We start from the raw sequence: 239,402 nt of genomic DNA on the forward strand, positions 1-239,402 counted from the left end.
TCCCTTCTCCCCCCCGCCATCACCCACAGAATTTACAAATACATGAAAATACAACTGAAATGTAATCTGATGGCTAACCCTCTGTGTCCCCATAACTTTTCCCCATATTATCCTCCCGCCCCCACCCATCCCCACATCCCACATCCCCTGAATCCATTGATGTATTGGGAGAGCATGTGGTTGTTGCCATCTCATGACTAACATTTTTTTTGCAGCAGTACAACCTGCCAGCCAGAGACGTTTTTGATTTAAAGACATGTTGAAAGAAGTATCATCATTTAAAAGCATCAGAACTGGGGAATCAGACAAAGGTGTATACATTTTAAGTTTTAACCTTTGTTGGGTTTTGCTGAAATTTAGTTTCTGTTGTCCACGACAGTGTCATTTTTATATGGTGTTTTTATAAACCCCCTTTTTTTACTGGCCTATACAATCTGCTATTTCTCTCTGTTCTTTCTTTATTATTTTTGTATTCACATAAATAGACTCTAATTTCTTGCTGTATCATATTCCCTGTGCCAGTGGCCAATGTGGCCTCAACATTTTTCACTAACAAACCAAGAAAAGCAAGGAAAATGTGACTTTTCTGCTGTTTTACAGAAATATTGCTGAAGACAGTTTCTAACTTATTTGTTATCATGATTGCCAGTCAGTAGTATTTCAGACTGCCTTTCCTCAAATGACCAGCAGATAGAGCAATTACTTCAGTAGATGCAGCAATGGAGACTTACTCCTTGTATGAACGAGTCAACTTGATAATTGTGGAGACTGAAAGACACGGTGGAAGCACTTCTTACTGTAACACCTAACATGTAGATCTAGCTCATACTGATGTGTAATCTAATTTGGGTTTGGTTTTTTTTCAAACCATTATTAGCAGGGATGTAGTGGAGGGTAAACTCTCTTAAACTCAGCTTAGACACCTTTTTAGTTTAGGAACAGAGTTTACACAACGTATTGGACTCACATAAATCTCAATATAAATCTTAATATAAATCTCAAATGGGGCAAAACCTTTATTAAATGGGAGTCTAGTATAAGGTGTATCTACATCTACATCCTTGACATGAGTCCTTACTGCAAGCAGAGCAGCACAGGATGTAGGAACAGAAACCTTTAGTTAAAAGATAACAATGAAAGCCTAATCCTCAACATAATAAATGTAACATAGTAAATGCCACTTAGGCCTATTTATCTCTTATGTTACCTTCAATTTACAGACAGACAGGCAGACAGACAGACACAAACACACACACACACACACACACACAGTCTTACTTATGTCACTTTTGGGGTATTTACATAGACTTACATTCATTTCCTGGAGACTTACCCTAACCATAACCATAACCACTACTTGCCTAAACCTAACCCTAACCCTAACCTTAACCTAACCCTAACCTTAACCACTGACCTAAAAATCAGCTTTTTTACCAATTGGGGACATGGCTTTTGTCCCCAATTGTACAAGCCGTCCCCAATCAACTGGTCTTAAGTCTGGTGTGTGTCCCTGAAAGTGACTTAAGTCATACCCACACACACACACACACACACACACACACACACACACACACACACACACACACACGATTTACACAGTACAGTGTGCTGAGTGTTGAGAGATGAAGGCAACTGAGGTCTGTAGGTCCCAGAAGGTGAGGCTGAAAACTGAAGATTTTGCCTTCAAAATAAAAGCTTAAAATGTGTCACTCCTGGGGGAAAAGTATATTTTAGGGTGTACAGAGTAACAAAACTCATATCAAAATATTGTAGATGTTTTTGTTTTAAAACAGCATATATCAATAGCCATATAGGCCTATGTGAAAAAAGATTAATCTCAATTCTGAGAATAAACTCACAATAATAAAGAATTTTAGAATAAAGAATTGCGCGCTCACACACACACACACACACACACACACACACACACGCACATTCTGAGATTAAAGTCAGAATTCTGAGGAAAAAAAACTGAATTCTGAGTCAGAATTCTGAGATTAATCTCAGAACTCAAATAATCTTTTCACATGTGGCCCTAATCCGCTTCCGTAGCATTTACTAGCCTAGATTCCACCTTGAATGCATTTTTTATTTTCATTTCTGTACTGTGTATTAAGACAAAAAAGTTGAAACGCACGGCAATATGGATTTTATTTTGAAGGTTATAGAGCGGAGGTTCAGTTTTTTACACTAGCTAGCTTGACACTGGTGCACCTTGTTTGCCTCACCTGGTGGTGCGCGGTCGGTATAGGCAAGTCAGCGTAGGCTACCTGCAACCCGCTCTGCAGGTTATCCTAGTGAATCACTCCCACAGCAGTTTATAAGTAGGACGACTTTCCTCATGGTGTCATTTTCCTATTTCTTAAAGAATTGCTTGTTTTTGCCATTAGGACACCATGAGCAAGTCCAGCACGCTGAAAGTCAAAAACTTGTTTAAAGTCAAATCCCCGGACAAGGAGAACAAGGAGCTGAAACGGTCACACAGAGATGGAGCACCCAGCAGCCCCACGGACAAGTCGGCCACCTTACCGGCGAGCCCCGGTGCCCTCAGCCCCGGTGCCTTCAGCCCCCCGGAGCACGCCACACTGCCCGGTGATGTTGTACCCACTTCCCCGAAAGAGAAGAAAGCAAAGCGGCTGTTGTCCTTCAAGCTGAAAAGGAAGAAGTCCAAGCGCAAAGACGGAGGCGAGCTGGACTTCCACGAGACGGATGAACTGGGCAGCTTCAACAGCCACATGTAAGATGCAATATTAAAAGTGCAACCTGTTTTTTCATTTGAGTGTTTTGGGAGTGTTTGTCTTACATGTTTATTAACCCACAAAGCTTAGTTCATATGGTCCCAATTCAGATAGATAGATAGATAGATAGATAGATAGATAGATAGATAGATAGATAGATAGATAGTTAATATAACTATATGAATCTGACAATACATTTCAGGGGGATACTATAACACAGCAAAACTAGAAGTCCCTGTAGGAATACTATAGGGATATTATAGTGATATCATAAGTGATAAAAAAAAAACCCAACATAAAGTATTATATGGCTGCTATAAACTCACCATTGAGTACCACAAACACACTAAAAGTCCCTATAAGATTATTGAAAGAACATTATAGTGTTTTTTGTCCAGATAGATAGATAGATAGATAGAAAGATAGATAGATAGATAGATAGATAGATAGATAGATAGATAGATGCCAACTGACATTCCAGCTATACTATTTCTTACACCACTTTCTTATTTGTGATAATGGCAAAACTGTAATAGACCACCGCCAAAATAAGCCACACACCCCCATCTGAGAAGATTTTTGTCATTAAATGTGATTTAGTATTAGATTATATGACATGTTTATACTGTAGGTAGGGTGACACCAGTGTAAAGAGTGCAACCTCTGATCAAAACATCCTTATACATTCCCTCATGTTTAAGTAGTGATAGTGAGGCTATTCCTCATTTTGCTCAGGACCCTCTGGACCATCCCCAAGGACCCCTGACGGTCCCCGAACCCCACTTTGAGAACTACTGTACTAGACTATTCTTCACAAGCTGATTGACTGGAGGAAAGCATTGAAGAGTGATATATTGAGTGCCGTGATGAGTAGAAACCACTGGTGGAGTGACTGTTTCCCCCCCTGGCACGTTTTGAAAACTAACTAGTGCGGTGTTGAGTTCCTGCTGAGCTAGTTTAGTCACGCTGCGCTTTTGTTCACTCAAGTTTGAAAAAAGTACAGAGAGATAGAGAGATAGAGAGACAGAGAGACGTGATAATGCGTCAAATGCAGCATGAATCAGGAGGCAGTTTTTAGAGAAAGGAGTGGAATAGGACTGTTGTCACTGTTGTTATAGATGGGTTTCAGGAATTAGAGCGTGAGAAGTTGTTATTTCTGCTGTTTTGCAGTCGAGATGTTTGGTTTTGGATAGTATCCATATCTTATTTATGCAAGCAAATGCAAATTGACGGTTTGAATCCTAGGCCGTCTGGGAAAATGTGGATGTGGGAAGTGAATGAGAAATGCTCTCTCCACTCTGAACAGCTCCTGTTGAGGTGCCCTTGAGCGAGATTCCCCCCCACCCCACACACACACCCCTCATCCCGCTCAGCGGCCAACAGTACAAGACTGTTCTTGCGCTGGGAAGCTCCTAGGTGTGAATGTGGGGAACTGGGTGAACGTGAAGCAATGTGAATTTGCTGAAAAAGGATACACATGGGAAACTAATCTTCCCAGGATAAATGAAAGGTTAAAAAATAAACCACTTAACCTCCAGTGGTCACAGTGATGCCAGAGATATTTATAGTTCTTTTGGTTGAACTGACGTAGATGCTCCCCCGCTGACTTTTAGTGTAACAAACCATGCAAATATGCATTTACATTCATATCTTTCTGTTTTCCAACACCCTTGTTGATGGGTTAGAATGAACTGCCTCTACAGCATGACTCAGGTTTGATTGTCGACAATGTAACATGTTAGGTTAACCTATATTGACAGATCACATGCCTTGGTGATTTGAGCAAAGCAAGCCTTACATAACATTTGACTGCTGAGATGAAAAACCTGCCGTGCAGGTCGGACACATTTCACCGTTCAGTCCAATTAGATCGGGTTCAGATCGACTTGATGTTGTGTCTGATCGCTGACCTAAAACTGGATAAACATGACTAACACAGCAGAGAGACCTGTGACACCACACACTTCTGTAAATACATAATGATGACGTTAGAGACACGCACTCAAGCAGGCTCATTATCATAGATATGCACATCAGATGTACTTGCTTACTTTCTCACTCCCTTATTCACTCGCTCATTCACACAATCAGCAAACAGCGTACATAACATCACCCAACACAAGGAGGAGGGGGAGAAAAAGAGAGAGGGCACAGAGGTGAATACCAGTGTCACTGCTGAGATTAGTCTGTCAGACCTCAGGCCTGAAACGGATTACCATAAGTTTACTAAACATATATTTACCTAAATCACTTTCTGTATAAATTTGTTTCAACATTTGAACTTTAGTGTCAACAGTGAGGTGTCCCATCCCCCACTGAAGGTGTATCATGTCTTATTGACGAAGTAAAGGGAAGAAATCACCCTCTGAGTCACATGTCACTGATGTACCTTGAAGCCTTAGATTTGCTGGTATCTCATAATCATTGTGTAGTATTGAGATTTGCTTATATCACATTCCCTTGATTTCATGCCTCTGCCAAAATTTAAATAAATGATTCACTCATTTGCATATATCGATTTTGTGTGAATTGACGAGACGACTTGCTATTAAAATCATCTTTCTGTCTCAGTTAGATAGTTCTGTCCAATGCGCATGCTAACGCTTTAGCAGACAGTATGTTAAGTAATCGTAACTGCCATTATCCTAAAAGTGAGAAGATGAGAACTTGTCACAGCTAAGGCTGGATGGTTAGTTATTTTTAATGACACATAAACCTGCCAGGCTTGTTCAGGGGACTAATAAAATAGACAAAACAAGAATGCACGCTCAACGGCAGAAGATCTCTCTATCCAAGCATATTTGTTTTGTTTACACAGGAAGTAAGCAAAATTAGCCAGACCGCTAAAGTTTTTGCGCTGCTAATTTGTAATGGACTTCACTAATGATGAAAAACTGAGATTTTGTTTTCAGAACTTATGAATCTACACGCCATAGAATAAAAACCAACACCAACTTTGCATTACTAAAAGGTCTATCTTCACACTTTTGATAGCCTAATCGCCTACGACTACTTAGCATACTGTATGCTAAAGTGTTAGCATGCACACCAGACAGAACTATCTATTGGAGACACAGAGATGATTTTGGGGCCAACTCTCGCCAATTTTTATATCATAATTTTGAAGTAATCATCAATGGCGCTCTCCAGAATGAATGCTTTGGTATTGGTCCTCAGATACTGGGTAAGGTGGCTAATATGGCCCAAACTCATAGGCTCAACCTAGAACAGGAAAACAGTGCCACTCTTAACATCACTGCAGACTTATTTCTATTTCTATTTTTGACCAAATGTCAGTTTGCAAGCGATGTTGTGCAGCAGTGTGTCGATGCTATTTGAGATTTAATGTGTTCTTGGCCTTTGGACTTCTTTATGGATGCGTTTCAAGAAATGGACAAGCTTGTAGGATTCTGGACTAAGACTTCAAGACATTAAACCCCTGTGTCTGGTCTACATAGGCCTGCTGAGTCAGTTTACACAGGGACAAGCAAACATCCACACCTGGACCATTACAGCCTATACATATGATAGCACAGATACCAACACACTGTATAACTTATCAGTATGTGTAAAGGCTATTTTGCAAGATCACTGTAGTTTCAGGCATGTTTGGTTTCTGTATTCACAATGGTAGAAGTGAGTTATGGTGCGATGCTTTTGTATTTCCAGGCCTGTGACTTGCAGGAATTTGAGCAGTATGCTACTTGAAAACCTGCATGTACAGAGGGAGCAGGGAAACTAGGACAGCCTGTTCAAATTCACTGATAGCAAGAAAAAGTATCAACTTAGGGCCTGCTAAAAGGTTCAGTGTGTGAGTTTGCAGATTCCGTTTGAGCGTTTGTGTGTGAGGACACATGCTTGGGCCTATCTGCAGTACATGACTGTTTTGTTGGGTTTCCTTGTGTTTCATTTTGTTTGCACACCGTTTGAATCATTTCGTTTTGGGATTGATTAGTTAGATCTAGGTAGGCTCATTCTCTGTAAAGTCCTTTGAGACAGGCTTAGTGCTGAAGGGCTGTGTAAATATACTTGACTTGACTTGACTGCAACAATGTTAAGTCTGTAACTGTTTCAATTTCATTGGACATTTTAAACCAAAGTAGCATGTAAGCTATAACAAACGGAGCGGTAATTGTAAGTTTAGGCACTGCTCCAAAGAAAGATGCCTTTTTTTTCCACACTCAGCCCGAATTTAACCGACAGATAATCCTGTCACACCCTTCAGCAGAGGCTGAGGACTGCTGCTCTTGTGATATCCAGACGATCCCTAAGGTGAGGGTGTGGAGGCCAAAATGAACGAGTCACATTTTTGTGCAACACCTGTGGTCTCCCTTAACGATGCAGCAAATTAAGGATCCTTAATGCAATAACTCATACCTGGGTTTCTGACTGATTCACACGTGTTTATGAATATGATGTTTGTGACTCATTTCCTTGTGGTACAATAGGTGTGTACATGATAGACAAGTTTCACAAACATGGCTAAGCCTAGTTGCAGACTACCATACTTTCTTTTCCAAAGGAGATTTCTTTCTTTTTTGTTTTCAACGAGGCTTAATCCATGTCTCTGCAACCAGCCAAGTTTAAAGAATAATATGCTTTCTGAGGGAAAACATGTCTGCTCATGGAGGCTTTCAGAAGTTGGTATTCTCAAATAAACAAGAAAAGGCAATCTTAGGACTGTTTTTTATGAAACAAATTGCAACTGCAGTATATCCTACTGTATTTTGTTATGGTAGTCTTAACGTTTTTTCTCAGTTTTCTCTCCATTTTCAATTAGGCCTATGGTTATTTATTACGTATGCAAATTAATTTATTCTGGGTTGGTTTTGTTTTTTAAGTTGCTATATTGTCAACGGACAAATTCATAGAGATTCCTTTCCTGTGTGTATATGCATACGAGGATGTCAGGTAAACAACAACATGTTGTTAATAAGTGAACAGTATTTCAAGTGGTAATTGTTATTGAGAGTGTGTTCACACCAAGCATCTTTGGAGTGGTTTCTTTGAACTTTGAGCGTTTACTCTTTTGGTTAGTTTGGGAAGGTGAGAACAATGGCATTCAAACTCGGGTGGCCGCCTGAAAATGTGGGGTTTGGTCCTCTTCCAAGGGAACGGCAGTGTGGGTGTAAAGAGTGAGAACATAATCATACCAACTACAGGAAATCAGCCTAAAACGCAGGGTGTTATGGGTATAAAGATCTGATAGCCAGCAGTTCCTCATGCTTGCAAAGCCTAGCGTGACAAAATGAACCTAGGACACGCGCAGTCTTGGCTGACGCTCATAACCTGAGCGTCAGTCCTGGCAGGACGACGGGTCACCAAAACTCTGTCCAATAAACAAGCTACTTGTGAGTGAATTGGGCAGTGTGAACCTAAATTAACCAAATAGAAAAATGCAACAAAGTCAACTTTTTCAGTCTGGTTCAGACAAAACTGTAAAATACCTGATGATCTTCATGTTAAATTATTCTGTTGACGGCCTAAAACTTGCTGTTAGCCTGTATTCCATCTGTGTCACGATGCAGGGTGTTGTGGTGTGATGTTGATGATGAATCTAGATATACTAAATACATATATAATCACAGCTTCTTATCACAGTAGCATCCATGTAGAAGTGACAAAGGATTCATTGCTGGGCAGCTTGCTTGGAGAAACCACAACAATAAACATAACTAGCGACAGCCAAATCCTCCCGACAGGCACAGTCGAATTTTGAGGCTCAAACTGTCTTTGATGTCAGCTGGCTCCAGTGAAAGTGTGTGTGTACAATATAGACTGAAAAACAGTTAGCTGGCTGACTGGTAATGCTGCTGCCTGATGCTATATATACATACCTGTTCACACCTGTTCATTTCACACATAGATACACACACAGAAGTGACAAGGTCTGGATAGGCGTAGACTCTATGCCGCTGCCGTTCCTAGACCAAGCCTGTACATATTGTACATGGACACACACTGAATGTTACATGAATAAAACTTATTCAGTCGTTCGCTGTTCTTCAAGTTGCAACACATCTCCTTTTCCCAAAGAAATCTTCGGTCGTGCTCCAGTTCATCCCCCTACCTGTTTCTTGCACTCATTGAGTCATTCTGCAGGAATGCACTTAGCTAGCAAAGCTTTGACAAGTAGCGCTTTGGTGCAGATCAGAAGATAAGGTGTTGATTCACCGTTCAGGCTATGGCAACCAAAACAGCAACATCGGCAAAAACTGTAACCTTTAGGCTCCTTTAACAGGCAATTCCCCACCTATTCCTGAAGTGGGACACATGTCTTTCTAAAATGGGCAATGATAACAGGGGAAAATAAGGGCTGACTGTCTAGATTTGTACCGACCTGGCTAGAGCGGATTTTTGGGGAAGGCGCAGTAAAGAAGGCATGTGCTGTAGGGAGGATTGGGAGAGAAAACAAAACTCGTCGCCAAAAAATTCACTCACATGTGAAGCATGTCGCTCCAGGGAATGGGTTGTGAAATGTGGAGCGCAGGTTTTAACCGTCGAGGAGAACTTGTTTGAAACTTCTTCAGAGACGTTGTGGGTAGGGAGGCGGTTGTTTCTTTCCCACAGGGACCGGGGGAGCTGAGTAGTAGGGTGTACCATACCACCAAGGGTACTGTAACAACATGAGTTTTGGTTGTTCAAACAATACAAAGGCAAATAATTGGTGCAGTGTCTTGCGTCTGCGGTTCTGTACATCCAAATGATGCTGTGAGAGTTATGTTCTGTTGTGATTCATTACCACGTATACAACCATTTATTACCAATATTTAACCAACATACCAACAAAGTGTCTATGGCCCTTACTCCACCCCACACAGTGATTGACGGCTGCACTAAAGCACGATCTTGTCCTTATATGTCTCCTCCCTCCTGTTTGTTTTCAGCTGACAGATCCGTCTGCAGCTCCAGATGAAAAGGAGGCTTAAAGGCATTCAGGCCATGCCTGGTTTCTAATCACTGACTTAGCTTAATTGCGTGACCAAAAACAGCCTGAGGTATTTTACACCCTGCCAAGGCCTCTGCTACAGTAGCTTTTTAATAACATGATACGAGTTTGGTGTTTACAGTAGGATAAAGTTCACAGTAACTTAGATAATCAAACTCCCAAAGATAGGTGTAATTAATCTTATTGGCCTCTTTTGGCCTTGCCAGACGACTGGGGGGGTGTCCCCATGTGGGAAAATATTTTGACCTGCGCAACCAAGACGCCATTTTGAGATTAGACTGGTTTGTTTCGAAAAAGAGGACAACTTCGCCTATCTGGCAGTTCTTTGGACCCAACGCAACTTTCTGTATTTCTGTAAAAGAGTTGCTTTCATATGTGAACACTACTCACAACACAAATACAACAGAGGAAAGATCATGAACACACTTGCTCCGAAGAAATGCAAAGTAAACAACAGACATTCTATCAATGCTTTTCTGTCATTGCTTTTTTGTTTTTGTGACTGAACACTACTACACTTACTAGTTTTGTAGGATGGACCCATGCCGTGATTAGGAAACTGACATCACCATGATTCATATTGTTTGTGGACTTTTAGAAGTCATTGAAAGGGGATTGTTGTTGCAAAAACATTGATCATAAAATGGAGCATACTGATTGAATTGTGAGATTTCACACTTTCAAACGGTATATTGCATGGCCAAATTGCATGCTTGACAAATTCACTGAAAATTTCACCTTAAAAAATTTAATGAATGTGACTAACACCCCTTCCGGCTCGTATGCCTGTATATGGGCCAGTGCCTGTTTAAATTGGCAAGGCAAAAAACAAAAACAAAAAACAAAATCCAATCACCCAACCAGTCCCTAAGAATCAAAGAGCAAAGGCTTCTTTCTAGACTCGCCAATTTGCACCGACGTTCAGCAATCAGCAATCAATCAGGCAGATACCAGTTTCTCCACCGACAGTAGCCTCAATAGACTAGAATGCAATGTAGCCACAAGACATGGTGTGTTTTGAGCAAGGAGCACGACACTTTTTCTTGACTGGAAAAACTCGCTCTCTTGCTTTTACAATAATAATAGCTGTTGCTATTATTATTGCTCTGTCACTGTAGGAAATGTAGGAAATCACTGGTTTAGGGAAGTGGGTGCACCAAAAAAAGTAAATTACAACCCTTTACAACACAAAATAACTCCTGGAATGCATTGAACATCACAGATTGATGTTATTCTTCTTTGAACGGAAGGATCGCTGTCTGAGGGTAGGATGCATTTCTGGCCAATTGAAAGAGTGTCATCCAGTTTCACTTGAGTTGTGTTCAGTGTGTGTACAAGTGTTTACTATCTATGACAATGCCAAGTATGGTTATAAATCTCTTACCACATCACCAAACCTGTCTGCAGTGTTTTACTACATTGAAAGGAAGCCGAAGTGAATGTGGTCCGCTCACTTTTTGTCTAAGCACATTTTTCTACTTAGGCTTTGGAAGGGTGAAAATCAAAATATGTGTATTCAAGTTGAAAAGTGAAGTTGAAAAGTGAAATGTTTGAGGTGGTGTGATTTGCTGTTTATTGGGTTGAGATGGTGGAATATTAAAAAGTGCTGTACAAGTGCTGCAGGGAAGTAGCTTTTAAAACCCAGTGGGATTTGTCCCTGGTTAGAGATTGCTTGCGTGCTGCTATTTGGTGAACGAGGTCCAACTGGAACAAATGAATGTTACCTGATCACTTGGATCAGTCTTCATTTAAAACCGGTCAGTCCACTGACCTAGCTGGATTCCAATAATAATCAGTATTTTGACATGTGGCTCCTGTATGTATAGCTGTATGTATAAAGATAGAATGGAGAGCCTCTATTCCCATTTGGTGAGATTCTGCTACTACTACTAGTACTTCTACAACAACTACTTCTACAACTCCTGACTCTCTGAAACAAATCTACAACCACAACAACTACTACTACTTTACTACTAAATGTATGGTCGCTTCTCACAAGCTTATCGATTATGTTTTACTACCATCCAGGCAAAGCAGACTACTTTCCCAGCTGATGTCTTCATATCTTGCTTTGGTGTGTGTGGGCTGGTACTTATGAAGGGTAGATAAGCCATCATAAATTATGACCTTGCATAATCAATTGACTGGAGAAATTTTAACTTGGTAATGAGTGAAAGAGTGGTAGTTTTGTTTTGTTTGATATGTGTGTGTGCGTGTGTGCAAGTGTGCACTTCTTCATTTGTGCATGTAGACTTGTTGGTTTTTCATTTGTTGGTTTAATTATGGCATGAGCTGTATCCTGCTGGCTCCATAACCTGCTGAGTTTGTTTGATTTATTGTTTGACTAAGTCATTCAAGCTATGCATGTTTGATGGTTTTGATAGCTGTATGCCTTTATTCTGTGGAAAAGGGTATTTCCACAAACTACATCACTCTGCAGCTGTTGAATAATGTTATCATGCGTGTAGGCGTATCTATGTATATGTGCGTACTTGTGTTTGCGTGTTGTCTGCATGGCCATTTCTCTTCATGTCCACCATCGCTGTTTTCATGCTGAATACATTTTGGTGTGTTACGGCCGGGCATGCATTGCACACTGACTGAGAGTCGAGACTGCAGGGTGTTAACTCCAGCATAAACACCTCACTGTTGCTCTTTTGTGTTGCAGCAGGCTCTCAAACACAGCCGTTAAAATCAAGGTGAGGGTAGTGCAGCAAACACAGGCAGGCAGCACTAAAGTAAACATGACCTGGCGTCGGCCCTGAAACGCACATACATCTTATTGTATGTGTGTGTGGATATCAAACACATAAGTGCACATACAACACACACACAAGCACACACGCATGCTTTCTCACACACAGGCTGATATGCACACAAACGTCGCGTGGGTGCACACACACACACACACACAAACACACCCCAAGAACTTTGAAAAGGAGTGGTACAGTCCAATTGGGACTATGCAAACACTGTGGGCCGACTCAAGTTTTTCCCTGTTAAAGAAAGCTCTCATTGTCAAAGGATTTTGCTAAATATTGTAGTACGTCATCATTATTGCAACACACTGAGCGCAGAAGCCAGCTTTAAGAAGAAATATGCTCTCTTCTTCCCTTACCTCGCTATTGAAGTTGTGCTCTTCAAACTTCTCCACTCGCTTTGCATTTCTATTAAAAAATACCTATGGCAAGAATGAATAATGCATTTTGCATTTGTAAGAAATTACTATCTTTGCACACTCTGTAGACTTGTTTTATATATGCAGAACATGTAGGAAAAATGTAAAACTTCTCTCATCCTGTCACCATATTGCATTACATTTCCTGCACAAATCCATCTTGTAGCTTGACAGTTGCATTAACATGAGAAAAAGAAATAGATGGACAGAGGAGCGAGAGAGGGAGAGAGAAGATGGACGTTGCTATAGATGTGTTTTTCTCCTCTCCTTCCAAAGTCAACATGTCAGGATTATGAGCTGCCATCAGGTAACATTGTCGACCCTTGTACTTGTTGTGGTGACATCATAGCTGCCTCTCTACCCCAGGGTGATTGCAACAATGGCACTTTCACCATCAGGCAAGTTGGAGCACGCATGCAGTTGCCTCTATAAGCGCAGTTGTTTATGTAGTTTGGTTTTAGTTTTTGAAAAGATGCACCGAGTCTGCAGTTGAAACATGGGGGAAAATGCATTAAAGCATTCACAAACATGATGGGGTTGTTTCCACTGCACCCCATCGTATCCAGTTGTTAATGGCCAGATGCTGTATTTCCACATACAAGGCCTGAGCTGTGGTCCAAGTGGAAGTATAGTGGCTGCATCCTACTGGTTGATCCAGACCCACCCAGCATCTGGCAAACATTCGGCCCCACAGTAGTTTTTCCAGGCACTCCCAAATGCCCAGTGGCTTTTACAAATAACAGCTGCTTTGGATTTGTAGTGTGCAGCTACACTAGAGCCGATTTTTGCAACGTCATTAGCATTTCAGATCATTGCATTGGTTTGTTTTATTAATGCATTGATGTGTTGAGTACAGTTGGCTCATGTTAGTCCCTCAGCACTTTCAATAGAGTGCTGATGTTTTTGGCAAGGGGGCCCAACCTTTTTTACGCAACATTGATATACTTTTTCCTATTGTGTCGACCATAGACATAAAGCCTCTACTTAGGCCGCATTGTACCTCAGCTTATTGACCGACTGCCAGTTTCCTTGACCCTGGAGTTAGCTTGACCCTGGAGTTTCCTTGACCCTGGAGTTAGCTTGACCCTGGAGTTAGCCCTTACATTGGGCAGCAGTCCAGCAAAGCCCAGTCACATTCTGTATATCACACCCTGCTCTGATTGTGTGCCGCAGTCAAATCCAGTGCCCTTCCAAAGTGTGCTCTCTGACTTTTCCTTATATTAGAACAAGCTATCTTCCGTCAACAGCCACCAGTGAGTCATAATGCCCCTCATAAGCCCCAACAGTGGATGAGTCAGTTGTTGAATCCCATCCATCCCTTGTTCCAGGTTATGCAGTAGCTACAGGTTTGCCTAGCTGCCTGAAATCTATTTGTTTTGTTTGTCTCTATGTTCCTGCGCAGTGAGGGATGTGCCTATATTGATAACCTACATTAACTTGCCACCGGCATGATGTGTTGCCAAGCTGTAGGCTGGCTGAGGCGCTGAAGTGGATTAAGTTCATGGAGGTTTGTTCATCTTCCTTCTCAGTCTCAAAGTGGGATTGTTTGCTAGCTGCCTTTTAAAGGATTAGATAAGGTGTGCAAAGGGTAAAGTTTTAAGAATAGCCAACCAACTCAACTTTGCTCAACCTTCCTTTGTTCAAGTTTGTCACACCTTCCACTTTTCCATTTGCATAGTATGTGAAAACAACACTTCTCTTCTAGACGTTATAAGCTTATAGCTCCAGCAATCTTTTAGCAATGACATCAGTTGCCAGGGAGTATCAAAGACACGCACACAGCAAACACTCAATTGTGCACTTACAACAGCACAGCTTTTCTCTGTGGCGCAACAGAGAAGAGGCTCCAGACGAGTTGGAGCTGGTCTGTGCCTGCATGTCGACACGGTGCTGTGGAGACAGATTTCACTCAACAAGGTTAAGGGTACAGGCTCAAGGATTGACTTTTCTTAACACAGGAAAGGTCACTTTTTCCCCTCATAAAGAGCTTTCACTGATTTGAAGATGGCACCTGGCCTTCAGCCTTGCAGATGTTCAAACCATAGGTACAAACTTACCCTTAAAGTTAAGGGTTAAGGTCAAGGCTTGCCTACTCCAAACCCCATAGGCCTTCTCAATAGCTCACTATTTTTTTCATTTGTGTGCATGCATGTGTGTTATTTTATTTTTTAGCTATTAACGCCTAAATAGAGCTTTACAAAACAAAGCATAGGCTGCTCCACATTGTATTGGTACATTGGTAAAGGAAAAATCCACCCTAAAGCACACTATTAAAAATCAGCTATTGGCCATGTAACTTGCATTTCTGGTCCCATTTATTTGTTTGGTGGTGTATGTTTCTTAGTCCCATGGATAACAGGCCAAACATAGATGCAATGTCACGTTGACATATTTCCAGTGCAAAGCTTCTAAGAAGAAACTATCTAAAATATCAACAGTAAACATTGGTTTGGTTTTGGTGTCAGTTCAGCAATCATACATAGACAAAATCCATTGTAGAAGAGACAGAGACCATTTCTTCCCCAACAGTAGCCTCAGTAGACCAGAATGCAATGCAGCCACAAGACATACTGTGTTTTGGACGCGTAGGAAATGTAGGAAATCACTAACTGAAGTAGAAGTAGACAAGGCAGGTTGAGGGAAAGAGGGTACACCAAGAAGGTAAACATCACTATCACAAATTGATGATATATAACAGTGTAACTGTATCTTAGGGGGGAGGTTTCCTTTAAGGGCAGATAGCCAAAACAATTTGCCACACCAAAGACAATAACTTCTGAAATACATTTTGTAGAGCACAAATAATAAGGAAACAGAATGTCCTAATAGATAAAAGTGTACCAATGAACAAATCATATTTTATTTACCTGTCTTTATTAATTCATTTTTATGATGTTTAATTAGTTCTACCTAAGAGCAAGATCAGAATGATAAGCCTATTTTAGCAAACAGCAACTTAAACACAGGGGAAGAATCATAATATTAGGTCAGGCGTGGTTCATCCCACAGCTCAGCCTTGCACAAAGAATGTAAATATTGTAGAACATCTGATAGGACTCTAGACACTCCTCAATCCATCCACTGTTTGCAAGCACAGTATAACTCTGGGGAATGGGGACAGTTCCTAATCAAAACCATCCAAGGACAGGCCCATATCATCCTAACTCTGACTTCATCTCGTGTTCTTAGATTGGAGGCTCCTTATCACAGCTACACTCTTCTATACCCACTCTTGTCTGTATTCTCAGTATAACAGAATAATTTCACATGTAGTAAGTCTCTCCTTTATTCACCTAGTCTGTTCTTATACCAAACATCTGGTCCTAGTAGGTTATACACGCTTCATCAACATATCAGTCAGCATATTTGCCTAGGTCAATACAACAGTCAGTCATTAAAAATGCAGCCTGACTTCAAAGTCTTGGCACACTCTAAGGAGACCAAAGTACGCATAACAATAATTCCTGTTAAATAGCTTGACTTTGTGACTCATTATACCGAAGTCTGCCTACTCAGTCAGCATCACTGGAAAAGTGATCTACCACTGCCTCCTTGTGGGGAAACACAGTATTGCAAAGTCTCATGTCTTGGTTTAGTGATTGGGGTTAGGGCCAATGTATTGCCAAATGGGACAAAAGTGCCAACATTAAGTAACTTTCCTCTGCCTTCAGCATTGCAATTTATACTCTGTCTTGATGATTTCCAGTGGACTGGGTGCCCAAAATGGTCGCATTCCCTTTCGCCTACCTGACCCATCCCACAATGCAACACGCACGCAGTGTTGTTGAACTGACAAAAGCGAGTGCTGAAACCTGGATATGTTGCATGATGCATTATCACGGTGCAGTTAATGATATCAAACGGAGAGGCTGCCACGTTCCTGCACTTGATCCCTTTGTTGTGAATATAAACACTGAACCTGCAGCTCTGTGTCATATGACTTCACTCGCTACAGTACAGCATTCCTTAAAGTACAAATGTAGCGCACGTCTAGTGTTTGTTCTTGGTAGAAAGCTGTCTGCCATTCTGCTATGAAGGAGTCTTGATGCCAGGTTGGGTGTGTGATTTAATGCTCGGAGTCAGCTGAATAACTTTGGCTGCAGTGACGGAAAACCGGCCCTCCCGGAAATAGATGGGCCTCCTGATGTCGCACGCGTGTCCCAGAATGCTCGCTGGCACTCTAACTGAGCGGCACGTAGGCGTTACTCATGGTTTTGCCGCTGCGGGGTGAATGCTGTCTGACCAGCATTTTCTCCCTCCTCCGGTTGTTTTTACCGACCGAAAACAAAGACGGAGTGGAAAGTGTCAATGCACCTAAGAACAGCTAGAGGTGTCGGTGCACCTAGGAACAAAAACACACCCAGCCTCACACTGGAGCAGGAAGCGTTTGGGTTTTGAGGCTTTATTTGCATTTTGCTCATGAGGAACATGACAAAGAAACTATGTTAGATGCATGTACTTACTTTGATGTAAAATTGACAAATGAACAACTAAATTGAAAAAAAAAATATTTTCCAAGAGATGTCCATAAAGGCTTTGGCGCAGGTTTTGTTATGAGCGGTTTGGATATTGCATAACATAATAATAACATAACATTGAGATGGGAAACAAAGGCTGATGACATAACAGCCCCCCTTCCCCTTCTCTTCTCCCTCTCTCCATTTCCTGCCTCTCTCCACCAGGAGCTATGACCAGATGAGTGTGTCCACAGAGTGCAGTTTCCGGACAGAATCAGACTGGGACCCTCATGACACCGGCTCTGTGATCAGCATGGACATGGCTCAGCCGAACAGCCCCACCTCGCCCTCAAAATTCTTCAAGGTCAGTCTTCTTCACACCCAAAAGTGTGTTTTCACATTTATAATCAGCGCTGGGAAGGTTTCACTCAAAATGTGAGCTGTTATCGATTACTACCTGCTTATCATTGCAGTAGTAGTACTGTAGTTTCACAGTCTATATATTATGCAGTTGAACAATTTATTCCAATTTGCATACTTGTGAATTGAATAGTGTTGTTATTGTCAACAAGCATCACCCATTATTTTAATTCAATTTAAATGCCTTGTTCCTTTCAAATATGAGTAATGCAACAAGTAACCACCTATTTATATATATTTTTTAAAAGTGTCTGCAGCGTAATTGTGGTTGTTTTTATGTTAACTAGAAAGGTTTACAGCATCTACTTCTTTTAATCAGATTGCTGATTGCTTGAAATAGCTTTTAAGGATGATTCATTTTATCAAAATCAAGCAATGAATTAGTACAAAGTCCATCCGTCCGAAGATGTCCTCTGCATGGTTAAATAGCAAAATAAAGGGGACAATTAATCAGTTAGTGGTGCAACGCCTTCAACTCTTGTGGCTCTTATGACTCAGTGCCTCACTGAGGTTCGATCAATTCGTGAGAGCAGGGAACTTTATTTGTCATGTTAAAGCGCTCACTGTCCCCCCTTTCACATTTCCATATTGCCACTGTTGGGTGAAAACCTTGTATCTCAAAAACTTTGCAGGAGCTGAGAAAAGCAGCCTTGTTTTTAGCTTGACCACCATGCATTTTGAATTTATCCAATGGGGTTGGACAGGGTTTTATAAGCTCAAGGATGGTAGAATTTTCTCAACCCATAGAGGAACCATGTAATCCTTCAATAGAAGTGGAAACATGGAACTGACTAAAACTGGAATTACGAGGTTTCCGCATGACAACAGTGATATGTTCTCAATCATTCAGGGCGTTGTATTTAGTATTTGTGACTATTTAATGCTCTTTCCCAGTTAGCAATGAGAGAACCACTAGACTCTACCTGTACTAGAACTAGAACTTTGAAAATCCTCCTGGGTGCTGCCACTGGGTGCTACCTCTCCTTTCCAGTTCATTCCCTGTGGAGCTGCACAGCTGCGTGACATCACAGATTCAGACTTGAACCATTTCAAGCTGTTCTCTCTCATTTCTGCCTGTAGGGGACAGTGGTGAACGCTCACTGATACAGACTAAACCGACTTAGAAATAACATATTTCTGGGCTGGAAGTCAGTAGTCTTCCCCTTTAAGATAAGTTGACACACATATCATGTGGATGATTTAATGTGGGTAATTATCCTATGGGATCTAATTGTCCCTAGGCTGTTTTCCATAGACTCAAACTCGTCAAACCGGCTCTGCACGGTATTAGTGTAGGAGTTGGAAATAACAATCACCTTTCATATTTGTTATGAAAAGTTATGAAATTTCAGGAATCAAGCAGGTCATATTTAGAGTGTATACCAATGAGTCTGACTTTTATCTTTCATAATGAGAAACTGAGAGATGAAAAAGCATAACCCCCTTTTGTTTACTCAGTCTGAAAGCTCCAGTACACCACAGTATTTGATTATAATTAACATTATTTTGTGTACGAGTGTGTACTCCTCTGTGTGAGGTTTCGTGCCTGTGATCTTTGTTATCATCTGAGGCTGACAGATAAGGAAGTGGACCGTAATACACACAGATATGGTACTGTATCTCCACCTACCTGACAATGTCACCTGTGAGTAACTACTAGGGAAATGCTTAGTGGATAGCTTGTGCTAGTAGCTTTATGCACACAGGAACAGTAGGTAGTCATTCAAGGTTGTAACATCTACTGGACACAAGAAATATAGTTTATGCTCTTTGTTTATTTCCTTTCTGTCGTTTCAACACCGTGGGATTGTGATTGAATCGAAACATCTCGGAGGTATGACAGTTTTGACAATATATCACCGCAGAAACAACAGTGGATCGACTTGTTTTTACCCGTTTTTGCTGTGTTCATTGAGTAGGGTCCTTGCATTTCTGTCTGTTTAGAAATGAACTGGAAAGCCCAGCCACAAGCTGTGTGTCTTTACCTGTTGTTTGCTCAGTGGAATTATGTGGCTGTTGGAAAACAAAGGAATGAAGTGTGTTGAAACAGGATTTTATGGTGGAAAAACTGGCTGTTTGCAAAGTGTTCTGTGTAGGGAAACTGAAATACTCGTGTTTTACTGACAGAGCACCTGGGAAATAACCTCCTCCTTTGGCGATTGTGGATAAAGATAAATCAGATTGCACAAATTGGTCAAAGTAACAGTACTGATCTTACTCTTATAGTAATGTATCATGGCAATACCTTGGCTCCTTTTATTGTATAGTTCAAACATGAATGATCCGTTTATTGCTCTTATCTGACACAAGCTGTATCCCTCCTACCTAGGGGCACTGTAGATAATAAAAGCCTATTGATTTGCTCAGGTTTAGTATGAGGAAGGGTGGGGTTTTTCTTTGGCAGGTCCATCCACGCCCTTACTATTTCTCTGGATGGTGAATTCATGTGGGTTGTTTGCCATGTGAAAGCTCTTTCACAATATTTTTTTTCCACACTGCAGCTGTGATGCAAATGGAGTCATGCCCTCCAGTTAGACACTTTGTTCAGAAGCCGGGCCTCTTAACACTAGACACACACACAAGTAGATGCGGACGACGCTGCCCGTCTGTTTGTGAGAGGATTGACTGTTCGTTCGTTCAGAAGTAGGACACCGGTGTTTCACGCTTTCAACTTTATGAGCAGTTTTCGCGATCATCTAGTTTAAGGGTCAATCTACAAAACGTAAACATTAACTTCTTTCGCCTACTATTTTTTGCGGTCTATGTTAAATTGGATGTAGCACTCCAAAGGAATTCAACAAGTCAAAATGGTATGTAACTGTGTTTTTATGTCGTGATCTATAGTTCTTCTGTGACTACAGACAGCCACGGTTTGCGAGGTGTGTAACATGCAGACATAGTGTTTTCCTTTTCTTCTTTGTGTCAAGTGGATGGTTTTCCTATTGGGTGACTGCTTCCTTGCTGTCTGGGATGTTGAGTTAAAGTTTCCAGTCCCATTCTAAACTGTGGTTAAATTTGACTGGACAGAGTTAATACTGTAAATAGAGAACTTTGTTTGACCGTACAAGCAGAAAGACAAGTATTTGGAAACTGCTGTTGTTTAACATTGTACACCGCTCCAACATTCAGTAATACTATACTGTGTATACAGTGTTTGCCACCTGGACCCCTGGACCAAGTCTTTCCTGTTGGCCTTCATTCTCTTCTGTTCATGTGAATACCTGTGGTAACTGACTCTTGAGCTGGGCATCACTGAAATTTTATATCTCCATTCCACCGGTTCTCCAGCCTGATCATTTTCCCACCGTGTTGTTTTTGCACCAGGGAGTCTGCCATCAGCATGTTTGGTCTATGTTTGACTTGACTGTACAGATTTTTAACATAATTTACCAAATCTTTTTTGTAAGGAATAGACACGAAGATATCTCATTTAAAGCGTGCCTCGGAAGAAACCGCATCAGTTTGTTAGCTGTTTTTCTTGCCTGGCTTTCAGTGAGATTCCTGTTGAAGAGCATAGCTTCCAGCATTCGTGTTCTACTTTCTATTTGAGCCGAGCCAAAAACAACGGGTGTGCCATCTGCTCTCCCCACCTGAATATTTATCTTTCTGTCTGTCCTCTTTCAGAGCTCGGATGAGAAGAAGGGAGTGTTTGATCGTATCAGCAGCTTCTTCAATACCAAGAGAAAGAGGAGCCAGAGCAGGCAGCTGTCAGACGCCTCCAACGATGGAAGTTCTGCAAGTTCCCCGGCCTCCCCGCTGTCCCCGCGTTCTCCCCAAGCCCCAGAGGAAGACGGGCTGAAGACCCCAACTCCTTCCCGAAAAGACAGCGAGGCAACCGGGCCGGAGGTGCCGGAGCATGGTAGCAGCCCCAGCCCCAGTGCCACAAGCCTGTTGACAGATGAAGGAGTGCTTCCGTTCGCGGACAGCGACAGCAGTGGCCGAGGCAGTGTGAGGGAGGTGCATGTGTGCAGGGTGAGCACAGCCAGCGGTGAGAGGAATTCTGGGAATGTGACTCCCACCCCTTCTGACCTTGCAGCTTCCGCAGCTTCCGCATATCCGAATGCCGATTTCAGCTCGGAACCAGGCTTAACGGAATCGGTGGTGGTGGAGGTAAGCAAGAGGCTGCAGGTCCATCTGGAAGAGACCATCATGAAGAACGCAGAGGGGTCGAGTGGGGACCTTACAGTGGGCCACACCACCCTGCGCTCATTTGAAATCGCCCTATCCAAGAAATCCGAGGCCCCAAAGTCTCCTAACCTAACCTCTATAAGCTTTGAGTCCAAAAAGACCTCTCTAAAAAGTGGAGGGACGTTGGGAGTAACTTTAGACACCGGTTCTCGTTCTTCGTCCACCTCAGATCCCATCGAGCCTCCGCAGGATGCTGGAGACTCTCTAGACATGGAGAGGAGAAACTCAGGAGCCAGGGGAAGGGCTCAGAGATCCACCAGCGGCCCGTCCGAGGAAACCGCGACCACCGCAGGGCGCCCCTCACCTGAGAGAGCGGAAGCACCCAGGAGCGCTTCTCCTGTCCAGCTCCACAAAGCCATATGGGTGGAAACACACCTGGGAGAGGAGGAGGAGTGGGAGAGGGAGAGGGAGAGGGAGGGGGAGAGGGAGAGGGAGGGGGAGAATGACAGGGATGTAATGAAAGAGAGGGAGGAGGGCTTCAGAGCGGACTCGCCTCCTGTGCTGGCCATACCCGTCACAGTGATTCCCGTGGAGGACTCGTTTACTCAGGGCGCTCCAGACAGCCCCTCTACCCCCTCAGAGACTTTGGCGTCCAGTGGCAGGGAGCCAGAATCAGCCGTTTCCTTGGCACCCATCTCAGGGGAGTTCCAAACAAACTCGACCCAGCCAGAGCAGCCTGACGTTGGCACAGACTCAAGTAAGAGTCGTGTTCAGGACAGCCAAGAAATTCGTGTAACGCGCAAGACTGTGAAACTGCCTTCGAAGCACAAGGTTTCTGCCCAGAAGCCAAGTTCGGACGTGAGCGAGCAAGCGGAGAGACATCCGGAGTTCAGCAGGGACTCGACTTCAAAGACTTCCGAAACAACGGAGGTGAAATTGTGAGTATCTGTCTTTTTAAATTTTCTGCGGTTATTGTGTAACAGCCGCTTTGATCCCGAGAGAGAGAGAGAAACAGACAGACAGACAGAGAGAGAGAGAGAAAGAGAGAGAGAGGCCTGGATGCAACCTGAGCTCTGAGTTCCCATGCCCCATTGTATCAGAGGAGAACAATACAAGCTGAAACTGCACTGAGTCACTGAAATATTCATTTATAGCACATTTAATTATACAGCACCGATGACAAATGTATGCGCCATAGGTTACACTTACAGTAAAATTCCATAATGGTCAATAATTTCATTAGTACACAATAAATCAAGTCATAACTTTGTCACTGCCGTGATTACTTTTGTTTCAATTTCAACTCAAATCAAGGTCACCCTTGCTGTGTTTACATATGGTGTCACAGCCTGTATTAGTTAGTCATTACAGAACTGGATGGGCAACTGGTGACTGCTGCCTGCACACCTTGTTTGACTTTAGGGCTTCATGAATACATTTAGACCCATACTGATATGAATAAGGTATGGCACACATACGGATACGGCTCTTGAAAGGATATAGAATGGATAGTGGTTTATATATCTTCAGAACTTTTGAAACATAAAAGTGTATGAGTAAGTAACCTTTCTCCTCTACAGTGAATGTGCACTGTACTGCTATCTATTAAAATAGCTAAGATAACTGCAGGTCATGTACATACCTGTAAAATGCCAAGAATTTCTTTGGACACTAGGATTGAGTTATAGCTCCGTAACTACTGCAGGGTATTGCTTTTGCATAGCTGAAGTTTTTGACTGAGCACAGATTTTCAACTGTTAATTTCACATAGGTCAAACATTTTAAGAAGGGGAGCTGCCCTTGAAATTGAAAGAAAGTTCTCAAGTTTAAATTCCCTTTTTCACTTAAGACTTTCACGTAAGTGTGAATGTGAAGGTAGATTTACTTTATTTTTACTTGCCTATAGATGTTTTTGTTGCGACAGGTGATTGTTATTTTAAACATGTTCCTTGTTCCTTATTTAAAGAATGCATTTCATTTTACCTCAGGTATGTCCTACTGAAATTTGGTTACACTAAAGATTTTTCTGGTAACAGTGTTTGCAATAACTGAATGATTGTAATGGCATTAAAGTTAATTAGTATTTATCTGTCTCCGTCCCACTCTCACTTTGTTTCTTTCTCTCTCTCTCTCTCTCTCTCTCTCTCTCTCTCTTTCTCTCTCTCTCTCTCTCTCTCTCCCTCTCTCTCTCTCTCTCTCTCTCTCTCTCCCTCTCTCTCTCTCCTCAGACCACCAAGCCTCGAAAACATCAATGCAGCGACCAAGGAAGCCAAACATGAGCCTATCACAACAACAGATGATATTACAGACTCTGACACAAACACTCATGTGCCTTTAGCTAAACAAATTTCACCAAAGACAGACCCGGAGGCCTCTGACCTCGATGACACGTCTGCAACCTCAGACATGCACAGACCAAAGCCACAAGCTGGGGGGTCGGGGATGAGGGGCCAAGGGACTAACCAGGCCGCACCTCCTAAACGAGGAGTTAAATCAGTAGCAGAGATTAGGCTAACCACAGCAGGTGGAACAAAGAGCCCGTCTTCAACAGTTGGAAGCAAGGCCAAAAATGTCACAGCAAAGGGGAAGGGTTCCATAGAGAGCACGAAAGTGGAGGCTTCCGGTGATGTCCCATCACAAAAGGAACATAGGGATGAGAAAACAATTTCTGTGTCACCCACGTTAAAAGACCAAGCCACTCCAGGTAGCACCAGCGGTCCTTCAGGCACAACCAGCTCTAAGTCTAGAATCCCCAAAAAATCAACATCAGATACGGACTTAAAATCACCAGTGACACCAGATAAACCCTCAGTGGCTGATGTCTCTGGGTCAATGGTCAGTTCCAAACCACAGAGACCAGCTAAACCCAAAGAACTGTTATGGAAATATACAGCTGCTACAACCAAAGTTGGCAGGAAATCTAGTTTTGAGGAAGGTAAAGGGGAAAAAGCTCCGTCAGGGGAAATTTCCCCCACAAAAGCACCATCCAGGACAATAACAAAGCTCACCAAAGAAAAGTCTGTTGAGGACTCTGTGAAACTTGTAAATGGACTGGAGAAAAGCCATGAGGAAAGGAGTATTAATGTGACCCAAACAACTGACAGGGAAACCGTGGACGTCAAGAAACAGGGACAGGCACATCTGGAGAGCAATGTGTCCGTGACACCAAAGAGCCGGCTACCCATTTCATCGCCTACAAGGAAGAAGAATGATGAAATACCTCAAACAAGTGGCACCGATGGTAAAAAGATTACAGTCGGTGAGACAGAACCAGGTATCAGCAGTATGTCTTCCGTGCCAGCCAGTCCAGAACAGCAGGAAATTACAAGTCCCGAGGAGAGCCTTGCTGGCAAGATTCAACCCCTCGACCCTGAAAGTCCTGAGAAGGGTAAGACAGCACAGTTATGTGTACTAAAAAATCCATCAGAAAACAGCTAATATATGTTATTTCTGTGATCCTGTTCAGTCTTGATTACTGATGTTTTTTTCATCCCAAGAGTCCCTAGACTCTCTTGACAATGTCATGAGAAAAATCCTTGGGCTCCTCTGTTGACAGTGAATGAAACAACTTTAAAAAGTTGAAAGAACAACTTTATAGAGACAGTTCACATTGAGAGAAATTTGTTTTCATTTTGTGGTTAATGTCTTAAATAAAGCTCATTTGGATGTCAAAGCTCAAACATTTTAGTGTTTAATGTCAGTCTCTAATTGATTGTCAGTGGAGGAGCTCTAGATTTATCTTTGTTTGTCTAGGTTTTTTTAAATATATTTTTTCTGTGGTCTCCAGCTCGGAGCAATAGTTGTTTTGTTGTAGTGATTGAATGGTCAAAGATAATAGGAATAACTTTCAGCTTACATGATGTTATTTTGTTTTGTTGTGTTTCCAACAGGAAGTAAGCTACCTACAATCTTGCCCAAACATCTCTCCAAAAGGAGCATTAGTCAGGAGGAGAGCGACACACCCGCCTCCTGTCCCTCTCCACCTCCCACCAAGCGAGAGAAAGCTGGCTCACTGAGGCTTAGAAAACAGAGTGACACCCTATCTGCCACCAGTAAACAAAGCCCAAAAAGTCCAGTGAAGGATACAAGTGACCCGTCATCTTCTATGAGCAAGCTTCCTATGCGGCGTCAGAAAAGCCCCATCAAAGTTAACTCCAGAAAACTTCAAGATTCCCCAACCAGGAATTCCACAACCACATCCACATCTAAACAGAAATCTCTGCTGGAGGACTCCAAAACAGAGACAGCTGTCAAAGTGTCTGAAAATACTGTGGCGGTAGACACTGAGCCACAAGACCCAGTGAAGGATAAGACCACTGATGATAGATTATCATCTCAGTTTGATTCTAAGTCTGTGCATAGAGATATATTACTGGTCAGCTCAGCAGTGGAAGAAAAACAAATTACAAAAATAGATGACCAGTCCAGTAGCTGTGAAATCAAGACAGACAAACTGGCAGCCATAGAGACAAGTGAATTAGTGAAGAACATAACCAGTCCTACAGCTGAAGGCGATGACGCAGTTATTACAACAAACTCTCAGGTAAAAGCTACACCAGTAACGGACCCTACACCTGAGGCAGTGCCTAGCAGTGAAGTTGTAAAAACAATTGGAGCTCAATTACCAGTCACTGAAGCAAGCAATGCTGAGACAGATAGCCAAGGAAGAGAGCATGAGGCCAAAGTACAAACAGAATCTGAGTCTCCACCTGCAAATGCATCACACATTGAAAGTGACGTCACCACACAGGAACCACAAACAATATTACCGCCAGAATCTTCTCAAGTCAAAGTAAATGACAAACCCATGTCAGAGATAAGCCAGCCAATAAGTAACATAAACCCAGATTCAATCCAGGAGAAAAGTCTTTCAGAGCCAAACCGTATTGTGTTAGCCCGGGACATTATACCTTCTCATCAGGATTTAATGGTTACGTCAGCTAAACCTGTGGTGACTGACAACATTCACCGTGACATCAAGACCCACTCTAATCAGAAAAGTGTTGTGCCCAGTAATGCCTCCCTGAAAGCAGCAGATGAGGTCATATCAAAAGAAGAAGAGATTAGCAAAAGTAATCTGCCTGCTGAATTAACGGAATTAAAAGAACAAGATACTGATGGGAAAAATTCAACTACAGTCACACCCACTGCGGCCTCAGTTGATGCTAACCTGGCCAAGGCAGAAGAGCCAACTTTAACTGGTCTAGCGGATGATAGTTTGTCCCCTAATCTAGCCAAGGATTCAGTGAAAACCAGTGAGGAACAGAGAGAAGGCAAAGAGGAGATTGACAGGAAACCAGAAAAGGCCTCGGATATGCAAACAGAGACTGTGATTGTTGTGAAATCTGCTGAGAATGTTGAGAATCAGCTGGACAAAGAGCCTCTTTTAGTCAGACAGAATTTGGCAGAAGAACTTAAGAGACTGGAGAAAGGCACAAAACAAAATGAAAAGCTGAATGAAGCAGGAGTGGAAAGCACTGACTCAAAGACCAGTTGCAAAGAGGAGCTCAAGTCCATAATCTTCAAAGATGAAGTAGAGAAAGGCGTTACAAAACCAGAGAAACCTTCAACAGAGGCAAAGCATCTTCAGCCTGATTCAGAACAGGAACCAAAGACTGTAGGCACAAAAGCTCCAGAAGAGAAGTGGAGAGAGGCAGAACAAGCAGAAATATTAAGTGTACTCCCTGAAAATGCAGTCTCTGTGGTCGATACCAAAAAGGAATCTAAGATCTTTGCAGAGAGTGGAGATAAAGAGACAAAGCAAGCCGATCAGCAGATGAAGACATCAATGATGAACACTAAACAGGAACCCAAACAAACTTTCACAAAAGATGAGAAGGTGAAAGACAGCGTCGCAAAACAAGAGGACAAACACAATGTAGTTTTAAAGGAGAGCCTAATTTCACAGATGGCGTCAACTCAAGAACCAAAAGCTGGACACACTAAAGCTCAGAATGATGAAGGTACCAAAGAAGAGACTAAGACAAAGAAGTCATCGATGACGAGTTTGGTGAATGTGACTGCAGTGGAGAAAACTGACTCTAAAGTTAGCACCAAAAAGTCCATAATTATTAAAGACCAAGATGAGAAGGAAGTTACAAAGCCAGAGAAAAACACTGATCAATCAACAGAATCCAAAAGTCCAAATTCTAACTTGGTACAGGAACCAGAGACAGTAAGCACAAAAGCTCCAGAAGAGAAGAGGAGAGAGAAAGAACAAGCAGAAAAATTGAGTGTACTCCCTGATGCAGTCACTGTAGTCGATACAAAAAAGGAATCGAAGATCTTTTTGAAAGAATATGCAGAGAGTGGAGATAAAGACACAAAGCAAGCGGATCAGCAGATGCAGACATCAATGATGAACACTAAACAGGAATCAAAACAAATTTTCACAAAAGATGAGAAGGTGAAAGACAGAATCGCAAAACAAGAGGACAAACTCAATGTAGTTTTAAAGGAGAGCCTAATTTCACAGATGGAGTCAACTCAAGAACCAAAATCTGTAAGCACTAAAGCTCAGAAATTTGAAGGTACCAAAGAAGTGACTAAAACAAAGGAGTCATCGGTGGCGAGTTTGGTGAATGTGACTGCAGTGGAAAAAAGTGACTCTGAAGTTAGCACCAAAATGGACCTCAAGTCCATAATTATTAAAGACCAAGATGAGAAGGAGGTTACAAAGCCAGAGAAAAACACTGATCAATCAACACAATCCAAACGTCCAAATTCAAACTCAGAACAGGAACCAGAGACAGTAAGCACAAAAGCTCCAGAGGAGAAGCGGAGAGAGAAAGAACAAGCAGAAAAAATTAGTGTACTCCCTGATGCAGTCACTGTAGTCGATACAAAAAAGGAATCTAAGATCTTTTTGAAAGAATATGCAGAGAGTGGAGATAAAGACACAAAGCAAGCGGATCAGCAGATGACGACATCAACTGACAATGAAATCAGCACCAAAAAGGAGCTCAAGTCCATAATTATTAAAGACCAAAATGAGAAGGTTACAAAGCCAGAGAAAAACACTGATCACTCAACAGAATCCAAACGTCCAAATTCTAACTCAGAACCAGAGACAGTAGGCACAAAAGCTCTGGAGGAGAAGAGAAAAGACACCAAATTACCTGAAAAATCAAGTGTTGGCACACCTGAAAATGCAGTCACTATGACTGATGTGAAACAGGAACATAAGATCCTCATCAAAGAAGGTGTTGTGGATGATGGAAATAAAGAGACAAAGCAAGAAGATCAGCAGATGAAGGCATCAAAGATAGACACCAAACAGGAATCAAAATCCATTGTCATAAAAGATGCAGTGAGGAAGGAAAAAGGTTCAGAACAAGAGAACAAACCCATTGTTGTTTCAGATAAAAGCGTATTTCACAAGACAGACTCAAAACAAGAGCTAAAAGTAATTAGCATTGAAGGTCAGAAGAGGAATGAAGATAGCAGAGAAGAGGCGAAAACAAATGAGTCATCAACAGGGACTGTTGCTACACAAAGAGGCTCAAAAGAAGACCCGCAGTCTCCAAGAGAAAAGAATATCCTGATCCTCGGTGATGTACCAAAGCCTTCAAAGACAACACCCAATGCCAGTTTGTCTCTTCCTGCTTCAGTGAAACCATCTACTCCACCTCAGACTCTTCCGCTGAAGAGCGAATCTCCATCTAGCTGGTTAGACGTGGAACATGGTCCAAAACATCCTCAGAAGAAGGAACACAAAAGAAGACCAAGTGCCACAGCCAGCGTGGATGAAACCCTAGAGTCTGATGACTTTGACAATTTCATCAGGAGCATTAAAGAAGGTGGCATTCCTTTCTCACTACCTCCAAAGAAGCACAGTCATATGAAAACCCCGTCTCCACCTTTTGCCATGCCCGCCATCAAGGAGGACCGTTTTGAGAAAACATTTGACCCAGAAGAATTCCGCTTTGGTTTGAGGAAAAATGACAAAGGTTTTAGGGATCCTTCACCAGCTATGGTGATAAAACAAAAGGCCGCTGGCAGGGAAGGAAAGAGCTTGGCAAAATGTGCAGGTACAGAAAAAGGTCTCACTTACAAAGTCGAAGAGGAGGCAAAAGTTGAAGCAGGAAAGGAAGAGGTACAAAACAACGGAGAAGAGCCTGGGAAGCTCACATCGCGACTAGGAAGGATGTCCATCCTCTCTAGCCTACTGAGTTCACCTAGGTCCTCCAGGAAGGCCAAAGAGGAAACTACCTCAGCTCCAAATGGCACGCTTCCATCCAGCCAACAACAGGACCTCCCTTCCCTTGGGAAACAGGGAATTGTTCATCCACCTCTGCTTGGCATAGGGACAGATAAGGCGGGTGTGAAAGGTATGGATCCAGGCCCACTTGTGGGTGTGGGTATAGGTGCAGCTAGTGACTCAGCGAGTGACAGCCCCTCCTCTCCTCCTCCTCTTCCCTCGTTCTCAGAGATAAAGCTGCCTGATCACTTAGAAAAATACCTCAAGAAGGACAAAGGTGCATCTGAAGCTTCCCAGGGTCCCACACAGACTACCAAGACTAAGCTGAATCCTAAGGGAAGTACTGTTATGGACCAGGGTCTGACTGCAGGACTTCCTCAAATTGGCGTGGGCCTGAAGGGCCCTGCTGGACTACCTCCATCCAGCAACTATATCCAGCAGATCTCTGGGGATGGACTTCCTACTTCTAAAACTAAGGTAGGTGTTTGAATATTTTAATGAAAGGCTGCAGTAATTTATTTCATTGTGTGGTTTTGGTTTTATTTTTACCATAACAAGCTATTATAGAAATGCTAGAGAAATGAATGCCCTAAGACACAGTGATTGGAGCTCCTCCCTGCCACAAGGGCCTCTCATATTACTTCACCACAGTGTTCACTGTTGACAAAAGAGTGATTCATTCTTACAGCTGAATGGGTTTTGACCTGCAAGGACTTTTGAACATGGAGAGGCATTGCAGAATTCTTCACCCTTTTCAAAGTGCTGATATCTCCTTGTTATTTCCATGGTGATTTGTCTCTAACTTGAACAGAATGTTCAAGTGCTGTGTGAAGCTTTGGAACAAAGCCAGGAATCATTTGCAAGTGAGGACAGGTGAAAGGAGAATGTTGTCAGCCTAGAAAACGTACAGAAATCCCTGCCAAAATGAGCTCATATACTCTATTACATGTCAGGATTAGAATCAACATGCAAATATAGCAGGTCTATGCAAAGAACATATTTGTGTTTAGATAAGCACAAGGAAGATGCAATAATACTTCCTCCACAGCAAGCAGTGTGTTCATTCATTGCTCTCAAGCGAACTAACAAACTAACAAACAAGCTAATGATTGTACAGGTCTGAAACCTTTCAGATTAATTTGCAGCACAAGTTTAAGATAATTGAAATGTTATGTTTCCTCACAGATACCTGAAGTAAGAGGGTTCCACAAAAGGCCTGGAAAGGTACGGTTAAATGCTTTTTATGCCCAATTGTAGAAATGTGATCACAATGATAAAATGTTGCCGCCACATATTGTACTGAAATATCTACTTCCTGGTTCAGATATTCATACATGAGCATGCTCAGTTTGGAGGGGAGGCCTTCGAGGTACACCATGACGTAGAGGATGCCACCACGATGAAGCTGTCTCCTGTCATCTCAGTCAGAGTCACCAGAGGATGGTAAGGGTCTGCTTGCCAGTCTAAAGTCATAGTGTTGATTTTATATGAATATTAGTATCATAAACATTTAAAGCTTAGTTTTAGGTATGTATGACTGAGTGGGAAAAATAAAGAAAAAAGTCAATTTTACAAAGAGATCTGTTTGCTGTTTTGGTTTTAACATGCACCTCAATGTTATTGATAGGTTGACACATTTAATAAAAGAAATAGCATAACAAACCAACACTCTGCTGTGTATGTATAGCCATACCTCATTCATATACATAGTATATAATGATGTTTGCTGTCCTAGGCTGTGTTTGATGTGCATATTTGCTATCATAATTCAAGTTCAAATAACTATAGATAGATTGTGTGATGTAATTCTGTCTCTGTCTTTTCAATAGCTGGGTCCTATATGAAAAGCCTGGGTTCCAGGGGCGTACCATTGCCCTGGAGGAGGGTCCTACACAGCAGATAGTGAATATGTGGGCAGAGGAGGGAACCCCCACTACACTGGACCAAATGGGTCAGGCCATTCCAACAGCACCCATGGTCATAGGGTCTCTTCGATTGGCAGTTAGGGTGAGTCACTGATGAATTTCTTTCTTCAATATTATTGATCTTTGGTTCCATCATGTCACTCCGTCATATTACATCCATATTGTTATTGTTCTGTCCTGTAATTGTTTTCTCAATCTATTTCAATCCACCTAAAATTCCACAAAAGTCATCAGTCCATGTAGGTTTTGTATGTCTTGGTTTCACATCATTCCTACAAAGAACTAGAAATCCTCATACAACTGATGTTTATTTTGTGATTGATAGGACTATAGTGTACCTTGTATTGACCTGTTTGCTGAGGTGAATGGGCTGGGAAGGCGGGCATCTTACTGCGACGACACCATAGAGATTGGCTCCTATGGGATCCCACAGACCACTGGCTCCATCAAGGTCCACTCTGGAGTGTAAGTTCTGCTACCAAATGTTCTTTTATGTCACTCATTTCAATTCAACTGGTAGCTACTGAAGTAATGTGGCATTATTTAAACAGCCCCAGTATGTCTGTATGTTGAATTACCTTTACTTTTCTTATGAGGATGGAGTTAGCAGTGTGCAAAGTAGTATTTTGCATATTGCTACTTTCATTTTCATTGTTGCTGACAACAATGCACACAGTGCCACAACAGTGCACAGTGCCAGAGATGCAAACAGTATGGAAAGTGTATGTGCAGGGTCTGTGTGCAGCATCTGTTTGTCCATGGAGGAATGCAGGCTGCATGCTAGAGCTTGTGGTATTACCATAATGTTAACTGCTGCTGATTATTGATGGGTAGTACTTAGATTTTACGATTGGCTCATGGTGTAAAGAGCGAAAGTAATTAGTGCCTTCGTTTTATAATAAGATAGGGCAGCGTTTTGTATTTCCAAGGTGATGTGAATAGATAATTCATTGAATGGTCATTACTCCCTCCGGTGCCCTAACCATAATTTATAGTTTTGAAAATGAGTGTTGAGGACAACCCCTCTCTCTCTCTCTCTCTCTCTCTCTCTCTCTCTCTGTGTGTCTCTCCAGCTGGCTGGTGTACAGTGATCCTGGGTTTGGGGGGTTCGTAGCCGTGTTGGAGGTGGGGGAGTATCCCTGTCCACAGGCCTGGGGTTTCCCTGAGCCCTACATTGGGTCTCTCAGAGCCCTGCGAATGGTACAGTACATACAATATAATATGCGTCTGACCTACTTGCAGAATATTAGCAATCAACTATCAAATCAAATTTAGGACATATGTTTGTACTGTAGTGATACATAGTTTTGAATGGCTTAAACTGAATTGTCTTGGTCTAATGTCTGTCTCTTCATAACAGGGAGCAATAAAGGTGGAGCATCCCAATGAAGTTAAGGTAAGTGTTGAATTACAATAACATCTATTCATATCTGCTGTTGATACAAAAAACACACATCCAAGGTTAAATATGGATTTTCTTACTTGTTTCTACAGTAAAAATACCGGTCTTTTGAAGTTTCAACACAAATTCCTGTATGTCACATTTATCAAAACGCAGGATTTGATGTAACAAGCCCTTGTAGAAATCTGGCTTAGATGCCAGAGGGAAGACAGGTACATGAGAGAGGAAATGTCATATAAGGTTATCACAGATGTTTTATTGAATTTGGCCCACAACGCCTTCTGAAACTTCAACTCCTATGACAGGGCCTAGACATATTTATCTGTGATGAATTTATTATGACGATGGATCGGCTGTAATTCCCACAGGGTTGTGAAACATTGCAGCTTGTTAATGCAGGTGTATTGGCTGGCTGGAGGGGAAACTGTACAGGCCCTGGCAGAGAACTGGCACATGGCACCAGCGGGTGCTGTCTCTGCATGTTGAAATCAGTACTCAGAATTTGGAGTCAGTCTACTTTATCAGTAGAAACTCAGAGATTTAAAGTGGTGCCTTCAACGAATATTAGAAATGACAGATGAGATTTTGTAAAGTTCTCAGGTTTTATCAAGGGTTTGGTTTTATTTTGTATTTATGGATGTAAGAATAGTAACAAAAAAGATGATGTGACAGATGTTAAAAGGGCACAATATGATAATACCAATGCTCTCTGACATAGCACTCTTTGAGGGAAGTGATAAAGTAAGTTACCATATTCATATGTTTATTTATTTATTTTTATTCTTTAACCTTTATCTAACAAGGTTAGTCCCATTGAGATTAAGAATCTCTTTTTCAGGACCTAGTCAATAAAGCCACATGAAATAAAGAGCCAAGTAAAACAATGAATAAAATCAAAATGCAGTCAAGTCACAGAGAAAAATTCTATGTAAGCACACCAAAAGGCAAAAGTCCAACATCAAATAAGCAGACTCATTGGTCAAACTTACATTAAAGGTGCTACATGTAACATTTTAACATTAATATATCATTACCACGTTAATTCTGAGACATGAAACAAACAAGATTAGCAGCTTCGACCAGCCTCTACACTGCGTTTTACATTGTGTACACTTTACAGCACAAAGGGAGATTGCTTTATGGCACAAAACAGGAAGAGGGCACTGTTCTTCCAGTTAGAAACATTTCCAATTGCTGTCTCCTGTACGCTGTCGGCTCACAGCCTACAGTCAGTCTGTACTGCTAGATGTGTGGTGAACCCCATTGACTGACAGGTGTGAGATGCGTCAAGTTTCACTGTACTTTGCCCTGGGGATCAGGGGATCAGGGGAATGGATGGCATCCTACCTAGGAACAAGCATGGGCCAAAACACACATACTCAAGAGGCACACACACACACACACAACTACACACGCATACAGGGCCTGTCTCTGCAACTGAGGCTCATCTTCACCTCCTTCCTCTCTCATTCAGGCCTTAGTTTTTGAGAAGCCCAACTTTGACGGAGAGTGCATGGAGGTGGAGAGTGATGTGTACAGCTTGAGAGAGGAGGATAGCCAGGAGGAGGAAGAAACAGAAGGGGATGTCGAGAAGAAGACATTGTCTACAGTCGGGTCTCTCAAGATACTTGGTGGCCTGTAAGTATCTCTGATTTAATGGAAATAATCACTAGCCACCAGTCAATTTCAGATGGGAATGATGAATCTGTCTCCACTACCAGCCATTTTTGGCAGGCAAACAACTATTTTTAGGGATTCTGTTGTGTTATTAAAGTCAAATTAGCTAGTAGAATAGTGACATTTTGGAATCCACCACCCACTGTGCCAAATGGATGTTATTGGATGCAGTTATTTCCTCATCCTGGTGATTATGGTTCAAGAAAATTGCCAAATCGGTTCTAGACTAACATTGTACAGCAATCAGTACACCTGATTATGAAGTCTGAATTGCTCAAATGTGTAAGAAACTTTGAAAGCCATGGAACTAGCTAGTAACTAGGTATGTTTTTCTATTGTTAGTGAATGAAATAAACCTTGAGAGATTGCCAGTGGAATTTGATCTACAGTGGTGATGTTACAGTGTTTTTTCCCCTCATATATCCGTGTGTTTCGTCCTTGTAGCTGGGTGGGCTATGAGGAGGAGGACTTTGAGGGCCAGCAGTACGTCCTGGAGGAGGGGGAGTATCCTCACTGCAGTGACTGGGGCGGGTACGGGGATGGACTCCTGTCACTTCGTCCCATACGCACAGTAAGTATCATCAAATGTTTTCCTTGGATTGTCTGTTGATGCAGTTTGAGTTTCTATATCTCTGCTCATGCTAAGTACCCAGCTCTGTACATTTATCTATTTAGCTATTTGAAAAAGTCAGTTTCCAATTCATGTATTCACAAGAAGTGTGATTTCAATTAACTTTCGGTGGATTTGACTGTGTCATTATGCTCTCCAGGACTTCCTGTCCCCCAGTGTGAAGCTGTTCAGCGAGCAGGACTTCGGGGAGCGGGGGGTCAACGTCAACCTGCTGGGTCCCGTCCCCAACATGGAGGACACGGGCTTCGGTGCCAAGACCCAGTCTGTCAACGTCCTGGGTGGAGTGTAAGTCATACCTGTCTTGTTTCTGTTATTATAACCAATAACCCACATCATGACCAACACTAAATATTACCATGTTTTTAGCGGTTACAGAGTAGATAATTGGCAATTGATGAGTGTTTAGTTACTTATTAGTTAGTGAAGGATTTGTTTTCCACATCTGTGCTTAGAGGAAATAGCTGTAGTATTAAGAAGGAAGCAGGGAAACACTGCGTCTCTGTGCTGTGCTTCCCTTGATAGTTTTTTGGGCGTGTGCTTCTCATCTCACCTTGTAGACATGACTAAGTGTTTCTTTTAAGCCTCTTACACACGCAGACAGACACACACACCCAGCCCCAGAGCACACAAATATGAAAAGTATTGTGGCTGATACTTAAGTTTAGAAAAAAAAACATCCCTCTCTGGAGGGCAGGGATTCTTATCGATGCGTTCGAAGTTAATCCTTAACTACTGTTACTGTCAAATATATACATTACAGGCCTTTCAGATGTTTCAGCAAAGAAAGGCGAGGCCTTGCTCCAAATATAGAACACAGAATACACACAGCAAGCAGTAAATCCAGTTTGGAAAACCCACAACTAACAATCCTCTCCCCATATAGTTTTTGAGAATGTTGCCTTCAGGTATGCTACTACGTCAGCTCTAAAGCCCTGTCTTACTTAACCCAAAACATGAATATTTCCCCATTGTTCATATTTTTGCAAAGTTTAAATATGTTTAAAACTACTTTTCTAAGTCAGTGGGTCATCCAAAATAAAGCCTTCGTACTAACTAAACATAGCACGACACTGAATAAGGTTTTGTCTATCAGCCAACTGCACGTTTAAGCTACGCAGCGAGTTTGTTTAACCTTTATCCCACCTTTACATAATACTCCGATGTTTACTCTGCATCTGGCTCACCTGCTAAATTGCTTTACTGCATTTCAGAGGTACAGACTTCCTGTTTGGTTAGCGATAGGGTAGAGTTAGAGCCAGTGATTTGGTGCGAGAAGAACCAGCGGCTACACAGAACGATACGGCACAGATTCTTTGATCATGAAGTGAAAGCATTACCTTTATCTTTTGTTATTTTATGTAAAACAACGCTGGTTTCCGATAAATTCCGATAAATAAATCATCATTGTCAATTTCCCAGTTTGCATGTCAGCATGTGGTTTGTGTGTTGGCAGGTGGGTGGCGTTTGAGAAACCCGGGTTCAGCGGAGAGCTGTACGTCCTGGAGAAAGGCCTGTACGGAAGCCCAGAGGACTGGGGAGCCCACAACTTCAAGATCTCATCCATACAGCCTGTCTTCCACGTAAGGAAGTCTCAAGATCAGTAGGAACAGTTAATGATAGGATTCAGCCAACATGGGTTTTTCAAGGCCAAGGTGCCAGTAGTACATTTCTGCAACTTTGACCATTTTCATGCCAAAAAAATCCAAGTATTCAGTGTTTGCCCCAGAATTGAATTCTTCTCAGGGTGGAAAAGCCTCTGAAACAGCATTTATACCATGAGACACTAAAACTCTTCACTGAAACCCAGGATAATAATAATGATAATACACATTCATACATACAAAATGTTGGATTTGAATCAATTCAGGTTAAGGCCGTCCCATAGGCAACGAGTGTAATATTGAGCAATTATGCAATAAATATGTAATTGAAGAAAACCGGTCTAACCCCAGATCAAGACTGGCAGGATAGAACCAGACATACTGAGAGACAAATAGAACGTTTTGTTCCTTTTGTTCCTAACACCTCTCCCTATCCGTTCTATAGGACACACTGACAGGATCAAGCAAGTTCAAGGTGAGTCTGGACAGTCATCACTTCATTTCACTTTCTTTCAAGCGGAGCGCCTGTTTCTCCTCAACCCTCTGACATGCTGGTGGTGTGTTCTCCCCGGGTCAGTAAGGCTGTTTCGATGTGTGTTACAGGTGCAGCTGTTTTCAGAGCCAGACTTCCAGGGAAAGCTGCTGGTCCTGGAGGACAGTGCAGCTGCTCTGGATGAGGACTTCCTGCCGAGGTCCTGCAAGGTTCTGGCTGGCTGGTAGGCTCCGTTAGATTAGTGTCAAACACGGCTGTGAAATATCAGTGGCATTCTAGTAATATAGGAAGTTATTAATGACTATTATTATTCATATTAATATGATTATATAAGTAGTAATAAACCTTATTTATTCAGCACTTCTATCTAAAAGCAGAATTTACAAAGTGCTTTGCAGGAAGGCATAAAGACAAGAATAGTAAAATACGTAATGGGGAGATAAAAAATAGGAGAAAGTAGGTTGAAAGAAAAATAAATTACTAAAAAATTAGATTATAAAACAAAATTCGATTTTAAAAAAAAGCTGTTGTCATGTGAAAACCATAACTCCAATTTGGTTGATGATTAACATGCTGCTGAATGAGTTGAGGAATTTTATGACTCATTGTGCTCATAACACCCTTCAAAACAGCTGAAAACAAAGCTGTTTTTCTTAGTTCCTGATATATTGGAGATGCGAGGGTCTTCACCCGACATTGATGAATTAAGAAACAACCTAAGATTAAAAGCAACAAATGACATAAAAGCAAGTCTATAAAAGTTTTAAGAAGTGATTTAAAAGATGATACTGAATTATTGGCAAGACAGTTATCAGTATCAAATCCATAATGTGTGTGTGCGTGTGTGCGCTTCTGTCCATCTGTGTGTGTGTGTGTGTGTGTCAGCTGGGTGGCGTATGAAGGAGGCCAGTTCACAGAGAACATGTATGTGCTGGAGGAGGGAGAATACCCAAACACAGAGGCCATGGGCTTCCTATCCCCAGACTCTACCATCCGCTCCATACAGACCGCGGGACATGTGAGTAGTGTGTGTGTGTGTGTGTGTGTGTGTGTGTGTGTGTGCCTATATAAACAAGCATAAATAACATTAATAACATTATAACTTTGATTATTAAAAAACTATATAAGGTGTGTGATACTCGCACTGCCTGACTATTGGTTGCATGTAATGTTGGTGATCTAGGAATTTAAGTGTTGCACTCATTGCAAGTCCTTCTGGATAAGAGCATCAGCTAAGTACTGTAATATAAAAGTTTAATTACCGGTACTGTATTTTCTCATTACACATACATACTCATACAAACACACACTAACACTACATTTCTCAATTTCCTCTCCCTCTCTCTCTCTCTCTCTCTCTCTCTCTCTCTCGCTCTCTCTCACTCTCTTCTGTAGGAGTTCTCTCTGCCCTCCATCGTCCTGTTCAGTAAGGGGGGCTGCAGGGGCCGCAGGGTGGTGCTGACGACCGGAGCCATCAGTTTAGCACAGGCAGGCCTGGATGCACGCATACGCTCCCTGGTGGTGGATGGTGGAATGTATGTATACAATTTCTTCAGGTTAATTTAAGTAGCAACTTCGAGTAAATATTTGCATTTGTATGATCTAATATTAAAAGGATTTAGAATTTCACCTCAGCAAATTTTCGAGACTGTAACCTTTCCCTAAACTCTTCGCTGCCACTGTGTTGAGAGCATGCAAAAGGGACAGTGGGAAAGCATTGAAGGTCTCTATATACCCGCATAGGGTTCAACAGGGACGCATGAAATTCCCTTGAATGGTGCTAGCCTAGCTTGTAGAATTGGACATGTTCTCATTAAGTGCCATCAACATGTCAAAGTGATGTGAGGAACCCACTGAGTGTTGAAACTAAAACTGTATGAATCAGGTGACTTAACTTCAAATATTAAACCCATATGAATATATAATATAGAATATACATTTGTCTTGGATTTACCTTCATTACATATTCATATGCAAACTGATCGAGCTAAGCAACAGAGTGTGATTGGTTGTCTTCTGTCCAGATGGGTGTTGTATGAGGGTTGCAATTACCGCGGTCGACAGATACTGCTGCAGCCCAGCGAAGTGGGTGATTGGTGCAAGTTCAGCAGCTGGCAGCGAATAGGATCCCTGCGCCCATTACTTCAGGTATGAAAGGAGGGGTATGGGCCCATATGAACTACAAAAAAAACTACAAACTGGAGTCTTTACTTGTTTCTACGTGTTGTTTTCATTCTGAGACTTAATGTCTTAATGTTGGGTGTTACCAATCATAACTAGAAGGGCACTCGGAGAGTGCAGACCTCCGCCAAAGTTCGTGCTATTATTGCTTGTTCGTGAGTCGGATCCGGATCCGCTCCAAAATTTAATGGGTTCTTCTTTGGCCCATGCTACACCCTTCCACAAAGTTTCATGAACATCTGGGCAGTAGTTTTTCCGTAATCCTGCTAACAGACAAACAAACAAACAAACGGCACCAAAAACATAACCTCCTTGGCGGAGGTAATGAATCTAATTTGGTGAGCTTCATCAAATCAAACTAAGTGGTTCTGCATGTTTCCCCCCAACAGAGGCAGATGTACTTCCGCCTGCGGAGCAGGGAGACGGGCCTTGTGATGTCCCTGACCGGCACCCTGGATGACATCAAGCTGATGAGGATTCAGGCCCTGGAGGAGACCGGGGGGGTGGAGCAGGTCTGGCTCTATAAGGACGGGCAGTTTACCTGCAAGGTACCCTACTATACCAACTCCACTCTCAACTAAAGCACTGCTCAAGGTTTCCTTACAGGACAGCTCACTGTATCTCCTCATTGGCACTGCTAATCTGTGGGTGGCTCATTGTTTACCAGAAAGTAAGGATGTGATGACAGCAACATTAAAAACAGGAAATAATAGGGAAGTAACAGGAAAACGGTAATCCCCATTATGGATGGAATGAATAGGATGACAGATAGCTCTGTGGAGGGTTCTTTGTAAAGGTTCAGTTAGAGCTGATTGTAACTACAGTACAGTGTTGGAATGTGTGTTTATGCATATTTAGAAGCCCTCTTTGTTCCATCAGTCACTCCAGTGTTCATTCAATCTGATATTTCATTCTGATATCAGTTCAGTTTCCAAAGCTGAGTTTTTACTGAGCCATAATATCCTGTTATGAATTTTTTTATTTTTTTTTGTGCTCATTTGAGTTGACGTCCTGCACTTTGCCGTCTGTGAAATGCTTGCCAATACATGTCCACCTCCTCCATGTCTCCAGCTGGTGGAGGACTGCTGCCTTGAGACCACCGGCAGTGTGACGATGGCAGGCAGCAGGCTTTGCGTTTCCCCGGAGCGAGGCAAGGACAACCAGCTGTGGAGCGTCACGCCAGACGGCCTGGTGCGCTGCCACCTCAAGCCTGACCTGGTCCTGGAGATCAAAGGTCACATATCTTTGGCTTATCTTACAACCTTTGGCTCATCTTCCTTAAGTTATTTTTTGTGTGAAATGAATAAAACTCAGAGATTAGAGTTCTGTCACCCTGACTGCTTTTCAGTTGTAATCCAATGGCTCCACCTCCTGGTCTGTTAAAGAAGTACGGTTGTATAGTGCTGGAGAATATCTGGATCCAGCACTTGACAAATTAGGATGCACTCGTGGAAAAAGTGCTGCCTTCACCACATTTTGTGCTAATTATTTGCACTATGCTTCCATAACAGCCAGCTGCTTTTTTCAGCAAACAGTGCTTATGTCCAATTCTAAAAACACTTAGCAGAAACTCCCACAACGCAGACAATGTGCTCCCATATTGACTCTTTATGATCAGATAATAACTACTATTAACTTTTCTAACAGTACTTGCTCCATACTAAGCCTAGTTGTTTTAGGAAAATGTCAGCTGCCTCTTCTTCAGTCATAAAAAAAGCGGTCCACGTCATGCAGTCCCCTCTGAAAGTTTACTTTTCATGTAAAAATCTGCGGAATAGTGTGAATGCATCCGAACCAGAGTTTATTCGGCCTTGACTGTCTCATGGTGTGCAATAAGGAAGAAAAAAAACTGACTGTTTTTATGGTCTGTGTTTCCCAGGTGGTCAACAGTATGACAAGAACCAGGTGATCCTCAACACATTTGATGAGAGGAAACTGAACCAAAAGTGGTCATTGGAGATTCTGTAATGGGCCTCAACTCTCCAGACAAACTCTGCCATGGGCCTCAGAGCCCTCTGATGCAGCTCTGCCAGAGGACTGAGCTCTCTACTGCAGTTCTGCCAGGGGACTGAGCTCTCTACTGCAGCTCCGCCAGGGGACTGAGCCCTCTGCTGCAGCTATGCCAGGGGACTGAGCTCCATGCAGCTCCATTGTGGAACCCACACACAGAGAGTTTTCATGCTAACATCCATAATGTGATATTTTGGTTCATTTCTTGTTGAGGGTGAGCGTTGCCAATGCATCAACAAAGGAACTATTAACCAGAATGTAATAACATAGCGCTTGATGCAGGTGAGATGTCGAAATCCGGGCATAGCAAACCTTTCATTAGTATTGTCTGTTTTCTAGAATGAATGTAAAAATGTTAGGACAGTTGTTTTGTTTACCTCTAACACAGTATGCCAAAGAATCCATGTACCCCTCCCCCTGTATTCACTGCACTTACTGAGAACTCAGCCCTGTATTGATGCTGCATCAATCTCATCTCCTTTATGGTACTTTTCTTCTACATGGTTTCAGTGTCTGTTTTCTGATCATACTTTCATATCGTCAGCTGTGTTGAAAAAAGTAAATATATTCTGTATATTGATAGCAGTAATATGAAGTTACACGGACCAAAGATGTTTTTAGGCAAAGATGTTTTCCTCTTGTAATTACTGTAGATCCACAATGATCTATTGTAAAGTTTTGATATCTCTCTAGGATTTAGGTTTTTACATAAACTGTAGTTTACAGCAGTAGGTTGCACATAAGCATCAGGTGTATACGTTTAAGATTAGATCCATTTCAAGATCTGCAGTAATGATGCTTACCACTGTTTTGAATTGACTGTAAATATGTGAATGTTCCAAGAGAAAGCTGTTACATATGAAAATAATAAAGATGTGATTTTCGTTCGTGCATTGTTTTTGGAGAGGCAAGGGTTGATATATTATCTTTGCTTTCTTCACATGTTAATTTACTATAGATATGTAGATATAAAACTCACAGACAATTTGCCAAAATAGCTGCATTTATACTGAAGGCCGAGTGACAAATCTGATCTTCTGGCCACATTGGTTAGCTTGGCATGACTGGATCCAAGGCACTCTTCTCACAAAAAAGCCTTTATTTTAATGGCTAATGCATGGCATAAACAGTGAGGAAGGCCATCATGTGCTGCAAAGCATAGGTGCAGGGTTTTAATGTTTATGCCATGCATTAGCTATTAAAATAAAGGCTTTTTAACTTGGTTTAAGTTAACGTATCCCAGAGTTTCACCTACCATTGAATAGATGTGTTGGGTTACTCTGCCTTAAGGAGCTGCTCACCCTAAGCATTTCATTAGTCTGGGTTTTAATACAGAGTTTTAGTGTCCCATGATGGAATAAACGCTGTTTCAGAGGATTTTACAAAAATGACACAAATAAAATTCTGTGGGAAACACTTAGAATCTGGAATTTTTAGGCATAAAATAGTCAAATTTAAAGATATTATCAGCACAAAAGGCAGCTAAATAGAGAAACTTTGTTTATCACCCTAACATTTTTAGTCCACAACATCTGAGACATATTAAGCCATTTCTTTCATTAGGAAACACAAAGATCACCAAACATCTGCCAACCAGGGCAAAATCTGAACCTGTCAGGCTCACTCTGAAGTCAGTAACATGACACCTAACCAGAGCCAGCAGCCACATTCACTGCAGTGCTATCAGATCCATCATCAGCTGTACACAAATACACTGTATGAAAGAATAACATCTTCTGTTACCATGAACAGGTGAACTAGTGACTCACTTTCTCTCTCTCTCTCTCTCTCTCACACACACACACACACGTGATCAAGTAGACTGACTCTGTGTGTGTGTATTGGGCACAAGTTATTCTTAGACAAAAAAAATCTTACATGAAAACAAACCAAAGAGAAAGTCTATATTGTCCAATACATGACTTTTAATAAAAGGCCAATCTATCGGTTAGTGATATATCAGTCTAATCCTAATACATACATTTTATGTATTAAGGGTGAAGACTGTGAACACGGAAGAAGATGGAAAATCATCAGGTTTCATTTCATGGTGTCGTGTTTTATGGTATCAGAACTGGCAAACACATCAGGAAGCCAAACACCTGTAATATGGAAGATCTTTTTTCTGGTGTACAACTAGCCCAGATGCTCTGTTACTGCTTCACAACAAAGTAGTTCTCAACCCCATTGATCGTGGCCTTATACTGATAAATATATTTTTAATTTACTTGAATATCTTGCTTTCTCCTTTAGATACTGTGCTGATTTAGTTTAAAAAATAAATTACGGCTTCAATAATTTCACAACAAAACTTGATATGAACTGCATGCAACTGACACTTATGAGTCATGATGGAAAGTCCAAAACATTGCTTGTTTTGGCCTCATCTCATGAGGACATTTAAATCATGTAGAAGGATGTACTGTAGGTGTTATGGAGGCGACGGTCAGACGTGTTCCACTGCGCTCCTGACCAAGCAGGCAAACAAACAAAAAAACAAACCTTGGCCATGCTGTGATTCCCCCAGGCAGAACGGCACACAGTGGCGCCACCTCTACATGACAAGACCCTTTTTATACTGTCATGCCGCAGTAGAATAAGAAGCTGAAATAAGAAGTGTGTTGATTTAGAGCTGTGAACTGCCTGGCTGAACTGCCACAGTCTTGATCTGTGTGGTTCTGCTGCTCAGTGCATGTATTAGGCTGACATTGTCTTAATTAATTTAAAACTGACAATTAAAGAAGGATACTAGATGATTGCGCCTAATAACTGACATTACCAAATAACTTTGCTGCATCCATTTTATTTTCCTCCTAAATCTAGGTGAACTGGAAGGAGCACCATATCAGGATTGTTCAGTACTATTGGGGTTCTGTGCAAGGTCTGCAGACTGCAGGTACCATTACTATGATGTTACTGTATGTTCTCATTACGCTGATGTCCACATAGTAAGTTAACTTGTGCTGATGAGCAAATATTTCCTCACTGTCTTAAGGCTTTTGGTTACAAGCACAGTTCATGTTGCACCAGATATGTGTAAGTTTAATTTAATCTACTTGATCAATAGTATGACTTAGCTTGACTTGCTAGAGTTTTGTATTCATGGCTACCCAGTTCTCATCATTGGGTAAATAAACCAACAGGCAGATCTCCCAAAAACTTCCTTCAAGTCCCTTACAATACACATTTCCAAATATTTTAAAGACCCAGTTCCAGTTTTTTTTATGTATATAGCACAATCTCTTTCTTTACTTATATCTCTGTAGGCTACATTGATTGACGGTAATGTTGAGAAAGTGTGGCAAGCAAAAATAGCAGTAATCAAGTTTATTTCCTCAGCTGATTATATCAGGCAATTCCCTCAGATCTCACACTCAAATTCAGTTTTACCATTTATTTTATATGCAGACAGTTATAACACATTCTGCACACCGGCATATATAATCTCATAGGATGTCAGTAATTGTATGAGGGGCGTCAGTGCTATGAGTCGTCTCCGTCTCCTCGGCTGATCTGGACCACAGTCTTCCCTCGGGCGTGGCCCTCCTCCACCTTCTGGAAGGCCTGGGGAACCCGGGAGAAGGGGAACTGCTCCTCCACCACTGCCCGGATCTGGGGAACAGATACAGAAAGGATGAGAAGGATGAGGTCACAGGGTTTGTTGAGGCAGAAAGCTTCGGTCTCCCCAACTTCCACAAATGACAAATTCGGTGAGGGAAGCCACGCTCAGTTGATGTGATTTCCTTCAGAAGGTGAAAAACATCTGGAGTGTTTCGCAGTTGTATGTGAGCCTTCTTCGATACCGAATTCTCCAAAATAAAGCTGATGTGTGCGTCTGTGAACAAAATCCAATTTTCCAAGGTAGCTGCTTTCCAGTGTCCATTTCAACTTTGAAACCTATCAAAGGTGCAGCTGAGTTGGAGAGAGTGAGGATATCAAACATATTGATCACCATGAGGAGACAACTTCTAACGATCGCCATAGAAAAAACTGGTGCAAAATCAGAACAGTCCGGTACCCTACCTGTCCTGCATCCACCATTTCACTTATGTCGTCCAGTGCAGGGCCACTGGGTGCGAAGAAGCCCCAGCGGTAGTGAACTCCCTTAGTCAGGTGCTGGAAGAAACCGGATGAGAGAAAAAGGCATGAGGAGGGACTAAACCGATAACTTCACTTCATAACTTTGTTTACTTTGCGCGTAAGCTGGAAAAATAAAAGGAAAATTCAACAAAAAATAAAAACAATATCATGTGATGCACACTATGAAGCAGTAGATTGAGTGGCAGTTTTCTAGCCACACCATGAAAATACCATGAAACCATGTGAAAACATAAATACCGGTAGCGTAGTTAATAATCAAGAAACACAACCTTGAAATTTTTTTTTTATTTTTTTATTCCAAAAATTCTAAATACATATCTAGCAAGCCAACATGACCCATACGCATTGCCTTTATTCTCTTCTAATTAATTACTTTCCTTAACCATTATGGCACACTGACTGCACCACCCAAATAATAACACCACACTTCCATCCACCAACTATAACCCAAAACTGGCTCAACCGCTGGGATTCCCTGGCCCCAAGCGCTACTGTCCCACACACTGTACACTCCCTTTGATTTTTTCATAATTAGATGACACGTTCCAATTCCTCAAAGTAGGCCTGGATCAAAAGAAAGAGCCTTAAAGTGTGTCAGGCGGCTGGGTGAGGACGCAGCCCACTTTCAGACTCCGTCCCCATTCAGCCTGGGTGGGATTCCCGGGAAGCCGCTACAAAAGGAAAAATGACTTGTCTCCGTCCTTTGTTGTGTTTGTGCATGTGTGTGTGTGTGCATCTGTGTAGGGGTTTTAGGTATAAAGGAGTTACTTAACATGTTGCCTTCAGGCCCATTTGGAAATGAGGACACTTCGACTGCCAAACCAGTTGTCGGCGCTCTAGTTTTCCTTTTAGTTTCAAACGTATATGTGTGTGTGTGTGTGTGTGTGTGAAAAAGGAGCCGTGAAAGCTGGAGGTGTGTATCGCTGCTTCCTGTCTATGAACCCACAACGGTACATCCCTCTCCCATTCTTTTCTGCTTTCACTTGTCAATATCCTGCCGTGCATGTGTCTTTCTGTACATTATGTATGCATGCACTGCACATATATATGTCCCGTACACACTGAAGCAAGAAATTTGGCACCAATAGAAGCTTGTCTTGGGCCCAAACAGTTACACAGTCAGTGTTAATTAAACTCAACACTACGCCAGTGTTTATTTATGTTCACACCCATCATTCAACACTTTAGACAGATACTCATATCAGCTCTATGAGTGAGCAAACACATTTCCAATCAACACTTGTCAACTCAAATTAATTGCCACTGAACAATCAACACTTACTAACACTGGATAATTTGCTGTGCATCTTGGGTCAAAGCACCCAAGCCCATGTTGCTCTCTTCCTTTAAAAGCCCAAAAGCCATTTCAATTCCTAATAAGTGTGAATCTTTGCTGTGTCAGTCTGGCTCACTGGATATCTCCAATTTATCTGATTGCAGAGACAGTGTGAGTGCTAGCAGAAGACAAAGCTGTTGTAACCTGGAGCCTCCCAGTGGGAGAGCGCCTCTCCCTTTCTTACTGAAATGACTGCACCTACAGTCTCTGCAGCACAAGCTCTGACCGTAGGGAAAAACACACAAAAATCAGCTGAGCGCTCCACAATTGAATGGTGTCCGCTTTGTTGTCTCAGCGCCTGGAGGCGTGGTGTGTGTTTGTGTGTGTGTGTGTGTGTGTGTATGAGTTGGGTGTGGGTGTATGTAGGCCATTCAGGTGTCCAGTGTGTGTGTGTGTGTGTGCTGGAAAGAAGGCGCCATGAAGGCATCGCAGCAGATGACACAGTATCCTCTCTGGTTACACTTGGAAAGAGGAGATTTGAGCAGGAGGTGCTAGTGAGTACGACACCATACACGGATGGCTGTTCGTTTAAAGCCTCTATTCAAATGATACTTACAGTATGGAAAGCAAGAAACGGCCAACTCTTTCCCCAAGATCTGCATATTTATACACCATCACTCTCTCTTTCAAACCCTGGGGCAAACCCCTCGGTTAAAGACTGTCACCTCACTTTGCATTTAGTGGGGGAAAAAAAAAACACAACACGGCAAGTGTATCTGGGGCTGCCCCGCGCCATTAGAACCCTCCATCCGCACTCCTTTTCTGAAGTTTCTATTTCATGAGTACTTCTAGTTGAGCTTTACTTGAAAAACTCTCTATTCTCGTCAAAAGAGCCACTGACAATTTCTTTGGTGTTACTAAAGTCACGATGAAATGAAATACGACTTTTTCACCTGGTTGGCTAAATTCTCCACATCGTACCGTACACCCATTTAACAATAAATGGCAAAATGTTATATAAAATTTTTATTTTCTCATATTTTTCTATCCAAACCATATTACTTTGACTTCCTGGAAATCGGCATGTTTCTAGCAAATGACTTCAGCCAGTAGGCGCAACATGGTACGCCGGTGTATTTTTGGCCGTTCGCCCCCGAAAACCCTTTCCTCTTCCCTAAAACAACATGGGCTGCGTGGCTGGAAGTGATTCATTGAATAATCCCTAATTTGTGACAGCTCAGTGTGATGCACAGAGCAAGTCTGAACTTTCAAACAACAGTCCCTCCTCGAGTTGTTTCCGCCACCAACATCCTGTTTCAACCAGAAATTCGCCGAATTATGGAGGCAAGACGCCATCCAACTGCCATTTCCTTGTGACTTAAAATACACATGACGCAGAAATGCATCTGAAATCATTTGCAATTTAAACGAATGTTTATGTCACTTCCCCCTCTAAGTACAAGTGGGGTGCATTTGAGTGAATCAGTACATTACGCCACAATATGTGCCTTTTATAATCAACTTGACTAATGAAATAAGGCCTAAAAATTTGCCTTTGAGTTTAACCAAACACTTAACCAAAAAGGAAGGCAAGGTGAAAGTTTTTTGTCCACTTGCTCAAACCCCAAGTGATGAAATAATACTCTTTTTTCTAACAGCGTACTGTAGAAAAAGACACTCCCTGAACCACAGTCAAACACCTTAAAGTCAGTACATACTGTGGATTCTGTGGTCGAGAGTCGAGTGGAAACACAGAAGTGGTGACAGTGATGCACAGATGTGACACACACACACACACACACACACACACACACACACACACACACACACACACCGCAAATGCACTGCACCAACCAGAGATGTGTGCTGCAGTCACTGTGGCCGCACTGACAGGATGCCAGAGTTAAGAATACAAGCTCAGGGTGTGTGTGTGTGTGTGTGTGGGGTAAAGGGTGTTATATTTTACCTTATATGACTATATCAGAGCATAAGCTGCATTGATGAAGTGACAGTTTAGAAAGGATGCTTTAATCTGGGCCACACTGGCTCAGATTTGGAGCGGTAGCCTGGTCCAAAGTGTCCAAAGTGGAGATAAACATTTTTTTTTTGGATCATTACTACTTTTAAATGATTTAACTAACGATGTTTTTAACTATTCTGCAGTTAAATATGATGCTACAATATGGGTTGTGCACTTCATACTATGCACTTTAGTAACAGGGTTATATTGTATGTAATTTATAGTATGTACTTTATCTTGATATGTGCATGTCACCTGAGGATTGTTGACAACAAAACACTGAAACACTGAAACTGTATTGCTGCACACTATGCATTTGATTGTAATAGTTTTACCATGTGATATGATTGTGTGCTGAATGTTGAAATAAATGTTGTAACTGTTTTTAAGATGGAAAACAAATTGCCTCAATGACGACCTTAACGTTTTGTAATCTAATCTGTTCAGACTACCAGCCGCAGGAGTCAAAGTTACTGGAACACAACCTATCACCACATCTGTGGCGTTGAGAATGAACAGTTTCCTTTCTCATCAGACGTGAAATGATTAGATCATTTCTACACCACTCACTCCGACACAGATCAGTTGTGTAATTGGTTATTTCTCACATTATGTAGAGGTGTATCATCGTGTTTCTGTGCATTTGTCCGTCCACCAAGATGCGACTGTTCAAGAGAGCCATGATGCAACATCAGAAAAACAGAGTGTCTGTGGGGCCGTGGAACAAAAGTGAATCCACTTCAAGCACAGTCTCTATACTGGTTGTGATTACTCAAAGGCCAGTAGGAGTTATAAAGGGCCAAGTCATTGTTGCTGTCCTGTGACCTAACTAACTGAACTGAGTGACGTGATGATACCATGATTTAGGCTGATTTAGGCCAATACTGATACTGATATTTTTGGACTGACACTGCCAATAGCTGATATTTTGTGCTGATATCCAATATCTTTAGATTTGACAATTTTTGTACCAAAAATTAAAAAAAAACATTTTTTTCAGTGTTTCTCTGAGAATTCTTCTTCTTGTTAGGGTGGAAATGCCCGAAACAGCATTTAGACCATGGGACTCTCCATTGAAACTCCATTGGAACCTACAATAATATTACTCCTCCTCCTCCTCTTCCGACTATGACTAATAATGATAATAATAATGATAATAACAACCACATATTCATGCATACTTGTGTGGAATTTAATCAAAATGTTGCATTAGAACCAGTGTGATCAATTCTACAATAAATATGTAATCAAACTGCTTCATACCCATCATATGATTTTTAATAAAAGGCCAATATCAGCCCAATACATCAGCAAACCAACACATCGGTCTACCATGGTTACCTTGAGGGCCTTGGTGGCCACGGTGACGCCGGTCTGCAGCATGCCGTCAGCTATGCCCAGCAAGTCGGTGTTCTGCAGGAATGGAGTTACAAGGGTGACGTACTTGGCGCCGCTCCAGGGCTTGAGCAGACCCAGCGCCCACTGCTCCGTGGCCCCGCCCACATTATCCAGGATCAGGTCAAACCTTGTGAGGAGCGTAGGGGGGTGGAGAAAGAGACACAAACAGTCAGAGAGAGAAAAAAAGGGGGGAGACAGAGAGAGATTGAGCATAACAGAAAAAGTAAATGAGAGAGAAAGAGGTGTAGGTGTGGGAAGGAAAGGATGAGTGGGCAGTTAATATGACAGAAGTGGGGAGACAGAAAGTTGGGTGTGAACACATTCATTAGAAAGGCTGAAGGGCTCGGTTTTCCCACACTAATGAGCAGACTGCAGCTATTGGGTTTCGAAGTCATTGATACACACACACCAACTCCAATCCAACACCTACCAGAATGAAAAATGAGTAGAGGTGTGAGAGAGGGAGAGAGAGAGAGGGAGAGAGAGAGAGTGTGAGTATGTGTGTGGTATGTGTGTTTTTTTCGCTCACTTCTCCAGTGCGCCGAGTGGCACCTCAACAGGCACGGCAGTGTAGTCCACCACATGGTCCGCCCCCAGTCCCCTTACCAGCCGCTCGGCATTCTGGGAGCAGGTCACAGTCACATGGGCCCCCCACGCCTTCAGCATCTGGCCACAACATTATCATGTAAATAAATGACAAAAGACATTTTCTCTTCAATTATGACTGTATTTAATGAATAGATCATGTATCACCGTGGCTACAGAACATGACATAATTGTTCCTATCAACATTAGTGGAATGAATGAATAATATAAAATGTAAAATAAATTTACTTTTCTTGATGTCCTTGACTTCTGAACTTTTTGCAATTGGTTCAATTTCAAACAATTTTATATAACAAATACAAAAACAATATTATTTGTTTGGGTTTTTGCAGGATGAAGGAACTCATCCAGAGTTTTAGGCAAGTGCCCATAGCATTTATTATTGAGATCAAATGTTGCATCTGTGTAATGTGAGCTATTCAGGTCACCCAATAAGGTGTGGTGGAACACTTTGAAACCCCAGGTCATAAGGGTGTATTAAATATAACCCATCACGTTTTATGGAGCAGAATTTATATAACACCATTGTTCATCTGGTGCTTTGTGTTCTCCATTATCTAAACACTGCTGTTTCTTCTATGGCCACTGGTTGCATCATGCTCTTATACAAGTGGGAATATTTATTCATTTGTAGTGTGACACTTTAACTCCTCTACCTTGACCACCATCATCATCCTCCTCCTCCTCCTCCTCCTCATCATCAGTACCTGTATAGAGAATGTTCCCACTCCTCCGGATCCTCCGAGGATCAAAATCCTACAAGGAAGAGGGGAAAGAAAAAAAAGATATGCAAATGTGCCAACAAAAGTATCCATTCGGTCATCTACAGTATTCTCGGTCTGAATCTCCCTCAATAGGATTCATTTCAGTTGAACTCGGGGCTTCGGTGTGTAAAGACGGAGTCTGAGCCGCTGCCAGGAGGCCGGAGAATGTCCTCCAAGTGCTCATTACCAGCCGGGCCAGCAGAGGCTAAGCCCAGAGGGGAGCAGAGCGGGATAATGGGCTAGATCAAAGACAGGGAGCTTCTTTGGGATGGATGGGGAAGAATAACAAGCGGAAGGACACAAGGTGGCCTCATATTGTGTGTGTGTGTGTGTGTGTGTGTGTGTGTGTGTGCAGCAGTGTATAATCCCTGCTCCCTCACCGTTTCTTGGCACAGTTGTCCTTAGTGAGCCCACCCGTGTTGACCAGCGCCGACCAGGCAGTGGCCGCCACGTACGGGACGGCTGCCGCCTCCGCGTGACTCAGCGACTTCGGTTTACGGGACACCTGTCCTCGACACAATTATAATAGTAGCAGTTAATAATAATAGCAGCACCCCCCCCCCCCCCCCAAAACACCCACACAAAAGCAAACACACCTCTCACTGTGTGAAACCGGCCGAGTCATTATGAAAAAGCGGCTCGGTGCCAGCTCCAAGCTGTGCTCGCTGTCTGCCTGCCCAATTACTCCAGATTTAGGAGTTCCTCTCACGTGAAATGGTCGTAATGAATTGGTTTTTCATTAACGCGCTTCAGTGAGCAGCAGCACGCTGCCAAATTAGACCTGCAGGTTTCCCTTAAAACTCTGAAGGCAAAAATCTAGGAACGACCATGATATGCTTAAACTGATATGCTTTACTTCTGCTTGGACCCAAATAGTTGACTTTCACAGACAAGGAAAGGGGATGAAATTACACTTTTGCACACAGATAAGAGCTAACCTAACTAAATTGAACAAATTACAGAAGACATAAAACAAGCCATAACAACATTAGTCATAAGGCAGCAATGTACTATAGGAGTCCGACAGCTGAACAATACCTCATTGGCACTCAACACCACAAACTCTGCCAGGCTGCCCTGCTTCCATGGTGGGATAGCTGCCCACACCTGAGGGAGAGAAGCAATAACAGAATATTCATTAACCAAAGACAGAAACACTTCAGGGGGCACATATTTCTGCTTCATAATGTTCTCAGCCTCCCTCTCCATACAGTAGGTTTATATTGTTCTAATACAATGAGATTGTATTTCACTGTACAGTAATGTATCGGCCCTTCGGCCCAAAAGCAGCGCAGTTACGCAACCTGGTACAATGAGTCGCTCTACATTTCAGCGCTGCTTAGATTAGTCAACAAAAGTGTGGAGAGAGGAGACGGAAAGCAGGAAGCGTCCCTCTGTCAAGTCTTTTCTGAGTATGAGACTGGCATATGACTTCATGACAGGCCCATTAGAGGCCCAGCTGGCCTTCAGCCAAACACACACACACACACACACACGTATACCTGTATATGTGTGAGCAAGTCAAGGTTATTATGGTAAACTGAGACGAAAACTAACATTGTCGTAAATTTAAATAAAAATAAAAACTGACACTGCTTTGTCTACTTGTAAAACTAACTAAATAAATAATAAATATACATGAAATGTATATTTTCATCTTTTGGCTTATGTGCAAAAAAAGAGAATGAATTTTGGGCGGAGAATTTTGAAGTGGTCCCAACTTTAAGAGCATTGAAAAATTAATGTAAATACAGTTTACAGTTTTTTAAAAGAATTTATCTATGTTGCCAACATATACAAAACACCTGTTCTGAACTTCTATCATTATACTTTAAAAAATACCACCTCTACCAAAAATACTAAAACTAGAACTGAAACTAAATGAAAACTAAACTAAAACTAAACATTTGCAAAAACTACAACTACCAAACCCCACACTGAAAACCATGTAAAACTAAACTGAAATTGAAATAAAAATTGAAAACTCCCTTTCAAAATGAATGAAACGCACGAAAAATCCCAAACTATGAAAACCCTGGTGCAAGTGCATGCTTACATACACATACACACTCAGCATCCACTTTGATAGGAACAACTTTGGCCTCCAAGACAGCAGATTTTTTGGCGGCACATTCATGCTGCACTGTCATATTCCTGGAACCATTTTGAGAAGATGGAGCATCATCCTGACTTTGACTTTATTAATTCATGCTTGCAGTAGGGTATACTGAAAAAGCCGCAGAATTTTACATCAGTAACATTAAGATCATAAAACATGGACATAAAAAGGACACTTTTGTACACGTGAAACAAGACAAGGTAAAAAAAAAAAAAAAAAATAGAAATATGTTTACATACAAGATTACTAGGAATAAGTGGAGCTCAGACTATATTTTAAAACATGACAATGTAGCCTCTAGAGAGCTGTTCAAAGAGATAAAAAACATAAATAAGTAAATAAATTTGAGACCTTATCCTGCTGGAAGTTTCCATTTGACAAAGGACAGGGATGCAACGACAGCTGCAACGTTTAGGTACGCTGTGGTGTTCAAACGATGCTTAAACGCCCAGTTGCATGTTCTGAGATGCCCTTCTGCACACCACTGTTGTCCCTACTTGGCATTTGCGTGCTTGTGGCCTGCCGGTTTGCTTGAACAAGTCACGCCATTCTCCTCTGACCTTTCTCATCAACGAGGCGTTTGCGCCCACTGCTTCTGCCGCTGGATGTTTTGTGTTTACGGCACGCTGTCTGCATGTTTCACACTCAAACTTTATTCATACCTGGCTCACTGTCTGGGGGAGCAGGCTGCTGGCGTGCCTAATAAAGTGGATACTGAGTGTATATGCACACGTCTTTCCACTCCTTCTCCCCTCCATTTACCTCGTCCCCCTCTTTGAAGTACTTCACATCCAGGCCGCATTCCATGACGACCCCGGACACGTCCCTCCCCAGGATAAGAGGGAACTCGCTGCCCGTCTGCTTGATATTCAGAGGGTCTCTCTTCATGGACAGCGTGGCAGCACCATAACCACCTGCGTGGGTGAGATGCAGATAGAGACAGAGATGATGCAACTGTATATTGAAATTGGTAATTTTGCCTTTACACCGTATAAGATGCGATCTAGCTAATGAAATTTGGGTTTTGATGCCCTATACTCTCCGCCCGCGCACTGATTCATTTTGACTTTAACATCAAACCACAGTGCAGTGGAAAATTATAGACCTTCAACATTAATCAAACCACATTTGGGTTTTTTTTTTAAGCTGGGCTATGCGCTCACATGTCAGACTTCATTACCAGTGTGTGACCATTTGCTCTATTCACTGGCATTATCATCAGAATTAATTTATCATTGCCAGTAAAGTCTCTTGCATTTTTCTTAATCTCAGCCTATAGGCTTAAATCTTAGCTACATACCATTCATACTTCCCAGGGCCGAGTTTCCCAAATGAGTCTTAACAGTGGGATCAAGGCATTGGATGAAGGTGACTTTAGATGCCAAGATGTTTCTGTCAAATACAGACATGACTTTTTCTAGTGCAAATGGTATTCTGCTGTGAAGATGCAGACAATTTCAGTAAATTCAATACAATCTGGCAAGATATGTCACCCACCTCTCATACTGACATCGAGGGGGTTCAGTCCTGCTGCGTGCACTTTCACAATGACCTCATTGGGGTAGTGGATGATGGGGAAGCTGGCGTTTTTAGTGAACCGCAAGACGTCATTGCCTCCATATTTATCGATGACCCAAGCAGGCATAATAGTCATGCAACTGTGGGTAGTGCTGAACAGTCTTGTCTGGCTGCCATGCCTAGAAACTGAGGTGTTTACACTAGGTGCTTTACTGAGATAAGACAACCACCTGCTGCACACTAACTGTCTCAGAGAACTCATCATTCAACTCTTGAAAGACTAACAACTGTCAAATAAAATGCTGCACCTGGAAATCAGTAGTAATGCATTTTGCACTTGTTTTAAGCAGGGCAATCCGAACTGTACAGCCAGTTACGTTAGTGCAAGTCATATAAATCACGCTTTATGACAAGTGAATATTAACATTTTCATCTCATGCTAACAGATCTATTCATCTCGATAAATGCACTGATTCCAAGTCATTTCAAACACTGTGGAAGAACAAATGTCAACTTAGCTCTGTTCCTTAGCATGCCGCTTCCTTGTGTGACGTCGCGGACAGGGCTCGGCGCCTCCACCAATCAGAGCGCGGTTTTCTCAGCAGCTATCCAATCACTGCGCGCGATGTTCGACGTGGGCTCAGCGAAACAAACATGGCAGCCCCCTAGTGCTCCTCACACTGCACGAAGGTTGCTGTCAGTTTGAAAGGTTGTCACCGAAAAACATCGTAAATATGCTCAGCCTGACAATAAGGGAGGTTAGTACGACGGTTGCTTGTTTTACGACCTTATTTTTTCAATGTTTTTGTTTTACGTAATACGTTAGACGTTTCATATTGTAGCCAGGTTGCTAACTTTAGCTTTAGGATAACTTGCACAAAAGATTATTTTCCTCCTTAACGGGCTATACCCAATTTTTGTTATTGTCAGGTGCTCTCTTCCCTTCAGTATAGTCAGGGAAACTGTATAGTTGAAGAAAAATAGCAGAAAATATGAGCATGAATGAGAAAGTGCATGGGTGTGTTGCAGAAACAATGCAGACATGACATAGCTTCATGTGTTTCATCACTCCTCCCCAGGTGTCTTTGGCACTGAGGGAGGGAAGGATCTCACCGACAGAGCTGTGCAGGAAATGTCTGAACCGCATCAGGAAGACTCAGCACCTGAACGCTTACATCACCGTGACAGAAGAGCTGGCGCTGAAGCAGGCACAAGAGGCGGAGAGCAGGCTGCTGCAAGGTGTGGGGATATGTGTGTGTATGTGTGTTTCCCTCTGTTTTGTGTAAAGTCATTGGTGCTAACTGTGTGATGTTTTCTTCTTCTCAGGTGTTCCCAAAGGCCCTCTAGATGGAATCCCCTTTGCTGTCAAGGACAACTTCTGCACCGAGAATATCAAGACCACATGTGCTTCCAGGATGCTCAAAGGTCAGCAAAAGATACCATGTCTCATATTTCCCTCTATGTATCTATACCATTAGAACTGATAATGACAATTTTCCCTTACTTTGGCTACAGACTACAATCCACCATACAATGCTACAGTGGTCCAGAAGCTCCTTGACCAGGGGGCTGTTCTCATGGGGAAGACCAACATGGATGAGTTTGCTATGGGGTAAGGCCATCAGCATGAAGATCACAATAGCTCTCAACATACAGCATTTATTTTGGTAACATCCAGTAAGTTCCAAATCCAAATTTGAATTTTAAGTTGCTTTATAAAGCTGTTACTCCTATGTTTCTGTTCTCCCCAGTGCTGGCAGTACTGACGGGGCCTTCGGTCCGGTGAGGAACCCCTGGAGCTACGCTGCTCCCTACAGAGACCAGATGAGGACGGAGCCAGACTCTGACTGGGTCGTCACTGGAGGAAGTTCAGGAGGAAGCGCTGCGGCCGTGGCCTCACTCACCAGCTTCCTGTGCGTGAGACGGGGTCAGATCCCAAAACTGTTGCAAAGAAATAGAATAAAAAAATCTTTACATTTTTGATAGATTGGAGTCAAAAATGTATTTGCAAATGTAAAACAAAGTCATTTTGATTTGTTTTATGTTGCATAGGACATATTTTGATACCCCCCAAGTGATACGAGAGCAGTATAAGATGTATATTACCGCATAATTAAATAGCATGTTGCAGTAGCACAAGTCATAATATGTTAGTACAACAAATTAGGAACCGTCACCCATGTCCTAAGTGAAACCCTTTAACCCTTGGTGTCCTCCTGGCAGGGCTTTGGGTTCGGACACGGGCGGTTCTACCCGTAACCCAGGAGCGCTGTGCGGTGTCGTGGCCCTGAAGCCCACCTATGGCCTGGTGTCCCGGCACGGCCTCATCCCCCTGGTCAACTCCATGGACGTGCCAGGCATCATGACCCGGAGTGTCAATGATGCAGCCACTGTCTTGGGTAGGAAACTGGTGGCAGGTTCTCCTTTTCATTGCCTAATTTCCAAGCTAGGTTTCTACATAGCACAAGTGACACAAGATTGTGGTAAAAACATGCAACATCGCATGCGAGTCAGTTCCACACTGTTAGGCAATGGTTCTGTGGAGTTTATCTGGGATTTTGTTGATGTGTCACACAGGCGTCCTCCAAGGCCTTGATGTTAGAGATTCAACAACAGTCCCTAGTCCCTCATCACCTCCAGAGCTGCCTGAAGACTTTGATGTCAAAAACATCTGTCTAGGCGTTCCTAAGGTGAGCTTGGCTGTATATTAAATCATTATTTTCCATCTTATTAGCACACATTGGATACCTTATTTCCCTGCCCAGTCTGGCAGAATATATTTTTTCACACACCACAAGCATTTCATACATAAGATTTAAGGGTAGTTTACCATGACATGATATGGATGTGATATTCAAGACTTGCACCCACAAGTGTCTGATGGCACTTGGTGAATATTGTTTTCAAGATGGCAGTAAGTTAATTTTTGTTGTTAATAAATCAAGAGAAATTAAATCCATATACTATAAAGGATGACAGAGAATATCCAAACAGAGGCTCATGATGCAAAAAGAAGAATTTAATACATAAAGTGAGTAAAAAGGTGCAGTAACAAAAAAGTGATGGGGCCCATTTGTGTGCTAAATATCCAATATGCCTGAATGCTTCCTTTCCACTTTTCACTGTCTGATAAAGCAGAAACACATTCAGTTTGTAAAACTGCTTGTCTGATCTCTCTATGCGGGTCAGGAGTACCACGCCCCGGGGCTGTCCCAGGAGACGCTCGCACAGTGGAGTCGTGTTGCGGACATGTTTGAGAGGGCGGGGGCGCGGGTGGAGCAGGTGTCCCTCCCCCACACCCAGCACTCCATTGTCTGCTACCATGTCCTGTGCCACGCTGAGGTGGCGTCTAACATGGCCCGATTTGACGGCCTACAGTACGGTAAGGACCAGTCTGTGTTAAAGGTGCTGCGTGTAGCTTTTTACATTGTGTGTTACTGGGTCAGATTCTGCAGGGAATCTGCTGGATTGCTTTACGGCACAGAGGGAGATTGCTTTATGGCATAAACAGGAAGAGGGTGCTGGTCTTCCAGTGCAAATGGAGCTAAAGCTTTTAGAGCTTCTTGCAATTGCAGATGGCATAATGAGTGAAAGACCAATGGGGGGAATAAAACACTATCAGTTATCAGCTTCTTCTTGCTCTTCAATACAAATGCATGCACAGCAACGCTGGGGAGGCGAACAAGTAGCAAACTCTTAGCGCCAGGAACGATCATGTTTATGGGAAATGTGGTCTTTAATATTGAGAAGCACTAGCACCAACAATACCACTGGGGTGCGATAGAGGCTACCAATCGTCCCGACCATGATCTCATTTGTTATTCGATAATTATAATTATACCATTATACCAACTTCACAGAGAAGGAGCCAAAGTAGATCTAACTGATCCACAATCAGTCATAGAACAGAATGATGTTAACACAAACTTAAGGAAGCAATTCAAAGCACAAGACACCAATAGCAAGTTTTAGCAAGACATAGCAGCCTATCTAACCTACCCGGCACCACCAGCCTTAGACCGTCAATGCATACAAGGAAAAACTGCCAAGAAAACCTTATTAGGAAAATATGGAGGAGACCTTGGACGGGCCAAGTCAAAGATGGATCCCCCACCGCGACGGCTGAGCATGCAATAGGTGCCAGGACAAACAGTGGAATGGACATTAACATGGATAATGACAATGACATAAGAAAGCAGATGAGTCAAAGAGAAACATAATATGCAGAGTAGTCTGTCTTTCTTGGATCACTTGATCTGGTCTGGCTCAAGGGAATATCATCTAACACAAACAGACTAAAACAAACTGGGAGGATTATAATGATACTTGACTCATGCCTGCTTGTTTGAATATCGGAAGACAATGATGCTGATGACCTTGTTGACTTCTGTCCCGTCTCTGCCAGGCCACCGTAGCGAGGTGGACAGCTCGACGGAGGCCATGTACGCCTCCACCCGTCACGAGGGCTTCAACGACGTGGTGAGAGGGCGGATCCTGTCTGGGAACTACTTCCTGCTCAGACAGTAAGATCCTTCTCACGCTATTCACACAATCTGTCGCCGAATTCAAAGCACTTAATAGTTGAGAGCTTGAGTGTCTCTTTATTGCTTTGACCTTTTGTCTGCTGTCAGATCTCTGTTGTCATGGGAATATGACAAAGAGGAGAGGTGAGGGCGTTTATACTGCAATATGCACGACTTGCAGATTCGGTTATTGGCCAAGCGGCCTTTCATGAGATTCAAGAGAAAAATAAAATTGTATGGCGGGGGTTGAATAAGCTGTTGACACTCGTTTTCCCAGAAACTACCAGCACTACTTCGTGAAGGCGCAGCAGGTTCGCCGGCTGATCGCGGACGATTTCGAGCGCGTGTTCCGGTCCGGCGTGGACGTGCTGCTGACGCCCGGCACTCTGGCCGACGCGGCGCGCTACGCCGACTTCACACAGGAAGACAACCGAACGCGCAGCGCCCAGGAAGATGTCTTCACCCAGCCTGTCAACATGGCAGGTACAGAGAGACAGTTGTATTATGCATGCATGTACAGGATGTGAACGTGTGTATGAACGGATACACTCATACTACACATGCACACACACACTCCCATAAGTTATTTTTCCCTCATCCTACCACAAAGGCACACTGAACTAACGTTATCATGAGATTCAATAGAGAAATGAGTGTTTCTGTGAGCAAAGGCAGTTCTTTAAAAGTTATGTTCACTTTGTAAATCAGTCAGGAGAAACTTCCTAACTCGGTCAACCCATTGTAATTTCAGCTCAGATAAAAGTTTCCCTCAACACAGCTGATCCTTAACGAGGGGTGTTTCAGTTCGAGGGCAGTTAAAGTTTCACCCACCTTTTATCGCTCTCCAAACTAACCTTTAAATAACCTTGAGATCCTAATCTCTGCTTTTCCTTGAACTCTCTTTCAACCCCCCTTTTTTTTTTTTTTGTTGCCACAGGTCTCCCTGCCATTTCTGTGCCAACTGCTTTATCAAGCCGGGGCCTTCCCATTGGCCTACAGCTTATAGGCCCCGCCCTCCAAGACAGGAAGCTGCTTGCTGTAGCCCAATGGATGGAGCGGAGGGTTGGGTTTCCCTCCATCAGTGACCATGGAGAGTCCAGCGAGAGGAGAGGTGACACGGGTGTGACCAAAAGGGAGCAGACTTCAGCTGTGTGAAGAGAGCTATGGGCTAAAGTAACTATTGACAAAGTCGCTAAACACAGGCACACTTATTAGACTTATGATGCAATCATGATGGACATGTATTGCCTGTAAAAGGCCTTTTCTGGAGTTTCATCACTGACATGCCTGCTTCCTTGATGGTATGAAACAGTGACCACAAACAACAAACTTTCATCCACTGACTATTTTAAAACATGCATCATATTTGGAGGGAGATGACGTTCAGCCCATGGCATGTGCTACTGTGTTTGTGACCTTAGGGTGATGTCATTAAATAAATGCAAGTCGGGTAGATTATCTTGACAGAGTGATATTCTATTTTTTAGCAAACGTCCGCGTTCAGACGTTGTTATGGAGAGGAGGGAGGGTTCTCTTTGCTCTGTCTTATCAGTTTCTGTGTAGCCTTGAAGGTCTTGAACCTGCTTTACACACACACACACACACACACACACACACACATTCACCACTGAAAACCTGCTGTCTGCCTAAATGGACTTCTGTTTACTTCTCGGATGAAAAATAACCTTTCAGAGGCTCTGGAACATATGTTTCTTGGTGCTGCAGTGGGTGCATTAAAATGGTTTTTAATGGGTTTTTAAGTTGTTTTTTTCAGTCATTCATCAGGAGTTGGTGCTCTTTTTGTTAGCGCTTATCAGTGTAATATGATACATGAATAGGTGATGTGAGATGGGGAGAGGTTTTCCCCTTGTTTTCAGCCTCAGGATCTAGATTTTCCAACACTTTAAGTTCTCCGATGAAAAAACTTATATAGATATATAGAATATGCCATATGCTTGGTTATGCTTTGCTTCAACTTTGCCAGGGCTTCTGCTTTTTTGTTTTTTCAATTTAGAAGCTTCAAATTACTTTCCAGGTCTCCTTCATACACGTTCACATGTAATGTAGTTTCATGAAGTACCCAGGAGAGGGTTGTGAGGAGGCTGTCTGGCCTCATATGTACCATACTAAGGCACACTGCTGGTAAGCATTGTCCATATAACATCAGATCCCAAGTCAGCTTGCTCTCCCCAACCTTGGAGAGGGACATGCAGCAAATCTGATCTAAAACAAATCCCATTCTGGTGAAGATATTGAGTATTGAAGTATTGAATATTTCATGCAGATGTTATAAAATGTTATTAAAACATTAAATGCATATATGCAAGTGTGCTGTACGTGTGGGTGTGAGTGTGTGTGAGTAAAACTGCTGAATTTCCATTGTAAAAGAGTCGGGTAGCTACTTTGCATGATTCAAACACAAGCTCTAAAAACATCATGGCTCCAGGTGACACTTTTTCTGAAATACTAAGATTGACGGCATTAAAGCACTGCAGTCAACCCAAGTGAAATGAATCCACTCAGCCAATTAAGGCATTGGACACAAGCCTAAACTGAGGCGTTACACTGTGTGCTCTGCCTACAGAGCCCACAATAACCCCTGCTCTCCACTGACTTCAGCTCAGCCTAATCCTGACCCAGGGAATCTGCCCTCGCTCCCGATTTCTCTCACGCTACCTGCCGCGATGATTCAGCGCTTTTCGAAAAACTGAACGCAAATATTTACACACAGGAACATCGCTTATTTTATTATGTTTGCATTAATGTGGTGTGTTTGTTCGTGCGACAGCTCGGTCGGCCGCCCTTGCCTGTGCAAAACGCATGGGTATGTGGATTAAATGATAATGCAGTGTCTAATGTTGATAAGATGGGGCTGGATGGCTGGAACTTTGATGAATTGATACTGACACTTGCTGTAAGTTTCAACAGATGCTTAGTTGGCTGCCCACTGAAACCCCTGCTGATAAGAAGACAAATGACCAAGTGTAGTGGAGATGGCTATCTGCTTCCTGCAGCTCATTGGTCTTCCTCTTTGCTTTTCATGCCGTTTACAGCCGTGCCACGAAAACAACTCACCTCAGTATCTCTATCTATACAAATGCATATATTTGCATTATAACATAATTTACATACATTTGCATTTGTATACATAATTTGAGTAATAATTGAGTCATAATTTATTGATTTCCACAGAACAAAGAAAGTAAATATGACTGCACCGGCCATACTTTAAACAACACTGGTTCGGTTTTAATATCCATATGGAAAATGGCACTGAGTTCTTTGGCAATGTTTCTCTAGTGTATTGCTATCAAAGGACATAAGCAGCCAAAAGCAGTGATAATACATTAACATTTTATTTGGCACTTCACACAAAGGTGGGAAGACCTGGGAGTTAATTTTGTTGATTAAATAAGGTGCATGTTGTAGCCTCTGGAGAATCCTTTACTGGCTGTCTGCTAGATGTACTAAAGGTTTTTCTTGCAATCTCAATGACATCAGACAACACTCTGTCTCTGATCTGCAAGGCCGTCACCCACACCCACAAGGCTCCGTTAATACTACGCTGTGAGGGAGTACGCTTCTCATAAAAACAAGGAATCTTTTTTTTTTGGTGTTAGAGACGAGAAGGAAGTTTTCAGTGGTGCCGGTTGATATCTAAACAGAATGAAATGTCTATTAGGGGTGCTGTATTTGGCTTGGAAGTTGCTGGAATGACACATTACCTTCACTTCTAACCCCTCTTGAGTACCAGACATCAAAATACTCTTTCCATGGCCTGGGGGAGCCTTTTTTGAGTGAATGGGTGCAGTGCTGAGTAACCAGCATGCCTGGACCTGGTAATATCATGCCAGATTCATAACATACAAGATGTCACTGATTTGCTTCTGATTTCAGCAGAAAGCTTGTTTTGCATCTCTTGAAACAAGGCTAAGTAGAGAAAGTGGAGAGCGCCATGCATCTATCTGGGGCTTTACAGGTTTTTGCATCCAGCTACGAGCGTGACAGGCCCAATTAAGACCCAACTAAAAGAAACAAATTCATTTTAATAAGGATTAACCTGCCCATCCATGACAAAGGGTTACTGGCTGAGGTCGTTCTTGATGGTTACAAGAATGGAGGAACAGTCGGTCTGTATCAACCATAGGCATCTGCAAATGAAATGCAACAAATGTGCAGTTCAATTATTGGTTTGTCATGTTAATGAGGGTGACTCAGGCATTAAGATAAGAGAAGTCACTTCTGCTAGTTATCTACTTTGGTGAATATGAAACATTCACTCATTTCCTGTGTGAAGTGGTTCTCATTTGTCTTTTTGAACATTGTATTAGGGAAATAATAGTTTACAGACAGATTTAACTTCTGTAGAATAGTGTATAACCTCACTTTCAGCCAACATTGATCACAGCCTCTTGTTCTTTCTCTAATGGAGACCCCCTCACACACACCGGCACACAGAGAGCCCACGCTAGGCTCTTGTTTCCTTTGACATTCTCTCTCCCGGATGTGTGGATTTGTGTTGTACCCCCCTCTCCCCTCTTTCATCCTCGCCCCTCCATCCCTCCATCCCTCCCGCCTGCCCAGGCTCTTTCCATTGCTCCCTCATTTGATCCTGACCCCCTGTGTTCGTTGCGCAAATGTCGCCCATGCTCGCGCCGCCGACAGCTGAGAGAGAAGGACGTGCTAATGAAATCTCAGCAAAGCGAGGACTCCTCCGCACATGCCTAAGGCCTTGTCACACACACACACACACACGCAGAGGAACAAATGCCAGTATCTGGTTGACACTCACAAACACACATCCCTCAACCACCTTCTTAAAACTCCCTCTGTCCCTTTCACATTGAATTCAAGGGACAGTTCCTATCCAGATACCCACTGGCTGAGTCTACTGTATTCATGCAATAATGGGAAGGCAAACCTATTGGTTGATGGGGCCTGTGCCACAGACTCTCCTTCACAGCATATTGATATAGATCCAGTTACTGGGCTTGTGCAAATGAGCCTCCTTCACATTAGTTTTTGCATGCTATCACTTATGGGCTGTGAAATAATAATTAGGAATTCATTCATTTTCTATACCCGCTTATTCCTATTCAGGGTCATGGGGGGGCGGGGGGGCGGCTGGAGTCTATCCCAGAATGCATTGGGTAGAAGGCAGGGAAAAATGTGTCATAAAAATGTATGCAAACTGTATTCAGTTCAGTTGCTGTCCTCAATAGAGGTCAATACAAGATAGGTAGGTCGCTAGTGCAAAGTATTGTATACACAAGTCTTCATACATCAGTGCCTTCTACTGAATAGCTGCTGTGTAACAAGCACACTTCTCTGAAGTGGACATAGCTGCCTCGTACAGACTTGAGTAGCTATGCACTTGACACAGCATTCCAGTACAATAGAGGACTTTCAAGGTAAAGTAACACATTCTCTGGCAGCCACATTGGAGGTCCTCAGCTCATGGGCAACAGCGGCTGTAAACAGGTGTGTTTTCTAAAAGTACAACTTGTACTTTTTAAAAAAGTACATTTCTGTGTTGTTTTTGACTGGAAACTGAACATATGAAGTAGAAGCTAGTGTTAGTAGTAGCTAGTAGTCACTTATATCGGTTGCTTTGCTAAATTAGCCTGCTGGCTGGTTAGCTAACGTTAGCTAACAAAGCCAAAAAAAACAAAACAGCAGTTTGCTCAGGTTAACTGAGCTGACTCCTCTCAAGCTACAACTCAAGAGTGTTTTGGAGTAGAGACTACAACCTAGAAAGGGGCTTGTCTTTGGAAACAAATCTACATTAACAGACTATTCCCTTTTATAACATTTCTAAATTGACCAACATCCACAACGTCTTCACAACGTCTTTGTCAGGTATCTCTCATTTATTTTCTAGCCCCACTGAACACACATAAATACATACATAAACGTGTTGTCTACGGAAACTGAAGAATATCACACCTCAGAATGTGAATATACTGTAGGTGACTTCATACTGTACACTTCCCATTGCAATAACAACTGTGATATTCTCAGTATTTTTCTTTAATGCAGAGGGAAGTGCATGATGTTCAGTGACTCATATTTTGAGGTTAAGTGAAATTAACGACTGGCTCGCAGCACATGCTTTGACCACAGGAAAGCAGAAGAGATAGAGAGCAATTGTCTCGGTCAATACAAACAAATGTTATCTCTGCTTGGTTTGATGCGGGGAGTTTGCATTGCAAATAGCACAACACGATTTCTTTCCTGGTCCAGATAGTGGAAAAACAGGCAAGGGTGGTATCTTCAAGAGGAAAGGTGTGTGTGTGTGTGTGTGTGTCCGTGTCCAGAGCCTATTCCCTTTTTAAATGAGGAGATTACCGACACAGCTGGGCAGGGTCCAGGTGAAGGGATTTTCAAATGTAGAGGCTGATTTCTTTTGTTTACCGTCCTTTCCGATGATAAACTTCTGGTCGCATAAACTCAGCATCCTTTAAAAGTCTCCAACAGCTCAAGCTCAAACATCACTATATGCTATTTGACATGCATTATTTGTTTGTGGATTGAAATATCATTTTTCTGCGTTTTAATTTGACCATTTTCATTTTACCTCAAGCAATAGAAACACAATACCGATAGAACATAACCAACAATGGATTACAAAAGCAGCCTTATATAATAACGTGTCCAATCACCTGTCCCCTTGGCCTGCAAATAGTATTAGTTTACATCCCGGTGACTTTGGCCATAGCTCAATCTGGGTTTTAATTTAAAATCATGAAAATCATCAATCATCAATCATCAATGCCAAAGTAAACATCGATGATGGAGAGCCATACCATTGTGAGTGTTCTCTTTATTTCTCTCGCCTTGCCTTGAAAAGCCATACATTTGATATGTTTTTTTATGTGCCTGAGTGGTTGGGTCTAATATGGGAAAATGATTTTCCTCAGTATATTAACCTTGTGTAAATTTGAGATAATCCTTGTGTAAATTTAAAATGGATTAGGTTCTCGCTCATTATTCATATTCCATAAACCCACATTGAAGAAGACACACCATCACCCAGCTACTGCTTTTGTTTACAAAGCGATTGTCACCCTGAAATTCATTGTCTGCACTTTTGACACAAAGGCCGACAGTATGTGAGAGCTAAGCATGAGTTTTACATGGAATTTGAGACGGATTAATACCCCCCCCCTCCTCCCAAACAAATATCCATCCACAAGTCAAATGCTTCAAGGCCATTTGTTAGATTTAAATGTATGACTCAACACGGTCTCACGGCAGTTCGTGAAATAGTCACGAAAATGTAATCTATTGATTCGTGTACATGGACATGATTTGGCCATTTTTTCGTGACACTCAGAACGACTTAAAAACGACCTTTTTTTCGTGAAATGAGCACGACCTAAAAAACGTGCCTCCACCATGACCTGAATTACGTTCCTCCACCACGAATTTGAAAACGTAAGTTTAGGCAAATAAAACAACTTGTGTTACGGTTATGGTTAGGCAACTAAAACATCTTGGTTAAGGTTAGAGAAATGGTTTGGTCATGGTTAAATAAGAAAAACGTTCGTTAAAAATTTAAACGTGGCTTACGGTTGAAATGTACTTTGAACATGCTGGGAATCGAAACCCCGGTCGTCGGCATCGAAGGCAAACGTATACGCCCATCCGCCACCCCTGGCCACCGTTTTATTTCAGTGTCACACTACTTCCTACGGAGCCCCTCTCGCATGGATTTACACATCGAGTTTTTTTTTCTACCATGTGACCCCAGAGGGGCTCCATAGGAAGTAGTGTGACACTGAAATAAAACGGTGGCCAGGGGTGGCGGATGGGCGTATACGTTTGACTGACAGAAAAAAAAAACGTGCTGCAGGCACGAAAGATACTTCCAATTGAAATATATTAGTTTGAAAGTCGTTCTGAGTGTCACGAAAAAAATGGCAAAATCGTGTCCATGTACACGAATCAATAGATTAAATTTCGTGACTATTTCACGAACTGCCGTGAGACCGGGTTGTATGACTTGACTGTGCAATACAAAAACTGCGTAAGCGCTATGAAACCAGCTGTGTGTGACTAATTCAGCGTCGTCCTCGTCTCATTTCCATGTCCCATTGAGCGATGTCTGTGCGGTCACCGTGTGGTAAACTGAGTTAAAGCCGTTCCCACATGGATCAAAACCCGTAGCCCTGCATGCAAAGGAGGCTGTGCAGGCCGCACCGCAGCAGGCTGCAAAATGTAACAGGGGAATGGGAAAAGGCTTGAGCTGGGTTATCACTGCGATCCGCTGTATTGTGTGGAGGAAGTAGACTGACAAATGCACCCTTATCTCCTTTTCATATAGCCTGTGCACAGTGTATTCTGAATACACTGCATTGAACTGAGTATATACATATTCTGGCATGAAGTAACCATAGTGACTTGCAGATGGCTGCCTGTGACAACCGGCCAGGGCAACCAGATAATTGGATGACAGCACTGTCATTAATGGCTGGGTTCCGTTCCTCATTCTCAAAGTGGTTTTGTATTGATGATTGTGTTTTTTTCTTGCTGCCATTTTGTGTTTAATACAGATGATAGATGAAAATAAGCCTGGCAGATGTGAATTCAGCTCACATTCTAATTGTGGAAAACTGAGGAAAAATGAACTCATTAAAGGAGACTCAAGATACAAATTAGGAGGAAAATGAGAGGATTAAACTAAAGACTAAGACTAAACTAAGTAAAGCATTTGACAATACCGCTAAGCCCAACCAAGACTTGGAAACAGAGTGGCAGGTCGGCATAGTGGTTAGCACATACCTGAAAGGTCACAAGTTCAAGACCCATTGTGTTCTGGCAAAGCAACACACTGTACCCCTATCGTCACTCACTGTGAGTCACTCTGCATTGGAGCATCAGCTAAAGGAGCAAAATGTCATTCAAAATATCAAGAGAGAATTAAAAGACCATTAAGAAGTTGATGACTCACAGATGCACTCAGCTGACACTCTGTTTGTTTGACATATGTGAAATGAATATTTCTTTGATTTCTGGCAAGGAATTAATGGACATTTTGCATGATATAGGTAATGTGTTTAAATAGACCTACTACCATAAAGTCAAACTTCAAACGTCATTGTGGATGGTTTCTATAATCAGAGATATTTGAAGGATTGGTTTCGGCCTACTCCACAGCAATAGCTGGGTGAGCCCTGTAAACAACAACCACACTTATACATCTTGGTAAAATAATCTGCTGCATTAATTTCCACAAAGAGTTGGAGGATTTGGAAAGAGTTGGAACTGCTACATCATGGCGGGTCGCAACAGAAATGCAAACAAAGCAACTCTGAATGACGATCCTGAGTATGTGACAATGGACACTCTTAAGGAATTACTGGACCAGCAGAAGAGCTTTTATGAGGATCTGTTGAAGAGGCAGGAGACTGCATTAAGCATTAAGCAGACTCAGCCAACAAAAGAGTGGACTCAGTGTTGGGTGAGTTACAAGAACTCAAGGTGAGTCTGAATTACGCTCAAAATGACATTGATGATCTAAAGAAACACCAAAAGGCCCAACAAAGTGAGTCTAAGGATATATCCAAGCAGGTTAATGAACTGAAATCAGGACAAGCTGTGAAGGGAAACTGAGCAGATGGATTACCTAGAGAATCAATGCAGGAGAAATAATCTTGTGATTAATGGACTTGGACCGGATAAAGCGGATGAAACCTGGGCTGAAACGGAGTCCAAAGTACAAGAACTGTTCACCACAAAACTTAAGCTGGATGCCTCTGTGGAAATTGAGAGACAAGGCCCCCAATCAACGATATAAACTGTGTTGGATCATTGGTTGATATGAACTGGGAAAAGCATGGTACTGAATCTACCGAAAAAAGGGTTAAGAATGGCTCATATTAATGTCAGGAGTTTAAGAAATAAAGTTGATGAAATATCTAGCTTAATTAATAGTGAAAATATCAATGTACTTGCTGTCTCAGAAACACATTTAGACCACTCAATCACAGACATGGGGGTAGCCATACGAGGCTATAACATTTTTAGAAATGATAGGAATATTTTTGGGGGAGGCGTAGCAATATATATACAAAGCCATATTCCCACCAAGGTTAGACTGGACCTGATGGTTCCTAGTATTGAGGCTCTTTGGTTGGAGGTCCATCTTGCTCACTGTAAACAGATTTTTGTTGGCTGTGTTTATAGGCCCCCAAGTGCAAGTGTGCAATATGTAGAAGAATTATGTTCTGTGCTGATGAAGGCAACAGATATCGGTAAAGAAATATTTGTCCTTGGTGATCTTAATATAGATTGGCTGTCAGATTCATGCCCATTGAGAAAAAAGTTGAACAGCACTGCACTCATTTGTAATTTAACTCAGATGGTGAACAAGTCAACTAGAGTGTATTGCAATTATGCTGGGCAAACATCTGCAACCTGTATTGATCACATATTTACTAATAACAGCGAATTATTCTCTAAAGCAGTATCTGTCCCTGTGGGGTTCAGTGATCATAATATTGTGGCTTTAGTAAGAAAAAACATAGCTCCCAAAGCTGGGCCTAAAGTACTGTATAAGAGGTCATATAGAACGTTTTGTGAAAATGATTTTGTTAGAGATATAGAGAATGTTGAGTGGAACCAAGTGTTGGCATTAAATGAGGTGGAAAAAGCCCTCAAGTTATTTACTGAACTATTTCTGTCTGTGGCTGATCAACATGTCCCATTAAGAAAATTAACAGTAAGATCTAATAAAGCATCATGGATTGATGAAGAACTTAGGGAGTGTATGCGTAAAAGAGACAAGCTGAAAAAAGCTGCAATAGATTCTAAAGGAACTGAAAAGTGGCAAATGTACTGTGTAATGAGAAATAAAGTTACAAAGTTAAACAGAAGGAAGAAAAAAGCATATTATCAAACAAAATTCAGGAAAGGAAGAATGACGGTAACAAACTTTGGAAAACCCTGAATGAAAATATGGGTAGAGCCAAGAATAGTGTACTTTCTTTCACTGAGGTTAACGGAATTTTCTTAACAAAAGCAAAGGACATTGCAAACCATTTCAATGATCATTTTGCAGACAAAGTTGATAAGTTAAGAAAGGAAATGGGCTCCCCTAGTGGGGGTGGTATGTTGTTTCAAATAATAATCAATTCTATCGTGAGAAACAACAATGTGTTTTTGAGTTTCAACCTATAGAAATTGGAAAGATGGAAAAACTACTTGCTGGGCTAAACAATGATAAACCAGCTGGTATGGATAATCTGGATGGACGGTTACTTAAAGTTGTTTCGAGCATAATTTCATTGCCAATATGTCATATTTTCAACTTGAGTCTGAAGGAGGGGTTATTCCCCCAGGTTTGGAAATCTGCCAAGGTTGTACCTCTTCCGAAAAACAGACGGGAGAGTTTCTCAGCTACCAATAGCAGACCCATTAGTATCCTTCCAGTGTTGAGCAAGCTAATGGAAAAAGTTGTTCTTGAACAGATACTACACTATTTTTCACTTAATGAATTAAACTCTGATTTCCAGCATGCCTATAAGGCAGATCACTCTACGTGCACAGCACTGACAGAGATGATCGACAAATGGTTATCTGATATTGACAAGAAAATGATGGTTGGAACTGTATTACTTGACTTTACCGCAGCATTTTATATTATAGACCATAGGTTATTATTAACGAAACTAACTGCATATGGGTTTAGTCCTACAGCAATCAATTGGATGAATAGCTACTTATCCAATAGGATGCAGTCTGTGTTTTTTAATGGTAGTTTTTCCTCCCCTACATGCTTACAGTGTGGCGTGCCCCAGGGGAGTTGCCTTGGGCCACTACTCTTTTCAATATTTACCAATGACATGCCCTATGTTTTGGATATGCAGTGCTACTCTATTTGCAGATGATACAACTATATATTTTGCGTCAAATAACATAACTGAGGTGTGGTTAACACCTCAGTTTAACCTCAGGTTAACTTAAGGAACACACTTCAATCTGAACTGCAACTATTACTTCACTGGATTTGTGAGAATAGACTTGTTTTGAATGTAGCAAAAACCAAAAGTATGATGTTCAGGGCCAAACATGCCACTAATAATGATAATCAGCTGTGCCTATCACTCAAAGGCTCGGATATTGAACAGGTTCAAAAGGCAAATTTGCTTGGTATCACACTCGATAGGCAGCTATCATGGGAGAAACATATTGAAAATATTGTTAAGAAAATGGGTAGAGGAATATCATGCATCAGAACATGTTCCTCTTTTTTTTACCCCTGCCTCTAGAGTGCTAGTGACACAGGCACTAGTTTTATCTCACCTTGATTACTGCTCAGCGGTCTGGTCGGGTGCAGCCAAAAAAGATCTGTCAAATAGCTCAGAATAAAGCTGCAAGGCTTGCACTGCCCTGTCCGTTAGGTGTGAGGCAGAGTACAGAGAGAATGCATGCCAGTCTCTCAGGAGGAGAGGTCAGCATGCAAGCTGATGGGTTTCTTTTGGAATATCTGTTATAGTAAACAACCAATTTGTCTGTACTCACAAATAAATTACGTGAGAGATCAACATAGTCACACTACCAGGCAGGCTACTAGGGGTTATTTAGTTAAACCAAAACCCAGAACAGATGCAGTGTGCAGTTCTGTAATGTATAGGGCCTTCACAATGTGGAACAAGTTACCAACTATAATCATTGAAGCACCCAGCAAGGCAAATTTTAAAAAACTACTAAAAAAACACATTAACAATAACCCTAACGTTAATTAACCGACCTGATCAACCACGATGGAATGCAATTTGATGTGTAGTGATTTTTAGTTTTTTATTTCTTGAATATGTTTTTATTGAGACTTGTTACATGTGTTATATGTCTTGTTATATATGTTATGTTTTGTTGTGTGTGGACCCCAGGAAGAGTAGCTGCTACGTTAGTGGCAGCTAATGGGGATCCGAATAAACGAACAAACGAACAAAGGGAATTGTTTAATGTGCTTCCTCGTGCCCATTCTCGAGTTCCTTATACAGGATGTGCCACAGTAATAGGGCATATCAAAATGCCCCAGAGGCCGTGCTGCGTGCCACGAAGTCTCGGTCAGTGTTCACACAATAGGCGAGAGGAATCATTTTAGGGAAGATCGCGGTTGGGTCAATACGGTTATACAACCTGCGTATGAAATACAGCGACCTTTAAAGCACGATTTATAGCCAGTTCCTGATGTTGTGCCACTGTGCCGCCCTCTTGACGCTCTATCGGACTAATAAAGCCATCACAATTTGCGTGATGGCGAGCGTCATAAATATGCTGCTAATGCGATCATAAAAACAGATCTGTACACACATGACGCATTAAAGTCACTTTAACTTTACTGTGGACTCTCTCCCTGTGTGCTGATGCTTGGATCTTGGTGTTTGTCGTGTGTACGTTGGTTTCAACAGGGAGAGATGTAGTTGCTTTGAAACGCAGGAAAGCCAACAGGGAGTTTAGTTTCTTGGTTGCCCCCCTGTCCTTTTCCGTGCTGCCACTAAGCTCTCAGCAGGCTTTGAAATTAGATCTCTCTCTCTCTTTGTCACACACACACACACATACACACAGTGGATGGATAATGATCTTACTACTCAAACACCCTCTACCCTTATTTCTCTCTCACAGGGGCCAAATCTATGGTCCCATGTACATCAGTAAAGTGCCTCATATGCAGACTCTTCTATATGGATCCACTTCAAATAATTACAGCAGCCCTTTGTTGTTCAGTCTCTCTCTCTCTCTCTCTCTCTCTCTGTCCAACAGGTGGCTGATAGAATTAATTCCAGTTTCAGCTCGTCGGCACTCTTAGCGAACACACACAGAAAGCCAAAGGGCAAGATACGGCACACAGTCCCGCCTGAGAGCACATCTGATATAAACGTGTACCCTGGGGCGATATTTTCATATTTTCAATGTGCTGTTGATATTTCACCAGGAAACACTACCAAAGCCCCTGCCTCTGAATTTGCAAATCAAACAACGCTGTTTTCTTTGGAGCCTGTCCATCCAATAACACCAAAGAATGTGAGATATACAGGAGGAAAGGAGCATCGTTAATCGCAAATATATGTAATAGGATAAATAGAAATCTAAATGGAAAAAGATAAATACAATAAAGATAAGAGTATGCAAACTTAGTAGACAGTCTTAGTCTGCACTGCAACTGTGGCTTCCCTAAATAATACATAACATTTAGTTGAATTTAGAGGAGATTCTCATTGCAGTTGTACAAAGTCAAAGTTTATATTCGGCAGCAAATCACAGGAACCAAATTCAATTCCTGAAAAAAAGTTACTTAAATGCATGACTCAATCTATGGCCAACTTGTTGTGTGTGGCTTCAATTGACTAATGGCATCAATGAACATATTTCTTTCCTGAGGATAGAGTTCGAATTTCACTGCTTCAGTTCCCTCGGCGTCGTCCAAGTTGTAATATGGATACGGGCCCAGCTCCAAAAAAGTGTTGTAAATGCAACCCTAGTCTCGCCCATAGAGGACGAGAAAAAAAAGAAAAAAAAACAACAACCACCGAGACATCAGTTCCTGGAAGCCGCCTGGTGCTAAGCAACATGCCGGGAAGCCACAGAGATGGTGAAGAGATATCTGTTTCCAGCGCATGATAGTCTTTGACTTATTGATGAGCAACAAACTCCAGGCCATTATTTTAGACACCAGAGAGATGCGGCGGAAAAGAACGCTGAATCAGTGTTGTGGCGGCAAAAAAGCGAGTGCTTGTGTATGAGAATATTGTGGCAAGACGGTGGAAAAGCATTTTAGTGAGTTTGGCTGGGTGTCAAAGCTCTTATCACAGGCTTTGATTAGAGTTTCGACTGTTTTTTTTTGTGTTTTTTTTGGAATGCAGCCTCCTACTTCAGTGACTTGTGAGCTGTGGAGTGTCCTTCACCTCTCCAACCCCCTACCTTTACCCTCCCTTCCTCGCTCCCTCCCTTCCTTCCTCCTTCTTCCCCTTCCTCTCCTCTCTCTTTTATTTGTTCCCAAATAATCCCCATACCACGTGCTTCCCCCTCACCCCACCCACACCCTCTTACAACCCCCTACACCTCCACTCGGGTTTCTCCTTACATTTCAGGTGGGACGGGGAGGAGATGGGTGGAGTGGCTTGGAAGGAGGGGGGGGGGGGGGGGGTATTGGCTTGAGCGGTCACGCTCCGGTGGCCGACTAAAGGAGAACCCTTCTCCTGCTCACCCGAGTCCACTCCACCGTTGTTAAAGTTTCATGGCTACTACTACGTCAAGCCTCTTTAGCTTTGGATTATATGAAGTATGGTGGCAGAGGGGGGGAAAGAGGCTGAGGGACCGAAGTCGTGGGAAGGAGATGGCGATGGAGATGGTCCTCTGCCAAAAACAAAAAAAGTGACTTTGTTTAGGAGTAAGAGGTAGAGTGAGGTATGTGGAGATGAGGTGAGGGCAACGCAGATGCAAAGAGGCAGGCAGGAGAGTCGGGACAGGGGTGGAGCAAAGGCCCTGAGCCGAGTCCCGCTCTGAGACAGATAAGACGAGCCGGACAATGAACCTATTGTCATGTGATCGGGGCGGGATGCGATTCCCACACAGATCAAGAGTGCACAAGTGTTTGCACGGGGGTGTGTGTGTGTATGTATGTGGGGGGTGGGTGGCTTGGTGGCTGGGGGGTAATGTTGGGTGGGGGGGTGGAGGCAGCAACAGGTGAATTCCACCATTCAGCCTCATATAGGGCCCTGCTGCTGGCAGAGCCCCAGCAGCGAGCAAGGGAACCGCGGGTCACCGGATTCTGAATTATTCACTCGCTCTTAGTCAATTATTGAAGTGTTTTTATTTGTCCATTACTCACACCCTCCCTGCGTTGAGTGAGAAAACAAACATGTGAGCTGGTTAGGTGTTTGCATTTTAAAGTAAGTATACACACATTGTAACTTTAGTATTTGCTGGCAGTCGATAATAATGGATGACAGGCTATCCCTAAGTCCAGATAGCATCTCAAAATTGGGTAAGCAGTGCAGAGAATGTAAAGGTTTGGTTCATCTTAAAGACATTTTTAGGCAGAGATCATTTCTCTGTTGTATCAATCAATGACTATGGGAAAATATAAGCTTTAAATTTAGTTTCTTATGAAGACTTGTTGATAGGAAATGGTTCAGTCATTTCTTTCAATGCGCTTTGTTGGTACATTAATTTCTATTGCTTGAACTGTATAAAAAGGGCAATGTGGCGATTAGCTTTTGGAGGCCATCAGATGACCTTTTGCTGTGGTGGCCTCTCTTCAATGGGCTGATTGTATGCATAAAAAAATGCTTATAAACCTAAAAGCCTTTTTGGTGTGAAGGTCATTTTAGTGTGAAATTTCAAATTTTTGACTGCACAGCTCCATGAGGTGGTGGCACTGGGCTGGGAAGATTGCCGGTTCAGATGCTTCTGGTTCCATTAAAAAGTTTAGAAAACTGGACATTTGTGCCCATTAGAGCTGCAACACCTATCAGAAAATTAGCACTTGAGGTACTTGAGGTCCTTTTTTCTTTGGCAATATGTACCTGTTTATATCATACCATGCACAACATAAGCTTATCCTATAAAAAGTAAGATCTGAAAATAGCACATCATTGTGTTCCTACTCTGATGACTTATGGCAACTATGATGAATAATGGGTCCCATTCTCTGGAGGTCAAAACTTTGCTTTGACAGGCTATCTCAAATCAATCATTAACTCAAGCCAACTTATTCAAATTTTAACTATTGTTATTTGGGAAGGCTTATCTTCTAAAACTTTATCACTGCACCAGGAAGCTGCAACAGCTTGACGGAAAACATTGGGGATGCAAATGAGCAGAAATGCAAAGTTCTGCAAGTGGCTGTATGCTACAGCTGTATGGAAATCCTTAAGATTTAAGGTTTCACTTTCATCTAAATGCAGAATACAATGTTTTAGTTTAAGACTGGCCTGTCAAACTTCTTGAATTCCAATAGTTTCTTCAGCTTGAGAAATGCATCTTGAGATGTGAACTCATGAACCACAGCAGCATGCCACAATGCCAGTTCCTCATTATATACCAACCCATTTACCCTCACCTTAACTCAGACCAGATTAGAAGAGCCTAATAAACTTTAGTTGATCCAAATAATCCCAGGTGCCAAGTGATACAGCCATTAGTTGACTTAAAACTATTAACAATAACTAAACTAGACACAGCACCAGGTCCACTTTCAAAAGTGACCCAGTCTACATGCCTTCCCTTACTCAACATGTCCAGCAACTCACCCTTTGCACTACCTACAACCATTGACACAGATAACTGCATAGCTAAAACCCATTTTGGGCCCCAATTCTGCAGTATGTCCCATCCATGGCAATAGCAGATTACTGGGGGGAAAAAAAAAAAAAAGTTTATTCAGTGACAACCTCAAGCCTACAAGGTTCATTCTAGTTTTATTGATTAGTTTAACCAGGAACATTGTATACTGCCAAAAGGTAACCGGATCAGGGTGTTGCATGGCCTGAAATCAAGACCAAGCAACGCCAAAGAAATTGTTCACATCATCCATTTGCTGGTGAAAAGGAATCTCTAGGTGTAATATTGCATTTACACTTAACCATTAGTGGATTGCCTGTTACTTTTAGACTGCCTCTCAAACAAAGCTCAAGTTGTGAATTTCCCCAGCGGCCTGAGCCATGCACAGCACGTTGTGGGAGCAAGAGCCGAACAACTGAAACCTGGGTTCATCTTTTTTATTGTCCAATTTTAAATTGTCACATACATTCAAATCTTTAATGAACTTAACACAAAATAAAAATCTAAAAGCATAGTCACATTTACATTAATCACACGGATATGTCGGAAATTGGTGATACAAAACTTTTCTAAACTGTTACACAATCACTTTTCGACCTATCCAGCCTCTGACATCAAGTATCCAGCGCGTGATTTTAAAAAGGCGCACAGTGAGCAGGACATGCGCCACAGAAGCATTCTTTCCCCATAAAAGCGCCTCAACCAACACTCACCCCGTCGATTTCCCGGGCACGGGGCAAAATTTTACACTTCAACAGAAGTTAAAGTCCAGAACGAGCCCCTGCAGAGAACAGCGGGACATAACGAGCCAAGAGCAAGGCGCGTCCCCGGTGGCCGGTGCGTAACGGGGGAACCAATCCTCCGGTGTACTTGAGGCTACGGGAGAGCCCGCTCCTTTGAAAACCGATCCCCGTTGAGGTCCACAAGTGAATACCCCTCTGTAAGCCCACCCAAAAAAAAATAAAATAAAAAAATAAAAGTCCCCGGGTTATGCGCGCAGAGGAGTGCATTTTGGAGAATTGCTCTTGGAATAACGTTTAGCCCCCAGTCCAGCCGCCGGTTGTTACAGTCTTGGCGGTGTGCGTGTTCAGTACTGAGAGCCTCCGTCCGGTCATCAGAAGCGACCGTGGAGGAGACAGGCGGCTAGTGCCACCGGCAGCAGCGTGAAGGCGTCGGACCTCACCGACGCGCTCGCCCCTTTGGTGGATGTGACGTTACCGGTGTAGTTGGAGGATAGCGTTGTCATCACGGTGTAGTTAGACATAGTCGGTGTCATCTGGGTGGTTGTCCCGTTCATTGCCTGAAACACACAAGGCCACATAGTGAGCTATAAGGCTCCATCTCTGGTAGAGTGCAATTCTGATAGTGAGCATCAAAGATATGACATCCCAGCTGGAGGGGAAAGAAAATAGAAAAAAAACAAACAAACGACTTTCTATATTCAATTTGCAACCCCAAGAGGTTCTTCACAAGGAGTAAAAACCTTAAACTCCGATTAAAAGATCATGAATGTGGATAACTAAATTCTAATACCCAAAACAGTCGGGCTATACTATAGGCTTCTGACAGTTCCATACGAGAAAGGACACTTTTTATACGCCCATCAACGGCATTTCCTACCACGGTATCGCTACAGTAGCCTACCAAAAAGTACGATAAAAATCACTAAACCCACTATTTAATACCACACAAACTCCCTGTAGAAATGTTGTTTTCGTTAGGGATGCGAGAATGATCTGCAAGGCAATTTTCCGCCTCAAAGCCTTTTGAAATCCTATTCTATTGAGTGAGACGAGTTCCAAAAAAAAAAGTAGATGCTCGCCACATTACAAAAACGATTTATATTCCCAGTAGTGACTTCTAGCGTCTCTGCTGTACTTTGGTTTAAAGTCTTAAAAATGATCAGTAGCTGACTACAAAGAACGTAAGTGTAAATTGAAGTCTCATTCGGATTTGTAGCAGCCTTTCGGAAAGTTGCCGCGAGACCACGTACGACCTCTAATTAAACGTAATGATGAACAGCTGTGACTTTAGAGTTTGTTCCCGGCTAATCCAAAGCCACTCAAAATTCATCTTGACAATTCATCCTCTAAGCAGACACATTTCAACCTTAAGTTCTACAGCCGTTTATAGTCGTTTCAGCGCAGATACTCGGGCCGTTAACCCAAATTCAGTTCTTTATCCCATTGGTTACTGAAATATGAAACGAAATAAGCAAAGGGGGAGCAACGTAGGCCTACCTGTGAGACATGCACAGCGAGCAGCAGAACTCCAACGTAAACGGTAAACATCTTATTCATTTTGGCGTCGCTTTTCCCCTCTCCGAGTCTTAACAAACTTTGGGCTGGCTGCTCCGCTTGGCTCCCCTGTCCTCCTGAGAAGTGAACGTATGAATGAAAGAAGAGATGCTGAGGGGTTTTTATACCCCCGGCGGAGTGACGTCGCCAGAGGCGCGCCCTGCCACCTGCTGCATCCCGGCGCTGCCTTCAGGTGCCGTCTGAAATATTGGAATAATGACTGAGCAAACGTGAATGAGTCAACACGGTGGTAGATAGGACTGGGAAGGTCAGATGAGAAGTGACGTCTAGGGGGGGTGGAGAGATGGTGATGTATTTTATAACAACTTTCTGATAAAATCATCAAATAAAAGATCATTAATTACATGCCTGATGTGCATTTTATCCACATTATTCTTCTATGTGCCATAGGAGCTATGTGCCGCTTCATTTCTAAAATAAAACAACAGCCGCCAAAGGAAAACTAGTTTGTTACAGGGTCCATTTTGTTATGATTTCTTGCCAAACGCATATGTCGCATGCGACAAATCATATTTACAATTTCTGTACTGGGAGTATAGGATCTTACGAGGAGCGCTTGAAGGTAGCATTCCTTCACACCTTGTGGAAACCTACCACGTCCCACTTATTTTTCTCCAGAGGTATCCACTTACACTAAGCACCTTCACAGGTAATGCTGAGACACACACACACACACACACAATCCTGCCTCTCACCTGACCTCCCTTAAAAAGCAATATACACTCATACATTATAATGCAGTATGACACATGTTCTCTCTGTTTCTGTCCCTCACACACACAAGTATAGCCATGTTAAATTCACACTAAACTCCCCTGTCTTTCTCTCCCAAGGCTCATAACTTGAGGAAGGGACCTGCAAACACCCCACAGATCCCAACAAAGAATGCTGCTTCATTTCTCATATGAGACAACAGCCGCCAAAGGAAAAGTAGTTTGTTACAGGGTCCATTTTGTTATTATTTCTGGCCAAAACCACTTGAATGTGTGACAAGGCATTTTTAAGACTTCTGTACTCGGATGTAGGAGCTTACGAGGAGCACTTGAAGGTAGCATTCCTGCAAATCATGTGGAAACCAACAGCCCACTTATTTTTCTCCAGAGGTATCCACTTAACAATATTGCAGATACAAAACAAAATATGTTTGTTGAAAGGACATCGATTCAGCTCACTGATGTCAATAATTTGGGTTTGAAATTAATGGGGAGTAGCCTACTGTGCACAACCAGAGAGAGCTTTGAAAAGGCTTAGCACAATGTTTCCTTTTATAACACTGGCATTTATTGTTTGTTAAAAGGTTGATTCTCTACTACTTTTTCATATATACCAAACTGATGTATATGAAACGTCCTCACCGTTTTAGACAGCAAACAAGTACACTATGATTTAGCCTGCCTAACAATGACCCTAATGTCTTTTTTTTGTGCAAGGTTTAGAGGTAAGGAGTTCCTGAACGTTTTCATGTCAAGTCCCCCAAATAAATACACAAAAGCCCCAGTTGAGTAGACTTTATTTGAAGGACCCCCATCTGAGAAGGTTTATGCTGTTGGATATGATTGGTACGTAGCTGGACACCTGTTGATAGTAGTGTTTGTGGGGAGATTGTGATGAGGAGAGTGAATATTCATCATTCCTATAACATCCTGTCACTGTCTTAACTTCAATTTAACAAAAGTGTAGTGATATTATTCTTCCTCATTCTGCTAGGGGACCCATACACTTTGAAGGATCCCTGGGTAGCATTTATTTCCTGGTTGGGTTTATAGCGACCTCTGGAGGCACTTTAATGCCAAAACTAGCAATAACGCGAACCTTTACCATTTTTGTCCCATTTTTATCCCCGTAGCTGTCCCCTCTTCCTTTTCTTCCGGGAGAAACAGAGCACTGCAAGGAGGACGGAATTAAACAACACGGCAACTTTAGACAACCGCGACGCAGAAACAAACCGCTGCAGAGGTTACTGTTTTTGTAATTTCACTAGAGCAGGCTGCCTTGCCTCTCCATGCTGCTGTGCCGGGTTTCGGCAGTTAGCCAGACGGTAGCGAGATGGGGACGGAGGTCACACCGGGGAGGCGGCCTCCTCCACCGCGCTCTCCCCTTCAGCTCCAGCCGCTGTCACGGTGTCAGTTCAGGTGAAGGCAACGCTCAGCCTGCTGAAGCCGTACGCGCCCAGGGCCTGTACCGAGACAGTGTGCTCCTTCCCCGGACTGAATTCCCCATGAAGCTGATCGGACAGAAGTTGCTGGACCGGGAACTCGAGATCCAGCGGGTAAGACGGACGATGTATCCCCGATAGAACGTCACACTAAAGTCCATAAAAAAATGTTACAGTTTAATATTGCCTTACTTATCGGCAACCGGACACACATTGTACAACATGACTTAATACCTTCTATGAATTATTAGGGTCCACTCTTCAATTCGGCATGCATTGGATAAACCAAGCAGCAGTTATTTAAGTGAAATAGGAACTTTTAGAATCGCTCCGTCTGTTACACCCACAAGCCGCTTCCACCTAAATACAGCGCAGAGCCGCCCTCTCTCTGTTTTGCTTTTGAAGTGCTGCATGGAGAATCACGTGTGCCGAATTTTCCAGTGGCTCCCAGCGATTCTTAAAAGATCCTAAGTGATGTTCTAAGTGGTATGTGTCGTTTGGCGACAAGCAAGACCAAATTAAAATGCCAGATTTTTGATGGAGTTTGTTGTTTTCTCCATAAAAGAAAGAAAGGCACGTGTAGGGTCTACTGTAATACTACTTCCAATAGCCAAGTGACTGTCACACCCCCTAGGAGTGTGTGCGTGTCTGTACATTATGTGTGCACACTTACATTTGCACAACACAAATCCTAACTTGATAGGTATGCATTGCGTTGTGTGAGACAGCCAGCTCCATGTCCATGATGTCTTGTTAGTGTCTTATCAAATTACAATTATTCTCATCCAATTGATTGTGTGTATGTAGGAGTGTGGATTTGCAGAGTTGTACTCCTGGCAGAGAGAGAGGAAGGCCAAGAAGGAGTTCTGCCTTCATGACGGACCCCCATATGCCAACGGAGATCCTCATGTTGGACATGCACTCAATAAGGTGAGCTATTCCATGGTATTCCCATCATGTTGTTTCCTACCAGTATGGCATATTGCTGTAAATACTGAATATTGACTTTACTTATTACTTGATTGCGGACACCTGTAGTCTCATTTACTGGCTGTTGTCATTGTTGAACAAAGTGGCTATGTGGTGATGTACCTATAAATAGGTCTAAGGTATCTGGTGGCAGTGACAGCTTAAACATCAGCAAAACTTCAAAACTGTCTTTGAACTCACCAATAAGTTATTCGTTTTTTTAAAAACGAGTCCCTATGATTTACTTGTGTTGCTGTTTTGGTTGATCCAGATCCTGAAAGACATCCGTAACCGTTTTGAGATGCTGAGGGGGAGGCAGGTCCACTACATCCCGGGCTGGGACTGCCACGGCCTGCCCATCGAGCTGAAGGCTCTGGGAGACCTGGGGACCAGCGGCCTCAGTCCTCTACAGATCAGACAGAAAGGTAAGGAGGGACAGAACACTGGAGGAATATAAGGCCTATTGTTTACAAATGCTCACATTCGGGCATGTGTGTAAGAATTTTAGGTTTTGAGCGCAACATGTTCTCATAGTCTGCAGCTTCTGTAATGTGTTGTTTTCATCCCATCCAGCCCGGGAGTTTGCAGAAGGGGCCATAGCCCGTCAAAGGGCTGCTTTCCAGCGCTGGGGGGTGATGGCTGACTGGGACCAGTGCTACTACACCTTCGACGGGGCTTACGAGGCTGCGCAGCTCAAGGTCTTCCAGGAGATGCACAGCAAGGTGGGCGATGATGCACTGTCTCTCTGTTGTTCCTACCGGTGTTGACCCGGCCACCGTTTTCCCTCCTGGTTCATCCAGACTGAAAAGGCCCAGTAATTCTTAACCTAAACAGAAACAACACCACAGGGAGTTAGGAAGGATGGGATGGCATGGAAAGTAACTTGTTTGTCTTGTTGGCTGTAGGGTCAGATGCTATTTGTTTCACTAGGCGGTCTAACAGGTTTACCCCACTGTGTTGTTCTGCAGGGCCTCATCTACCAGGACTACAAGCCAGTCTTCTGGTCTCCTTCATCCAGGTACTGAGTTACTATGTTATAGTGTTATATCAGATATTCTATTCTATTCTATTCTATTCTATTCTATTCTATTCTATAGTCTTGTGTGCTTTAATCCTGTCTTTCTGCCTGTCTAGAACGGCCCTAGCAGAAGCAGAGTTGGAGTACAACCCTCAGCACGTCAGCAAGGCCATCTACGCTACATTCCCCCTGGTCACACTGCCGCCTAAGCTGGCCTCAGAAGCAGGTACCACACACACACACACACGCATAATCCAGAACCTAAATTTGGTAGTACATTTTTAACTGTGTGTGTCTCGCTTGCTTTGTATATCTCGGCAGACCTGGGCAGTGTCTCAGTGTTGGTGTGGACCACCCAGCCTTGGACCATCCCTGCCAACCAGGCTGTCTGCTACATGCCCAACGCCCAGTAAGTACCAGTGCCACAGAATGGCATTTATTCTGCACTCAGATACCTGCAGGTACCTGGTTTGTGCCATAAAGCAATCCAGCATATTCCCCGCCCAATATAAAACGCAGTGTAGAGGCTGACAATCTTCAGCAAAACCTGGTCTGTGATATGTAGAGTGCAGAGTTGCTTTTGGTGGATTTCTGCTAGTGTCTTGGTTTTGTCTCCAGGTATTCGGTGGTGAAGAGGGCGGACAACTCTCAGCTCCTCTTAGTGGCCACAGAGCGCACAGCCAGCCTGGCAGCACTGCTGGGCACAGAGCTGGAGAGTGTCGGCACTTTCACAGGTGATGCTCACACACACACACACACACACACACACACACACACACGCATGCAGTCCTGTCTTTCACCTAACCTCACTTGAAAAGCAGTATTCGCTCATACACTATAATACAGTATGACACACGTTCTCTCTATTTATAGCCATGTTAAATCCATGTTAAACTCTCCTGTCTTTCTCTCCCAAGGCGCACAGCTTGAGGGCGGGATGTGCAAACACCCCACAGTTCCTGACAAGGAAGTGCCCCTGTTGCCGGCCAACCATGTGACTATGGCAAAAGGAACAGGATTGGTCCACACAGCGCCAGCCCATGGCATGGAGGATTACAGTGTGGCCTCACAGTTTAAACTGTCTGTGGTGCGTTCTATGAAATATGTTCAAAGCTAATAATCCTTTGTTTGTTGAAAAACATCTTATCCTGAAAAAGTTAGCTTTTCAGGAATGAAGAAAAAACAGTTGGTTGTACCAGTCACGATGCATTTTTCATAGTTCACAATATACTTTCAATACATCTGCCAGGTCCCAGGGTCATAAAATTGCCGAGAATGTCAAAAGCAATGGCACAATACAAGATGCAAGGTTTGTATAGGACACTGAAGTTATGTTAATCACTGTGTTACTGTAACAAAACAACCCGGTTGTTCTGCAGCAAATTTCTTCCTGTTGCAGTAATGAATAACTTGAGGTGGAATAACCTGGCTAATGGACAACAAGGTTGAACATATTTTGTGTGTATATGTAACCATATATGTGTGTGTGTGTGTTTTGCCCCAGGAGTGTATGGTGGATGGAGAGGGCAAGTTCACTGAGCTGGCTGGTCCTGAGCTGCAGAATCTGTCTGTGATGGGAGAAGGCACTGATAAAGGTACGGGCAAACAGAGTGTGAGAAAAGGAAGGGTGTGTGTGCATAGGTATGTGAAAGAAGAAAATGTCACATGTGAATACTCCCTTAGCTTGAGAATGAACACAGTCCATGCATATGTGTGTGCACTGAGCTTGCAGGTGTGTTCATATTGATGGTGTTTTACAGTTTTTCTCAGTCGCTTTGGTACATTTCTCAGATCAGAATTGAAATTCTCAAAACTACTTGTTCAGCCTCCACATCATCTAGTCACTTGTGCACATCATAAAAGCAATTTCTCATTCTTTTGAACAAATTGCAAATGCTTTGGCACATTCATGCAAATGATTATGTACAATTGTCTGCTGTTTCCTACATTATCAATTGCTTATGTCATGTTGATCAAAATGTATTATACTGGTTCTCTGTTGAATACTCTTACCCCCCAAAACATCTAGGCATTAGTTCATTGCATAAGTCATTACATGCAAAATGGTTGAACCGGTTGTCATAATCTGTCAAGCATATTTTCTATACATTTCTATTAGACTTTTTTTGTAAATGTGTCCTGAATTGATGAATTGCTCTCAGGTGAATCTTGACTTTCACTAATGAAGGGGAATGTGTGAAGCGTTAGATCAACCAATGATCAACCAGTTCTCTAAACTAGCAGACAGGAACGTCAGGAGGTGTAAAAAGACTGCACTAATTCCCCATACAGCGCTGCATGTACAGTTCTGCCTAAGGGGTGTTTCCTATGTTTACATTTCTAATTTAGTATTTTTTTCCTTTGTGCTATGCAGTGCTGTGAAACAGTCTTGTCTTTTTCTTTTCTGTATTGCAATGACATGGTCTGTCAACAAATTACAGTACAAACAGTAAAAGCGTAAATGTGAATCCTGTCCAATCTCTTGCAATCAATCTCCCACATACAGTAATGTGTAACTTTGTACTGTTGAAATTGATGCCATACAGAAAAAGTGCAGCCTTGTGCATTTTCAGTCATTGTCATCAAAACCTTAGCCATAGTTTACATCAGAAAATACTTACAGAGTACACTGTTATATTGACAACATAAGCATTTTGACTATCTTGTTTGTAAACAATGACACAAGGACTTGTCATTCTGATGGCACTGACATGTTCATTGACGTAAATATTTACTTTTGAGAGATAAACTAAGGATTTTGAGCAAGTTACGGGCTTTTGCAGGTAATCCATTGTGTGGTGCTGTTTGTACGAATTGTTTCGAGAAATGCACTTACTGTTTTGCAAATGTTAAGGATGATTCAAGAAATGTACCAAAGCGACTGAGAAAAACTGTAACATACCTGAAATACTTCCATCTTTTGTTTTGTGTGTGTCTGTATCTACTATTTGTCTGGCTTTTATGTATGTGTTTGTGTGTGGAATTGCCTGCCTGTATGTGTGTGTGTTAGTGATTTCCATGCTGATGGCGTGCGGGGCGCTGGTGAAGGAGGAGCAGTGCGTCCACAGCTACCCGTACGACTGGAGGACCAAACAGCCTGTGGTCATCAGGCCCAGTAAACAGTGGTTCATCAACACCGCCTCACTCAAAGACAAGGCCAAGGTGAAGCTGGACAGACAAATTATTGTTGACATCCTAATTGTTGGGAGAAAAATCAAACTTGGACTGCTGGAAACTGTTGGAAATCAAACTCTTTAATCATTTAGAATATATTGGGTGACTGATTGAGTCAATTATGCTTTCCTTCACTCTCTCATTCACCTCTCTAACTTTGCTTCTCCCGTTTGTGTATGTGTGTGTGTGTGTGTGTGTCCAGGAGGTGCTGCAGAAGGTGCGTGTGCTGCCGGAGTCGGCGAGGGGCGGCCTGATGGTCATGCTGGACAGAAGGACCTACTGGTGCATCTCCAGACAGAGAAGCTGGGGCGTCCCCATCCCAGTCTTCTACCATAAAGACACTGGAGACGCACTCATCAACAAGTGAGCACATACACAACACACACACAGACAAACACGCTTGCACACATGCAGTACTTGTACACACACACAAATGCATGCACTCTCGCAGTTTAGAGATACGGTATGTTTTAAAGATATTATAATGTGGTACTAGTCATACACAGTCTCTTTCTCTCTCTCTCTCTCTCTCTCTCTCTCCCCCTCTCTCTCTCTCTCTCTCTATCTCTCCCTCTCTCTGTACTGTACACTGTACACTTCTGATGTGTTCCTCTCTCTGCCCTCCGCAGACACACAGTGTCCCATATAGCAAACCTATTCAAAGAGAAGGGCAGTGACTGTTGGTGGGAGCTGCCCATGGAGACTCTACTGCCACCAGAGGTGCTCAAGAAGGTAGGTGTGTGTGTGTGTGTGTGTGAGTGATCTGGTCCAGTCAGTGTCGTCCACCACTGATATGATGGATACGATGCAGTTTGTTTGATTACATACTGTATTTATTGTACAATTGATCAATACTACACTGATTGCTTATGGGAAGCCCTTATCCTGAGTTGTCTAATATTGCATTTTGATCACAAATATTTATTATTATAATTATTATCAATGCTGTTTCAGAGGCTTTTTCACCCTGCCAAGTATAAAATTCTGGGGGAAACACTGAATACTTGTCATTTAGTGGCATAAATATGGTCAAATTTAATCGGGAGATTCAGTCCAAATACGTCACTATCCGCCTTCAAAAATCGGTTCAACCCTAGTTTGAACACGTGTGTTTTCCCAGTAGATTTTCAAAGTGTGGCTCCCATTTCCCTGTGTATGTCTCTGTCAGAGTAAAGCGGGCCCAGTGACAGACTATGTTCGTGGAGAAGACGTGCTGGACATCTGGTTTGACAGCGGAACGTCTTGGGCTGCCGTACTAGAAGGTAAATCTGAAATCTGTCAGGCTATCATAGATTTCCATGGTGGAAAGGCTTCATGAGAAATCCAATCCTTTGCTTTCATTTGATATCACAGCTCCCACTTCGCTTATAGTAAGGATTCAATCTATTGGGGTCTACAGGAAAGTGACCGCTTTGATATAAGACTTTTTAAAACCCTTACATTGCTGGGGTAATGCTACTGCTCAGCCTCCTCAGGATTGACGTTCTTCAAGGTTGTTGTCAAAGCAACAGCTATTAGCTCTCCAGTTCATTTAGCCAATGACAGCTAGCTTTCAAGAGGTCTCTAATCAGGTCTTCTTTCATTAGTGTTGTTTTAGGGAAAGCTACTTAAACTTGCATTAAGCAATCTCACTTGACAGCAGCAGAAGCCTGGATTAGCAAGCAGTGCTACCTCAGCATACCTGAGTCATTCTGCTAAGTGTTTTCATTAACAAAATGGCTGTTGTTCTTGTTTCAGCATTAGCAAGACTGTAGTCAGTAAGCTCAAAGAAGCTATTTTTATTGCAAATACACGGCTAAACTTATCCATCTTAACCAGTCATTTAATGTAGTATTTAGTCTTAAAGTCATATTTTTCTTAAAGCAAGTGGGGAAAAAACTGCCAGTGTGAGATAATTTCACTTCTTACCAATTCAAAGCAACATGTTTCAAGAATTTTCTTGAATCAAATGTAATTTTCTTGATGCACTGCTAAAACTGTCCATCTTAACAGTCGTTTAGTCTAATACTGAGTCTTAAAATCTTGTTTTCCTTGTAACAGGTGAAAAAAAATCTGTCAGTGGGGTGAATTAATGTCACTAAAATAAGACTATAAGAATATGAGACTAAGTGACTTGCTAAGACGGACATATTTGCCATGTACAGTATGTCCCATGTATTGTTTGGAAAGTGTGTGCTGGTGTAAAAGGCAGCAGTGTTTGGTTGTGTTGTCATTTCCAGAGGAGCAGGAGGGAGAGTCTGAGGAGCCGGAGTCGCGTCTCAGCTGGCTCCCCGCTCCGCTACGCAAACCCCTGGTCGCAGGTTATTCACCTATCCATCTACTGGACGACACAGCAACCTGTGTCTCCTGATGTGTCTTCCTCTGTCTGTCTTTTCCCCTTTATCCCTCTCTGTCTTTGTGTCTCAGACTTTGACTTTATTTTCTCCCTCTGTGTCTCAGTCTGCTTGTACTGTTGCATTCGAGTGCTGTTGGAAATATTGTAATTAGCACACATGAAAGATCCGTGGCAAATATGAGTAGAAATTTTCTGATACCCAAGTTGCCAAGATTCCCGATGAACATTTCCTCTTCTTCATTTTGCAGTTGCAGCACAAACTAGTTCTGTGCCGCTTCATTTCTAAAATAAAACATCAGCCACAAAACTTTTGTTAGAAAGTCCATTTTGTTGATTATTTCCAACCAAAAGCATTTGAATGCGCGACGTGAAGTATTTACAGCTACCGAACTCTGAAGTAGGAGATTACGAGCAGCACTTGAAGGCAGCATGAATCTCAACCCCTCCAACCCCCCCCTCCTCATGCTCCTCTCTTTCTCTCTCTCTCCTTTGCATGCAGGATTTAGACCGCGCACCTTGCTTGGGAGAGCGCCATGGCAGTTTGTTTCTTTCTCCAGGACTGGCACGCACTGCAGTCCTTCCCTCTCTGTTTTCTCCTATCTGTTTGAGTCAGGGTGGCGATGGGCGAGGCTGGAAACCCCGTTCTGGGTGCCTGTGATGGCTGTGATCTCTGCAGCACTCCTGCCTGTCTAAATACAAAACCTCTAACCATCTTGAAGAGCTCACATTAATAAAACAGCCCTTTGTCGCCCGGTCTCTTTCTCTGTTTTTGGAATGTTTATGGGCTGGGTTTCCCAAAGGCATCTTAAGTTCCACTTCCTGACCTACATTTGAATAAGACAATCTCAACGCTCAGATTTGGCTTTTGGGAAACCCGACCCTCTTCTATGCCCAGAGGACTGGCCCAGCTGGAACGTCATGGGCTATTTTTGACAAGGCATGGTGATAAAGTCTTCTGAACTGAGCTGTGGTCGGCTTCAAGTCTGTAAAAACACAATTTCCCAACTAACATCAGCCGGTCTCTCTTTGTCTTTTCTAGACTTTTCCATCCTCTGTGGACAAAGTCAAGTTTCCCCTGACCTCTAACCGTTTCGTTGACCTCATTTTGTCTGGCATCAGTGTCAAAGTGACTGATTTTATGCTCTACCCCCCCCCCCCCCCCCCCCCCCCCCCCCCCCACACCCCCCGATCCAGAGTCTGACTCCAGGGCAGATGTGTATGTGGAGGGGAAGGACCAGATCGGAGGCTGGTTTCAGTCCTCGCTGCTCACCAGCGTGGCCGCCAGGAACAAGGCTCCGTACAAGTCAGTGTCCCGTCCGCACTCTGTGGCTTTTAATGCTGCATGCTGCATGAGTGTTTGTGAAATATGAAGAAGGAAATACCATATAGTATGATGGGATTGGTCATCAGTGTGTTCAATCGGAGAGATTACCCAAAAATCTAGAGAGGAGTTACTGAAATTGTTTCAAACCACATCAAAAGCTAATGTAGAAAAAACACAATGCTCTATTGGCCAGGTCTCCCTTGGAAAAAGAGATTTCTGAATCGCAGTGGGTCTAACCAGGTTAAATAACAGTTAAATAAAAAATGCCACAATCCAAATAATCGTAATATGACAGCTTGTCCTCATTTGATACATATGAGACTTTGATGTGTGTGTGCAGGGCTCTGGTGGTCCATGGCTTTGCTGTCAGTGAGAAGGGAGAGAAGATGTCCAAGTCTCTGGGCAACGTTGTGGATCCTGACACCGTCATCAATGGAGGGAAGGTAAGATAATGGGAGAGATGTGAAACAAACTGTTGCGTTTTGGAAAAGCCTCTTTTGGTTTTGTTCTTTAAGTGAAAGAACAGGAAAAAACAGTTTACTTCAAGTATACTTTTTCATGTTTTTTTCCAGGACACATTACATTATCTCTTGAAACCCTCAGCTCATGCTCATTTAAATACCAAGCCTTATTACTCTCTTCTTCTTTCTTTCCTCCCTCCCCTCTGTCTCTCTCTCAGGACCCCAGTACGCCGGCCTACGGGGCGGACGTGCTGCGCTGGTGGGTGGCGGAGTCGAACGTCTTCTCTGAGGTTCAGATCGGCCCCACTGTGCTCAGCTCGGCCAGAGACAGCGTCAGCAAGGTACCGGCACAGCATTCTCACAGAACTGAAGGAACAAAGGACATTTTAGAGCGAGATGTAACTAGTCTCACTCGCCAGTCTCAAAAAGTTCTCTCCACACACCTGTACCACTTTCAAACTTAGTCATTTAATCACATTTACAGCCATCAGAAAGGGATGACTCACTGCTTCCTTTGTCTTCATTGTCTCTCTTTCTTATTCTCTCTCTCTCTCTCTCTCTCTCTCTCTCTCTCTCTCTCTCTCTCTCTCTCTCTCTCTCTCTCTCTCTCTCTCTCTCTCTCTCTCTCTCTCTCTCTCTCTCTCTCTCTCTCTCTCTCTCTCTCTCTCTCTCTCTCTCTCCCAGTTGAGGAACACTCTGAAGTTCCTGCTGGGCAACCTGCATGGTTTTGACCCGCGCACTCAGGCTGTGGACCCCAAAGAGATGCACTACATCGACCAGTACATGCTGCACCTGCTCCGCGAGTACAGCATCAAGGTGTGTGTGTCGGCGTGTGTGTCGGCGTGTGTCGGTGTCCACAAGAAACAGAGTTTGACTCATCTCGGACTGAGATGTCGGCAGCTTTGAAAGACATCGAAAACGTAATGTGTGTGTGTGTGTGTGTGTGTGTGTGTTTTTAGGTGACGGACGCCTACAGTGAGTTTGACGGCGGCAGGGCCATCCGTGCCCTGCAAGCCTTCATCGCCAGAGACCTGTCCAGCTTTTACTTCAGCATCATCAAAGACAGGTAAAGGATTGTTTGTGGCTCAAAACACTGCAATTACCTCTTTGACCTCAGTACCTTCTAACCTCGGTCCTCCATGTATCACACTTTCTTTCTTTCTTTCTCTCTCTCACTCCCTTTTCTCTGTCTTTCTTTCTCCCCTCTCCTCCCCCAGGTTGTACTGTGATCCAGAGGACTCACTGGGCCGAAGATCGTGTCAGACGGTTTTGGAGGAAATTCTGGACGGACTGACCAGATCCGTAGCTCCCATCCTGCCACATCTAGCTGAAGAGGTCTACCTACACGCACCTGGACATGACGGTACGTGCCTGTGTGTGTCTGTGTGTGTGTGTGTGTGTCACTTCAAAGTAATTTTTAGGAGTGCATCACTCTAAAGGAGTTAACAAGAATGTTGTTTAACTGTTTGTGTGGGCAGAAGGGGAGACTTTGTTCAAGAGCGGCTGGATCAAAAGCAGTTCGGTGTGGCGGCGGCCGGGGTTGGAGGAGGCGGTGGAAGGGGCGTGTGCCATCAGAGACTCCTTCCTGTCCTCCATCCCGGGCAAAAACGCAGCGCAGTACGACCTCACCGTCGCCATCGAGCCCGGCCTGCTGTTTGAACTCATGGAGGTAAGAGTCATGGTGTAAGGAAGCTGCTTGTAGGTTGTAAGTAAATACAATGGCTTATACAAAAGACACTGGAAATTACTTCAATATCTAAGAGGCTGTTGAAGCTGTGGACGATGCCTTTAAACTACTAAAGTTAGTGTTTGTGATTACAGTTGTGTGTTAACTCATATTTGAAACAAATATGAGGATGGATGGATACAGTATATCCAGTCATGGTTCTGCAAAAGCAAACGTAATAACATCACATTATTACATTAAATTACATGTATTACTTCATAAGGAATATAACATATTTTTATCTGATGAGGTAATAATGTTGACTCATAATGTAATACCAAAAAATCAATATTCCAGCGCACACCAGGATAGTAGGATCATAATGTAATACCTCAGACGAATAAGAAGAGTATGTGTAGTGTAATAGTTTTTTTACATTATTAGTCAATATTATTATTCATCAGTTAAAAATATGTTACACTCTTTATGAAGTAATAAATGACGGTTAATGTAATAATGTGATTTATTACATTAACAGGTTTTATTACATTTTTCCATTTAAATAGACATTTTTAACTACACTTTAACACATTATTACATCATGCAGCAGTTATTACATTATCAGTTGCTACAAAGCATCCACCAAATGACATAATGCTGTTATCCTGTGAAAACCTTTTCACTACGATTCTGGTGATTTTCATGTTTTCACTTCAGTTGAAGGACTACATGGTATTCTATGGGATGAGAAAATTCTATGAAAATTCTGGTGTCATGAAATCATATCATAACCTATTGGATAAACTCAAAAATGCATGGTGGACAGTGGGAACACAAGGCTGTTTTTCCATGCTTGTTTCACAAAATGTCAGGAGATCAGGCTGTGTTATTTTTAGTTCCTGAAAAGCTGACAGTGTGGATACTTCCCCTCCCCAGTCTCTGCAGGAGGAGCCCACCTCCACCTCCTCCCAGCTGACTGAGCTGATGATGGCGGCGCGGACCACCCTGACCAGCACCCTGCCCCGCGACCTGCCGCCCGACGCCCTGCTCAGCAACGGCAGCTTCCTCATCAACCTGGAGGGTGAGGATGACGTTAACACAAAGCTAATGACATCATGATGCTAATGCCAGTCAAGCCGGAAGGGGAGAAAAGTTGCGTTTAGTGGCTCCAGTCCATCATAAGGCATCACAACCACCAGTATAAACAAAAATCAGTGATATTTACAGAAAAGCATTCGTTTTTTTCCTTGGAAGACCTTTTCTTCATTGTAACTTACGCCAGTTTGATACTAAATATAATGAATACTGTGAATTTTTTTGAGGGCAAAGATTTGTGTAGGCCTAAATATGTGGGTATCTGCCACATGCCAATATGTCAATGCACCATATGGGTAAGGAAAATGTCATTAGAATACCATGTCTGTGTACCACCCTGCACACAAAAAAGCAGATCACACAATAGATACAATAAATCCATAGCCTATTTATTTAAAATGTAGTTGTTTATGATCATGTTTACAAGTATGTGTCTCTGTTGTCAGGTGGTGTTATCCGAGAGGACAGTGCCTACAGTATAGCAGTGGTGCCCACCACCGCTGCCCGGTGCCCACGCTGCCGACGCTACACCGCCCAGTCAGCAGACTGCCTGTGCCCGCGCTGCCAGTCCATCGTTTCAGTGGCTAACTGATGGGCCAATGACCATGTCGCCATGACAACCAACAAACCAAGCCTTCGCTGTTATGTTTTCTTTGCTTCAGGGTGAAGTTGCACTTGAGTGCTGAATAGAGATTTTCCACCCCTAATTCAAACCCTTTCCATCAGTGGGGTGTAAAACTGACCCCAATTCAGCATCTGGAGGCAAAGTCACCCTTCTCCCATTATCCCTATTGTCCAATGCTTAACAACTAGCAGCCAGCTAAGAGAACCTGCTGCTTGGCAAAGTGCTGAGGGAGGACGGACAGGCATGCAGCATCTGGCACTGTGAGGGAATGGCCTGTTAGCAGGCAACACAGCATACCGGTTTTATTTATTTGGTTCAGGCTTCAGTTTTTATGCACTGCCACACTTTCAAAGAACGAGTGTGAAAACAAACTTCCATGAGCAAGCAATCTGAGAGGAGCAAGATGGTTTACTGTATATGTACTGTACGTATGTGGGAGCTGAGGATATTGACTTTGATCCTCAGCATAGAGGGGATGGTATTCTACACTTATGTTTTATATTCATGTGTAATTATGTGGAAAAGTCACTACAATAAGTGTCACTATGTGACAGCAGTAGAGGAGTGAGAAAATACTGCATAAACCGATTGAGAAGTGTTAGGATGGTGTGGGTGACTTCTTGTAAATGCTTAACTTTGTATAATAAATCCCTTTCCTTGTACACTATAAAATAAAGGATATATGGAAGAAATGTCTGTTTGAATTAGAGATAAATGAAGCTTTAGCTCAAAACATCCTTTGAATGTCAGCAGAATGAGACAAGTAACCAAATAACACTGAATTGAATAGAATACAACACACAACATGCACAGACCAAGTCCAGGCTCTTGAGAAGCATCAAACCTCTTTATTCTGCATCAAATTAGCCCAGTGAGGGCGGCCGGACAGAGAACTACAGAATAGGAGGTCTACAGGCACAGCTAGTACAGTACTGTCTGCGTATATAAATAAAAAATAAGGTCCATATTTCTTTATGATACATCACTCTAGTCCGTGAGGGGGAAGGAGGAGGGAGAGAGGTGAAACAGGAGTATGATATGGCACCCAGAGAGTGAAATCTGTGTTTAAAGTCATATGGATGGAAACTTCGGGGGGTGGAGGGGGCTAGTCAGGAAAGTAAACACCAGAGTGAATGGGAGAATGACAAGTAAATGACAGTGAAGAAAAGACATGCTCAGTTCCATCATAACCATCCCACAAACACCCTCCTAACAATACTCTTCACAATACTCTTCAACAACGCAAACACAGGTATTCAGTATAATGTATGTTACACAGTTGAGCAAAAATACAATGATGGATTGAATAAAAATCATTTAAAAGCCCATCATATCCATCCTCTCTATATATCTCTGCCTATCCATTTACAATGAATTCGATGTTAAGGACAGGTTATCAGGTTACCATGAGCTGAATCACAAAACAAAACCTGTCCTCTTCTGTTTCCCGACAATCACAGAAGAGAGTTAAGAGACTGACATCTAGTCTCTTATTAGTTTTATCATCCTGGTTGTTTACAATCCTCTTTCTTGACTGTCTCTCATGCGTTAGATATGAGCAGGTTTCTGGACTCCACAATGCAATAAAATGAAATGGCTTTGCCAACCGAGGCAGGGCAATGTCAATGGACCAAGCTAGAGGGAGAGGCCTTTCTCTAGTCACCATGTAGCCCCTCAAGAGACTCTTTCTTTTTCCATTTCCTTCCTTATCCTCACCTCTTCCCCATCATCCCTCCCTCCATCTGCCCACTATGGTCAGGGCTTCCAAAGCTTCTCCTCCGTCTCTCCTCTCTCTCTCTCTTCATCCCCGGGTCAGTCCTCGGTGGTGAGGGCCTCCACGGCCTCCAGCAGGTGCAGGGCCAGGCTGTACTGGGCGTGGTTCTCCGGCAGGATCTCGATCAGACGGCTCACCAGCCTGCTGCTCTGGGGCAGGGGCACCAGGGGGCAGCGCAGCTCGCTGGGGTCCTGGGGGACACGGAATAAACATTGGCACAGTATAGGAGACAGTATTATGGTATTACTTGCCTCATGCTGTTGAACAGACAGTAACACCTCACCTCCCTCTCACATTCCTCCTCTACTTGCACCTGTTCTTGCACCTGTTTACTCGCAGAAACTATGACCTGTTCTGAAACGTCCTCAGTGCATTACATAACAGAGTTGAGTGTTGGGTGCCTCACCATAGCCTTGAGCCATGTGCAGAGGGTGGGGGGCAGGCGGGCCAGCAGCTCCATGGCAGCCTGGGTCTGACTCTGGCTGTGGAGCAGCGAGTAGCTCAGCCTCTGGCCAGTCAGCACCAACAGCTGGGAGCCCAGCACGTCCTTATCTTCCACCTCCAACATCACCTGGGGGGAGTCACAGCATTCCATTACATCACAGCATTCCATTACATCACCTAACAAGGAGCGTGTTTCACATACAGCATGTTTATTATCAAGTATCACCCCGATTTGATCCTCCCTCCACTGGTTTGCCTGGGATTTCTAGAATTCATTTCAAGACTTGACTTGTTACTTTTAAAGTACAGCATGTTTTAGCCCCTAGCTACGTTACAGAACTTATAAACCAGACCACACCCGTAAGTCCTTGCAGAGGTGCCTCTTGTTTGTTCCACAGTCTAGACTCAAGAGCAAAAGGGACCAAACGTTCTCCATCAGGACCCATATAATGTAAAACCTGCCTGAGGAGTTTAAAACACACTTTAATAAACTTGCTTTCTGTTATAATTCTTACTCTTAAATTACATCTTTATTTATTTATTATTGACCAGTTTTTATGTAATCTCTTGTTTTTATGTAATATCATTTATGCTCTGTAAAGCACTTTGCTTTTCAAAAGCTGCTATTAAAATAAAATGTATTATTATTACTACCAGTATTATTATTATTAAATGTGTGTAACTAATCAACTGGAGACTGATATCAGGAGACAGGTAGCTTGTAAAGGCTCATTCATGGTTCATGCTGAAACAGACACAATGGAGTGCGCATGGTCGAAATGATGTAATCGCAGCCAAAACAACTGGGTGTGTTGGTGTCACGCATGAGGTCACACCCCACCTGAACTTTTGCCATATTGGACAGGGAAATGTGTGAAACATCATTATAGGATAGTTAAGTATAAATTGCTCACTGCCCCCACCCTATGTCTGACTTGCCCTACCTCCTCGGCCCTGAGGTCCAGGCCCTGGTTGTAGAGCTCACAGACCAGGTGTCGGCGGAGGATGTCGGGGTTGACCTGCAGCAGGGAGCCCAGCTCCAGACACAGCGAGGGCCACCAGTCGGCCCTGGGGCCGCTGCAGGGGAGAGGGGGGGACCCGGGCCCCGAGGCTGAGCCGGGAGCATCGTCTATGGCCTGCACCCAGCCAGTCAGCACCCGCAGGAGGAACTGGGAGACAGTAGGAACGGGGCAAACAGAAAGGGAAGGAAAGGTGTGGATAACAAGGTGTGATGTGTCAATATCTTTCTCTCTTTCTCCCTTTTTTTCTTCTGCGTATCATTCCTCTATTTAGTGTGTTTGCTCCTTTCTCACCTCCTGTCGTAGCGACACCAGGCCTGGGTCCATATCTCCGCTGGGCATCAGCTGGATGGTCGTCAGATCTCTGAAGAAAGCGTTCTTACCCTGGGACGACACACACAGTGAGGAAAAGTATTAGTCAGTGCTCAAATATAGCCCAACTAGTGTGTTTAGTTTCACTTGGTTTATGTCCACAAAAATCCAATGTATATAAAAACAATGCCTCTAAAAGACAGTCAAGGGTGACATTAAAGTGAGAGATTTATTTCCAGTGTGGTCTTTGTGATACATGGCGGTAAATGTGGCAGTGTGCAATGACATCATTACACACACCCACGCACCCTTGGAAAGTAGCTTGAAAGACAATATGTGTATTTGTGCCTGTCTGCCTGTGTGTCTATACAGACCCACTCCTCACCTTGCTGTCGAACAGGCTGAGCGGTTTGACCCGCAGGCTGAAGGTCATGGCAGCATGCAGCAGGGAGGCTAGCAGACAGTGGTGCTGGACCAGGGGGTAGTGGACGCCTCTCTGCTCCAGGGCCAGCTCAGCTATGGAGGCCGGGCCCTCCGCCCCGCACCACGCCTCCTCCACGCCCAGCTCCGGAGGGGCAACCTCCTCCACCCCCGAGTCCGCCTGGAAGGGAAGGGAAGGGAAAGGAAAGGTTGGTGAGGAGGAAAACGATTTATGGCTTTGCAATGAGATTCAGGTAGAGAAGTGCAGAATAAAGCACATGCGCAAATTTTATGTAAGCAAGCTGTCTAATAAATCAAAAGCATCAAGTGTGTTCTGATGTTGGTCTCTTGAGTTTGAACTCAATTCCACTAGATCTAAGATAACACTAGTAGTTTATTATCATTATTATCATTATCATTATTATTAGTAGTAGTAGTTGGTTTTAGTAGCAGTAGTGGTAGTAGTAGTAGTAGTAGCAGTAGTAGTAGTAGTAGTGGTGATAGTTGTAGTAGTAGTCACAATAGTAGTAATAGTAGTAGTAGTAGTAGTCACAATAGTAGTAGTAGTAGTAGTAGTAGTAGTGGTAGTAGTAGCAGTAGTAGTTACAGCAAACAAAGTTATAAAATGCTATGAAGAAACTAACATACCAAACAATACTAGTGACAACTGATACATTTGAAACAGTAATTTTGAATAGTGAAACGTATTTACAATTTAGACTTATAGACTACTATACATCCAAGGTGTAAAAGCCAAAGCACCTGATAATGTACGCTCCATGGAGAGCCTCAAAAGTCAAACAAGCCCAAAGATACTGCAGTTTAGAAAAAGCCTTTCATAGTGCAGTATATGTACCAGAATTCAGTGTAGTATTTAAACCCACGTCAGGTTCAAAAGGAAAACATAATGATGGCAAAGTCCGGATAGCGCTGGGGCCGAAGCGCTTCATTCAGTGTTCATGCTCTGTGCTGTATTTATGCGAGGCATTGGTCCATTCTCCATGCTTTGGTTGTGGGTTCTCTTTACTTACGTAGTAATTTATAAAAGATAAAGGGCATTGATTGTAAACCAATAGTCCAGTCACCTCCATGAGGATCTGCAGCAGCTGGACACAGGAGCCCAGGAAAGACGTCATGGCTTTGTCTCCCATTCCTACGTCCTACGCACATAAACACACACGCATACTCAATACATGCAGCTCAATACATTTATTCACTTTTATAATGTATTCATATTTCAACCAATTTATCAAATCGAATGTATCAAATACCAAAACTGGCATCACATATTTTAATCTCAGATCATCTTTTAGATTCTATATTAACAAAAATGTACTTACCCGTCGACATAAGCGATCTTTGGGTGCCTTCCCCACCTATGAAAGACAAGATTTTACAATATATAATGGCTCAAAGAATATAAAATACTTCCCACAGACACACAGGTATATTGGTGAGTGGCGGCTTACCTTTTCCATGAGGAAGGCTGCCGCTGAGAAACGTTTGACGATGAACGTACTCCACATCATTGAAGAGATACCTGTCAGGACAGTTAAAGTCCCATGACGGTCAATTGTAAGGATATATTTAGCCGTTTGGGGTTGTCACATCAACACTCATTTCCTTTATATCCTTTCCTTTATTTATCCCATGTTTTTCTATCGGCATATTTTTTCATGGAAAATGATAGACAGGCTTACTATGAGAATGGTGCTTACATGCGTGCAGTGTTTCATACTCTGAATATGGCTTTAGGTAACACAATCATAAAGATATTCACATGATCCATGCCTTTGTAGTTGCAGTATTTGTCACAATCGCATGAAGATAAAAGCATTAGTGTGCATGTAAACAAACTTCATGACCCACTCACCTAGTTGGATGTGCGGACTGGAGACCAACTTCAAATGTTCCACAGCCCAGCACAGATATCGCCCCTCCTAGAGAGAGAAAGCAGACGTGAGTCTCGACGTAAGACCAAAGAGTGGGTCTTCAGCGAGTACTGTGATAGCGTAAATGAATAAACTTGTCTGTGTGTGTGTCTGTGCACCTCGGGGTCTTTGTTCCACTGCACCACGTACTCCCAGCAGCAGTGGGCGAAGAGCAGGTCGGGGGAGAGGGAGTCTGGGAAGCGCTGGCACACCGCCACCAACAGCTCTGGAAAAGTAGTGAAGAATGTGTTTGCCTTGGACTTGATTTCAAAGTGTACAGACTGACGGTGCATGAAATAGGTAGCTTGTTCTGGGAGTCATTGTATGGTCACTGCATTGCTGAAGAGCTGCTGTGTGAATATGCAAACATCATAATACTTTCTAATATAGAGGTAAGGAAGTTAAATGAATCAGGTGTAGCAGCATAGTTATATTGGAGCCCGTGTGTTGGTAAATCTGTTGAATGAGGGTATTTTCAAGCATAAGTAATTAAGAGCCCACTGCATGTCAACACCACAAAACCTGTCATCCAGTTTTCATTCCAGTGGCCAAATCTGTCTTAGTGCTGACCTGCTGTCCTGTTGGCGTCCGTGTCCTCCAGGCTCCTCTCCTTCTCCTTCTTTTCTCCTCCTCCTCCTCTTCTCTGCTCCGGCTGCTCTGAGCTGTCTTCCCCCTCTTTCACCTCTCTCCTCTGCAGAATCTCCTTCAGCCGCTCGGGGGCCATGTCCTGCCTGAACACCCACTTTGCAATGCTGTCGGCCATGCCACCTGGGGGAGAGACAGGTGGATGTGAAAGGGAAATATAAAAAAATAAGTAAGAGGTCTAGGCACAAACAGAATGTGAAAATTCTAGGCCTTCAGCATTTCAGGGAACCAGATGCTTGTTAGAAATGCCTACTTTGTAAATTTTCTTGGTGAGGCCAAATAGAAATTCTGGGTGTCAAGCTATGTGGATAAAATGACTAAGGAAGATGGGTGGAAGAAAGCAGGGGGAGTTAGTCAGGTAACTGAGAAAGAAGGAAGGACAGGAAGGGAGAAAGGTAAGAAAAAAGATAGAAAGATAGAATGAGGGAAGGAGGAAAGGAATGAAGGAAGGAAGGAGGTAAGGAAGGGAGTACAGTAAGGCAGACAAAGGCATACAGATCAACAAGAAAGAAATGAACGAACGAGCAAACGAACAAATGAACGAAATAAAGAAAGAGATTCCTCAGGATGGAGGGCTATTTCCATTCCCAGCCTACCTCTGCCTCCCTCCAGCAGGGTTTTGACGGAGCACTGTGCTGTAGCGCCCCCTGCTGTTCCCTGGGAGGGAGGCACCCACAGCAGGGTCTGCAGCGCCAGCACATCCTCCAGCTGGCGCACACACACCGCCCACTGCTCCAGCTCCAGGGACACCGCCTCCCACTCCGACTGCAGCTACCATACACACACACACACACACACACACACACACACACAGAAAACAGACAAACATAGTGGGTGTGGTGTTAGCGTTTGACTGTATCATCCATTATAGGTGTAAAAGGATGAGAGGAGGAGCATCATTTCCACTGAATGTAGTTTCATTTATCCTTTTCCGTGACTTCCCTCTCTTACACTGGTCTTATCTGCACTGCGATATGTTAATGTGTGTGTCTTCTCTACCTTGCTGTCAGCCCGGCTGGTGATGCTGGCCTTAGCAGCGCGGTGAGCCACCAAGGCAGCCAGCAGGGCGGCAGCAGCACTGTGGGACTGGACACATGCACAGCGAACCTGCTGCCACCAGGGGGAGACGGACTGCGTGTCCCACGACTCCTCCACCGCACCTGAAGACGGCAGAGGAAGAAGGTGGGGTACCTATTGAATTTTCTGTCATCTTCATTTTTTTCATCTATCAAGCCCATTCAAATTAAATGAAATTAAGACCTACACAAGATTCAACACATACCTTTCATGTTGCTGAGGGCAATGAGCAGTGTGTGAAGCTTTCTAACAGTTTCCTCTGGTTTCCTCAGCACCTCCTTCTCCCTGTGCAGCCACACACTCAGCAGCAGAGACTGACAGGAACAGAAAGACAAGGTTAAATATGAAATGAATGAATGAATCAATGAATGAAATCTTTAATATGTTATCCTCTGCTTATTTGACATAATTTCACAATAATCTCATTTCTTATTCCTCAAGACTTCCATTCACCAGTCTTTTGACATCCATTAAACTAATCTTAAACTAATCTTAATATCATCATCCTCCTCCATCCCTCCCTCCCTCCATCTCACCAGTAGTTGCTGTGGGCTGATGCCAGTCTGCTGTAGTGTGTCACACACCCTGTGGAGCGGGCTTTCTCCGGACAGACAGCCCCAGAACAGGAAGCTCCCTGTACAGGACACACAAGTGCACAGCATCAGCCTCCTACACACTCTCCAATATGACAACAATTCAACATCTGCGAGTGTGTGGGGGTGAAAATGAAGGTACAAAACATCAGCATATTAATTTCATTTAACCATCATATAACCACAGGTAGTACATGTGCCATATCAGTGTAAACACGTAGGTGCGGATATCTGTGTTCATGTTGGCATTACCCAGCTGGTTCCACTCGGCGTCGGCCCCGCGGACCATCTTCACCTCCCCGTCCTCGGTGCACTCCAGCTGGGAGAGGAAGGCGCGGGCGGGCAGGGGCGAGGCGGGTGAGTCCTGGGCGAAGGAGACGCAGGGCCTCGAGGTGAGCTGGGCGTAGCGTTGCAGGGTGGGGCCCACGCGGGACAACTCCTCCTCTATGCCTACGAGGGAGTCCAACTGGGGTGAAGGAAGGACAAGGTGGAAAAGCAGAGAGAGAAGGCTTATCATGAGATTATGGAGGATAATGATACAGTTCATGGAGATTATCAAGCAATAGCATAGACTTTATTGGTACATATACCTCTAACCTAGAGTTCAATTCAGTTTGTAAATGTTCATCTATGTAATGCTTACAGGTTCAGTGTGTGTATGTGTATATTCCCACTGTGACCACCCTTGTTAAAAATGTATGCACTCATGTGACTTCAAGACGCTTTGGATAAAAGCAACCACCAAATACCACATGGGTGTGTGTATGTGTGTCTGCCTCTCAGATTCAGAGCATGTGATACAGCAGACTGCAGCTGTGTGTGTGTGTGTGTGTGTGTGTGACTCACAGCTTCAGAGCAGGCGTCGGTGTGTGCGGCAGAGTGCAGCTGCTGGATGTCTGTGTAGAGCTGAAGCAGTTTGAGCTGCGAGGAGCAGAGCTGGAGTAACGCTTCATCCACCGCCTCGGGGTCTACAATGGAAAACACAGGCAACCACAAAAAGAGATTGACACACATGTAACCCAACAATCAATTAAAGTTCAATTCCAACATTACAAGCCACCACTAGTAAAGAGTGCAAGGGATCAAAACCACAGCAGCCAATAGAACTAGCAAATATTCCTGTGTCAGTATAGGATCTTTGGGAAGGCGGAGAGTGGTTTCCTTATGCTGTGGCATAATCTTTTCTCCTTCTTGATACATCAAAACCCTATTTAAAGTACACACTACTGAAATACACCCGTTGTTTGTGTGATACTCTACCTTGTTCCCTCAGACTGTCATGTAAGGCGCGTGTGATGTTGGTCAGACATGAGACGGGAGCATGCTTATTCGCCAGCAGAGACTCCAAAGCCTGAATGTAAACACAAAGCATGGAGTTAGGAATTTGAATGGTACGCTTTTGGGATGTTGTACCCCTTTATTCGTGTGTGGGCATTTGTATTGATGGTGGCTTCACCTGCTTCTTAATGGCAGGGTGTTTGATGTCCAGCAGCACGCTCTTGGCTTCGCTCTCCAAGATATCTGAGTAGAAGAGATGAGTCAACAGACAGAATAATACAAATTCAAAGCTTTCCTTATACACCTCAGATCTATAGCTCCGTGTAGCCCCCAGTCTCCTGTCTCTTACCAGGCTCCACCTCTCTGCTCCTCAGGATGGTGGTCAATCTCTTCAGTAAGTGCATGTCTTTGGCTCGCTCGCTCTTCTTGTCACTAGAATAGAGAAGACACATAGAAATATGGGGTCTAGATAACGTTTGGGCATAGACAGGTGCAACCACACCTCCAAAAACAACATATTTCTTACACAGTTTGTAGATTGGGGGTCTGCGGTAGTCTACAAGTTAGAGAATGAGCTTGTGACTGTGAGGTTGAATGCCCAGATTGCAGAAGCTGAAAAAACCTGGGCAGGAAAGGTAAATGAGTAACACTCTCCCCTCCCTCAACATCTAGGGTCAAGATCTCCTCAATAAGTCTTTTGAGTTAAAGACTGTTCTGGGCAACTGAAGATGTAAAAATGTGTGTAACTCTAAGCAAGTACTGAAGATTATATGTGCTCTGCAGACTTTCCCTGAGTAAATCAATGTTAAAAAAAGATTTGTGGTAAGTAATGCTTAGCTTTAGATCATCAGTGCACTTAAACTAAACATCCATGTGTTATTGGTGGACTGCTATGCTAACACTTGGCTGTGAGCTGTAAAAGAGAAGTGATGACTCTGTCATGTTAACAGCCTGGTAGCAGCCCTGGCCATATGGCTGTACCCCACATGTATTTGTTGCCATATATGCAATATTAAATATTAAATGGCTATCAATACATACTGAACAATTTCCTTTACAGTTTCCTTTACATTCAAGCTCAATTTGCTCTGTGCCCCACCACAGCTGGAAAATTGCGGCCACAATTAGAAAAATGTGAATACAATGAAAATGTATTATCTGGTCTTACTGTAAAATAAAAATGAAAAGAGAATAATAGCCATTCTCATAGCTGACTGCAACACATACTGAACATGATTTTTGAATGGGTCACTGGCAAATCTCAGTCTCAGAAACTATTAATTATCCCCACCATACATCTGCAAAACATTCTATAAGAAACACTGATTTAATGTCAAATGTGTTGCATGTCATCCCTCTCTCTCTCCCAATCTTTCTTGTATCTCTCAACTTTGAACTGTCTGATAAAGGCGAAAATGTAATGAAAATCTTAAAAAAAACAAAAAAAACAAATGCTTGCATGACAAACAGCTGATCTGTTTGATCAAGTGAATGTATGTGTGTGTTAGTGTCTGTCCATGTACCAACCTGAGGGCCAGATGGAAGGGCACGGTCACCGTCCTCAGTGCTCCGGTGGTGGGATCCAGCAGACACACCTGCTGGGTGTGGAGCTGCCAGCCCTGACTGGTCACACTGTTCACCCCCATCAGACGGTAGCCGGCATACAGCAACCTGGAAGCATATGTACAGTTGCACACATACATAAAGATAAGGAGATAAGGGGTAATGGATAAGTGTTTGTGTGTTCTACCTGCCTTATGTGTGTGTGTGTGTGTATACCTGCATTGTTTGCCCACAGTAAAGGCTCCAACTCGGGGCCCCTGCTGCGTCCCCCACACCTCCAGGATTCCCCTCCGGGGGGCGTAGATGACCAGGAACTGGGCGTGGCGTCGGGGGAGCTGAGCGGAGGGGGAGGACTCTCGATCACCCCGCCCCTCTGAGACCTGCACCCAACCCAGCTGGGCGTCACGGTAACCTGGGGTTCAGACAGACAAATGACTTTAATCTTTATTAATATTTCATATTTAATGCATACCACTCATCCAATTCTATACACACAGATCCCTAGATAGAACCTCTGTCTCATTCTCTCCTTAGTCCTCTTGTATTCTCTCTCCTTTCTCCTCACCCTTCCACATGCGGATGGCGATGCCTCTGGCCAAGTCCAGCAGTGTGACCCGGCCAAAGTCATCTGTCACTCCGGCTAGCGTGTTGCAGGGGGACAGACAGATGGACTCGCCGTGGCGACGAGAGTCTGGAAGACCAAATCTGGAGGAGAAAGGTCAGGACAAGGAGAAAGGACGAGGTTAATGAGGACACTGACGGTGATTCACAAGGTGACAGTAAATACATCGTCTACCAAGAATGATTCAGTCCTCCTCTGGGCTAATCAGTGAAAAATATGTCAGCTTGTTTTGATCTAATTGTAGCACTTCACTTGGACCAATCAGGATCATTTTGAAAATGCTGAAACAGAGTGGTGAAGTGCATCATTTCCCCAAGTTTTGTCAAGATCCATGTGTGACAGGACAAAGGAACAAACGACTGGAAGGAGACCGATCCATACCCCCCCCACCCTCCCCTACTTGAGTATTGATTAAAATGACAACTGAGAGTTAAGATTGAGCATTTTAAAGTTTTTTCATAGTGCAAATACGAATGCAGCACAAAAGAGGACTAGTGCATTTTTGTTGAGAGATTGCCATTGGCTACCTGACTGCCATGGGTGTGGCCGGCTCCACCTTGGGCTTCTGTTTCTGAGCAGGCTCCTCTTCATTCTTGTTCTTCCATCCCAACCACCCACTGAGGGAGAGAGAGAGAGAGAGAGAAAGGGACAGAGAGAACAAGTGAGCCAGACGAGATGAGTCAATATAAAAGAGAAATGATTTAGGGAGACAGAGTGTATAAAAAAGTAATAATGGAGAGACAGCAAGAGCGAGTGGGAGGAGGGGGAGACGCAGCAGGAGGAGAATGAAAAGTGTGTCAGGGGAGGAAGAAAGCCGCACAAACTCGGGGCTTGTATAGATTAAGCTGGCAGCGAGGGGAGAGGGGCCAATAATTCAGAGTATCGATTGAGCCGCTTTGTTTGGCCGGTGATGTTGCGGTGGTAGTGGATTGTCAATACAGCAGAATTCAGACCCCAAGTGTCTCCTGTATGTGACTGACGGAAAGTAAGTGCTGTCTGGGTGGGGAAGACCACACACACACGCACACACACACACACACACACACACACACACACAGGTACAAAGACACACTAAACATTAGATGATCTTATTTGTTTTCTGAACAACTTTCTTAGAATTGTGTTATACAAATGGAGTTGTTGTTGTTAATGAATGTTAATAATCTTGTTTCTACACACTTATACACACACAAAGTACTTGCTGGATGCAATTAATTAACATTCAGAAGCTTGGTTACACACACACACACACCTGGCAGCGCTGAAGAGGGCGGAGGTGAGTTTGCTGGCCACAGCCAGAGCCACGTGGGAGAGCAGAGGCTGGGAGCTTCCCTAAGGAGAGACAGAGAGAGAAAACACAATTTATACTCAACAACACGCAGGAACAACTGCATGTCAGAAAAATGCATTATTTAACACACTCTCCCTCTTTTGCACTGTGCCTTTACACTGTGTGAGGTTCTTCTGTGTCAATATGTAGTGTGCTACTCTGTAAGTTGCTGATATGTTTCTGTGTGAATGTCACCAAGACAAATGCCTGTACAATTATTATTATTGTGTTTAGGTAAATTCTCTGTCTCTATCTCTCTCTCTCTCACACACACACACACACACACACACACACACGCCTCAACCTACCTCTATGGCATAGTAGAAGCCTGTGTAAGGCCCTCCCCCCACGGTGATGTACTGGCTCATGGCAGGGGGGCTGCCCTTGACCGAAGCATGAAACCCCCCCAGGATAGAGGCGTTCTTCATCTGGTCAAACACACACAGCGTCATAATGCCTAACAGAGGGAGGGATGGAGGGAGAGAAAGAGACAGAGAGCGTGGGTGGAGAGAGAGAGGTTAGTCAGGGATGTGGGGAGAGATAGCGTATCCTCTCTCCTCTTTCCTTACATTGCTTCTTCCTCCCTGCCTCTTGCCATCTCTTAAGCTTGCGTTGCATGCATTACTTTCCAATAGAAGTTCATTCATTTTAGATGACAGAATCCGTTTCCAGCGCATCATTCCGGTGCAGATGCATTGCACTGCGATGAAGGTGTCACAAATACTGGATTTATTCTACTTATGAGCTGATAATGCATGGTGAGAACATTTTGTCAGTGAGTCAGAGCTACATGACCTACGATGTGGTTCGTCTTGGCTACAACCACTCATCTATCCCACTGCCTCTCAAACTCGCCTGCTGTGGTTTACAATTGCATCTATTTCCTGCCAACTGTGTCTACCCATCCACCTCCCTGCCTCCCCTCTCTTCTTTTCTCCCTTTGTCCCTCTGTCTCTCACCCACGCTGCTGTGATCCACAATGGTGTCCATGTCCTGCAGACCCCACTTCTTATAGGCCAGGGGAGGAGGCTGGATCACATCGCTGCCTGCTGCCGCCGCTGGAAGGAGAGATTGATGAAGGGGTCAAAAGTGAAAAGCTGAAACTGGACGTCAGTTACATAAACAAATTAAAAGGACTTTCATTATTAATTGGTCATTTTTTTTAGCTGGTAGCCATTACTTGCATTTAGCCACGTCATAAATAGTGACGCTGTCCTTTAATGGTAGCAAGGATCGTCTTAGGCCTCAAAACACACACAAATGCACATACACACAGGCAGATGCACACGAACACACACACACTCACAGCACTACTAGATGCTCAGAGAAATCTTGGTGAAGCTTAGCTACTAACCTCTAGAGACGCATAAGCTCTGTGTCTGTGCATATGTGTGTATGTGTGTGTGTGTGTGTGTGTGTGTGTGGGTGTTGGTGTGTGTGTGTGCGTGTGTATGCAAGTGTGCGTGCATGTGCATGTTTCCTCAGTACCTGAGTCCCTTGTGGCAACCACTATCCACCCAGCCAGCAAATAAAGAAGACGTTTTCTGTTAACACACTGTAACAACACAACAGACAAGACACACACCCAAGCATGCACGCATGAACAAGCGCACACACACACACACACACACACACACACACACACAAGCAGCAATACCTCTTGCCACCTGGTTCCTGCAGGCGCGTAGAGACTGGAAGAGGCTGAAGCCGTCGATGGTGACCAGAGCAGCAGGGTAGAGAATGCTCAACTCCTCATGCTGTGGTCGGATAAATTGATAATGATCCAATTAAATTTAAACATAATTTGTAGTTTTCTCACCAAGCATATCTATACATAGTGCAGACAGCAGTGTTACCTGTTCAGTTACTCCGGGATGACGGGGGATCTCATATGTGCGACACTTGAGCCTCAATACAGGGTCTTCATTCAGCAGCTGGGCCAAGAGCAGAACCCCATTCTGACAAGACACAATCAATCTTGCATGAGATACTGGCATTCCTGAATATGTAAAGCCCAAATTTAAAGTTTTGATCTTATTTTTTTCAATTGACTATATGAATCCTAGTGAAATTCTAAAACAATTCTGGAAGAGTTTGGCTAGCAGATGAACGGTACGCTTTTTGGCGCTTTTTGAAATTACATATCTATTTTACACCAATGTTAACAAGCACTGCAAATGTTAACAAACCTTTTACAGCTTTAAAATGCATCAAATACTCACGTTAAATAGTCACATTTTCACTATCCCTTGTACCAAAAGTGATGTCAATTACTTTGAGCATGAAAAATGAAAAATATCTCCATTCCATGCTTTTGTGTTTGGAGCCAGGGCTCCTCTTTTGTTCACATTTATAATTCTAATCGGGCATTTAACATGTCGACTTGTGCATAGGCTACAATGGAAAGGCAGTACAGAACAGTATGGGTAAGATTGTATTGTACATTTGTGAGATACCTCTGTGTAGAAGCGCACATAGCCAGAAGAGAAACCCACGACAATACATGTCCAGTCAGGCCGCCCTGTTGAGCTCCTAAACACACACACACACACACACACACACACACACACACACACAAACAAACACACACACAAGAATAGACACACATTCGGGCACACATAAACAAACAAACACACTGTTAAAACCTACTATTATCACAGGTATACATACACACACAAGCATTTTGCACACACTTGCTCACACACACACACATTAAAAATAGCTTACCTCTTCTGGCTCGCCAGGGGTATACAGATGACGCTGCTCACACACTCTCTGGAGAGAGAAAACACAAGCTCACACACAGCCGGAAGTGATGTCTGTGTGACTCAGTCCACATTACAGTTGTCAGTCTAAAGGACACTGTGCACACTTCATTCACTATCTCAGCCCTCCATTCTCACATCTTTTGCTTCTCCGCAGCCGAGCAACTCTCCTTTTTCAATGTCACCCCCCTTGATTCTCCTGTCAGTTGTCCTCCCATTTCATTCCTGCTTTGAAGTTTCTCCTTCGCACTTTCTCTCCAGTACATTATCTCCCTCCCCAATCACTTGTCCTTTCCTACAACGCTTCCTTTTCATCATTTCCTCTATTGTCCTTTCAGCATTCTCCTCCCCTCTCTAGCGGCTCCGTCTTTTCTCTTACCCCTCCTCGGTGCTGAGGGTCCCGCTCCAGGACACAGCCAGGGTCATCTCCTCTCTGCCGCTGTCGTCTGTGCGCCACTTGGCTGTAAGATGGAATAAACGACACTGCGTAACCCTTTTGTGTACTTAGAGAAGAGTGTGTGTGTGTGTGCGTTTGGATATGTCGAGTGTCAGACCTGAGAGAAAGACGGCCTTGTGTTCGCGGGCCACCACCAGCAGGTCGGAGCAGGGCGACAGGGACACCACGCAGTCCTGCAGCCAGGCGGCGCTCTGCCCCCCACCCTCCTCCTCCACCTGCAGAGCAGAGAGGAGACTTTGTTTTAAATCTGTTACTTGGTGATTTAACTATTGGGCAGACAAGAACATACAGAGGTACAAGGAGACAGAAAAAGAGATGAAGGCTATAATGTTTCTGCAGCTCCCAGAAGAGAGAGAATCTTTTTGGTTCTGGGACAGAGGTTCATTCCCGGTCGTATTTCCAACAATAGTTAGCAGTTCAACTGCCTGCTATGGTTTAAAAAAGACACTTGGATTACAATATATGGGCTGATTGCGGGATAATTTGTTTGTTTTAGGTAAAAATGTGATTAATTGTTTCATTGTCTTTTGCTAGAAATGGGGAAACAAGATCAGAGGGCCAGTGCTGCTGAATAAATGTAGGGGAAACAATGATGGCAAAGAATGAATATAAAGGAAAGACAGACCGTGGTGGCGGTGGCGGTGGCAACGGCAGCATCATCCTCTTTGTTTTCGTTGTTATCCCATGATGACTCCCAGTCAGAGGTGTCCCAAGACAGCTCATTCTCTGCTGGGGAAAAAGTGAACAAAGTTTGAGATCCAAATTGGATTCACTTCCCGAGGTCAAGCTGATTCTGCTCCTTGCGCAGAGGTTAGAATTTCCTGCAGGCAAATCTCCCTTCACTAAATTGTTGGTTTCCTAATGATGGAGCTAACTTTAAGTTTAATAGTTTAGCCCAGTGTTTTGCAATGGCTAGGGACCTAAAAATTGTTCTTAACCCGTTTCTGGTGGGTCCACACATGAACCCACATGTTTTAGTGAAGTTACTCTATTGAAATTCCAAGATGTGACCAAATTGACTCATCTGACGTGATGACAATAGATGGGAAAGACAATAGATGGGTGTGAAATTACAGGCTAAAGCTGTAGTGGCTGGGTGGGTGCTTAAGCAAATTACTACAAAAAAAACTGCAAACGTCATCCTTCCAAAGCAGAAAAAAAGAGGAGCGAAGGGACAGGAGGGGCAGGGCTGATGAAGGCTGTGCTAGAGGGAGAGAGAGCCTAAAAATACCAGAGAGTGGGAGGACAAGAAAGTGACAGAACTGGAAGCAAAATCAAAGGAGAAATCCCGTTGCCATGGACTTCTAATGTGCGCCGACTGGGTGCAGCGTGCGTGGGTCACTGACAATGCGCTAAAACGCTGAGGCGATGACACATAAGTCTAAATAAATCAATATGAAACGCAGACCTATGCTGTGCATGTGTGTGTGTCGCTCAAGTGCCACAAGTATGTGCGCCCTTTCTGTGTGTAGGTGTGTGTGTGTGTCGGCTCTCTCTTGTTGAGCATCATGCAGTAATCTGCTCAGGTGCCTCGTGTGGGATGACTCACTGCACAAAGGGCAGATGGATCTCTCCTCCTCCCCCTCCTTCGCCTCCTCTCTTCTTTCTTTCCATCCACCCCCCCCTCTCTGTCCCCTGCTGGTATTGCAGAGCAGAGCTGAGGCTCTGCCCATCACTCACCTTCACAGTGTCTTACCCATGTGAGAATCATCTTCCTCACTGCAGCAAGACAAGTATAATCCTTTAAGGGTAATACTAGCCTTTCTGATCGATGTATGCTGTATTTTAGGTAGACAGTTCAGATACGCTTCTATGTGTCTGCGATCAATAATAAGACATTAGAGAAAAAACTGATAGCCATTAGCAGGGTTTTGCACTAATGTGGTCTGGGAGTGTGCCTGCTTAGCTCATAATAATTTCCTTTCCCCATCTCTAGAAAATGCTGATAGTCAGGAAACCACACTGACCCAAGTTGCTGCAAATTCAGGCGACATTTTCCGGGAAAAATGAACTTTTTCCATCCTATTTTGCAGTCGTGCGCTTGGCTTTCTGGCAACCGTTAGCCTACTTAACCTGCACGATACTTATGAAGTGCTGTGTGGTTAGCTAGCTGGACACAGAACCGGACTATATTAGACAGCTGACTTGAGGCATGCCTATCATTTGCCTATCTATCTACCTGTTTGATTCTTCTCCTCCGGTGGCTCAGTTTTCTGGCTCTGGAACAAGAAGTCCCTGACCGTTTTGAGCTCTTGGACCCGACAAAACTCCAACAAGCAGCAGGACATCTCTATCCCGTCCCGTCCGGACCCCAGTGGACAGGGAATAAGAAGCCAGTTAGCCTGCTAGCTAACAGCAGCAGCAGTCCGGAGGGGGAAAGAACAACGTTGCAGTTTAAACGAAGTCGGTTTGCAAGTCCAGCTATCGAGCTAAACCTATGACAGCCCGTTCGGAAAGTCAGTATTTCTGACTTTTCCCAAATTGTCCCTTATAAAGATATTAATATGTGCCTGTTATTCTTATTTTTTCCAATATTTGCAGTTCCCACCCTTGTCCTGGAGAGTCTTGTTGATGACACATCGTTAGCATAATAACACACTGATGTACTTCCGGGTTAGATTTTTGTCTCATCCTTCAAAATAAAAGCAGAGTAAGGCGCATAGTGTTTACAAACGAGTACTCAAATTATATGAGAGCATGATTTGAAGCTACAATTGTTCTGGTCAATCTGTAAAAGTGTGTAATGGAAAGTATAACCTACAATATGATTTATTACTATTTATGAAACTGTATTGGTGTGGTTTGTTCACCAGAGGGCGTTAGATGGAAGGTAGTTTTTTTCAACTTGACTTCATGTCTGGATCCTGTCCCCCTCCCTTCCCTTTCATATATATGGTTTTTCCACTGCATAACTCTACCATATTGTACTCATACCAGAACATTACAGTATGTTTTTCCATTGTGTTTTGTGGACAGTTTTTTTTTTTATCGGTTAAGGCAAACCAGAAACACATGCTGGTAAATGTACCCAAACATATGTGATCCCAGATGTCATTATCACTGATGTACACAAACTCTACATTTATGATTTATATGTTTAAGAATTTTGTTAGCTGTCCTGGTGATGGTTTGTAAAAAGGTGATCATGATCAAATCTTATTCTCTTCTTATTCTCCCTTTTTCAGAACAACTGATTTATTGATTTCATGCACTTACAACACAAATGCAACCAGGACTGTACTGTTCACACATAAACATGAGGGTTTAACGGTTACATAATGACCTGAGAGAAGTTTTGTATGTAAGTATGGGCACATGTGAAATCACAAATCTGTCAACAAGTTCAAATAACTTTAGTCTAAGCATTAGTTTCTTGTGTTTCTCCTGGAGTTTGTTTGTAAGAGGTTAATGATGTGTGTGTTCACTCTGAGACATTGTGGCAAAGTCTTCACTTATATACATTTATATACCTTTATGCAGACCAGACCGCCTCTCTTTTGGCTGAGAGTGATATGGAGCGTCTAAATTTAGTCCAAAAATGTTCTGTGTGTGATAGGTGTATTTGATTTTGTCGACCAAGCGCAATATCCAGTTTCTTTGTAAGCTACTAAGAGCACAACATAATCATAAGTGTCTTAAATTAGCAAAAATCCAACTTGTTTTGTTGCTACACCTGCATCACGCTTGCAGTGGAATGATTTTATACATAGGCTGTTCATTATGATCAATACAACACACAATTTCTATGTTGTACCTGCAAATGCGCACGTTCGAGATCTTTCACTCTTTCGATAGCCTGTAATAGGAGGATATGTATGTTCTTGTTATTTTTGGTTGACTCTCTCGGCCCCATATGGATGGAGTGCTGTGAGGTCAAAGGTCAAGGGGACTGCAGTCTTTCCTCCATACATACCATCCATGGCAAACATGAGCAGCTGCTGGTGGCATTGTTCACCGCCGTCCCCTCCGCTTAGTCTCCTTCTTTCCCATCCTTTCTTACACACTCTTTTAAAAGCATCGGGCATATTGCCAATGTACTTCCCTCATCTTCACTAACAATCCCACCGCCCCTCGACCCCCGAGTACACACACACAGCTCTGGGGGTGCCCAAAGGTTTCCGCTCCGGAAGGCCGGACACAGAAACTCAGGAAACAATTGGGTGTCAGTGAGGGCCTTGGGCACGTCTCGGCCAAAGATTTCCCCTTCCGGAGCCATTGCCTACTGGCTGTTGTTGTGTCGACTGCTTTACAGGCCACAGGAACGGCTCTCCATCTGGTTCCCGCTCTTCCTGTGTGTGTCCAGGCGGGATGTGTTGTTGACAGACACACAGAGATGGCATTGGTTCATTCGGACACGCTTACTGTTAGTCACTGTTAGTCGGAGTTACCGGCCCTCGGACACTTTGAGGATTGTTCAGTGTCACAGCTTTTTAAGATATTCTTCTTGATGCCCACATAACAATAAAGCGATCAAACGATGTGAAAAAAGTTATGTAATACCTTTGGGGCGTGTATGGCGGAATTCATCAGAAAATTGTACAAAGCTACAATCAAGATTGTGTTACAGTAAAAAGGCTATATAAGCAATAGGATATTGGACTATAATGCATCAAATAATTAATGAGTCTCATCTGTTTTTTGGATGTGGATAGCTGGATTCAAAAACACATCAAATAAGCGGCATTCATCCATACATACAGGCCATTGTGTGTCCCATTAACCAAAAAAGAGAATGTGCCTTTTATGTACCACTACATGAGGGACTTTGATAGTTTATTCCATAGGAGGGTTTTTTTGTTGTTGTTTTGAGATGGCGTGTGAGACAGATTGACGACTCGCGCTGAAGCGATCTGGCTGCCGTATGGTCTGGCGGCGAGCGCCGTTTGCCAGCCAGTGTTCAGCGCGGCCTCGCCGTAATCTCTTCACAAGTACACTGTGCATCTGGGAAACACAAACTCTGAAGGAAGTACTGTAGTGTGAAAGACGGAGGCTCGGGTTGCTGGCTGGTTCCCAGGAGCCCTTGCATAATCTGTCTCTCCACACACACACACACACACACACACACACACACACACACACACACACACACACACTGGAAACTCAGTCTGTAGAAGTGCGATATCAGGCCTTTTTCCTTCAACTTGTGGAGGGGAAAAAGGATCAGAGGTTCGAGTGTGAGAAATTTGGCATCTTAAACTTCAAACTTAAAAGATGTTTTTTTTTACTCTTTGACTCACACTAAATGGCGAGATAATGTGCTAGCTTTGGCTCTGGTCGTTGGCTGTGATACGCCATTCAACATATCTGTGTAAAAATTCAGCAGCTCATCACACGGAGGCTTCATTTTCCACTCGGCTTTTTACATCCAGCGCAAGTCTGTCCCTTTTTGCAGTCTTACATGCAAAAGCGATTGATTTATCCTGCTACGGTCCAAAGACTGATTGCAATGAAAACATTCTTTACAAGGCCTCATGACTTCCCCTCCCGTCCGCAGCGAGGCACGGGCTCCACAGACATTTTCACGTCAAGAAGAACTTGGAAATGCGATTATGCCACATGTGCATAACTGCACACCATAAAACCAAATCAAGGTCTGACAGGAACTTTCCAAACTCGATACCGTGAGGTCTGCGAGGGCTGACGGGCTTGTGCGTGCAGATAGCCTCGCACCGGTGCATGACCCACTTTTTCATACGTCTCACGAGAGGAGTCTTGATTTGTTATTTTAATATGTTGCAATCAGCATATCCAAACGGGAGTGTTTGGAGCTTCTGTCAGTTGGATCCATCTTGTATTTAACTTATGAATAGGATTAAGACAGTAATGCGGGTCCAGAGGTCAAACATCCGTCTGTTAACTCCTTTATGGCCTCAAATAAAATCGGGTTTTTCTGCACTGCAATAAAGTATTCATTATATAACATTATGGTTTTTTTCTGTTACAAAATGAGGTTTGCACTGGATTATAGCATTTACTGTAGTTCTGGTGCAGGTTCCCACATCCTACATGAGAAACCACAAGGAGGCCTCCGACCTTACACTGTTACATGTGACAAACGCAGCACAGGAAAACCTCTCCTCCTCCTCTCATCCTCATCTAATTTCTCTTCTTAAATCCTCCAGCCGTACAAAGACATGGCTTCAGACCTTGCGGTGAAATGTAAAGCTGCTGTGAAGCGGTCTGATCAGTGTTTCCCTGCGGCTGCTGCAAAGATCAATGTGACGGCACGCAGCACCGTGAACCAAGTGTGGCTCTCTCTCTCTGTCAGCTGACAACATCGGGCCTTTGAGATGAAACTGAATCATCCCTTTGATTCTCATCACCAGGAATAATCGAGACGAGTCACACAGAGGGGAAGTGGCACATTTCTGCTCCGAGGGATCCCTTAAATTCTTATGAAGTTTTGCATATCATGACATGAGGATCTTTGCTATTCACCATAAAATGGGTGCATGTGCATCAAGCCAGGACACACTCAGCAACTAAACAGGAGATTGACCTTAGAATTTCAGGTATTAACCTCATCCTGGCAGGAAAAGCAAAGATATGAAATGTGTTTTACATGCCTGATACTTCATGATTGTGATGTAAACACTCAAAGCCTTCCCTCTTACCCTCATAACCTTGGGGGCCTCCTATGTTTATTACTTGACCCACTTTCTGTGGCTGCACAGTCGGCCTACATGTTATTGCAGCTGATAGAACACACCTTTGCAATGATCTAAGTTTTTACGTCAAAGCACCTATTTAAAATTATAAAGCAAGGCTGAAGTAATGCCCTGAGGCACGGAGCCTGGGCCTCTTTTGCTGCCATCAGCTATTGCAATCAGTTATCATTAAGGTGGGACTGGGACTTGATCAAAATGTGTGGTCCAGTTGCCCCAGTGGCAAATGTAAATGTATGGGCATTTCCAGTTAAACAGTAACATTTGAGAGACACAAAAAAAAGGCTTCGGTATGCAGAATAATTCATCTACACATATAGGATTTAACCTTGGAATAAAGTACTTTGGAATAGAAAGTTCAGGCGTAAAAGAGCGCTGATTCGCGTTGGGCCTGCAATCCCACAGTAACATGACACATTCTGCTTTCCATCAGTCTCAGCACATTTCCAAAGTGAACATTCTCCACTTTGGTTCAGTAACCATCATCAGTCCTCCATCAGCACTGAACAACCATGAGGGCGAAGGTGCTGCAGCAGCACCCATCCTCGTGAAACATTCACGGCAGAAACGCCCTTGTTGAGTGACTTTTGAGCCTTGCCATTTTTTAATTGTAAGCCAATGGGCATAGATGATAATTGGAGACCCAGCTCTGCTTAAAGGCTCAATAATACCTTTATAGGTATTTCAGAAAGTAATGCAAGCTAGTAAATCCCCATACACTGCTGTCACAGTCAACTCTAAACGTCTGTGTGAGGGTCTGTGGGGAGTATTTTTAGCTCCGGGTGGACCTGGGGATATATGCTGCTGAATCCATTCAGACATTGGTGCTCAGTTGTAGCCTGTGCCAACAACAACTCACTGGTATGCACACTCTAATCTCATGTCTTTTTGGCAGATCAGGAAATGTCAACAAGCTAGCGCTATTGGCTCCACGCTTTTTTAAAATTCACCCACATTCCAATCATTAACCGATACGCTAACCCAGACAAACTGTTGAGGTAACGTTCAACAACAGTGTGTACGAGTTCCCCCCTGTTTCTTTATGGAACGTTACTCATTGTTTGATTTTCAGTTTCCCTCTCATCATGAGTTGAATGGTGAGGAGAGCGGCAGGAGTTACTGTTGGTGAGGTTTGCATATCAACCTTCTGTACCGTTTGCAGCCAGCTTTGCGTGCCGTGACCTTGCAGTATGTGTGCATAATGAGCAATAGCAGGTGTTCCAATTATACAAACTTTAATGCACCATGCAAACTTTGCACATTGACTTGCTGGTATTGACAGAGGGTTAAATAAGTTTCCGAGGGAAATCTGCAGAAAAACAGCAGCAGAGTATTATAGAGGGATAGGTCACTCCTTTTACATTATTTTGCAGTGAAGGAATGTGGGACACCTGAGTAACTATGCATACTGTCGACCAATCAGAGCATTTGTTAAAACAACCTGGGTGTAGGTGACATCATTTACACCAGGAAGTAGATTGGAATTCTAAATCTGTTTCATTCAACTAGAGGGAGTTTTTCAAAGTGTGTTAGTCAAATTTCCACAATGCTGACAGTTATAATAATTTGGGTAACTTTACATTAACAGGTCCTTTGTTTAATTATACCATGAGTTTGAGAAATGCAATTCTCACTGCACTGACCTTTAACACATCCTTAATATATTTAAAATAAACTGTAGTTGACTGAAATAAGATATAAAACTTATTTTGTAGGTGTTGGACTAAAATACTTTCTCTGTATCACTCACTATTATAAGTTATAAAGAATCTGCATGCACCAAATAGTATGTAAACACTAAGTAGCTCCTATAAAATGTACAGTAACTCATTTTCATGTGATTTTGCCTTTTGCAATTGGTGTAAACAGACTTATTTTAAGGAATATTAGCCTGTGGATGTGCTAGTGTATGGAGATGCTGCAGGGAAGCTAACTATCATTTGGCTGTGGAACAAAGCATGGAAACAGCACAAGATACTGTATGTTTTGTACTGTTCCAATTGCTACACTGAAGTCAAGAAAAAAAATTGCTGACCTCTCAAATGTGTTAATGTGGTATGTAATGTGTTGACAAAACAATGCACAAGTTTTATTAAATTGTTTATTTTAAATGAAATATACAGTTTTGCTGGGATTTCATATACAAACTCTTACAAACATGAATAATTTAATCATAAAAAAGACAAAATACACTGGAGTTAAGTTTTACACAATGGAACAACGTTAGGAGTAAAACTTAAGAGAAGGGGTCAAAGCAACTTAACTTGTTCTTCGTTGATGATGTTGGAACATGTTTGAAATTAAATCACAATGCAGAAAAGTACCAAGGCTGCATAACAATGCTGCACTCACAGGTCCAGGGAAACCAGTGAAGGGGAGGGAGGATTGTTTCACACACAGAAAGTGTCTCTTTCTACTAAGACAAAAATGGAATGGGGAAAAAACACCCAGTGTGAAAAGCTTTTACTGTTTCAGTGAGTCACTGCCAAGTAAGAAGAATACACCCAGACTGTAAATCCTCTGCTTTGCAGTAGGGTGATTTTAGGCACTGTCACCTATTAGCATAGGGCAGAGTTAGGAGCTGGGATGGTGTGGTCCAAGGTGGTAGTAATGGTCCACATTACTACAAAAAAAACTAAAAAAGAAAAAAATAGACAATGTATTTACAGTATATTATTCAACTCCCAAAATCGGCCTTAAGTGAGGAGATTGGCTCCAAGTTGAAAGTAGCCCTGTGTGACACTGCACAACACTGCTATCTAGCTATGCAGAGTAACACTGTTTCAAGTTTTTTGTGTGCAAGTTAACATGTGCAAAAGGCAGCGGGTGAAGAGGGGAACCAATAAAGACAAGTTAAGTTAAGACAGTGAAAAGCAATGGACTTGATATTTGGGTCACTCCATTTTACAAATTAAGTAATTACTGGAGTTTTGTGTTCATGTGCAAACAAGGGGGAAAATACCATACATCAATCAATCGAGAGCACCGATACTGCTGACTTCATGTCTCATGACTACAACGTACGTCAAGAGATTATTGATCTGTCACAAGTTAACCTTGGCTGGCTATCATAAGTTGCATTTCAGTCATTCATGCCAGCGCAAGCCCCCAAAAGCAAACAGAAGCAGCAAGGCCATGTCCTGAGCAAAGCAGTGTTTGTGGCTACTGATGGGCTTTCAGCCAATATTTACATGGCAAATACAAAGAAGTGAAAGGGTGCTAAAGTGAGAATATTGTTGCTGTGAATTAGGTTTCTCCCCTGTAATGCACTGCCATGCTACAAAGCCCAAAAACCAGAGCGCACAGATACTTGGTGCTCTGGTTTGCTGTCAGCAGCAAAACACAATGCTGAAGTTTGTGTTCACAAAACCGGTTTGAGTCTATTGTGAGAAAGACTTCTATGTGACAAGGATTCCTTAGGAAGACCGTTTGCAAGGGGATTTAAAAGCAGTCAAAATGGCTTGGGACCAAACAAAGGTGTTAAAAAAGGCGAAAACCTATCTCAAGTCTGAGTGTCACTTGGGCAGGATATTCACATTTTGTCTCTCTAATGGTGGAGTCACTGCCATGGACGCAGCTCTGGTCCAAAAACACTTAATGGTTTCCCTTTCCAGGTTTACTGTGATTGGTTCTGGGACTCCCAGATGTTGCCCATGCCCTACTGATGACCTCTAGTGCACTTGAAATAAACAACATTCTATAGGTTGCAGTCAAAATAAACAGCAATCTCAGACACAAGTAAACAAGGATTTCACAAAAGAAACAAAATAGCAAGGAAAAACATCATAAATAGGGGGAAACTGGCCCCTAACCCCTTCATCGTCTTTAAGGACAAGTGTTTGGCTCAGGTTTTAAAAGATAATCTGCATTGACATGGACTTTAAACTGTCCTCATCAGCTGGTGGAATTGTGCAATGACAGAGATATACAAGCCGGGTAGCCCATGAATAAAAGGCTACTATATCCTAAATTTTAATAAATATTATAAAAAGCACCAATATGGTGAATATGAATAAAGGAAACTTGGGGCAATCAGATAAAGAAATTGCCATTGTCCTGTAATTTCCTGTCAATCTTTAAGTAGAAAACGAGCATTAATGGAAAACGATTCTTGTGTCTGGTTTGGACGTACTCCAACAAATGTTCGGCATCCATTTGCTCAAACCGTATAAAAGAAATAAATAGAGCAGATCTTCATTACTCATGGTTACATGTCATGCCCTATAGTCCGTATTGATCATTTGTTCAAGGCCTGACAGGAAACCCAACACTTACAAGTAAGTGTCAAAGTGATGTGGGCTTTTTTTTTTTATTCAGTTCAGCTAAGACCAGACCATTCCTGTGTAATTTCACACTTTGATTTTGGAAAACGTCTTCCATTATCAGACCCCAAATCACATTGAGGGTGACATAGGACATCGGAATAACCTAAAAGTCTCCTTTGAAATGAGTCAAATTAGACTTCATATACTTGAACACCAACCCAGTCTACAACAGAAGATCAAGAAGATGTGTTGACTTTAAACTACGGTTCCTCAAGATTCTGTATTGTCTTCCTTTGCGTATTCCTCCACCAGCTTCTCGTAGGAGTGTCCGTGTTCTGACCCGTCACTAGTGAACACAGACCCTTCTGATTCAGAGCCCTGCTCCTCCTTGGAGTCCGTCTCCGACTCAACATTTTCATCACATGTAGTGATGGACAACTTTGCTTTAGCATCGTCATCGTCATCCTCCTCCAGGTTATTGTTCAGGAAGTTCTCCTCATCGATAAATGTAATGTTTGCATTTTGGAACGTTAGGGACTGGTAGTCTTTAGAGTCCCACGTCCTTCGGCCACCTGCTCCACAGCCTCCCACTCCTCCCAGTCCTCCTCCGTTCTCCAGGTCCACCTCCTTGTCAAGCTGGTTCTCATACATCCTCTCCTGGTCAACTCCCAGCTCGCCCTCTACTTGATCCTCTGTTAGCAGCAGACCGTTGTCTGAGCCCAGGAGGTAGTTCTTGGACTTTGAAAACGCTACAGTGACACGGTCACTGAAACTATAGCGTCTCTTTTGGCGTGGCGAGCGGTCCAGACTGAGGATGGTGTGGCCATTGGACATGGGAGCATCATTGCAGCTCTTGGAGCGACCCATCTCTTTGGATTTATTGATGGTGGTGTTACTGCTGCCATTGTTTCCACCATCTTTTTTGGTGCCGATCTGCTTAATCAAGTCATTGTAGCCCTCCTGCTTCTTGGACAGGAAGCTGAAGATGTTGACATCATTAGGAGTCGGTGGCAGACGAAGGGCGGCCTTATGGGCCTCTTTGGAGTGCCGCAGCTCATCCAGCGACAGTTTGCGTCGCTTGCGGCGTTTCTTCAGTGCCTTGTGGGCCTCAATTACCATCCGCACTTTCCAGTTGAAGAACAGAGAAAGCCACGCCAAGCCCAGATAAATCCACACTTCCACAAAGTAACGGTACAGGGTGGGGTAATCTGTATTGGGGTTCACACCTGCAAGGACAAAGAAAATAACATTGTCAAGGTCAAATCACACCAGAACAGAACTTTGCACTTTGCAAACGTCTTTGGTTCAATAAATAGAATTCTTTGGACAGCAACAAGATTAACCATAATGCCGCTTTTATCTTTGTACAACAAAGTATTTAACTTATCAGTGTGTAAAGCATGACCAAAAATGCTCAAGTTTATTTCTATTATCTTTCTTGACCATGCATGTGGGCACAATCATCATCTTTTTGAAATGAGTTTTTAATTGTTTGCAAAAAATAGTAGAACTGTAAATGAATATTACACATTGAATAGAGTGGAGTCTAAGAGCTTACCTGCTACCAAGTCCCCAAAACCAATTGTGGTCAAGGTGACAAAAGAGAAGTACAAGCCTTCAACATACGTCCAACCCTCTTGGCACATGAAAACAAACGGTGGAAGGACCAAATGTACCAGGACACCCCAGAGAAGAAAAATAGCCGTGCAGGTAAACTGAGCCTTTCTCTGGAAGAGAAAAAAAGAAAACAAAAGCATTACTTCAGGTGAAGGTTTTCAAATACCACAGGGTGATGCAAGATGGAAAAAGCCCATATCGACTTACCAGTGAAACCCCTTTCTTGGTTAGATATTGACCCAGGTGCTTAGATCTGCCACCAAAGAACTTTCCTAGCTCACTGATCCAGGTAAGACACAGAGGCACGCCGAACAGACCGTAGAAGATGCAGAATACACGACCTGCTGATGTTTTGGGGGCGATGTTCCCATATCCTTTAAAAGGTGAAAACAGTGGTTGGTTAAATGCATACTGGAAACATAATCATTCAATGCTTAACACTTTTCTCTTTAGTATGGTTTTACTCAATAGTTAATATAACAGAAACATTTATTCTGGCAAGGAATGTAGAAAAAGAATATTTCATAACCACAATTAAAAAAAAATCTCAGATGAGGCTACAGTAAGTGACAGAGACTTGGCAAGGCTGAGGAAAAAGTTAACCAATGGAAAAGTCTGCAGGCATTTAAGATGTGGAGATGTGGCATGGTACCAAAAGAGGGAAAATGACTCTGTTGACATAAACCAAGCCACCAATAAGGACTGGCTGTCTAATCAAGGTTTTCTTCACCTGATTCCATCTTATCTGTGTTGTTCTGTACATTTGGTTTATATGGGCAAAAGGGCAAACAGTTCGCCGTAATATAGAGTTTGTCCCGTTGGAACAAAGTTAAAGAGGTCAAGGTTGAAATCCTTACATGATAGCTCTTCAGGCCTGTGTGTCTTGCAAGTTCTGGTACCATAACATTACTTATTTCACTTTTGCTTAAATATACAGAAAAAGATTCTAATGAAATTACTTGATTACTACTTAAATGTCTATTTGTTAAAGCAATGACAGAAACGGGATGTGTCACTGATGAGCCTCCCCAAAAGTACTTACCGATTGTAGTGATTACAGTGGCAGCAAAGATGACGGCATTGGGCCAGTTCCAGTTGTTGAAGGTCTTGTTGCCGGTTATGGTGACTCCTTGGCCTGCAGCTTCAGACACCATCTGAGGACAAAGAAGACCAAAGAACAGGACTGAGTATAGGCAGGAATTTAACAGAAGAGAAATACATTTAGGCTAAACAAATGGATGCCACCAAATTGGCAGTGAGAAGGGTCCAATTTGGCTGAGCGAAAGGAAGAGAAGAAGTTTGTTGTGTCTAAGCTCCATTTCTCCCACTACATCCTTCCTGTGATATGTTGATGGTATCTCCAGATGCACTGATGAGCTGACCATTGCCAGCAATGGCACTCCGGGACCCCGGAGGATCGTCTCTAACCCGAGGGGTTTACGGTCCCAACCACTGCTTACGTTGGATAGAGAAACAGGAAGACCAGACCTGCATCCCTAAACAGCCATTTCATAATCACATGATGATAGATAAAAGGACCAGGTGGTTGTTAAGTGGTTGCTCTTTCAAGCAGGAAATTGACTGGCCAAGATCCTAGATTCATTTTAGAAAGAATTCAGTCGTTTGGACTTTTTTTGTATATGGTGAGCCTTTGATCGAAATGGATATCAACTTTGGCCCCAAGTCTTTTCAAGAGGATCAAAAGGCATTGCACTCAGTTGATATGGATGGGGTTTCTTCAGGTTCTGCTTTATAGTTGAGGAAAATGTCCCACCTGTGACAAAACCAGGCCAATATACGATGTGTCCCACTTTTAGACAATCATACTGCATTTATGTCGTGCAATTTTCTTTTTTTTTTTTTACATGCAACTAAGGGTGGAAAACCATTACAAGATGTTTCTCCTACCACCGCAATCTATAAAATTTGGCAAGAGCAGCCAATTTGTGCTTAATTAGTTCATCGACCTTAAGCATGAGATATATTAGCTCACCCTCGCAGGGAACTAGGCTATTGCTGTTGCAATTCAAAGTGGAAAAAAAATCATTTACAAGAGACAAGCATGCTTAATCAATCATTCCCAACCATGTGTGTGCTTCAACAGCCACAGCATAAACTGAATTCTCTCTCTTGGGGATTAGCAAACCCCCGGCAATGTGTGCTGGGATAATGCATTCCCCCCACACCAAAGTTCCTCCTTCTCCAAATGTGCTCGAGGGGGGAAATGTGCAGGGGTTGGCAAAATTCACTTGAGCTCTTAAGTCTTGGAAGACGTTTAGTTCTTTAATAATAACGGGTCTGTGACAGTTCTGCTCTGTAATTAGCCGGCGCGAGAGGAGGCCATTCTTTTGTCTGCTGAATCAACACAGTTCCTCCATTGGGCTTTGTGATGACAGCAGTGATGGACGCAGTTTGTCTCCCGGCCGTGACTGGAAATTAAAGTGGCAAAACCTCATTCAAGTGGACAACTGACCCACTGGCGGAGTTTCACGTTTGACAGTCCTCGCAAATCATTGATTCTTTAATGAGTGGCTACATTTACATGCACAGAATAACCCAGCTATTGACCACACTCCAGCTCAAGTCTTATTCTGGCTGAGCTGTAATCGAGTATCCCTGTTTTCATGAATAAAACAATTAACAGAATAATCCCGAGTACAGACAGAACAGTCTGCCAGAAAAATAAGTATGAAAAAGTTTGGCTGCCAGCTTCCTCCTCCCTCTTTGTCTGAGCAATAGTAGGTTACTTCTAATACAGGGGAAAGAACTGATTATCTCAAGTAATCTGTGTGATGTTTTTTGTTGACATATGTACCTATTAACTCAGTGTGAGTTTGCTCAGACAGTGGAAACCAGTAGTGACATGAGTCACAGTAACCCGTCTAATATGGGAGTATGCCAGGCATCTGAGTTGTGTTTTTCATAATCAAGCTTAACGACGTTATTCTAACAGAGTTATGTTTACATGCGTCGACCCAAAACCAGGTTATCAGATTAAGAACAGAGATGCCGCTCCTCAAGTCAGCTCGCAAAAAAGTGGAAAGGTCATCACGTGGAATGCAGCTTTGTGTTGTTTTGGCAGAGGCGGTGTCACCAGACCCATTAGTGAGAAAAAAAACACCTGCTCACACCAATGGAAAAGCATATATACAAACCAAAAAAGTCAAATATTGTGAGCTGTAGGGCTGCACTACACGAGGCACTGTCCAGAAAAAAATAAACGTGGTAAGATTATGATGAGAAGGTAACTGTAATTAAGAAGGTAGAGTCAACTTCAAAGTTTACACCGTTTTGTCATTTTCTCACAACCAGATGGACGTAGCTGTTGATATGAAGTCATATTTTACCAAAGAAAATCACAAACTGCAGTGTTTTTAACCACTCCTAGGCGTAGTGCTGGACAGAGATAATCTGTTTGAAATAACACAGCTGCAAGAGTCTTATGGAATGGAAGTGGTAAATAATAATCCAAACGACAGTCTGTATTTAACAACCCGACATTCATATAAACAGAAATATTTCATTAATTGCTCTGTCGCTTTCGATATGAAATTTTACCCCTGCAGCCATGAATGTTAAATAGTGTCTGCTACATGAGGTTTGCTTACTGAGTGGATTAGATGGCAGTGAAAGTGATGAATGTTATGTTTGTGTGTCATGTCTGTGGTCTGTGGTTAGCTTTGCACCTTAATCTAGCGTCATGAGGGTGATTTGCACATGGTACACTGTCTGTCTGCTGGATAAAAAGTGCTGAAGTTTGAGACGTGCAAAATGCTGATTCACAGGAATACAACATGAGGGCAGAGTGCTGGCTAAATCATGGGACTGAATACCATGCCCTTCATTTTAATGTCAAATAGAGGAAAAGGTGTACAACCCATAAAACTAAAGCAGGTCTTATAACTTAACATGTCCAAATATAAATGTAAATATGTTGTAATAAAATCCCATTTTGGCCCCATAATCCATTTCAGAGATGTTTTAGTTTGTCCATATACAAGCTAGTGAGGAGAAATTGTCAGTCAAATAGCACTAGCCAGTGAAAAGAAGGTCTCCAGGCATTGACCCTTGAAGATTGGGCTTTGCAATGCCACAATGTCTCTAAAGGGTTTAAAAGGTCAGCCACTGGTCAACCCATAGTCGTCTAAGGTCATGAATGACCCTGAGAACAAGGCAGTGAGCACAAGCGCTGTGTGAGAAAGATGAAAGACACTTTGTGTGTCCAGCTGAGTACAAACCAACTCAGGAGGAAGTCATTAAACTGGCTTGCCCATTTCAGAGTCTTGTTGGAAAGCCTGAATGTTGGAAACTGGATGTCAACCAAGGCCATCACCTGGTTACATTCCTGATAGATTAGGTTTAAGAAGACTGGACCAAACTGAATGAAGCCTTAAAGAAAAGAAGAACTAATTAGTCTATAACACAGACTACGGGAAACAAAAAAAAATAACCTCAGCAAGTTAGTCCTGGAAAAGGCTGTATTTTCTGCATTTCTGCTTTTTATTGCATAATCATAGTAAAGAGACAGGAAAGATGGTAGCGAGAAGAGTATGACATGAAACAAAGGTCCTGGGCCAGGTCTGCATTCATGTGGTATGGGCCTTAGACCACTGAGCCACCAGGATGCCCTTAAAACCAAGATTAAATAATCATCAGCCCGGTAAAGCACTTTTGCAGTTGGACATTTCTCTAGATCATCATGATTTCTAATCTTCTACATGATGTCAAGCAAAATGGCATTTTGCCCACTGATTTACTTCCAGTGCATATGAAAATGAAACGAGGGACAAAAAAACACATCTGAAAGTGCTGTCAGGTGAAATGAAACCACACAAAAAACTTTCTTAATTTATCTTTTGTAACCCCCGCAGATTAACTTGAGCCTGTTTACTACTGAGTCGCATCAGTGCAAAGCAAAAACTGAAATTATTGCTAGTAAATTACTATTAAGATATTCTTGCCTGTACAGGAGTTAATACCTTAGTTGTACTAATCTTCAGTAGCTGTTGTTGGTTGATTATCACTGCCATAAGCTTCCAGTGTGTGTAAAAATATATACAACACCCTCTCTTACACCTATTCTCTTACAGTCTGCTTACCTGAACGCTATTTTTTTAAGTTGTTCCGTTGTGCCTTAATAAACTCTCAAGGAGTCCCCCCTATTCTCCCAGTCAAACACTATACGAAACTAAAATGCAGCAACATTTCAAAAAAGTGTCACTTTACAGGTTAGCATGACATTTTCTGCAAATGTGACAATTTTAATGCCATAATTTTGTGTTTAAGAGTTAGTGTACTGTACATTTTCAGTTATACTGGAAGCCTATGATCGTAATGAATCCACAAAAATGGGTTTATGAATGTCTTCATAATACAAAGATGCTAAAAATTGGTGCAAGGATTCTTTTTTAAAAAGTAAGAATGGCATAGGAACTGCATGAAAATACTAGTATTACACTTGAAATGTTTTCAAAACATAAGTTTTGTGCTAATGGGATTTTGACATGACTGTCAGTTGGCAACATGGTTAGTGTAATATTTGAAATATAATAAATCAAAGGCTTATTCATGGAAATTCCAAGTTACCGCAGTTATTCCAAGAAGCATAAATCCTGCCCATTACATAAAATGCTCCATTTAGCAAATAGAAGATTCTGTCAAGAAAAGCACACACAACAAATAATTCTTAAGTCTAGCTAAGTGGTTGACGCAAGTTGTCTGTCAAGTAATTCATAACTTGGGTTTGGGGTTGGTACCACTATTGACATTTAAATCCTCCCACCGCTCTCCTCAATCCCTCAAAAACTTTTCTGCTCTTCTTGATGTGGATTTCAGCAAAGACGAACAGAACCACTGTCGAGAGCTGCGAGAAGGCCACTGCTCGGAAGATGCAATAGAAAGTAGAGCTAGAGAATGACTTAACGGTTATGGAAGGTTTGGTAATCAATATGTATAAGTGCAACGCTGCAAAAATAATGCAATGACCAGCATTTGGGAAGGAGAGAACGTCTGGGTTTGGAGGAGGAACTGTGGGGCATCAAAAAAACAAAAACAGGTCAACGACAGATTAGTCTGTTTCTGTACTCACTCAAATTCCAGGTCAGCAAACCTGCTGGACGGCTGTCAACCTGCTCAGTCAAATTCTTGCAAGATCTTGTAAGACCTTTGGAAAACTGTCAAATAAAGTCACCCAAATAATCATAACCTACTAAGAATGTAGGTAACGATCATGAGTACTATTTGATGCATGTGGCATTTTTTGAAGATAAACTAATTATCACAGCCATAATCATGATTAACGGAGTGTACACATTTTCTATAGGGATATTGATACAGAAATCCAGTGTTGAGCTATGGACAGTCTAGTTGTCAGATGTCAGATGTCCAGATAACTCATGTCTCACCAACCATAATGAGGGACTGCACTGTGTAGATTTTCAAAACATCAGTCTACACTGCATTTGAAGAGAAAGCTGTGAAAAAAGCCTGACGTATCATATGTTGACCCGCATTGAAAATCACATTACAGATTGCCATATGGTGGCAAAAAGTGCCGTCTAAGCATAACGCATAGCCCATGACCAGTGACCACAACTGAGGCTGTGCCACACTGTTTGTTCAAAGTGAGGGATTCCTTCGCTGGCCTGCCGCTGCAATTGTTGCTAAACTGCAGACTTGGGAGTCCGACACTGCTGTACTCTGATAACCAAAGGGCAGTAAAACCACAACGACAAACTCCAACTGTTATCAGGACAGCTGGCGGCCCAGCGCACCACTCCAGTCCCGAGGTACTTTTCCACTCCCAGTGTATGAGTGCGCAATGCTGTGGAGGAGCATTGGGAACAGCTGCTTGTGACTAGGTCACAAACAATGAAGTCACTCATAAACTCTCTCTTGTCAGCATACATTGATCTTCAGATATGGACGGGGGTGCAAACAATGCATCCAGGAAACAATGCTGAGATTTCACTGTCTGCACTGATCGCTGATCTCCTCACTGCAGGAAAATGCCTTTTGTGCTGCATGAGATGAAAAACTGATAGAGAGGGTGATGGACAGAATTTGTGACATAGATCTATTCCAAAGCATCAGCCAATCAACTCTTGCACACAAAAATACATTCAAGTAGGCAACTGATGTCAGTTAACAAAGTGTACATGGCACATCAAACTCCTAAAGGGGCAAGTTATAAAGTTTCCAGACAGTGAAAGGATTCTTTATGTTTGGGCGTCTTTTACAGCTTACATCTGTTAAGCAGTGCATATGATACCATTAAAAAGATTTGTGAGCGGCTGCTTTAAACTAAGCCATTTATACTGCATTAGACAGTTACTTCATAAACTCCACACATGGCATTTCTTTTCTTTATTCATTCTTAATTTCTTTGGTGTGTTGATTAACTTTATCATTAAATGAAACTCTAACACCGTCAATGAAGGATTACTGTTTTCAGAATACAAGTGAAGGCTCATCTAACCTTAAATTCTAATTGGGTTTATTGCAAATTCATTGCTATGCGTGCCAACCTCCTGAACCAATTAGATTGGTTGCAATTGGTATACAAAGCTGGATGGTGACATTCTCACATTGAAATGGAATTGCACATGTTGAGTCTGAAGTAAAATCCATTTAAACGTTCAGGCAAATAATGAGTTTTCTCTCTGGTTAATTAGTAGCCTGCATCTAAACTCATGGCATTGAGATCCCTGGCTATCTTCCATGACTTCAGTATTAGTGTTAGGGGGAAGGAGAGCCAACAGTCCCTAGATAACAACCCAAGCACATGACAAAGTGAGCATGCCACTCCAACAGTGTGCTACTTCTGCTTCATTCCTACCAGGAGCCACGTTTCACTTTCAGCATGTGACAGGAATGTGTTTGTGAACAAGTTTGCAGCATTCACAAACTCTCTCCTTTATTTGGCCACACAAACGTGATTAGTCATCCTTAAGTCAGCTGCAGTGCGACTGAGAAGCCTTTGTAGTCATGGAAAAAAAGTGAACTCAAAGAAACCGATATTGGAAACCATGGCTCTTCAGTCCTCGTCTGTACGACATCTGATCTGTGAATATTTACCACCACAGTGTAATCATTTCTCACCGACATAAGATATGTACCCAAAGCACAAAGCAGGAGGAATGTTAATCACATATCTACAGTTCATATGTGGTCATGTCTGACATCGCATGCTATGCATATGGGTTCAAGCAAGGTTTACATTATGTTATTGATAATAAACAAATGTATATATTGCCGTATTGTAGCTGGAATAGTGTAGCAAACTGGAGAAAGTGGAATACAGGTGCTGACAACTAAACTCCCATATAAAGTCATGCAGTCCAGCAGAAATCCCATCTCTGGAAACCTTGGGACACAGAGACAAAATGCAGTCCAATATGTCCATTTTGATAATTCTTATTAAGAAAATGACAAAACGTCAAAAAGTGTGTGACTGCAAGGGCCCATCTCAAAGGTCACCCTAATTTGTTCCATTGTTTTTAACCATTACTGGTTAATCTAAAATCTTTGCTTGCAAGCATGCTTTCAAGAGAAAAACCATGTTCCAATTTGGAGTGTCACTTTCAAAAATGAGTATGATTGGTGCTAAATGTTACGCTTCCGGGCTGCAACATTTCAATGCTCGTGGCACTGTAAGGCTGTTACATTGCTAAACACTAAACCTGAGGAAATGATGAGCGGGACCCTTATCAGGATGTGCAGGATCAGCTGAACACTCAGAGGGTTATCTTGATGAGATATGAAGACATGCGCTACTTTTATGAGTCAGAGATACATACAGTACATACATACATACATACATGTGTCGGGCTCAATCTTCAAGTACGTTTCGAGGAGCTTGTAAACTTTATGATGCCGTCTCCTGCCCATGTCCACACTGCTTCTGGGCAACGCGGAAACACAAAACGTGTGGCTTTTTATCCAACGGCCAGGACAGCGGAGTGTTGGATTCTTGTTTGCACTGGAGATAATGTGGAGCCACCACCCTCCTGGTTGAACTTTTACGAAGGCCTCTCAAGAACGAACATTGATGGGCCATAAAATCCAATCTGTAAAACTGTGACCACTTCAAGGCTCCTACAGTTAGCAGTAAACCCCTTGTTAATAAAGCAGAGAAGACTAACTTTTACATGAGTCTCGCCTTCTCTCGTTAACACTGGTTATATATATTTTCTTTATCGTTAACAAACTAAGCAAAGTTTCCATAATGGAAATCTAATAGAGTCTCTGCTCATGACACAAATGAGAGGGATAAAAAGGAATCCAAAGAGGACACAGTAATGAGGGTGATATATGTGTTCATATATCATTTTTTCTATGTTGACAGTGTTATGCAAGTCCTTTACATGGTTAAAGGACAGTATTCGAAGCTGTAAAAGGAGATGCAGAAAAGCAGAATGTAGCTGGAAGAAATCAGGTCTGCAGGTCCACTTTGTGGCTATGAAAGAGTTACTACTTCTTTATAATAGGATGGTGAAAGATGCAAGAACATGCTATTTTTCTGAACTTATTTCTGCCCATAAGCACAACCCCAGATTTCCATTTAAGACTGTCAATCAGTTAGTAAACCAAACCCAACCTTGTGCCTCTGCAGATTGTGATGCTGATTGTGAAAAGTTTTTATCACACTTTGCTGGAAAGGTGGAGTCAATAAGACTTAGTATTACCCCCAATCCTACCTTCTTTGATGCTGACCACCCGCTCCGGGATACTTTGAGCTATTTTTCCCCTATTACTCTGCCTGAACTTCTAGAAATAATGTCTCATATGAGAGTATCCTCCAGCCCTCTTGACATAATTCCAACTAAGTTTTTATTTGAAATAATGGAATGTATTGAGCCCCATTTGCTTTCTATTTTGAACAGCTCGCTGTCTACCGGTTGTGTCCCAGATTATTTTAAAACTGCTTGTGTCCAACCAGTCCTGAAAAAACCTGGGCTTGATCCTACTCTCCTAGATAATTATCGCCCGATTTCTAAGCTGCCTTTTATTTCTAAGATTCTTGAAAAAATTGTTTCAAAGCAGCTTCTTGCTGCTGTGGAAAATAATAGTATCTTTGAAAGTTTCAATCAGGTTTCCGTCAGTATCACAGCACTGAGACAGCCCTTCTAAAAGTCACTAACGACCTTTTAATGAATGCTGACGCAGGCATGTGTTCAATTCTTGTGCTGCTTGACTTAAGTGCAGCTTTCGACACTATTGATCATGGCATTCTTTTAGATAGACTGAGGCACTGGGTGGGCATATCTGGTACTGCATTAGACTGGTTATCATCTTATTTGTCTAATAGGAAGTTTTGTGTCTCTGTTAACAACTTCTTGTCGTCTTTTTCCCATATCAAGTATGGTGTGCCTCAAGGGTCAGTTCTAGGACCAATTTTGTTCTCCCTATATATGCTCCCCTTGGGTGATGTCATCCGTAGACATGGTATTTCTTTTCATTGTTATGCGGATGACACACAGTTGTACCTCCCTGTTAAGCCCACTGACCTCGGTATGCTGAGTTCACTACAGGATTGCCTGAGTGATATAAAAAACTGAATGTCGACACATTTTCTTCAGCTCATTTCTAATAAAACAGAAATCCTTGTTATTGGGTCCCAGCATATCACAAAACAAATACTGCCATCAACTGGTTACCTGTCACAACATATCAAGCCTGTTGCAAGAAATCTTGGTGTCCTGTTTGATAGCAATTTATGCTTTGAGCAACACATCACAAAGCTTGTCCAATCGTGTTTTTATCACCTCAGAAATATTGCAAAAATAAGATCTATTTTAAATTTTAGAGATGCAGAAACTGTTGTACATGCTTTTATCTCCTTGCGCCTTGATTACTGCAACAGCCTTTTCTCCTGTCTTAATCAAAAAACTTTGAAAACGACTACAGACTGAACAGAACTCAGCTGCCAGGCTTCTAACCAGAACTAAGAGGCACGATCACATCACTCCTGTTTTAGCCTCTTTACATTGGCTCCCTGTTTGTTTTAGGATTGATTTTAAGATCTTCCTTTAAGGCTCTTCATGACCTGGCTCCAGATTATATTTTAGACCTTTTAATCCCTTATGAACTTTTGCGTAGTTTGAGATCCTCGGGCAGAGGTCTTCTGTCCCTTCCAGTGTCCAGGCTGAAAACTAAAGGGGACTGAGCCTTTGCCATCAGAGCCCCGAGGCTCTGGAACGACCTGCCAGAGGAAATAAGGCTGTCTGAGTCAGTGTCTTCTTTCAAGTCTCTTCTTAAAACGTATTATCGGAAAGCATTTCCTGATTTTACCTGAGCTGCCTCCTTATTTTACTTGATTTTTATTTGTTTTTAATTTCATGTCTATTATTTTAATTTTTTAATTTTGTGTTTTTACTCCCTTTGCGTTTAGAATGTGTCTATTTTTATGGCTTTTAGTTCATTCTAATCTCTCTGTGCTTCTAATGTGTTCTGTTTTTATTGTAAAGCACTTTGTAACCGTGTTTTGAAAGGTGCTATATAAATAAAGTTTATTATTATTATTATTATTATTACATACAACAGGTGTCGTGCCAAACAACAGCAGAGGAAGGCGGCTGGGTAGAGAGTCTACATTCCTAGAAAGATGATGCCAGAACAACAAAACTGTGATTGCATGACTGGGAAAGGAGCATGAAATCGAACACGCTGACTTCATGTCATCACTTCAGAGTGTCTTGAAGACCCACAGTTGACATGGTGGGGTCTTTGTCTTCTGAAGAGCACATGGGAGAGGGGAAAGTTCCAGTTTAAGCTGACCCTGGAGATTTGACGGGCCTCTCAGAGTGCTACCAAGATCCCAGCTGTGTCAGCTGCTGCTGTACAGAGCCAACTGCCCTAGAGGAATCTCCAGACTCTCAACCATTCTGCTCCTCTCTATATTTGCATGCTCTGGAGAGATCTGGCCGGTGCAGAGGTGCTACTAGTGGGGGGAGGTTCATGGGTATATCCCTTTCACTCCCCCAAACACAAAAAGGAGAAGCAGAAGGAAGCAGAAGGGGGGGGTTGGGAGGGGGGGGGGGGTAATAAATCTTCCTAATACTGATGTGGGCCCGAAAAGGGGGACAGGTTGAGACATGTCTTCTGTTTCTGGTCATACTTGCAAGTGTGGAAGAGAGAAAACTGCACCGCAACACAGCCTGAAATCCTCTTCTTCTTTCCCTTCGTCAGGAATGAATTATTAGTATTTGGGTCAGACAGGAGATTTGTTTCCTTCATCATGAAAGAAGTGAACATTTCACATGCCATTACAACAGAGGGAGCGCTGACGGAAGTCTTTAGAGAGTTATTTACCGCAGCCTTCTTCCTTGTGGACAGATTTTTATCTTACAGTTCAACACCATATCTTCTAGTCATACCCACTTAAACATCTCTGACAAATAAAAAAAGAATCGAACAATATCTCAGAAGAAGTGAACAGACGATCTCATGGAGCAAAACACCTTTGAAATCATAGAGGTGTTGACTGTTGTGTGTTCTTTCAGCACTGACAGTAGATAAGAGGTCAACAATTCAGCTTTACTACTGTATAAGGAACTGCCATTTTTACAAGAAATGAAATCTTTGGCAACAGAACACTGAGAACTGCAGCTTTTTAGGACTGAGGCTGCAGTCCCTCCACACCAGATATTATAATCACTTCTCCAGAGACACATTCTGTCAGTTTTACAATCTAAAAGTAATTGAACCAGGCAATAAAATGATTATCATCATTAGCCATGGACACAAGTCTTGCAGCTAGGGTAACATCTATGGTAGACAGACATTGGAGGATAGATTTGAGGAATTTAGCTGTGCAAAAACATTAAATCCATTCTGACCAATTTCCCATATGATAGAGACATCTTAATTGCTTCTGTTGCCATGCATTTAATGTCAATAGAATGGGTTCAGCAGTAGTGCAGAATCTGATAATGATAAAAACAATGTGGTCTCTAAAAAAAAAATAGTAGGCTACTTTGTGATATGATGTAAGAGTTGCTCAAAATGTCATTTCCTACAAGACTGTATGACATGGGGTGCTGTTGTGGAATCTTAAAGTTAAGGCCTCCAGGTTGATAAATTAAGTGTGGGTGTATTGACCCACACTGGTGAATCGTGGACAGATAGCACAATCTCATTTCAGGACTTTTAAAGTGAAATCAGTGTTTGGTGAAAGCCTACATACCAGGCTAATCTCAACTTGCACGTGTCTGCTCGTGCAGCTGCTGAAAACTATCATACAAAACCTAGTCTAAACAGTGATTAATATACGATTCATCCTGAAATCACAACATTCACACGGCTGCAAGTATGTGCGTGCAAAAACTGTAACAGCGTGTCACTGCGTAAAGGTAAACTGCTCGGTGTAAAACATTAAAAAAAAGAAAAAAAAAGAGTACAAGTATTTTGGTGACCATACCTGTAATATTTCCTCCAAATCATCTTTCGTCAGACAGGGATATTCCTTAAGTATTTTTTCCTTTTGGGCAGTATATTGCTTTGCAGCAAGCTTCCAATTGGGTTCCTCCAGGACTTGAAAGATTGCTGCCCCAATGGACAGGTAAAAAATAATAGCAGAAGTCAACAGGGGGCCTTTATCTACCATTCTCGTGCACAATGACTCAACTTGGAGAACGCGGGAGAGGGGAAAAAAAGAAAGAAAGGGGGGCCCAGCTGATAACAACAATACCCGACGTTATGCAGAACCCATGCTCAACAAGTCTTTTGAGACGTTTTTATAAAAGGATTCGTCCGCGCGAGGGTCTTGAAAAATGGGTGAAACGTGCCACTTCTGGCGGCATTGGGCTCGAGACCTAAACAAGGCTAAAAGTGCTCATAAAGCCGGGGCTGAGCGCGCGTGGGACCGCAGCCGCAGTGTACGCTCTCCACGTGCGTAAAGTGTAGTAGTATCAGGCTGGGGGAAACACTCCGTGCTAAAGTACTGAACTCTGTAGGGGAGTGGAGAAGAGCAGAGAAGATCCGCCCAGGAAAACAAGGCAAGGAGTGGGGGCCTCCTACCGTGCAGCGAGGCTCGTTTTTCACCGCAGGTGCACAGCTGCCTTACAAACAAATCACTATCGTTTTCCTATGATAGCCTAGGGACTTTTGGTGTGTCTGTCTGTGGTAGTTAGTAGTGATTTTATACATTCAACAAGTCATTTAGTCACATTTCCCTAAGACAAGTGGAAAAAATTCTGTCAGAGTGATTTCATTTCACTTTCATTTCAGGAATTTTCTAGAAACAATATTTAGTAGTATTAATTTCAAAATCTTAAGTTTCCTAAAACAAGTGCACATTTCTGCCAATGTGGGTGGATTCACTGGTTTCCAATGGAGTTTCGTTAATGTCTTGACACAAGGCAGAATAAGGCAGATCAATAAGACAATCAAGACAATTCTTGAAATAAAAATGAAAGTGTAGCCTATTTTCACTGGAGATGAGTGAAATGTTATCCCTCCCCACTGGCAGTTTTTTCCAGTTGTTTGAAGAAATATTAGATTTTCAGACTCAATAGTCTCACTGATATATCTAGATAGTAAAAATAGAAAAGAAAATGTGTTATAGGATCCTTGTAATTCCTTTTCTTAAGGTTTAGTACAGAGCAGCCATTGCAACTTTAGCAGTTTCTGAATCAAGGCATTAAGGCTTGAGATTTAATACAGTACAGATATCAGATTCTTAGTGCCACTGATTGCATTTTCTCATGGCCAGGCTCAAAGTCCAGCTTGATTGATTTTTGATAGACTTTTCTTTATGTTGGTTATTGCTGTTATCAGTGAGGACTGACAGGAAGTGAACTTTTCCACATTAAACAAAGGCCCTCATTTTGCAATGTTCAACTTACGAACTTATTAGCTCATCTTCCTGGGAAAAGCGTCATGGTCACATTTTTATGTGCTCGAGGTTGTACGTTTTATCATACCACTTAGAGGAATGCCACGACAGCTCTAATATAGAACTATCATATGTCTGAAGTATTTGAGCACACATTTGGAACCAGGTGTAGCCTAAACCAAGTATTTACATCTCTTCAGAGTGTTGGGCAAGCTAAGGTTCATTAATAAATAGTAATCTTGCAGACCAGCAGCAGAGACAAACAGGTTGATGGTAAAAATTGCTTACTTGCACATGATTGGCCAGTCATGCACCTGAGGGCCCATGTGTTTAGGTGTGATCCTATTGGGGGATGTCATGGATTTTTGAAGCTTTTGCTGAGCTTTATGTGTGTGCGCATGTGCGTGTGTGTCCATATCTGTGTGAAGGTCCAGACTTCAACTGCTCAAATGTTTACTCAAGTGATGCATTGACATGTGAGGAGCAAGGATCAAACAAAAGATCAAATGTATGCATTGGAGTTTGAGTAGAGCCATTGATCCTCAAACATTTAAGATGATGGTGGTTTTACACCCTTGCTGAGAGATACAGTAGCGTGTTATCATTCACGCCAAGTAGACAAGTACAAAGGTAGACATTGCATTGTGATTGGAAGGGATAAGCAAAGGTAAAAACACACTGATTAAACTTCTACAATCGCTTTCGTCACAATATTTCAACGTACTTCCCGCCAAATAGTGTAAGTTGGTGGCGGTCTTAGAATTCATGGTATGCAAGACACTGATTGACATTGCATTATGATCACTGGTGTACTAGTTGCCCTATAGGCCCCTCAGTCATTTCCCAACCCAACTAAATATGAACCAATAGGCACACATTTAGAAAACTGCAGTCCCATTGTTAGAAATCTAGAGAAGATGTGAATTATATTTCTCTCGGGTGAAAATTACTTTAAGCTTTTATGTCAAGCTCTGTCAAAACAAATACTTAACACAATTACACAAATCCTTGGATCCCCACTGGTTGAGATTGATGCATACAGAATATACTGTAGGCCTACTGTATGTTCTTCAAAAGCCAATACTAAGTCCACAAGAAGAGGAGAGCGCTCTGCAGTGAGACCGAACTGACCGTCCAGACAGAAAACTGAGTCAGGGCTATGTTCACATGTCATCGCGCTTTTATTAATTATACACAAGAGTTCCCCCTCGTTTAAAATATTTAGGCCGACTTCAAAACAATCATTTTGTGTGTTTATGACAAGATGCTCACTCCACATTCAGAGGCCGCGCTGCTTTTCCTAACCGTCCTGCGAACATCCGAAGAAGTGAAGATTTATGGGGAAGATTTATTTTTGCACCAATCAACTGTCTCCAAGTCCTAATCTGCATATTTCCTCAGCATCTTCCTGAAGTTCATCTCTAGCTCAGCTGTGACTCCGATGGGTCTGCGTGTATAACCTGTGGTAACCTGCTTATCGTATTTGACCAGATAGCCGTTCATCAGACGGCCGCTTCAAAGGGGCTTGAAAGGGAAAAGCTCGGCTTGATTTTCTCTGTCACAATCACAATTTTAGCTGCTGATTTTCAAAATTCATTACTTATACAAATTGTTCCATGTTGCATTGGATTTCGGAGTGGTTGCCTGTTGAATGTTTTCACTCTCTCTCAGTATTAAAGGGCAATTCCAACTTTTTTTCCTCTCTTTTCAACACACCTGAAAAGTATGTTTTAGCTAGCCAGATATCTGGGGGGAAAAAATTAGGTGCTCTTTAAAGACAAACCAAAATAAGCAGATAATATTGCTCTTTTTAAAACAGCTGACTCTGCGATTTGCTGGTTTCACGGCCACTGGCAGGCAGACCTGACTCTCTCTCTCTGTGTGTGTGTGTGTGTGTGTGTGTGTGTGTGTGTGTGTGTGTGTGTGCAGCAGGGACAGGGATCACAGCCGAACCGCGAGGCAGTTGAACCAAGTTAAACAAGGTCCTGACATAGTTCTTACATAACAGTTATCACTCAGTCATTACCCCCCCCCTCCACCCCCAACCCCCCCTCCGTAGTGTCAATACACACAGACCCCCTCTGCGCAAAACTGTTGACCCCTTTACCAGGTGAAAAGGGGCTGTTATAGGTCACAATATAAACATTCACAGCGGAGAACATTGGAGAATTCGAGAACATTGGAGCGCCCATCTATAACCCTGCTGAGTCATCATTTGGGTCAGCAGAGTTCAGAGCTGCAGATACTGTCAAACTACAGCGGGACCACAGACACAATAAACTGCTGTCTGTGCATTTAAAGTTGATTTGCTACTGTTCCCACTGGCTGTGAACTGGTGGGCTGAGCATCATTTAGTCGATCAGTTAGTCATCATTGAGTCATAAAAAGAATTAGATATTATGCTCCTTACCACTTCTAATCTTATTTTATCATATATCTGTATGAATTAGGTGCTTCTTAATTGGTAGATCAGATGAAACTATGCATATTCAACTTTTGCAGTCCAGTAACCATGGGCCTCATATCTAGAAATATTCTTTGACTTTAAATTCAATCAATCATCTCAAAGAATTTGATAAGATAGAATTTGGGGGTTTTCATCTGTTGCAGAAAACTGGAGAGAAACAATGCAGCTCACTGATTCATCAATTTTTCATGAATCAAACGTCAACAGAGATTCAAAGATATCGCAGAGAGCTGGTGGAGGCCGTCGTGTTGGTCCGTTGAAAAGCCCCCTGGGATACAAGGGGACTTCCGGAGGTTCAGGCGGGCCAGATAAGACAACCGGCAGAGCCCAATCAGATGGCAGAGTGGCAATATCCAGTTCGGATGCATTAACACGTGTTTCATTGGCTGGACCGAGGACCGGATCTGCGTCGGTATCCTGGAAAGCCTTCAGTCTTCTTTGATGTTTGCTTAAAATACTGTATAACCTCCAAGGGTTTTTACAAGTTTGGAGATTTTTGGGGAAGTGCCTTACGTAGAAACCACTTTTCAAAGTCATTCACGGTTATCTCTTGGAATCATTGGCTTATTTGTGGCAGAGATTATGTTATCTTGAAGCACGTAGTTATGGTCCGTTTACTGCAGTTATGGTCATGTTTCCCAGGCCGCAGCCTACGGGAAGGAAAGAGTGTAAAAAAAATAATAACAGTGACCTTCACGAAAGTAGGAGAAGCTGCCAAACACTTTAGATATTCATGAGCAGATATTTGTTATGCCAACAATTAGTATGCACACACACATTGCACAAGATAAAACGATGATACACACGTTACTTGCTCTAAAACTTGCGAAAATTCAACACTTTAGAGTTTCTGCCACCATGTTTACATTTCTGCATGAGATAATGCATATGTCATGCAGTTGTCTCATCCATACAGGAGAGCAGAGTCTTAAATTGCACTTTTAGCGATTTAACTCAGAGCGGAAAAACCAGTTATGGGTGAATGTCTTTTGTCCCCAAGCGGTGAGTAGAGGAGACGCCAATAAGCACAGAATTCCAGGTAAGGCTCGGACAGTATCAGCTCACATCTGTGGCAGGTACTTACTAGTCTACATTGCAATGTGTTACTCAAAGATTTCTTATCTCTGCTAAAACAATGCTAGATGAACAAGAAAACCTTGTTCACAATGCGGGAAAGAGAAAAATCTTTCCAGGTGTGAATCCAAAAGGAGTGTTTTGGCCTATACTATTACTCACATATTTCTTCACCAGACAGTTGAATTGATTTCCTAACTGTTTCACCCTGAAACTGATCTGAACAATCCTCACAGCTTTCACTTTCATTCGGAGTCAACATATCTGTTCATTCATTTCTTGTCATTCAGTCTGTTACGAGAGCAGTCGGTGTTTCCATCAGTGATTCGTTGTGGGGCGGCAGGGTGGCCAGTGTGTTTATCAGACCATTATGTAACCAGACAGAGGTGGAAAATAACTAAATAAATTTAATCTAGTACTGTTTGAGGTACTGGAGCTTTACTTGAGTATTTCCATTTAGTGAGACTTCATAGTTTTACATTTCAGAGGGAAATATTGTACTTTTTACTCCACTACATTTTATGTATAGTTACTAGTTACTTTGCAGAATAAGGTTTTACCTACAAAACATATTAATCAGTAACTTTCTCTGTCTTTGTTAAATTTGTCAACTTTGTTAAATTGGTAGCTCAAAGTATTTGGTAAACATGGTCATAGATACTGCTTGTTATATAGTATGTATGCATGTGTGTGTATGTATGTATGTATGTATGTGTATACAGTATAAGTGTATGTATGCGTGTGTCTGTATGCATATATATATGTATACATATAGAGAGAGATGTAGCCTATAGAGAGAGTTTCATGTGGTTTTGTTGAAATTGTATTTGTTTTTTGTAATGTTTATACTGTTCTAATTGGGGTGGGGTGGGGTGGACCAGGTTATTGCTGTAATTGTATTAATGTATGCATGTATGTGAAAGCATGTGTATACATTTATGTTCTTAACGTGGACCCCAGGAAGAGTAGCTGTTACCTTGGTAACAACTAATGGGGATCCAAATAAACAATAAACAATATTATAAGCTCATAAAATATGATGCATTGTTAGAGTTTAACTTATATGGAGCAGTTAGACCTACAACATTAAAATGCAGGTTAATGCATCAATGATTAACACTCTGAAAGGGACCATTCTTCAAAATGAGTACTTTTACTTTTGATACTTAAGTACATTTTACTTCTAATACTTCTATAGCTTACTTTTAGTACTTTTAGTAGAGTACTTTTTCCCAGCAAGCATCTGCCTGAAGTGTCCTTGAGCAAGACACTGAGTCCCTACCAGCTCCAGGGGGCGCTGTGCTGTAGCTGAACCTGACCTTTGACCTCCCTGTGGAGGGGGACCAAAGGAAAGAGTATTTCCCTACAGGGATTAATAAAGTATCACATCATTATGAAGATCAATAGCATTGATGCTGTTGATGATTCCATACCTAGCGCCAAATATAAAAACAGCCGTCCAGTTTTCTATAAGTCTTGGCCACTGAAATGTTTATAGTAGCCTACGCTCTTCCTGTTTGTTAAGTAATATTGTACAGCATCCTTTTGTAAAGGGATATTTTTAGCTTGTGTAGGTGTGTACAGTGATTTGACCTTGTGAAAGGATTGAAGAACTGTTTCCTATTCCCATTGTTTTATGTTTGTGTTGTTTGTTTTTTTTCTACGCTTCTTGGTGGGAAGGAAACCTGCACAATCAAACAGCTAATTTGCTGCTGGTTGGTGTTTGTCTCTTTCAGCATGTGTCCCAAACTCGGAACTAAGAGGCCTAAAAGACAGGGAAAAAAATCACTTTCTATTTGACTATGTGTTGTTGGTCAAAAAGATCTTTTCAAAAAGCTTCATCATGCAGACTGATGACCTCGGTTCATTTGACCGCACACTGATATGGTGTTCAAGGGTCAAAGGGGAAATCATTTATACATATAATGAATAATATGAATAATTGTCTCATTCAAAGTATATTGTGTACTGAAAAGAAGAAACAGAAATGAGGATATCCATATAGGGGCTATAAGAGGGCTTATATGGGAAACTTGTGAATAAATACCTGTTGGGATTTAGATTTTGCCTTTGCCCCCAGACATGGATTAAGAATATTTGTGTTTTCAGATCATGTATTCATAGGCTTATATATATATATATATATATATAAAAATATGTCAACTACTTGATACAGTAAAATATGTATTATGACTACAAATGAAATACTTTTTTATGCATATCTTAGGAAGCAAATATTTTTGGAGAAATATTTCAAATATCCACCAAGAAGCAAATAATATTTCAATAGCTATGAACGTTTTTAACAAATATTCCTGCATATTTATTGACTTTAATGATGGCGGAAAGAATATGTAAGTGTGAGAGTAAAAGTAAAACACTTTAATAACAATCTTACCAAAACATTTAACACTTTAACACAAGTGTTCATAAAAACATTTAGATATCTTAGGGCTTCTATTATATTTGTAAAAACAAAGTATTTTTTGAAATAGTTTGAAAATAGTTTTAAAAAGTTATTCAGCTTCAGTATTTCATATTCATTATTTGGGTATTGAAATACCTCAAATTTGTAATATGTAGTTTATATATATTTTTCTGTTCATTGCATTTTAAACTTAATCATCAATTGTTTGGCTCTGTCACACAACAACCAGCTGAACAGGCACCAGAGATCTGAATTGTCCTAGAGGGCAGCTCAGTGCTATAAGTTGAGCCAAACACATACATAACAGATAGCCTGAAGGTTAAGTGCTGCACTGATTTTCCTAATGGGGTTTCAATGAGTTATAGTGTGGAGGTCAAAGGAATTTTATCTAAGCTCATGCTCCACTGTGCCTTGTTCAGAACCTGTTAGTTCACTATGCAAATCTTAAAATGTAATCAAGTCTCCCCACTCTGTGTGTTTCACAGAACTTATAAGCTTGCTTTGTTAATGCTGAGTTAAATGTAAGCCAATGGAGACTACCATGTGGAGACAGTGTGTTTTATCACCAATGAATCTTTGCAGTGGTAAAGTAAAACCTATTTTCATGCTTGCAAGGTTAAAACTTAAGGCTAAACCTCATCCTGCATAACAAAGCCCAGCTCCTCGCCAGCCTGGTGTCTCTGTGCTCTACCATTGTGCAACCGTGCAACACAATCCTCCTCCCATGCATACTGGGGTTATTTAACACAACAATGAGTCGTCGGGCTCCATTTTGACAGCTATTTTGACAAAGTATCAAAGGGAAATTCTATCCTAACAATCAATCTGCTGTGTACAGTGTATGGATCCACTAAGCCTGCAGAATGTCTTCCCGATTTTAGTCAAATCCGGTGAGAAAACCTTCCAGGCGGATCTATTTTTTGTGTCTTTTTGACCTTGTAATGGGTGTGGTGGGACGTTGGAAAGACAATGATAATTTCAGTCCATCCTGATTGAGAAGTGTGGAATCTGACAGTGCCACCCACTTAGTTCAACATGGGGCTTTGTGTGTTGGTAGACCCGCTGTCTGGTATCAGACTGGAGACAAAGGCATAATCCGCATGAAAGTACTAGGTGGGTGCACAAGCAAGGAGACCGAGGCGTGAAGTCTATAGATATTCATGATCCCCTCGTCTAGCATAAATAATGATTAGTGATTAGCAGATCGTAACTTTGATGGTGAAAGTGGGAAAATGGACCAGAACCATGCATCGGTTAGGGAAAGCAGAAAATTCCTGAATATTCGTTGAAGTCTAACCATCACATGATCAGGTTGTGATTTTCAAGCACATTTGAACTACAAACTGAATCACCCTAATGATCCAAAGGCTCATAAATAATAATAGTAGAACATAGTCTAGTTAAAACAGTCTTGAAATTGGTTTTATAAATAATAAAGGCACAGAAGAGATTTAGCGTTTTAGATTTAGAAATGTATCACATGTTAGTGTTCCCATGTGTTGAAATTTATATCTTTAAGTTCTGGTCAGATGAAGGACAAGTGTGTTTACACAGCAGAGCAGAAGGTCAGTGTATGAAGTATTGAATAAGAATACCAGGCGGTGACATTGCCTTCAACAATATGCAGTGGAAAAGTCAAGTCATTCCACTAATGTGCTTTCCAAGGAAAGGGGATAAGGCAGAGTGCTGTTGAGAACACGCTTTTCAAACATCAATATTAACCCTTTTCATTCAGTTTCTTTGATTCTCACAAGGTCACCTTTGATAAAGACTCTTTGTTCCCTGCCTATAGTTTTGAAATGGAGCGTTCCCCCTCTAAGTGTAGCTGGAAGCAGTATGAACACCACAGCTTGTTTATGTTGCTGCTCTCTGCCGGCGTGCGGGCGTGTCCCGGGCCCCAGCAGCAGTAAAGCCAAAGAGGAAACGCTGCGGGACGAGCGAGGCCGCGCCGCCCGTTCCGAGCGCTCGGCACATCGGTGACTTCGTCCCGCGCAGATCAACTGTTCCCGGAAACAAAGATGACTTTTCCCGGCGCAGGAACGCCACCGACTTCCCCGAACAAGCTCGAAAAATCAAAACACACTCCTCGCTTATCGCCGGGTCAGAGTTCAAAGTTCACTTCTATCATCAGGAAGCTTGATTGTAAATTCCCATCAAGGCTATTAGACTGAATTTAATAGCATTGTATCACATGACTATATCTGCTCGGCAACAAATACATGCATGTTCTGAACCCAACAAGCATTTTACAACAGTCCCATAAGACAACAGTCACAAGTTTACAAGGGCAGATACTGTAACTGAGCGCATAAACATCTTTACAAAGCCTTTTTTTATCTTTGCATTTACTCTGTAAAAGGCAGAAGCATGTGAATCAGCAGCCTTCCCACACACACTGAGGCACATGTCCTGCAATCAGTGTTTTTATTTACTTCACCTTTTGACATTCAGATTGGTGTGAAAAAAAAAGTCCTCCATTACGCAAAAGACAAGACATGTTAAGTCATGAAAAAGCTGTGTGACATGAGTTCATCGAGGGCGTGAAGACAAATTGCATGTCTCAGATTAATGGGAGGATTTTAGGCTGAATGTGTGGAATCACCTGGAGTTTTCATGAAATATCTATGCTTAGAATAAAATGTCTTGTAACCAGGGTGTGGATTGGACCTCAGTGTTATATGGCTGGCAGTCAGATACACCAGATAATGGGTCTAATTTTTACCCGAGTTTACAGCAACAATTACATAAACCATGAAGATTAGCAAATTGATTTCAGCATCTTTTATCCCTGATAGTTCAAATTTGAAGCGCAATTGAGTATGATATGCGTTAAATTACCTTACGGCATACTGCATCACTACTGTGCGTATAGTTTATAGGTTGATTTGCCATTTGCTTGTTTTTCAAATGGCATCAAATGGTATTTACAGGGCGTAGTGGAACGGTCAGCCTGTTGCATAATGTGTTTTGTGACTTGTTGCTCAACTTGCTATTGTAGCGGCGTCAGGCTGGACTCGATATGTCACAGGGGTGACGTGCAAAGACTGGGGATTTTTGAAAGCTTGTTTTGTTGATCACCGGCCGACCCCCTCTTGAGATGTGAAAAAAGTTGATGCTTCTGAGAATTTAGTAAAAATTTAGCAGGCAAGAGGACCCCCCCTCAAGCCAATGATGACATCTGAGGTAGCCAGAAAAACATGTTTGGACTGCGGGGCTCAGCAGCAGTGTGACCGACGCCTCAGTTGTGTGGACTGTCAACAACAATGGACCCGCATGGGTACAGTCAGGATTGGGGACAGTGACAGTTTGAGTAAAGGCCATGACACACCAAACCGATGTCAAAGAACCAGCGGCAACGAAGGCCGACTGTTGCGTCGCCTCACGTCGCCTGCGTCTGGTCCAAAAAGTTGCACTTGAACACACCGCAAAGACTACAGCCGACGGCCAACTAGCACGTACGTTCTGCGCCTGCGTGAGGGGAAATAACTCTCCATACCTTATGTCTGATAAGAAGTTGCAAATAGCACTGGCGTTGTCAGCCCTTGGTCTTTTGGTTGTGGAAGAAGAAAGGAAGAGGCGGAGGCGAAAAATAAGGAGAAACCGCACTAAATGGGTGAAATCATGAATAACGTTACTCCACCAATCAGAGTGATCTCTCTCACCGACGGGCTCCGCCGCCGATTCAACATGCTCAATCGGCCGAAAAGACGCCGACAGGGTCCGACTAGTGCCGACGGTGCGGGACACACCGCAAAAACTAGGGACACCGACGCTTACCGACGGCCCGACATTGGCCGACGGCCGACCGTCTGCCTGGTGTGTCAGGGCCTTAACAGTCAGTAACAGTCAGATTACAGTAATATGATTACAAAAAGTGTGTGTAGTCTGTTACTGTGAAATATAAAATAATTTTGACAAAAACATAGGAGATGACTTGAATGAATTACTAATATATCTTTTATTGCAAATTGTTGCAAATGATGACATTGACTCTAAATTGGAATTAACTGTTCATTTGCCTGCATATTCTATATATTTTAGAGACAAATCAACACAAAAACAACAGATATAATCAGATTATTTTACTGAATTTGAGTATTTATTCGTAAATACATTACCGCATTACTATGGAGTATGCTACTGATTGCCACCTTCAGCAGGTAGAGTAATCTGCAACAGACACTCTATAGCGGTCACATGCATGCAGACAAACACAGACAGGCAAACATGTGTGCACCCAGACAAACTCGGACACACAGACAGACGCGCAAGTCGTTTTTTCTGCCTCATCGTCAGCAAGGCCCTCGGAGCGATAGCCCGTCTTTGTAGTCGACCGTCTTTATCAGTGGGCGTGTAAACAAACCACTGTTTCAACTCAATTAACTGAAAAAAAAAATGTCAAAATTTATGGTTGTTACCCAAGAGGTCAAGGCGAGGTCAACCTGTTTCACCCTCGTCGCCACCGATTAGGGTTCACCGTCTGTGTCGAAGGCGTGCCGGTTTGCTGCGTGTTCCAATAGTTTATGCTTTATGAAAGGTGTGGTTAGTGGCTGTAGAGAGATTTATTACAAGATGATGTTATTTAAAAAAGGCGCCGTTTAAAAATAACTGCACAGCTGCAGAAGTCTGGTGAAAATAGATTGAGCATGGTGCGGGGAAGACTGAGCAAGATACTGGAGGAACTAGCTGCTTTTTGTCCCTCTCTCTCTCTGTCTTTCTTTCTACTCTTCCCTGCTGCTTGTTTTAAAGTGTGTTCTATAGCCTAGAGCTTAAAACAGAAGTAAACAACTGGTAGATGCCGCTTGGCTTTGACCTCATCGCGCATACATGCAAGCGTGTGCACATCCGTGAGCGTGTGTAAGCCTCGACATGTCTTGGTGTGTTTGTGTGTCGTTAATGAGTACTCAGAGGGAAGGTGACTTTTCTCTGTGTTTTGGGCAGGTCACTGTGGTCCATTCTATTATCTGTCAGCTCGAGTCTGACCTCACCCGTGGGTCCTCTCTCTGTTTGTTGTCATGTCGTGGGTCAGCTATATACCCTCATGCGCAGGCAATACGCTGAAATACATCTATAGGCAAATGCACACAAGCCCCTTTTTCACGCAAACTCCCGCACGTGTCTTTTCAGCGTTTAGTCTGCCCCCGCAGCCTCTTGACACCCAAGTGTCATAGCTGCAGGTCACCCTACAGAGGAGGAGATGGCTGGAAACAGTGAGTGGTCCCAACAGTCTGGAATGATGCAAGTGAAGGCAACGTTACAGTTAGTCAGAGTTTATTTATCCCCCTTATTCAGCTCGCAGCCCAGTCACCAGTTGGGCCCACTGAATGAAAAAGCCATCTGACTGGTGCTGTTTGGTTTGTTTATGTATCCTCCTGCTGTCTTCTCTGACCACAACTTTGCTACCACACTACTTTTCAGTTGGTGAACGCATATGTTTACTAGTCTGTTGTCAACTCTGCCTGTCTGTCTGCTTGCCTGATTACAGTGTAATTGCCTGTTAAAAAAAAGGTTTTGTGTGAGGTCTAGTTGATGGCTCAGTCAGGTTCACAAATGCACACAAACACAGAGAGGTCACGATATTAGATGTGAGTCAATAGAGGGTGGAGGTGAAGGGAGGTTAACACAGATGAGTGAGCGGTAAGTGAAAGAGAAAATGTGAAAATTGGGGGTGAGTAATGCACGTAGCACCTCGGAGGCAGGATGTGCACCGTGTCCTCCTATTGGCTCAGAACAGGGAGTCCAGGTCCAATGAGTGGGATGGAGAAGGCCACGCATAAGGCAAACATATCAGCTGGCTAGACTCGGAGCCAAAAGCGAAGGAGGAAAAATGGATGGAAACCTGGAGAGAAGGAAACAGGAGGACAAATGAGTGCAGTAAAGCGTAAATCCCTCACACACGCCGTTTGTTTAAGTATGTGGTTCCTGATGAGTTTTGCCCTCAGGTATCAGGGTGTGGCTTTAGTTCAGTAATAATTACCCCAGTAAGATTCTCCAGAACTAGATCAATATTTTTATTACTGGCAACTTTAGACTTATCACCGCACTTATCACCGACTTATCACTCCTTTATGACATTAATATTTTTTAATTGCAGCTCCAGCTCTTATCTCTGAAAGTTATCTTATAGAGTTCATCTAGCTGATGTTTCTTCCTTAGGACTTCATCATGTCAGAAGTGCAGCTTGTCAATGATTAATAACCTCAGAAATGTTGTGGTGAAACCGGGTGCTGGTTTATCTTATCAGCTGACAAGGCTGTAATATGGGTCAGAGACACTATAGGATACCTCTGACTGAGTTAGGATTAAAGTTAAAGGATCACACTGGTGTCACTGAGGTGTTTACTCATCTCGGTCATTCCTCCACAACCTCAAACCCCACCTACTGTAGATCGTTGCTCAATACAACAATACAGGAGTGTAGCAAAAACCCCTCTCCAAACCACATGACCACAAATCAGCTACTGTTTTGTTGTTGTTAGCTCTTCCGCAACAGCTATCTTCAGGATAGTGCCTGTTGTACCTAAAGTGCCTTAAAGCAATATTCCACTTAGTTTTAACATGGGGGTTGTTTGGCACTTCGCCACCATGAAAACCAGAATATAAACTACTCACCAAGATCGGATGCAGCTGGACGAGTTTGTAGCATTCAGATTTTTACTTCCCATTCATTTGAATGAGGCCACGAAAATAGCCTGAAAACTGACATTTAACACGTTGGTGAACAGATTCAGCAACAGATCCCACTACTGTGATTTTCATTTTTCATGTTTTTTAGAACATCATTTCGTCAGATAGCATTTTTATTGATAGACGAGAACATAGCGGAGGGATACATGCCTCCGCTGTGTTCTCGTGGCGGAGGGACACGTGCATCGTAGGCGATTAGCATTATCCAAAGTATGAGGATAAACTTTTTGGTAATGCAAATTTGGTATTGGTTTGGTATTTTTTTGACAACGTCTGAAAACAAAATGTCAATCTTCATTATTAGTGAAGTCCATAAACAGTGCAAAGAGTTTTAGCCGCTGAGTTCTAGCTAACCCTTCCTGTGTAAACAAAACTAGTTGCACTCGAAGTCTTGCGGGTAGAGCATTTTTTTGTCGTTGAAAGTGCATTCTTTTTTTATTTTTATCAGTCCATCTAAACAAGCCTGGCAGCTTTAGATGTGTATCATTAAATGAACTAACCAACCAGCCTACACGTTCTCATTTTCTCACTTTTAGGATAATGCTGACTGTATGCTAAAGCATTAGCATGCGCACCGGACACCTATCTAATCCTCTTGTCAGGCATTGGGTAAGGTGACCAATGGGCCAAAATCCCCAAATGTCACTGTAGTCCTTTAAGTGTAACATCTTTACAGTGTTTTCTGAATGTATGTGTGCGTGTGTGTGTGTGTGTGTGTGTGTGTGTGGCCGGGCAGTGTAGTAATGGTGTACATACCAGACACTTCTGCAGCACATGATGAATAGGCTAGTTCAAACACAGTTCATATGTGTCTTGTCTGCTGTTCTGATGTGTGCAGATGCGTCCCCATGGAACACATGTGCGCTTGGTGTGCATGAATTTTGTGCATGTGTTCCTGTGTGAATGTATGTATGTATGTCAGCATGGCACGGGGACACAAGACTTAGCACTTGAAAGGAGCGCTTTAGATTTATTGAAGCTCTTAGAGAAGCATCAATCTGCATTCATCCATCACTCAGAGTTTCCACTGATGACATTCTCAGACTCAGACCATGTCCCACATGGAAAAACATCTGCGGACGCGCTCAGCGGCGGACGCGCACACCAAAACCCTCACAAGCACACAGACACACCTGCATATTTCAAATGTACTAGTTGAACAAGTCCTGTGCCACTTGAAATCTGTGCCAACGTGCGGTTTGTTATGTAAGGAGGGAGCCACATATCGGTGAACCTCCATTCACTGAATCCCTTCAGATGCTTTGCAGATGGAGAGATCATCGGATGAGGCCTTATTATGTAAAAGTGTGGCTGTGATGGTCCCCAGCCTGACTTCAGTGTGTCGTCCCCCTATGGATGACATGCAGGCTGGATCACAAGGTGACCAGACAGGAGCAAGTGAGAGGAGGCACCAGTCCTCTCACACATACTGAGCCCTCATTGAACCGTGGTCAAACAGGCATGTGGCGTTGTGTTATACAATGGTCATTCCTCTCTCTGTCGCGTCTTTTTCGCCCCCCTCATTCTTCACACTGTCCATGCCGTAGACAAATAAACACAAATCCCCCTTTCGCTTTCCCTCCTCCGTCCCTCTGTTTCCCTTCTTGCTATCCATCTCTCATTTTCCATTCTCTCTTCCCTGCTGCTTGCCGTCTGTCTTTATCATTCCCTCCTCCTCAGTATTAGCTGACTTGCTCTTTGATATGTGAGGATTAAGAGGTGTGTGACCATGAATTAGAACACTACTATAGGGACACCAAATGTTACCTTGTGAATTTTGTGCACGAAATGCATTTTCATCCATGAAATCCAGAAACACCTTATTTGATCTTGCAGAAACAACACTTTATTTCGTGCACAAAATTAAGTTTGTGACTTTGTTATTGTGACACAAATGATAACACTATTTTAATTTTGTGGACTACAAAAAAGCTTATATTGAAATTAAATAATTTATGTATTTAGGTTTATTTAACACTACCAAAGTTCATTTTGTGGCACAAAATCCATTATGTGAAACACACAGCAAGCATTTCGTGGACGGAAATGTATTTTGTGGACGAAAGCAAGGTGCCAGTTGTTTATACACTGTCCTCACTACTAATGTCTTGTGTTACGCTATTCTGTGAGCAAGCCTTCACCTAGAGAAGTAGGTCATAAAAAACGAAACACCCAATGAAATCATCACTGTACACAATCCTTTAATTATACCAAAAAGTACAAGAAAAGACACTGGACAATGAATGCAGTATAGCAAAAGAATGGCTGTGGGTTATTTCAGTGCATTTAATTTGAAAGTATTTTTGACTTGTACATAACATTATATATACTCTTTGATGTATAGTATATCATATGTATATCATATCATATATATCATATTCTTGTGTGAAAATTGGGATATACTATTTGTAAACAGACCATATGATTAAAATAGTAGTGAATAGATATATGTGTTAATTTGCCTCTAGTTGAATAGTCTAATTTCACTAGTATTCACTAGTATAGCAACACCACCTAGTGGATATAAACCTAATCTGACATCAGCATGGATCAGTGGCATAACTGAGTAATGCTCTACAAAATACTCTACATAGAATGAATACATAAGTACAAAAAATAATATATATACTAAAAAATATAGATATAAACATAATAGAGACATTCATAATTGGAACAGTGTTTTTTACCATACGGAATTTACATAGACTTCAAAGCAAACAGTGAAATATTCACTGCGATCCTTAAGATTTTTGAAAAGCCTGTCAGATTTATCATGATGTGTCCGTTAAGTCCATTTAAAAGCACTGCTTCTAGAATATTGTGTGTTGAGATATTGGAAGATGTTAGCAATTGTTAGTATTTTAATATTAGTTGCTGGATCAAGTAGTAGTCGATGATGTTAGAGGAAAATTTCTCTGTAAAATCACCTACATCATCTAGACAATTTCATATCACTTTCGTATCGTATATATTAATTATATAATTTAGGTATGATTTAAAGTTTTTTTGGGGGGTGAGGTTTGGTTTTCAGTCCATTTGACTGAAAACAAACTGATAAAAAAAAATACTATCATATTCCTCTTCCAATATCTTGATAAAAAAAACACTGATGCAAGTGTTTTGGGGATTTACAGTCTCAACAGCTCATAAATCAGAGAGCCTTTAAAAAAAAAAAAAAAAAAAAAAAAAGCCTTAAAGGATAAGGCTGGTGTTTTTTAATGCATTGCTGACCGTCAACAAATCCTATGAAAATAACAAAATCAGCAATGAATTTGTTTTGCCAACAAGTCTCGTCCATGTAGCCGGTGCCCAATGAAGCCATGTCCCAGCAGCCATAGAACTCCATTGTATTAAAAAAATGATTAAAAACACGTCAAAGAGCCATGCTGTTGCTCTGGGCAGCATATTTCATCATCACGATGCACCGGGCCGGCCGACTTTTTCCTCAAACAACTTAATAAGCCGGCTGTAAAGACATTTGCGATCTCAGGAAAGTAGTTCCGTAGCACCGAAAATAGTCCCTGGCGTAATGAAGAATTTGTTCCCATTTGAATTTGATTTGGTAATAACTACAACAGCCTGACTTTTCATGGTAACAGTTAGCGATTTTTAAAATTGAAACTATGTCTTTGTGAGCTGTATTTCAAGGTTTTTAGCTTATAGTTGGAGCCAATGACTTCCGGGTTGACGGCTAAAAACGGTACGTGGGAAGTCAGAAAGTAACGGGAGTAGAGCAAACGCATTGTTGATTTTGTTATTTTCATAGGATTTGTTGACGGTAAGCAATGCATTAAAAAACACCAGTGTTATCCTTTAATAATGCATTTAATGACTGCAATAGAAACTGTCAAGCAATTAATCTACAATGCAAAAAAATCAACTCTTTAACATTTTACCTTTTTTTAATGTATTGCAGTTATAATCCTGAGCAAAATTCTCTCATTCATTAAAGCCCTGGTGCATTGCCCATCTTGTGGCTCCGTCGGCCAATTACAAAATACCACTAAGGTGGCAGATGAGTTGGTCTGTGGCCAGTGGGATGAGGTAAGTGACTCAAAGGGGCAAAAGAGCAAGAGCCCAAGAGTTAGACTGACTCTTGCAGTTTTCCACTGACCACTAACCCCTAGACAGACATGTGGGGGAAAGTAAGTATTGACCCAATATCCTTCCCCAGACTTTAATCTCAAAGGCCGTTTTGGACCAGGTAGATTAACAAGCTCTGGAATGGAGATTTATTTGTTTACAGTCTGGGCTGGGTAAACAGGGTTTGATTACAGGAAGTGGATTAACAGCATGGACTGACAGCATGTGGGTGCTGCATGCTGTCTGACAAACAAGCTTGACTCAACAAAAATGAGTCAACAGCAAAGTTATTGGTGGGGGAGATTGATGGCAAAGTTGATGAACCATTGTTTTGACACATATTAAATCATCACAATGTTGAAATGTGTAGTGCCAGGGCGGAGCTTGCCTTTCATGCATATGGGTGCAAGATATAGTTGTGATCTCATGTCTACCCAGACATGTTGTAGGTCTAAAGCATACTGAAATTACAGTTAAAACTCACAATAAATGTAATCTTTGTAAATTTGTCAATGATGTTGATAAGAGTGAATTAGTGATGGAAAATAGTTGATGATTGTTGATAATATGCTTATTTACCATATGAGCAATTTTTACCAATATTGCTACATGTCTACATTGTTGGCCATTCAAATTCCGCTTATGCATAGCGCTCTCAAAAATATTCTAACACACACATTTTGCCAGATTCCACAATTTCTGCCTGTTTTCCAAAGCCTGAGTTTACTCAGTAATCGGGGGCTCCTTGATCTCCTCCTCGTCCTCCACCTGTGTCTCGGGGTTGTCACACTCGCCGTCGCCGGACTCTTGCTCCTGGTTGTGGCCGCCCCACCACTGTTTTAAGTAGGCGTTGAGCCGCTCCAGTATGTCGATGGAGTGGTTGATAACCAGGGCCAGCCAGGCCAGACCGAAGAAGATCCACGAGGCCATGAGGATGCTGTACCACTCCGGGTAATCCTTGTCTGGATTATTGTCTGCAAAGGCAAGACGCATTCAATGCAAACGTGAATAACTGCTGTTAAGATGCATCCAAGAAGATACAAGATCTCACCACTTTGGATCACAATTTGGTGACTTTCTGCGAACAAACAGCACTGCAGCATTTTTTTGTGTATTAGGAGTGCTTCAGGGTAATTACTGTACTCTACCTGCCACATAGTCTCCAAAGCCAATGGTGCTGAGGGTGATGAAGCAGTAGTAGATGGCCTGGGCGAAGGTCCAGCCCTCATGCTGTTTGAACACGATCATGGGCACCACGAAGAAGAGAGCTGCTCCAGACAGGTAAGACACCAGATGGACGAAGAAGCGGGTGCACCTCTGCAGTGACATGTGGGAGGGAGCGTTGAAGGAAGAATGACAAGTATTTCCCAACATGACAGTGTAGAAGGACAGGGGTTGCAAAATAACAATTTTCATTTAATATTCTAACATACTTTAATATCAGACTGTGTACTGAAAGATATCCTCACCTTCCGTTTGGTCTTGTCCTGGAGGAAGTCGCAGATGTTCCTCTCTATAACCAGCATGTACTTGCCCACCCTGTTGAGCACTACCATGTTGAGCGGGATGCCAAATAGAGCGAAGAACACGCAGAAGATCTGGCCAGCCACGGTGCTGGGACTCATGTTTCCATAGCCTGCAACATATGAGGTGTTAGCATCTGATCTCACCCTAACCCTTGAATGGCAATCTTCTAAAAAAAATCAAGTAGGGTTAGGAAAAGGATTAATAATACTAAATACTAGCTGTTAAGTCACACTAACAATTACTCTATTGGCTAGAATGTCTATGGCACATCATGAAATATGTATTGCATCTCCTAATGTCTAACCTATAGTTGTGACCACAGTTGCAGCAAAGACAGCTGAGCTGGTGAACTTCCAGAAGCCGTCTGTGGTATAGTTGCCTTTCAAGCTCAGCCCAGCCTTAGATGCATCCTGAACCACCTGAAACATAAATTAAAAATGACAAATTGGGTGAACTGCCCCTTTGATAACATTCTGCTCAAACTCTTGCTTTGTGTTTGAATTGAACTTGAGCTCTACTGCCTAGTGTTCAATTGTTTCTAGCTAACTGAAGAGACATTTTGGAAGAATCATGTCACCTTCCAAGGACTCAACTCCAGACCCCACAACCATAACTCATAGTTATGTAACACCTGAACAAATTGATCCACATTTTTTAGGGTTATTTGGACACACGGAGGCCATCTAGGTCAATGGACCACAGCTGTCATGATGATGTACAGAAGGCCCTTCTCAGCACTGTGTCAGAGCAGATATGTTGACACAGCCCGTTACATAAAGGTCTTGGGTTCATCGCCAATATGACACTCACACCAAGGAAATACATAACAGTCTGACCTGGTTATACAAGCCTTTTGGATTTGGCATTGATGCTGCAACCCCTTGTATCTCTAATCAAAGGAATTAGAAATGCAAGAATTAATATTATGTTATGTCTGATATTCAGAGAAGAGAGAAAAATTGGAAGGAAAAAATTAATTTAAACCCAACTTTTCACATTGATTTGTATGCCACACTTATATATTTGATATGGGACTAATACATCTATTGACAGCCAGAACTGCATTCATTATAACTCCTTTGTCTATTTTGTAAACACAGTGCAACTTGCTTTTCTCAAGAACAAGCTTTGCAAGTCCAAAGAATCCGTCTCGTCATTTTCTAGGGAAAAGCCTGCACAGCTCTGCCACTGTGTAAATCAAGTCAGGGCAAGACACATAGGCAAAGTAGCATGAGCAGTGTTGAAAGACTGTGGAAGTTGACATTTGCATGGAATAAGTTGCCTCATTCAAGTCTCCATATAGGTCTGATTGCTTTTGGAGTAATTAATCAAACCTACTAGGTGTTTTGTTTTTAATCATGACACTATGTGAGGGTGTAAATGGGTCTCTGCAGCTGTTAGTGAGTACTTATCATCAGAATGGTTTCTTTGTTCTTGTTTAAAGGCCCAAACCAGAACTGCTGAATGATGCCCCCTATTGACCGCTTTTGGTCCACTCCGTCTTTGATTACTTTATTATTAGTGATTTAGGCTATTGGATTGATGATGCTTTTAATACAAGAGACGTGCTTGAGACAGCTAAGTATGAGTCTTACATGTAGGCTACAGTATTTTGACGTAGTAGTTGGGTAGTATGAGTATAGAGCATGGTCACTGTAGAGGAACGAGCAGCCAAATGTTAAAACACTGAAAAATCGATCACAGTGTTGCTACAGTAGTTTGAAATAATAAATCCATGCATACTGTAGTGGTTGTTGCAGACCAGACGCAATTTCATGAGACAAACCGTTTGCCTCCATTCACTGTCAATAAGAAGCGAGTAATGGTTTGCGCATGGCATGACAGGATAGGTGGTGACGCGCAACCAGGCCAGCGATGCGATGACAAAAGTTGAAAAAGTGTAATATTTTGTAAATATTGTTTGTTTGTTTGTCATATTTGGACACATATCTGGAGATTGTTGGTCCTCCTGGTGTGTAGCTGCTAACTTTAGCTCTGGTAAGCTAAACAAGTAATGTTAGCTTGCTAGCCGAACTATCCTATCACATCCAAACAGCTGTAGCCACTTAGCTAGCTAGCATGCTAGAGTAAAGCAAAATATCAAGATGATGTTTTCCATATGCTTATGGATTCTATTTGGCCAAAATGAAATGAAAAAAAATGATAAAATTCAAAATTGGCCTCTATAAACAATGTAAAATTTTGTATTTTTTATTTGATTGAGCAAGGGACATTTTATCACCTTTATTGTTTTCTAACAAATGAGATTAAACTGAGGGAGAGAACTGTTAAGCTACTGAAGTGGCCCTCAATTTTATGTGTAAGAAAGCCAGTCAGAGGCTGTTTTAATTAGGAAGCTGGGGTGTGGCATTAGCCAGGGTTTATGTCAACCTGACAGAGAGCATCGTTGTGTTCAATATCTCTGTCCGGTATGGAAATCTGAACACAATAAGTAAAGGCAATTTGGCTAGGATTGTTAAAACATTGGTAAGGATAGTAGTCAAAAAGCAACAGGGTGACCTATACAAACAACTGTACACAGATAGGTATTGGCAATTGTTAAAAACACAAGACACCTACTCCACCCTGAGTTTGAGATGCTCCCCACAGATCAGCATTTTAGAACAGTATAGTGTTACACTATTGTCTTGCGTTGCTTTTAAACATTTTGCATATGTTTTTCGTTGTGCCTGGCTGGGGTGAGGGCAAAGATGATTTTTGCAGCCTAGGTTGGACAATAAAGGTGTGTCCTATTCTATTCGATTAGATTCTATTTTATTCTACACACTCCCTTGAGGTCCCATGTGTCTGTGCCTCACCTGAGCCACCGCCTCCAGGCCCTCTTGGTTCAGACAGGTGTACGTCATGAGCAGTTGTCTTTTGTTCCCCAGTAAACGGCTGATGTCCTTCTTCCCGAGGTCTCCCTCCAGCTTCCAGAAGATCACCCCGCCGATCAGCACGTAGGCCACGTAGACCACCCCCAGCATCAGGATGGAGGGGACCCGAGCCAAGTTGAGTATTTCTTTGATTCCCATCCTGGTGCCTCGGTAAGGCTCTGGGATCCGGGTTTAACTGGGCTTCTCAACCTCTGCAGCCAGGGATAGAGATGACTGAGGGTTTACTTGCTCGCCTTCTCCCCTTTCCATGCGATGCAGGCAAATGAACCTCCACCCGCACTCCTGTTTCAATCGCTCCCATGGCCTATCATGCAAATCTGGTGAAGCAAAATGAGAGAAACTAAGAGGGAGAGGCACCACCAGAGGTTGGGCTGCGGTTGATCGCCATAGGTAAGGTCAGACGTTTTTTTTCTGACTGGAAATGAGCCACTGTCCATAGGGCTGTGGAGTTTTCCTAGTCTAGCATCTTGGTTCAAGATACAGATGATGAGAATATGATGAGAGGGATACAGAAGAGTGGAGATACTAGAGGACAGACAGTCTTGCAAGGGGTCAATTCAAGGCCAGTTAGTTCGTATGCAGTTTTAGAGGCGTGTGTCTTACGCACCGCATGATCTCCAGGGACAGAAATATCCAACCACTGCACTTTAATAGCCACCAAACCAAAGAGTCTCCAAATGATATATCAGACCATACTTCAGTGGGATTACATTTCTATTTCACTCTTTAGGGCTACAATTCACTGAAGATGGAACGTGACAGACCCTTGCCTTGCTAACAGTCCTTGCCATTTAACGCCTGGCCAGATAATACGAACATATTAGAAACATGTGACAGTCAAAAGTCATTTTCCTTTATTCCAACTCAGTCCTGCATTACATGTGCTCCCAGGTCCCACTATGTCCAGCCTCACATCACCAGCTTGATTAATGTGTTTGTTTTAGATAGCCCTTCGCACTCAATTCACTGGAGTTTACCGTCAGTACACAAACACAGATGTGGACATACATGAGCACGCTACATACGCATATGCACACACACACTATAAAGTTACACAAAAGAAACATAAATTCAAATTGTAGTTTCCTCTGAAAAATACTCACATGTTCTGTTAGAAAACAGATACAATAATGCAGTAAAGTGGCATATGACAAAATGTGCATATACAAACAGTACAAAAACATACTTCATAATTGAACACGAATTCAGAATTTCATGTATTGTCTAAAGATGGATAAACATTATAAGATCTCTCACTGGTTCACTTGATTAAACACATTGTCGTCATAGCCAAATATTCTGAGATTTTTACCCTGATCTTCTCACTGTTCTCACTTTGTAGAACGGCTTAATTGAGGTAGAAGTGTAAAAAACCTTGTGATGTTTTTCCAGCCTAGTGTATCGTATGTGGAATGAATTTTGAAATGGTGAAACATACAAGCATGAAGCATCAAACAGAGTGAATAAATGTACAGGGGCAAATAATATCTTACAAAAGCATTCTTAGCTAATAGATGAATGGCTGCATACATCTGTTCTCTTAGTGTATTTCACAATATGTACAAAACAATCACATTGAATACATTCCACATTGTAAATTTTACACACATAATTCTCCATTATTGCCGATTGTTGATCTACAGTCCGCTCTCAGATCTTTGACTGGATGGCCGTCTGCCCGAACCCGTCTTCCAGTTTACTGGATGACACGTCCTCTTCCTCCTCTTGTTTCTTAAAGCCTGGGTGTGTTAGGCCAATCGCGTGCACCATTATTCTGGCTCCCATGTTGAGGATAAGAGCAAGCCAAGCCAAGGCGAAGATGATCCATACGCCCGCAAGGCTACGGTACACGGAGATGTACTGCTTGTCTGGGTCGGTCCCTAAGAGAATTGACAGTAGCTTGTTAGAACACAGCATTAAATCAGTTTCACTCCAAAAAGAAATGTTGGGTCAATATGTTTCCTTGCTTAAAACATTTAAATACTTAAAATGCCAAAATACTAAGTCTATCAAAGCTTACAAAAGGCAGATCTCTACTCACCCACAACATAATCTCCAAAGCCAATGGTGCTGAGGCTGATGAAAGCGTAGTAGAAGCCCTCGCCATACGACCAGCCTTCCACGTAACTGAACAGCAGCGGAGGGATGATCAGGAACAGCAGGCTGCCCGTGATGAGGAACAAGCTCACAGCCAGAACCTCAACTGATCGCTGCAGGGTAGGAACATGGAAAAGATCACATTTAGGGGAGATCCATTGGCATCAACTGGGCATGGCAGGGTATGGCACTTGCTATACATTAGGCTAAGTGAGTCCAAATCAGATCTTCTAGTTTTGATCATTAGAATGGAGAGCAAAAATAAAGTAAAAATTGACAGAGATCTATTTGGAAGCCATTATCTTAAAAAGAAAATTCGGGAGCATTCGGGACTAGTGTGAATTTATCACATTGACCAATCAATAGCTTGTCAGTCATCAGTCATTGCACTGCTAGTTGATATAAGTTCGGAAATTTTTGGTGGCAAATGATATTAGGTGCAGGGCTTTTGCCACACCTTACCATTTAGTGAACTGATGCCCCTGGTGAGATCTGTAATATTGTTATATGTTTGATGCTCCAATCCATTGGCTACCATATGTACCTTGTGTGGAACAAGTGACAGCATGCCCCTCTCCAGTCGGCCCAGGTGGATGGTGAGACACTTCCCCAGCTGTTTGAGGAAGGCCAGGTTCAACGGGATCCCGCACAGTGCGTAAAACACACAAAACACCTGGCCCGACACAGTGCTGGGGGACAGATTTCCGTAGCCTGTGAACCAGATGATGGTTTGTGATCAGCGTTGCATGGACCAGACAGATAAGATGTTGAGTATGGTATGGGTGCTGACGTGCTCACCTATAGTGGTGACCACTGTGCCAGCAAAAAAAAAGGAGCTGCTGAAATCCCAGTTACTGGGGTTGGTTGAGTTGCCAGAGGGATTCACTCCCTTTTCCCAGGCTTCCAAAATCACCTGCACAGATGAAAGTCTGAGCGGTTAGGTCAAAACATTTGAATAAGCTCACAACCAGCTGCTTCTAAATTTGGATTTCAGATGAATCGTGAAAATCAGATATAAGGAAATACAACCCTAACAGCCACATTCAACTCATGATGCTGATGCTGGCAATCAAGGAATTACTCGGGCAAACATATTGTGGCTCATGAAATAATTATCGATTTATTTAGTAACACCATTTATTGCTACGCACTTAGCAGGATAATCATAAAATCGATCTGTTAATTTCTCTGTCGTGCACAGTATTTGCTGAGCTCTTTTTACCATCTGAACTAATCAGTAATTAACAATGGATTTGTATACTTGTACATCTACAGCCCTTTTTATCACTCTTGCCCAGGTCATTGATCAGGTAATGATCTGACAGGTACACACTGGCTAATCATTTCAGCATCTGTTAATGTTTTAAACATAAGGAAATACTGATAAATGAGGTCCAAATGTTGGACCCAACATTATAAATTGAAACATTCTGCTGTTACACTTGATACAATGAAAGTTAGAGATTAAGATTTCAATTTAACATGTATCAAACATGAATTGTTCATTGAATAATGTGCTGTGCTGTGGCCATTCAGGTATATAGTCCAGCACAAAAGACAGACAGGAACAAACTGAACCAAAACCTCAACAAACTTCTCCAGCGCGGGTCCGTCCAGGCAGGTGTAATTAGCCAGGAAATTCAGCTTCTCCAGTTGGAAGTGGTTTCGGCTGTTGCTCTCCGCCTCTCGCTCCAGGATCTGGAAGATGGTGGCCCCCACCAGCAGGTATGTGAAGTGGGCCAGAGTCAGGAGTGACGTCCAGCTCACCTTGACCCGGGCCACCTGGAACCTCGCCATCAACCTCCCCCGCAACCAGGACGGATAGAAAGGCTGATGCTCCAATCGAGTCCAAAACTTACTTGCTGTACAAAAAAAGAAAAGTAGTGGTCTTCAAAGGTAGAAAGAAGTCGCTGGCTTCATAAAGGACTAATGATCAAGCCAGACAAGCCAGACAGACCTCATGTGTAGTTCCTCAAAGCAATCTTCCATCGTTGCAGATATCATTCAACTGCAGCAGAAGGAATAGACACTTGTCAACGCTGAGACAGAAATGTATTTGAACGTAATTGAGAGGCAATCGACGTGGAGTGCTTCCGTTTTCGATGACAGCGAAATCAAGAAGATAGAGCTGATGTTTAGTAAAGTTGCCTCTGCATGGATGGCTACAGGTTGCTGTGACAGTCCTGACTGGACAATTCTCCAGAAGAAAAGATCTCCACTTAATGTTCCTCCTCTGATTGGTCAAACAGAGGGGCATAGATGTTGGCGGTTGATTTATGGGTTGCTTTGGTAACGATTGAACTCCCCTTCTCCATTAGGGTGGCATCTGGATACACACACACACACACACACACACCCACACACACATGCACACACACTTTCGGCTGTTCCTCCACCTGTTTCCACTAACAAGGAAGCGGCAGCAGCATCTTGTCAGCAGAACAAAAGTTAATATTTTACCCGACTGCTGATGGTTGTTCAAGCACGCACAATTGCAGAGTGCTTCTTCCACAGCCTTTAGATACGGTTGTGCTCTGTAGGGGAACTCCTTTTATTCACTGACAAGCAGCCAGTTTGAACCTCAGGAAAACATAGTTCAACCAGAATACATTGGGTTCACAAATACCTGAGGAGAAACTCGCCGAGTGTTACAGCAATGCAGGACCTTTGCAGAAATTGTCATCCAAAGAAAAACAACAGTGCCACCAAATTGAGTCAGTCTTTAAGATCAATTAACTATGGACACCTCAGAGTGTAAAAACACAACTTTTCTAACACATAGACATCTGCTAGGACAATCATCAGACCTTTTCCACACGTTCAAGGGCCGCGCACGTTTATGGTCGGACGGGGAGGAAGGAGCTGACATGCTGGAGAGGTGTGGAGAGCGCTACTTGATCACGGGCCATAAATTGAAGAGTTGGGGCGAATCCTCGAGAGAAAACTTAATGGACTTCTGTGGCTTTAGTACATATTGCTGGCATGTTAAAGAAATGCCTGCGAGGATATTAGAAAAGAGGCGTCTCCTTGTGAGTAGATGTTAACTACAGCAGTGATCATCACAGAACTCTTCAGTCCTGTTTTACTGTTATTAAATGGGTATATTGGTGTCTCAGGTTGCCAGACAGTTCTGTGTGCCTTCTGACAGCTGGAAAGAGATTTCTTATGCTTATTAGGCTTGTTCTTAGGCACAATGTTGCCATCTGTAATTTGATGATAGGGGCTGTAAGAGGAGCATCAGAGTCTATAATAAAAACTATTTTGTAGGATTTTCACCTTATCTTCTAAATTTGTGTCGGATGGTGTAATGAGGGTAAGATCAAGTCAAAAAATTGGGGTATGCATCCTCCCCAAAACATTTCCACGAATGATGGAGTATGAAAGTATGGAAGAGCTGCACTTAATTTGGTGACACTGCTAATTCAGTATGAGATGGAAATCTAATGTGTCCTTGAGGGTCTCTATTTTGGTGTCAATCTGTGCCAATTCAAGACAGCTTCAACATGCACGCATTTAAAAGTCAACAATGTGAGTGAAAGAAATAACAGATGACTTGGGCGAAGGAGTCTCTTTCTCCGAGGCAACTCCTTGCCTGGATGCAAATCGCTCAGCTCCTTGTCATCTGTCAAACAAATCAATGCAGAGACATGCAAAGAAGCTGCTTTGATGCTCACAAGATGTCTCCTCTTTGTTTAGGTGTGTTGCAGTGGCTCTGTTTGTGGCTGGATGCTTAGATACCGTGTACCATCTGATGTTGACTAAAATAAGAATTACGGATAGAGTCAAAGGCAAAAGCATCGGGACGGTGGCGAATAACTTGCTGAATTAATTTGTATTCAAGTACAGACTGTGAGCTGTTCTTCTGATTCTATTTATTTATACATGCATGTCAGTCCCCCAGAACTAATTGTGCATAAGTATTGGGACAGATGAACATAAGAGTAAATTTAAACATCCATATATCACTATTTAGTCGCAAATATGCTTCATGCAAAACAAATGTAACCCAATTTGAATATGAAATGTAAATAATCTGACCCCAGATGATCCATTTGTTCACAAAATCCCATATGCAATAATTAGAAGTAGTTAATTTTCCTAGACCATTTTTCAATTGACCTCCATAGGGAAATTAGCCAGGTGGAACCTCACTGCTAAAGTGACTGTAATATGAGTAAGTGTGATAGAAGGGGCAGGATCCAGAGCTGCACCAGTATTGTTATTGTTTATTTGGTACAACCCCTGATATTATTCTAATATGTTTTAACATCATATATCCAAATAAGAAATGTACAGCTTTACAGAAAAACATTTTTTTTATCTCACTGTCCCCATGGCTGTATTTGATTGTATAAAAAGTACATGTAATTTTACAACTTTATTTTCGATGCAGTATTTTGTGCAGTAACATTTACAGAAAGTAAGTGAACATTTAAAGTGTCTCTTTATGAGGAAAAAATACTTGATTTTTTTTCCACAATATGAGGAATAAATCTGTAAGCTACATACATTACACACAACATCCACACACTACTATTTACACTATTTTACACAAAATTACAGTGGCTTAACACTCAGAATCAAGTAAGACAAACAGACATCTGAAATGCATTTGAAATAAATCATAACTTCCTGTGACCATTTCTCAAAAGTCATGATTCATCCCCTCTTTAAACACAAACTGGGGCTGTTTGGAGCTAACTGGTCTCTTAGTGTCCGGTCCAGTAAAGGCTAGTTCCTCTGATATCTTGAGACAACATTTGTTCAGATCAAACGGCCGGCTGGCTGGCTGTGATTTATACTGCTGACCGTTACATCACTGCCATCATCTCCAGCAGGTGAATGAGTGTGTCTATGTGTGTGTGTGTGTGTGTGTGTTTGGGTGCGTATGGGGCGTGTTTTCATAAGAAACTTAGTATGTGTGGGACTCTATAGCCATGGCACATCAGTCCTCCTCACACCTTCATCGTCAGTCCATCGATACTCACAGACATCTAACAGATGTTTTCAGAACCATCTGTCTTTCACCTGATAGATGTGAACAAGCAGAGGAAGAGGAGGAGGATTTGAGGACTTGTATGCTTCCTCAGATATTCATGTCATTGCTGAGCTGGGCCTGAAACACATAAAAAAAAAATCTTTGTTTTGGCCATCAAGCAATGCAAGTCAGTGACATACGAATGCATTTTCCTCGATCTTGGGAAAAGCTACATTTGCAGAATAACAACCTAAAGGTAAATTTCAGCGGAATCCCCCCTTAAACATGACTTCATCTACAATAACGGCCTCCAGCCTGCCGACACGCTCCCCAACACTGCTCAGCACGCACTGCCAACTTAAATGCTGTTGTGATGGGAGGGATCGCCCCATGCAGGGGTTACCAGACAACCGAGGAGAGGGGCTTTCCTGTCAAAATACAGTCGCTATTCAGCGTAGCAGAGCCAAGTTAAAGAGGCATGAGATGACTCCTTCTCATCTGGAGAGGGGGGGGAAAGGAGCGAAAGAAAGAAAGAAAGAAAGAAAGAAAGAAAGAAAGAAAAAGAAAGAAGATTTCAGTGGGCAAATCTCTGTCCCTCAGCCCGACTGTTGTTCTGTCTGGTGTCTCTGTTCATTTGACCGTCTTTCTGTCTGTCCACATGACCTCAGCCTTTATGGATATCTGGTCTGTGTAGTGGCAAACCACAGTATACAGCAGCCAAGTCCACTTCACTGTCTGCCAAGGTAAGCAGCTACACGAGGGTCAAAGGAGATAGAAAGAGACAGAACGCGTGTGTGTGTGTGTGTGTGAGAGAGAGAGAGAGAGAGAGAGAAGCAAGTAAGAGCAAAAGACAAGAAAACTGTGCAAGGCATCTCCTCACCACCAGAGGGCAGTGTTGAATGTTGAACGTGAGATGTATACTCTGTGTATTTCTGTGTGTGTGTGTGTGTGTGTGTGTGTGTGTGTGTGTGTGTGTGTGTTACCTGTCCGGTTGAGCAGGCTTTGCCTGGCTCTGATAAAGGCCAGGATGTCAGCATCTGTCTGCTGGTCTCCAGTCAGGGGAATGGAGGAGGACGAGAGCTCGGTGGTGGAAAGGGCCCTGAAATGTACACACACACTTATCTGTGGTACGGTACTATCAGCGTTATGGACACCAATCTGCACGCACACACACACACACACACACACATTTCAAACATAATACATTTCTCACTATCTTTGAAACACAAATAAGGACTTTATATTAGAAAAATTTACAGCAGTAATCCTATTGTGCATATGGTGGAGGGAAATGATGTAATCTGTTCCAAGACCAGAATACCTTCTAATAAATCCAACTGAGGCCTTGATATAAATCTAAATCTCTGCTCTGTGTGCGTGTGTGTGTCTCATGCAGCGCTTTGAAACATGCTGAACGGCACTGTTGTAAAACTGCCTCTCAGTCCGAAAGCTTTGAGGAAATAGGCTAAGACCCTTAACAGGTACCAGCTCACCTCAAGCAGCCCACGTATAAAACAATACAGCCTCTGTTGCCGCAAGCGGTCGCAGGACAGGAACAAAAGCACATACGTTCTGCACCGAGTGTTTTAGTGCGGCTGTAAAAAGGTGGTTTCAGCAGCGGTGTTCAGGCGAGACCACGGGTCTTTGATTTGTTAATAGAGTTTGGAGACATTACTTCACAAAATAGTAAAAATTTATGGTCATGTTCATAAGTGTAGAGAAAACACCCTGCCGCTATAAAAACTACAGTTCCAGGCTGTGTGTATAGATGTTAAGTGATACTACTAACATACTGTATGTGCTACTGTATGTGGATGGCCCAATAAATTATAAGTCTGTGTCTCAGTCTCAATTACACACAAGGACTTTTCAATGGCTTTCAAAGTCTTGCTTGGTGAAATTCAAGGACTCAGTTGGCATGTTTTGGGGTAAGACATGATATTGGTCAAAATTAGACAACATAGAGGCCTCATTTTTTTTACTTTCATGGTGAAATCATTCACTTTAAAACTGCTATCAACACAAATCTCCATCCATCCAGGGTTTTCCTCAGTATGTGTAGTGTTGATGCTCCGATAGAGAAGTCCCAACTACTTTCAAGGCCATCCATTCATTCTGAAAGACTTTAAAAGGCATTAAGGCAGTATTTTATTTTTCTGAAATCAACTTTAAAGGATTTTCAAGGCCTGTGGGAAGCCTGTGAACAATTCATGCCATGCTGGCCTTTCTGCCCCTCGTCTACCTTAACTCTGATGAAGCAGTGAAGGCCATCTCCCTCTCTTCTTGTGGCTTATCAAGCCAGGCTGACACAGCTGTCGAAGCGGGTACGCTTTTGGGGACGATGCTCCTGAAATTCACAGAAATTTCAAAGGTACAGTTTTAGAATTTCAAAAATAAGTGAACAAACTCTGACATACAGTATATAGTCCAATAGCGCCTTATAGAAAACTAATGAAAGAATTCAGTGAAGCAAGGCTGACCTGGGGTCTGGTGCCGAGGGAGTGGAGGAGTCTCTTGGTGCTGGGAAGTCTCTGACAGTGCTGCTTACACTGGGTGTGCTATAGAACATGTTAGCATAGCTTTAATTAGGGATGTGAAACCATTGCAACACAGTACTTCTGTTTTGGAGGTGCAGTAGAGGACAATGTCCAGATCAATTACAATGCATTAGGTTGATATAGGTCTATTTTACATCTCACATACTACACACTATTTTCAGCATCATTACAAGTGCTGATCTGAACCACAAGAGGGAGCTACAGTGCAGAGTAGCTTGTACTCCAACATTCATCTATCTAGCCACTCTGAGTAGTCTTGACACGGCCTGGAGAAATATTCTGCTCTTTGCTCTGTGACTATGATACAGTAACTATGTCATAAGGGCTTTGGTTAATGTCAAGCAAATAACTGTCACTGTATGTTTACCATGGGAGGTCCAGTACGACCCGTATCATGACTAAAAGGCAAATCATAGTATGAACTAAGTCCCCAGAGTGGTAATATCACACTTAATCATCGCTTTGACTGATCTGTGGAGCCTGGGCACTTTGCTCTTATCAGTTATGGATATTATTTCTTCAAATAGTTTGATAAAACTCTGATTGGATGATGCATACGCAACAACAAACATCATTATGGTTGACGAATAGAATTGAGAGAATGACATTAACTTTCAACAGTGTTTCTGTTCCGCTGGAAAAAGCGATGAGAAACAGCAGTTTTGCGGTCGTTGATGGAGCGAAATTTGTATGGGTGCCATTCAAGTGCAGATGATGAAATGGTGAAAATATTATTAATGAATTGAGTGGGAATGAGCCAATGAAGGGAACGCGTTTCTCCTTGTAACTTAGCTGGGATATGTAACTAGCTGCACATCAAGACTTAGAGGAATAAAACTTACTACCACTCTCAGCTAAGACTAATGGTTCCCACTTTTATTCAATGTAGAAGATTTACTTAGGGATTGATGAATAGAAGCATGGCAGGACAGACAAAAAGCTCAGTCAGATTGATTGATTGATTGATTGAGAATATATCTCACCCAAATCCTGGAGTGCCAGATGAAGACAGCAAGTTCTGACATGGCCGTCCTGTTTGACATCTGCCTGTGGCCTCTGACTCAGATACCTAGTCACAATTATTGAGAAATGAATGATACCGGCCCACTTCACATTGGAAAAACCTAAGTTGCATCCATGCTGATGACAGTTAATTTAACCACTGAAAAATCATGTGGTAATATCCAACTTATTGCCAGAAGGAATATCAGTCCTCAGGTATTTTGCAGCCTCCAGCTCTGTCATACCTCTTACTCAACGTGTAATCAATTACGTGTGTGCTGTTTCCCAGGAACAGTGAGTGGTTGAACAAAACCGTTGGATGCATATAACTTCATTGGCCTGGTTCCTGCTTGGGAAAGGAAGAACAAAACGGCACACGCAAGGCCCGTCTGTCAGACTTGCTGATTTTTCCATTTGTCATTCAGAAATAAATTCCCCTGAACCTTGCTCAGAGGTATATTTCCATTCATAAGATCAAAACCGAAGTGCGGAAGCCAGTGGCGTCTGCTGGTCAGATGTTGCTGCTTAACGTCTTCTTCGCGGTTGGCTCCGAAACGCCCCAGCTGATCAAGGCCGTTATCGAAGTGTGTGTGTGTGTGTGTGTGTGTGTTCACAGATTCGCAGTTCGCTGTAAGTCAGCGTTATTCGCGACTTTTTCGACTGAACTTTCCCTCAACGCTTTCGAAAACCTTGCCTTTGTCTATACAACACTTCCTAAGTGTAAACACAAAATATATGAACGCTGCAAAAAATATTATTTAGGCCTGAAATAGACACTGACTCACTTCCCACTGTGTCACTGCGGAGAACACTCATGAACATGTTGTCCTTGTTAAGACCCTAACTGCTGAGAATATGTGCTTGACGGTGTTGTCATCTTGCTTCTAAGCCGGTCTCCAGGCCCTTGTTTGGGTCAGATGGAGTTCTGTGAAATGTGTTTCCATGTGTCTGCCTCCTCCATACAGTATCTCCCCACCAGGACTCATTCTGCGTGATGTCGAACAGAGGCTGCGAGGGGTCACGCCGGTGTCGTAAAAAAAGCCTCCTAAGTCAAGGGAGACACATGCAGATCGACTTACACGCACACTCAGACGTGTCCGTAGAGGCCGATATTCAGAAAAAGCAAAAATGCGTAATCACACATTCATAAATATAAAGAGAGAAATGAGAACAGGCATTCCCACTAATGCCATAAACATGCTCTCCGGGCCGTCGCGTCATGCTCACAACAGCTTTATGTGGTGTTGTCACATAGATAACTAGAGGAAGGTAAGGTCAGTCACCTGCAGACTGGAAGCTTCCTGACTCCACCACTCCTGGAAGTCCTTCTGGAGCTTGACCTTTGCCCTCTCCAGCAACAGCTGCAGGTGCTCAATCTCCGTCCTCAACGCCTTCAGACAGCCAAAGGTGCTCTTGTAACTGACGGGGAGACATGAGCAGCACCGAATTCAATCTTTTGTCCCACGTCCCAAAGCATCTGCTGTGTCCAATCCGTCTGCACGAGGGTCTTGGGACAAACTATGAAAATAACACATTCGCATACACCCATCCAGCGCACTACACTCACGTCCTTTTCTCTTCCTCCATTTGTTTGCGCAGGTTCTCTTCAGCGGCGTCCTCCTCAACTTCTGTGTAACTCCCCATTACACCTAAAGTAGAAAGTGACATGCAAAAGACGTGGGGTATTTTAGCTGGGAATACTTACACTCACAAGTATGCTCATTTGCTCTGAAAAATGTTCTTCATTATGTTTCCTACAATAAAAACAAAAACATCCAGTGGCGAGTGTGTATGCCTGTGTGTTGCGTGCGTGTCTGCGCGTTTCCTCCGAGGACAACTATTTTAATATTGGCCCTGGATAATGGAAGCCAGGCTGCTGTGAAGTGTTCTCTGATGCGGGACTCGAAATAACAAGACGGGCCTTCGGCGCCTGAACTGGCGGGAGATGTTTGTGTACTTGCAACCAGATTTCCTCATCAAAGCATTTATGTCGCTGATCAAAACAGTCAGAGGGGAGTAAATGAAGGAGTCCGAGAGTCGTGCCACCCAGTCTTTGGTCACTCTGCTGTTCCAACATTGAGGCCGGCTTTACAGTACAGGCTTTGAAGTGGGCGCTACTGCACATACAAGAGCACCCACATTGCGTTCAGTGCTTACCATTCCTTTCAGCTGTATTGAGCTGAATATCAAACTGATGATAATAAAAGAGTCCCTTTTCATTTGTGACAGCTTCAATTGAATCAGTGCTCATGGATCCAGCATTCTGAATTTGAAACTGATTAGGGGGAAAACCTGGATTCAAAGCTATTTCAAACTACACATCAAAAAGAAAAGATATGGTACGTGCATATGATACATTTCAACTGTTGGTAAGGGCAGATGGACTTGGAAATCATACTGTTATGCTATTGATAGAGGGCAAAAGTTTACTCCATCCACAGTTTCTTACCATGAGCTGCTCTCTGCATCCTACGCATCTCCAACTGCTTCTTCAACTCATCTGAGACAGACAGAGAGTAGAGAGAGAGATTTTCAAGAGGTTAAATACAATTACCTTCCTTCATTAAGCATTTAGCCATGCTTAGACATTTTCCCACAGGAGCCATTCATGCATAACAGATAGGTAATTGGTGAAGCAGCACCACTGCACCACTACTAAGAGTCCACTCCTATAATTGTGTGGAAACTAAACAGCTTTAATCATCTTGGCTTAGAAAGGATTTAAGTGAGTCATTTTCCTGTTAGCAGCCCTGACATGCATTTCGCTGTTGAAAGGCTGACAGCGCCGTCTGACCTTGGTCAAGATAGCTGCGTCTAATCCACGTCAACGCAGCCAATAGCAGGCATGGCTTTGATCTCAGTTCTTAAGGGCCGTCAAACATCTATTATGTCTACAGTGCGTTTACACAAACAAATTGTTTATACTTGCAGTCAACAAAACCCAGGTTCTCGCGAGGATGAACTTGTGATTGAGGTCTTTACGGAGGAGGGTTGGCTTAAGGCGGGAGGTGCTGCTGGATTAAAGACTTTGACAGTCTTCATGAAGAGCTCTTGTGGCTCCGGTGATGATCCAGGAAGCAACACGAGGGAGGCTTTTTGGATACACTGAAGGTCGGGTCATCACCTCTCTTGTGGCAGCAATACAGGGTTAACACATGGGTAAGCAATTATTGTCTGCTCTTCTGTTTTCTCGGCCTCCGTTCCCCTCACTGAATCTAACTAATTACAAGAACCATGCATTTGTGATGTTCAATAACTGCAATGTAAATTAACTAAAACATATGCAGTATTAGAATCCATATTTTGGGGCCCTTTCTACACAAATGAGGAATCACACTTGACAGGTTGTGTGATAGATTTACTGTAAAATTGTACATGAAGAGAACAAAAGAAGACAATTTCAGGTTCAGAGCAAATTAATTGGCTGTAGGGTCGGACAGGGAGTTAATTGAGTGACCAGGATAATTAGGAGGAAGAGGGAAAGATGAAAGACACGTAGAACGGCAGAGTCTTCTGTGGTGAGCTTTCACCACAATCCCTGAGGTGCAGAACGTGCTGAGCTGTAACCGTTTCTGTCATATGATCCTGTCGCCAATCTAAAAGCCGGTGTCCGAGGTCCAAAAATGAGAAATCCAGATGGAGTACTTCACAAAAAAAGAGAGGGGGGTATGTCTACCTTTTATGCAACACCTCTCATGGCACCATCAAATAGTTGGGTTTGAGCTGTTGCATCGCCAAAGAGAAGATGGAGGCATGGAGGCACATATTAAGTTGACGTGTTACTGTGAATGTGGTATGTCCTGCTGAAGTGTCCGTGAGCAAGACACTGAATTCCTAACAGATCTTAACAGAGACTGGAGATCAATAAAGTATGACAATATTATTATTACAGACTTTAGGCTAGTGCATCAGCCTTCACAATGTTCCTCTAATAAATGAAATGGGTAAAAACTGTTCCCACCCTGCCCATACAACACAGGCCAGTTCATCCTTCAGAACTCTTGACAAATGCTGTGTATCCAAAAATAGACCACAATTAAAGGTTATTGTAGACAGTGCTGACAGGGACGGATGATGTGAGACGTTACAAATGACACACAGGGACATACATAATGCAAGTGTTTCGCCCCTGGAGTATGGGCAGGGGTTTGGAGACCCCTCACAACGCCTACTCTTCTGATGCTAAGTGAGGAGTTGGAGTAACTCGGGATCTGCGTGAACTGAGACTCCCTGCGGCTCGACGCTGCGGCCAGGTAGTCTGCCCAAGTCGTCTCTAACAGACGACAGGATGTTCATCCATTTCAAAGTGCACCCGAGAGGCAAAAACACAGACGCAACCCTCCAGAACCTGATCCACACCAACTCTGTGCCTGATGTATGGTCTCTTCCTTTCCTAATAAAATAACAGGATTAAGAAACACTTAGCAGCACCGCTGAGTGGTTTGGCCCACAGCTGACCTGGCCATGCTGACAGGGTGAGGAAGTGCAGGGAGCAGGGAACAGCCAGATAAAGACATGGTGCCAAAACACTACCGGTGTGGCTCACATCAGCTATGTATTGAACCATTTCAGATGCCTTAAGGCCAAGCAATTACCTATGATGACTATCTGAAGTCTGTAAACATTGTCAAAGTCATGGTACAATGGATGGAATTATGTTGTACATTGCCTAGGCTATGTTCAGTAACAAACCTAGGTAGCAATGCAAATTCTCACTGTTGCACAATTGCACAATTTTCTGCTCAAGTACTGAATCTTAAATCTGGCTGGAGAATAAATTGCTTCTGAAAGATAATTTCTTGGGCCCATTGGCTATACAACTTCCATATAACTCCTAGATATCTCATTGATGATTGAAGAGTCCAACATCACAGTCAGTTTGGCCAGGACAGCCGGTTAAAGATCCTTAGTCCAAACTAACCCAATTCTGCAACTAGAATCATTCCATAAAAGATCAATTTGCATACGTGTCAAGTAATGGTGGTGTGTGGTGTGCTTACTGCAATACTTCATTACCCTTCAGCCCTCCTGTCCCCCAGCCAGGCTGTGGGATCAACACCGCAACCCCTTCCAAACCATGTAGGGTTTCCCCCCACAGTGTCAGGAGACATGCCGTCGTCGTAAAGGACTGGTTTCGAGCTACAAGCCTCAACAAATATTTGGTGATTTCTGTGGCCTGAAGGTTAAATGCGATATGCCGCACAAATGCCACAGAGAGCTCTTGATCCAAGGACCATCCAAACATACCATCTAGCATTTCAATATCTACGTGGTGGCATGTGGATTTAAGTCTATATAAATACATAAAGCATTGTTGAAACAATGCACAAGTCGGTACATGAAAATCTGGCGTACATTTGTATATAAAATAGATCATTTCTTGAAATGCAGTAATATTTGTGCATATAAAAGATTGTTAACGCTAAATGGAGGGTAAGACTCCACAGTTGAAACTGTGTTTTTACTGGACAGCTCTTGCTGTGTTCGCAGATAGCGTTGTCTGAGACCACAGCCTAAGGCAAGGACATTACATAAGCCACTCAAATGAGCAGTTGACAACATTAGCCCTGCAAATAAATTGCAGCTACAGTAATGTAAAACCTACAGTGGCTTTTAATATGCACCCAGGCTTGTAGGGTGTTGACTATTACTAATAAAGACTGCAGGGAAGTTATGGAGGTGTTTACAGCTGAACCCGACACGGTTTCAAATCCTGATACAATGTTCCTTCTCCAGTACTCCAGACACTTTGGTGCCTGCAGTAAATTGACTTTTCTTGTGATCTATCCCAAAATCCGTGGGCCACTATGGCAGCAGAGGTGAGGAGAGGATGATAGTGGGATACCAAAGAGGTTACCAGATGCTGCATCTAGGACAGTCTCGCATAAATCCCCACACATCTGGCAAAGAGATCGAGGGACCCCGCTCGTTTTCGACTGCCCTACACCTCTTATCCTGTAGAGGATGTGCATCGCTGATCCCTATGAATAAATATATATCCCTGCACTCTTTGGACCTAAGGGCTCAGAACGTACGCTTCTCCAGCGGGATTGGATTCCAAAGCCGTACGCGGTGGCCAAGAACAATACTGGTAACCAGGGAAATGTTTAGGCACCAATGTCTCCACGGGCTACCGCCTCTCTCTTTCTCCCCTGCTACTGACCCTCACGCTGGGTACATCCATCAGACAAAGCTACACAAAGCGTTCGTCTATATTATGCTAACTCTTTCCATGTTCTACATTAAGCATGAGACACAAGTAGTGTAAAATTTCCAAGCAGGGCTTCCAAAATGGCAAGGAAACACACTGAGCTAAATATATTATGGTACAACTTTCCAGCCAGGAGAGGCAACTACCTTCCACTATAAACATCGTCTCTCATCTAGGAAGAATGCAGCTCCATGCCCCTAACATTGTAATAACATGTGACAGCGTCAAAATTTTTCTTTTTCTGGTCTGTTCTCCCTATTTAACAGTTGAATAATCTGGATGCTAAATTCCTTCAAAATTTCTACATGTTTTGCCCCAGAAATAACATGAAAATTAGTCTGAATTTAGTGCACAACAGTTTTGTTGCAGCAAATCTTCTTTCACACGGTGCAGCCTCACACTGAGATGTCTGCAGAACACATTTGAAGAGTTAGTGTTCTAAATGCTGCGTAAAAGTCACAGATGATTTTTGCGTGACGCGCCGACACCTCTGATGTACGGCTGTGTCAGCACCTCAAAGACACCACGGTTGAATGCTGATACGCTAGAATTCCAAGGGTGCTAAGTGTACGCTGGCATGTATGAAGGGGTAACAGCTGAATGCTACCAGACCGCCGCGCGTGATCTGAGGCAGCAGTGATGCCAGGCGCTGGTGTGAGGCAAACTGATCCATTTCATTGGCATCTGAAATGAGCCACAAACACACACAGTCCAAGGAAACTCATAAATGTAGCTTGCAATAGTAAATGCAAACCAGATCAACCCCTAATAATATATGCTCATATTTTGAACGGTGTTGAGATTGCTGGAAAACTCAACCATAGTGCTGTGAAATCATTTATAATTACTGCCATATCGGTGACAGCGCTTGTCTCTTAGTAGCCAGTTAAAGCAACAATGAGGCGATTAAGATAGATTGTTGAGCGAAGTGAATTTGAGCTGTAGGAGGGCCTGTACTGCAGGCAACAAAATTAATGTGGACTCATTTACAACTATGATCGGTCATTTTCTAGGACCTTTCAAAACTCGCTGAAATAATCAGCGAATGAACAGACCAATGGAGAAACCACAGTGTCAAAGCGCTGACACACAGTAGTACACAAATGTGCATACAACACCAGAGAAGCTGAGTCCAAAAGCTGGGGTGGATTCCTCGGAGCCAAACTTTGCAATCGTTCAGCATTCGCAGAAGCTAGGGACGATGCCAGGCCTCATTTTGGCACACTACGGCTACCTGTCAGGGACATTACCCAGAAGAACACAGGGGTGTGATTACAGATCCCTCATAAAACAGCCAAAGCCAGGGCCCGTAAAAAGCACAGGTCGGAAGAGTAGGAGGGTGGAAATCAGAACGCCTCTCCGTCCTGGAAAAGTTCAGGAATGTGCTGAATGACACTTCTGCACTTCTGAAAACGGGACCCCGACGGCGATCCGTTCGTTAACGTTTTGCAGGCAGGTAGGCTGGTGTCTCCGGAGACTTGGGGAACGTTAATATCAGGGTAAATAAACGGCGTTCCTCAGGGCTTGCGCCACAGAATGTTGTTTACTATTAGGATAATGATGATGACTGTAATGATGACAATGAAATGTCGAATTTTTATGTTTTCACAGCTCCCAAGTGTAAAGTATTTTCCGGAATGCACCCATGCACTCTGAACCAGCAACCCCTGGTCATGGTGCACGCGAATAGTTCACACGCTCTTTCATTGCATAGTTCACTTGCTTTCACACAAATGCACAGCAAGCAAACATTATTTTCTTTTTTTTTAAGTTTGAGACGGGGTACAGCTGGGAATGCAAAAAATACATCCATTATTGCACATTTCATGCAACAATATTCACAAATGGAAGTAATAATAATGGAATAAGAGTGTTAAGACAATTAATTCATATGCTATGAATGCTGCAGTAGCAATAAAAGACAAGTTTGTGTTTGTTTGTAGTGTAAGTATTTGCATGGTAACTTACTGACTCTGTTTCTTGCTTCGTTCACTTGCTCCCCAAGCGTTCTGGCCTCAGCTAACCTGCCCAAAAGAATAAATGTATTAATGGGCAATAATACCCCCCAAAAAAACAATGTTTTGATAAATCAAATGTGATAAAATGCCAAAAAGCATGCTCTGTGCAAGAAGGTCTTGGTTTGTTTTACACTGATTATATAGGATTTAAAAGATTATATAGGATTTAAAATGATGTTCTGCATAAAATGATGTATTACATATAATGATCAATAAATTATTTTAAAGCTGTATTTGTTGGCATGTTGCTCAACATAAAAACAAACAGGAGAAACAGGCCCTCAAACGTTTTTACAGGGTTTTCTGACTCTCAGACAAAATCAACCCACCGTTATGGAACCTAGCAAGTCCTGCGAGTGCTATTATTCTCAAAGAAAATGTTACATCCCACTGGCCAAGGTACACATCTCACTGGCCAGGCTGCAGCACTTTCACACCTGTAATGACAGCTCCCACCCAAGTAGTGCCTCTCGAAAAGGTCTGGAGAACTAGCAAGTTGTGCTATTTCATATTTTCATTTCATGACTTAATTTATTCATTTGGATGGTACGGATGAAATGATGAAATGTATCTTTTTCTGATGTACAACAGGTGTCGGGACAGCGATAACAAGGTTTCATGGCGGTGGCTGACATATGGGACAGTTGTGATGGTGTGTGTGTGTGTGTGTGTGTGTGTTCAAAGAAAAGGACATGGAGAGCTAGTACCGGAGGACTCAACCACGTGAACTTTTCTATTACTGTAAATGCAAATTCTCCACTACACTTGATACCTAAAACAGTGAATTGGAAATTGAGGAAAACAGCACAGAATGTTCCAGATGGTGCAGATGGGATCAGTATTAAGGGCCTTCCACACAAACGCTCCACCTTTCCCTGATGGTGAAAGCTACAAAGGCTCCACATGTGAGACTGCAGAAGAGATGCTCGTATTGCAGCAGAAGGTTGGTCGGTTTATGGGAAACATCAAGTTGTGAACTTATCATGTCCATTACTTTCCGTTAACTGTCCGATAACATGCCCTCTTTGCTGCTAACCTCTGTTTGAGTAGAGCCTTGTTGTCCTCAATGGTCAGCCGGTCCTCATGGTCCCTCCTGAAGATGTCAAAGGCCTCTTGCTTTCCCATAGACAGCTGTGGACCTGAGAGGAAAAACACCATGAGTACCATCGCATTCCAGTGTATCTGCTCAGAAGATCCTGCACTGAGACATGCTATGCTGTATTCTAATAACCAGAGGCTTCATACCATCTAGTCCATGCTGAAAACATTAGGTAGCTGGCTAATGCTAAGGCTGTAAATCAAATCTACCATCCTAACAAGACTAAATGCTTGTCATACCAACAAAGTAAAACTAATGTGGCAACTATGGGAAAATGTGGCAGGTCATGCTGTGCACATTTGTACCGTCTCTATGAGACCTGAGCTGTGCCTTTTTCCCACATCCACAGGTACTAAACTCCAATCTGGCAGCCAGATGCGAGCTAAAGAGCCCCACTGATATTGTTGACCTCCCACCTATTACTAATTACAAAATCTAAGGACCATTACCCTCCCATTCATGGTTTAGAGAGGACGTAAACAGATATATAAACAGCCATTCTGAGTAGGTCAGCATTATCTAGGTGGTGGAACCGCCCTCTTGGCAACCTGCCATTAGTAAGGAAATTAAATGATTTTTGGAGAGGCAACATGTTGATTGTTAAATTGTTTATAGACTTGAAATATTGTTTAATGGGCATTTTTATGAAAGCAATACACATCTCCTGCAGATACAATTTGCTCTACTCTTAAAACAAAACACTTTTAAATGTAAGTTAATAAGCTAACATACATCATTGCTTAGACAAGTCATCGCAAGTTGTTAATGCTGTTTTTTTTACTTGTGTATGCACATCCAAAAAATGTTAACCAGGTGCTAGGGACTAAACCATGAATCACTAAAGAGAAAGAAAGAAAATACCCGCATGCTGGCATGATGCTCAGTATACAGTGTGCCTGACAAAGAGCAACAGAGGTTGAAACGTTGCTACAAATAAACACTAAGGGAGCATCATTCCAGTGTGCGGGGTTTGTTTTTGCCTGTGGACATCTGATTTAATTGGAAACACATTTGATGGTGTTTGCCGATGACTGAACTTTCTCATTTTGCCAAAAAAAGATGAGACAGGGAGAAAGAGCGAGACACTATTATGGAGACTGGCAGTCACTCGAGGAAACATCATTCCACTGTTGAATGGTTAGAGGTGGCTTGAGAGGACAAGGAGGAGGACAAGAGGAAAACTGTGTGACTGGCAGCGACATATTGGGATAGACAACGATATTCCCTGCTGCCCGAATTTACTCAAAAAACTGATGTGCTTGCTCTGTGTAACGACATTCAAGTATTTATTTCCAAAGGAAACCAAAATTATACCTAGACTTTGAATCATGTTGTCAGGCGATTACTCAGAACTGCAGCATAATCAATCTCTGTTGCTGCTTTCACCAGGTTTCAATCTTTGCTCATCAATCTTTAAAGCTAAAATGTGAGACGTAAATAAAACGGAAATATCTATCGCTCAACATGAGAGGGAACAGCTCTGAAAATGGCATTTCATGTGTGTGTGAGTGTGTGTGTGTTGTTGCCCTTTGAGTATCCTTGGCAAAAACAACCTTGTGCAATATTTTTTCAGGGACTCAAAGACGCTTCAACTGGTTTGGACGGAATACACTGATCCTTTGGATGTTAGGTTGTGCATCAGCTGATCTATCAATTTTCTCTATTCAAATTGAAAAAGTAAAGTGAGATGGTAGTAAAATGAGTAATTGCATAGATCAGACCATCGTTTGTTGACCCAACCCAACAGTTTATTCCTGTAAGACCTCATTCGACCCTCTTTTACCTAATCCTATTCAATTTAACAGCATACACACCAGCGTTATTTTGCAAGCTCCCCTACCAGTAGCTTCATAATCATTTCCAATAAATGATTTCCAATAAATTCCACCCTCATTAATATGTGTGGACTTGTGTGACAGAGCTGATTCTAACTGAAGGCATACACAAGAGGAGTAAGTCATGTGAGATTAATTGGAGGACATTTAGGAATTTTGTTTCTTTATTTTTGGAAAAGTCCTGATTGAAACCAGGAGGCATCTCGCAGGCATATGTTGCAACAGCCAACCTCAACAAATCTTTCTGAGGGCTACTTGAGGGAAACGCACCCCGTTCGACTCTTGTAAAAAGGGAACATTCCAGGAATATCTGTCTAAAAGTGATATGACATCATATTATGTTGTACTAACATAATTTGTGGGGTAATGAGATCACATATGGCTTAGGCCAACTTTCCTAATTCTTCTTTTCCGTGCTTCAAGTGCTGACAAACCGCAGAGGTTTTACAGAGAAGGAATGCCGTGACTATTGTTGCTGCTTCAACAAAATTTTAGAAATGAAATACCAAAGAAGTGAAGTATGACTGCGCTGTTCCATCAATTTATTATAAAAAAAAGTTATTGCATTGCTATTGAATATATTCTGATTAGCCAACCATTCCCACACAATAGGCAAATAAACATTCCCACCCATGAACAAAAATGTCTGACACAAAGAGCTCAAACCTTTTTTTTTACTGTTGCAGAAGACATTATAACCATAACATTATTATGGTTTCCATAGTATATGACTGATCCTACAAGATACTGTAAGTGGCGTCCCGCAGTGGACAGTGGTATCTCACTCTCGAAGGTGTCCCTCCTGCCTTGGGTTTCAGTTCAGATCACAGAGACGTGCGGTGGGCCTGGTAGAATCATCAGCGTCTCATTACATGCTAGCGGGATTTACAGTAAAGATCTGCCTCTCCCTGTAATCCTCTAGACCACCTGACAGCCCCGGCAAGTCACCGCCACCCTGAAATACAACAGGAACACCTTGCCTGTCCATTAGCCCTCTTCATGCGCTATAAAACCAATATCAGGAGCGTAGGAAGAAGATACAGTTGTAGGCCTACCTTTGAAAAAAGACAATAAATGAACCTCAGGAAAATACACAGCGGAGCTATCTTGGAATAGGTGGAATAGTCTAGTCTGCAATTTGCAGTGCAGAGAAACCCGATTCCATGAGGAAATCAAAGTCGTGTCATATTGTGCGCCAGACTACTCCCTGCATACACTGTGGTCATCAGACACTCAAAAAGACCTGTCTAACTTCCATGTTGTATTCTGCGCTGGCTGACCTAAGAATGCATTATGGAAAGAGCAAGTCAATTATATATCATTCATTCTAAACTGGGACGCAGAATGAAAACGAACAGTTTCCGTGGAAAGGTCACCATCATTACATTTACAGTTAATCTCCAGGGGACAGTAGTTATCCTCACTGTAACCGTAGAGGCTGTTGGCTAAGAGACCCGAGCCCTCAGATTAAACCTAAATTAAAACATACATAAACATTCGGTGACCCACTGTGCATGAGGAAAGGATAAATGTGGCGCATTTGTTTTGAATTAGGACAGAGTAAAGAACAATGATCTAATGTGCATGTCGTTTGGTTGTGAGTCTTCAAGTCGATCATGGAAAATGGGCACTTTGGATGTGAAACTATATAATGGAGTGTACTGTAAGAAACTATATATAATGGAGGCTCTATATATATACATTTTAAGACTAATTCAATTGGTCAATTGATGAAAAACTGCAAAAAACTGGCATTGTAGTCTCAACTGGTGCTTGGAAAAATCCCTAACATCAGGTGTGCTTTTCAGAACTCCAGTATTCCTCGACTGCCATGTGCATGTCAGAAACACTAAACACTAAACTGTGAAGAGGTTTCTTCTGTCATCGTCCCGCAGCTGCTCAGTGTGATCTTAAAAGCTTTTTGCTTCCATGAGTGCAGAACAGTTCTGCAGAACATCAAGCTTTTCCTGCCGGTGAACAGCTGATGCAGTTGGGAGTGTGTTCGACTCGCAGCTTTGGTAGCAGCACAGCAGAAACAGACATGAGAGAGAAATTTCTCATGAAGTGTGAGAAAAGTGGATGGACATTCCAGAGTGGACATGTAACTGGTAACAGGGGACTTGGGGGTTGAGATAAAACGGACTCGGCTTGTGCAGTATCTGGGAATATTTTGCTGGGGCTCACACATTTTTTCCATAAGAAAATGGACAATGATTTACAGTACCAATATTGTTGGAAAGATGTACCAATTTAGTCTTAGGCATGTTGTTTCAAGGTCATATTTCAGTGTGATGTCATCTGTTTGCACCCATCTCATTTCAGTTCTCCAGTGCAATTCTGAGGTAGCTAGAGCTGATTATCTTGCATTTTTCTCAGGAACCTATGACCTGGCTAAAATAATCCAGTCTAGTCATAATTATTTGGTGTTCTGCACTGTCAAAACTAGTGGGAATGCGCCATAGCAAAATATACAAACGCATTCAAAGGGCAGGAATTATTCCCTGTGTAGCACTCTCATCATGTCTCTAATTTTAATATGTGGGTAAAGACAAAAGACACTAAAAACAGGTATACTGACACATTTTCAGGAGTTACCATAAAAGAATTGGGTGTTTTTAATCTGCATCACACTGATCATCCTAAATGACAAAAGACAGATTTTCTAAAAAATATCTACTGAAATAACGTGCATCCTGTTGTGCAACTTGATATGAATCACATAGGATGTGATAAATCAAAGTGCGATAGGAAAGGGCCATATGGATTCCTTGGTTGCCGGTACGTATGTTTGCTCATATAAACGCCGGAGGCCTATATAAACAGGATTTGCAGTGCGTGGCATCGAGTCAGCAGCTATCATCCCAATATCACAATCATCCAAGGGCCTATTTATCACCGGGTCAAGTTTTCCATTCACAAAGAGTGGGCCACTACACGTAAATATCTATCACTCAACATAAGAGGGAACAGCTCTGAAAATGCCATTTGAAAGGGAAGGGGGGTGGGGGGGGTTGTTGTCTTTTGAGTGCCCTTGCCAAAAGCAACCTTGTGCAATATTTTTTCAGGGACTCTTAAGTGTTATGCCGAAGCCAGGAAGATTCTGCAGTAGTTGCTCGCAATTTTGTGTTTGACAGGAATGATCTGTGTCTTCTCGTTTGATTATGAAACAACTGGATTATTTTCATGTCATTTTCAATGTTTGGATGTGGAGTCCAAAACTCATTTTAGTGCATAAATTGAAAACAGAAAATCATGCTCTCTGCAGATCAACTCTTACTCTCTAGATTATGGTCATTTTTATACAGTCTTTATATTTTCTGGTGATGCGGATAGCCAGTTAGTCTTGAAGTGGGCTCAGTGGGGATGAAATTGCTATAAGAGTATTCACATGCAAAGAAGGTATCTGTGCAACTACTAACATATTAGCACACAACAGGTCAGCCTTATCAAATAGTCATCACTCTTGTCTCTGATGTCAGTGGAGTTGAGCTTGAGGAAAAATGTTGTTCTTAGTGTTGTGGTGTGTGTGTGTGTGTGTGTGTGTGTGTGTGTGTGTGTTTGGAGAGCAGAGGATGCCTCGATGTCACGGGTCAACCGAATGGAAATGGATTTCACAGAGGTCATCATGTCCCATGAAACCAGAGAAAGAAACAAACGAGGCCTTGTTGGGAGAGGTGAAAACAAATTCTCTGGTGAGACATCCCAGATGATCATGCTTGTTCCATATTAGATCACATACCATTCCATGAGCCTAATGCATATGGCACGTCATTTATCAGTTTTTATAAACCATCGCTCCGCGGCCATCCATCACAGCGCTCCTCACTGTCCCTTCCCTGAATGATGGATTCGCTCACTAATTCGTGCTGGACCCAGTTCAAACATGTGTGTTTTTTAATAGGCTCTTCTTTCAGAGACCCTGTTTGCAATTACCCCTTTGTTGGCCTTATTACCGCACTGGGCACCATTACCCAAAAATGTCGAAGAGGATGAGGGAGCTGTGGTTAGCAAAGACAGGAGCGCTGGCTCAGTTTGATGAGTCGCTGGCTCATGCCCCTTTACCCGATGGCTATGACCACGCTCGTTACGACGGCTCAGGTTTATCATCACACTTAAGGCTTCACTTAACCAAAATCAAATGGGAAAAGCCAAATGAATGCTTGCCACTGGCTAGGGAGGATCTCTCAAAGCTTGATGGACTTGACTTTCGGCAACCTCCGACTCCTAATTCCAATGGCTTTTAAACTACGTTGTTGTCTAAAAATGTTACAAGTAGAATCACATGACCCTTCTAATTACATGTTGATCTAAACCTTGGGATGGGTCAAAACCATGGGGAGATGTTGGGTCGCCTGATCAACTGCAACACTGTGTTGACACTATAAATTCTTGACCACCTGTGGGATCGATCTGCAGTTCACTGGAACTAAGTAAAACAGGCTTCTACTTAATTAGATCATATTGGTGAGATTTCAATGCTTACAGTCCTCAGTGAGCAAAAATTTAAATCACTGCCATGTTTATTTACGTGATATATTATTGTGTTAATAATAAAAAAAAATATTAAAACAAATAACGAGTTTTGGAAGACAAAAAGAGCTATTCATCAGTTCAGTTTCACTTGACAAGGAGATGCTGCCTCTGGGTGTTAGTTTACTGAAATTTAGTGGATCCAGGTTTGCTATCCTAGTCCAGGTCTGAATAGTGTCTCTAGTGTTTACATTACAATATTCTTGGCCCCCGGCCTCTGCCTCATGTCTCACTAAGTATTATGGGTTTTAAACTCATCAGCTCTTCATCAGCAACAAATTACAGGTTTAATATACCAAACTGTCTAATGTTGCTTTGCTGGCAGACCTCTATTTGGGCCACTTCAGTGACCTCCAAGAGGAAACTCCTAAATGCATGCAATCCCCCTGATGACATTGTTTAGAAATAGGGCAGCATGGGGAGTTCTGGGATGACGGGCTATTCACCACGCAGTAAAATCCTGAACTCAAGGATTTGCAATGCATGTAAAAGTGTTTTTCGAAAGACCACCTCGACAGGCCCGTTGAAAATCAGCATGACCACAAGCGAAGAGCTGCCGGCATTCCGATCGGGAGAGATCACCTCTCGGCATCCTGCCCCAGCTCCTAATTTATCACCTATTCATTCCTTCTCCCACCTCACAAAGACTGCGTGTCCCATTTAATCGAGTCCACATCCGTGAAACTGTGAAATTTTTATTTGCTTTAATAGGTCATTTTGATCATGGAGGATTGCTTTTATGAGCAGAAACTGATAGGTTAAGCCACGGGGCGATCTGGAAAGATCTCGAGGACCAGAGCCATGAAGTTGAAGAAGCAAATGGCAACACCACATATGCAAACTATATCTCAGTCCAATTTGGAGCCCGTTTTGTATTACTTAGAGTGCTGCATTTCATCCCTGCAGCTATCACACAACATTTGAGGGCTTTTAAAATAAATGAATCTGAAAAGGTTGCTGTAAGCCAAGAGATAACAGCTAACATACCTCTTTTCCACTGTGTAGCTCGTCCGCCACGGCCAGCAGAGATGGAGTCGGTGCTTCTCTCCTCCATCGGTGGCGTTGCGGACAACCTCAAGGCATTCTGGGAGGCCAGGCTGTGGCTATTGGTGATGTTAGCCAGCTGAGCAGCAGCATCCTGGGCCCTTTTCTTCTCCTTCTTCAGCATATTAACTAAGATACCTGTAGGGATTGAGTTAAGGACAACTTGCCTTTTCTTTGGTTAAACATACCAGATGGAAAAGAGAAGTTTCTCTCCATTGCGAACACAGATGTTGAATTTGCCAGGATTTGGATATGTATTACAATTAAAAGAGACTGTGAGCATGAATATCAGTGGGAGAGACACCATTTAGGACATCAGGACTAGATTCTTCAAATGTTCAAAGCATGTTAAATTTAAATATACCCTGATGCCATGAAAAAGCCATGAAACATAGCACTGAAATTCTCCAGAAAAGAAGAAGGAATCATCCACAGTGATTTCCTTGGTTGGTTAAAGGCAACAGGACTGTGCTGCATGGTTTTTAATAACGGCAGAGTGCTGACATGTGCTCAGCGTCTGACCTTACAGGCGCAGGAAGATGTCATGGTCTGGGATGAATCAGCGGAGAGGAGAGGAGCCGGAGAGGCTGCAGACTCCCGGCCAAGATTCCAGAAAATCTTCTCCCGCTGATGAGCTTGTATCTGTGTGTTTGTCTACTTGCGTCCAAGTGTAGATGTGTCTGCAAGACTGCGAGTGTGACAGAGAGTAATGCAGCGGCTACGGGAGGAGGGCTGAAAGGCGAGAACGAGCGCTTAGATCCTGCTCTACACTCCTAATGCCACGACACGCTTCACTTCTCCATATACGACATCTCTGTGCATTAGGACAATTTACTGTAATCGTTTCCTTTGCTCCACGCGCTGCACTTCCAACTGCAAACTACTATTCTGTGTTCAATCAACTGCCTCGCACTCAAACTGCTTTCAGCTGGACTCACTGATGCTATATTTAATCATTAATGCGTATAACACAGCACTGATGCAAAACTCCATCAAATTTGATTATCAAATTGATGCCTAGGGGCTAGAATTCAACACTCCACTGCAGGTTGTAGACTGACACCCTTTACTACATAACAGGAAAATACCACTGGTAAGGAAGGAGAAAACTGTGCTGGCAATCAAAACTGCTGACAGAGGGAAAAATTGGAATTGTATGAACTGGAATTGCATGGAAAAATCGTATAAAGGAAATCATGATCAAGAAGTCTGCGCAGTTAGTTGCCGTAACTGTTTTTATTATCGCAACAGAAAGCAAGAAATCAAATCAAAGGTTAACAGATAAAAGGCAAAAGCATAGCTAAACCTGTCCTGAATTTCAGTTTTGATCTTTGTTATAGCGTAGTATATGACTTGTATGAATAAAGCCATACATTCTCATAAAATATTCACTCAGGGACGATCATTTCATCTTACATATGGGATACAGCTCATGTCCTATCCGCCTGTTGTTCTACTAAAGAGTGGAGTGTGTTTGATGTCCTAATGACAACCAGTAATTTACAGTCAACACATTAGTCTGTTCTTTAAGCTCGCTCCTCTCATGAGATTAGAAGACATCTAGTTGTGGCCAGACTGAAACGATGTTGGTCAGCGGATAATTTAGGAGGTTCGATCGAAAAAAAAGTCAAAACGTCAGTATTTCAAATGATAAATGAACATATTTTTGAGGGAGCCAGGGAGCTGAATTTATGTTTCTGCCAGTGGATACAAAGAGAAGTCAGCAGGAACAATAACATGAAGGAACTAACGGTCTCCAATTACGGTTTCCAATGAAACCAACCATACAGTCTTTTCAAAACTGCCAAAATCTCAAACCGGCACAATTCTAAATGACCTATAGGAGCCAAGTCCTTCAGAACAATATCACTGTTTCTGTGGGTCCCATGTCATTGTTTCACAGACCGTATTACCTCAGACTGTTGTTCAGCAGGTTTTTCCATTATTGAGATATCTGATATCCATTTTGTGCCGATTGAACACTACCATAGACTTCTGGAGTGATGAAAATTTCCCTTGGGGGTTGCACGTTGGATCTGTGGGCTGCTGCACATGCCATGCACTCAGAATGCTGTGGTCAAGCTCAGCTCATGACGTGCGTTAAATCTCTCTTTCTCATCTTTCTTGTCGCTCTCCATTATACTGTCCAATAAAGCAGAGGTCCCAGAAAAGAAAGAAAATGCCTTCAGAATTACCACATTTGGCAGAGGTGCTATGCTAAAGTCAGCGGTGCCACAGATTGCTCCAGTGTACCATACACAACTTATGCTATATAATGCAAACTCTACGGAAGAACATTTTCTTCTCTTCAGATAGCAGTATTAAAACTAGGGTTTGACCTATATGGGATTTTTAAGGTGATACCACTAACTATATTTTGTGCTGTCAATATCTTAAAATTTGACTCATTTTCATGCTGAATTTATTCTTAGTAGGGAAGATAATACTCAGGGAAACAGCATAGACCACTTAGACCATAGGACACTAAAACTCTCCATTTAAACCCAGGATAATGACAGTAATAATAATAAGAACAATAACAATTTACTGGGCAATTTTTAATAAAAGGCAAATATCTGCCCGATATTTCGGCAAACCATTAGTTAAACCCCATTTAAAATTGCATAAAATGGATATGAAGTATTTAGACCATGGAATAACATGTCAAATAACTCTTGGTATTGAGTTTTTAACCTTGATTTATCCAGAGAAGTTGCTCTTTTTCTGTAGTTTCTAGCACCCAACCTTCACACCAAGGAGCTGCCCAGTGCACCCAGTCTTCTACTGGTTCTACTAGTTGGGGGGGGTCAAGTGCCTTGCTCAAGGGAACCTCAACAGTAAGAGTTAAAGTAAGAGAGAGGGTTACTCATGCACTTTCCCAGCCCAGGTTCTCTCAGCTGGCTTAGGGATCTGAACCAGCAACATTCTGGTCACTCGACCTTAGAATTGTAATTCTGTGATACAGCCGATGCTGACACTTCTAGACACTATCACCTAGCTGGAATAAAAGACAATACTGAGAAATCTGGACAGTGGCATATCCTACTGTGCAGTCGTCCACGAGGCACGGCTCGTCAACACACACACATCAAACAGCCCCTGACAGGCCCAGAGACCTGTAATCAGCGACCTCTGGCCAGCATCAGCGGTGGGCTTCACAGAGGTGATTACAGGACGCATCAGATGTTACCGAAATAGATGACAGAAACGCATTAGCGGGGCAACTGAATGGAAACTGAAGGATAAGTGGTCGATCATGCTAAAAGAGCTGTTTTTGTAAGTGCTTTCAAATTTGTACTCCTTATAATGATTCAAAAGAAGAAAAACAACTATATTTTACCACAATTGGTTTGGACGCAGAACAGATCGGAGTAAAGGGTCAGCCTCTTAGACAATGAGCAGAGCAGAGTTGCATTCATGAAGGCTTCTCCCATCGAGAGGCCTGGAACACACTCAGACTAAAAAAGGCGGCTCTCGTCCAAAACACACCCGAGACATGCCAGTCAGCCCCTCCATGCCAGTGCTCATGTCAGTGCTTGAGCCAGCACAGCAGTAGGTGGCGAGCGGGCTTACAACCAAAGGAAATGTTCACCATCATTCACTCTTCTTTATATTTTAGCCCGACTCTACTTTAATCCTATGCAATGCACACATACACACACACACACATACCAGTCAAACGTTTGGACACACCTGATTGAATGTACTGTGTTTTTCATTCTCTTAAAGCCATTCTGATCTAAAGGCTTATGCTTAAATGCTTGAAATGTGTTTTTCAGACAAATATAAATAATGAAGTTGATGCCTATGTATGAATTTCTTTCCAAAGCCTTTGCCTTTCCATCAAGGCAAAGGGTGGCTACTTTAAAGAATCGTTAGTTTTGATTTGTTTAACACTTTTTTGGTCGCTGCATAATTCCATTTGTGTTATTTCATAGTTTTGATGTCTTTACTATTATTCTAAAGTGTGAAAAATAGTTAAAATAAAGAAAAATGCGTGTGTCCAAACTTTTGACTGGTAGTGTGCATACACTAATCAAAACAACTGTCTACTGTTTTTCCCCAGATTCAGTGACAACAAGACAAGAAACTGATTCAAACACTCAGTATGGACGGTGGGTAATGACCGCCGGTTTCTCTGCCACTTCACTTGCCACTGTACAAATCAGGACCATTCAGCTACAATCAGCGTAGTCCAACACCAGGCAAACATATTCCATCTGTGAAAAGATCAATGGAGCCATATAAGAGTCGGCAATTTCATTCAATCAGCGCCAATTTGCATATAGACGCAAACAATTCCCAGCTGGCAACAAACCTCAACTCTTGGCATCATCTATATTTTACAACTTGAAATTCTTTGCATTGTCCAATCGGTATTCTCACAAAACTGTGATGAGCCACGCAGCTGGATCACAAAGTAAACAACAAGATTACCAATTTTTACTTGACACTCTTATGGCTGCACTAGATGATATGTTTATATATTCATGACCAGCAGAATAGGCCCAGTAATGATGATTACATATCAAGCTTGTCGAGTCCCTGTTTTATCCCAAGCAGAGATGTTGGATCGGATGTTGGGTGGGAATACAAGTACAACTTTCATATGGTGAGGTTCGAAAGAGGATAAAGGCATTACTGTGTGGGAACGCCGGGATAGAATTCCCTTATTTTTAAAGTGATGGAAGATCCCAAGCATTGTGGGAGAATGGTTATTGAGTCGATACGATGCCCTGGTAAATGTATGTGTGTGTTTGAAAAGTCAAAGATGTGACAGTATGATGATTTCATTTTGTTGATATGTTGACAAAGAGCTCAAGAGTTCACACTGCTTAGTTGAAAATCAAGAGCTTTATAAGATGAATCATGCACAGTAGTCTTTTTATAACGCTGTCTGCAACCCTTCTAAATTGCCTACAGCTTTCGTCTGACATTTCAAGCCAATTAGTTCAATTCTCACACTCTCAGGCATTCAGAGATTACATGTGAAATCTTCATTAAAATAACCGTCCTGTCACCACTACTGTACTACTGTGCTTTTGGAGGAAGAGCAAGCTTCAGATAAAAGTTAATTGTTTTGACCAATCAGGGTTGAGCGGGGGAGGCACATGGGAAGTTGTGCACAGGTAAACCTGGCTAATGGAAAAACGGTCTTACTGTTAAAACTGTCACCTCTGAAAGAACAGTTAGTTGGATGAAAAGACAGTGGTCACACAGCTGAAGATCAGGACCACTTTTTCCTGTGAGCACTAAAATATCAACAGTGTACCCAAAGCTTTGCCTGTTGTCATATGTCATGTCACATTGTCATGTCACATTTGTCATGTCAATGAAATGCCAACAAACGTACCAACCTTCCAACTATGCAAGCAAATTATTCATGCAAGTCAGAAGCTTACAACCTACATAAAAAAAAGTTTTGGCTTACATGAGAATCAGAATGGAGTGCAAGCCATTTGATGGTGATGTTGCGGGTTCCCATTCAGCTCCTGACCTGTGTTGCCTGCTATTCCCATGTTCTCCCCAATCTTTCCTGCACAATAAAGTAGAAAGTCTGAGGTGAATAAACTTCTTTAGTACAGTACATAAAGCAACATAGCCGTGAGCCTGAGGCAGAGGAGACCGTGGGGCCTTTGAGTCGTGGCAATGAATTTTGGGGCATTATTGTGACCAGGGGGAATCTAAAGTCTTGATGTTAGAGTTCACACTGAACAACTGCCAGGGCCGTGAGGGGAATCAAGGAAATCCCTGCCAATAACTGTAAACACACTGTCACAGATTACCTGCACCTTATCAAACTCCCAATTATGACTTAGTATTAGCCAAATCTCTTTCTTGGATACGTTCCGCAGCACATGTGAGCCAAGGGAAAATAAACCTGGACAACCTGCTGCTTGTTAATACTAGCATTCATCTTTTCTACCTGAAGTTTGAGTTATTCCACTGTATACTCCTGGATCGCTGCCATCAGACATCTCATAATATTTACACCTACGTTCCATTCTGAATCGTTAAATAAAATAAATGAATGGCTTACTACTGTCAAGCTGCTTTATGGCAAGTCCCCAAACATCTAGCATGAGTTCAGGTTAAACAATAAGAGGTGGATGTGCAGTAAGATACTAAAAAAATATTGCTGAGGTGGGTTTCAATAACTCAAATCCTATCAAGGTTAAATCTTTGCAACATCCAGTCTAAGGCGTAACTCTTCTGAGCATTACGTAGTTGCATACTACAGCAGAGTTTCTCAATAGATATGCTGAAAATATACAGCAATAGGGCATTTGGGGGATGCTTTTTATCCAAAACGACCTACAGTACGATGAGTGCATATATTTTTAGCATGGGTGATCTCAGTGGGAATCAAATCACTAATCCTGACAGTGTTAGCATTATGTTCTACCCACTGAGCTGTACATTGAGCTAGTTTACATCCTTAATTTAAAGTTACAGCTGCACGAGGCAACTTCGCACATTGGTGGTTCCAAATGGCAGCAGGAGGTAACTGAAACATTTGAACTTTAATACCCAGAAATCCTGTAATGTGATGTCAGTAAACTGCGCACAGCACGCTCGTGTTTACCAACCCGGCCGCTCTGTGATAGCTTCATACCAAAGGAATGAAAGAGTGTGTACATACCCGACAGCAAAATTTCATTTGGACCAGCAGGGCCAATCTACGGGGTCTGAATTAATGGGAATCGGACGCTTTTCTCTACTGCAACCCCATTTACTGTAGGCTGATAAAAAGACTTGTGACTACATTTTACCAAGGTGACGCAATCTGGGCCTTGCTAAGCAGTGCCTTGTATTTGCTATTGTGGAGGATTTTGAAGGATTTATGTGGTATTTACAAAAGAGAAGCCATGGGCTCTCGTGTCACGCCAAGATGTGCTGTAGCACTTAAAATGCTACCGAGAGCCACATCCTATTCTACGTTGCTCTGAACATCCACCATTGTTTGTTAGTTCTCCTTGTTGCTCTATCATCATGTTCCACGTTAGCGGTGCATGTGTCATCACTCCAGTAGGGCCGGCTAACCGTTTCCAGGTGCCCCACTGGAGTCAACCCTGCAGTGGAACACACAGGGGCGGTGGGTAAGGGTACACCCCTTTGTTCCGCAGGGAAACTCTCCCATAATTAACCCTGTGGAGACCCAGCATCAGTCTGGCGACGCTAAACCTGTGGCACAGGAACCGATGCCTCCCAGCAACAGTTTCAGCGGGGCAGAGTTGAGGGGGTGGGACGCACCGGTTATACAGACATGGAGAGGATGGTGATTAGCGAGCGGATACGAGCTTTAGTTGTAGCAAGAGTCCGAATCTAGATGGTTATTAGGGATACGGCTGGAGGTGATGTCATCGCATTAAGGTTGGTCTACGCAAACTATGAGAAGATCATTACATCCCACAGACAGACCACCGTGAAGGATGGACAGTTTACTGCAACTATATTTACAAAAATCAATATAAAGATAATATGTACAGTAAAGCATGGGCTTAACGGGTCTTCCTATAATCAAAAATATGTACTTTTAAACACTGAAATGTAATCTGCCCCATACAATAGCAATTTTGGAAATGACATCTGCATTATGTGGAAAACCACTGTATGTCATTTTGAAAGGGAAAATCTACAATGAAGAAGAGAGGATTTCACATTACGTGTACTCGTTCCAAGACATACTATGGTGAAATATCTTCATGATAATATTCTATTTATTTTGGAGAGCTGAGGTTTTTGTGGCTAAATAATCAAGTAGACATCTCGATTTTCCGACTAATGTGCTGTGATCTAATGACAAGCCGCAGCGAAGGGGGGATAAGGGCAAGAATCATCCCAAAAAGCCATTAGAAATATCATCTTTAAACGCAAATACTATAATTATGATTAATAGTAATTATGATTAACTGCAGTCATTAGATGAAGATATATCTGCACATGCACATTAAAACAACATTTTGTGTGTATTTTGGGGGACTGGTGATGAATTCAACCCTACTTCAATTTCATAATTCATGTGTTTGTAGAAGTACTGCAATCCAGCCGTGCAATAACACAGGCAGATTTACTTGAGGGTAAATATCTTCAAATAAAGGTTCCGCTATCAACAGTAAGTGTGATTAAATTGTCTGGCTAGATGCAGAAACAATAAAATTTAGATTTTGGCTGAAGTCTAAAAGATACTCCACCATACACTATATTAGTTAGCCTTATGCACCATACTGTATTCTGTTCACTAGACACTAAGGGAAGTTTGAACCAAACCAAACAGAACCTGTATGACCTATACTTCCACTGTAGTAGTTGAAACTGTTCTGGAAAGAACACTGTAAACAATGTGGTGTATTGCAATGCAGCCTCAGGCTTGCATTATAGTGTGGAAAAAATTAAAAGACTAAACAGACTTTTTGGGAGTTTGGCCCATTGGTCACCTTACCCAATTTATGACAAGGCACCAAAACCCTCTGTGTCTCCAATAGTTGTGTCCGTTGCGCATGCTAACACTTTAGCATGCAGTAAGTAATCGTAGGCGGCTAACATTATCCTAAAAGTGAGAAAATGAGAACTCGTAGCAGCTCTAAAGCTCCATGGTTAATTCATTTTAATGAAACACATCTAAACCTGCCAGGCTTGTTTAGGCAATTGGTAAAATAGACAGAATTACCTCTTATGCCATTTAAATAATTAACTCTCTCTTCCCGCGATACTTCGAGCGTTTACAGAGGAAGTGAGCAAAGTTAGCTAGCAAGTTTTGTGCACTCTTGATTCAGAATGGACTTCACAAATGATGAAGATTGACATTTTGTTTTCAGATGTTAAGAATCTGCAGGCCATAGAATAAAAACCAATACCAACTTTGCATTACTAAAAGGTTTATCTTTATACTTGCTAATCGCCTACAATTACTTAACATACTGTATGCTAAAGTGCTAGCATGCGCACCGGACAGAGCTATCTACTGGAGACACACAGATGATTTTGGTACCAATCCACTCGTCAGATATTGGGTAAGGTGACCAATGGGCCAAACTCCCAAAAAGTCGTAGTAGTGCTTTAAGTTTTAAGTAAAAAAGTTGTCCACAAACTTGTCAAAGGATACTGATCTCATTATCACGTTGTGTTAACATCTCTTTTAGTTTGGTCAGATCTGCTGGACTGAGGCTGTCTTGAGTGTCTTCCCACACCGCTGCTGCAGGTGACACCCGCCCGTCACCTTGCCCAGTCCCACCAGCTAGCTTCTCCCGGATCATCACCTGCACCAGGAAGCACAGAAAGATTAACGACTTTTAAAGTTAGTACAGAGAATAGCTTCCTTTTCCGTTTTTTTGTAGATAAACAGATTCTCAGTCAGGATGTCCAAACCCGGTTGTTGAAATGAAATTATATTCAGTCTCATGTCATTTTCCTTCAGTGACTGATAGACAGAGTGATAGATTCAGACTTTTATGCCTTTAACTGGGGCTCCCACTGTGGCCCTGTCGTAAAATTCTATGACTTTCCATGACCTAAAAATGATACTCCTTTGTGGTTTGTTAATGATGTGAGAGAATTTATCAAATTCCCTTATTCTCCCTGTCTGGAATATACCTCACAAAATTCAATGATATTACAGAAATTCCATGACTGGTGGGAAACCTGTTAAAATGTTGTTTTTTCCCCCAATATATGCTTCAGTATGCAAGGAGTGCTAGTCCACATGGAGGGGAGTTATCCTTTTTTTTGGGCAAATGGTCCTGTGGGTGAGATGCCAATCTAAGTGCAGAAGATACAGTACAAGAGACAGGTACAAAGACCTGGGAGTGGGGGATGAGGGTGGTCCTGGAAAGTTTTGGGGATGTATATGGAAACACACATACAGTAGGAGAACCTCGCCTCGAAAAACGAGGACAGGCGGAGAGAGCTGCAAAAGGGTGAGCCGAGTATGAGAACAAAGGAGAAAGAAATCAAATTTAAACCAGATCCAAATTCCTCCAGAATCACCGGAGTGTGACTGGGGTGATGCTCGGAGGAATGTAAACTGAAGGGGAGATGGAGTTTGGGGATCATAACAAACCGGAGGAGAGATAAACAGACACTCGAGCGGGATCTGGAACTGCTTCTGGTGGCTGCTCCAACTCCGACCCGAAGGAGGGCCGGGGAGCGTCTCCCTGCGTGAGCGCTGCGTTGTTTTCCCTGTGTCCATTTAGCAGCGGTGGGCCACCGGCTGCTGTTTGACAGATAGGGATTTTTTTTTTTTCATTTTTGAATCTATCTTGAATCCAACTTTCTCCCAGACAAAAACTTTCAGAATGTGTTTTCTAGCAACATTATGCTAATAGTATGCAAATGCAATTTTATCTTTTTTTTTTTACTATAAATTGTAGACTGTGGATTGGACGTCCAGCCAAACCCTAACCTCAATCTATTTATCAGTTTCCAAATAATATTCTACTGACCATCTAAAATTAGCCAGTGCATGAATCACATTAGTATTTGCCATTTTGTCTGTTTCATAATGGTGGATGGGTATCCCAAAAGCTGTGTTTTGTTAATGAATTCTACACACTGATTCATAACTGACTGCTACATCATCCTTACTTTCACCTTTTTAGTACAGAAAAATTGCACTGACATGGAGTATACTGCAGATGGATGAGTACAGACCTGTCGTGGGAATGTTTGCCGTTAAGATCCATGTTCGTTTTTTTAGCCGTGGTGAGAATTCTTAAGAAGCTCTGGTTTAAACACACGCAGTGACCAGAGCATGTCAACATTTGACACCTTGCATCTAATTAGCTGACGGAAAAAAGACGGGCAAACACTGAGTGTCTAGACTCAGCTCAGGCCATGGGAAAACCAACAGCCTTACTGGGTGAGGCTGGGTGTCAATGGATCTTAAAAAGTGTTCACTTTCAGTACAGGTTAAGGTTTATTATCAGCTTTTTAGGTGAAAGTTATGATGAATTCCGGCTATGGAGCTTGGTCAGAAAGTAACAACCATCAACCGTCTGAAAAGAAGGGAAGGACATTGTGGTTCATTCAAAAGTAATGCACCTCCCTGGAGAAGTCAGAAGGGGGAGCCATTTAAAAGAAGTGAGTGGTCAGCTGGCCACTGCTGAGCCGATGGATGGAGTGAAATGAGCAGATGAGACCTGTTCACTTTAACTCTCATTGACACTGTGCTGGTCAAATATGTTTCTTTTCTCTTTCTTCCACCCAGGCACTCTTATGATTCCTTACACTGAAGTCAAACTCCACACCTCACAGAGACATGAAACATGATTTTAAATGAAAATTGGTCAAAACATATGCAACTTACAATGTTTTCTCCTGTCATACTAGTATGATGATGTCATGTGTATCTTGTCAATAATACATGTTGATATGGTTACATAGGAGGGAGGGGGAAAAACAGACGATAAGACATGTTGGCTAGATAGCTACACAGCTACTTAGATTAACAGATACTGTATATAGAAAGATATAGACACACATACTGTATATAGAGACAGACAGATACCTTTAGCAGAGAGAAACAGTAATGTATTTTTCTCATGTCCGGTCCCAGCAACAGTGTCACCTCAGGATCAGGGTCATCCAGAAAGGCCTTGACTAGCTCCTCCAACCTGGACACACACACACACACACACACACACACACACACACACACAGTCTCTAATAACCTACCAGAGCTTAAGCCAAGGCCACATTCCATGCTGCAGTCCTTCTCCATCACTCTCAACACAGGCTCAACAGGCACTCAAACAGTTAAGATCTATATTTGAGGAGAGCTTCTAATGTTTAAAATTTGGGTCCAGTCAAAGAAAACTATTTACTTAAACGTGTGTTCCAGCTCCACTGGGCCGGCCTGTTGATAAACTATCGCTAGATGATAGTCCAAACATTGGTTCTTCGAGCTCTGGAAGCGGCCACTGGAAAAGACCAGGGGGCAACCATCCAGACGGATCCAATGCAGGCGCGACGACCTGCGGTCTTCATTTTCCGCTGTAACATTGACAGCGCAGAAACACGCTACGTTTACACGAGGAAGGACTTAAAACAAACGCGGCGGTCTTATTTCAGGGCCCTGCAAGTCATCAGGGCGTTCTGATACTAAGCTAGATTTTGGAGAATGCCCTTCAATGCCATGTACAATATTTAGGGAGAGAAGAACCATCATCTTTCAAACGCCAGAATTCAGCAGTTTCCAAATAGTTTTTCCAAGGCGTGAGATGATATGTAGCGCAGCAAATGAACAAGCTGTAGAAAAAAAAACAGCACTGACTTTAGTTTGTATGGGAATGAATTGATATTGAATTCTGACAGACGTTTAGGGCAGCGGGACCTGTTGCTTGTGGAGAATAGACTTCTCGAAAGTCAAAATCTGTAGGACTGAAGATATATGTGCCTCTGGAAATGTGACAACAAATAAGCCAGGAAATGTTCATATGTACGATCATTTGGCACTGGGGATGAGTCAAGGCATTAACCGGGGAGGAAACAGCAAAAGAAAAGTCAGCATGTCAGTGAATGTGGTCACAACAGACATCATTAAAGTCCCGCCGCGTGAGTTTGACCGCAAACGGGGGGAAACCGGGGATAATCAACTGAGTAGAGGGGAAATAATAAAAAGCCAGGCCGAGGGGGCCGGGGAGCGGTAAATACATCAGCGCTGGAGGGGAGACGTGCCAAGTCCTTGATGGAACCTCTAGGCCTGAACTCTGGCCCCCGACTCGACTGGGTCCCTCCGCCGTTTGAGCGCCGCAGCAGAAATAAAGCACTCCTGGCTGAAGTGGAGCCTCAGGAAACACCATTAGATCTGGTTAAGCCTCAGTGAACGAGGCTTCAACTCAGCAGCGACGCATAGCCAACAGCGTAAGCGATGTAGGCACTTTCGGCAAACCCCAAATAGTCATAAATCATGAAAACATATCTGCTCGAGAATCTCCCGGTCGCGAGCGTTACGAATACAAATTAGCGTCCCCAAAAAAAGACCGTCTGCTCTCCTCTCCGGGTCTGAGGTGGTGCTGTAAACATCTTGGAAGGCGGACAGGGGCCAGCGCAGCACTATTCCCGTCCTCACTGTCCCGAGATGACTGGCTCACCGAGGTCTACTGCTGCTCACATCATTACACACACACACACACACACACATATAACCCATGATCCTGTGGCCAAAGGCCTGCTGCGAGCTCCTCCGGAACATTCTAAAACTAAACTCAGAACTTTCAGTGACTTTATTCCCTTGCCTCATCTGTCATCGTAAATCTGGAGATAGCATCACAAGCCATAATATCTATGTTCCTGCTACGGTGAGAGAAGGTCGCTCATTTGGACTTTGGAGCTACTCACTTAGCAGAGGCGTTATGCTATGTGCGCTGTGCACGCTGACATGAACTTTGATACTGAACATTAATCTTGAAATAGGTTAACAGACAAATGAGCGAATGAACGACTGGGATAGAAGGATGAGGAATTGAAGCATGCGAGGTGACATACTTTTGGATCTCCTCCCCGGTTAGCCGGTCATCTCTCTGCTCTCCTGTCACCATGGAGAGCTCTTCCTTCAGCGACTGGATCTCCCTCTTTAGACGCGCTATTAGCTGAAACACACACACACACACACACACACACAAAAAGCAAGGTTAGAGGAGCAGTTTCACTATTCAAAAGGTATAGCCTACTGTATATATACATGTGAAAACCAACATGTGCCTTGAATTCACGTGTATTGATGTAAACATGCATGCTTACTCACACGAACAGACACACACACACACACACACACACACACACACACAAAAAGCAAGGTTAGAGGAGCAGTTTCACTATTCAAAAGGTATAGCCTACTGTATATATACATGTGAAAACCAACATGTGCCTTGAATTCACGTGCATTGATGTAAACATGCATGCTTACTCACATGAACAGACACACACACACACACTCACACACAAACACATGCAGACGGAGGCTATTTCGCCACTGCCAACTGGTGACAGAATCCTCCTGAAAATTATCTTGTGGCTTATCTTGCTGATGCGTTTTCAGGACAAAGCTAAGCGATTCCAGACAACTGGATGCTCCAGCGAGAAAACACAGGAAGCTCCTCATACCACACCAAAACATAAAATAGCATTAACCAGCTATGGTGGCAAAAAGAAACACATAAAACCTCCTGCTTCTGTCTGTCCGCACGTGTTTGGTTAAGGCCCCGCGCGCCGAGCCAACGGGCTGGTTGCCCTTAGTAACCACTGTCCGGGTCCGGTTACTGTATATATAAAAAAAGCTGAATATCTCACCGAGCCCAGACATAGCCTCTTAAACCAGTCTTTAGACGAGGACTTAGATAGCCATCTTTGCATAAAAACACTAACAGCAAGAATGCACATTAATGTCAAAATAACGATCGGAGGAGAGACGATATGATGGGAGGACTTTGTTTTTCTAAATAGCCTGAAATATGATTCCGCTGATTCAACCTGACAGCAAGACATTTCTTAAGCTGTCTACACCAGATATTGCATTCCCTACCTGCTGAGAAATGGTAGCTTCCAGATAGCCACTTTTGATTAAACAGATCTTATAACGGAACGTCTGGGAGCCTGGCAGTTGTGGATGTGGACTTTATCGTCGCAGCTATTCCAGGCATGAAAGGAGAGTCCACCAAAAACAACTGGGTCCAGGCCCTGGCCTGTCTGCCATGTAACCTTTAATCTTTGGAGATAAGCCTCTGGTTCTCCCTCTTCCCTTGTCCAAGGGGTCAATGCATGGAGAGGTCAAAGTCTAAACGGCTGTGTGTCTGTCTAGGAGGGGATCAGTAGGCGTCTTGCACCCAAAAGGATTAGCGAGTTCATATCATGGATGAAGTGGCACTATGCAGGAGTAGCTGCAAAGAATTGATCCTGACAACAATAATGGCTAATCTGACGGGACAAATTGGGATCTTGGTATTTCTGTGCTTTTTAATGCTCTTTGTGTGTCTTTGAGATGTGTAAGATTGCAGATTGATTGACTGTCTGATTAATTGATTGACTGTTTGACTAATTAAAGTGATCTGCCAGTGTTTACAGGAATATTTTCTTTGATTTAACTGTTTGATCTGCTGATGATAATGCCATTGTTTGAGCTGACCTCATCTGAAGGCGAGCATTCTTCTACATCACAAACAACATTTTTTTTTCTTTTTTCTTTATTTCTTGTCAGTGCAGCAGGTTGGTATTCGCTGCTAAGTGGGATTAGGACCAAATCCTAAACCTCTGGTCCGCACCAGGGTTACGGGGTTAGAGGTGAACCCACTTGACATGTGCCCTCACTTTGATGCCAGGCAGCAAGCTAGTACCTCATGCTGTGTTACTAGTAGCCATGGCTTGTGTAGTATGTCATAGCTTGAACTCAACACGCTATGCTGAAATGTGAGAGTGAAAACAAGCACACCATACTGATTGACCAGACTGATGTGAAATGGGCATTCACACGTTTTCCAAATCCCTGGAAAAAGTGGAAGTAATTCAAGAACAGAATGGCTCTTCCTCCATTACAGTTAAATAGACAATAGCTGGAATGACCTGGCACCGAAATCAATGTTTGCTGTGTTTGTTGGAAGGAAGCTGGACCAGTTGTAATAAAAATTACACACCATTCACACCACGAAAACAACATATGAAACTGCCTAAAAAAAGAAGTGGCAAATGTTCTTTTTCTCACATAAACCACTTCTTTCTCCAGTATAAATCCCACTTTAACTATCCCCACTGGATCTGACCACACCACAAAATCCTAAGGCAGACTGTGAGACTGGAATGGTCTCGGTAGCGGAAGACAAATACAACACAAAGTGGCAACTGCGTGCCAGAGTCATCAACACTCCTGACACAAAGTTGCTAGGGAGCCAGGGGTCATTGAAGGCTGATCCAAGGTCAAAGGTCAGATTAAGTGATCTAACTCAGCAATGCACCGCCACTTCTAACAACCACCTCTTCCAAATCCAGAGCCACATTCAAGTCAGACATTGTAAAGTCGAGACGTTCTTGAAAAGAAACAGCCCCGCTATGTGGTTTTGGGTAGGTGCCACTTAGCTAAAGGCAAATTTCGTCCATAATCCTCCCCATATCATATTTTTTGACATTGAATATCATAGCTGACCATCCCTCACCAAAGCCGCTCCCTGTATCTCTTTTTTGGAACCGCACACCCATGGTCTGATGTAATACTCCCAGCTGCATCCTCAAAGGCTGACCGCCAGTCACTGGTCAGCGGACTCGGTCGCAGTCTATTTCAGAGCGCCGAGCCCAAGCTGGTACCACAGCACCACAACAGGCTTCCATACGCTCAGAATAAAACCTGACTCAGGCCATGTGACCGATGATGTCAGCATATCTTATGGAACGCGGGGTCAGGGCAACGTGGTGAAAAGACATCCAGTCCGGATCAACTGGTATTGCGGCGGCACTAGCGACGACGCAGATGTTGGAGGGCTAGCAAAGACATTTCAGATAATTCATTCACTCTCTCTCTCACTGTGTCTCTGTCTGTCCCTTTCTGTCTGTGCTGCTGACAGCAATGACAAATATGTTGGAGGTTTGAAACATTAAACTGACTCTTTAGATTCAAGTTCAACAGAAACACAAGATCATGAATCACAAAAATTCTATCACTTCTTCTTCAGTGTTCTTTAGCAGATGACCATCCTGTGTAGAAAGCCACCCACAGTAAACTGCAAGCATTGCAGTGAAACTACAGATTATACTTCAAAATGCATGTAAAATGTCACACGCCACTCACAAACAAGGTGCTATTACGGGGCCCCTTTTTATGGAGGACGAGGAGGCATGTTTTCCTACTACACCCAAAAGCAGGTCTTTTATCCCCCATAACAAAACAAGAACACATGGGCTGTATTCTGTGCATGGCACCATTTAGACATTGTGGACAGCCTGGGGGCGAGGAGCGCTGCGCTGCACCTACCACCAGTACAGTAACAAGCGGGACGCAAACGAATGCGAGCCGCTCTGACGAGACAGGGGAAGGAGGGCAGGCAGAGCGACCGACCGCAGGAATTTTCACACCAGCTTCGCAAACATGTCTCTCTGGCGGGCTAGAAGCAGGCTTCTGTTTGACTCACAGGTATGCGCTAATCAGGCCTGTCTCCTCGAGCGGGATGGTCTGTGTGTGTGCGTGTGTGAGAGTGTAGGGAGGGTCCAGGTTCAAGAGGGTCACACAGCCTCCCATTACCCTCTGCTTAACTGCATAACAACACCATAAGATCAACTATTTTGACCCTTGAAAGAACCTGGTATTACAGAAAATAGGGATGGCAATTCAGCTCAACTCAACAACCACTAAGCATCCCTGCATAATATGCTCAATTTTCCCCAAAGTGCACATTTGGCATAGTTGGAGAGAGATAAATACAGTGAGGTGGTGCAAGTACCTTGGCAGCCTTGACAACTGTTGACTTCCTCCTCCAATGATTGCGGACCAAGATTAGCCGGGTCTACATGGAGGATTAAGACTGGCCTTAGCGCTGTTAGAGGAGCCTACCAGCCTAATATGGTCTGGTCTCAGTAGCTGACTGCATTATGATCTCAGGTCACTTTCAGCACCTCATTCTTCCCCGTCCATGACCGACTTGTTAAATATTTTGTCTGGTCTGGCTGGTTTCCTGCTGTTCAGGCCCTCGCATTATGTTTACCTTTAAAGAATGTTTCCTTTGAAGAAGTGAATTTTGCAGCCTGCAGGCTACAGTATAGGTCCGTAAAGGTAGTGTGTGGTCTGAAGGGTGCACCCAACACCGACTGTGAGATTGTGAGAGGCAAACTCCAGGCTTCAAATCCATTAGCAGAGCAGGCAAACCCAACAGACAGTGTGCCTTCAGACGGGACAGGCCAAAAATGGGAGTCTGAGTGTCACCCCAAACCAAGATGAATGACATCATTCTAATATGCAAACTGCACTGCTGCCTTGGGTTTTTTTTTCTCTCTTTACCCCAGGGAGAGATAGAGCGAGAGACAGAAAAAGGCAGAGAGACGGAGACACAGAAAAAAAAAAAAAAAACTGAGAAATGAGAAACACACCAAAAAGCCATAAACAGAGACAAGGAGTTTGCCCATGGAGTTCGGGTTTGCCTGGAGCTGTAACCGTGCCGGACCCAATTGGGAGCAGCCAGACACCGTCACAATTACTGGGCCGGCCGCAGACTCTCTTAAAAATACCTCTGCAGGGTTTGCAAGTGGCCAGCCAAGACTCAGCAGCAGTAATACAGTAGCAGTTGATCCCCAGGCAGATCCTGGTGGGAGGGGAGGAAGCGGGTATAATGGTGATGACTTACTACTGTATATCTCCCAAGGGGCCCGAACAGCGACTACCAGGTCTGTTTCCTGGTGTACTGTGGTAAAGGGAAGCAGTGAGAGGTGCTGCACAGGGAGAGAGAGTCAGGTAGACAGGGGCCTAACCCTTTACTCTTGTCTAGGGTTAAAACCTTGCTCAAATGCTTAAGCACTCTCTCCTGTCTTCCCTGTTGCTCTCATTATATAATGTGTATGTAATAAAATAATATTTGCATCTAAAATTAATCTTTAAAAGAGATATAGGAAGTGCATGTCTATGTGAGAGAGTGTGAGGGCGAAAGTGGGAATAAAAAATTGGTTGAGTGTTTTCTCTCCTGTGTCTCTCTCTCTAATTTCCCACTAAACAAAGAATCCAAATACAGAATAAAAATACTTGTCACATTGTCAGATCATCGCCGACTTTGCACCCTCGCATCTACAGCAGTTGGGCGAGAACAAATCCGCCTTTGTGCCCGTGTGCGTGCGTTTGCGCTTGCTTGCGTGTGTGTGTGTGTAAAGGCGTATATACACATCCGTCTCCAGCTGGACGCATCCTCGAGACGTTGTGAGGTTTGGGGATAAAATATGCCATAACAGAGCTGAAGGTATGTAAACAAGACGGAGATAGAATGCAAACAGGACCTGCGAGCTGTCTAAATACCACGCGACGGACAGGCGTCCGCGTGCCGAAGGTGGAAAAACGCCTCTTCCAAAACGACTGTCTGACACTGGAAAAAGCAATTTGGTGTTGGACGTCGACAGAGGACACTTAAGGACACGGTGGGTTACACTTAGTTACAGTTAGCAGTTGGATCCTCGCTGCAACTTATTCGCTGATCAATTTAAGGTCTGGAAGCTGTGAGGAGGGTCTGGCCGTAGCGTAGCAGCACATTAAGTCATGCCTTTGTGGTGCGATTGTGTGGCTCAGCTATGGTATTTGTAGTGACTGCTGAAGTGCTGTGAGTGTCTGGCTGTCTCACCAGAGCTGGATCCAGTTCTTCATTCAATAGCGCCTCATTCTTGATGAGAGCCACGCGCTGGGCAAAGCGACAAGTAGAGATGGACTCCTGAAGAAAACAGAGCAGTGTTTTAAGGGTGAATCCAAATGAGCTTTTACCATTCACACTTAATCATATATTAATGTGTGTTAATTATACCAGCAATGTTTGGTTCTCTGCTTACCCCATGTTACTTTAGTATTCATTCATTGATTTGTTCATTCATCTATTTTCTCTACATGCAGGCCTCTGTAGGGATGAATCAAGTTATGTTCACATTTTTTCTTTTCTTTTTAATGCACAGCTTTTCATTCATTTCTATGGGGCAAGATATATGATGCGGCAAGAAAGTATTTAAATGTCTTGAAAAATGTGAGAAAAGCTTGTTTTAGCTGTGTTTCAACAGCCAGAGCTTCCAGAGGAGGTTTAAGGACAGTTTTATGCAGCGACCTAAAAAGTATCAAACAAATCAAAACTATCTTATATTTTAGATTCTTAAAAGTAGCCACCCTTTGCCTTGATGGAAAGGCAAAGGCTTTGGAAAGAAATTCATACATAGGCATCAACTTCACTATTTATATTTGTGTAAGAAACAAATTTCAAGCATATAAGCATAAGCCTTTAGATCAAAATGGCTTTAAGATAATGAAAAACACAGTACATTCAATCAAACCAAACCAAACTTTTGACTGGTAGTGTAGGTAGTCTGCAAGTTCGTTTAACTCCATAGCCCTGTTTCTCCTTGCTTTTTTGCATGCTATGAGAACATTTCGTCTGAACGTGGCCTTAGGCAGCCCCTCCTTACATCAAGGTTCCTCTTGTCCACTGAGACCGTGGCGATCATGGTGGTCATGCAGTTGCCCCCCAGGCTGTCCCTCAGCACAGAGGTCATCATGGAGTTCCTGTAGGGGATGTGGGAGCGGTTCTTCTCCGACAAAGCTATGATCACCTGGAGAAGCACAGGGAGAATGGAGATAAGGCGTGATAGATGGAAATGGAGGAGGTTAAAGACAGGTTTATTAAAGGCAGAGATGGAGGTAGCTTATGAAATGCCTGACTGTAACATAATTAAATGTCTGAGAGACTGTGTGATTACATTTTCCAACAGGATGGGCCATTATTACAGCTAATAATATGGTGACTGTGAGACGGCCATTAATCAAAATGAAGTTAGTTTGACATCAAATGAATTACGTTGAACTTATGTTGAACAAGTGAGGTGGCCTGAATCAGCAGGATTTAATTAGAATGGATTTGGTTTAGCATGTTTTCCCTATGTGGAAAACATTAATAATGTTGACCTATAACGAGGCATGTAGACAAAAACATTTGATTTGCAGCCGAAATGTTTCATTATGTATATCAAAAATAGTTTTCCATATTAATTTGTTCATATTGCTTCATATATGATGACCATTGGTCAAAAACGAATTTAAATTCAGAACCAGAAGTGGCTACCTGCTCCAGGTAGTGGAGGGAGAGGTTGATGTACTTGGCCTCGGTGAGCAGCTGTCCGCCCACGCCAGTCTTGCCCACCCTCTCCGATCCGGCCAGGTCCACCAGGTGGAGCTTGGAGCGCCGCAGGGTGGCCGAGCCCGGCTCGCGCCCACACAAGTGCACAGTGAAGATACAGTGGGAGCGTGTGGATGCCTGGTTCATGGGTGTCTGGGGGATGAGAGGAGGGAGAAGGAGAGTGAACAGAGGTGAGAAAATAGGAGAAGGTAGCAAAAACAAGGCAACAGTAAACATGTCATGCCCCACAAATGATGCAGTCCCCTTCACAGGCAATCAGTAACAAATATGTCACCTTGTTTTGACCTGTAACTGTAGCGATGCTGGAACATATTGGTGAGATGCATTATTCTTCAAGTTTAGTCAAAATTCAATCAATGGTGTCACGGGTGTCAAGATATCACTGGTGACACATGGACGAGCTAACAAACAATGTACATCATGAGTATAATTTTGAAAATCCCAGATTGCACTGGTGAGATGCAGCTGTGTGTGAGATATCATACTTTATCCTCTAACAGGAAAATGGCACATGTGGTGGACACAAGAGAGGAAAAGGGATTTTTTAGTCTCCATCTGGGGTACTTTCCATATTCAAACAACAAAAACATGTTTCCTTTCCTTTTTGTTTTTTCTTGCTCCTGCTGGTTAGAAGATCAAAGCCGCACCATGTGTAACTGATGAGAAGTAAACACATGGTGGCGGCTTTACAAAAGCTGAGGTTGATTTTCAGATGGTCGCAGTAACAGTAGAAGTCAGGTTGAGCCCAGGAAGAGACAAAAATAGAGTGTGACTCACCCCGTACAAACGTGCTTTATTAACTAGGAGAGGATGGGTCACTCATGAAGTCCTCACTGAGAGGTTAAATGGACAGTCACAGGCATAGTGCGTATCACTGAGCTTAGTTTTCTTTTTCTTTTCTTTGCTGTTTGTGTAGTAGTCAAAGGCAGCTTGGACAGAAGATGGCTGGAATAAATAACCATAGCTTTTAATTAGTACAGAAGGGTTAGCCTTGATAATAGAGAACATCTTGCCTTTAATTAACTTCTGATGAAGGTTGGGATTTTCTTCCGTTTGTGGAATGGTCTAAGGCCATTGATCTAAGATATGGGCATGACTCGCTTATCCTGCTGTCTTGAAAAGAAGATCATATACATTCCAGGTTATGCATTTTCAAAAGGTGCTCTGACCCTGACTTGTGGTTGGCGTAAATGTGCCAACACTTGCCTGTTGGGGTCACGGCAGCTCATGGCAGATCTTTCACTATCCTAACCCACCCCTGTCATCTCTTTCCTCACTCCAGATTCCCTTCACTCTTCGCCCCTCCTCATTTGCTCCTCAGGGTAACCCTTAAAGTAAGGTGAAGCCGCCCTTAGATGCTGACAAGGGATCGCATACATAACAGGGTTATATAATGGGCTAGGGTTAGGGTTAGAGAGTCCATAATAGAGGATGAGTTCCCAACTAACAGATACAATTGGTCACATTTGCTCATCATCCATAGGAAGCAAGGTAGGAAATGAACACAGACCGAATTCTAATAAAGTCAATTCAATTCCTGGTGTCAATTCCACCAGCCACTAAGCAGGTGTTTTTGAAGTCTATAGAAAATGTCTTGCTTTCAATTACCCAATCAGTTCTTGGGTCTACCTACCTTACCTACCAACTGGTCCATCTGTCCATTTTCCTCCTCATCGCCACTTGCTATTCCAATTGCCTCCCCACTAAAACAGTTCCCTCTTCTCTTTCTTAACCTCCTCCTTCACCATCCCCTCATCTCCTCTCATCCCCCTTTCAAAACAGCAGCAGGGCAACATAACCTAACTGGAGTCGCTTCCTTCGTTCTCCTGTGGTCTCCATGGACCACGTGTTGACCTTACACTGACCATATGCTGACCACACACACTGTGCCGCGGTGACTCAGCGTAAAAGGGGGATCTGGGGGCTACAAACCCCCCAAACCTAGAGAGATCCCTGATTCAAGAGTCTGAGAGGGCAGTTTCATTCAGACCACCTGCTGTGCACCCCACTCACGCCCCCGAGCCCACGCTCGAGGCGAGGTGAGGAGGCAGATGGGATGTGGAAAGAGGGGGAAAGACCCAGGCCCCCACATATGGCCCAAACACAAGTGAAGGACGGACGGAGAGAAAAGACCAGATGAGAGGAAATGTTTCCTGGTGAGGTTGAAGGAAGGGTGAGGAGTTGAGAAGGTGTATTTTATTTCCTGTCCAATAAAACAGAGGGGGAGGCCGCCAAGTCTCCGAGCGAGTGAGCTCATGGTCTTTGGAGTGCGGTGTGTATGGATGTGTCATCTTTTATCCACATGGCTGAGCAAAAGAAGAAAGAAACCAATTCTGTGAGCTTTATCACAAGTCTATGTGGAGCAAGGAGTTCTGGGACGATTCTGGCATTGATAAATGAATGGTGTTGACGGTTCTTTGTCTGCTTGAAGCTCAAGGAAGACCTTCTTGTGAAGGAGCGAGTCCCAGTGAGGACCCATTAACACAAGTGCATGTGTGGGTGGACTGTTATGGACAAAACCTTGGGTTGCTGGGGACTCCCCGCTGAACTGTGTAACTCCCCGACTGCTTGATCAACAATCTAACATAACAAGCAAGAATGTGTTTTCCACTGAAAAATGCCCCCAGGTTAAACAGCAGAGGACACTGGGAGTGTGTCCTCTTGGTGAATGGAGGACAAATCTAATATTGTTTAGGTAAAGATTTGGACTAAGCTCAGTAGAGTATTTGTAGATTAACAGAGTGGTAGGCTGGTAGGCAAAGGAGTACATCTGAGACATATTTTTACATTCACTGCAAAACTTATGAGACAGGATACTGGCCTCCAATCCCATTTCCACTGAGAAGTTTAGGAGAAATTCCGCCTTGGATCCCAAACCTATTTTTCTGCATTGGTTTTGTTTCATGGCAGAATCGCAGCCACATCAAAAACTGAATTTGATACTCGTCAAAAATGAAAGGCGGTTCCCCGATTCAAACCCGATGACTCAATTCACTTTTGCTGTCTGGTATTTACTTACAAATAAACCGACTATCAACAAAAGTAAACAAGGTGAGATAAGCTCATCGCTCCAAACCTCAGGTTGCAAAGCACTGAGCTGACCCGCCACACGTCTCATCGGCGTGGGGAGTCTGGGTGTCTGAGCATAGAAAAGAACCACCACAACATAAACAGAAATTACAGAGGGAATGCTCGGTTTTACTGGGGAAAAACGTGGTAAAAAAGACCACAGGGGACCAAAATAATATTATAGAAGTGTCTTAAGGTAGCCCTTAGGGTGCATATTGCATTTGTAGACAAAAACCCTTTATGCCAGTAAGCCTGGGAGTGGTCATATATTTTCTGCATACTGCCTATAATTCTGTGAAGTCCTTCCTGTTAACACTAAATATATTGGTGTGTGAATTAAATTGTGGCTGAGGTTTTCCATGTCATTTGCATTGGTGGAGAATCCCTATGGAAGCCCTATGGTGTTCCCCTCCTCCTTACTTCTGCAATCATACGATTGGTGTCACCCAGGAAGAGCAGATTCAGAGCCTCCTCCTCATTTGCTGACTGCTGCAACGACAGGTTCCTGAGGTGGATGTTCTGCTCTGGATCCTCCATGATCACTACCTTACTGGAAAAACAAATAAGACAAAAACACTTTGTAAAGGTGCCAGAACTTTGAGGAAATTCCAGCATAATAAATGAACGTGAAATGATGTATGACAAAATGAAGCCCAACAAATCTTGTCAAAAGCCAAATAATCCAACATTGTAGCAGCTCTGAAAAACTAATTATGTTAGTTATGTCATCTATTTCCCTCCCGCTGCCTTGGCCTCCCTCAGCCCTGAATCCAAACAAACCACATCTGCAAGTCAGTGTGGGCCGGGACCAGGTCTGACACAAGTGCTTTATCCATCCGGGGGATCATAACTTGATAATAGACAGGGCTCACTTCTAAAAACAAACAAGGGATGAGTTTTTGCCCACATCAAGCGATGTGAATGAAAGCCGGCTTTGACAGATGGGGTTGGAGGGGCTGCTGTGATGTTGCCACATCATTTCTACCGTACCACCAGGGTAGTGACAGCATCGCTACTGGATTGAGCTGTCAAAGAGCGCTGAATGACTGGAGAACACATGTAGGTAATTACGTTAACACATGTAGGTAATTAGGGCAGTTTGATAAAACAGTATCAATCTTAATGTGATTAAAGGCCTGTGCCCTAGCAGGGTTATTTTCCTAAATAGCCTAATCCACCCCGACATATTATTTGATCATTTTGTTTTTTTTACACAAATATGTTACATTTCTGCAAAAAGAATCTGTTTTTTCATCTAATTTTAAGCATGTCTTAATGGATGTTATACAAAAGGATTCACACAGTCGGTAGCAAAAGAAATTTTTTGTGGTGGCACACACTAAATTAGCAGTAATTAGTAGCAATAATGGGACACATTGTGGCATGATGCTGTAATACATAAAGCCAGACCTCCCAGCTTCAGCTGCACATAACCAGGCATGCTGACGAGTAAGGATGGATGGAAAACATCTTCAAAACATCCACACAAAACAAATTATAGGATGAGGTTTATCAATGGCGAGGACTTTAAAGTGAGAAGGAACAACGCCAAAACCGAGCTTGTATGCCAATATAGATCTTGAATGGATGTTTTGCACAACAGAGTTTATAAATCGTTTGGTTTGCTTTGGGTCTTCCTGTCCCTCGAGCGTGGAATTATGGTGGCACGATGTAAGCAAGATAGAGATGGAGAGAAGAGGCAGAAAGAATGGGAAAAAGAAGAAGAGAGAGAACGAAAGACAGAAGAGAGAGAGAGAGGGTTAGAAAGAGAAAGAGAGAGGCAAACCGACAGCAAAAGAGAGAGATTTGTCAGTGCCACAGCTTCTCCTTGAATCAGCAAGTGTGGCCACAGCATGGTCAACAACGGGCACTGTCTATTTCCAGAAGACTGTGATTTGTGGGTACTTAAACCTTGAGCTGAATCCCCTGCGAAAGGAGAGAAGCAACTTAAAAAAAAAAAAGTTGAAATGGAACTTGGTACAAAAAAATATAGGACAAACAACAAGATGATGCACCAAGTCTTGTTGTGCCTGGAAATCCAAAGTACTTGGTAACCAAGAGATAAATAAGAAGTAAATATAAGAAAAAAGAAAAAAAATGGAAAAATAAGATGAGGGACAGACATCCAGAAAGATGGCAGTTACAAGTACAAAAAAAGAGAGAAAGAAAGAAACAAACTAAGAGGAAGAAGAGGAGAGAGACAGATGTGAGATGGGGGGGGGACAAGAAGACAGAGGACCAAGAGAGAGGTAGAAAGAGAGACAGATGATCGAGAGAAAAGAAAATCCCCTGAGGCAGACGCAGCGGCCGGCTATGAAAAACTGCTTCTCCACATGACCAGCTCGCTCTCCACTCCAGTGGTCGAGTCTGCCACCAGGTCGACCGCATCCATTGCTGTCCCACAGGCTCATTATGTCAGTTGGCAGTTAGTAGTGGGATGGTAAATACTAGGAGTAGAGTCTCCATGTTTCACCACACAGTGACTCCGGGCCAGGCTGATAAATGGCTGTTCAGGAATAAGGCTAGGCTAAACCCACAAGTGTTTAGGGGAACAATGGAGCCAGTGCTGATTTGCCCTTTCAACTTAAAAAAAACGTATATCAATCACTCAAAAAAACATAATACTACTATCTACTAGGCTAAAAGAAATACTGACGGTAGGTCCTCCAGGCGAGATGCTTCATGTCGGGCATCCAGAAGGTCGTAGCCCACCTCGTTGTAGATCTCCAAGTAGGAGATGTGGGTGGTATACACCATACTGCTGTCCTGTGGACCAAAGATTATAGTATATTAAAAATGGATTGGGTGCATAAAGATGGCAGCGTCCTGGTTTGATGCCACGCTTGCCTCCCGGCCAATCCGCAAAGCCACATGTACCCAGCATTTTTGACAGCTGGCAAGAACAAATGTTTTAAATTTGGATGTTTTGCAATATGGGATGATAAATGGTGGTGGAGAGAAGCAGGAGGATGCCATCTTAAAAAATGGATCTGTTAAATATAAACATACATGTGTATTTAATACTTAATATTTCTGTATAAAGAGTTGTGCCATCTATTTTACATTACTGGGTGGCAGGGTGGCCTAGAAAAGAGAATTTTCCTATAGGAATGTTCTCTATCAATTGTTCTCTCAACTTCACCATAGATGCTTGAGCAGTGGTAACAGAAATTATGGTATAATAATGTAAAATGGGTGGCATATTCCTCTAAATTTGGATATGTGCATGTGCAGATTTTGTAGCTCTATTGGCAATTCATTCAAAACCATGAATCAATTGGAAAAACAGGCCAACCGTCCCGTGCTGACCTGGCTGAAGCGCTGATACAGGTAGGACAGGGTGCGGGGGATAATGCCACGATCGCTGTAGTGCTCCGCCCCTCCCGTGATGGTGAAAGTCTTCCCGCTGCCCGTCTGGCCGTAGGCAAAAACAGTGCCATTGTAGCCTGCCAACACACTGAACAGACACAGCCACACACACAGGATGACACCGAGAAACCCGTCTCTGCCTGGTCTTTGCAGCTTCTGCAAATAGTCCAATCTTAGTTAACCGAATTATCTGTTAATGTAAAGGCACACATTTAATGACCGCGAGGGTCTTTATTTACAAAGCCTTTCAAAGTGGGACCACTGGCCTAAGATTAATGTTTGAGCATTGAGAACATGAGCTCATGTATCTACTGCAATCTCATAGTTAAAGGACAAATCAACACTCGGATAACTAGAACTGTCCATTGCATTCCAGGAGTTATTCTGTGATGAAGTGTAATTTACTTTTTTGGTGAATCCACTTTCCCTCCCATCTCCCTCATTTACTTCTACTTAAGTTAGTGATTGCCTACATTTCCCAGAATTACTTTCGACAACCCCCAGAAAAGGGGAGTGAACATGTTACTTTCAATCAAAGGTGGGCAAATGGGCATATAAATATAGCTACATATAAACTACATATAAATATAGCTAACTAGCCAACTAGTTTGTGAAAATTGGGGCGTGTCTATGATCATGGCCACACCCATTACTCAAAATGTAACATGTCTTGCGGCTCTATTGCATTGTGGTCTACTGAGGCTACTGTCGGTGGTTACTGGTGGTACTGTCTCCGCCTCTTCTTTGATGGATTTCTGGATGATGGAGACTGACACCAAAACCTGATGTTTGCCATTGATGTTTTAGATAGCTCACATTTTTTCTGCTATTAAACTCCATTGTAGCTGTGCTAGAAATAGCTTGATGTGGCACCACATCCTCTACATTTGTCCAGTTACCAAGGGGAATAAGAAAAATACACCACCAAACAACAAAACAGGACCAGAAATGCAAAGTATATTGTCAATAGCCATTTTTAAGTGTTAAAGTGTGTTAGGATTTTTTTAAAATATATTTTTAAAATTAATCATTGCATAGTAACTTTATAGCCTGAGATATACAGGTGAGAAGTTACAGAATGCAGAACTAACTGCAACCATATTCTTGCTCATTTGCGTCATGTGCCTCGGTCTGACCTCACCATCTTAATTTGCAAGAGCATGGGGGGACTGCCAACTATCCCAAAGCAGACACCAAAAGTCTGAGTGAATTGAACCTGACACTATAAATCCACAGGAAAAGACTGCAGTGAGTGGAGAGCTGCTATGGCGACAGACATCTGCCGGTGAGGGAGGAATGTCTCGGAGCTTGATTGAAGGAAAGGGCCCAAACCCAGTCAAACCAGGCAGGGCCCGGTAAATTTTGGTTTGGCATTGAACTGGACACTGCACGTGCACAGGGCCATGGAAACCCGTTCTTTCATGGGATCTAAGCTCTGTTTGAATGAAATCAACATCCAAAAATGATGGTACTGAATATATGAGGTGGAAGGGAAAGGGCAAGCTGGCAAAACTAGACTCTCCTGTTCTGTAGTCTTGGAAACAAACCAGGATGAAATTGCAAAATGACAGAGCGGCCCCTGACACACGAGCCTGGATCAAAGGTGAGGACACACTCTGTGCTCTCCGAGTTGCCAGTTGCAAGGAAAAAGATATCATCTTCACACTATATTTTTCGAGACGAATTATAAACGAACTAAAGCCTCCCGCTATTTCTAATAGAATTGCCAACCCTGTATTTGAGCGGCGTGCGGGTTTCCCTTCCTGTGTGCTGTACAATTCCACACCCTGCACAAAAAGGGTAAAGGAAAAACTCCATGTCAGTTTGTATAAAAAATTACGTCCACTCGAGAATGGTGGTTGGTTATTCTGACTTGGACGGCCATTGGGCGGGCCACTTAATCCGGCATGAGTCATGGCGGTGATTGGCAGAGGGGGGATGAGACACAGGCTCAGTGTTTAGTTTAATGTCAGTGCTAATGATGCGGCCTGGGCCCTGCCACTGAGGCCTGGGCGTTTCCCAATGCTTGTTCCTGTTTACACCTCAGCCTTCCTGGAGACTGGCAATGCTTTGCCCAGGACACTAGAGATCTCTGTTCTTCCAGTTCTTTTTTTAAAGGAAGGAATAAGGCCAGTATATTAAGTCTAGGATGATAAAACTGAATGGAGGACTCACAGTAGTACTGATTGTGTCTGATATGACACTACAGCAGGCAAGTATGGTTGGACACTGGTCTGTACCGCTACACCATGTCTGGGTACACATCTGTTCTTTTCTTTCAGGCGTCTCTCTTCTTGGGTGCCTCTTCTCTGTTCTATTCCTTCCTCTCTTTTGAAGATGGCCAGCAGGTTTCACAAGAAAGCCATCTACAGCACCACTCCAGTTGCAGCCTTGTGAAATGGGGATACAATGCAGACAGAGGGCCCGGCTTGCCAGCCCAGCATTATTAAGTTGGCTCTTCCTCCACTGGAGCCATTAATGCTGGTTTGTTTTGAAACTACTGTGTTGGGGTTGAAATGACTGGTTTCGGTTACACCACAGTAGAGATGGAGATTGGTGTTCAAATGAACGAGTTAGAGCTTCTGGCTGAACTTCAGAGGCGTGCCAAGTATGACTGAGCACCAACCAAAACAACAACCTGACAGTTATTGCTAGTTGAGAGGATCGGCGCCTGCTTGCATGGAATTGTGAGTATTGGTGCTCTGACAGTGAAAATGCTATTATTCAAAGTGACTCCTGACTAGACCTGAATGCAAATGTTTCCAGACAACAGGGGCTTTGGGAAAATCATTGTCTGTCGGTCCAAATTTGATTCTGTTTTTGATTACCCTGACCAAAGTTGCTACTGTAACTGGGACCATTTCAATGTCAACAAAAGCTAAGTGGTATCAAGACACCAACTGGATACATTAACCACCTCCTGGGTCTCATATAATTTAGCCTATGTCAGCCCCAGCTGAAATGCCTTTCATAATCTCTTTCAATACCCTTTGTGGCAAGGATATGAGGCCTAAGCCCTAGCCTATTCCTGTGATTGTCTTTGAAGGCAGCATATTCCAATAGGAAATGGGAGCTGAACAGTCAGAATTACTCACCCCTGCGTTTCAGCCACTGTGGTGGGACTGGATTTAAAAGGTTAAGACCTTGTGGAATTCAGCGCATTCCATCAAAACTCTGTAAATGGGCATCCTGCAGAGGGTGCAAGGAGCTGGCAGTGGTCTAAGAAATGTCTGACCGTGGGGACAGATTGGTCATGGCTAGACGTGATGACTAGTACCCTCGTGGCTATGTATGTCATAGTCATATCAAAGACTAAAAGACGCCAAGCTCAAATTGATATGGCAAGACATAGCCTAGCGATGACTGCAAGCCTTCAACCTGATTTCTACCATCTGCCACAACAAAGGGGCAAACTGTTAAGAGGGTGGCTGGGGAGGGCAACCCAATACCCAAGTCAGTGAACCCGTCTGAGTCAGGTCAAAGACATCTAAGTCCTTAGTCAGTCAATCCAGACGTCTCACCATGTTGTTTATATGTCTCCTAATAGAAAAGATAATGCAAAGCACTTGTGGGATTCCACAAATAGCCCCGATTATGACTAAGAGAAGTGGAATTGGGACTGGGAATGGAGTGGAAGATTGAGGAGATGTTAGGGCTACATAAAGCCAGGAAGACAGAGTGTGGGGGAGCAGGAGAGGAAGAACCTTGTTCAGATAACAACACAACCAACATTTGATCACAGGAAATTCCAAGTAAATTCCCTCTCCTCTTGGCTGTTTTCCCTTTGGGAAGCCAGTCCTAATTTAGACTAACCTCTAGGCAGAGGTGAAGCTCTGTCAGACACCATATGAGTTCCCTTTGTTGAGATGGAGTGAAAATTGGGTGCAGAGGTAGCTTGGAGGTTAGAGAAGCAAGGAATTGAATTTCATCATGGAGGCACAAGCCTGCTGATTGGGTGATGGGAGAACAGAATTGAAATACAGAACACTTCATTGCAAGTGGTTGCCATTGCAAGCACATTTTATCAAGACACAGGATCTGATGTAACTATCCCTTGTGACATTAAAATAGGGTGAAATTTCTATGTAGAAATCTGGCTTTGATGTCAAGAAGATAGGGGCCTGGGTGACAGCAGGTATGTCACTGAGTCTGAGGGCCAGACTGGTCCCCAGGCTACTCTACAGTATGTGCCTAACATAGTACACAGCATTTCAAAATGAGTGAGCAACTATAGTTAGTATAGCGCTGTGTTGTGGCTTGAAAATGTTCTCACACTCTTTAGAATGGCAGACTGTGCCATCTCGTATGCCAACTCAGTCCACTTAGTGGTTTAAGTGTGGAAAGCAGGCCAAAAATCACAGACACCCTCCATTTCCGTCTTAGAGAAAGCTCAGCTTTACTGTCTTCCCATCAACAAGGCTGGCTGGGGCAGTCCTGTATGTGTGGCCTGACCGCAGCACTGAAACAAGAGCACTGGGTGCAGGTGGTTGTCACCGGCAACCATTGAAATTTGGGATTTGGGATGGATAACTCAAAGGGTTTTAAGGAAATTATATCCACTTTCAACATTGCCTGTGATTATTACCAATATTTATTTACATTTAAAAAAAATATTTGTCATTTTGAAAAGTACAGTGTCTAGGAATGCTAAGATTTTACCTGTCTGCAACTGGTTTGGCAATGGTTTCAAATATATCATCTTGTTTGACTGCATGATCGAATACCTTTTGGAACCTAGACAAAAAGGAGAAGAACATTACCACACAGACACAAGAGTTTTTCTCCCTGCCTGTCAAACATTTCTGACTTTTTAACACTGTGGGAAGTGGCCCAGAGGGAAGAAATAGCTGACCAGCAGCAGAAGGGCTGCAGGATCAAAAACCATCACACTGAAAAGTAGAAACACACACAGCCAAAAAAAATAAAAAAAGAATTGCCTTGTGTTTTTGTGGGTTTTAATGCAGGACAGAAGACATAACTTTACTTCTGTTTATTTAGTTTACTGCTAGCATAGCATACAGCTAAAAATGTATGTTGCTCGTTCATCTCAAACATCCACGGTTTAACACAATTCTGAATAAGGACACAATTTTATTTCCCAAGTGGATGAGGAGGAGTGTAGTCATTCTGTCTTCAAAAGCAGTCACACCCCATCATGTTTTACCCCAGAGAAAGATGAGAGAGATGTGAGAGGAATCCGCCCCAGAAGGCTGTTAAATGTGGAAATTTTATTTCTATAAGGGCGCAAGGGAACCTCCACAGACTATTATAAGACCCTGTGGTTTTAGAAAGCTCTCCGTGTCCACTGCTGTCTGACTCCCTAACTGTGAATTTAGGGCTTGGAAGCGTGGCACGGGCCCTGCCCAGTGGGTATACAAGACTGCAGCTTTCACCACCAGCCTTAAACAGATGTTCTGGCTCTGCAGTGACAGAACTGGTGGATGAATTATTCATGGGAAAAGTTCTTACGCAACTTTGACGGCTTAAACTTCGGTTGGCTACACACCTTCTATGTCTTCTTCTATGTTGTATGTTCTTTATTCATTATAATTTTTTTTTGCAGTTACACCGCTGTAGCTGATATTTAACTTGAGCTTAAGTGTTAGTCGGCAAGATTCTTGTTTTTCTTGATTTTGACGACACCTTTGGTGACAAGCAGCCACTGCTTTGGTGTCTTGCACTTAATGTAGGCACTGGCCCAACATACTGTCATAATCAAGACACTCAATGTAGGCTGCAGCTTCTAATATTTCTTCAAACAAACCGATGCTGTTGCTTCCGTAAACATAAACCGCATCACTTTCTGTGCAGCAGAAGATTTCTCCCAGGAAAGAGGGGCCCCCTCATAGGTGTTTAGAACAGCAAATGTAAAGCTTTCATGGACTGACTATAGGTTGAATCACTATTGTATGGTATCAATTGCCAATAGCGTGTAGCAAAACAGACATTTACATATATGAAAAAGCTTCAAAAATACGAAATGTTGACCTTTACTCTACATTTCAGCTGGCTGATTTAGGAACTGAGGCTAATGAAAAGTGTTATAGATACAACAACACAGCTCTCAGACACTCACCTGAACTTGTAGCTCTCCCTCTTGTTGTTAACGAAGCCATCGGCCAGGTCTTTGGGCACCACAAACTCCAGAGAGGCACCTGTCTGCTCCTCACTGTCCACAGAGTACACCTGAGGGAGCCAGAGACAACAGCAGAGTCAGCCCCACAGTGGAACCACTACTTCAGCAGTTGATCATCATACAGGGAAAAGTAGAAAGCCTATGAGTGTACCACAAAGGCTCAATAAGAAAGCCTGAGTTTAGGTAACATGTCCTGTTTATTGACCAGAGGAGAGGGTTTGCGGAGCATTGAGAGTAGTGACATAATAGTTCATCTGCTGATTGATTTTGTGAAAGTGTAGTTTACCATATGTACTATGATCTCTGTACTGTTATGTGGTACCCAGCTAAATAAAGGGGACAAAACATCATCCTAGGCCTAAAATACGTAAGTCCCAAAATGAAAAGATGGAATTTATGAAAGCCTATATGCTGTAGAAGCAACAGAACAGATCAGGGTACAGTGTAGGCAAGCTCTGTAACTTCACCTCCCCTCACCAAAGCAAGGCCTCAGGGGACACAAGACAAACTGTACAACACATAACCAATATGGCTTGAGCTCAAGCAGTGCAGGACATTTAAAGTGAGCTTGGCTGTGTAATGCTGAATCCCCACCCCGCTGTTTCTGAGCTCCAGCATATGTTCTGGCATATGTTTCCGATGGACACTGATGCAATCGCAGGTCCCCGGGGTCCGAGGAATAAAAGATAAGACCTAAATGATTGGACTGTTTTTCACTGTCACCCCGTCTGCGGTATTGCCTGCTGACCACGACCGTTCTGGTGTGTCTTCACACAGACACGCACAACCTCAAAAAGCCCCCAGGGGGTAGCTGTGCTCGTTTCAGTTAGCTGGACAGTGTCAGCTCGAGCTAAAGTGCCACAGAAACCCTCAGTGTAATTTAATTATTCCCCACATCAGCTGCTGTGCTCCGACAATAAACTGGGCTTTACATCCTGAGGAGAAAACACTTTGCCAGGGGCCTTTCTGATGGAAATTCACTTCTGTACAATGTAAAACATATGTGTGTCCACTAAAGGGGGTTCATCTGATAGTAAGGGCACATAAGTACACTGTATGTATTTCAGTGACGACCAGCACACTACAGTTACCTATATATTGGGAATTGGGAATTAATTTAATTAAAAATCAGATCTGGTCCAGTCAGTGTCGTTCACATCTGATATGATAGCTATGATGTAGTTTGTATGATTACATATTTATTGTATAATTGATGAATACTATACTGGTTGTCTATGGGAAGGCCTTTAAATTGATTAGAATGCAACATTTTTATCGGATTCCACACAAGTATGCATGAATATGTTGATGTTATCCTGGGTTTCAATGGAGAGTTTTAGTGTCTCGTGGTCTAAATGCTATTTCATAGGCTTTTCCATCCTGGGAAGAATATAATTCTGGGGGGAAAACAGTAAATACCAGTAATTTGGGGGAATTTTTTGGCATGAAAACATATTTTCACATAAACACATTTAAACATATTGGCAGCTTAAACCCAAAAATATTTGTATTGGTATTGGCCTTGAAAAAAAAACCATATTTGTCAAACCCTATTCAGTGGACTGTGGGGGGGGGGGGGAAGCAGATAGATATGGTACAGTTAAGGCTGTGCACAGTCTGTGGTACAGTTCAGTCATGTTAGTAAAGCAAGTCAAAGTGTATAACAATCTGGGTGCCATTAAAAACACATCACAAGATCACAAGCAGCATAAAGTCCAGACAGGTGGGTTTTGCACCTGCTATTAAAAGTGAATCATCACTGTGACTTTGGGAGGTTGAAGTGCCATTTCATTTTTGAAGAATCAGTTCACTTCACATTACTGAACAGTTTCCTACCTAGCTAACGTTAGCTAATAAGGCACATTATGTAGCTAGCTGTTAACCCATCTTATCTGACGTCAACAGACTTGGTTTAAAGTGATGTTGCACCGTTGTTCTCCACTCACCGCCGTAGTTTTCGTAGTGGGTTTAACGCGACAAAATATCTGTATCGTCTGTTTCACCATTTTCTCCTGAAATACGAATAGTGTCTTGTTTGGATGAACTTCTACACACAGTTAGACGCTAGCTAGCTTGCTAGCATACGTTAGCATACTGTCCACCTTCCCTCTCCCTGAGGTTTGTTGGAGCCGGTTGCTATGTTACGAGTCACGTGAGCAATCGTATAGTAAACTGGACCAGAGCCATTGAGAGAAAAGACCCGACAGGGACTGATGACAAAGATCGTCTATGTTCTTAAAGATGACTCCCTCAATAAAAGTAAAAACTAACCAACCTCCCGGTCTGCAAATGTAGGCAGGTTAACAGGTTACAGAGGAAAAATATTGTAAGTCTGAGTCAGTTCAGTTAAGACTGTTTTCAAGGATGTGTGTGGGCGCGTACGTGTGTGTCCATATCAGTCTGTTCTTTGACAACATGGATAAAACAGGGATTTTCATAGCTGTTCTATTTTCCCCTCTTGTTTATTACTGTATTCTCAGCTAACCAGGTGTTTAGTATATTTGGGACAAAAGGTTGCCTCAGGTTCAGTGACTCACTCAGTGGGCATATTGACAGAAGTGCATTCAGTTCTGTAGACACTCCCCACATGTTAGGTCAATAACACTTACTCATAATGTAAACGGGCGCAACCACTACTGCCAGATTTGACAGTTATAGATCAATATTTGGAGAAAGGGAAATGGGCATTGAATGGGCTAATCATAAAACTGGCTTCACTATCAGTGGTTGTTGCATAGTTGCATAGAAACGTTTAAAAGCTCAACAAAACATAGACCTAAAGTAGCAGTAACTGGCATTTCACCAGCGTCTCTTTGATCCTAGACAAAACAAAAGCCCTTGTTCTACCTGCTGTCACCTTGGGATAAAGAAAAGCACTTAAATGAGAAATCAGTGTGTGGTATGAAGGCAAGCAAGTTGCAGTGTTTTCTTGTGTATGGTGCGTGCAAGAAGCAGGGCTGAGAGGAGCCCTGGACAAATATATACCCTGTGGAATGCAACAGGGTCTTGTAAGGTCACTGGCCAGTCTGCACTCAGTCCCCCCCAAACACACACACACACACACACAATCTAGAAGTTTCTCCATTGATTTGGTTGAAATGCCCTTTTTCTAGTCCGTCTGGATCCTCCGCCTGTCAGGGAAACATCAAGCGCCTCATGTTCACCAACACAGCTGTGAGCAGGGACACTGACACAGGTTATGTAATAGAAAGGTGCCAGGGGCAGGAGATACGTCCCCCAGTAAAAAGGATAAACACACTCGTTCTCATGTAACCTCATAAGGAACACAAATTCACTTATCAGCCGGTTTACGCAGAACCATATGTCTTGTTTTTTATTACTATCAGGCTATGTCTAGGTCCTTGCCCCTGTCTCCAGTTTCAGAGAGTGTGTGTGTGTGTGTGTGTGTGTCATGCTGTTTCTGGTATTTCACCTGAACCCTGGATACCCCCCAAATAGCCTGCCAGGAGGCCTTCCTTGCAGTTGCACACCAGTTTACCAGGAAGGGTGTGTGTTTTCACAGTGGCATGCAGTAGTATGAGGCCTGTGGTTTGTTCTGGTGCCATCACAGGTGCCGCAGAAAATACTTGATTCCTCATTGTGTGTGTGTGTGTGTGAGACTGTTGTTGTACATGATTGCACGTGATGGTATGCAAAGGACTTTTAGTGGGCAATTTGGTTTAAGTGTGTATAATCGTATGTCACTGTATGCTATTAAGACTTTGTGTGGCATTATACAAGTGTGCTGCTGCTTCTACAGTATGGTATGTTAGTCATTATCATTGTGTGTGTGTGTGTGTGTGTGTGTGTGTGCGCGCGCGCGCATTCTCTGTGTTCTTTTCAGTTGGATCTTATAGTCTATAGGCTGAAAGCAATGAATGGAAAAGTAATAAAATTAAAATAAAAACATATAAATATTTAAATAAGAGTCATCATCTAGTACTTTTCTCATTTAACATAAAAATTTTAGATTTGAACCTCCATATACCTAAAAAACGAACCAAAATCTCCTAAAAGAGAACCTGTGGCTGCGGGCTACACTGCTCACCATGTGTCCCCTAATACCTCCTAGACTTTGTTTACAAAGCAAACATTTTCATGGCTTATAAAATTAGGGAAAATTCCACGCATAACTTATTAGGACAACCAAAACACTTAGTCCACTCGCACAGGGATGAGCATTCATGAGAGGCGGGTCGTGCGGAGATCAGAATTGGACAGGATGTGCCTCGCATGGGATAACATGCAGCCCTGCATTCCTCCAGGTTGGACTGTGTTTTTAGGATCCTCTGTGTTATGCAATGGGTAAGGAGTCTGGGAGCAGGCAGCGCAGCCTTCTAGAGGACTGCTGCTGACATGATGGTGTTCACGTGCCGTGTCATGCGGTACAACTAGCCATCAGGCAGGTACTCCTAGCCACGCATGGCTGAACAAGAGCTCAGTGTTAGTGGAGCACTGGGGCAGTACAGTAGAAGAGAGCTTTGAAGAGGCAATATGTTATAGAGGGCTTTCAGGTGATGTAACACACCCTCTGGCAGCCATATTGGAGGGCCAGCTCTTGGGCATCAGTGGCCGTAAACAGCTGCTTTCATTCCAAAATTGTCTCAACAGAATTCAGCAGACTTATTTATTTCTGTGCTGTTGAATGGGAACTGATCATTTTGTCACTGATGAATGTGATTATGTTTTGTGTTTTTTGTCTTGTTAGGCCTACCTAGCAAAGCATACTGCCTGGTAAGCTAACATGTTGAAAACACACGATTCACACGTTAGCTAATATAAAAGCTAGTAGAAGCTAGTAGTTGCATGTTAAGACATTGATTGTTTTTGCTAAATTAGCTTGGTGGTTAGTTAACTACAGTAGCTACCAAAGCCAAAAACAGCTGTTTGTTTAGGTTAACTGACCCTTCTCAAGCCACATCTCAAGTGCTTTGTAGTAGAGCTAGACAACAAGGGCAAGACAACAAGGTTTTCTGTGACAAAGTAATCTAAGTTTGGAAATATATCTACTGTAGGCTACCGGACTATTGGTTGTTGTATATTTAGCTATTAGCTATTTGTACAAAGCCAATAGTGGACCTCCTTGATGGCACCAGCCATGGCTGCTGGGAGATTTGTGACGCAACTGCAAAGCCTCCATTGTTATTGTCACTGCGGGGAAAAGATCTGTTGCTTTCCATGGAAAGTCTTAGAGGAACTAGTGGTCTGCTGGCTGTCATTATCTGAGAGTCCAATGACATGGTAGCCGATGTCTGAGCCAGCCCCACAATATGAACAGCATGCACAGCCTACCAGTGGTACCAAAGATCTCATTTCTTGCAGTTTGGGACATTAGATCTGGAGCCGTTTGCAGAATGCCATCTGTAAAATGACACAATGGTATTGGTATGATCATCAGAGGATTCATGGAAACCCCCTGTTGGCCATGTCACATGTCTAAATTCCCCTCATACAGCTTCTGAAATAACCCTAGGGATTGCTACTTTTGTTTTATCAAGGAAGTATTGTTCATGACTCACAACGCAACTGGCAAACAACTACTTGAAACGAAGATAATCTAACAAGGAACCAAACAGAAAATCAGGTGAACGTAGAGGTGACTTTCTGTTTTGTTTCCTAATGCTTTACGGTGGGAAAGAACTGGAAACTGTTTTTTTCTAGTGATGGCAATGACAATAACCAATATCAGCAGAGATCTGTCACGAGATGTCATTGGATATCAGGTTTCAGCCATACTTCATATCATTCAGCACAAAACGCAGCCTTTTTTCTTTTTTTTTTAAATGGCCATGAACTCAAAGAAGGAACCAGCCAAGTCCACTTTCTACAGAACAATTACACAGTGTAGTTAAATCCGTTCCCTTGACTTGCACCAAAAAGTCTGTGCAGTAAACACGGACTAGAGGCCGGGACTGGACTTGTTTTGAAGCTGTGAACTCTTTTTTAATATCCTGTTTTGGCCTTCGTGTTGTCTTTAGCTTTAGCTGACATAGCTGTGGTTTCACCCCAAAGGAGGCGACCAACCGGATTGAATGAGACAGACGCACGGAAACAGACTTAAAAATCCGGATGCGAGACATTTTTTGCTCACAACAAAACGAGTGTCAGACAATCTGCCTTTTCTTTTTGTTGAGACCGTTCTCAGAGTTTTACAAGACAAATTCATGCCAACCTGTCCTGCCCTGCAAGCTGCATTCCTCCCCTTGGCAATGTTATTTCCCATCTCCTTATTCCTCATTTGGCATTCATTTCCCACAACTAGTTTCCTTTTTATTCTGCTCTGGGCCTCAGGAAAGTCAGGTGACAATTAAGAAGTGTCACTTATGCCTTGGTAAAAACCAGTTGAGCCACGGAATCATCAAGGTGGGTGATTACACATGTTTACACGTGCACACATACATGCATGCACGCACGCACACACACACACACACACACACAGACACGCTTCATCAACTGAAAAGTTGAAGTTTGAGGCAAGAGGTACGGTTTTCATACATGCACAGATAAAGGCCGGGGCTGCATTGCTTCGACCAAGTACATTTCAGAACTTGTAAAACCTTAAAGGCAAAAACAACTTCTGCTCCCACAGCAAAGAACAAACTCGTTTTTTCAGTTGTCTTTGCCAGGATTCAACACTTTTGTCTTGCAGCACCGGCCTGGCAATCAATCAAAAAGGTGTGCTCGGCGTCAGAGGGTTTAAGCTCGGCTGGGAGTGTATGCAGCGCTCTCTTTGACAGACTGTGTTTGTTTTGCGGTTGCGTTTTGTGTGGCTGTTTGTAAGGCAACCTGGTACTCGCTTAAATGCACATGCTGATACAACAGCAGCAATTCAAAACTGGTGTAAGGAAATAAAGATAAAAAGGGAATCAAACAGAAAAGCAGACAAGAGAAGGAATAGTTGCTACATGTCCTAGTTGTTTTGTCCAATTGTCGGCTCATCCACTCACCTTTGAATGAAATGCCCACAGCACATTTTTATTCACTTATTCAGCATTGAAATTAATTAGAAAAGAGGGTATCTGAGGTGCAGTAGGTATATATTTTTCTCTCATTGACGAGAAAGAGGCAGAATTCTCTTTGTATCCTTCAAAACTAAGATAGTAAAAACTCTGGGGATCAAATCCAGCCCTTCAATGCACAGTAGGCTAGTGTAGGCCAAAACTCAGCAGTACAAACCACAGCTGAAAACACCAGCAATAGCCCGACACCCCATGAACCCAAGCAGCATATGTGTGCGAGAGTATTTGTGTGTATTTGTGTGTTTGTGTCTGTCTGCATGTGCATTCACTTACAGCATATGCATGTGTGGGTTTGTACGTGCAAGTGTGCACATGTATCTGTGTGTGTGCGTGTGTGTGTGTGATTGAGTGCACACACCCAGTCCCCCAAGCCATAAACAGTGTACCCTCTAAGCTCCTGGCTAATCAATCCCTTATGAAGGGATCTTGGCATTCTTTTCAAACAGAGAGTGGTTTCGATTTGGCCAGGCCATTATTACAGACTAGGAGAAGATGATGCTTCAGATAACTAGCTGCCTCTCAGTGGCTTGGTGGTTGAGGTTAGATAGATTCCATAGGATGATCTGTTGCTGCTGTGACTGTGTGCGTGTGTGTGTGTGTGTGTGTGTGTGTGTGTGTGTGTGTGTGTGCGTGTGTGTGCGTGTGTGTGTTGTCCCAGTTCTGTCTGAGGGTGGCCACAGAGGCTTAGAGGTAGAATGCCAAGATGCTCCTTTAACCAAAGGAACAATTAGAGACAAGCTTCTACTGGTAGGGAGACCTTGTATGGTACCTTAGTTGTAAGCCACTGGGTGTCCTCACACACACACACACACACACATGCACACGCAAAATATGCATACACACACACACACACACACAGTTGATGCATACATGGAAAAGCGTGCATGTGCACACTGAGAACATGGTGGCCATGATATGTATATCGAGAGTAACCATCACACAGACTTCACACGTACCCACACACATACACACCCTCAGTCATGTTGAGTTCCCACTACCTCGACTACATGGGACACGGCCTCAGTAACATCTGTATGCACCACATATAAACTGCTATATTGAGTCACCCCTGGGAAATGGTTCATTTTTAACACCAGCGACTGTTCTAGGCAGTGCGAGCTTGAGTTATGTTCAGGTCGAGCAGCCATTGTGGTCGATGTGCTGAAAGGGGGACAGGGAAAAAATGGGATGCTTTGGTTAGCTTTTCAACCAGGTTGTCTGGTCAGCACACTCGCCCACTGGCTTGCTTTGTATGGGGCGTTCTGCTTGGGTGACTGTTGTGTCTAAGTGTGTGTGTGTGTGTGTGTGTGTGTGTGCGTGTGTCCATCCTGATTTTGCCATTTTGCCGGTTGCCTCAACTCAACATTTTTTGACATTTGACAGTCACAGCATTTCTGTAGTTATTTCATCACCGAGTGCATTTCCCATTAAATAGCTACAACATTTAAATGCACATACTAATACAACAGGAGCAATTCAAAACTGGTGTAAGGAAATCAAGATAAAAAGATTAAAAAAACTCAACCTGGACTCAGTTAACTTAGCTTTTATAGCATGTTAGCTAGCTAGCATGGTTGGTAGCTAACTTAAATTCCTAAGGTGATTCTGAACTTATTGAAGAACCCATATACCTCTGGATTAGATAACACTAGCTAGCTAACTTTATCGCTAGGTTTAATGACTTTTCTGACCCCCTGATGACTTTATTTCTAAAAAGTAACTTTTTATGACCATGGGGAATAATGTTAATGTGTTGAATCCCAAGCATTTGGTGACAAATTGACATGGCTGATGTGCTACTTCAAAAATAATGTATAGCCTACTGTCTGGTCTGATGATCGCAGCACTTCTCATACACAGCATTGCCCCTCCCTCTGCTAAGACCAGGGACTGTAGCATATATTGATATGCAAATTATGATGGTATCTGGTGACTTTTAGTGACTTTTTGAGCAGCCAGTTGCTACTTTCCTTGGAAAAGAGTTGTCAACAGTGCAAACTGCATGCACAGCAAAGCTAGCATACCCTTTGGCCTTTGCTGTCTTTTTTAGCTATATGAAGTTCAGGCAACCAGTGACTTCAGAATGTGTGTGTGTGTGTGTGTGTTGTGCATTTGAGTGTCATATGTGCAGTGTGTGCAGAGATGTCGGTGATATGGATGATATAAAGTCAATGTTTATCATCACTTTGAATATATGAGCATCATAAATATATCTTTTCATCTCTATGTCAACCGATCCATCCAAACAGCCAGAAGGCAGTAAAAACCAAAGTGCTGAGTGTCTATCTCAGGCAGTCACCAGCGGTGGAGTCGGTGCTATTTACAGTGCAGGGTTTCGGCAGCGCTGCTCCCTTCCCCTCCAACGCACAGTTTTCTGGTCAGTAGCGGAGTCCAAGGGAATTCTTTAGGGCTTTGGGTATGTGCTTTTCTCTGAGGCTTCTGTCCTCTGTTATGCTAGCTAGGCCCAGGCACAATGGCCTTCAGTCTGCATTCCTGAAATACTGTATATGCGTCTCCGAGACAAAAAGACTAGTAATATTCTGGGATGAATTTTGGGATGCATTTGGAGAGGGTGACATTTAGCGTTTTTTGGGAGCCTTGAGCATGTTTGTTTTTCTGTCAGTATGGAGAATGATCAAGGAAATGTGGAATGGAGAAGCGCAAGTACAATGTGCCTTTGAATGGTTTGTTTAGGGTTGTTTTGTTCTGTTTTTGCTCTGTGCTTCAAATGAGCTCTGTTGCACTGCAGGCAGGATGTGATGTACTGTTTCCATGAGGCAATCTGAATGTAAAACACAATCCAGAGTAGAAAGAGAAATGCTAATGTAATATTTGAAAATATCACATAACACAAAAGTGTCCTTGTCAAGCAATTGCTCTTCATCTTTTTTGTTATTTTGATTGAGATGAAACCAAAGTGCGAAGAGAAATACTCCACTGCAAATAGAAAGCCAACATGAATGAATGTTTGTTGACAGCATTTAAATACCACAGCTGTACCAAAATTAGTAGTGTGCTTGTATATCATCACTGATAGTACAGTGCTTACCACACTGTTTCATTTATCTCATGAAGTCTCTTGGCATTTTTTCTCTGGAATAACCAACTAATCATCATAATCATAGGATTATCCAGAGTCATATTTCCTTTGTCAGTAAATATTATGTTATCACATAGCTCTCTTTGATGGCCTCTTGATAACAGTTTGATAATGTCTTGATAAATGCTTATTAAAATACTGCCAAAACTATCAGTGACATGTACAGCAAACCCATTTGCCTGGAAAAGCTGATGCATACCTTCTCCTTTTATAGCAACGCTCGTGCTTGGCTTTTTTAGCAAGGGGAATTTTTCCGGCCATCATTGCATAATGGACATCATGTCAAGACTTTTCATTGATTGCGGATCAGCAAACCTCTCCGTCTTTTATTCTAGACCCTTGGAATTCACCCTGAACCATCTGTGTAAATAATACCGTCCCATTTCTCTTAATTCAGTTTCTCTGAACTTTGCAGACATTTGTGTGCATTTTTCTGGAAATATCTTTGGTAAAGCTGCTCTTGAATTGATGATCATGTAAGTTGGCTGTACTGCACTTACAAAGAAGTATGGATGTGAGTGAGTGGACAAATCAGAGGAAGGGACTCAAGTCACATGACAATTTTAACTGCTTGAGACTTGACTTGATGCATGAAGACAAGACTTGGCTCGACTTGGGTTCTGGTGACTTGGGACTTGACTTTGACTTGTACTTTGATGACTTGAAAAAGTTTCTAAAGTCTTGACAAAAGATCTTGTGTTTGTGTAAATGACTTAGATTGAAAGTGATGAGATTTGTTCCAGCAGACGACTGAATTTAAATTCTGTTTTCTGAATTTGTATGGAATGATTGAATTTATGATTATAGAAATCAAACTCATGATGCTCTTACTAAGTTTTTATCCTATTAAAACCATATTGCATTGAAAAGTCCTAGATATTTCGTTTTCTTTAAGATATTAAATTGATACTGGACTCTTGATTTGTTCTGACTTGACTTGCTGTTCTACATTTAGACTTGAGACTTGACATGAATGACATGGACTTGATTTGGACTTGACTTGGTAATCTACATTTAGACTTGGGACTTGACTTGAGACTTGTGCCTCAAGTCTTGAGACTGACTTGGGACTGGAGCCAAGTTGACTTGGTCACACCTCTGGCACAAAGACATCCATGCACACATACGCACCAGCTTGACCCCTTGTCCCATACCTTTGTCCATATACACCACATGCTTGCCTGTCAAGCTCCCCTTCCGTTCTCCTGCCCCTCCCTCCCGTCCATTCCTTCCATCCCCTCCGTCTCTCCATCCCAGCTGCATGTGGTCAGGAGTTTGGACAGTGGGCAGGGACAGGGCTTGGCGGTCTTGCTGGCCTGGTGCTGCTTGGCAGTGGGGAGGCTGGGTGGATAAGCCCCCCCCACCCCACCCCCCTCCTCCCTGAGCCTAGAGGGCCTGGAGCTCCGAACCCAGAGCTAACCACTCTGCACAGTATAAATAGAACAAACTTGGGTTTGCTAGAGCCCACAGAGTACACTCTCAACTACCAAGCAGAGAGGACAGGCAGGCAGGACAGTAGGGGAGAGAGGAACACAGAGAGACAGAGTGTACAATGAAAATATAAGTAATGTTACTAAGGAGAGGTATTTCCTTCTGACCCTTTTCTAAGCATTTGGCAAGCCAGAACCAGAAGAAGAGAAAGGCAAGTATTGGAATGGCGAGGAAAATAAATGGATATGAAATGGGAGAAAGGGTTGAGAGAGCGCTAGAGGAATCTTTGCCACTGGAATGACAAATGTAGTCGCTGAGAGAACGGCAATGTATCGGAAATATTGGCAGAATATCTGTCACGTAAATCCACTTTCTCCACCTTTTTCGCAGTGATGAATGCCCACGGCGGTCCGAATCCAGGTCCAGGTGGTGGCTCAGCACACATACAATGTTATGTAAGAATCGCAGGAATGCTTTCTGGTTAAGTGTAAAGAGCAGGATGGGAATTGAACATGAGAGCCCCTGTAGGTGCAGCGGATGCCTGCTGCTGCGGAGGATTCCAGTGTCCAAATACCTCTCCTCCTACCGCAGAGAGGTAGAGTTACAATGGAATACCTTGCGGTGTTGAACTCTTTAGCGCCTTTGAACTGCTATTCAGGACCGCGCGCCGGGCTACTGTTGTTGCATGCCATTCCTCACAATAAGCTGTGTTATGTCACCGTTACCTCTGGCTAACCCCGTGATGTGTCACACCGGAGGAGGCCGGCCCGCGCTCGGGTCCAATCAGCCAGAGGATTTCTTGTTTTGAAAAACCGCAGGAAAGCGAGATCGGACACGCGGCCAGAACCGCAAAGTGCTCTTGAACGCTTTACCATGCAGATAATGCGTTTTGATCAAATATTCTTGCTGTTGACCACGTGGTTACATAATGCTAAAAGCCCGTACTGTGTGACTCCAGCAGGCCTTGGGTCTCATTGTATCATTTAGATTGTCACAAATGGGGTTGGGGACAATTCAATGAGGCTATTTCCATGGCAATGGGTTGTGTATGGATTAATAGGCAATAAGCCACTATCAATTAGGCCATGCTGCAGTGACGAGAGCTTGTGTGTGATGGTACTGTTTTGTCTTTTTTTTTTAAACTGGCCAGAGGGCGACGCAAATTCCCTTTCTTCTCTAGCGGTGGCTGGAAATCAATATTTCCACCACCATCAGTGACCATGTAATGGCTTTGCAATGGTATTGCTTTTAAACACACACACACACACACACACACGCAGGGGCACACGTACAATCTGTTTTACCATAAACAGCGGAGGCAATAACTCCACTGCGCTGCAACAGAGAGGGAGAGAAAGAGAGAAGGAGAGATACTTTGATGCTAGACGGGAAATGAAAGGGAAGAAGCGAGCGCATCTCGCACAAGGCAGAAATAGAACAGACTGGCATCTTATTGATCCTCAGAGTTTGCACTGTAGTCATCACAATGCATAGGAAAGAGAGGGGAGAGGAGAAACAGGAGCAGTTGGAAAGATGGAGAGAGGAGGGGCCAAAAAGGGAGAGAGAGAGAGACATATGGATGACTTTGCATCCGACTCTGTACCACAGAGTGAGGCTAATGTGGAACTTTTGTTGGGAGGGAAATTTAGCTGCACTTTCTCCTTCAATCTTTCCACCCCCATGAGAGAGGACACATGGAGAGGATGAGAGAACTGAGACGGTGTGTGTGTGTCTGTGTGTGTATGAGTGTGTGTGTGTCCTAAGGCAAAGTGAGGGTGGGGGAAAAAATTAGCAGACTGCGCTGTTCAATGGACAATGCTGGGCCTCTGTGTTAGACCGGAGTGTGAGTATGTCAGGTATGAGAGGAAACTCAGTGTAATGTAACAGAATACAGCCAACTGCAATTGTGTGAATGGTTTTCAACTTCTCACTGTTTCAAATTGTAGGCTTACAGCATGTCTCTTTATAGAGTCACATATTAAATGCACCAGTACAACCTTCCAAACTCAAACCTGTTGTTGATATTACACCATAGTAGGGTTAGGGTTAGTCTTTAGTGTTTCATTTTACATTTTTTTTGCATTTAGTTTGTCTAGGTGAATGTTATGTACGTTGACATGTACAAAATAAATTTCGTCTTATAAGCATTCACAGATGAATACTCCTCTTAGCTTAACAAGGTTCTGTCTAGCTTTTAGTTTTGTTGGCCAATGCACAATAATTTGCGGAATTTCTACACTTTCTTCCTTCTGGAGGGATATACTGTATATACATATATCTTCATGTTATTATTCTTTTAGTGAAAGCCTGTGGTCAAATCTGTACAGCAAACTGATGTGAGCACTATGCTGGATTAATCTGCCCAATAACTCTCAAGACTTAGAAGCAAATTTGTCATTTGGAATGCATGAAGTCATTTCCCTCTTAGCGACTCCCTATTATTTTCCATCATCACTCACAGAGCTGAATGGACACACTTACCGGAGTCATTTTCGCTGCTTGCATTGAACGTTTCAGCCATTTATTCAGCTGGCTTGTTACTCAGGCAATTTGAGATAAGTGCCCCTGGTCAAGGGCACCAAGGCGTTTTATCCCAAGATGTGGACCAGCCATGCTGTCACGTCTTAGTGGATCTTAAGTCGGCCCGGTTACACCACGAGTGCGAATGGAAATGTTCCCTGAAAGCGTCCTTCATGTAAACTTTGTGCGTCCCGGCGACTGCACTTATGTTCACTTTGATCCAGATAATTGTTGAAAGAAAGTGCGATTTTTGCTGCGGAGTTTGGTAAAAGTAAGCAAAATGGAAGCTCATGTGGGTGAACAATATGAAAAGAAACTGTGTGTGTGTGTGTGTGTGCTTGTGTGTGTGTGTGCTTGTGTGTGTGTGTGTGTGTGTGTGTATGATTGCAAACGTGCCAGCAAGCATGTGTTTTGTTCTGTTCTTTTTCTAAGCCAATCCTTCAGAGCCTCAGCCCCAGCTTTTCACTCCTCTGGTGCTGACCTGAATCTTATTAACCTGCTTACATTGTTTTCTGATATCTGGCTCTGAAAATCCTACTGTTTATAGTTTATACACACATATACACACATGCCATACTAATATCTATGACTCTTATTCTGGCAGTTCTTTATCCACTTTTGATTGTCTAGAACAGTGATTCTCAACCTTTTTCATATCAAGGACCCCTAATCTAGTCCACATTAGAGCCATGCACGCCCATTGGACAAGATTTTGTCTCTCAGACCCAAATCTGAGAATATTTTTATTGTTAGATATGATTTTGTCCAGAATTCCATGGCTATATTGTAGGTAGAGAGATAACAGTGAAACTATGACCAAAACAGTCATTCTTCTACATTCTCTAATGGTGTTAACTTTTTGTAAATGAAATAATGCTGAAGTTGAACAATTCATCAGTTTGCTGGGGACCCCGTGGAACCCCATCAAGGACCCCTGGTGGTCCCCGGACCCCACGTTGAGAACCACTGGTCTAGAAGGTGGAAGCTCATAGAAAGATGCGTGCACGAGCGTGTGTGTGCATGGCTGTGTGTTTCTGTGTGTGTAAGCGTGTTTGTGTGTGCGTGCATGCGTGTGTGTGTGAATCCAGTTAGTGCCTTTCATGTTCTCCCCGACGCCACCTGAGAATCGGAGGTGTCGACTGGACCTTTTCACATCTGCGGCGCTGCCAAATCAACACTGCACACAAACTTGTCTCCTGTCTGATAGACGCGCGACCAAATCTGTTAGTCTTGGCTTCCTGAGCAGGAATATACAGTTTCAAATGATTCAAACAGCTTGAGGTGCGCTTGATTTAGAAGCCGACCTGTCCTCTTGCGAGATAAGAAATCCGGCAGTCCTCATGTATTCCAAATGCATTTTTTGCCTGGGTCTGTCTCTCTGAGAAGACAGTGCATACCATGGACTAACCCTAAGCCTTGGACAGATATCCCCGCTCACTGGGCTCACTGGAAAACTACTTAATGTCTCCTTGCGGTGGCGTCACTGCAAAGACACTGCTCACTGTGACATGCTAGGTTAATTATATGTTATGTATACTGTATTCCAAACAATAGGATGAATAAGTCGGAGCTGACTCCTGGCACCATATGGGAGAAGGCTTGTGTGTGTGTGTATGTGTCTAGAAGTCTCACTGACTGATTGACTGATTGTTAGGGGGGGTCAGGCTAAAAGGCTCAGGCTAAAGTTACTGAGTGAGTGTCATTATCTGACATGAGTCTAACTCCTCTATGATATACTATCCACTCTGGATTATAGATTTGACCCCGGTCCCCCAAAATTGAAGAGATTAATTGAGGCCCCCTTGCTTGGTTTTCTCCCAGGGGCTGAATCACTCGCTTCCACTGGGTAATGTCAGCTGGGCTTTGACAGGACAAGCTGCCCAGCTACTGGACAGCGCCACTCTCTCTGTACTATTGAAGATTTTTTTTTTTAATTGAAAAAAAAAAAAAAAGATAAAAAGATATGACACCTACTTAAAATTGTTTCTGCCAAACTAAAATGTAAATGTAAACTCATTGAATGCTGCTTAATAAGTTATGTGAGGCTCTTACTTAAAATATAGTATTTAGGAGGATTTAATAATCTATTTGTGTCTTTTTTATATTGAGCAATGGACATTTGGGTTTGTTTGTCTTTTTACACAATGGATGTACAGCGGCATTTTGTTATGAAACCCAGCTAACATTTGATGGATGGATGACATGCCGCAGGTGGCCAAGTTCAACGTCAACCCAATCACAAAATGATATTCTGGTGATTATGGTTGTTATGGTGAAATTCATATTAAAACAGCTTTGGAAACTGTTTTGAACTAATATCAGAAAGCCTCTTAGGTTCCATTTTCAGAAAACAATGCAGGAGGCAGCTATGAACGACTACAGACTCAACTTCTTCTCATCTCAACTTTCATTTTCATTTCATGGCACTTTATTTACATAGGTTTTCAAGGCTGGTGTAGGCCGTCGTATCAGTATCTATTCATCTTCAGAATGTTTGCTAGGAACCCTTCACTTTCAATTGCTTTTCAAATGGCATGAATAGTATGGAGCTTTTTTCCTATCTTTAATCAAGAGCGTGGTCTTTCAATTTGAGAGCATGATTTATTGATTTCACGTTCAGATTTTGTAATGCTTTCCCTCAAACCCTGTCCTCGCACTCAAATATCTCCTGCTTGCACTTAGATTTGCTCTGCTTCTGCTCAAACTGTATGCTTGCACTCAGATATAATGTTGCTTGCACACAGATTTCCTGCGCTCCAGCTTCAGCCCTTCTCCTCGCACTCAGCCTGCTTCTGTGCGCTCGTGAAACGTCTGCTCTCGGATTTCTGCTCTGCTCTCGGATTTTTTGTGCAACAACCCTGTCAAAATTCCCCAACCAATAGAATGCCAGGTGTAGTGTTGACCAATGAAATGATCCCTGCCTCGTTGCGGGTGCGTTCGCTTTACTTCTTAGAGCGTCCCGTACGGGCGGTTACTGTTTAACCGGGTTCATCCACTCCCGCCCTCCGGGGCTTTATTAAATACGACTTTTGGAATAAAAGGACAGTTAATGTATATATCAGCGCCTGTACTTTTTCGTTTACTATAATAGCTACATAAAATAGTAGCCGTGTAGCACACCGGCCTCCCGTCGGTGTGCTAGAGGGGAAAACGACGTCACCTTCATGACTCAGGAGCGGGAGTCTCGCGGATCACTGGCCAATATGGACCGCCAAAGTCAAGGACCTCAAGTAAGTTTTTTATTTTAATGGTGCTATTACTTCCTTCAAATTGAATTGGTTAAGTCATATTTGCGGCACAAGAATACATCCATGATAATATGCTTGGCTTTCAAGTGTTGTACGTTATGGGAACATTGTTGCTAGGCAACTAACAACAAAATGGATGCCGCCGTGTTTCATTTTTTTCCTGTATTTTAGTGTTTAGGAATGGGAAAAGTACCAACAGCAAAAAGTAGATTTAATTGTAGATATGTTACAGATATGAATATGATACCTGCAAGTGGGGACGTGTTTACCGTATTTCCAAAATGTGAAACCTTTCTGATAGAGCAGACTTTGACACAGCAACGGTAAACATCATTTGAAGAGAAGGATATATACACAACACACCAACTGCGTTTTTAAAATGTAGTTGCTCATTGAATTTACTTTTGTTTTCTACTGTCTTAATGTGTTAGCTGGTTACTTTTGCTGTTGGTACTTTTCCCATTCCTAAACACTAAAATACAGGAAAAAAATGAAACACGGCGGCGTCCATTTTGTTGTTAGTTGCCTAGCAACAATGTTCCCATAACGTACAACACTTGAAAGCCAAGCATATTATCATGGATGTATTCTTATGCCGCAAATATGACTTAACCAATTCAATTTGAAGGAAGTAATAGCACCATTAAAATAAAAAACTTACTTGAGGTCCTTGACTTTGGCGGTCCATATTGGCCAGTGATCTGCAAGACTCCCGCTCCTGAGTCATGAAGGTGACGTCGTTTTCCCCTCTAGCACACCGACGGGAGGCCGGTGTGCTATACGGCTACTATTTTATGTAGCTATTATAGTAAACGAAAAAGTACAGGCGCTGATATATACATTAACTGTCCTTTTATTCCAAAAGTCGTATTTAATAAAGCCCCGGAGGGCGGGAGTGGATGAACCCGGTTAAACAGTAACCGCCCGTACGGGACGCTCTAAGAAGTAAAGCGAACGCACCCGCAACGAGGCAGGGATCATTTCATTGGTCAACACTACACCTGGCATTCTATTGGTTGGGGAATTTTGACAGGGTTGTTGCACAAAAAATCCGAGAGCAGAGCAGAAATCCGAGAGCAGACGTTTCACGAGCGCACAGAAGCAGGCTGAGTGCGAGGAGAAGGGCTGAAGCTGGAGCGCAGGAAATCTGTGTGCAAGCAACATTATATCTGAGTGCAAGCATACAGTTTGAGCAGAAGCAGAGCAAATCTAAGTGCAAGCAGGAGATATTTGAGTGCGAGGACAGGGTTTGAGGGAAAGCATTACAAAATCTGAACGTGAAATCAATAAATCATGCTCTCAAATTGAAAGACCACGCTCTTGATTAAAGATAGGAAAAAAGCTCCATAGAATAGCATGTGAAATATCATTACTGAAGATCTTTTTAATTGTCTGGTTTTGTAATTGCCAACACGTCTAAGCAGCATCATCGACTTCAAAATGTGAATGTGTGGTGATCAAAACAAAACACAGTGGCTCACCATCAGCAATGAATGGACTTTTTCATTTTCTTGTGTGTATTTATGTCTCTTGTATCCAAGTGGCCTATTTAACTCATTCTGGAAATGGATTTTCTGTGTTGTCGCTTGCTGTCGAGCTGAAACATGAAGTCATCATCTTCATCTGTTGACAGAAAACACGGCCCCGGTTCTGCCCGGGTGACTCGCCAGTCTCTAAACAAATTCTTTCATGACCTTGACAGAGTTTCTTGTCAGCATCCGCCACAACAGTGCGGTGCTGGGTTTGTTTTAGTGTGAGTCTGCGTTACA

General features: G+C 42.7%; 9 protein-coding genes and 1 long non-coding RNA gene across 13 annotated transcripts; 3 read left to right on the forward strand and 7 right to left on the reverse strand.

Annotated features, from left to right (window-relative positions):
* The first annotated feature begins 2,379 nt into the window (after positions 1-2,379).
* crybg1a (crystallin beta-gamma domain containing 1a) lies at positions 2,380-42,874 on the forward strand. Its single transcript, XM_078289345.1, has 23 exons — positions 2,380-2,737; positions 17,548-17,686; positions 21,367-22,808; positions 24,099-25,258; positions 25,761-30,547; positions 31,256-31,294; positions 31,395-31,513; positions 31,900-32,077; positions 32,321-32,460; positions 33,069-33,195; positions 33,356-33,391; positions 34,872-35,035; positions 35,519-35,645; positions 35,845-35,990; positions 37,159-37,285; positions 37,752-37,781; positions 37,910-38,022; positions 38,685-38,817; positions 39,195-39,334; positions 39,824-39,947; positions 40,370-40,528; positions 41,052-41,214; positions 41,860-42,874. The coding sequence occupies exons 1-23, from the start codon at positions 2,397-2,399 to the stop codon at positions 41,946-41,948; spliced, it is 10,023 nt and encodes a 3,340-aa protein (XP_078145471.1). The 5' UTR covers positions 2,380-2,396; the 3' UTR covers positions 41,949-42,874.
* Positions 42,875-45,369: 2,495 nt separating this feature from the next.
* rtn4ip1 (reticulon 4 interacting protein 1) lies at positions 45,370-56,285 on the reverse strand. Of its 2 annotated transcripts, XM_078289599.1 has the most exons (10): positions 55,772-55,893; positions 55,575-55,666; positions 55,037-55,188; positions 53,194-53,262; positions 52,536-52,660; positions 52,099-52,147; positions 51,315-51,451; positions 50,729-50,912; positions 46,014-46,106; positions 45,370-45,602 (listed from the first exon to the last, which is right to left on the reverse strand). In XM_078289599.1, exons 2-10 carry the CDS (start codon positions 55,579-55,581, stop codon positions 45,474-45,476), a joined length of 945 nt encoding a protein of 314 aa, XP_078145725.1. In that variant the 5' UTR covers positions 55,582-55,666; positions 55,772-55,893; the 3' UTR covers positions 45,370-45,473. The 2 variants fall into 2 exon arrangements, with proteins under 2 accessions (XP_078145725.1, XP_071761876.2); XM_071905775.2 differs by lacking the exon at positions 55,575-55,666 and having other exon boundaries at positions 55,772-56,285.
* A 142-nt stretch (positions 56,286-56,427) lies between these two features.
* qrsl1 (glutaminyl-tRNA amidotransferase subunit QRSL1) lies at positions 56,428-61,768 on the forward strand. The gene is made up of 11 exons (XM_071905774.2): positions 56,428-56,550; positions 56,872-57,031; positions 57,119-57,217; positions 57,308-57,404; positions 57,544-57,705; positions 58,016-58,191; positions 58,370-58,482; positions 58,982-59,174; positions 60,198-60,315; positions 60,593-60,798; positions 61,253-61,768. Exons 1-11 carry the CDS (start codon positions 56,527-56,529, stop codon positions 61,468-61,470), a joined length of 1,566 nt encoding a protein of 521 aa, XP_071761875.2. The 5' UTR covers positions 56,428-56,526; the 3' UTR covers positions 61,471-61,768.
* A 16,261-nt stretch (positions 61,769-78,029) lies between these two features.
* LOC144542552 (uncharacterized) lies at positions 78,030-80,116 on the reverse strand. The gene is made up of 2 exons (XR_013507298.1): positions 79,848-80,116; positions 78,030-78,907 (listed from the first exon to the last, which is right to left on the reverse strand). It is a non-coding gene; the product is annotated as an uncharacterized LOC144542552 (long non-coding RNA).
* A 1,686-nt stretch (positions 80,117-81,802) lies between these two features.
* iars2 (isoleucyl-tRNA synthetase 2, mitochondrial) lies at positions 81,803-95,430 on the forward strand. 2 transcript variants are annotated; one of them, XM_071905785.2, is made up of 24 exons: positions 81,803-82,194; positions 82,888-83,010; positions 83,321-83,474; positions 83,623-83,771; positions 84,018-84,067; positions 84,184-84,293; positions 84,389-84,476; positions 84,686-84,801; positions 84,985-85,154; positions 85,572-85,662; positions 87,078-87,229; positions 87,444-87,604; positions 87,871-87,973; positions 88,410-88,503; positions 89,461-89,541; positions 90,771-90,879; positions 91,241-91,343; positions 91,580-91,702; positions 92,046-92,177; positions 92,321-92,427; positions 92,579-92,724; positions 92,840-93,030; positions 93,964-94,108; positions 94,569-95,430. In XM_071905785.2, exons 1-24 carry the CDS (start codon positions 81,928-81,930, stop codon positions 94,712-94,714), a joined length of 3,111 nt encoding a protein of 1,036 aa, XP_071761886.2. In that variant the 5' UTR covers positions 81,803-81,927; the 3' UTR covers positions 94,715-95,430. The 2 variants fall into 2 exon arrangements, with proteins under 2 accessions (XP_071761886.2, XP_071761887.2); XM_071905786.2 differs by lacking the exon at positions 89,461-89,541.
* Positions 95,431-95,573: 143 nt separating this feature from the next.
* rab3gap2 (RAB3 GTPase activating protein subunit 2 (non-catalytic)) lies at positions 95,574-113,549 on the reverse strand. 2 transcript variants are annotated; one of them, XM_078289575.1, is made up of 35 exons: positions 113,157-113,549; positions 111,603-111,703; positions 111,075-111,192; positions 110,900-110,981; positions 110,483-110,530; positions 110,212-110,287; positions 109,612-109,713; positions 109,413-109,512; positions 108,715-108,813; positions 108,064-108,212; positions 107,678-107,757; positions 106,953-107,042; positions 106,369-106,508; positions 106,020-106,215; positions 105,768-105,911; positions 104,590-104,672; positions 104,419-104,483; positions 104,223-104,313; positions 103,809-103,930; positions 103,215-103,428; positions 102,906-103,003; positions 102,575-102,683; positions 102,292-102,452; positions 101,889-102,063; positions 101,218-101,415; positions 100,767-100,873; positions 100,590-100,656; positions 100,186-100,256; positions 100,057-100,092; positions 99,802-99,876; positions 98,682-98,897; positions 98,279-98,368; positions 97,910-98,134; positions 96,928-97,092; positions 95,574-96,712 (listed from the first exon to the last, which is right to left on the reverse strand). In XM_078289575.1, the coding sequence occupies exons 1-35, from the start codon at positions 113,263-113,265 to the stop codon at positions 96,560-96,562; spliced, it is 4,155 nt and encodes a 1,384-aa protein (XP_078145701.1). In that variant the 5' UTR covers positions 113,266-113,549; the 3' UTR covers positions 95,574-96,559. The 2 variants fall into 2 exon arrangements, with proteins under 2 accessions (XP_078145701.1, XP_078145700.1); XM_078289574.1 differs by having other exon boundaries at positions 111,603-111,706.
* Positions 113,550-119,765: 6,216 nt separating this feature from the next.
* On the reverse strand, positions 119,766-137,257 carry LOC139916787 (potassium channel subfamily K member 5). The gene is made up of 5 exons (XM_071905783.2): positions 136,945-137,257; positions 124,567-124,678; positions 123,732-123,898; positions 123,466-123,634; positions 119,766-123,133 (listed from the first exon to the last, which is right to left on the reverse strand). The coding sequence occupies exons 1-5, from the start codon at positions 137,128-137,130 to the stop codon at positions 122,178-122,180; spliced, it is 1,590 nt and encodes a 529-aa protein (XP_071761884.1). The 5' UTR covers positions 137,131-137,257; the 3' UTR covers positions 119,766-122,177.
* An 18,565-nt stretch (positions 137,258-155,822) lies between these two features.
* LOC139916792 (potassium channel subfamily K member 17) lies at positions 155,823-159,661 on the reverse strand. The gene is made up of 5 exons (XM_071905790.1): positions 159,446-159,661; positions 156,931-157,045; positions 156,569-156,735; positions 156,248-156,416; positions 155,823-156,073 (listed from the first exon to the last, which is right to left on the reverse strand). Exons 1-5 carry the CDS (start codon positions 159,659-159,661, stop codon positions 155,823-155,825), a joined length of 918 nt encoding a protein of 305 aa, XP_071761891.1.
* Positions 159,662-161,173: 1,512 nt separating this feature from the next.
* Positions 161,174-163,417, reverse strand: LOC139916779 (potassium channel, subfamily K, member 16-like). The gene is made up of 5 exons (XM_071905769.2): positions 163,205-163,417; positions 162,419-162,533; positions 162,165-162,331; positions 161,565-161,733; positions 161,174-161,403 (listed from the first exon to the last, which is right to left on the reverse strand). The coding sequence occupies exons 1-5, from the start codon at positions 163,415-163,417 to the stop codon at positions 161,174-161,176; spliced, it is 894 nt and encodes a 297-aa protein (XP_071761870.1).
* Positions 163,418-167,043: 3,626 nt separating this feature from the next.
* Positions 167,044-222,321, reverse strand: kif6 (kinesin family member 6). The gene is made up of 23 exons (XM_078289346.1): positions 222,262-222,321; positions 220,256-220,365; positions 218,839-218,913; positions 214,120-214,267; positions 213,467-213,576; positions 211,231-211,360; positions 207,667-207,873; positions 207,014-207,157; positions 206,191-206,277; positions 200,381-200,484; positions 198,402-198,507; positions 196,002-196,155; positions 186,839-187,033; positions 179,424-179,526; positions 178,338-178,393; positions 172,608-172,658; positions 171,726-171,807; positions 171,442-171,577; positions 170,140-170,225; positions 169,079-169,156; positions 168,841-168,945; positions 167,582-167,697; positions 167,044-167,096 (listed from the first exon to the last, which is right to left on the reverse strand). Exons 1-23 carry the CDS (start codon positions 222,319-222,321, stop codon positions 167,044-167,046), a joined length of 2,496 nt encoding a protein of 831 aa, XP_078145472.1.
* Positions 222,322-239,402: the final 17,081 nt, after the last annotated feature.

The sequence above is a fragment of the Centroberyx gerrardi genome, chromosome 17 (genome assembly GCF_048128805.1).
Source record: "Centroberyx gerrardi isolate f3 chromosome 17, fCenGer3.hap1.cur.20231027, whole genome shotgun sequence".
Classification (NCBI taxonomy): domain Eukaryota; kingdom Metazoa; phylum Chordata; class Actinopteri; order Beryciformes; family Berycidae; genus Centroberyx; species Centroberyx gerrardi.

Excerpts from the sequence above, each read along its gene's own strand:
- LOC139916779 (XM_071905769.2), bottom strand. The coding sequence starts at position 163,417 with ATGGCGAGGTTCCAGGTGGCCCGGGTCAAGGTGAGCTGGACGTCACTC. Across the intron at positions 162,332-162,418 it reads CACAGTGGTCACCACTATAG|GCTACGGAAATCTGTCCCCC; the intron begins GTGAGCACGTCA and ends TCTGGTTCACAG. Across the intron at positions 161,734-162,164 it reads TGTCACTTGTTCCACACAAG|CGATCAGTTGAGGTTCTGGC; the intron begins GTACATATGGTA and ends CCTACCCTGCAG.
- iars2 (XM_071905785.2), top strand. The coding sequence starts at position 81,928 with ATGCTGCTGTGCCGGGTTTCGGCAGTTAGCCAGACGGTAGCGAGATGG. Across the intron at positions 84,068-84,183 it reads TTCTGGTCTCCTTCATCCAG|AACGGCCCTAGCAGAAGCAG; the intron begins GTACTGAGTTAC and ends CTGCCTGTCTAG. Across the intron at positions 87,605-87,870 it reads GGAGACGCACTCATCAACAA|ACACACAGTGTCCCATATAG; the intron begins GTGAGCACATAC and ends TGCCCTCCGCAG.
- rab3gap2 (XM_078289574.1), bottom strand. The coding sequence starts at position 113,265 with ATGTCCTGCTGCTTGTTGGAGTTTTGTCGGGTCCAAGAGCTCAAAACG. Across the intron at positions 109,714-110,211 it reads ATGTGCGCTTCTACACAGAG|AATGGGGTTCTGCTCTTGGC; the intron begins GTATCTCACAAA and ends GTGTCTTGTCAG. Across the intron at positions 104,314-104,418 it reads ACCCTGCCATTAAGAAGCAG|GCTTTGGAGTCTCTGCTGGC; the intron begins GTGAAGCCACCA and ends GTTTACATTCAG.
- LOC139916787 (XM_071905783.2), bottom strand. The coding sequence starts at position 137,130 with ATGGTAGATAAAGGCCCCCTGTTGACTTCTGCTATTATTTTTTACCTG. Across the intron at positions 123,899-124,566 it reads CACTGTAATCACTACAATCG|GATATGGGAACATCGCCCCC; the intron begins GTAAGTACTTTT and ends CACCTTTTAAAG. Across the intron at positions 123,635-123,731 it reads CCAAGAAAGGGGTTTCACTG|AGAAAGGCTCAGTTTACCTG; the intron begins GTAAGTCGATAT and ends TTTCTCTTCCAG.
- LOC139916792 (XM_071905790.1), bottom strand. The coding sequence starts at position 159,661 with ATGGGAATCAAAGAAATACTCAACTTGGCTCGGGTCCCCTCCATCCTG. Across the intron at positions 157,046-159,445 it reads GCCTGGAGGCGGTGGCTCAG|GTGGTTCAGGATGCATCTAA; the intron begins GTGAGGCACAGA and ends TTTATGTTTCAG. Across the intron at positions 156,417-156,568 it reads AGGACAAGACCAAACGGAAG|AGGTGCACCCGCTTCTTCGT; the intron begins GTGAGGATATCT and ends ATGTCACTGCAG.
- crybg1a (XM_078289345.1), top strand. The coding sequence starts at position 2,397 with ATGAGCAAGTCCAGCACGCTGAAAGTCAAAAACTTGTTTAAAGTCAAA. Across the intron at positions 35,991-37,158 it reads GTCAACGTCCTGGGTGGAGT|GTGGGTGGCGTTTGAGAAAC; the intron begins GTAAGTCATACC and ends GTGTGTTGGCAG. Across the intron at positions 41,215-41,859 it reads CCTGGTCCTGGAGATCAAAG|GTGGTCAACAGTATGACAAG; the intron begins GTCACATATCTT and ends TGTGTTTCCCAG.
- kif6 (XM_078289346.1), bottom strand. The coding sequence starts at position 222,321 with ATGGTGAAACAGACGATACAGATATTTTGTCGCGTTAAACCCACTACG. Across the intron at positions 198,508-200,380 it reads ACCGGGGAGGAGATCCAAAA|GTTGGAGGAGCTAGTCAAGG; the intron begins GTATGTCACCTC and ends GTGTGTGTCCAG. Across the intron at positions 167,698-168,840 it reads ACTGCTTCATCAGAGTTAAG|GGCCCTTTCCACCACCGAGC; the intron begins GTAGACGAGGGG and ends TGTACATTTCAG.
- qrsl1 (XM_071905774.2), top strand. The coding sequence starts at position 56,527 with ATGCTCAGCCTGACAATAAGGGAG. Across the intron at positions 57,218-57,307 it reads TGCTTCCAGGATGCTCAAAG|ACTACAATCCACCATACAAT; the intron begins GTCAGCAAAAGA and ends CTTTGGCTACAG. Across the intron at positions 60,316-60,592 it reads AACTACTTCCTGCTCAGACA|AAACTACCAGCACTACTTCG; the intron begins GTAAGATCCTTC and ends TCGTTTTCCCAG.
- rtn4ip1 (XM_071905775.2), bottom strand. The coding sequence starts at position 56,057 with ATGATGAGTTCTCTGAGACAGTTAGTGTGCAGCAGGTGGTTGTCTTAT. Across the intron at positions 53,263-55,036 it reads ACTTCAAAGAGGGGGACGAG|GTGTGGGCAGCTATCCCACC; the intron begins GTAAATGGAGGG and ends TCTCTCCCTCAG. Across the intron at positions 51,452-52,098 it reads TGGGAACATTCTCTATACAG|ATGCTGAAGGCGTGGGGGGC; the intron begins GTACTGATGATG and ends TGTTGTGGCCAG.